The 257416-nt window shown below is 38.4% G+C and overlaps 8 protein-coding genes and 1 non-coding gene across 12 annotated transcripts; 3 read left to right on the top strand and 6 right to left on the bottom strand.

Moving 5' to 3' along the window:
- Positions 1-13270: 13270 nt before the first annotated feature.
- On the bottom strand, positions 13271-15957 carry marcksb (myristoylated alanine-rich protein kinase C substrate b). The gene is made up of 2 exons (XM_062040423.1): positions 15575-15957; positions 13271-14823 (listed from the first exon to the last, which is right to left on the bottom strand). The coding sequence occupies exons 1-2, from the start codon at positions 15662-15664 to the stop codon at positions 14254-14256; spliced, it is 660 nt and encodes a 219-aa protein (XP_061896407.1). The 5' UTR covers positions 15665-15957; the 3' UTR covers positions 13271-14253.
- Positions 15958-23389: 7432 nt separating this feature from the next.
- Positions 23390-113152, top strand: LOC133646226 (tyrosine-protein kinase fyna). Its single transcript, XM_062041387.1, has 12 exons — positions 23390-23600; positions 66417-66676; positions 77532-77628; positions 83343-83441; positions 83624-83727; positions 83833-83982; positions 85380-85544; positions 89277-89456; positions 98305-98381; positions 101862-102015; positions 105332-105463; positions 111165-113152. The coding sequence occupies exons 2-12, from the start codon at positions 66427-66429 to the stop codon at positions 111371-111373; spliced, it is 1617 nt and encodes a 538-aa protein (XP_061897371.1). The 5' UTR covers positions 23390-23600; positions 66417-66426; the 3' UTR covers positions 111374-113152.
- A 5264-nt stretch (positions 113153-118416) lies between these two features.
- On the top strand, positions 118417-163703 carry LOC133645089 (titin-like). Its single transcript, XM_062039880.1, has 37 exons — positions 118417-118426; positions 121120-121293; positions 121362-121445; positions 121521-121625; positions 123028-123183; positions 126018-126161; positions 126229-126372; positions 133415-133558; positions 133662-133781; positions 137629-137748; positions 139973-140017; positions 140094-140141; positions 140209-140235; positions 142382-144313; positions 147660-147716; positions 148344-148481; positions 148674-152228; positions 152353-152427; positions 153344-153439; positions 153514-153564; positions 154177-154218; positions 154312-154353; positions 156739-156816; positions 156888-156941; positions 157018-157065; positions 159794-159862; positions 160400-160447; positions 160521-160583; positions 160741-160788; positions 160865-160903; positions 161061-161099; positions 161442-161486; positions 161698-161733; positions 161821-161862; positions 161944-161973; positions 162047-162073; positions 162147-163703. Exons 1-37 carry the CDS (start codon positions 118417-118419, stop codon positions 162230-162232), a joined length of 8061 nt encoding a protein of 2686 aa, XP_061895864.1. The 3' UTR covers positions 162233-163703.
- Positions 126556-126627, bottom strand: trnae-uuc (transfer RNA glutamic acid (anticodon UUC)). Its single transcript has one exon. It is a non-coding gene; the product is annotated as a tRNA-Glu (tRNA).
- Positions 127170-130780, top strand: LOC133646219 (uncharacterized protein K02A2.6-like). The gene is made up of 2 exons (XM_062041374.1): positions 127170-130538; positions 130604-130780. The coding sequence occupies exons 1-2, from the start codon at positions 127491-127493 to the stop codon at positions 130640-130642; spliced, it is 3087 nt and encodes a 1028-aa protein (XP_061897358.1). The 5' UTR covers positions 127170-127490; the 3' UTR covers positions 130643-130780.
- Positions 163704-167135: 3432 nt separating the features above from the next.
- LOC133646228 (fatty acid-binding protein, brain-like) lies at positions 167136-170517 on the bottom strand. Of its 2 annotated transcripts, XM_062041391.1 has the most exons (5): positions 170495-170517; positions 169935-170051; positions 167585-167757; positions 167417-167518; positions 167136-167300 (listed from the first exon to the last, which is right to left on the bottom strand). In XM_062041391.1, exons 2-5 carry the CDS (start codon positions 169948-169950, stop codon positions 167250-167252), a joined length of 342 nt encoding a protein of 113 aa, XP_061897375.1. In that variant the 5' UTR covers positions 169951-170051; positions 170495-170517; the 3' UTR covers positions 167136-167249. The 2 variants fall into 2 exon arrangements, with proteins under 2 accessions (XP_061897375.1, XP_061897374.1); XM_062041390.1 differs by lacking the exons at positions 169935-170051; positions 170495-170517 and adding an exon at positions 168401-169928.
- On the bottom strand, positions 167614-196245 carry usp40 (ubiquitin specific peptidase 40). Of its 2 annotated transcripts, none has more exons than XM_062041382.1 (32): positions 195561-196245; positions 195429-195496; positions 190224-190337; positions 186765-186929; positions 186546-186692; positions 186328-186471; positions 186140-186268; positions 185948-186064; positions 185533-185640; positions 181394-181564; positions 181178-181313; positions 181018-181099; positions 179032-179203; positions 178876-178960; positions 178729-178799; positions 178264-178646; positions 178043-178184; positions 177925-177973; positions 175047-175100; positions 174785-174873; positions 174615-174701; positions 173996-174032; positions 173853-173917; positions 173629-173703; positions 173215-173370; positions 173010-173132; positions 172859-172920; positions 170848-171061; positions 170674-170769; positions 170495-170586; positions 169935-170051; positions 167614-167757 (listed from the first exon to the last, which is right to left on the bottom strand). In XM_062041382.1, the coding sequence occupies exons 1-32, from the start codon at positions 195766-195768 to the stop codon at positions 167751-167753; spliced, it is 3765 nt and encodes a 1254-aa protein (XP_061897366.1). In that variant the 5' UTR covers positions 195769-196245; the 3' UTR covers positions 167614-167750. The 2 variants fall into 2 exon arrangements, with proteins under 2 accessions (XP_061897366.1, XP_061897367.1); XM_062041383.1 differs by having other exon boundaries at positions 178876-178954.
- A 5562-nt stretch (positions 196246-201807) lies between these two features.
- LOC133646225 (thrombospondin-type laminin G domain and EAR repeat-containing protein-like) lies at positions 201808-241660 on the bottom strand. 2 transcript variants are annotated; one of them, XM_062041386.1, is made up of 13 exons: positions 241021-241660; positions 232352-232560; positions 229530-229846; positions 223170-223260; positions 222907-223066; positions 222703-222834; positions 222563-222633; positions 222301-222465; positions 218186-218390; positions 217885-218117; positions 207861-208039; positions 207674-207775; positions 201808-204015 (listed from the first exon to the last, which is right to left on the bottom strand). In XM_062041386.1, the coding sequence occupies exons 1-13, from the start codon at positions 241103-241105 to the stop codon at positions 203862-203864; spliced, it is 2103 nt and encodes a 700-aa protein (XP_061897370.1). In that variant the 5' UTR covers positions 241106-241660; the 3' UTR covers positions 201808-203861. The 2 variants fall into 2 exon arrangements, with proteins under 2 accessions (XP_061897370.1, XP_061897369.1); XM_062041385.1 differs by having other exon boundaries at positions 222703-223066.
- Positions 241661-245419: 3759 nt separating this feature from the next.
- Positions 245420-255696, bottom strand: sumo3a (small ubiquitin like modifier 3a). Its single transcript, XM_062041392.1, has 4 exons — positions 255518-255696; positions 253550-253678; positions 247681-247752; positions 245420-246618 (listed from the first exon to the last, which is right to left on the bottom strand). The coding sequence occupies exons 1-4, from the start codon at positions 255536-255538 to the stop codon at positions 246556-246558; spliced, it is 285 nt and encodes a 94-aa protein (XP_061897376.1). The 5' UTR covers positions 255539-255696; the 3' UTR covers positions 245420-246555.
- Positions 255697-257416: the final 1720 nt, after the last annotated feature.

Here is a 257416-nt window from a genome sequence, read left to right as displayed (position 1 = left end):
CCTACCCCCCCCCCCCCCCCCCACACACCCCTGATTGTAAATAATGTAAATAATTCAATGTGATTATCTTGTGTGATGACTGTATTATGATGATAGTATATATGATAGTATATATCTGTATCATGAATCAATTTAAGTGGACCCCGACTTAAACAAGTTGAAAAACTTATTCGGGTGTTACCATTTAGTGGTCAATTGTACGGAATATGTACTTCACTGTGCAACCTACTAATAAAAGTCTCAATCAATCAAAAGTTGTATGTTCTTCTCTTCTCACCACTTTAGAGGCCTCTTTCTAGCATTCGCATTAGCATTAGCATTAGCATACTACCCAAAAATAAGTACTTAGTGGTTTTGTGTGAGGGAAAGCTTGATGTCTGCATGTGCGGCAGACTTTTGGCTGAGATCAGCGCCAGTCCGTCAACAACATGACCAAGACGGCCGCACGTGCAGACCAAAGCATCAGAAATAGGAATATGATGTGTAAAGCACGCCCTTCTTGCGGGATCAGTAGACGGGGTTAGCGCCGGAGCAGAGGAAGTGGATGCTTGGGTGTAGCTGTGGGTGGAAATAAACACCCTGGACATGTTTCCTGCAATCTTCTTTTCAAAAACAACATTTTTGAGGTGTTTATTTATAAAATATACATATATATTGTTTTTTGTATGTTACAATCTTTACATGACAGTGGTGAGCATCAGCAAATTCCATGGCGCCACACGCCAAAAAAAACAACCTCAGACGACGTTCCAATGTTTGTGCGCCGTGTTATAATTTCAAGCTTGAAAATGTAAGTTGTGTGAGAGAATCTCACACGACTATCGCCGAATCTGGCCACATGATTGTGTTACGGTCGTTAGCTGAGTGTACTTTATACTTATTTCCTGAAGGCAAGCGGGGAAGACGTCAGTGTAATCAAACTTGTGTTGACACAAAGTGTCTTCATAAGCAAAACAGCAAGAGCATCAAAGTAAGTTTGTATATTTCAGGATTTGTATAAAAACTGGACAAAATACACAACTAAAGTTGCAGCCATGCATGCTCACACTGCAAAAAGTCAGTGCTCAAAAACAAGAAAAAAAAAATACAAAAATGAGGGGTATTTTATTTGAACTAAGCAAAATTATCTGCCAATAGAACAAGAAAATGTAGCTTGTCAAGACTTTCCAAAACAAGTAAAATGAGCTAACCTCAATGGACCCAAAAATACCTTAAAATAAGTATATTCTCACTAATAACAAGTGCACTTTTCTTGGTAGAAAAAAAAAGAGACCTTTTTGCTCAATATGTTGAAAAATATTCTTAAATGAAGTAAATGCTAGTGCCATTATCTTGACATAATGATATGCGCTCGGCATTACATTTCTTGAAACCAGCACAACTTATACTAAAAACTAGTTTATTGTTCTTAATGGAAAGGCAACAAGACAACCGCTTGTTACTCTCGGGGTCTCCTAGCCGCTCAGGCAAATCATATGGTCTAAAAATGCATTTTTCCATCGACAACATGACATCATCGCGCCAAGTGCGTGCTCTTTCAGTCAATTAGTGCGCATATACGTATACACTGCAAAAACTGAAATCTAAATAAGATTAAATATCTCAAATAAGGGTGATATTTGCTTATTTTCTGTCTGATAAGATAATTCTTCTCACTAAGCAGATTTGATGTTAGAGTGTTTTACTTGTTTTAAGTGTTTTGGTCCTAAATGATCTCAGTAAGATATTACAGCTTGTTGCTGAGATTTGATGACCTATACTGAGTAAAACATGCTTGAAACTAGAATATCAACTGATGCAAAGCTGTGTCATCAACACTCACAAGTATAAAACGACTTTTTTTTAAAGTAATAATTTCTTACTTCAAGTATGAAAAACAATCATGATGTATGCATATCATTATGTCAAGATAATGGCACTAGCATTTACTTAATTTAAGAATATTTTTCAACATATTGAGCAAAAAGCTCTCTTTTTTATACCGAGAACAATGCACTTGTTATTAGTGAGAATATACTTATTTTAAGGTATTTTGGGTTCATTGAAGTTAGCTAATTTTATTTGTTTTGGAAAGTCTTGACAAGCCAAATTTTCTTGTTCTATTGGCAGATAATTTTGCTTAGTTCAAATAAAATACCCCTAATTTTTGTATTTTTTTTTTCTTGTTTTTGAACACTGACTTTTTGCAGTGTACAGCCTGGCCCCCGGCCAAATTTTTTAAAATTGTAATTTTGAAGAATTTATCTGAATGTGCATGGACTATCTCTGTTCAAAATTGTTAGTTAATAATAATAATAATAATAATGGATTAGATTTATATCGCGCTTTTCTATTGTTAGATACTCAAAGCGCTCACAGAGAAGTGGGAACCCATCATTCATTCACACCTGGTGGTGGTAAGCTACATTTGTAGCCACAGCTGCCCTGGGGTAGACTGACGGTTTACTGTAGTTTACTGTACTGTGCCAACTGTACTACTTTATGAGTACGTATTTTCTATTGTTTCATTGAAAATAAAACAGCAAAGTCCATTTGGCTGTCATCTGTTTTAATTATGAGACACAATTTTGTCAAAATCATGATTTATTTTTTTTCATGCTTGAAACAAGAAATTATTGTTTTTGAAAAAGTCGTTTTATACTTGTGAGTGTTGATGACACAGCTTTGCAATAGTTGATATTCTAGTTTCAAGCATGTTTTACTCAATATAGGTCATCAAATCTCAGCAACAAGCTGTAATATCTTACTGAGATCATCTAGGACCAAAACACTTAAAACAAGTAAAACACTCTAACATAAAATCTGCTTAGTGAGAAGAATTATCTTATCAGACAGAAAATAAGCAAATATCACCCTTATTTGAGATATTTCATCTTACTTAGATTTCAGTTTTTGCAGTGCAGTTTACTGTGGCAGGTCTAGTCTTGATAACTATGCTCTTATTTTTGCTTTTTCTTTGGCTTTTCTTTTTTTTTTGCAAAAGGGGAGCAGCCTCAACAAGGGTTTCTAAGAGAAGAACAGGAGAAAGAGAAAATAATATGCACAGGAAGGAAGTACAGCCATTCAAACATCAACACACCGGTGTCACCAATGTACGGTGCATCCTGACGGTAGTCACAGCCCTTCACTTTTTCCATATTTTGTTATATTACAGCCTTGTTTCCAAATGGAAAAAAATCATTATGTCCTCAAAATTCTACACACTATATCCCATGACAATGTAAGGAGCCCCTAAAGGGACATGGGTTTTTTTTTTTTTTTTTTTTTTTTTTAGATATATATCTAAAAAAATACAAATTAAAAATTAAATTCTAAAAAATTAAATCCCTCCACAGAGGAATGCTGTAGTTCTGACAGAGTGACCATCGGGTTCTTAGTCACCTCCCCGACTAGACTAAGATGAATGCAGCAATTTACAGAGACATCCTGGTTGAAGGCAAATCTTCTCATCTAACCTGATGGAGCTTGAGAGGTGCTGCGATGAGGAATGGGCGAAACTGCCCAAAGATTGGTGTGCCAAGATTGTGGCATCGTATTCAAAAAGACTTGAGGCTGTAGTTGCTGCCAAAGGTGCATCAAGTAAGTACTGAGCAAGGACCCCTGCTCGAGATCAACTTCAGATCCAAGTTTTGATCATTTTTTTGTTTATTTTATGCTGTTTTTGTCATAGAAAACATTGTTTTTTTATGGCAAACACACTAAATATGCAACATTTTCCCCCAAAAATGAATTCCACCATATAAATCATTTGTTATTAAAGGCCTACTGAAATGAGATTTTCTTATTTAAACGGGGATAGCAGATCCATTCTATGTGTCATACTTGAACATTTCACAATATTGCCATATTTTTGCTGAAAGGATTTAATAGAGAACATCGACGATAAAGTTCGCAACTTTTGGTCGCTGATAAAAAAGCCTTGCCTGTACCGAAAGTAGCGTGACGTCACAGGTTGTAGAGCTCCTCACATCTGCACATTGTTTTCAATCATGGACGCCAGCAGCGTGAGCGATTCGGACCGAGAAAGCGACGATTACCCCATTAATTTGAGCGAGGATGAAAGATTTGTGGATGAGGAAAGTGAGAGTGAAGGATTAGAGGGCAGTGGAAGCGATTCAGATAGGGAAGATGCTGTGAGAGGCGGGTGGGACCTGATATTCAGCTGGAAATGACTAAAACAGTAAATAAACACAAGACATATATATACTCTATTAGCCACAACACAACCAGGCTCATATTTAATATGCCACAAATTAATCCGCATAAGAAACACCTCCCCCCTCCCGTCCATATAACCCACCAATACACCTCAAACACCCGCACAACACACTCAATCCCACAGCCCAAAGTACCGTTCACCTCCGCAAAGTTCATACAGCACATATATTTCCCCAAAGTTACGTACGTGACATGCACATAGCGGCACGCACGGACGGGCAAGCGATCAAATGTTTGGAAGAAAGCTGCGTACTCACGGTAGCGCGTCTGCTATCCAACTCAAAGTCCTCCTGGTTGTGTTGCTGCAGCCAGCCGCTAATACACCGATCCCACCCACAGCTTTCTTCTTTGCTGTCTTCATTGTTCATTAAACAAATTGCAAAATATTCACCAACACAGATGTCCAGAATACTGTGGAATTTTGTGATGAAAACAGACGCTGTTTGTATTGGGACACAATGGTGTCCCAATACTTCCGGACAATCCGTGACGTCACGCGCAAACGTCATCATACCGAGACGTTTTCAGCCGGATATTTCCCGGGAAATTTAAAATTGCACTTTATAAGTTAACCCGGCCGTATTGGCATGTGTTGCAATGTTAAGATTTCATCATTGATGTATAAACTATCAGACTGCGTGGTCGGTAGTAGTGGGTTTCAGTAGGCCTTTAAATTCAAGATGTTACGTTGTTCGATGAGTTTTTCTCCCATTTTACAGGGGTTAGCTTCTTTTTACACTTGTGCAACTGGAAGCGGATTGGCAAAGCCACTCACACACAGTACAGGCCTAAAGTTTGGACACACCTTCTTCTCATTCAATGCGTTTTCTTCATTTTCATGACTATTTACATTGTAGATTGTCACTGAAGGCATCAAAACTATATATGAATGAACACATGTGGAGTTATGTACAAACCCAGTTTCCATATGAGTTGGGAAATTGTGTTAGATGTAAATATAAACGGAATACAATGATTTGCAAATCATTTTCAACCCATATTCAGTTGAATATGCTACAAAGACAACATATTTGATGTTCAAACTGATAAACATTTTTTTTTTGCAAATAATCATTAACTTTAGAATTGGATGCCAGCAACACGTGACAAAGAAGTTGGGAAAGGTGGCAATAAATACTGATAAAGTTGAGGAATGCTCATCAAACACTTATTTGGAACATCCCACAGGTGAACAGGCAAATTGGGAACAGGTGGGTGCCATGATTGGGTATAAAAGTAGATTCCATGAAATGCTCAGTCATTCACAAACAAGGATGGGGCGAGGGTCACCACTTTGTCAACAAATGTGTGAGCAAATTGTTGAACAGTTTAAGAAAAACCTTTCTCAACCAGCTATTGCAAGGAATTTAGGGATTTCACCATCTACGGTCCGTAATATCATCAAAGGGTTCAGAGAATCTGGAGAAATCACTGCACGTAAGCAGCTAAGCCTGTGACCTTCGATCCCTCAGGCTGTACTGCATCAACAAGCGACATCAGTGTGTAAAGGATATCACCACATGGGCTCAGGAACACTTCAGAAACCCACTGTCAGTAACTACAGTTGGTCGCTACATCTGTAAGTGCAAGTTAAAACTCTCCTATGCAAGGCGAATACCGTTTATCGACAACACCCAGGAACGCCGTCTGCTTCGCTGGGCCTGAGCTCATCTAAGATGGACTGATACAAAGTGGAAAAGTGTTCTGTGGTCTGACGAGTCTACATTTCAAATTGTTTTTGGAAACTGTGGACGTTGTGTCCTCCGGACCAAAGAGGAAAAGAACCATCCGGATTGTTATAGGTGCAAAGTAGAAAAGCCAGCATCTGTGATGGTATGGGGGTGTATTAGTGCCCAAGACATGGGTAACTTACACATCTGTGAAGGCGCCATTAATGCTGAAAGGTACATACAGGTTTTGGAGCAACATATGTTGCCATCCAAGCAACGTTACCATGGACGCCCCTGCTTATTTCAGCAAGACAATGCCAAGCCACGTGTTACATCAACGTGGCTTCATAGTAAAAGAGTGCGGGTACTAGACTGGCCTGCCTGTAGTCCAGACCTGTCTCCCATTGAAAATTTGTGGCGCACTATGAAGCCTAAAATACCACAACGGAGACCCCCGGACTGTTGAACAACTTAAGCTGTACATCAAGCAAGAATGGGAAAGAATTCCACCTGAGAAGCTTCAAAAATGTGTCTCCTCAGTTCCCAAACATTTACTGAGTGTTGTTAAAAGGAAAGGCCATGTAACACAGTGGTGAACATGCCCTTTCCCAACTACTTTGGCATGTGTTGCAGCCATGAAATTCTAAGTTAATTATTATTTGCAAAAAAAAAAAGAAAGGTTATGAGTTTGAACATCAAATATCTTGTCTTTGTCGTGCATTCAACTAAATATGGGTTGAAAAGGATTTGCAAATCATTGTATTCCGTTTATATTTATGTACATCTAACACAATTTCCCAACTTATATGGAAACAGGGTTTGTACTTAACAAACTTAACATGTTTTATAGTCTATTTTTTTCAAAATAGCCACCCTTGTCCTCAAAATCTAAACATCAAAATGAATTTGATCAACTGGACTCTCGACGCAATTGACACAGTCTTTTCGACAAGGAAAAGAGGTTCGGGGGAGCTTGGCTGCCCTGATGGAACCATTGCTGCGGGGTACGTGAGAGATTCCTGGAATACTTGGAGAATCATGTGCCTCTCAGTCCTTTCCATCGAGGACGTGGAATACATCTACCTATTTGGAACCGTGACCGCAGGGCATTTGCTGATTGGGCTGGGCATTGCTCTGGTGTATCGTCAAATTCGGAAGACGATGGCAGCCACTCAAGGGGCCCAAAAGCTGTTCAACGCAATGGAAGGATTGGTTTGTGCTGTGGGATCACAGACTGGAGCGATTTCTGATTTGAATCGCAAAATGGATATCATCTTGGGGAAGTTTGCCGAGAAAGAATAATTAAATTGGAATTGAGGGAGCCAGCACACGGACACAGAGCAGGAATGTCATTGTTTTGACTGCTCGAAGAAAAACAACATCTTAATCTACGATTTGACTCCCTCGAATGGCCTTGATGCTATCAGGAACAGGCTGTTCTGAAGAACTCCCCCGAGGACTCCTCAAAGATGGACGCCTTTGATCTTCCTTTTTGTCAGAAAGCACCTGCGTCGAACTTTTGAGATCGGCCTCAGTCCACAAAGACATTCCAACATCTCACCCAAGTTAATTGGGCATACATGCACGCACACGCCCCTCCCCAAATCAACGCCTTCCCCACTGCTTAATTCCTCCGGGGTTGTGGGGGTTGTGGGGGCTGAGTAGCGCTTTAATAGCGGCAGCCGGCCTCCAGGTTCCCAACTCCCCCCTCCTCTGTTGCGAGTTGTTGTGATTACATGTACCATGTTTATGTGTGCCATGCTATGTGAGGTTTTTTCCTCAGACTCAGCCTGGACCACTCCTGAGGGTCCAGCCTCAGACTGATATTTGTTTTACTCTTCCCCCTTTCCCAATGTCACCTTTTTCCCACCTTTTTAAGGAGCGCTGTAAGTGGCTGATCCGTTGGCGGTCCCGTCTTGTCCCCCTGTAACGTATGTCTGCTCTTAGCGGGATTGTGCCGAAAATGTAATTTCAGTTCTTATGTGTGTTGTACATGTTAAGAATGGACAAAATAAAGCTGCTGTCTGCTGTCTGTCTTTGTTCTGATTACTGCTTTGCACACTCTTGGCATTCTCTCCATGAGGTTCAAGCACACCTGTGAAGTGAAAACCATTTCAGGTGACTACCTCTTGAAGCTCATCGAGAGAATGCCAAGAGTGTGCAAAGCAGTAATCAGAGCAAAGGGTGGCTATTTTGAAGAAACTAGAATATAAAACATGTTTTCCGTTATATCACTTTTTTTTGTTAAGTACCTAACTCCACATGTGTTCATTCATAGTTGTGATGCCTTCAGTGACAATCTACAATGTAAATAGTCATGAAAATAAAGAAAATGCATTGAATGAGAAGGTGTGTGCAAACTTTTGGCCTGTACTGTATGTTCGCCTTTTAAGACTTACCAGTTACCTTATTTTTTTTCCTCCCAAAACTGTTTTTTAAGGTTACATTTTACCCATAGGAATGACTGGAAATATAACTAGTCCATTTTAGGGCCAAGCTATTAGCATAGTCACTGTCAAAACATTCTTAAAACATCATACCAATTAAAAAAAATAAGGTAACTGGTAAGTCTTAAAAGGCTAGTCAAAATCAATGATGAACAAATGTTAACCAGTCAATAAAAATCACCAAAGTAGCTTCTTGTTGTGGCCAATCAGTGTTGACTATTACAACGTCTTAAATCTCTTAATGTGTGAAGTACTGCCTTCCACCACATGAGGGAAGTGTAGGGCAGAGGATCCCAGATTGACTCACCACAGTCCAAAATTGTGGGTGTGCAAATGGATCCTGACCACTAAAATATTTATTACATTTTTGAGGCTTATTGCATAATTTTGTGATTTTTGCCTTAAATTTTTTTTTTTAAATCAAGATTATAATCAGGTCAACGATTTAAGGCAAACAAAAAATATTTGTATTAAAGAGGAACTGCACTTTTTGGGAATTTTGCCTATCGTTCACAATCATTATGAGAGGCATGACGATGGATGTTATTATTATTATTATTATGATTTTACATTCTGATTATTAAATAATTTCCATCAAAAGTCAGTTTACAATGGAGCCTATATGGGACCCGTGCAATTCCTCCTACAAAGCCCTTAAAAAACAGCCAAACACCTCCTTTAAGGTTTTATATACATGATGTAAGTATATATGTAATGTAGTAACAATAACATTACATTACATTAACATAATAACAGCTGTATAATCACTCGCCATACAGCAATAGATGATATTTGTCTATTACCTGACCACTCTATGTTAGCTATCTCTCTTTGTTTATAATGTATATTTTCTGCTGGATCTACTCTCTATTTTATACTTCAGCTGTTACATATACTGTAATATTGTACATGGTAATTGAGATTTGTTATTTATTGTATATATTATATAATAATATAATATAATATAATAATATAATATATCAGTATATATTATATACTGTATGTATAATATGTAAATATTACATATGTGTTGTATTTTATATTGCTACTATGGTACATTTTTAGTCTACTTTATAACATTTGTTTCCGCCCTCTTTTTGTGCCCTTGTGTGCATTATCCTTTCCATCCTTATCCTCTCCAGCCTTTGTAACTGAGCTACCATGTGGAACAATTTCCCTTAAAGTTTGTATAAGTCTAAGTCTAAGTCTAATTAAGTATTTAAGTGTTTTGGTCATGGCACTCATTTCAAAAATGCATCACTTTGGCTTTTTTTTTCATTCAGCTTACTGCTCACTGCAGACTTCATGAGAGCCAACAAACATTATAAAACATCACTTACTGTACAATGTCTGCTGTCATTAGGATGCTGACTGCTGGGACCACCTCTTGTAAGGTCACTGTTGTCCACTCTAGTGCCCAAACTTTTTCCACTGATGGCCATTTTGGTAGTTTTTTCCTTCAAAACCAGTACAATATATTTATTTCAAAGAACTAGTTGAACAGCCAAAGCCGAACTTAGATGCTAACAGTTAGTTATATATACAAGCTAAATATATGTATATGTATAAATATGAGCTAAAAAGCTAACAAATAACTATGCTAACATGTTAACAATAGCATACTTACAGTTACTGTCCTGGGTATGACGTTAAAGTGCATCCGGCAGTGGAGGCTCCCCTAAGGTTTTGGGGCACTAGGAGGTTAACCCCTTTACTACTGTTACCCCAGGTGGCCCTTGGCAAAGGCCTAGTACCTGACTGCCTCCTAGCCAGGGATACGGTGAAGACCTCAACGGCGGAGCAGGCGGAAGACGGTAGATTTAAGAACTACCACAACGGCTGCGATGTGGAAGAAGGCTGCAGCAGAAAAGGGTCCCCAGTCGTCTTGGACTCCATGCCACTGGACCCTGACCCGATTCTGTCAAGGATCGTGTGGTGACTGTCTGTGCGCCAGTCTCCCCACATAAAACAAAGTCACGCACAGGCATCCTCCATAAAGGGATACACCCCTACCAGGAGGATTGTCATACTCGTTCGAGTGACCGCCGATGATGATGATGATGTTCATATATTCCCATTTAAATTAAGAATTAATCATAATCCTTGCGAAGAAAATGGGTGAGGGAACTAAGCGTCTCTTTGTGTCGTCCTTGAAATCTCCGGGTCCTATATGGCTGTCAGAGTGTACCAACTTGTCGAAACACATCCTTAGACTTCTTCTGTCCAGGTGAGATAAATTATTTACGATCTAGAATGAACTTCCAGGGAGCAAGGAAGCCAGGAAACTCCTTGCCAGTCAATCATGTGGAAATTGCACACAAGCTTGCGATCACAGCACCGCTATAAATTGTCAGTCTGCGTTAGCACTTATAATAACAATATCACTAATAGTTCATATTTAAGTCACAAAATGTAAAAGGGGTATTGTTGACGCTCTTTGAATGGTTATTAAATTGATTTTATGGGCGAAAATAGAGGAGCTCCCATTGGCTCTGCTGTAAGTTGACTTTTATTTATGTTTATTTAATATTTAGAAAGCATTAAAAAAAAATCCATCCGTCGTCATGTCTTGTGAACATTAGGCAAAATTCCCGAAAAAAGTGCAGTTCCCCTTTAAGACACTTATTTCAAGACAACTTTTTTATTAAAATTGTTTGAGCAAAAAACATTTAGTAGTGCAAAACAAGTAAAAAAATATTTGAGAGCCATTTTGGATTTTTGCCCCCAAAACTCTCCAGTGTCCAAAAACATATCCCTTGACTTTGTAAACAATATAACAATATATATCTACAATATGGGGCAGCGCGGTGGTACAGGGGTTAGTGCATGTGCCTCACAATACGAAGGTCCTGAGTTCAATCCCGGGCTCGGGATCTTTCTGTGTGGAGTTTGCATGTTCTCCCCGTGTCTGCGTGGGTTCCCTCCGGGTACTCCGGCTTCCTCCCACCTCCAAAGACACGCACCTGGGGATAGGTTGATTGGCAACACTAAATTGGCCCTAGGGTGTGAATGTTGTCTGTCTATCTGTGTTGGCCCTGCGATGAGGTGGCGACTTGTCCAGGGTGTACCCCGCCTTCCGCCCGAATGCAGCTGAGATAGGCTCCAGCACCCCCCGCGACCCCGAAAGGGACAAGCGGTAGAAAATGGATGGATGGATGGATCTACAATATGTTGGAGCAACACAACTAAAAACACAAACACATTTGTGAAAATAAACATAGAAAGAACTGAAAAGCATGGCTCTCAGGACACTACTGTAAAGGACCCCCTATACCAGGGGTGTCAAACTCGTTTTCATTGAGGGCCACATCGCAGTTATAGTTACCCTCAGAGGGACGCTTTTAACAATGAGTAATATATGAATACACATGTATATATATAATTCATTAACAATATTTTTTTACATAAGCTGCAAAAAAAATAAAAAATTTTACTTTAAAAACTGGCAGCTCATTAATTAGCATTTTACAGTAAAAGCAGTGGGTTTTTTACAGAATATAAAAAATATAATATATGGAATGAATGGAAAAACAATACCACTGTTTTAGTGGTAAAATTCAAGAAACAGAGCTGGCAGGGTTTTAATGTTTTTTTTTGTTATTTTTTTTTATGTTTTAGTGTCTTACTGTATATGGAAGAAAAAAAAACAGTACGGAAGTTGATTTTACGGCAAAAAACTCAGTTGGTGGAATTTAACCGTAAAATCTATTGTCAAATTTTTTTGCGCCTATAACAATGCGGGTGGTTCTTTTCCTCTTTGGTCCGGAGGACACGACGTCCACAGTTTCCAAAAACAATTTGAAATGTGGACTCGTCAGACCACAGAACACTTTTCCACTTTGTATCAGTCCATCTTAGATGAGCTCAGGCCCAGCGAAGCCGACGGCGTTTCTGGGTGTTGTTGATAAACGGTTTTCGCATTGCATAGGAGAGTTTTAACTTGCACTTACAGATGTAGCGACAAACTGTAGTTACTGACAGTGGGTTTCTGAAGTGTTCCTGAGCCCATGTGGTGATATCCTTTACACACTGATGTCGCTTGTTGATGCAGTACAGCCTGAGGGATCGAAGGTCACGGGCTTAGCTGCTTACGTGCAGTGATTTCTCCAGATTCTCTGAACCCTTTGATGATATTACGGACCGTAGATGGTGAAATCACTAAATTCCTTGCAATAGCTGGTTGAGAATTTTTTTTTTTAAACTGTTCAACAATTTGCTCACGCATTTGTTGACAAAGTGGTGACCCTCGCCCCATTCTTGTTTGGGAATGACTGAGCATTTCATGGAATCTACTTTTATACCCAATCATGGCACCCACCTGTTCCCAATTTGCCTGTTCACCTGTGGGATGTTCCAAATAAGTGTTTGATGAGCATTCCTCAACTTTATCAGTATTTATTGCCACCTTTCCCAACTTCTTTGTCACGTGTTGCTGGCATCAAATTCTAAAGTTAATGATTATTTGCAAAAAAAAAAAAAAAAGTTTATCAGTTTGAACATCAAATATGTTGTCTTTGTAGCATATTCAACTGAATATGGGTTGAAAATGATTTGCAAATCATTGTATTCCGTTTATATTTACATCTAACACTTTCCCAACTCATATGGAAACAGGGTTTGTATATGTATTTGTATGATAGTATGTCAATGTATTTATCTTCCATTTTTTCGTAAGTCCCTAATTTTGTTGTTTGATTAGTTATTTTCTTAATCAGTCTGACCTAAGCCTGTTTTGATGTGTGCAATCTATAAATAAATACACATGGTTTCATATCATTTGAAAATAATTACATCTGTTCAACTGTATGTAGGTTGATCTGATTGAGTAAAATTACTAATATAATGTTAATATTGAGTGGGCCCCTCTGTACTGGTCAAAGTTAAAGCATTAAAGTAAACGTGTTCAAAAAATTATGAAATAAAATGAGCTCAAAGTGCCAATTCACACTTTCCTTTATTCTTCAGTGCTCACAGAATCTGAAAACACCTCAATACCATGTTGTAGCCAATGTTACATTCATATCCAAGTGATGTCGTTATGTACAGAAAGAAAGAAAAACATGTCTAAATCTACAAAAAGAAAAAAAAAAGACGATGTACTGTACTCGCTAGTCTAGAGATGAAGTGTTGTAGTCATCACAGCTTCTGCTTAAAACATCTCCCAATTTTATTCAATCTTACAAATGGTGAAAAAAAACCAAGTCATTTACAATGGGTTTTGTTTTATCTGTTAAAAATGTCATTTAGGTACATTTCAGTCATAAAACCAGTAATATCAAAGTCTATACAACGTGCATTACTACAGAAACTTTTGAAATGTCAGACTCTAAATATAGGGGGAAAGGTGAGGGGAGGAGTGACGAGCACCTATTGTAAACCGGAATGGTAAACTACATCTACTTCCTTCAGGAGCGCTTGTGTCCACAAGAGCGTCCACTGCAAAGACCATTTTTTTTAACTTTTTTTTTTTTTTTTTTTTTTAAAGACTTGGCTGAGGGCTTTCCCTTTTTTGAAGAAAAACCACACAAAAAAGCTTAAGTGTGTGGAATGTTGCAGACACAGCTTCAACTGCTACATACAATTAGCCCAGCACCAAATACTTCAATTAAATATGTCAGCATCAACACAGTCATGGTTTCATGTAGGAAAAAAAAAAAAAAAAAAAAGAAGCATTCACACTCAGTCACACTTTCACGCTCACCCGACAAATGCCGGCAGGAACCAGCGAGGACGGGAAGAGGAGGACGAGCGCCCCCCTATTAACCCGCCTCGCCGCCCACCTCGCAGTGGATGAAATGCAAAACAAAAGTAAACAACATAAAAAGAAAACAAATCCCTGGTTTCAGACAAGTCCTCGCATTCCTTCAGATGGGCTCCAATGGCCTCCTTCATGACGTCGTCTCTTCCCTTCAGTAGGATTACTCGGCGGTGGCGACGGCGGGTGCCTCCGGACTGGCGGCGGCCTCTGGCTCCGCCGGTGAGGACGCCTCGGCTGGTTTCTCCTCACCTGCTGGTGCTGCAGCTGCCGCCTCCTCCACTGGCTTCGCCTCTTCTTCAGCTTTCGGCTCCTCGGGTGCGGGAGCCTCCTCGGCGGCGGCGGCGGGGGCAGCCTCCGCGGGCTTGGCCTCCTCGCTGCTAGCGGCGGCCTCCTCGGTCGCAGCGCCTTCCCCCTCTGCGGCGGCAGCTCCTTCCTCGGCGGCCTCCTCGGACTCCTTCTTGGTCTTCTTGAAGGAGAAGCCGCTCAGCTTGAAGGAGGGCTTCTTGAAGGAGAAACGCTTCTTCTTTTGCTTGACGTCCTCGCCGACGGCGCCGTCCTCCGGCTTGGCCTCGCCGTTTACAGCAGCGGCGGGCTCCTTCTCAGCCTCGTCCGCCTTCTCGCCATCCTCCTTGGGCGCCTCCTCGGCGGGGGTGCTCCCGTTCGCTTCAACCTTGTCGGCGTCCTCCGCACCCGGGGAGGCGTCGCCATTGGTCTTGGCGTGGCCGTTCTCCTGGAAGATGTGAGGGTGACATTTAATTGAAACCCTCAACCAATAAGAAAAAAGCTGCAGAACATCTGTTACTAGGAGAGTGACGACAGATCACCCAGTCTAGACATTTTCACTTGCAGTACCGCCTAGCTCCACTGTGGGGCGTTTACTACAGAAATAACGTGGGGCTTGGGATTCCCATCTCATTAGATTTATTTAACCATTTTGAGCAAATTTGTGTAACGTGGCGACTCTTTTTTGGGGGGGTTTGCGTGGATAATAACACCAGATTTAATTTTTTTTTTTTTTTTAGTGTGGGGGTGCAGTGAGTGGAGAACAAAACGTGGCTCCCTTTCTTGAATCAGGAAACAAAGGCGTGGCGTCTCTAAAATGGCCATGCTACACGCCGACAGAACCCACGCAAAAACCCCACCGAGAGCATTTTTTTTACCACAAAGGAAAAGGAGAGAATGTCGAGTGTAAAAAAAATGAAAAATACTAAAAAAAAAAAATTAAAAAAAAAAAAAAAAAGGTATCAATTAAGCTGCGTTATATGCTTGATTTATAGTGATAAATAAACCCTCCACAATAAAGTTGTGTCCAAACGGTGGAAATAATCGTGGGCATGCAGCAACATGCGGGCCCACTTTCCCCTGGATGCCGGCGAGCGTGGGGATTTTCACGCACACACAAACACACAACACGGCCCACGCCATTGACGCAACACATTGGCCGGCAATTAACACTTTAAATAATTCAAATTGAACCGTACCTGTCCATTAGTCTTAGCCGCCACCGCTGCAGCCTCGCCGGGCTTCTCCACCGCAGCTTCCTCCTTTCCTTTGGAGATTTGTGCACCCATGCTTTTTTTTTTCCTTCCTTGCGGTCCAACAAAGGAACCTCGAACGATGAAATGAATGAACAAAGACCGCAACGCTTCCTCCGACGAAAAAGCAATCAAACTCCGCGACTTCCTTCAACGAGCGAGGCGAATACTGCACCCGAGCGGACGCGTGCGAGCTTTTTGGCCGTAAAAACGTGCTTAAAATGTGGAGAAGAAACGCCGAATCTCTTCCCCCCCCCTCTTCGATTTTTTTTTTTTTTTTTTTTTTTAGGTCGAGCGGAGTTTGGGAAGAGGAGAAATTGGCCCCGCCGCAAATGAGATGCGGGAGTACAACGCCCAAGTCCGCAGATGAATGGGCGCTGGGGTGGTGACGTCACGCTCGACCAATCACACGGCGGGGATCTGAACGCGCGCGCAGGGGGGCCATCTTGGGGTGGTGGGAGGACAATAGGAGGCACAACAACATGGCCAACAACTTGTTTTTATGTCGATTTCGCCTCGTATGCCCCTCGAAACTGGACGCTGGTCGACCGATTGAAATTGGCTGTGGCGTTTAAGTAAGCAATTTGACAATTACGAGGGGAAGAAAAGGTGACTATTTGAAACATGTTCACAAGCCAGGCTAAGGCCTAACTAGTAGCATTCGGCTTTTTTCAATTCAATTCAACTTTATTTGTCAGCAACAAGCAAACATGTAAAATATACAACAACACTCACATTTTTGTTGTCTGGTCTACATTCATATTCAATATAACAATCATTTGATAAATCCACCCCAATTTGTAACAGTTACTTCCTGGTACAAGAACCCGCTAACAAACAAATACACAGAACTCTTGTTTTCTTCCCTACACTTTTGCTAACCGTTTAATTTTGTTAGTATTATGCTGGCAGAAAAGGTGAATATTGAAGACATGTTTTGCTACTGTCAGCACACAACACAAGCCAGGCTCGCTTCTACCACTTAGCGTTCAAGTTCAATTGAACGTTATTCGTCCGCAAGAAGCAACCAAATTGAATATATTCAATATAACAATCATTCGATAAATCCACCCCAATTTGTAACAGCTACTTCCTGGTACAAGAACTTGTTAACAAACAAATACACAGAACTCTTGTTTTTTTCCCTACACTTTTGCTAACCGTTTAATTTTGTTAGTACCGTATTTTTCTGACTATAAGTCGCTCCGCAGTATAAGTCGCACCGGACGAAAATGCATAATAAAGAAGGAAAAAAAAACATATATAAGTCGCACTGGAGTATAAGTCGCATTTTTGGGGGAAATGTATTTGATGAAACCCAACACCAAGAATAGACATTTGAAAGGCAATTTCAAATAAATAAACAATAGTGAACAACAGGCTGAATAAGTGTACGTTATATGACGCATAAATAACCAACTGAGAACTTGCCTGGTATGTTAACGTAACATATTATGGTAAGAGTCATTCAAATAACTATAACATATAGAACATGCTATACGTTTACCAAACAATCTGTCACTCCTCATCGCTAAATCCGATGAAATCTTATACGTCTAGTCTATTACGTGAATGAGCTAAATAATATTATTTGATATTTTATGGTAATGTGTTAATCATTTCACACATAAGTCGCTCCTGAGTATAAGTCGCACCCCCGGCCAAACTATGAAAAAAACTGTGACATATAGTCCGAAAAATACGGTATTATGCTGGCAGAATAGGTGACTATTGAAGATATGTTTTGCTACTGTCGGCACACAACACAAGCCAGGCTTGCTACTACCACTTAGCGTTCAAGTTCAATTGAACGTTATTCGTCCGCAAGAAGCAAACATATTGAATGTATTTGTCAGCAACAAGCAAACATATGAAATATACAACAACACTCATATATTTGTTCGTCTGGTCTACATTCATATTCAATATAACATAATTTGACAAATCCATCCCAATTTGTAACAGCTACTTCCTGGTACAAGAACCCGCTAACAAACAAATACACAGAACTCTTGTTTTCTTCCCTACACTTTTGCTAACTGTTTAATTTTGTTAGTATTATGCTGGCAGAAAAGGTGAATATTGAAGACATGTTTTGCTACTGTCAGCACACAACACAAGCCAGGCTCGCTTCTACCACTTAGCGTTCAAGTTCAATTGAACGTTATTCGTCCACAAGAAGCAACCAAATTGAATATATTCAATATAACAATCATTCGATAAATCCACCCCAATTTGTAACAGCTACTTCCTGGTACAAGAACTTGTTAACAAACAAATACACAGAACTCTTGTTTTTTTCCCTACACTTTTGCTAACCGTTTAATTTTGTTAGTACCGTATTTTTCGGACTATAAGTCGCTCCGCAGTATAAGTCGCACCGGCTGAAAATGCATAATAAAGAAGGAAAAAAACATATATAAGTCGCACTGGAGTATAAGTCGCATTTTTGGGGGAAATGTATTTGATGAAACCCAACACCAAGAATAGACATTTGAAAGGCAATTTCAAATAAATAAACAATAGTGAACAACAGGCTGAATAAGTGTACGTTATATGACGCATAAATAACCAACTGAGAACGTGCCTGGTATGTTAACGTAACATATTATGGTAAGAGTCATTCAAATAACTATAACATATAGAACATGCTATACGTTTACCAAACAATCTGTCACTCCTCATCGCTAAATCCGATGAAATCTTATACGTCTAGTCTCTTACGTGAATGAGCTAAATAATATTATTTGATATTTTATGGTAATGTGTTAATCATTTCACACATAAGTCGCTCCTGAGTATAAGTCGCACCCCCGGCCAAACTATGAAAAAAACTGTGACATATAGTCCGAAAAATACGGTATTATGCTGGCAGAATAGGTGACTATTGAAGATATGTTTTGCTACTGTCGGCACACAACACAAGCCAGGCTTGCTACTACCACTTAACGTTCAAGTTCAATTGAACGTTATTCGTCCGCAAGAAGCAAACATATTGAATGTATTTGTCAGCAACAAGCAAACATATCAAATATACAACAACACTCATATATTTGTTCGTCTGGTCTACATTCATATTCAATATAACATAATTTGACAAATCCATCCTAATTTGTAACAGCTACTTCCTGGTACAAGAACCCGCTAACAAACAAATACACATAACTCTTGTTTTCTTCCCTACACTTTTGCTAACTGTTTAATTTTGTTAGTATTATGCTGGCAGAAAAGTTGAATATTGAAGACATGTTTTGTTACTGTTGGCACACAACACAAGCCAGGCTTAAGTTAAAGTTAAAGTACCACTGATAGTCTCACACACACACAAGGTGTGGTGAAATTACTCTCTGCGTTTGATCCATACCCTAGTTCCACCCCCTGGGACGTGAGGGGAGCAGTGAGCAGCAGCGGTCGCCGCGCTCGGGAATCATTTTGGTGATTTAACCCTCAATTCCAACCCTTGATGCTGAGTGCCAAGCATGGAGGTAATGGGTCCCATTTGTATAGTCTTTGGTATGACTCGCTTGCTACTACCACTCAGCATTCAAGTTGAATCAAACGTTATTCGTCTGCTAGAAGCTGACATATTGAATATACACAATGGCACTGTGACATGTGTTTGTCTGGTGTACTATAGAAGCCCATCTCATAATCTTAGTGTCACAATTGGCTTGTTGGTTCTCGTACAAGGATGTAGCCTGGTAGCTAAAAATGACAAATACATATTACACATTGTCAGTCTAGAACAGTGGTTCTCAAATGGTGGTACGCGTACCCCTGGGGGTACTTGAAGGTATGCCAAGGGGTACGTGAGATTTTTTTTTAAATATTCTAAAAATAGCAACAATTCAAAAATCCTTTATAAATATAAATAAAAACCTATCTTTTTTTCCAAATAGTTCAAGAAAGACCACTACAAATGAGCAATATTTTTGCACTGTTATACAATTTAATAAATCAGAAACTGATGACATAGTGCTGTATTTTACTTGATCTCTTTTTTTCAACCAAAAATGCTTTGCTCTGATTAGGGGGTACTTGAATTAAAACAAAATTCACAGGGGGTACATCACTTAAAAAAGGTTGAGAACCACTGGTCTAGAATACTGCTCTCCAATGGTATTTTTTTTTATTTCTGATGTCTTTATTTTTCATTCCATGTTCATACAACCGAACCAGATTTGTTTTTTGTTTTGCTGGAAGGGACCGCAGAAAGGTGTCAAATGGCGTTAAGGGATATGTTTGTCATTTTCATTGCTTTTTACACCTTGAAAGTATGTATTTAATAGTAAATGTGAATGCGGTGGTTTGCATAACTTTGAACATAACCAAGAATATTCTAATCAACTATATATTTTTTTTTTTACTGGAATATTCCTCTTTTGGAAAAATAGGGATACTATGATAATATCTGCAAAATGTGGTAAGGATATACTTAAATTGGGGCATCTATAAAGCATGCTAAACTATGTCTAATTCAGGAGTTAAGACTTTCCAAAGATGATAATGCTTAGGGTAATAATTTAACAATGTGTTTACTATTTTTGTTGTAGTTTGCAGTAGTATTAATATTTTTGATATATTTTGGGGCAAAATATCAGAAGCAACACCGCTGCAATTGACACCTTTGAGTCATCCTGATGTTAAATGTACTGTATAAGTAGCATATGTTGTATGCCGTAACTATAGGCCCGCTTCTTGCATAATAGCACCTTGTCTGCTTGTTGCAGCTGGAGCTTCCCAGTGACCCACATCTAATGGCCTGGTGCTCACGGCCTGACCTAGCAAGCCTCGCATGGCTCGGCCCTCCACCGGCGGCTACGTGCAGCCTCCTCTCGCTCTCATCACTACGTGACCCACATCTCCATGGTAACACGTTGAAAATGGCCGCAAGGATAAGGGGCCGGCCCCCGTCGAGGGCTTTGGCCATAACGGATCACAGAGGAGCGAGGCCACTGGTGAGAGTGAGTTCACGCAGACAAACCGCTAGTGGAGGATTAGGGTGACTTCTCTCCGCCGCCCTCCCCTCCACCGTGCAGGCTAACTAGGGCACACTCATTGTTGTGATATTCTGATGACATGCAAAACTGCAATTTTCACGCGGCGCTATACCATGAATATGTAAACCAGGGGACAAAGCCCGTCCAGATTTGAATGTTTGCAGATAGCCGCATGCAAGCCAGTGCAATTACACTGACAGATATCAGCTGCCCAGACTGCTAAATCGCATCTACATGAATTGTGCGTGCATGCAAGTGAGAGCAAGGCAGATTTAGACACGCTACCACCTTAAAAAGACCACAAGCTGTGCGCAAGATATAGCACAGTTATTGACATAGTTCTCTATTAATCTTTGAAAATGATATATACATTTTGATTTGTGTGGTCTCAACCTATTTCTGGTGACATGTGGGCGGTTAGCTTTGAGCGTATTGAGAGAGCCTAAACATTAGTTGACAGCCACAAAGAGATATATCAGTCTGTTAGATTAGTAGTTTTAATCCACTCTAACCAGAAGCCCGTAAATGATAATACTACCCAGTAGGGGTGTGGGAAGAAATTGCGATTCTCACGTTGTGCGATTCAGTATCGATTCTCATTTTTAAAAAAATCTATTTTTTTAATTTTTATTTTATTGTATTTTTTATTTTTTTAATTAATCAATCCAACAAATCAATACACAGCAATACCATAACAATGCAATCCAATTCCAAAACCAAACCCGACCCAGCAACACTCAGAACTGCAATAAACAGAGCAATTGAGAGGAGACACAAACACGACACAGAACAAACCAAAAGTAGTGAAACAAAAATGAATATTATCAACAACAGTATCAATATTAGTTACAATTTCAACATAGCAGTGGTTAAAAATCCCTCATTGACATTATCATTAGACATTTATAAAAATAAAAATAAATGAACAATAGTGTCACAGTGGCTTACACTAGCATCGCATCTCATAAGCTTGACAACACACTGTGTCCAATATTTTCACAAAGATAAAATAAGTCATATTTTTGGTTCATTTAATAGTTAAAACAAATTTACATTATTGCAATCAGTTGATAAAACATTGCCCTTTACAATTATAAAAGCTTTTTACAAAAATCTACTACTCTGCTTGCATGTCAGCAGACTGGGGTAGATCCTGCTGAAATCCTATGTATTGAATGAATAGAGAATCGTTTTGAATCGGAAAAATATCGTTTTTGAATCGAGAATCGCGTTGAATCGAAAAAAATCGATTTAGAATCGAATCGTGACCCCAAGAATTGATTTTGAATCGAATCGTGGGACACCCAAAGATTCGCAGCCCTACTACTCGGCTATCAACGTTGTTTTGTTTCTTTTATCAGAATAGTTAGTGTTGAAAAACACATTTTCTGTGGAATTGCAACAGAATATCACAATTTCCAAGCATTTTTGAATAGCTCATCTGTTTGATGGCCTGAACCAAATAATGTTAACGCAATGCTGTGGTTAAATGCAGAGAATACTTTCGCCACACCTAGTGTGTGTGTGACAATCATTGGTACTTTAGCTTTAACTTAACTTTAGTAACAAGAAGCCAAAGGTCAACATTAGGATTATGTAAATAGTGGTAAGGCTTCCTGATGAATCAAAAAGTCAAGTTTCCAAGTTACCCCAAAAGGGACATGCGGTAGAAAATGGATGGATGGATGGAAGTTTCCAAGTTCGCTGTCAATTAACAAAAATGTGTTTTCCGAAGAACAAGACTTGCACCTGGGGATAGGTTGATTGGCAACACTAAATTGGCCCTAGTGTGTGAATGTGAGTGTGAATGTTGTCTGTCTATCTGTGTTGGCCCTGTGATGAGGTGGCGACTTGTACAGGGTGTACCCCGCCTTGCGCCCGAATGCAGCTGGGATAGGCTCCAGCATCCCCCGCTACCCCGAGAGGGGCAAGCGCTAGAAAATGGATGGATGGAGTTCTCTTTTTTTTTTCTCTCTCTCTCTCTCTCTCTCTCTGTCTCTCTCCTGTACCTGTTTTTTTAGTTGTTTTTATTATATGACATTTACTGTAATTATTGTTTATTTCTTTAAAAAAATAAAAAATAAGAAAATGACGGCAATGTTAAATAACGTATAATTAGAATTATAGTAATGTACAATTATAATTGGGATAATGTATAATTTTGTGAAATCATTGCAAAAAAGATAAACATATTTTTCCAGTTATAAACATTCATTTTGAATTTCCGGTTGTATATCTTTAATTCGCTCATTTGACAACCCAAACCTGATGCACACTGTCAACACTGGCTGGCTTTAAAAAAACAACAAAAAAACTGGAGCAGACCAATTTGCCAACCTTGCCCTGTTTTTTTTTTTGTTTTTTTTTACTCTCCCAGTCACTCCAAACATAAGAAGAGCGAGTGGGGACGGTCCACTGGCCATTGTAACGTGTGATTGGCTGAAATAAATGTCAATCAAAGCTTGCGCCTCGGCGTACACCTTTGACGCAAGATAACCGGAAATAAAGTAAGCTTTCAAAATAAAAACGGAACGCTCGTGACTTAATGTTTTTTGAGCTCTTATGACGCATTGTGTTTATTCATTTGACGTGCAATTCGCGGTGGAGCATTTTAATTGTTTCCCAAATAACGTTCTTGTTTAAAATTGGTATAATGTCGGCTATTTTTAAGATGGGTATTGGTTAGCTGTAATAGCGGGAGCTTTAGTTTGAAGTGATAAACGGGATAAGATATTTGTCATTGCCGCCGCCTTGACGCCCTCTCTGCGTTCGTCACCATCTGTACGCACGGCGGCGACAGGAGCTCCTGCGTCGGCAGGGACGGGCACCGCTATTCTTTATCCTATTCTGGGAAGAAAAATATTAACCATCACAGAGAATAGATCCATCGCGGCGTGGGTCCCCTGCAAAGTATTCCCCCTACTGGAACCTCCGATGGATTAGTTTAGGATTTTTCTCCCCCCCTCCGTCCGGTAAGCACGTTTCTTTTATTTTTCTACTCACGAGTTGCATTTCAATTGGTGCACCCACCTTGTCGCCTTGTTTTGCACCAAAGTCTGCAATATGATGTGGTCTCGAAAGAGAAAGGAGACGCAATGCATGGCGAGTCGTTGCAGCCCAGCGACAATGCACACATGCACAAAGTGCCCTCGAAGCGGCCTTAGCGCCGAGACGTCTTTACGTGATTGTGGGTGATGATGTTTTGCAGTGTGGATGGTGGGGCTCTTGTGTTGCAGCAGCAGCAGCAGGGATGGATGCACTGCAGAACTGTGCTGATCACACAAACACCACACAAGGCCCCGCGGTCGAGCCTCCTGTTGCCTTTTAACTGTAAATAATTGTCTTAAATGCCCTATTAAGGCTGCCCTAATCGGGTTATGTCAACTGTGCTGCAGTTCACCTTAAATGGCGTTCATGCATGCATGAAATGTGTGCAAAGTCAGAAACATAGTTGAGTCTAAAGTCAGTAATCAAGCATATGTTGGTGGTTTATGGTTGAAGATGTCAGATGTATTCAACAGGCGGGCCGCGTACAAAATTAACGTGTTTGGTTCCGAACTGTAAATAGAGTAGATAATGCCATGATGATAACAGCATTATTTGACACTGTTCATTGTTTTACTGGTTAAAAATCTAGTCTCGAACAAACAGGAACGTCAAAAAGTCTTCAGCGACTACGTTTCCATGTGTTTATTTCTCAAATAGTTTGTTTGTATTTTCACACCAATACATGTGAAGTCCCAGTGTCCCATGCACACTCTCTAATGCTGTGTGCCTCCCATACACTGGGGGGTACTTACCGTATTTTTCGGACTATAAGTCGCAGTTTTTACTTAGACTCAGGAGCGACTTATGTGTGAAATTATTAACACATTACCGTAAAATATCAAATACCGGTAATACTATTTAGCTCATTCACGTAAGAGACTAGACGTATAAGATTTCATGGGATTTAGCGATTAGGAGTGACAGATTGTTTGGTAAACGTATAGCATGTTCTATATGTTATAGTTATTTGAATGACTCTTACCATAATATGATACGTTAACATACCAGGCACGTTCTCAGTTGGTTATTTATGCGTCTTATAACGTACACTTATTCAGCCTGTTGTTCACTATTCTTTATTTATTTAAAATTGCCTTTCAAATGTCTATTCTTGGTGTTGGGTTTTATCAAATAAATGTCCCCAAAAAATGCGACTTATACTATAGTGTGACTTATATATGTTTTTTCCTTCTTTATTATGCATTTTCGGCAGGTGCGACTTGTACTCCGGTGCGACTTATACTCCGAAAAATACGGTATTTCCTTTCAGCGCAGATAAATGTACCCTATTTTTCGGAGTATAAGTCGCTCCGGAGTATAAATCGCACCGGCCGAAAATGCATAATAAAGAAGGAATAAAACATATATGTCGCACTGGAGTATAAGTCGCATTTTTTGGGGGAAATTTATTTGATAAAACCCAACACCAAGAATAGACATTTGAAAGGCAATTTAAAATAAATAAAGAATAGTGAACAACAGGCTGAATAAGTGTACGTTATATGACGCATAAATAACCAACTGAGAACGTGCCTGGTATGTTAACGTAACATATTATGGTAAGAGTCATTCAAATAACTATAACATATAGAACATGCTATACGTTTACCAAACAATCTGTCACTCCTAATCGCTAAATCCCATGAAATCTTATACGTCTAGTCTCTTACGTCCATCCATCCATCCATTTTCTACCGCTTATTCCCTTCGGGGTCGCGGGGGGCGCTGGAGCCTATCTCAGCTACAATCGGGCGGAAGGCGGGGTACACCCTGGACAAGTCGCCACCTTCATCGCAGGGCCAGCACAGATAGACGGACAACATTCACACTCACATTCACACACTAGGGTCAATTTAGTGTTGCCAATCAACTTATCCCCAGGTGCATGTCTTTGGAGGTGGGAGGAAGCCGGAGTACCCGGAGGGAACCCACGCAGTCACGGGGAGAACATGCAAACTCCACACAGAAAGATCCTGAGGCCGGGATTGAACTCACGACTACTCAGGACCTTCGTATTGTGAGGCAGACGCACTAACCCCTCTGTCAACGTGCTGTCTCTTACGTGAATGAGCTGAATAATATTATTTGATATTTTACGGTAATGTGTTAATAATTTCACACATTTCGGCCAAACTATGAAAAAAACTGCGACTTATAGTCAGAAAAATACGGTACTGTATTTTTCGAACCATAGGGCGCACTGGATTATGGGGCGCACTGCTGACGAGCGGGCCTATTCAGGTCTATTTTCTTACAAAAGGCACACCAAAATGTAAGGTGCACAAAAGGGGTCATAAAATGATTTTTTTCCAAACATTTAAAACACTTTCTTGTGGTCTACATAACATGTGATGGTGGTTCTTTGGTCAAAATATTGCATAGATTAAGTTTTACAGACCATCTTCAAGCCGCTTGCTGACCGTCTCTTCTATTTCCGTGCCTCCACTTCGACAGTGTCTTCTTTCCGTCATCTTTGTTGTACTTTGTAGTTTTTAGTACTTCCATAGCGAGTATACTGATAGTTGTATGTTAGATCTGTATACGCTACTTTGTATTAAAAATGGCAATAGCGGAGGATAGAGAAAAAGAAGGAGCTTATTGACAACGGTGTTGACACAGACACCATTGGTAGATGCACACACATTTTCGGGACTTATTTAGATCCCAAATACACATCAGCAGGTACCAATAGGTAAGAAAAGTTGATTTTGCATAATTGGGCGAAACAAAACGTCAGATTGTATTTCTCCTAACATGCCAATTTAGGGTCCATATACACACAGCATAATACCTGTATGTTGAAGCACTGTACGTCTGACTACGGTAACCGTAATGCTCCGCATTCCACCAAGTGGCGCGGCTTCATAGCAGTTGCACTAAAACATTTTGACAGATTTTTGAGCGCCGTGTGTAATGTTTTATATTCTCAATGAAACATCCAAGTGTTTGTGTTGCTTGCTAATGGGTACTTGATATGTGCAGTCAGCACATATCTCTTATGGTCACACTTATCATTACACTGTGTGCCAAATTAAATTTCTTTGAGGTCGGTAAGCACATCCAGAATTAATACATATATAAGGTGCACCGGGTTATATGGCGTACTGTCTATTTTTGAGAAAATGAAAGGATTTCAAGTGCGCCTTACAGTCTGAAAAATATGGTATCGATTTTCCAGTTGGCCTATGACAGGGGTCACCAACGCGGTGCCCGCGGGCACCAGGTAGCCCGTAAGGACCAGATGAGTAGCCCGCCGGCCTGTTCTAAAAATAGCTCACATAGAAGCACTTACCAGTGAGCTGCCTCTTTTTTAAAAATTTTATTTATTTACTAGCAAGCTAGTCTCGCTTTGCCCGACATTTTTAATTCTAAGAGAGACAAAACTCAAATAGAATTTGAAAATCCAAGAAAATATTTTAAAGACTTGGTCTTCACTTGTTTAAATAAATTCATTAATTTTTTTACTTTGCTTCTTATAACTTACAGAAAGACAATTTTAGAGAAAAAATACAACATTAAAAATGATTTTAGGATTTTTAAACACATACCTTTTTACCTTTTAAATTCCTTCCTCTTCTTTCCTGACAATTTAAATCAATGTTCAAGTAAATTTATTTTTTTTATTGTAAAGAATAATAAATACATTTTAATTTAATTTTTCATTTTAGCTTCTGTTTTTTCGATGAAGAATATTTGTGAAATAATTCTTCAAACTTATTATGATTAAAATTCAAAAAAAATATTCTGGCAAATCTAGAAAATCTGTAGAATCAAATTTAAATCTTATTTCAAAGTCCTTTGAATTTCTTTTAAAATTTTTGTTCTGGAAAATCTAGAAGAAATAATGATTTGTCTTTGTTAGAAATATAGCTTGGTCCAATTTGTTATATATTCTAACAAAGTGTAGATTGGATTTTAAACCTATTTAAAACATGTCATCAAAATTCTAAAATTAATCTTAATCAGGAAAAATTACTAATGATGTTCCGTAAATTCTTTTTTTAAGTTTTTCTCTTCTTTTTTTTGGTTGAATTTTGAATTTTAAAGAGTCGAAATTGAAGATAAACTATGTTTCAAAATGTAATTGTCATTTTTTTCGTGTTTTCTCCTCTTTTAAACCGTTCACATAAGTGTAAATATAATTAATTATTAATAATAACATAGAGTTACAGGTAAATTGAGCAAATTGGCTATTTCTGGCAATTTATTTAAGTGTGTATCAAACTGGTAGCCCTTCGCATTAATCAGTACCCAAGAAGTAGCTCTTGGTTTCAAAAAGGTTGGTGACCCCTGGCCTATGACATTACACCGAAACAAGGCAACTTTGCGGCTCCTCACAAATCTCTCTTTAACAATCGCAGACAGGGGCGAGTCAACAGCCCAGTTCTTGTTGTACCTAATGTTCGTTGTAATATTGGCACAGATTACAAATATTACATCTCTGATGGCCATGCTGATGTGAAATAGCAGACAGAATCAAGAAGTGATCTTATATTGCGCCATGAACTGAATGCAGATCCCACGCAAAGACTCGTGAGAGAGTTGTTGTAAAGGAATTTTTTCGGACAGAGAATAGAGAGAAAACGTTTGAATGTCTCGGAATCCTTTCAACGAGCTCTGTGGATTGATGGAAGGAGTTTTAAGTCTAAAGGAACAGACAGTTCGTGCCCCGATCCTTCTTGAGATGTGAGGGTTGCTATGAATGAAGCTGGCATCCTTTGTTTCCTTAGCCATCTTTTTAAATACATCTCAGTTTTTTTCTCCAATCAATGCGCTTCAAAATGTTCCGTTCTTTTAGTTTGTGAAGCAAATATACAGTCTTGTCTTAATTCCAGTTGTTGCCTATGTTTTCATTGAATGGGATTCGCTTCTAGGCTCTATCCGCTGTGTTCAGGGTACCATGCGGCCCTCGAGAGATCTGGTTTTTAAATCGCATAATCTAGGTGTGTTCGTCCGATTTTTCAAAAGCCAAACGTGATCAGATTAAGATGTTTTCATGGGTTGTAGAATGCTTCTTTTGAGCTGAATTATTTGATTAATTTAGTGCATGGAACAGGAATAGGCCAGGAATTTCGTCATTTTAGTGGCAGGGCCACTTGGCCTTAGCTTAACTCATCCGACTTCTTCAGTCAGTGCACTGGACTTTGAGGAGTCGGAGACGTTCGCTCGTCTGGATTACACGCTGCTGTGTGCGTTGGATTCAATGTTAAAGCTAAAGTACCACAGATAGTCACACACATTAGGTGTGGTGAAATTATTCTCTGCGTTTGACCCATCCCCTTGTTCCATCCCCTGGGAGGTGAGGGGAGCAGTGAGCAGCAGCGGTGGCCGTGCTCGGGAATTATTGTGGTAGTTTAACCCCCAATTCAAACCCTTGATGCTGAGTGCCAAGCAGGGAGGCAATGGGCCCCATTTTTTAAGTCTTTGTACAGTATTTAACTCCTGTTTGGCCCGGTGATGCTTTGTGTTGTATAGCACTGTGCTGCGTGTGGGACCCCCTGCGGTTCATACGAGGCAGAATTAAACACACCACTAGTCAACGAAGCCGTAACGACATGAAAATTGCGCAGAGGTAAATAAATGCGTCCGTTGGGGCACCGCATATAGATAGTAGGGCTGTGAATCTTTGAGTGTCCCACGATTCGGTTCAATATCGATTCTTGGGGTCACGTTTCGATTCAAAATGGATTTTTTTTCTTCAATTCAACACGATTCTCGATTCAAATACCATTTTTTCCCGATTCAAAAGGATTCTCTATTCATTCAATACATAGGATTTCAGCAGGATCTACCCCAGTCTGCTGACATGCAAGCAGAAAAGTAGATTTTTGTAAAAAGCTTTTATAATTGTAAAGGACAATGTTTTATCAACTGATTGCAATAATGTAAATTTGTTTTAACTATTAAATGAACCAAAAATATGACTTATTTTACCTTTGTGAAAATATTGGACACAGTGTGTTGTCAAGCTTATGAGATGCGATGCAAGTCACTGTGACACTATTGTTCTTTTTTTTTATTTTTATAAATGTCTAATGATAATGTCAATGAGGGATTTTTAATCACTGCTATGTTGAAATTGTAACTAATATTGATACTGTTGTTGATAATATTCATTTTTGTTTTACTACTTTTGGATTGTTCTGTGTCGTGTTTGTGGCTCCTCTCAATTGCTCTGTTTATTGCAGTTCTGAGTGTTGCTGGGTCGGGTTTGGTTTTGGAATTGGATTGCATTGTTATGGTATTGCTGTGTATTGTTTTGTTGGATTGATTAATTAAAAATAAAAATAAAAATAATAATTTAAAAAAAAAAGAGAATCGATTCTGAATCGCACAACGTGAGAATCGCGATTCGAATTCGAATCGATTTTTTTCCCAAACCCCTAATAGATAGCATATCATTTTTCGAGGGGCACACGACCAAACAGCGGGGCAAGGAGACCCATGGCCACCAAGTTATTACCGCCAAGTTCAGGACAGGTCTTTCAACTTCATTTTTTAAAACGACAAAAGAACAAATTTCTTTCCGCGTGCAACGGACGTGCAAGGGGTTTGGCGCATTAGCATGGAAGTGACTTAACCATATTTTCAGAAGGAACTGACATTAATGTCAGCCTGGGGCGTTTTTTTCAGCAGCACCAAAAAGAAAGCTTGTTTACGTACCATGTCTGTGCAATTACACACTGGCCAACTTTGACACCAGGGGCTAATCATTTATTGTGTAATAATAATAAATAAAATAAACCACATTATTTCCACGTTGGGTACACATTTTTACTTTATTTGCCGTAGTTATTTAGGAAAAAAAAAAAACTTTAAATACATTAGTCTCAAAAATAGTGTCTCTTGATTTTTCTATTCCTTGTGAATGGTTTTTGCACCATGTACCACATCTAAAAATATTTTTTGTTGCGCCAGTTTTAGCTATTTGCAATCACCTAGCCTGTACTCACAGATAATTGTTTTTTGGAGTAAAAGGTGAGTTATATGCTATTATTTAATCCATCCATCTATTTTCAATACTGCTAAAAATGGCTGCACCATTTTGCAAAAACTTGAAGATTTTCAAGCGCACACACACCAGATTCAGGGCAATGTGCTTATGTTTTCAATAAATCATTAATTATTAGATTCCACGTCGTCTTGCTTCTGCTGTAAAGAAACCTCCCGTGGTCTTTCAGCTGTTCGACATGGCAGGTCCCGGAAGAACAGTTGAAACAGGACTTTCTTGATGTATCCATCCATCCATTTTCTACCGCCTGTCCCTTTCTGCGTCGCGGGGGGTGCTGGAGCCTATCTCAGCTGCATACGGGCGGTAGGCGGGGTACACCCTGGACAAGTCGCCAACACAGATAGACAGACAACACTCACATTCACACACTAGGGCCAATTTTTAGTGTTGCCAACCAACCTATCCCCAGGTGCATGTCTTTAAATGAATCAAAAACAGAGAATAATCCATCCTGTCAAAACAAGGCACGCTCTCTCACTCGACAGTACAATCATGCATGTAATAAAGACGAGTCAGAAGGCAAATAATTAATGGCATTGCTACACCCTCGAGCGGATGAAATGTAGGCAGCGAGCCAGGGCGGGAGAGCCAACTTGCCCTGGCCAAAGGAGAGAGCAAAGAGGAAGTGTCGGCCGTCATGCCAACTGGCAGTGCTTCATGTCATGCAGCTCGATAGGTAAAGTATGATTGAAAATCATTTCCTTTGGAAATTACATCACACGTTAGTAAGAATTGAGGTTTTTTTTGTCAAAGTTTTTGCACCACGTACCATCTCAAAATTTGTCTGCTTTTCAAGTACCAGCGTTTTTGCAATCCCACCCATTTGCCATCACGATTTAGCTTGCTGGTAGGTTATTGTTTAGTGGCATATGGGGAGAGTTAAAGTCATATAAAGTAGTACCTTGGGATATGATTTTATGCGGTTCTGCGACACAGCTCGTACCTTGAAAAACGTTTATTGCAAATCACCCACTGAAAATTGCTTAAAAATAATGTAATAGATGGGTTGGTCTCCCTAAAACACCAGCATTTTAAAATGTAACACGCCTTTTCCATCAAACATAGCATTAGCAGCTTCTAAATATATTTTCATGGATAGATGTCTGACTGTTAGATATTATTTCAACAACCTTGGCTAGTGTAATCGACTCATGCTGTTCCAGTATGGTGCAGACTAGCAGTGCTACACTCCCAACTGCTTCACCAAGTCAGATATACCCTCGGCCATGTTTTTGATGATTTCTTTCTTTAATTCAATGAATATCGTCAGTAACCTTTTCTCAGCACTGTCCTTCACACTCATTTTCTTTGTTGCAATGGTTGGAAAAACAAAGTTATGTCGATCTCTCGCCATAAGCTAATAATCGCAAGTAAGTCCGGATGTTTTGATTGGATCTTACGGGGCTTCTTGTGACATTCGCCACGCCAACTGTAACCCCAAATTTTGCTCGCAACCTAAATCATAACAATAAGCCCAGAGACAGCTCCTATCCCCCAAAAAACTCTTAAGCTTGGGCACTTCTATCCCAATGTACCACAGTACGTACATTGTAATTGGAATTAGATTTCTGAATCTCTGGTTGATTTGTTTGATTAATTTGTATTAGTAGGTTTTTAATATTTCACTCTGGTGTTCCTGCGTACCACAAGTGGTACTCATACCACAGTTTTAGAATCAATGATATGGAGGATCTTTGACAAAGCGCTTTTGTGATGAACGAAATAAACTACTTTTGAATGGAGAATTTCACGTTCAAGCCATTGCTGATGTGCTGTATAAATAGAGTTTTGTTATCTGCCATTTATTTTTAAGATAAATTAGCGATATATACAAATGATTCTCAAACTTTGGTAAGTGTACCACTAGTGGTATGCGGGCTCTATCTAGTGGTTTACCATAGAATCGCTAGATTAAAGGCCTACTGAAATGATTTTTTTTTATTTAAACGGGGATAGCTGATCTATTCTATGTGTCATACTTGATAATTTCGCGATATTGCCATATTTTTGCTGAAAGGATTTAGTAGAGAACAACGACGATAAAGATCACAACTTTTGGTATCTGACAAAAAAAAGCCTTGCCCCCGGAAGTAGCGTGACGTAGTCAGTTGAACATTTCCGCAAAGTTCCCTATTGTTTACAGTGATGGCGGCCAGAAGTGAGAGCGATTCGGACCGATAAAGCGACGATTTCCCCATTAATTTGAGCGAGGATGAAAGATTTGTGGATGAGGAAAGTGCAAGTGAAGGACTAGTGGGGAGTGGAAGCGATTCAGATAGGGAAGATGCTGTGAGAGCCGGGGGTGACCTGATATTCAGCTGGGAATGACTACAACAGTAAATAAACACAAGACATATATATACTCTATTAGCCAAAACACAACCAGGCTTATATTTAATATGCCACAAATGAATCCCGCATAAAAACACCTAGGTGTTTGTTATGCTAGCTCCTAGCTCCTAGCTACTAGCTCCCGTCCATATAACCCGCCAATACAATTCAAACACCTGCACAACACACACAATCACTCAGCCCAAAGGACCGTTCACCTAACCCAAGGTTCATAAAGCTTATATATTTAACCAAAGTTACGTACGTGACACGCACGTACGGGCAAGCGTCAAATGTTTGGAAGCGCAGCTGCGTACTCAGGGTACCGCGTCCGCGTCTGTGTATCCAAATCAAAGTAATCCTGGTCAGAGTCTGTGTTGTCCCAGTTCTCTACAGGCGTCTGTGTATCGAAGTCAAAGTCCTCCTGGTAAGAGTCTCTGTTGTCCGAGTTCTTCGATCTTGACTGCATCTTTCGGGAATGTAAACAATGAAACGCCGGCTGTGTTGTGTTGCTGACTTCCCTCGCAAAATACTCCCCTTCGCACCGACAACTTTCTTCTTTGCTTGCTCAGCTTCTTTCTCCATAATGCAATGAACAAATTGCAACAGATTCACCAACACAGATGTCCAGAATACTGTGGAATAATGACATGAAAACAGAACTATTTTGTATTGGCTTCAATGGGGGAGCCATACCTCTGTTTCACTGGCTATGTCACGCGCATACGTCATCATCCAAAGGAGTTTTCAACCGGAAGTTTAGCGGGAAATTTAAAATGTCACTTTATAAGTTAACCCGGCCGTATTGGCATGTGCTGCAATGTTAAGATTTCATCATTGATATATAAACTATCAGACTGCGTGGTCGGTAGTAGTGGGTTTCAGTAGGCCTTTAAAGTACCGTATTTTTCGGACTAAAAGTCGCTCCGGAGTATAAGTCGCACAGGCCGAAAATGCATAATAAAGAAGGAAAAAAACATATATAAGTCGCATTTTTTGGGGGAAATTTATTTGATAAAACCCAACACCAAGAATAGACATTTGTAAGGCAATTTAAAATAAATAAAGAATAGTGAACAACAGGCTGAATAAGTGTACGTTATATGACGCATAAATAACCAACTGAGAACGTGCCTGGTATGTTAACGTAACATATTATGGTAAGAGTCATTCAAATAACTATAACATATAGAACATGCTATACGTTTACCAAACAATCTGTCACTCCTAATCGCTAAATCCGATGAAATCTTATACGTCTAGTCTCTTACATGAATGAGCTAAATAATATTATTTGATATTTTACGGTAATGTGTTAATAATTTCACACATAAGTCGCTCCTGAATATAAGTCACACCCCTGGCCAAACTATTAAAAAAAAACTGCGACTTATAGTTCGAAAAATACGGGAGTGTTTTATTTTTTTATATTTAAACACAGTCTTACTGTTCAAACTGTATGTAATGTTACAGTGACCAATAATACTAAATATACTTGTTAAATAAAACCTCTGCCTTGTTTTTAAGGAATGCTTAGGCCTACTCCGCCATTTTAATGTTGGTCATTACGGTGGTACTTGGAGAGCCAAGTGTTTACAGAGGTGGTACTTGGTGAAAACAGTTTAAGAACCACTGCTATAGTAGTATTCCGTTTAATTGTAAACAGTAGCTACCCAGTGCCAATGGTGCCTTGGCTTGTACTTTCCGCCAGCATAAGTCATTCTTACTTCTGCCACAAATCATATGACCTACATTGCCCAGAACCCACCACACACACACACACACACACTGTCATTATTTCCAATGGATTCTTCCAATAAGCACTGCCCTCCACTGGAACAAGACGTGGAAATAAACATTTGAATCCCCAGAAGCAGCAGGACTTTGTTGCCATTTGTGACCAAAAAGAAGGGAAACGTCACGCTTTTCTTTTTCTTCCATGCGAGAGAGTCATCCGTTAGGAGAGTTTTGTGTCGTTTACAATGGGATTTACCAAACTTCTTGTACAGGGCTCAGCTGCGTCCTTTTTGTATTTATTGAGATGTCATTATAACTAGCTCTTTTCATTCAGCTCCTCCTGCAGAATGCTTTGCAAGAACACTGCCGGACATTGTCCAGCTAATCTTATAGCGGGCTGAAACGCAGCCATTGTCTTCTTGTTGATATACTGAATGAAGTCGCTTGTCCGACACAAGCAAATATTGTAACTATTCAGCCGACGGCGGGCCATGACGGGGGTGACTGTGGCGTTCAGCGAACTCTCGCATTTTGACTTGGCATTGTGAAGTTGAATAAGGTCAGGTGTGACGTCAGTTGGAGCGGTGTGGGTGGTGCGATGGCGAGCGCAGTCATGTGAGGGTCCCCACGCTGCAAGGTGATGATTGCAGAATGATGAATATGTTTACTAAGATGAGGGGAAGACTTGTGAAGCTTTGAAGGAAAAACAATAGAGTTGTGAGAAGTGTATTGATGCATTGTGTGAACGCATGCTTTAATTTTGGAGCAATTCAGAATGCAACCATAATTTTCAGCAAAAAAGTGCCTCTGAAGTTCCGTCATAAATATATAGATGTCATATACAGTATATATAGATGTCGTATGTCTCTACGCATGTGTTGCATTTTGGGCTTTGTTTTGCATCACTTATTCAAAAAGACAGATGGTTGTCATTGATGTTGTGCAGGATAAAAGTCAACATACACTATATTGCCAAAAGTATTTGACCACCTGCCTTGACTCACATATGAACTTGAAGTGCCATCCCATTCCTAACCCATAGGGTTCAATATGATGTCGGCCCACCTTTTGCAGCTATTACAGCTTCAACTCTTCTGTGAAGGCTGTCCACAAAGTTGCGGAGTGTGTTTGTAGGAATTTTCGACCATTCTTCCAAAAGCGCATTGGTGAGGTCACACACTGATGTTGGTCGAGAAGGCCTGGCACTCAGTCTCCGTTCTAATTCATCCTAAAGTTGTTCTATCGCAGTGGTCCCCAACCTTTTTTTACTTGCGGACCGGTCAATGCTTGAAAATGTGTCCCACGGACCGGAGGGGGGGTTAGTAAAAAAAGGAGGACCGGTACCGGGCCGGACCACTGTTCTATCGGATTCAGGTCAGGACTCTGTGCAGGCCAATCAAGTTCATCCACACCAGACTCTATCATCCATGTCTTTGTGGACCTTGCTTTGTCCTCTGGTGCACAGTCATGTTGGAAAAGGAAGGGTCCCGCTCCAAACTGTTCCCACAAGGTTGGGAGCATGGAATTGTCCAAAATGTTTTGGTATCCTGGAGCATTCAAAGTTCCTTTCACTGGAACTAAGGGGCCAAGCCCAACTCCTGAAAAACAACCGCACACCATAATTCATCCTCCACCAAATTTCACATTCGGCACAATGCAGTCCGAAATGTACTGTTCTACTGGCAACCTCCAAACCCAGAATATTTTAGGAGCGAGGAAATTTCACGACTGGATTTGTTGCACAGGTGGCATCCTATGACAGTTCCGCGCTGGAAATCACTGAGCTCCTGAGAGCGACCCATTCCTTTACAAATGTTTGTAGAAACGGTCTACATGCCTAACTGCTTGATTTTATACACCTGTGGCCGGGCCAAGTAAGTAGGACACCTCATCCTGATCATTTGGATGGGTGACCAAATACTTTTGGCAGTATAGTGTATATCTGCTTTGGACCGAGTCATTCCATCCATCCATCCATCTTCTTCCGCTTATCGAAGGCCGGGTTGCGGGGGCAGCAGCCTAAGCAGAGAAGCCCAGACTTCCCTCTCCCCAGCCACTTCGTCCAGCTCCTCCCGGGGGATCCCAAGGCGTTCCCAGGCTAGCTGGGAGACATAGTCTCCCAAACATGTCCTAGGTCTTCCCCGTGGCTTCCTCCCGGCTGGGCGTGCCCTAGACACTTCACAGGGAGGGATTCGGGGGGGGAGTTTTGACCAGACGCCCGAACTACATCATCTGGCTCCCCTCGATGTGGAGGAGCAGAGGCTTTACTCTCAGCTCCTCCTGAATGACAGAGCTTCTCACCCTATCTGTAAGGGAGAGCCCCGACGCCCGACGAAGGAAACAAATTGTCGCTTGTACCCGTGATCTTGTCCTTTCGGTCATAACCCAATGCTCATGATCGTAGTTGAGGATATGAACACAGATCGACCGGTAAATTGTGAGCGTTGCCTTCGGGCTCAGCTCTTTCTTCACCACGGCTGATCGATACAGGGTCCGCATCACTGCAGATGCCGTACCAATCCGCCTGTCGATCTCACGATCCACTTTTCCCTCACTCGTGAACAAGACTCAGAGGTACTTGAACTCCTCCACTGGACACTCCTCCTGGACAGAAAGTCACCAAACAAAATGTAGTTGTATTTGTTTACAATGACAATGTATCTTGCTATCATACAATATACAGTAGGGCATGGATTCATATGGCCCCATTCCTGGGTGGATCTCGCGTGAGAGGAAGTGGGAGGTTAATCAGTTTGCAAAGCAGTCGGCTGAAAATTATTATATTATTATACATCAGGCCTGGGCGATTATGGCAAAAATCATAACCACGATTATTTTGATTGATATTGTAAAAACGATTATTAAAGGGGAACTGCACTTTTTTGGGAATTTTGCCTATCGTTCACAATCATGAGAGACAACAACACACATGTCTTTTTCTGGGGAGGGATTTTAAAGATGATATCAAATGCCTGGAAGATGTGGCTAATGGGAGTCACCGTTGTAGCCTTCAAAGCCCTCTAAAAACAACTTCAAAATCCTCCATCAACGTTTTGTATACACAATGCAAGTCCATATATAATGTAGTAATTCTTCGGCGCATTTATTTCCGTTTCCATAGCAGCGCACGTCTGATTTCTGGCAACAACCCCTTCTGGATACAAACAGGCGAGTGTGTTCTAACCATGGCAGATTCGGTAACAAACGACAAAGATGACTATTTTTGGACAAATGAATATTCACAGCCTTATCTTTTTTTTAATCCGAATTCATGGAGGATGAACTACTGCTTCTAGAAGCCAGCACAAAGGAAGGGTGAGACGTTGGAGCAGATGGAAGACGAGAGAGTGAGGTGAAAGTGAATCGAAGCTGCAAAATGTGGAACTTGAAGCCAAGTTATTTTGACATAAATGGTGTGCTTACACAAATAAACCAGAAAAATTGTCCACTGCCACCTGGGCCAGACGAACACGTGTACATCGAGTGAATCACACTTTAATATCGATCATGATACAGGCAGCACGTGTTACTACAACTACAGTACATACACTGTCTGGCTCGCTGTGTACAAACAAAACAGGAAATGTTGGCTAACACTCACTGATACTGATTGTTCATGTTTTCCAGTCAGTACAGACTGGTGTCCTACCTTTTGTGTTGACGTAGAAACTAGCTTATCTCTTGCCGTAGTTAGCTTCTACAGTTAATACAGTAGCAGGCCGATGTGTTAGTACGCTAGAAAAAGTTCCTCAGTGTTCACTCTTACAATAACAATGTCGCTACAGTTTGGTTATTATACAGGTTACAGAACATAAATTAAGTATTGTTGACGGTTTTGGAATGCATTTCTAAAGTGATTTAGTTGTGGAATTGATTGCTGTATTGCTAGCCAGTAGCCACCAAGAACGAGCCAATTTGTATATGTTAGAAAACTAAAAAAAAAACATTTTTGTCTTCTTGTCTCTCACAATGATTGTGAACGATAAACAATGTTTTTAAAAAACTGCAGTTCCCCTTTAATTCATTTGAAAACATGAGTATTTATTGTTCCACTAAAACTCAACTTTAAATATAGTTTAAAAATGGATGTAAATTAGTAACGAATAAACCATAACGTGTAAAATGATAATAATAGTAATAACCATACATTCAAATTACAATACAATTCAGTTTTTCTGTTTTAATTGTTTTTAATTCTGTTTTTGTTTTACCTTTTACAAGTATTTTAACACCATAGAGCAGGAGTGTCCAACCTTTTTCCACTGAGGGCTGCACACGGAAAAATTAAAGCATGTGGGGGCCATTTTGATATTTTTCATTTTCAAACCATAACAAAATATATGCATTTTTTTTATTTATTTTACCTTTAGGGGTCCCGGGGACCATAAAGGGTCTCAGTCATTAAAATGTTAAAAATAAGTCAGATTATTTTTTTTTTTTTAATTATTTAGCGCTTACAGTAAATCTCTATATCAACTACAAGTTGATATAAAGTAATACAAATTAAAAAAAATGTTTTATGGCTTTTCTATCAAAAACAACTTAGTTTTTTTATAGTAAAACTGAAATATGCAGTATTTAGTAATTAGAGCCCTAAAAGATCAATAATGCAGGACACCATTGATTTTAATTATTTCATATTTTTGAGTAATCACAGTGAAAAGATAAATAAAAAATCACTAAATATATTTGGGATCCAAAAGGTGCCCCACTAATAAAGTGATACATTTGTATTAGGTTTTTCTTTTACTTTCAACACTTAAGTTACGAGATCAACTTCAGATACATCTGTTGATTTTATGCTGGAGCTATTATTTTGTTTGTTTTATGCGCTTTTGTCAAAGAAAACTTTGATGTTTTTATATGGCTACTACACAATATATGAAATATTTACCACATAAAACATTTTAAAGTGAAATATGTGAAGTAATTGGAGCCCTGAAAATAATTCATTATAACATGGATTTTTTGTCATTATTTTTTTTTTTTGAGCAATGGCAAAAAAAGAAAAATGAAGAAAGACAAAAGAAAATAAAAACAGCCTGCATGGCAGCTTTTGTGTCAACATTGCAACTTTTTCTCGTTAGATTTCACCTCATTCCACTTTTTTTAATGTTCTTTTTTATTTTTACAATAGTATTTCCAGAATGTGTGGCGGGCCGGTAAACAATTAGCTGCGGGCCGCAAATGGCCCCCGGGCCGCACTTTGGACACCCCTGCCATAGAGTGTATGCTTTTATGTCAAATATAACTTGATAAAATATTTAATTCAATGCAGAAATCCTCACATTTATTGGTGCAATATTAGCTTGCACACAAATTGGCACAATCAACCACGGACGCATTTCAGCTGTGCGTGTCAGCCATCAATAATGAAAACAGGCGTTCGGGAAATAAAAGACTATTAGGCCAAACGCAATAATTGAGGGCACATCTTAACATGTATAATTAAACCTGAATTAAGCAAAAATTGTATTTGTTCGATTAATCGATCGGGATATTCGATATAATACTCGATTACTAAAATATTCGATAACTGCAGCTCTAATCCCAATAATCCACCATTACCATTTATCAGTTGTAGTTCTTAGAAAATATATTATAAAATACAACTTAAACATGTCTCCTATAGCCCTGAACCTTGAATGTGTGTAAAAAAAAAACAAAAAAACCCTCATTATATACCATCAACATAAAATGCTTTATAAGCTAAATGGTAAATGGGTTATACGTGTATATCGCTTTTGTACCTTCAGTGTACTCAAAGCACTTTGACACTATTTCCACATTCACACACACATTCACACACTGATGGCGGGAGCTGCCATGCAAGGCCCTAACCACGACCCATCAAGAGCAAGGGTGAAGTGTCTTGCCCAAGGACACAATGGACATGACCAGGATGGCGGAAGCTGGGATCGAACCTGGAACCCTCAAGTTGCTGGCAAGGCCGCTTTACCATCCGAGCCATTTTGACAAAAATGAATGTCAACGTGGAGATATTATATACGAGTTTTCACCCTGTTCAAGTTTTTAAAATTTTAAATGACTGAAGTAGCAGAAGTAAGTACTAGTAATACAGTGTTTCCCATAATCTGCCAAGATACCTGTGACGGTGGGGGCGTGGCTCTGAGTGTGGCTATGGGCGTGGTCACCATGACGTCATCGAGTAATTTGCATAATTTACTACAATGATATGATTTTCTCTAAAAAGGCTCAAAAAATGTATACTTACTAATTAATAACAGTTTTTTTTTAAACGTCCATCCATCCATCCATTTTACAATATAATTACAACACTTTATGTACATATTTATATACAGATTTGAACAATAAGTTATTCACTGAAATATATTTATTAATTGTGGTTCTTACAAAAAATATATCTTATAAAATATAAAAGCTAAAATGTGTCTTAAAGCTCTGCCCCTTTAATTAGTGCATACTAAATAATTTAACTTTAGCCTACTACTACAACCATATTATTTACCAGCAACATAAAGTGAAACAGAGGCAGAGGTGTCCTGCCACAGTCAGTAACAAATAAACAGAAAACTGTAATGGTCAAATACAAATAAGGCAACAAGAGAAGTATCTTACACTTCTCTTTTGTAAAGTAAATCTGAACAGCCTATATGGGCATCTACATCAACTATATGATTTGCCTGAGAAGCTGGACAGGACAAAAAAAAAAAAAAAAGTTTTATTTATTTTTTATTTATTTGTGGCGGACGTAATTCTTTCGTGGCGGGCCGCCACAAATAAATGAATGTGTGGGAAACACTGTAATAATAATACAAAAGTTTATTTATTTGTTTTACATTAATTAACTTTTTTTTTACAATTAAGAATGTTGTGAGGTGCTATTCTTCAGGCGTATTGCAAAATATTGAGCATCACAAAGATGTTATCTATATAGATCTGATGCATCTGTAGTTTCCAGGACTGCAACTAGACTCGATTGAAAAAAGTTGAGGCATTACAAAAAGAAAGACAAGATGTAAGACACATGAATCCATTAAACACCAAGTGCTTTCTTTAGACCTCTGCCAAGGCCAGTGGAAACAAGATTTTTTTGCTGCGTTAAACAGTTTTGTCCCAAAATGAAAAGGCTTCTATGCTTCTACCAAGCTAAACGGCAACCAGACTGGTGGAGTTATTGTAAATCCACTATATCATAAGACTTTCAAGTCGAAGTTACTCCACTTTATTAACTAAATGGCCGTAAATTTACATGTATGCATGTATTTATTTATTTGACAGGGACAGTACAATGAAACATTGCTACCCATAGGTAACCGATGTCAAAGTACATAAGACTTATAGCCACAGGCTAATTTGCAACCCTTGTCCCTGGTTAGGCTTTTAAAAAAAGATGAGAAAAGTGAAAAACACATACAAAAGGATTAAGACAAGTACAAAAATAAAAACACATTGAAAATAATTGGCCCCATTTGTCCAGGTTCTAGCTGTGCTCACACTTCGGATTTTCCTTAAGCCACTTTTTCAGTTTTGTCTTATTGTGTTGTATGTTTTACTATATAGTGTGTTGCACAGAATTAGACACACTGTGTGACGCTGACATGACTCACTTTAATTTACTGTATTGATCTTTTGCCGCTTTTACTGTACAAATACCTTTGTGTCTCGCTCCAGCTCCAAACTCTGTGTGCTCGCTCATGCCAAAATTAAGCCTTTTTTCACTGGATTAATTTCCAGTTAAGATTAGAATGGTAAAGTGAAGCTTTGCACAAAACTAGGGCTGCAACTAACGATTAATTTGATCATCGATTAATCTGTCGATTATTACTCCGATTAATAATCGGATAAAAGAGACAAACTACATTTCTATCCTATCCAGTATTTTATTGGAAAAAAACAGCATACTGGCACCATACTTATTTTGATTATTGTTTCTCAGCCGTTTGTAAATGTTGCAGTTTATAAATAAAGGTTTATTAAAAAAAATAATAATAATACTTTTTTTTTTTAATTAAAAAAAAACAAACTGCGCAGGCGCATAGCATAGATCCAACGAATCGATGACTAAATTAATCGGCAACTATTTTAATAATCGATTTTAATCGATTTAATCGATTAGTTGTTGCAGCCCTACACACAACATTGCAGAACATTTTACTGCTTCTGTGTACAATATATACAGTATATTGTATTGACGATTCAAAATCTGTCTCGTGACATAAAAAAACAGACAAAAAGAAGCAAAAGAGGAATGTTTGTTTGTAGTTTCAAATATATTTGTTCCGCTTTTTTAACTCACTTTTTTGCAAATGTGCTATGGCCAATATGCAACTGTGATGATTACTTAATGTGCGCTTTCACTCTTGATGTGTACAATTGAATATCTTAGTTGCTTAGACAGCAATGTGTTCATATAAATTTAGATTAGGGTACTTAGTTTCCTAATGGGGAAAGACGTTAATGTTTCTTGTGTTCATGTTAGCATTTAAGCACTAGCCTGCTTCTCCAGTAAATTAGCAGTACCACTGCTCCGTGAGTAGGGATGATGCTCGAACCGGTTTTCCCGTTGTTCGATAAGAAAAAAAACGAGTCCTCGGACTCCAATCCCTTTTTGAGAACCGGTACCCGTTATCGAGAAAAAGAGTTGGTTCTTTATTCGAATCCCTGGGAACGAATCCCGTCCCGACAAGAAATGCTCATTGGGACATCACAAGAAATGACGTCACGTAGCTCAGTCATTAGGCGCAGATAGCGAAAGCAGGAAAAAAATGGACGGGAAAAAGCGCTCCAAGGTGTAATAAAGTTCAAAACAAAAGGTATAATCCAATGAATAACTTTACTGAGAGATTTTAGCAGGGTACAAACACATGACGAACACTTTTACGACCAACCGGAAACATAGCAACCAGGCTAGCAACGCACTTCCTTTACGGCAGCTGTCACAACGTTCTTAAAGCAACCGCAGCACATATATATATATATACAACACATCTACCTTTTTTAACTTTTGTTTTTCTTGCCTTGTAAACAAAACAAAATCACACTGTATATGTGTTGTCTGTCTAATTATAAATAATGCAGACGAGGCGTGTTGGCTGAGTTCTTGACGTTTACTTTCACAGCGTGCTCATAACCTCATTCTTAGCTGCCGGGTGACGACATGCAACAACACTTTTCGGAGCTACCGCGCATGCTCGTCACTCCCGTTGCATGCTGGGTAGTGTAGTTGTTATATTCCCTAGCTCATAACATCACATCTTTCCCCCTATAAAGAAATAATGTTAACTCAATAAAGTGTATTTCTTTTTTTAGCTTTAACTTTAAATTTTTTAGCATTGTAACCACATTTGCAAACAACTTTTCTCTTCATAGAATTTTCTTTCAATAAAGAAATAAAGTGTAAAAATGTCAAAGCATCATAACAAACAGTTATGTCAACTCGAAAAAACCAAGAGTTCTTAACAACTCTCAATCAGCCTCTTAGGTGGCTGAACATGTCTCTTAGGTCTAAACAGTCTCTCAACAGCAGGTGACGCGGACACTGCTGTCAGTCCTTGGTCAGCAAGGTCAGGCTCCGTGTCAGCGAGTTCTGCAGGTCCAGCTGAGTCCTGTTGAGCCTTTTCCTGAGTAATAGCTGTAGTTAGTATGTTCCAATAGCAGCAGAAGTGCACTTTTTGGAGAGCTGTATTATTTTCAGTTTTGTTCCCAAGGGACTGATTTTATTTTACACTATATTATTATTTATACACCTATAGTGATCACAGAGACAGATTGTTTTTGTGTTACTGAATATATTTGTTTTTCTGAAAAATTATTTTATTTAATTTTTTTAGGGGGGTAACAGTCAATATTTATTTATTTATTAGATTTTAATTTTTTCTTATATAATAAAAGTGAGCTTTTGTTAAACCAAATATTGTGTGGTTTTTTCCATATAGAACAACTTATCTGGACTCGATAAGGAATCGGTTCGATCAGAGGATTCGATAATAGGCTCGAACTCGATAATTTCTTATCAAACATCATCCCTATCCGTGAGTTTATCAAAGTGGGTTATCAATCACGGGTTTAATTTTACACGGTAATGCTAACAGTCTAGTGTTTTAAGCCTTTTATCACTAATAGCCTTTATCATTACATACATACTACGGTACATTTTTAGTCTACTTTATACCTGCATTATCCATTCAATCCTTACACTTTCCATCCTTTGTAACTGAGCTACTGTGTGGAACAATTTCCCTTGTGGATCATTAAAGTTTGTCTAAATCTAATCCCTAATTCAACGTAGTTGTTTGAAAAGTGTTTTTGCCCCAAATGTTGTCATGAATCTAATTATATGACTGTGTGAAAGCTCTCACAGTTGCTGCAATATCCCTCTTTGTGGGGTTCTGTGTGGAAGGAAAATGCAGAAAACATTAAGTTTTCTGTTTGAAATGGCAAGTGTTAAAATAGAAACCGTGACCTATTTTATAGCTCCAGGTTGCTGTTGTCCTGTAAAGTAGGTCCCTCTTGTAAATGGTCTTCTTTAAAGGAGCCGTATTGACTTGACCATGATGAGTCAAGGTTGATGTTTTTTACGCTCTTTTTGCTGTTTTAATGTGAGCCAATGTACAAAACGACATTTTAAACCAAAGCCAAAGTCTTGGTATTGTTTCTGGCTGCATCCTGACGAGATCAAGAACCATGCAAAGCGACCATGTGCTTGCGCCTTAGGGTTACAGCCTTCCCACTCGTGTCTGCCACGGTGCGTCGGTAGCGCTTCAACCCGGCCTCGATGTTACAGGGTCCTTGTCACGAAAGCGTGGATCACTCGGAGGCCTTGGAATAACGTGACGTGTGTTCTCGAGGGCCTGGGTGGTCATGCGATACTACTCTGCGGAATTGACGCGCCCTGCGGCTAAAATGCTATCGTCTGCTTTTTTAAAGTGATGATGATTTTTACGGGGGGCGTCTCAGTCAGCATGCGGCACTATGTGTATCTGACACCCAAAATCCCGTCGCACGGCTTCTTCCTGACATGTTTACTCACACGGTAGGCTCAGGCGTGTAATTGAGACAATAGTCACCATTCGGTTCTCAAAGCCTTGCAGAGATAAACTAAATAATCTCCGTCAACGACTTTTTATAATATTAACGAGCTGCAAATGTGCAGAGTGCATTGCCTGTTGCTGTCAGTCGAGCGCAACACGATAAATCTGTTAATCCCCTTAAAAGAAACTGTCCAAAGACGCCTTAGCTGCTCGTTCAGTTGCAGTCACAAGCCCACACAGACGTGATTCATATGCAAATGTTTACAAAGCGTACGCGCGGCCAAACAGGACGAGCTGGATCGGTTTCTGTGATGCAGGATGGTTTTAGACCCATTAAAAGCTTTGGTGGTCCCCCCACAGCCTTCTACTTTATTCCAAGAGCAAGATGATTTTTTTTGTTACCCTTCATTGGCAGCATTACAAAGTGAGATCCCCACTAATTCAGACCCTTTGGCATGGTTTCAAAGTTATTTTAGGGATATACTGATTCTAGGGGTGTAACGGTACGTGTATTTGTATTGAATCGTTTCGGTACGGGGGTTCCGGTTCGGTTCGGAGGTGTACCGAACGAGTTTCCACACGGACATATTAAGTAGCGTAACGCACGTTGTGTAAACAATGCACACCGAGGCCCAACACACGGCATGCTTGATTGATTGAAACTTTATTAGTAGATTGCACAGTTCAGTACATATTCCGTACAATTGACCACTAAATGGTAACACCCAAATAAGTTTTTCAACTTGTTTAAGTCGGGGTCCACGTAAATCAATTCATGGTAACACCCGAATAAGTTTTTCAACTTGTTTAAGTCGGGGTCCACGTAAATCAATTCATGGTAACACTAGCTAGCAGCTAACGGGCTACGATAGACTGACCATAGGTCCTCTTTTCACCGGACATGTCCTCTTTTGCGGAGCTGTCAGGGCGGAGTTTCTTAAATGCCTCAAATCAATAGTTTGAGTTAGGGTTGCGTGTATTTTCAATGTACGTTCAGGGTTAAGAAGGGGTTAAAAACAAAACAAATTGTGCTCGCAGCAGCATTCGTGAGGGAGGGGCAGAGACAGAAAGAGCGAGAGAGTTATGATAAACACGCATGCGTCGCCAGGCTCTGCTTTTTATCCATAGATTTATCAGATTTAATTTTTTATTATCTATATGTCAAAACTGTGCCCCGGAGGCCATTTGCGGCCCACAGCTAATGTTTTAAAGGCCCACGGCACATTCTAAAAATACTATTAAAATAAACAAAAATATAACAAAACTGAAATAAAGAAGCTTAAAGGTGAAATGTAATTTAGAAAAAGTTGCAATGTTGACTAATAAAACAAAACCGTTTTTTTTTCTTTCAAACTGTCATTGCTCAAAACATAATATTGAATCAAAATCAATGTTTTTATGAATTATTGACCTATCCAAGGTTCCGATTACTTCACATCAAATATTCCACTAAGAAAAATATTTTTGGTGGAAGATTTTGCAAATTTGGTAAATAAATAACCCCAAAATTTATATTTTGTTGTTTTCTTACTGTACAGAAAATGAACCGAACCGTGACCTCAAAACCGAGGTACGTACCGAACCAAAATTTGTGCGTACCGTTACACCCCTAACTGATACTATATCACCATTAGGTTTAGAAGTAAGTCAAGTTTTGCGTCTGGAAAATACAAATAATCAATACCAGTCCCCTCAACCTGACAACCCTGACCCTTAATACACGTGTACTCCAGACCTATTTGTATGTAGCATGGAACTAAGTGTTTTAATTTTTCTTACGTTAACAAATAAAGATAGTTTTATTTGTCCGGTAAGAAGGTTGTAACTCCATCAGGCACTGGACATTTATTTGCTAGTTTATCGTTTAAATGGCAGCAAGACTCTAAAGCAGGGGTTTCGAACTAATTTTAGCTCAGAGTCCGCATGGAGAAAAATCGATTCCCGAATGGGCCGGAATGGTAAAATCATGGCATGATAACTTAAATGTGAAGACAACTCAAGGTTGTTTTCTTTGTTTTACTTTGGCCAAAAACAGAACAAGCACATTCTGAAAATGTACAAATCACAAATAATCCTCTGGACAAAACACTTCAAGTTTGTTGAAAATTCTTAGGAAATTGGTGCAGTTTCAAAAACACAATAGGTTTCGACTTCGTCTCTTTACCATGAATTGATTAACGTGGACCCCGACTTAAACAAGTTGAAAAACTTATTCGGGTGTTACCATTTAGTGGTCAATTGTACAGAATATGTACTGTACTGTGCAATCTACTAATAAAAGTCTCAATCAATCAATCAAAACTCAGTGTATCGACAAAGCCAGGATTAAGTCACAGTCTTTCTGGGATTAAACAAAAAACACAACATGTAAACTCTTAGAGGTATCAAATACCTCCTTTGTCATGTCCATTTATCAATCCAGTGCTAACTCAACAAACCGTAAGAAACGGAGGTAAAAACTATTCCAAAGGGTTAAGTTCACTTTTCTCGTGTTTGACAGAGACATTTTGGGGGAGTAAGAGTGCCAAAAGACAATGTGTTCGAAGCAGAAGACATAAAACGGCAGGTTTTAAGTTTCATGTGGGTCGAGGAGGAGGAGCCACAGTCACCCTTTCCTGTGTACCTCTTGCTTGGCCTCGGTATCAACCGTTTGCTTGCCAAACAGAATTGCTATTGTGACATCCAGTGAACAAATTTAGAACAGCAGTTTCTTTTGTTAAAAAAAAAAAGCAGCTAATTTTAATACTTGGCAGACTCATCTTGCGGGCCGGATAAAACCGTATCAGGCCCGCGGGTCGTACGTTGGACATCCCTGCTCTAAAGCAAAACTTAATCCACTGTGAGCCATCTTTTGCTAGCAGCTAGTAAGGTAGCATGCTAACATGTTATGTATTTGTTTGCATAAGCGAGCTCAAACACAAAAGGGTGAAAATGTGTCAAAACACGCACCACTACTGTGTTGCCTTTGCTGACAAATAATTTTCTGACAAATAGAAATTAAACCTGACAAGTTGAATTTACTTGAATTCCTTACACATATCAATGCAATTTGGGAAAAAAACATTAACAACCTCACAATTTAACTAGATTCAGATTCTTGGGGTGACTATCAATTCAGAATCGATTCTTATTCAACACAATTCTCCACACAAACAATATATAATTTGGTATATAAGTTGTAATAAAAACTTTAGATGTACATGCGCAGTTAGTAAGCGCAAAGATGGCCTAAAAAAACATATTTTAAAAATAAAATTCTTGAATATTTTTCCAGCGATTCTGACCCCATTAATAGCTCAGATCCTGGGGAACCTTCCTGTCTTGACGGAACATTTGCTGCTGGATACATGAAGGACTTTTGGGAGAAGCAAAGGGTTGTGTGCCTGGCGATTCCTTCCGTCAAAAACATTGAAGGTGTCTATCTATTGGATTGAGTGTTGCTGTGGTCTATCGACAAATTCAGAAGACGATGGCAGCCGTTCAAGGAGCCCAGAGGCTGCCTATTGTAATGGATGGGTTGGGCAGAGCGGTGAGCACTCAGACTCTGATAATTTCCGAATTGAACCGCAACCTGGATAACATCTCGGAGAAGCATTTCGTTCTGTAAGGCAAAATGATGATCAATTTGAGTGCTTTACGGGTGGTCTTCTTGTTCTGTCTACCCCTTTTTACGGTATGTCTGTTCTTGGACAGGTTGTACTGAAAAGTAATTTTGTTGTAAGTGCAAAGACAAAGTACTATTCTACTCTGTAAAAAAATAATCCTTATTCAGATGTGAATTAATTTTATCTAGCACCCCTAAAAACATCCACTGGAACTTTAGGGTGTTTAGCTGAATCACCACCAATTTTGGGACACACCTTTTAGGGGACTGACATGCGCACATGTGTATAATTTAAGCAAGATTGGTTTAAAAACATGACCGCCATTAAGCAAACCGTCTTTGCAGGAGAACGTAGCTAATTGCAATTGATTTGTTGCCTAATAATTGCAAAACTTTGAGAATATCTGTATTCAAAATCATTTTAGCACAACCTACAAATGTAATTTACTGCCTTGTAGAAAAAAATAAGCACACCCCTTTTTCGGGTATGGCTTCTATGCAACCCAATGTTATACCTTGTGTTATACCTTTTACCACTCTCTGGAGCCGCTCCTTGTCTGCAACGGTGCAGCTGCCGTACCATGCCGTGATGCAGTATGTCAGCAGGCTCTCGATGGATGAGCGGTAGAAGGTCAGCAGCAGGTTGGAGTCCAGGTTGTTCTTCTTGAGGACTCTCAGGAAGTGCAGCCGCTGCTGAGCCTTCTTAGTGATGGCAGTAGTGTTCTCTGACCAGGAGATGTTGTCAGAGACAAGGACGCCAAGAGACCGGAAGGTGTGAACCCTCTCCCTCACCCTTGATGTAGAGGGGGGCTAGGTCAGTGCTGTGTTTCCTGAAGTCGGTGACGAGCTTCTTGGTTATCTTGGTGTTCAGAGCAAGGTTGTTCTCCTGGTACCTCCAAAACCCTCAATTCTAAACTCCAAACATCCCAGAACAAGCTAGTCAGATTACTTCTAGACCTCCACCCCAGATCCCACCTCACTCCTACCCACTTCTCCAAAGTGGGCTGGCTCAGGGTGGAGGACAGAGTAAAACAACTTGCACTGAGCCTAGTCTATAAAATCCGCTACACCTCCCTGATACCGAAGTACATGTCAAACTACTTCCTTAACGTAAATGACCGCCATAACCACAACACCAGGGGGAGCTCCACTAACCACAATACACCCAGATTCCGATCTAACAAAGGTCTTAACTCATTCTCTTTCTATGCCACATCAATGTGGAATGCGCTCCCAACAGGTATAAAAGAAAGGGCATCTCTATCCTCCTTCAAAACCACAATAAAAGTTCACCTCCAGGCAGCTACAACCCTAAACTAACACCCTCCCCGGATTGTTAATAATCAAATGTAAACAATCAAATGCAGATACTTTTTCTTATGCCTTCTGATTTCTCTCTCTCTCTCTCTCTCTCTCTCTCTCTCTCTCTCTCTCTCTCTCTCTCTCTCTCTCTCTCTCTCTCTCTCTCTCTCTCTCTCTCTCTCTCTCTCTCTCTCTCTCTCTCTCTCTCTCTCTCTCTCTTTCTCTGTCCACTACTTGCTGTCCATATCCTACCAAGTCAGACCTACACTGTTCCAATATCCATTTCTCTGTTCTCGATTGTTGATGACTGATGATAACAACCAAACTTAACCCCCCCCCTCCTCCACACCCCGGATTGTAAATAATTCAATGAGATTATTTTGTGTGATGACTGTATTATGATGATAGTATATATCTGTATCATGAATCAATTTAAGTGGACTCCGACTTAAACAAGTTGAAAAACTTATTCGGGTGTTACCATTTAGTGGTCAATTGTACGGAATATGTACTTCACTGTGCAACCTACTAATTAAAGTCTCAATCAATCAATCAAAGCACCAGTCTGCCAACTCCCGGACCTCCTCTCTGTAGGCTGCCTCGTCCCCCTTTGAGATAAGGTCCGGAACCTGCTCAGTGGCCTAGTGGTTAGAGCAGTGGTTCTTAACCTGGGTTCGATCGAACCCTAGGGGTTCGGTGAATCGCCCTCAGGGGTTCGGCGGAGCCTACGCCGCGGAGGTCAAGACGCACCCGACTATCGTGTGAATAAAAACTTCTCCCTGTCGGCGTATTATGAATACCCCCAAACGATGTTCCCTCTAATTTTCCATCTGATTTGCAGGTGTGTAATTTGTTGTGAGTTCATGCACTGTGTTGGTTTTGTTCTTTGAACAAGGTGATGTTCATGCACGGTTCATTTTGTACACCAGTAAAAAAAACATATAACTATGTCTTGAATTTGAATTATTATTATTATTATTTTTTCACTAAAGAAGGCTTCGGTGAATGCGCATATGAAACTGGTGGGGTTCGGTACCTCCAACAAGGTTAAGAACCACTGGGTTAGAGTGTCCGCCCTGAGATCGGTAGGTTGTGAGTTCAAACCCCGGCAGAGTCATACCAAAGACTATAAAAATGGGACCCATTACCTCCCTGCTTGGCATTCAGCATCAAAGGGTTGGAATTGGGGGTTAAATCACTAAATTATTCCCGGGCGTGGCCACCGCTGCTGCTCACTGCTCCCCTATGGGGATGGGTCAAATGCAGAGGACAATTTCACTGCACCTAGTGTATGTGTGACAATCATTGGTACTTTAACTTTACTCTATAAAGGGTCGCCAACAGTCCCTTGAAAAACAGAATTGTCCCGTATGAAGAAACAAAAGTACGTGTTCCGTATTGAGCTGTCAAGTGACGCACTGTGTTCCATATTTTTTATTGCCGTGAAAATAAAAAATAGTCTGTAAAAAAATCAATAGATTGCATCGAATGACAACAGTTTCCCGCAGGCTAAGACTAAACCAAAAGATGCCAGCATGTCTGAATGCTCACCTATCAGACTCATTGCAGTTTGTCTTTTCTGCCATCTGTTTACTCTTATTGCCTTGGCTGTCACTCTGCCACAGCTTGGCGGCAGCTAGCTATAGTTGTTTGCATAGTTTCTGGAATTCAGACTCTAAATGTAACTTTTTACCACAGTGACATTTTTCTATGATAAAAAGATGCAAAAGGGAGACGTTCAGAGATCGCATTTGTCTGCGCTAAATGCGGCTCTCACATCTACTATCTTAGCGGCTCACTTTTTTAGAAGTGTCGTTTAACAGGTCCGCTCTCTTGTTGTCATTATAATAATGATGTATTGTCCTTAGGGATGATACTCGAAACCGGTTTTCCCGGTTGTTTGATAAGAAAAGAACCGAGTCCTCGAACTCGAATCCCTTTTTGAGAACCGGTACCTGTTATCGAGACCACTATAGTAAAGGAAAAGAGTTGATTATTTATTCGAATCCCGTCCCGACCAGAAATGCTCCGTGGGACATCACAAGAATTGACGTCATGTAGCTCAGTCATTAGGCGCAGATAGCGAAAGCAGGAAAACAATGGACGGGAAAAAGCGCTCCAAGATGTAATAAAGTTCAAAACAAAAGCTATAATCCATCGAATAACTTTACTGAGAGATTTTAGCAGGGTAAAACACATGACGAACACTTTTACGACCAACCGGAAACATAGCAACCAGGCTAGCAACGCACCTCCTTTACGGCAGCTGTAGCAACGTTCTTAAAACAACCGGACCACATACATATATATACAACACATCTCCCTTTTTTAACTTTTGTTTTTCTTTCCTTGTAAACAAAACAAAATCACATTGTAGATGTGTTGTCTGTCTAATTATAAATAATGCAGACGAGGGGTGTTGGCTGAGTTCTTGACGTTTACTTTCACAGCGTGGCAACATGCAACACTTTTCGGGGCTAATGCGCATGCTCGTAACTCCCGTTGCATGCTGGGTAGTGTAGTTGTTATAATCTCTAGCTCATAACATTTTTCCCCCTATAAAGAAATAATGTTAACTCAATAAAGTGTATTTCTTTTTTTAGCTTTAACTTTTCATTTTTTAGCATTGTAACCACATTTGCAAACAACTTTTCTCTTCATAGAATTTTCTTTCAATAAAGAAATAAAGTGCAAAAATGTCAAAGCATCATAACAAACAGTTATGTCAAATAACAGCAGAAGTGCACTTTTTGGAGAGCTGTATTATTTTCAGTTTTGTGCCCAAGGGACTGATTTTATTTAACACTATATTATTATTTATACACCTATTGTGATCACAGAGACAGGTTGTTTTTGTGTTACTGTATATATTTGTTTCTCTGAAAAATCCCACTTAATATACTTTGGGTAACAACAGTCAATATTTATTTATTTTATTTTATTTTTTTAGGTGGGTAACAGTCAATATTTATTTATTTATTAGATTTCATTTTTAAATTATATAATAAAAGTGAGCTTTTGTTAAACCAAATATTGTGTGTTTTTTTCCATATACAACAACCTATCTGGACTCGATAAGAGAATCGATAAGGAATCGGTTCGATAAGAGGATTCGATAATAGGCTCGAACTCGATAATTCCTTATCAAACATCATCCCTAATTGTCCTTAAAACATCAGTTGTGTATCTAAGTTGTTGAACATTCCATTGGTATTTGTATTGCTCCATTTGTAGTGCATTGTCATTTCCGCATTATTAATATTGCTGCGAATCTTTTGGTGTCCCACGATTCGATTCAATATCGATTCTTGGGGTCACGATTAGATTATAAATCGATTTTTGGGATTCAAAGCGATTCTCAATTCAAAAACGATATTTTCCCGATTCAAAAGGATTCTCTATTCATTCAATATATAGGATTTCAGCAGGATCTACCCCAGTCTGCTGACATGCAAGCAGAGTAGTAGATTTTTGTAAAAAGCTTTTATAATTGTAAAGGACAATGTTTTATCAACTGATTGCAATAATGTAAATTTGTTTGAACTATTAAATAAACCAAAAATATGACGTATTTTATCTTTGTGTAAAATATTGGACACAGTGTGTTGTCAAGCTTATGAGATACGATGCAAGTATAAGCCACTGTCACACTATTGTTCTTTTTTTTTCTTTTTTTTATAAATGTTTAATGATAATGTCAATGAGGGATTTTTAATCACTGCTATGTTGAAGTTGTAACTAATATTGATACTGTTGTTGATAATATTCATTTTTGTTTCACTACTTTTGGATTGTTCTGTGTCGTGTTTGTGTCTCCTCTCAGTTGCTCTGTTTATTGCAGTTCTGAGTGTTGCTGGGTCGGGTTTGGTTTTGGAACTGAATTGCATTGTTATGGTATTGCTGTCTATTGTTTTGTTGGATTGATTAATAAAACTTCTTTTTTTTTTTATTTAAAAAAAAAATTTATTTTTGAAAAATTTGAATCGATACTGAATCGTACAACGTGAGAATGGCAATTTGAATTCGAATCGATTTTTTTTCCCACACCCCTAAATATTAATATTTACTTCATTAACTGCTTCTTTGCTATCACTTTTTGTATCATATTTGTATATATTATATTTGCTGATGCTGTTCTGTTGTTGTTATTGTTGTCTCTATGTCTTATCCCCCCCGTCTCCGCAATTTTCCCCTCTGTTTTCCTTATTTTCTCTTTCTATTCCCTCCTGCTTTGGTCCTGCTGCGACCAAACATTAATATAAATTCCTTTTAATAAAGTCAAATACATATAAGGCAACAAGAGAAGTATCCTACACTTCTCTTTGGTAGAGTAAATCTGTACAGCAAATATGGGCATCTACATCAACAATATGATTTGCCGGAGTAGCTGGACAGGACAAAAAAAACACTTTATGATTATGATAGTGACACTACACAAGATCAGGGGTCTGCAACCCAAAATGTTGAAAGAGCCATATTGGACCTAAAATACAAAAAAATAATCTGTCTGGAGCCGCAAAAAAATCAAAAGCCTTGTATAAGTGTTATAATAAAGACAACACATTATGTAAGTGTCTATATTAGCTATATTAGCCTACTATCAAAATGACTATGTGTCTTAGGCTGACGCAAATCTTTGTTGACAGAAATGTTGAAATATAATATTTATTCTACACATTTTTCCAACATTCAAAATCATTAGTTAAATGGAGGCTTCTCAGATGGTGAGATAACTCCTGGAAATTACTGGCTTAGAAATGCCAAAGGTATAGATGTGTGTGTTCAAGTTTAAGGAAACGGTAGACTGTCTTCTTCTAGTAGATTTATTACAATCTTTGCAAGCTGGGTCTATAACTGCACACAAACAACTATCAGAAATGCAGTCAATATTACATACAGATAATGTGTCATGAGACATGCACATATAAATCAAATTAGGAGGACTTAAAGGAAATTAAATGAGCTCAAATATACCTACACGAGGCATAATGATGCAACATGTACATACAGCTAGCCTATTTAGCATGTTAGCATTGATTAGCTTGCAGTAATGCCGTGACCAAATACTCCTGATTAGCCCTCCACACAAGTCAATAATATCAACAAAGCTCACCTTTGTGCCTTCACGCAAAACATTAAAAGTTTGGTGGACAAAATGAGACAAAAAAGGAGTAGCGTAAAACACGTCTTAGAAAGTCAGAGAAAGTTGTAAATGTAAACAAACTACGCTGAGTTCAAGGACCGCCAAAATTTGTAGGACAAAACGGCGCTCACCAAATAGTCCCTAATCACTGCAGCATGTTTAATAGAAACAGTGTGATTTCTAACAATTAGGGAGGTTTGTGTCATGTTTGTCCTCCTACAGAAACCACATTAAAACAAAAAATATATTTTTTCCTCATCTTTTTCCATTTTCATACATTTTTGAAAAAGCTCCAGAGAGCCACAAGGCCGGCGCTAAAGAGCCGCATGCGGGTTGAGAGCCGCGGGTTGCCGATCCTCGCACTAGATCAGAGGTTCTTAACCTGGGTTCGATCGAACCCTAGGGGTTCGGCGGAGCCTCCGCCGCGGAGGTCAAGACACACCCGACTCATCGTGTAAATAAAAACTTCTCCCTATCGCCGTATTATGGATACCCCCAAACAATGTTCCCTCTAATTTTCCATATGCGTGGACCTACTCAGTGGCCTAGTGGTTAGAGTGTCCGCCCTAAGATCGGTAAGTTGTGAGTTCAAACCCCGGCCGAGTCATACCAATTACTATAAAAATGGGAGCCATTACCTCCCTGCTTGGCACTCAGCATCAAGGGTTGGAATTGGGGTGTTAAATCACCAAAAATTATTCCCGGGCGTGGCACTGCTGCCCACTGCTCCCCTCACCTCCCAGGGGGTGAACAAGGGTGATTGGTCAAATGCATAGGACAAATTTCGCCACACCTAGTGTGTGACAATCATTGGTACTTTAACTTAGATGTGCACACTGTGGCCACACCAGCAGCACACCTGTCCCAAACCTGACTAATACCAAGTTAATGACCCCAAAAGGGACAAGCGGTAGAAAATGGATGGATGTTTTATTATTATAATCAAATGACAGCAGTCATTTCCATGGGATTATTTTCTAAAATAAGTGTTTTGGCCCACTTACAATGACAATAACAAAAAATATAGTTTTTCATGAACTGTGTACTAGTATTGTATGTCTGGGTGGGGTTCCTGCTTAGGTAATAATTTGTACCCTTTTCCGATATCGCATTTAGTTCCCACTAAAACATTCACATGTTGCACAATTAGATGTAAACATGGGATCATGTGTACATTCCTGTAACGTTGTGTTTGTAAAATATATCTTTATTAGTATTTCTTTAATATAATATTAATCATTTCATGATTAATATTTATAAATTAAGAATAAATTAAGAAGAAAAAAAAAATTTCACTAAAGAAGGGTTCGGTGAATGCGCATATGAAACTGGTGGGGTTCAGTACCTCCAACAAGGTTAAGAACCACTGCACTAGATGATCAGGGCGATAGAGTAACTCACCAAAGGGTCATATAATCATATAATAAAAGTATTAAAATCTGACATTTTGCTTCTATTTAAAAACTAATTATCACAATATACTGTAGATCGAGTTATAGTAAATTCTAAAAATAAAACTATCTGTGTAAATCAGGGGTGTCCAAACTATGGCGTCTTCATTCCGGCCTGTGAAACGTCGCAAGTTTAATAAGACGGTTGGCCCGCGAGATGTCTTAAGATGTCGTTTTTCCGCGACGATCATCCCATCTAAATGGGAATATATGAACATTATAGCAGTCGGCATCCTAATGACAGCAGACCTCGTACAGCAAGTGATGTTTTATTATGTTTGTTAGCTGTCATACAGTCAGTGATGATGAAAAAAAAAAGCAAACATTGTGCTGCGTTTTTTAAATTAGTGCGCCACGTATGCTTAAAATGATCAAAATATGTGAATATTAAATGTTATTATAAATGTGCCTGTTGCGACATTACATATATACTTACATTGTGTATACAAAACCATAATGGAGGTGTTTAGATGCTTTTAGGGGCTCTATGGGCAGAATTGAACGGCTATCATAGGCTCTACTGTAAGCGTACTTTTGATCGAATGTATTTAATATTTAGAATGCATTAAAAAAAAAAATCCATCCGTCATGTTTTTCATAATGATTGTGAAAAAAGTTTAATACTGCACAGCCCTAGTATATATATGAATGTCCATACTGTATACATATATATGTATGTGTGTATGTATATATAAATATGCAACTGAACTCTAAAATGTATTCAACAGACAAGAATATGCAAGTTGCCTCCCTTCCACCTTTGTAGATAGTTTGAAAATCATTTCACACAAATAAAAAAGGCAATATAAAAGTTTTGTCGACCAGACCTGCAAGGTAGGGATGTGCGTATCGATCCTGTGGTATCGATATATCGATACTCACACGCTACTCATTTGGCATCACTTTTCTGAAAAAAGTATCGATATAAACCAAAAAACGGCGTGTGGGGGGTGCAAGCATCACTTTCAGATGTTTTTGATGACTTACTTAACTTACTATGTGCTGGGACACCCCTGTACCTGGCAGAGTCTAGAGCTGGCCCAGTCACGTCACAGGAGACAGCGAATGAGCGTCGTCAACGTGCAACACACACACAGCCAGCCGACAGCGTTGTTACTTTTCCTGAACAGCAATCTGAGACTTCAGTAAAGTGTGACGTGTGACGACATATCTCGAGTACACTAAAGGTGTAATGGTGTCAGACATTTTTGTAGATCATTTTTCCAAGTTCATTTTCTCAGGGAACTGTCTTTCGTATGCAGGTTTATCGGACAAGGAAATCCTAGTTTATTGTGATGAGGAAAATATTGACTTTGCTTCAGAGAAGTGTTATAAGTTTACTTCCACAACGAGGTTTGAAACATAACATTGTTATGAATAAATGTTTTTTTAAGCTTTTTCTACCAAGACTTTTTATTTTGAGAAATAAGAAAAGTGAAAATGTGTATATTTTTGTTTATATTTAATTTATTTTTCATATTTATGTTATTTATTTTAATTTTACTTTTATTATATATTGACCATAATGAATGTGGTATAAATGGTCTGTATTTGTCTTGTGATTTGTCTTAAATAATAACAATAGTAATAATATTTTTGACTGACAAAAATTGCCAATAAGAAATTAATGGTATCGGTATCAGTATCGATGAAAATGCAAGAAAAAGTATCGGTATCGTATCGAATCCTAAAAGTGTGGTATCGCCCATCCCTACTGCAAGGTGTCCCTATTTTTTTATTTCTTTTCATGGAGTTGACAACACTACCACCATATGATGCCGAGTTCATATTTCCTTTTTTTGATGAGCATAGTTCATATTTTGGTGTAAGAACAAAATATGCTAGCTGAAACTCAGGTTTTTTGATAACCATTTAGCGTTGTGAGATCTTCAAACTTTTGTGTTTCTTAATGGAAATTTGAGACTTGGAGGTATTTTGAGGTCGCTTATTGTGCTGTTTAAATGAATATACAAATGTCAAGGAGGACTACTTGTTGCTGCCTGCTATTGTGATTCGTCTGTGTCCTCTGCGGAGTCAGCCTTGTTAAAGTTGCAATTTCTTAATTTACATTTGGGAGGTTTTAATGCACTTTAATTGCTTGTAATAATCTGCAGTAATTTAGGAGTCTAAATGAAGTCGTCGCATAGGACTAAAACCGAAATAACATGTTTTTCTTTACTTTTTTCTGACACGTTGTTGTGAAATTCAGGGTCTTGTGTGTTTTGTGTCTTCCAGTACATTGTGAAATGCAGCCAGCTTTGTTGTGTTGTTACCCTCTTGCAGTCCCCAGGGCTGTTCATGGAGCCAAGCCGTGGAGGCGTTTGGGCTGTTTTCGCTTGTAAATGCTAAACGGGGCTGAAGGAATCCAGTCACACACTGCGTTGCTTTGCTTGTAACTCCCAGGCTCCAGTGTCATCCGGAACATGCCAGGGATTGTAGCTCATTTAGGAAAGGGGGCTTGGTGGGAAAGTTAGTGACGGGTAGCTTCGCCAACAAACAAATCCAAAAACAAGAATTTAAGACGCTTCCTCTGTTTGACTGAGCTTCTATGTATACACCCCACACTTCTCGAAGGACAGCTTTGTAGAGTTGAAAGCAGGCTTTGCTACGCATCTTAAAATAAAGCCAGAGCTCTGCCAACTACCTGCCAGCCAGCTACAAACATTAAAGCTGTAAGTTCGCTCAGTCTGTTTTTCTTTAGCGACGAGGCTAACCTAGCATGATGGTGTTGTTAAAATGTAGGCATAGTGTTAGCACGTAGCTTACATAGCTGTGCTAGTGTTGCTAACATGTGTGTCCTCCTGTCCTACTCCTTAATGTTACATTGTTGTACACTGCAAATTATTTGCAATTTGCCAAGGTTGGAAATTGTATTTCTCAAAATTTCCCTAGTTGTAAGAGCTATTTATTTATTTTTAGTCATCGACTAATCTTAATTTTAGCATGAATACCAGTAATTAAATGTTTTCTATACTAATTTAAAAATGCAAAAATTTAGAAAGATATTTTTTTTGCAGGTTGAATGCTTGCTTTCAAAATAAAATACTTATTCTGCCTTAAGGGTCCTGCTAATTTCTACATATACAAATATTGATTTAGGGTGTCTAGATCGGTAGGTTGGAGTTGAAATCCCAGCCGAGTCATACCAAAGACTATAAAAATGGAACCCATAACCTCCCTGCTTGGCACTCAGCAACAAAGGGTTGGAGTTGGGGGTTAAATCACCAAAAATGATTCCCGGGCGCGGCGCCGCTGCTGCCCACTGCTCCCCAAGGGGATGGGACAAATGCAGAGGACAAATTTCACCACATCTAAGTGTGTGTGTGACAATCATTGGTACTTTAATCTTTAATCTTAATCTTATCAAGTAAAATGATTTGTCCGTACAGCTAGTTAAAGGGAAACTGCACTTAATTTTTAAAAATGTTGCCCATCATACCCAATCATTATGAAAGACATGGCGATAGATGATATATATTTTTTTTGCATTCTAAATATTAAATAGATGCAATAAAAAGTATGCTAATAATTGAAACCTATGGGAGCCGTGCAATTCCACCTTCAAAGCCCTTAAAAACATCCAAACACCTCCATTAAGGTTTTATATACACAATGTAAGTATTTTATTTAATGTAGTAACAGGCACATTTTTAATTTTTACGTATTTTTTATCATTTTAAGCATTAATTTAAAAAAATGCATCACGAAGTTTTGCTCTTTATGTTTTTCTTCATCACTGAATTATTACTCACTGCAGACTTTATGAGAGCTAACAAACATAATACAATGTCACTTACCGTGCTGTCATTAGGTTGCCGACTGCTAGGATGTTCATATATTCCCATTTAGATGAAGAATGTCTCATAATCCATACAAAGAAATGGGGGGTGAGGGGAATCGGACCAAGCGTCTTTTTGTGTTGTTCTGGCCATCATTGGGTCCTAAATGGCTGTCAAAGTGTACCAACTTGTTGGAATACCTACTCAGACTTATTCTGTCCAGGTGAGAGACATAATTTGTAATCTACAATAAAATTTACAGGGAGCAAGGAAGCAGCAGACCACTCGATGATGCAAACACAAGGACACACGGTAGTGATCACAGCACCTCTATGAATAGTTTGTCTGCGTCAGCGCTCATAATAACAATATCACTAATACTTGGTTAATATTCAAGGCACAAAATGTAAATGGAGTATTGTGTACGGTTTTTGAATGGTTATTTATTGGATTTTATGGGTGAAATAGTGGAGCTCCCATTGGCTCCGCAATGAGCAGACTTGTATTTATATTTAGAATGCATTAAATAAAAATCCATCCGTCGTCATGTCTTCCATAATGATTGTGAGCGATAGGCAACATTCCAAAAAAACCGTGCAATTCCCTTTTAATTTCACTGGTTTTTAGAATTTTTCCTAAAATGTAGTTTTATATTTTGACAGCTGTTTTTTGCCATGTACTGTATGTGATGTACTGCATCGTTGGACAAGTACAGAGTTACAGTAAAAAAAGTCGATAGATTTGCGCTTCACACTCTGAGACAGTAGTTCATAAGCATTAAAGCTACAGACACATTGGGGTGTAAACGCTTTTTTAAACTGTCTAAATTCCAAAATCAATGCTAGATTTTGGACAATACACTTCCAATACACTATTGAGTGACCTGAAACGTATTTACTCTTTTTGAAAAATAGCAGACGTTGGCCTTTTACGCATTGGTTGTTCATGTTGGCATCCTTCCATCCTTCGCAACTGTAACTAATTACCCTGTTGCCCAATTCAACAAGCTGGTAATGTTGATGAAATACAACTGTGCTGTCATCACTGACATCTGCATCACCTTAAAAGTTAGACGAGGCTAATGAGCGTTAGTTTAAAAGCCTACTGAAACCCACTACTACCGACCACGCAGTCTGATAGTTTATATATCAATGATGAAATCTTAACATTGCAACACATGCCAATACGGCCGGGTTAGATTAGTAAAGTGCAATTTTAAATTTCCCGCGAAATATCCTTCTGAAAACGTCTCGGTATGATGACGTTTGCGCGTGACGTCACGGATTGTAGCGGACATTTTGGGACAGCATTGTGGCCAGCTATTAAGTCGTCTGTTTTCATCGCAAAATTCCACAGTATTCTGGACATCTGTGTTGGTGAATCTTTTGCAATTTGTTTAATGAACAATGGAGATAGCAAAGAAGAAAGCTGTAGGTGGGAAGTGGTGTATTAGCGGCCGGCTGCAGCAACACAAACACGTAGCGGCTACGTCGTAGCCGGTGTTTCATTGTTTACATTCCCGAACGATGACAGTCAAGCTTTACCATTGGCCTGGGACAACAGAGACTCTTACCAGGAGGACTTTGAGTTGGATACGCGGTACCGTGAGTACGCAGCTGCGGCTTCCAAACATTTGATCGCTTGCCCGTACGTGCGTGCCGCTATGTGCATGTCACGTACGTAACTTTGGGGAAATATATGTGCTGTATGAACTTTGCGGAGGTGAACGGTACTTTGGGCTGTGGGATTGAGTGTGTTGTGCGGGTGTTTGATTTGTATTGGCGGGTTATATGGACGGGAGGGGGGAGGTGTTTATGTGGGATTAATTTGTGGCATATTAAATATAAGCCTGGTTGTGTTGTGGCTAATAGAGTATATATATGTCTCGTGTTTATTTACTGTTTTAGTCATTCCCAGCTGAATATCAGGTCCCACCCGCCTCTCACAGCATCTTCCCTATCTGAATCGCTTCCACTGCCCTCTAGTCCTTCACTCTCACTTTCCTCATCCACAAATCTTTCATCCTCGCTCAAATTAATGGGGAAATCGTCGCTTTCTCGGTCCGAATCGCTCTCGCTGCTTGTGGTCATGATTGTAAACAATGTGCAGATGTGAGGAGCTCCACAACCTGTGACGTCACGCTACTTCCGGTATAGGCAAGGCTTTTTTATCAGCGACCAAAAGTTGCGAACTTTATCGTCGATGTTCTCCACTAAATCCTTTCAGCAAAAATATGGCGATATCGCGAAATGATCAAGTATGACACATAGAATGGATCTGCTATCCCCGTTTAAATAAGAAAATCTCATTTCAGTATGCCTTTAACTTGGTCCTTAAGGGAGACACTTTTTAATTGGCAAAAAAAAGTCGATTACAGTGCAACAGGGTTAGCGAGGTCGTACGCCCTGCACGGCCTTCCTTCGCGAGGCGGCTGGTGAACTGGGGACTGTGGCTGATTGCGGAGGGAAAGAAACAAAATTAAAGTGCACGCCAAACTTGTAAATGCCTTGGCGGGATGTAAAGTCTTCTAGCAAGTGCGGTTGTGCTGCTCGAAAATAAGGCGATATAAGTACAGCTTGTAAAAGGCCTTTAATGGCGGAGTCGGATTGGATTTTCTCACATTATACACCAAGTTGCATAACCCAAGGAAAAATGAAGTGCACTCCTCAGCCGTAACCAGCAGAGGAGCTGATTATTCAGTCTTGATTACCGTAGTTTGTGATCAAAGGGCATACCAAGCAATTTGTACAATCATTTGGCATGCTTGGCACCTAAAGTTGACGCCTAACTTGTCCTTGTTAGGGTCTCTGAGTAAGCTGGGGGCCCAAACCAAGTTTAATGAAGAAAACAAGATGTTCATTATCCTGATACATTGTGTTGTTTGTGGAAGTAGTAATATACTAATTTTACTGTCTTTAAGTTTGTTCAATAAGAAGTTTATTTATTATACATAACAGTTCAAACTTGGTGCATTATGAGGTAAAATTCTTTTTTTTGGAGACTTTCATGAAGATTTAAGGTATCAGTTGCTAAAAACGCAATAACTTGGGGAAAAACAACACGATTGACTATGGTGGGGAAAAAACCACGATATAAACGGGCAAACATTTGTGGTCCATGGCACAATTGCGTTGTGTAGAATATCGCTTCATATGGGACCACACTATATCGAACTTGGGTGTATATTTTTGCTTCTTCGACGTCAAAGGCAGTGTAGTTGTACACAAAATTCAACCAAAAACAATAAACATAATACAAACCCCGTTTCCATATGAGTTGGGAAATTGTGTTAGATGTAAATATAAACGTAATACAATGATTTGCAAATCCTTTTCAACCCATATTCAATTGAATGCACTACAAAGACAAGATATTTGAAGTTCAAACTCATAAACTTATTTTTTTTTTTGCAAATAATAATTAACTTAGAATTTCATGGCTGCAACATGTGCCAAAGTAGTTGGGAAATGGCATGTTCACCACTGTGTTACATGGCCTTTCCTTTTAACAACACTCAGTTGACGTTTGGGAACTGAGGAGACACATTTTTTAAGCTTCTCAGGTGGAATTCTTTCCCATTCTTGCTTGATGTACAGCTTAAGTTGTTCAACAGTCCGGGGTCTCCGTTGTGGTATTTTAGGCTTCATAATGCGCCACACATTTTCAATGGGAGACAGGTCTGGACTACAGGCAGGCCAGTCTAGTACCCGCACTCTTTTACTATGAAGCCACGTTGATGTTACACGTGGCTTGGCATTGTTTTGCTGAAATAAGCAGGGGCGTCCATGGTAACGTTGCTTGGATGGCAACGTATGTTGCTCCAAAACCTGTATGTACCTTTCAGCATTAATGGTGCCTTCACAGATGTGTAAGTTACCCATGTCTTGGGCACTAATATACCATCACAGATGCTGGCTTTTCAACTTTGCGCCTATAACAATCTTTTCCTCTTTGGTCCGGAGGACATGACGTCCACAGTTTCCAAAAACAATTTGAAATGTGGACTCGTCAGAACACTTTTCCACTTTGTATCAGTCCATCTTAGATGAGCTCAGGCCCAGCAAAGCAGACGGTGTTTCTGGGTGTTGTTGATAAACGGTTTTCGCCTTGCATAGCAGAGTTTTAACTTGCACTTACAGATGTAGCGACCAACTGTAATTACTGACAGTGGGTTTCTGAAGTGTTCCTGAGCCCATGTGGTGATATCCTTTACACACTGATGTCGCTTGTTGATGCAGTACAGCCTGAGGGATTGAAGGTCACGGGTTTAGCTGCTTACGTGCAGTGATTTCTCCAGATTCTCTGAACCCTTTGATGATATTACGGAGCGTAGATGGTGAAATCCCTAAATTCCTTGCAATAGCTGGTTGAGAAAGGTTTTTCTTAAACTATTCAACAATTTGCTCACGCATTTGTTGACAAAGTGGTGACCCTCGCCCCATCCTTGTTTGTGAATGACTGAGCATTTCATGGAATCTACTTTTATACCCAATCATGGCCCCCACCTGTTCCCAATTTGCCTGTTCACCTGTGGGATGTTCCAAATAAGTGTTTGATGAGCATTCCTCAACTTTATCAGTATTTATTGCCACCTTTCCCAACTTCTTTGTCACGTGTTGCTGGCATCAAATTCTAAAGTTAATGATTATTTGCGAAAAAAAAAATGTTTATCAGTTTGAACATCAAATATGTTGTCTTTGTAGCATATTCAACTGAATATGGGTTGAAATTGATTTGCAAATCATTGTATTCCCTTTATATTTACATCCAACACAATTTCCCAACTCATATGGAAACAGGGTTTGTATTATATTATATTATATATATATATATATATATATATATATATATATATATATATATATATATATATATATATATATATATATATATATATATATACTGTATGTGCTTTTATGATTATGATCATGCTTTATTTTGATTATGTGTAAGAGTCTTTAAAAGCGCTATATACTGTAAATGAAATTAAGTTTTTATATTAAAACCCCTTTGAAGGTAGAATTAATATCACGGCTCTTATATCGGATGTCATTAGATGGTGCAAGCACAATCATAATGTTGCTGCGGGATGGTGCATTCAGAATTACATTGGCTACAGCTGAGCTCCACCACATTATGTTCTACTGTATAATTAGTTGTGCAGCTTAAAGTATGGTGTTTAATTTCAGACTAATTGAAAGATTGTTCTGAAGACTCGCTCCAAGCCTCGGAGGAAGCGCTGAAATAATGGAACATTGAATCATAATTTCCCCACTGGAGATGGTTTCTGAGCTATTATTTTACCCCCCCTCCCTTCGCTCCTCCTAATTCCAATCTGTCTTTTCTTCCCCTCTGTGTGCCAACAGAACCTAGAGAATGGGCTGCGTCCAATGTAAGGATAAAGAAGCAGCAAAACTCACCGACGAGCGCGACGCCGGCCTCTCGCACAACTCGGGCTACCGCTATGGCTCCGACCCCACGCCGCAGCACTACCCCCCCAACTTCGGGGTCACCACCATCCCAAATTACAACAACTTCCACAGCACCGCCACGCAGGGGGTCACCGTCTTTGGAGGCGTGCACTCGTCCTCGCAGTCGGGCACGCTGCGGTCCCGAGGAGGAACAGGTGAGATGTTCATTGATTTCATAAAGATGAAAGCTCATCCTGCCATCGATGGAAATCCGTTTTAATTTAGTTTTATTCGACTTTTACTACCATTTTAAATAAGCATATGCAATTAGTTTATTATTCCAATTAAAAAAGCTTGTGAAAATGTGTTTAGAATCCAAAAGTCTGCCTTGAAAGCCACAATGTTGTAAAGTTAAAGTACCACTGATAGTCACACCCACACTAGGAGTGGTGAAATTACTTTCGGCATTTGACCCATCCCGTTGTTCCACCCCCTGGGAGGTGAGGGGAGCAGTGAGCAGCAGCGGTGGCCGCTCTCGGGAATCATTTTGGTGATTTAACCTCCAATTCCAACCCTTGATGCTGAGTGCCAAGCAGGGAGGTAATGGGTCCCATTTTTATAGTCTTTGGTATGACTCGGCCGGGGTTTGAACTCACAACCTACCCATCTCAGGGCGGACACTCTAACCCAGTGGTTCTTAACCTGGGTCCGATCGAACCCTAGGGGTTCGGTGAGTCGGCCTCAGGGGTTCGGAGGAGGTCAAAACACACCCGACTCATCGTGTAAATACAAACTTCTTCCTATCGGCGTATTACGGATACGGCAACAGCTGACTGGTTTGCAGGTGTGTAATTTGTTGTGAGTTTATGCACTGTGTTGGTTTTGTTGTTTGAACAAGGTGATGTTCATGCACGGTTCACTTTATGCACCAGTAATAAAACATGGTAACACTTTAGTATGGGGAACATATTCACCATTAATTAGTTGCTTATTAACATGCAAATTAGTAACATATTGGCTCTTAACTAGTCATTATTAAGTACTTATTAATGCCTTATTCGGCATTGGCCTTATTATAACCCTAACCCTCTAACCCTGGCCCTAACCGTAACCAAATAACTCTAAATTAAGTCTTTATTACTTAGAATATGTTCCCCTAGTGTCCAAATAACTCTAAATTAAGTCTTTATTACTTAGAATATGTTCCCCTAGTGTCCAAATAACTCTAAATTAAGTCTTTGTTACTTAGAATATGTTCCCCATACTTACTTTGTTTTCATTGACATGAGGCGCGCTGTGGTGACATTGCTGGTATACGTGCCGCATCGCATGATAGTCAACACACACACACACACACACACACACAGAACTTGCAAGCAGAAACAGTGTGAAGACAGAAGAGCGGCCAATTGCTTTACAATATACAGATACAATAGTTAAAAGATAATGACAAAACAACCAAGGTAAAAAACTAACGACAAAGTACAAGGCGCTATAAACAGCCGTTCTGCAAGTGGTGCTGTAAAACGTAGCTAGCGGCTAAAGTCCCTACGAAGTGTTTTAGCTACTTCTAAATCACAAATCCTCACCTCCATAGCAACAATTAAACGGTTTCTTACAAGTATCTCTGCAGGACGAGGAATTGCTAAACATGCTTCACTACACACTGTAGGAGGATACAATAGCTAACCGCTAACAACAGGCCAGCTCCTGAATGTAAACAAAAGGGTGGTCCACTATACAGACATTGATTGTAACGATACCAAGTACAAGAGCTGTATAAAGTTTTTTAATTTTAACAGAAGTGTAGATAGAACATGTAAAACAGAAAATAACCAGATATGGACAAATAGATTAATCATCCATCCGTCTATATATATATATATATATGTATATATATATATATATATATATATATATATATACTACCGTTCAAAAGTTTGGGGTCACATTGAAATGTCCTTATTTTTGAAGGAAAAGCACTGTACTTTTCAATGAAGATAACTTTAAACTAGTCTTAACTTTAAAGAAATACACTCTATACATTGCTAATGTGGTAAATGACTATTCTAGCTGCAAATGTCTGGTTTTTGGTGCAATATCTACATAGGTGTATAGAGGCCCATTTCCAGCAACTATCACTCCAGTGTTCTAATGGTACAATGTGTTTGCTCATTGGCTCAGAAGGCTAATTGATGATTAGAAAACCCTTGTGCAATCATGTTCACACATCTGAAAACAGTTTAGCTCGTTACAGAAGCTACAAAACTGACCTTCCTTTGAGCAGATTGAGTTTCTGGAGCATCACATTTGTGGGGTCAATTAAACGTTCAAAATGGCCAGAAAAAGAAAACTTTCAACTGAAACTCGACAGTCTATTCTTGTTCTTAGAAATGAAGGCTATTCCACAAAATTGTTTGGGTGACCCCAAACTTTTGAACGGTAGTGTGTATATATATATATATATATATATATATATATATATATATATATATATATATATATATATATATATATATATATATATATATATATATATATATATATATATATATATATATATATTTATGTGTGTGTGTGTGTGCATAAATATGTATGTTGGCACCTATAGATTAGTGTATATATGTATGTATATATATATGTATGTGTGTATATGTGTATGTATATATATATATGTATATATATATATATATATGTATATGTATAGCATAGTGAACATACCAGACAACGTCTCTTTTAGTAGAAAGTACAGTGTAAGCCTATGAAAAACACCTGCGCTGCTAAAGAAGCTGCCCCAAAGGCAGCTGCAAAGAAAGGTGTGCACAAACTTCAGTTCAAAGTCAATTTAAAGAATGATAGATAAAAATAGGTTATCGGGTTGCCTTGAGAAGCATGAAAATATACATATACGGTTTTTAGCACTCAGCATCAAGGGTTGGAATTGGGGGTTAAATCACCAAAAATGGTTCCCGAGCGCGGCCACCGCTGCTGCTCACTACTCCCTTCACCTCCCAGGGGGTAAACAAGGGGATGGGTCAAATGCAGAGGTTAATTTCACCACACCTAGTTTGTGTGTGACAATCATTGGTACTTACATTTTATTTATTTTTTTAAATATTGTACATCTCCACTAAATATTATGTATGTTGTATTTTTGCAGTGTAGATCTTTGTTGAAATTTAGGAAAAACATTATCATTTTTAATTTTCAGCCTTGTGAACCTCCTATTTTCACATTTCCATTTCCATTACCATTGTAACCCATAAGTAACGAGGCTGTCCTTGGACTGGTAAATAGACCATAGGCCTCTCAGAAAGTAAGCATATCTATCTATCACACTCTATTTATTCACAGTTGATTGTTTTTTACTGTAATGTGTTGGCCCTGCGATGAGGTGGCGACTTGTCCAGGGTGTACCCCGCCTTCCGCCCGATTGTAGCTGAGATAGGCTCCAGCGCCCCCCGCGACCCCGAAGGGAATAAGCGGTAGAAAATGGATGGATGGATGGATGGGTTTTGATAGCTTTAAAATGTGTCTTTTGTGTCTTTTTTACTGTAATGTTTTGATAGCTTTAAAATGTGTCTTTTAAAAATGGTTTAAAAGGCCCCACAAAAAACACTTCAGGACTCAAACCCAAGTCTGCAAACCAAAATGGTGGCCTCTTGTTACTATTAATACCACTATCACCACTTCCGAAAGGCCAAACAGCCTCTCTGGCAGAGGACCGCCGAGCAAAAACTGTTGACTTTACTAAAGTGAAATGAAATACGGTCTGTCAGCAAGCCCTACATTTGGCGCCACGTTGTAACCCTTAACAATTTCGGTGCCGCATGGAGAAATCATCGCCCTACTTTTCTCCTAGTTTTTCTTTTTTGTTTTGTTTTTTACCGCAAATGATCTCAAATGAGCCCCATCACATCAGAGACGTTTTGCTTTTTCCTATTTTCCGCCCAGTCCTGTCGTGCCCCGATACATTCATCGAGCCTGGCGGAAGATGGCTGTCCACCAGCTAAGAGTTAATGGAAAACGGGGTGACCCAAATGATTGCTGGAGTTCCACTAAGCCCATCTGAGCAACAGAGAAGAGACGCACAGGCTCGCTCTCTTTTTTTATATCTTAATTTATGCACTATATGTTTATCACTAACTCTCACTTTGATGTCAACCACAGCCCTTTTTTTTCTGCATCTATTTCTGTGGAGTCAGCCCCATATATAAATTTAATAGAAAAAAAATATATATATATATATATATATATAAAGAAGAGATAACCGCAAGAAAATGTGAGGAGAATGCAAACTTAGCCTCGGTTTGAACTGAAAAACCATGTCAGCAATGGTGTTTGCTCCTGCACTACGCCATGATGCACATCTCAGACAATCAAATCGTATTTGACACTTCCAGGCCTATTAGCAGATGTAGGGATCAGTGAAGATAAATGAGATTTGCCTCCTTAATCTGGACCTCATGCCTTAAAGCACTGGGAGGATGCTCCGTGCTGGGGACTTGTCAAGTGTTGCAGAAACCATCACATTGACTGTGAAGTTTTTAAGCCAGTTAAAGTCTAGGTAAGGTGATAAATGTAGGCTCTTGGCATTTGTCTCCAGTAACTGAATCCCCCCCATCCCCCCAACCCCCCCGTGATAGCCAGAAGCTTTGCATTAACTCTTTAAGACCGCTCGCCTTTTGGCTTTGAAATGGCTTCCCTACTGCGTCTGACGCTCCACAGAGCTGCGGGACGTTCTCGTGCATGTCCGTCACAACAAACATGGTATGGTTCATTTGTTTCAGACATTAAGGAGCATCACGTGGACTCATTCGCACAAATAAACATTTCCGAAAAAGAGGATAAAGTAGAGCTTATTTAATCGTATCTTTTTTCCATGAATATCGCAGATGTCAAATTGAGTGCCCACTCGAGGTCATTTTATGAGGCCCACGAAAGCCTAGAAAAATTGTGTCAGAAAAAGTACTTTATCTTGTTTTACTAAATGTGTTCGTTCTTTCTGTTTTGACAGAAAAAAATACATGTACTTCATGCAAATTGTATATATTTGTATTCAATATTATCTGATGTTGTAACAGATTATATTGTCATACCTTACATTTTATCTTGTAAAATAGAAATATATACTCAAATATCTGCTTGACTTATGTATGAATCTGCAATAATAATGTTATCTTAATTATGTAATGTTAATTACATTTGTATGACTTAATGTTGGAAAGTGGTTATTATCTCTAACAATAATGCACTATCCGTTTTGTGTTTCCCAATAATACAACAAATATTAAGTTATCATACATTACAAACATGTTCCATTAGAATACAAATATCTGATTGACTTATGATTTAAAAGCAAGTCATCCATTAAATTGAACATTGTAAAAATTAGGGGTGTGGGAAAAAATCGATTCGAATTCGAATCGCTTTTCTCACATTGTGAGATTCAGAATCGATTCTCATTTTTAAAAAATCTATTTTTATTTTTTTTTAATTTAAAATTTTTTTTAATTTTTTTTAATTTTTTATTAATCAATCCAACAAAACAATACACAGCAAAACCATAACATTGCAATCCAATTCCAAAACCAAACCCGACCCAGCAACACTCAGAACTGCAATAATCAGAGCAATTGAGAGGAGACACAAACACGACACAGAACAAATCAAAAGTAGTTAAACAAAAATGAATATTATCAACAACAGTATCAATATTAGTTACAATTTCAACATAGCAGTGATTAAAAATCCCTCATTGACATTATCATAAGACATTTATTTAAAAAAAAAAAAAAGAACAATAGTGTCACAGTGGCTTACACTTGCATCGCATCTCATAAGCTTGACAACACACTGTGTCCAATATTTTCACAAAGATAAAATAAGTCATATTTTTGGTTCATTTAATAGTTAAAACAAATTTACATTATTGCAATCAGTTCATAAAACATTGTCCTTTACAATTATAAAAGCTTTTTACAAAAATCTACTACTCTGCTTGCATGTCAGCAGACAGGGGTAGATCCTGCTGAAATCCTATGTATTGAATGAATAGAGAATCCTTTTGAATCGGGAAAAAATCGTTTTCGATATCGAGAATCGCGTTGAATTGAAAAAAAAAAAGATTTTGAATCGAATCGTGACCCCAAGAATCGATATTGAATCGAATCAAAGATTCACAGCCCTAGTAAAAATGATAAGAAATGTAACAATAAGAAAAAAAAATGTGGTAACGTTTTGTCTGTTTACAGTAATACACCACAAAACATACATTTCCTGATTTAAAAAAACTGTCCGCTCTGTCGCCAGAATTTTACCATTAAAAAAAAAAAGTCGTACCATTTTTCCATTTACAGTAATATGCTGCAAGAATTGTCAGAAAAAATGTTGGTGACAAAGCTGCCATTCTACAGATTTAAAATATGTATATATATATATATGTATGTATGTATAGATGTATATGTGTGTGTGTGTGTGTGTGTGTGTGTGTGTATACACTATATTGCCAAAAGTAGTTGGCCACCCATTCATAGTGTATATATACATACCTGTATACACACTACCGTTCAAAAGTTTGGGGTCACATTGAAATGTCCTTATTTTTGAAGGAAAAGCACTGTACTTTTCAATGAAGATAACTTCAAACTAGTCTTAACTTTAAAGAAATACACTCTATACATTGCTAATGTGGTAAATGACTATTCTAGCTGCAAATGTTTGGTTTTTGGTGCAATATCTACACAGGTGTATAGAGGCCCATTTCCAGCAACTATCACTCCAGTGTTCTAATGGTACAATGTGTTTGCTCATTGGCACAGAAGGCTAATTGATGATTAGAAAACCCTTGTGCAATCATGTTCACACATCTAAAAACAGTTTAGCTCGTTACAGAAGCTACAAAACGGACCTTCCTTTGAGCAGATTGAGTTTCTGGAGCATCACATTTGTGGGGTCAATTAAACGCTCAAAATGGCCAGAAAAAGAGAACTTTCATCTGAAACTCGACAGTCTATTCTTGTTCTTAGAAATGAAGGCTATTCCACAAAATTGTTTGGGTGACCCCAAACTTTTGAACGGTAGTGTACGTGTGTATGTTTTATATATATACTTTATATATATATATATATATATATATATATATATATATATATATATATATATATATATATATATATATATATATATATATATATATATATATATATATATATATATATATATATATATATATTTAGACTTAGACTTTTTATTGTCATTCAAATTTGAACTTTACAGTACAGATAAGAACGAAATTTCGTTGCATTAGCTCATGGTAGTGCAGGATATTTAGGCTTCATAATGCACCACACATTTTCAATGGGAGACAGGTCTGGACTGCAGGCAGGCCAGTCTAGTACCCGCACTCTTTTACTACGAAGCCACGCTGTTGTAACACTAGAGCCGCCCTAGTGGCTCCTTGGACCTCTTTCAGAGATGTGTGAAAATGTAAAAAGATGAAGAAAAAAATTTTTTTTTTTTGTTTTAATATATTTTCTGTAGGAGAACAAACATGACACAAACCTTCCAAATAGTTAGAAATCCCACTGTTTATATTAAACATGCTTCACTGATGAGAGTATTTGGCAAGCACCGTTTTGTCCTACTAATTTTAGCAATCTTTGAACTCATCGCAGTTTGTTTACATGTACAACTTTCTCCGATGCTGCCGCAGAGTGACGTGTTTTATTCCACTCCCTCTCTGTCTCATTTTGTCCACCAAACGTTTTATGCTGTGCGTGAATGCACAAAGGTGAGCTTTGTTGATTTGATTGATTTGCTGGAGTGCTAATCAGGCATATTTGGTCAATTCATGACTGCAAGCTAATCGATGCTGACATGCTATTTAGGCTAGCTGTATGTACATATTGCATCATTATGCCTCGTTTGTAAGTATGTGTGAGCTCTTTTAATTTCCTTTACTTATGTCCTCTCCGTATTTAATTTATATTTGCATGCCTCTTGACACAATATCTGTATGTAATATTGGCTGCATTTCTCTTAGTTGTTTGTGTGCCATGTTGTTCCAGACCACAGCAAATTATACCCAGCCTGCAAAGATTGTTTAAAATCCATTAGAAGAAGACAGCCTGCCGTTTGCTTTAACCTGGACACACACATCTATAACTTTTGGCCATTCTGAGCCAGTAATTTCCAGAATTGATCTCATCCTGTGAGAAGACTCCATTTTACTAATGATTTCCAATGTTGCAAAAATGTGTAGAATGAAAATTAAAATACAACATTTCTGTCAACGAAGATGTGCGTCGGCCTTTAATAGTAGGCTACTATAGCTAATAGAGACACTTACATCATGTGTTGCCTTCATTTGAACACTTATATAAGACTTTTGAAGTCATTTTGATAGTAGGCTAAAATAGCTAATATAGACTAACATCATGCCTTTATCTCGACTCGTCTTGACTACTGCAATGCCCTGTATGTAGGCATTAGCCAGGCCTCCCTCGCCCGCCTGCAGCTCGTGCAGAACTCTGCTGCTCGTCTGCTAACACAGACCCGCAGACGTGAGCACATCACCACTATATTAGCGTCCCTTCACTGGCTCCCTTTGCGTTACCGAATCAACTTTAAACTCCTTTTATTTGTTTTTAAATGTCTAAACAACCTCGCGCCAACATATCTGTCCGACCTCCTTCAGCCTTACTGCCCCACCCGATCCCTAAGATCAGCCGATCAGCTGCTACTAACAGTCCCTGACACAAGGCTGAAGCTTAGAGGTGACAGAGCTTTCGCCGCTGCTGCTCCCAAGCCTCCTCTCTTCCTGTTTTTAAATCTCTCTTAAAAACATACTTTTATTCCATGGCTTTTAACACTGAGTGATATCCATCCTGCAATGGCGTCCCATAATACACCTGCTGTGAACATGTTGTTATGTTTTATTTATTTTATTTTATTTATTTATTTTTTATCGTGTTCTGTTTGTGTTGTGTTTGCTCGGTACTCGTATTATCTTTTAACCTGCCCATTGTACAGCACTTTGGCTATCCCTGTGGTAATTTTTTTAAATGTGCTTTATAAATAAAGTTGATTTGATTTGATTTGATTTGATGCGTTGTTTTCATTATAACACTTATATAAGGCTTTAAATTTTTTGCGGCTCCAGACAGATTATATTTTTTTATTTTTGGTCCAATATTCTGGGTTGCCGACCCCTGGCCTGGATAAACGTCTGTGTTATCAAGTGTTCTGTTGTTGAACATTTCAGTTTAAATGCTTAAAAAAATTAAGTAAAAAAAAAGACCGCCACATATACCAGAGAAATGACAGGAAAGCAGACACACTAACACTAAGGCAGGGGTCGGCAACCCGCGGCTCTAGAGCCGCATGCGGCTCTTTAGCGCCGCCCTAGTGGCTCTCTGAAGCTTTTTCAAAAATGTATGAAAAATGGAAAAAGATGAGGGGAAAAAATATATATTTTTTGTTTTAATATGGTTACTGTAGGAGGACAAACATGACACAAACCTCCCTAATTGTTATAAAGCACACTGTTTGTATTAAACATGCTTCACTGATTCGAGTATTTGGCGAGCGCCGTTTTGTCCTACTAATTTTGGCGGTCCTTGAACTCACCTTAGTTTGTTTACAATGTATAACTTTCTCCGACTTTCTAGGACGTGTTTTATGCCACTTCTTTTTCTGTCTCATTTTGTCCGCCAAACTTTTAACGTTGTGCGTGAATACACAAAGGTGAGTTTTGTTGATGTTATTGACTTGTGTGGAGTGATAATCAGACATATTTGGTCACTGCATGACTGCAAGCTAATCGATGCTAACATGCTATTTAGGCTAGCTGTATGTACATATTGCATCAGTATGCCTCATTTGTAGCTATATTTGAGCTCATTTAGTTTCCTTTAAGTCATCTTAATTCAATGTATATCTCATGACACACTGTCTGTTTGTATTATGGCTTCTAATTTGTTGCGGCTCCAGACAGATTTGTTTTTGTATTTTTGGTCCAATGTGGCTCTTTCAACATTTTGGGTTGCCGACCCCTGCACTAAGGAAATAACTCCAAAACCAACAAATAAGGATTACAAGACACATTTTTGCATGCAAAGAAAGTTTTTTCACATGAATAGTCAATTACTAGTTTGTAAGAAAAAGTCACCGTAGTTGCTGTGTTCATTGCCTCAATTGATGAGGAACAATGACGCTTGTGTGAGTGACACTGCTTGTATTATAAATGTTGGTGATAACAACCAGATGAGGGGAAAGTGCTCCCATAAAATAATTATAATGATAAATGGGTTATACTTGTATAGCGCTTTTCTACCTTCAAGGTACTCAAAGCGCTTTGACAGTATTTCCACATTTACCCATTCACACACACATTCACACACTGATGGCGGGAGCTGCCATGCAAGGCGCTAACCAGCAGCCATCAGAGGCAAAGGGTGAAGTGTCTTGCCCAAGGACACAACGGACGTGACTAGGAAGATAGAAGGTGGGAATTGAACCCCAGTAACCAGCAACACTCCGATTGCTGGCACAGCCACTCTACCAACTAATACATGACTTAAACATTTTAGATCAACGCGTTGGTCACCCTCCAAGTGAATCACAGCAGAGCAGATTAACACTGTACAAAAACAACATAACACGTACATAGTGTGAGGGATAAAAGGGAACGTTATTAGTAAAGATCAGAGGCAGAGTGTGGTTAGTGAAACAAGACAGTAAAAGAGATAAAAAGAGGGAGCGGGAGCGTAGGAGGGGCATTGACATTTTATAGTAAGCGCTGCATGTGTTTGACATATGGACTGACCCGGTAATGAAACCACAACCAAAAGCACGCTAAGGCCAGACTTATCACGAAGCACGTGGAGGTGGCAGCGGACTGAACCCAGGCCTCACACCCCTCTTCCTCAAAAGCAACGCCCTGCGAGGTCATTCACTGGCCATATCAAAAAATAACAATCCCTTGGTATAACCACAAAAAATGTGTTCATCAGTATAACCACAAACAATGTGTTCATCACTAAGCATGTGACTTATTCTTACTTTCAGGAGTGACTCTGTTTGTGGCTCTGTATGACTACGAAGCTCGGACCGACGATGACCTCAGCTTCAGGAAAGGGGAGAGGTTCCAGATCCTCAACAGCACGTAAGTTTGAAAACATGTGCGTGACAGCACTGAAGGGTGGAGCCTTGATTAGTGCCATCAATCTGGAAGTTAATGGTTCACATGTGGCCTTTTTATATAGAAAAACCTTGATACGACACCAACCAACCCCCAGACGTGTGGCCCAGAGGCTGTTTTAGACCCTCAGCTTGCTTTGAATGGCCTTAGGCATATTGTTATAATACAATGAATTCCTTATTAATTATTAGGTGTTACACTAATTTTCTTTGTCATTACAAATCATACAGCTGTTTTGTTCAGATAGCTTAGCATATGTTGACCTACACTACCGTTCAAAAGTTTGGGGTCACCCAAACCATTTTGTGGAATACCCTTCATTTCTAAGAACAAGAATAGACTGTCGAGTTTCAGATGAAAGTTCTCTAATTCTGGCCATTTTGAGCGTTTAATTGACCCCACAAATGTGATGCTCCAGAAACTGAATCTGCTCAAAGGAAGGTCAGTTTTGTAGCTTCTGTAACGAGCTAAACTGTTTTCAGATGTGTGAACATGTTTGCACAAGGGTTTTCTCATCATCAATTAGCCTTCTGAGCCAATGAGCAAACACGTTGTACCATTAGAACACTGGAGTGATAGTTGCTGGAAATGGGCCTCTATACACCTATGTAGATATTGCACCAAAAACCAGACATTTGCAGCTAGAATAGTCATTTACCACATTAGCAATGTATAGAGTGTATTTCTTTAAAGTTAAGACTAGTTTAAAGTTATCTTCATTGAAAAGTACAGTGCTTTTCCTTCTAAAATAAGGACATTTCAATATGACCCCAAACTTTTGAACGGTAGTGTACACTGGATTAGTTGGGATGTATCAAAGTGCCCACACTCCGCGTCTTTATGGAGCCCTTTATGACATCCCTCCATGTTTTTTCTCTTTAAACACTGTTACATATTTCCCAGAGGACAACACAAAATGATCCAATTTGAACTATCTAGCACACGTTTGCACGGCCATTTGTTGCTTGGCAGAGTTCATAAAGCATCATAGGCCGACACATGTGCTAATCCAACAGCATCCAAGTTGTTGCCGTTTTAAAATGAAACAGGTTTTTTTGATCAAGCAAAGAGTTGGTTCCATCCGGACTCAAACTGTCGCTATCATAAAGTCTTTATGAACTGTACTCAACCGTTCTTTAAGTAACATTTTAATTGCCTTGCAAGTGTTAAGACCGGGGTGCCCACACTTTTTCTGCAGACGAGCTACTTTTCAATTAACCAAGTCAAAGGTATCTACCTCATTCTAGGGCTGCAACAACTAATCGATTAAATCGATTATAAAAATAGTTGGCGATTAATTTAGTCATCGATTCGTTGGATCTATGCTATGCGCATGCGCAGAGGCAATTTTTTAATTTTTATTTTTTATTTATTTATTTTTTTAATAAACCTTTATTTATAAACTGCAACATGTACAAACAGCTGAGAAACAATAATCAAAATAAGTATGCTGGGTTTTTTTTTTCAATAAAATACTGGAAAGGATAGAAATGTAGTTTGTCTCTTTTATCCGATTATTAATCGAAGTAATAATCGACAGATTAATCGATTATCAAATTAATCGTTAGTTGCAGCCCTACCTCATTCATATATATAATTTATGTTTATTTGTTTATGAAAGAGACGTTTTTGTTAACAATTTAAAGGTGTTCAATGATAATACAAGCATGTTTAACATATATACATTCCTTTCTTTCATGAAGACAAGAATATAAGTTGGTGTATTACCTGATTCTGATGACTTGCATTGATTGGAATTAGACAGTAATGCTGATAACGTCCGCATTTTCAAATGGAGGAGAAAAAAAGTCCTCCTTTCTGTCCAATACCACAAGAAAGTGGTTGTTTTTTTGGCATCTTATTTGTCCAGCTTCCATACTCGTTTTTAAACACTTTATAAGAAATACATTGGCGGCAAACTCCGTAGCTTGCTAGCTAGTGCACGCCAGCTTTCTGAGACTCTTATTTTGTTAGCACAGGCAGGATGAAGCAGGGCTTTTATTGTGAAGACAGGAACTGTGCGGTCGGTCTTTAGAGTTTTGACGACAAGTACGGCGTCAGTCTGTTGAAATAAAAAGTGTTTCTCACCTTCCTGTTGGTCATTTTTTCTTAATGATGGTCTCACAGCAGCCAGCAATCAAGTGACGAAAGATACGTCTTGGTGAAGATTGATGAGCGCTAATTTTAGATCTATTTTTTTAATGCCTGGCTGGCGATCGACTGACACACCCTCCGCGATCGACCTGTAGCTCGCGATCGACGTAGGGGCACCCCTTTGTTAAGAGATGAACGACAGTAACGACACTATACAATAGAACTGGCAACCAAGGTAATCAAAAAGGTTAACCAACGAGCAAGATTTCTCTACAGAATCTCCTCTCTGGTCAACAAAAGCACAATGAGGATTCTGGCGGGAACTCTCGTTCAACCCTTTTTCGATTACGCATGCACCTCCTGGTACCCTAGCACCTCCAAAACCCTCAAATCTAAACTCCGAACATCCCAGAACAAGCTAGTCAGGTTACTTCTAGACCTCCACCCCAGATCCCACCTCACTCCTACCCACTTCTCCAAAGTGGGCTGGCTCAAGGTGGAGGACAGAGTTAAACAACTTGCACTGAGCCTAGTCTATAAAATCCACTACACCTCCCTGATACCGAAGTACATGTCAAACTACTTCCATAACGTAAATGACCGCCATAACCACAACACCAGGGGGAGCTCCACTAACCACGTTAAACCCAGTTTCCGAACTAACAAAGGTCTTAACTCATTCTCTTTCTATGCCACATCAATGTGGAATGTGCTCCCAACAGGTATAAAAGAAAGGGCATCTCTATTCTCCTTCAAAACCGCAATAAAAGTTCACCTCCAGGCAGCTACAACCCTAAACTAACACCCTCCCCGGATTGCTAATAATCAAATGTAAACAATCAAATGCAGATACTTTTTCTTATGCCTTCTGATCTATCTATCTTTCTCTCTCTCTCTCTCTCTCTCTCTCTCTCTCTCTCTCTCTCTCTCTCTCTCTCTCTCTCTCTCTCTCTCTCTCTCTCTCTCTCTCTCTCTCTCTCTCTCTCTCTCTCTCTCTCTCTCTCTCTCTCTCTCTCTCTCTCTCTCTCTCTCTCTATGTCCACTACTTGCTGTCCATATCCTACTCCACACCCCTGATTGTAAATAATGTAAATAATTCAATGTGATTATCTTGTGTGATGACTGTATTATGATGATAGTATATATCTGATAGTATATATCTGTATCATGAATCAATTTAAGTGGACCCCGACTTAAACAAGTTGAAAAACTTATTCGGGTGTTACCATTTAGTGGTCAATTGTACGGAATATGTACTTCACTGTGCAACCTACTAATAAAAGTCTCAATCAATCAATCAAAACTAAGGCTGTCAAAATTAACGAGTTAACTCATGTGATTAATCGCAAAACATTATCGCATTAATCATGAACAACCTTAGTGCAATTTATTTTAACCATACAAGCTCTTTTACCTTAATTGCTATATGGTCAGTGATCAGATCAAATTTCACTCCAAAATGCAGCCTGAAAGAACTTTAGATAAAACTGTTACCACGTTTTGTGCAATTAAATGACATGCATTCAAGGAAAACGTTTAAAAACGTTCCTGGATGACATTCTGACAAAAAAATTGCAATTGTGCAGGTGAGTAATTACCCGGGATTTATCATGATTACTCCAAATTCCAAAATGTTTAATCTGATTTGATTTCGTTTTTTAAATCATTTGACAGCCCTAAATACAATTGAAATAAAGTAAAACTATTGACCCTCAGGTAACATGTTTGTCGTTAACTGCAATACGATCTTCTATATCAGGCCTGGGCAATTATTTTGACTCCAAATTTAGAGAAAAAAATGTATCTGGGGGCCGGTATATCTGATTTTTAAAAACGTTATGACAGACCACCTTAAAAAACGGAATGGAATTTAAATTTTTTTTACTGAATGAGACACCCAGAATGTACATGAAAATAAAGAATGTGGGATTTACAATATTAACTATGAAGGATAAAACACGGAATATTGACAACATATGAACGTCACACCCCCATCGACATATTTTAACGCAACAAAAATGCACCCCCATCGACATATTTTAACACAACAAAAATGCAACAAACAGGGAAATATGAACGCAAAGGGTAAAAAAACCCCACCTACAATCTGATATATCTGATATATCACTAAGCTTTAGAACTTTGTTGTAAAAATCTCCTTCCGCGTCTGTCCCTGACACCCACATTTTAGGCTGGCCGCTCTGGAAACACTGTGTGGAAACGCTCCCACACTGCTTGGTGTTTCGTCTGAGCTGCTGTGACTTAGATCAGTGGTCCCCAACCACCGGGCCGCGGATCGATTGGTACCGGGCCGCACAAGAAATTAAAAAAATAAAATAATAATAATTTTATTTTATTTTTATTTTTTATTTTTTATTAAATCAACATAAAAAACACAAGATACACTTACAATTAGTGCACCAACCCAAAAAACCTCCCTCCCCCATTTACACTCATTTACACTCATTCACACAAAAGGGTTGTTTCTTTCTGTTATTAATATTTCTGCTTCCTACATTATATATCAATATAGATCAATACAGTCTACAGAGACGTTTAGCAGGGAAAATTTAGCGGGAAATTTAAAATTGCACTTTATAAGTTAACCCGGCCGTATTGGCATGTGTTGCAATGTTAAGATTTCATCATTGATATATAAACTATCAGACTGCGTGGTCGGTAGTGGTGGGTTTCAGTAGGCCTTTAAGTTACCAGCCTCAACTTGTGTGTGTGTGCATGCTAGCATCCCCGCCTCCACCCACAGAGAGAAAGACACTGGATGACTTCCAAGAAGGTTCACTTTCATTCTGTTACAGTTTATATAGCACAAAAAGTTCTAGTCCGAATCACCAGGACTTTTTTACTATTGCGAGGGAGAGCCTGTCAAAGGTCTGCACGCTTTAAGTACTTTTCTCCTTATTAACTCTTTTTCTCATGTACTGAGCAGCCAGACCCTTTCCTACGTCATAACATTTTACATTTTTGGTTCTACACTGTAAAAAAAAAATGCTGTAAAAAAACGGTCATCTACTGGCAGCTACGGCTGCCAAACGAAAACCATAAAATTAAAGTAAAACATTGTAAACCAAATAATGATCAAAAACGTTATATTTACAGAAATTTTCATGAAACGTTTTGCGGAAAAATATCGTAATTTTACATGAATTTGAAAGTAATTTAAGAAAACAGAAAATGCTATGTATAATTAATTTGGTATTTTTCTGTAAAAAAAATAGAAATATACATAGTTTTTCATTACTGGCATATTACTTAAAATAACAGGCGGATTGTTTATTTACAGATAATGTCTTCAATTCTACAGTTTTATAAACTATTTTAAAAAATAGAAAAATTACAGATTTAGAGTAAATTAACCATAAAAATAGGATTTTTTTTTTTACAGTGTATGGTAATCAACACACTTGCCCTCTTTGCCATCACAAGAAAGAAAGAGCACTAAAAATACAGTTTTTCTCCCTACCTCCGCTACGATTTAGTAACATTTTGTGGTTCCATTTTAAGGAATGCCTACAAAGTTTGTATTGGTCCCCTCACTACTTCCTGTCTGTTTGTGCTCTCTACAGAGAGGGAGACTGGTGGGAGGCCCGCTCTCTCACCACAGGTGGAACTGGTTACATTCCCAGTAATTATGTCGCTCCGGTGGACTCCATCCAAGCTGAGGAGTGAGTGCAACTTTCTTTTGATGTATATATCTATATTTATTTATATGCATAAGACTGCCATACATTTATCCGGGTTCGCCTCACTACTGCCTTTTTCTTTTAGCTTCCTTAAGCATGTGCAGAGATTACAACAAAGGATACATGTAAAAATAAAGTGACACTTTTAATTTTTTGCCCCGCAGCTGGTATTTTGGTAAATTAGGCCGCAAGGATGCAGAGAGACAATTGCTTTCCAACGGCAACGCCAGAGGCACGTTCCTCATCCGGGAGAGTGAAACGACCAAAGGTGAGTGGTTTGCAAACAATAACAACACCCACTTTACTTGTGTATTGCATTTAAAGGTATTACTGAATATATATATATATATATATGTGTCGTTCTCTCTTCCAGGGGCCTACTCCCTTTCCATCCAGGACTGGGATGACATCAAGGGAGATCACGTCAAACACTACAAGATCCGAAAACTGGACAGCGGCGGTTACTACATCACCACCCGAGCCCAGTTTGAGACGCTGCAGCAGTTGGTGCAGCACTACTCTGGTGAGCTTCCTAAAAGACAAACACTCCCTTGAGCTAGTCGACCGCAGAGCTCCATCAAGGTTGAGCAGTCCAAATATGGATCAGCGCAAAGTTATAACCCTTTTGTATATACTGTATCTGTCATTAAGTTTAATGCATTATTCACAGAAAAGTTTGGCAAAATCTTAACAAAGACAAACTAAATTTCGCCTCAAACTTCACATCATTTTTAAACAGAAGGTGCAATGGAACCTCGATTTACAAACACCTCTTTTCGCAAACTTTCTGGTTCACAAACTTAGATCGTGCCAAATCTGCCTCTGTGTGCGAGGCACTTTATTCTTTTATTTTGTGTCTCGCTTGCAGCCATTTTGTGCTTGCTCGTCTTTAAGAGATTGAGCAAGTTTTTATGTGATGAGAACTGAATTTTCTGGAAAAACATTTAACAGTGGAGGAGAAGACACTACCTCTCGTTCAGCGGCGTCTCTTCCAAGAGCACATACACACACACACACAGGACCCCCTCCGTTCTCACCCTCTGTCTGCTCCTTCCTCTCTTTCTCTCCTCTTGTGAGCTGCTCCGTTGCCAATGTTAATGTACTGTGAGTAAGTTTAAATTTTTAAATTTTAAAGTTAAGGGTGTCTGTGATTTCTGATGGTTTGTGAGGGCACTTAAGGGACTTCTCTGTGTGTGCGCATACAGGACAGTTTAGCTTGTCGTTGTTGTTAATAAAGAGACAGTTTATTAATCACCTTCTTGTTATGTTTGTTTGATATACTTTTTAAAAATGTTTTAGCCTTTATTTAACTAGGAAAAAAATCCCATTGAGGTTAAAAACCTCTTTTTCAAGGAAGTCCTTGCCAAGAGGCAGCAAAGTTACACATGAAATTCCATTCACATTGCACACTAAAATGACAGGACGGTATAGCACTTTATACTGTATTGCAGTTGTCCCACAAACCGGGGGGGTAATTTTTATTTTATTTTATTTATTTTTTTCATAAAGAAATACAATCATGTGTGCTTACGTACTGTATTGATCTATATTGATATATAACGTATATATTGTGTTTTTTATGTTGATTTAATTAAAAAAAAAAAATAATAATAATAATTTTTTTTATTTTTTAAATTTCTTGCGCGGCCCGTTACCAATCGGGGCCGCGGCCCGGTGGTTGGGGACCACTGCTGTATTGTGTTCAAAATATGAAAACTAAAATATGGACTTTTGTCGAGATTGCAACCCATTATTCATATTTACTTTGTTTCTTATGGAGAAATTTGCTACACTATACAAACTTTTCAAAAAACAATTAAGTTCGTAAATCGAGGTTCCACTGTAATTACAAAGAATACAACATCTGCCATGTTCAAAATAAAACCCTGTAATCATACATTTTCATTGTCTGTCCGATAGCCAGGGCGGCGGGTCTGTGCTGCCGCCTGATCGTGCCTTGCCACAAAGGCATGCCCCGTCTCACGGACCTGTCCGTCAAAACTAAAGACGTGTGGGAGATCCCGCGGGAGTCGCTTCAGCTCATTAAACGTCTCGGCAACGGGCAGTTCGGAGAAGTTTGGATGGGTAAGTGATTTTGGGAAAACAAATACAGTATCTCGCAGAAGTCTGTACACCCCTCACATTTAAGCAACCGTTTTTTATCACAGTGTTTCTTCCCAGTGCATTAGAGGGATAGACATTTTACAGTAGTCAGCTTGTATAGCAGTTAGGGTTGTATGGCGGCACCAATAAATTATTGCGGTACTAATGAATTAAAAGCCTTTGAAAAATACTGGTCTTTTTTTTTTTTCATACGCATGCTTTCGTGCAGCGGTGACGTACAGAGTCGAGGCGCATGATGTTGTGTGTGTCAGTGAGCGCACAAGCAGAAATAGCGTGAAGAGGAAAAATGGCAAATAAAGGCAATTCTGCTGGTAATAAAGAGGGTGCGTGAAGCCCAATATGGAGGTATTTGGGCTTCAAAAATATCGATCATGGGAAGCGGCGCACTGCTTTAAAACATGCATTAAAGGCCTACTGAAATACAATTTTTTTATTTAAACGGGGATAGCAGATCCATTCTATGTGTCATACTTGATCATTTCGCAATGTTGCCATATTTTTGCTGGAAGGATTTATTAGTAGAGAACAACGACGATAAAGTTCGCAACTTTTGGTCGCTGATAAAAAAAAAAGCCTTGCCTATACCGGAAGTAGCGTGACGTCACAGGAGGAAGGACTCCTCACATTTTCCCATTGTTTACAATGCAGCGAGAGAGATTCGAACCGAGAAAGCGACGATTACCCCATTAATTTGAGCGAGGATGAAAGATTCGTGGATGAGGAAAGTGAGAGTGAAGGACTACAGTGCAGTGCAGGACGTATCTTTTTTCGCTCTGACCGTAACTTAGGTACAAGGGTTCATTGGATTCCACACTTTCTCCTTTTTCTAATGTGGATCACGGATTTGTATTTTAAACCACCTCGGATACTATATCCTCTTGAAAATGAGGGTCGAGAACGCGAAATGGACATTCACAGTGACTTTTATCTCCACGACAATACATCGACGAAGCTCTTTAGCTACTGAGCTAACGTGATAGCATCGGGCTCAAATGCAGATAGAAACAAAATAAATAAACCCCTGACTGGAAGGATAGACAGAAGATCAACAATACTATTAAACCATGGACATGTAAATACACGGTTAATAATTTCCAGCTTGGCGAAGCTTAACAATGCTGTTGCTAACGACGCCCTTGAAGCTAACTTAGCTACGGGACGGCGGCGGCGGCGGGCGTTGTAGCTTTCGACGGCACCCCGGCCGCCATCAGAGTCAGCAAGAAACATATATTTCCCCAAAGTTACGTACGTGACATACACATAGCGACATGCACATAGCGACACGCACGTACGGGCAAGCGATCAAATGTTTGGAAGCCAAAGCTGTACTCACGGTAGCGCGTCTGCTATCCACCTCAAAGTCCTCCTGGTTGTGTTGCTGTAGTCCGCTGCTAATACACCGATCCCACCTACAACTTTCTTCTTTGCAGTCTTCATTGTTCATTAAACAAATTGCAAAAGATTCACCAACACAGATGTCCAGAATACTGTGGAATTTTGGGATGAAAACAGAGCGTTTTGTATTGGATTCAATGTGTCCGAATACTTCCGTGTCAACCATTGACGTACAAACATAGACGTTTTCAAACGGAAGTGTGGCGGGAAATTTAAAATTGCACTTTATAAGTTAACCCGGCCGTATTGGCATGTGTTGCAATATTAAGATTTCATCATTGATATATAAACTATCAGACTGCGTGGTCGGTAGTAGTGGGTTTCAGTAGGCCTTTAAAGTATATTATTCAGAAGTAATGTAGTTACCTAGGTCCCCTGGGGTGCACATACAGTGCCGTAGAGGCGCACACAACCGCTTAGCTTATTGCCAATTATTAGCGCAGTCCAAACCGCCCACGTAGTGAAAACTAATGATTGTGAAATGACTGAATTTTGTAAGAAATTGCTACAATCTGTTTTACCTGCTACATGTCTTATCTGTGTAGTTTCAGTCATAATATTGTTTTTAGTATTTACTAATGATTTTATTTTTCTTAAAGTACAGACCAAGAGCGACAACAATAATCATGAAGCCTTTAAAACAATTCAAATATAGAGATGAGGGTCTTTAATTTGACCTGCTGTTGTACTCTGTCTCAAAGTGTTAACATGTGCTCAATGTTTCCTTACCATTATTGCTACGTTGTCTATTACCATTGTTGGCATTTTGTCTATTACCATTGTTGGTATATTCCTTATTCCTACATTGTTGATACAAATTATTGTTACAGTGTAATAATGATTGTTACCTGTGGTAATGCCACTATGATACAACATCTGTATTATAATCCTTGAACAAAGTAAGAGTGAAACTCATGTGAATAATCACTGAATGGAGAACTGGGGGTGGGATTAAATAAGTTATCTTCTTCCCACTCCCTTTCAGGCAAAACTGGACAATCATGCATTACATACTATACATTACCTTTTGCACTATATTAATTTATATTATTATGTGTTGTCAACTTTGTACTTTTTTATGTCATTGCCTGAAATAAATAAATGAAAAAAAATGTCAATAAACCATTCTATTTTATTTAAACCTAGTACTACATTATAGCAGACTATATTGCATATAATAGTAATATAGTTTTAATTTTCCTGAGGGAACTCTCCTGAAGGAATCAATAAAGTACTATCTATCTATCTATATATAAAATTGTCAATTGTTCTTTGAGTCCAATGAGAAAAGGCCAATGTGTTTAATGCCTTTTTTTAATGTTTAATTTTAATTTTAACATTCTAAAATTGTTCTTTGAGTGCAATAGGAAACACATGTTAAACGTATCGTAAGATTTCTTGTTAAAATTAATTATTTTTTTTGTGGTTCCCTTTATTTTGAAAAGTATTGAAATACATTTTGCTCCTTGTATTAAAATATTGGTATCGGGATAACCGCATATATTTACTGTGCTCTAAAAAGTTAAAGTCAAGTTAAAGTTAAAGTCCCAACGATTGTCACACACACACTAAGTGCGGTGAAATTTGTCCTCTGCATTTGACCCATCCCCATGTTCACCTCCTGGGAGGTGAGGGGAGCATATATATGTGTATATTGTAGCGTCCCGGAAGAGCTAGTGCTGCAAGGGGTTCTGGGTATTTGTTCTGTTGTGTTTATGTTGTGTTACGGTGCGGATGTTGTCCCGAAATGTGTTTGTCATTCTTGTTTGGTGTGGGTTCACAGTGTGGCGCATATTTGTAACAGTGTTAAAGTTGTTTATACCGTCACCCTCAGTGTGACCTGTATGGCTGTTGACCAACTATGCATTGCATTCACTTGTGTGTGTGAAAAGCCGTAGATATTATGTGACTGGGCCGGCACGCAAAGGCAGTGCGTTTTAGGTTTATTGGCGCTCTGTACTTCTCCCTACGTCCGTTTACACGGCGGTGTTTTAAAAAGTCATAAATTCTACTTTTTGAAACCGATACCGATAATTTCCGATATTAAATTTTAAAGCATTTATCGGCCGATAATATCGGACATCCGTAGAGTACGGTAATACCGTGTTCATTGCTGTTAACTGGTTCCGGGCATGATCGTGGTAAATTAATTTCCGTAAAATAGGAATAATAGAAGAAGATCTTTATTGTCCCATGTGCGACGTATGTACAGCGAAATGTATCATTGGGCAGTCATCGTGTACGGTAAATAAGATCTTTGAAATTTGATTTTTTTTTTTTTTTTTTGTGCTTTTGCAGGCACGTGGAACGGAACCACCAAGGTGGCTGTGAAGACCCTGAAGCCGGGCACCATGTCGCCCGAGTCCTTCCTGGAGGAGGCTCAGATCATGAAGAAGCTGCGACACGACAAGCTGGTGCAGCTGTACGCCGTGGTGTCTGAAGAGCCCATCTATATAGTCACCGAGTACATGAATAAAGGTAAGGCGGGATGCTATCAATATTACATGCACACGCTCGTTGCATCACACCCCCGCAGCGAGTACATAATTCATGGCTGAACGCGCACGTGACGGCACCGTGTGTGTCCTCCCCCTGGCGTACAGCGGGGCCGGGGGGCTGCGCTGCTGCGCTCAGGCAGTTGACGACAGCCATGACAGCAAGCGTGCCTCCAAAGCTCCCCCGTCACCACAGCAAATAAAATAACTGGGCCGAGTGTAACTTCTGTGGCAGAAATCCCAGCACTGACCTCGTGTTGGCTTCGAACTGTTTTTCTTTCTGTTGTTTTGGGTCAAAACCCAAGCCGCGGTTAATATCTTCATCCAGCTCAGCAGTGCTCTCAAAAAGGAGTGAAGAACTAAAAGAAGTGACGAAAAGGAGGCCTTGATAGAATAGCAGACCGCAAAGGCTGTGTTTGGTCAGCTTTTCCACGTCGTCTCCTGTGTGCATACAATTGGTTCAGATTTTAAAAGTAAAGAGTAGTTCCAGCTGCAAAAACACTCCCTTTCTCTTCTATTACCATTGTTTGTCTGCGACAAAGGAAGCTTAAAGGCCTACTGAAACCCACTACTACCGAACACGCAGTCTGATAGTTTATACACTACCGTTCAAAAGTTTGGGGTCACCCAAACAATTTTGTGGAATAGCCTTCATTTCTAAGAACAAGAATAGACTGTCGAGTTTCAGATGAAAGTTCTCTTTTTCTGGCCATTTTGAGCGTTTAATTGACCCCACAAATGTGATGCTCCAGAAACTCAATCTGCTCAAAGGAAGGTCAGTTTTGTAGCTTCTGTAACGAGCTAAACTGTTTTCAGATGTGTGAACATGATTGCACAAGGGTTTTCTAATCATCAATTAGCCTTCTGAGCCAATGAGCAAACACATTGTACCATTTGAACACTGGAGTGATAGTTGCTGGAAATGGGCCTCTATACACCTATGTAGATATTGTACCAAAAACCAGATATTTGCAGCTAGAATAGTCATTTACCACATGAGCAATGTACAGAGTGTATTTCTTTAAAGTTAAGACTAGTTTAAAGTTATCTTCATTGAAAAGTACAGTGCTTTTCCTTCAAAAATAAGGACATTTCAATGTGACCCCAAACTTTTGAACGGTACTGTATATCAATGATGAAATCTTAACATTGCAACACATGCCAATACGGCCGGGTTAGATTACTAAAATGCAATTTTAAATTTCCCGCAAAATATCCTGCTGAAAACGTCTCGGTATGATGACGCCTGCGCGTGACGTCACGGATTGTAGAGGACATTTTGGGACAGCATTGTGGCCAGCTATTAAGTCGTCTGTTTTCATCGCAAAATTCCACAGTATTCTGGACATCTGTGTTGGTGAATCTTTTGCAATTTGTTCAATGAACAATGGAGACAGCAAAGAAGAAAGCTGTAGGTGGGAAGCGGTGTATTAGCGGCCGGCTGCAGCAACACAAACACGTAGCCGGTGTTTCATTGTTTACATTCCCGAAAGATGACAGTCAAGCTTTACCATTGGCCTGTGGAGAACTGGGACAACAGAGACTCTTACCAGGAGGACTTTGAGTTGGATACGCAGACGCGGTTCCGTGAGTACGTACGCAGCTGCGGCTTCCAAACATTTGATCGCTTGCCCGTACGTGCGTGCCGCTATGTGCATGTCACGTACGTAACTTTGGGGACTTTGGGGAAATATATGTGCTGTATGAACTTTGGGGAGGTGAACGGTACTTTGGGCTGTGGGATTGAGTGTGTTGTGCGGGTGTTTGATTTGTATTGGCGGGTTATATGGACGGGAGGGGGGAGGTGTTTGTTATGCGGGATTAATTTGTGGCTTTACAGGCTAAAGCAGGGGTCTTCAACGTTTTCTAGGCCGAGGACTCCCAAACTGATGGAGAGAGAGCGGGGCTTTTATTTCTTGTGTAAGATTGTGTTTTAAACTGGTCCTAAAGCTACACTATATTACCAAAAGTATTTGGCCACCTGTCTTGATTCACATATGAACTTGAAGTGCCATCCCATTCCTAACCCATAGGGTTCAATATGATGTGGGTCCACGTTTTGCAGCGATTACAGCTTCAACTCTTCTGGGAAGGCTGTCCACAAGGTTGCGGAGTGTGTTTTCATAGGAATTTTCGACCATTCTTCCAAAAGCGCATTGGTGAGGTCACACACTGATGTTGGTCGAGAAGGCCTGGCTCTCAGTCTCCGTTCTAATTCATCCCAAAGGTGTTCTGTTGGGTTCAGGTCAGGACTCTGTGCAGGCCAGTCAAGTTCATCCACACTAGACTCTGTCATCCATGTCTTTATGGACCTTGCTTTGTGTACTGGTGCACAGTCATGTTGGAAGAGGAAGGGGCCCGCTCCAAACTGTTCCCACAAGGTTGGGAGCATGGAATTGTCCAAAATGTTTTGGTATCCTGGAGCATTCAAATTTCCTTTCACTGGAACTAAAGGGCCAAGCCCAACTCTTGAAAAACATACCCACACCATAATCCCTCCTCCACCAAATTTCACAATGCAGTCCGAAATGTACCGCTCTCCAAACCCAGACATCCATCAGATTGCCAGACGGAAAAGCGTGATTCATCACTCCAGAGAACGTGTCTCCACTGCTCTAGAGTCCAGTGGCGACGTGCTGTACACCACTGCATCCGACGCTTTGCATTGGACTTGGTGACGTATGGCTTAGCTGCAGCTGCAGCTGCTCGGCCATGGAAACCCATTCCATGAAGCTCTCTGCGTACTGTACGTGGGCTAATTGGAAGGTCACATGAAGTTTGGAGCTCTGTAGCAACGGATGCGCTTCAGCATCCGCTGACCCCTCTCTGTCAGTTTACGTGGGCCTACCACTTCGTGGCTGAGTTGATGTTGTTCCCCATTTTCTTATAATAAAGCCGACAGTTGACTTTGGTATATTTAGGAGGAAATTTCACGACTGGATTTGTTGCACAGGTGGCATCCTTTGACAGTTCCACGCTGGAAATCACTGAGCTCCTGAGAGCGGCTCATTCTTTAACAAATGTTTGTAGTCTCCATGCCTAAGTGCTTAATTTGATACACCTGTGATTAGGACACCTGATTCTGATCATTTGGAAGGGTGGCCAAATACTTTCCAATACTAGGATATTCAAATAAAACACGGAATTATTTATGGTTGCGGTGTTGGTTTATTTCGAACATCAATCAATCAATCAATCAATGTTTATTTATATAGCCCTAAATCACAAGTGTCTCAAAGGGCTGTACAAGCCACAACGACATCCTCGGTACAGAGCCCACATACGGGCAAGGAAAAACTCACCCCAGTGGGACGTCGATGAATGACTATGAGAAACCTTGGAGAGGACCGCATATGTGGGTAACCCCCCCCCCTCTAGGGGAGACCGAAAGCAATGGATGTCGAGTGGGTCTGACATAACATTGTGAAAGTCCAGTCCACAGTGGATCCAACACATCAGCGAGAGTCCAGTCCACAGCGGGGCCAGCAGGAAACCATCCCGAGCGGAGACGGGTCAGCAGCGCAGAGATGTCCCCAACCGATGCACAGGCTAGTGGTCCACCCGGGGTCCCGACTCTGGACAGCCAGCACTTCATCCATGGCCACCGGACCTATGCAACTCCCCCTCGCAAGGGACAGGGGAGAAGAGGAGAGAAGAAAAGAAACGGCAGATCAACTGGTCTAAAAAAGGGGGGTCTATTTAGAGGCTAGATTATACAAATGAGTTTTAAGATGGGACTTAAATGCTTCTACTGAGGTAGCATCTCTAACTGTTACCGGGAGGGCATTCCAGAGTACTGGAGCCCGAATAGAAAACGCTCTATAGCCCGCAGACTTTTTTTTTTTGGCTCTGGGAATCACTAATAAGCCAGAGTTCTTTGAACGCAGATTTCTTGTCGGGACATATGGTACAATACAATCGGCGAGATAGGCAGGAGCTTGACCGTGTAGTATTTTATACGTAAGTAGTAAAACCTTAAAGTCGCATCTTAAGTGCACAGGAAGCCAGTGCAGGTGAGCCAGTATAGGCGTAATATGATCAAACTTTCTTGTTTTTGTCAAAAGCCTTGCAGGCGCATTTTGTACCATCTGTAATCTTTTAATGCTAGACATAGGGAGACCCGAAAATAAAACGTTACAGTAATCGAGACGAGACGTAACGAACACATGAACAATGATCTCAGCGTCGCTAGTGGACAAGATGGAACGAATTTTAGCGATATTACGGAGATGAAAGAAGGCCGTTTTAGTAACACTCTTAATGTGTGACTCAAACGAGAGAGTTGGGTCGAAGATAATACCCAGATTCTTTACCGAGTCGCCTTGTGTAATTGTTTGGTTGTCAAATGTTAAGGTGGTATTATTGAATAGATGTTGGTGTCTAGCAGGACCGATAATCAGCATTTCCGTTTTCTTAGCGTTGAGTTGCAAAAAGTTAGCGGACATACACACAAGTCAATTCAATCAACTGGCATTGGTTCCCACCAAGATCTTCGACCGGTCCCTGTCTGAGGCCACCGTCCCATTCTGTCTGAAAACACTTGACTGCTCTTCGTGGACTTTAGATCAGCATTTCATACCATCCTCCCCGATAGACTGGTGCCAAAACTACTAGACCTGGGATTGCCTGGGGATCAAGGACTTCCTGTTTGACCACCCCCAGAGGGGGATAGGTCTCCACAACCCTCAGCCTCAGGGCTGCGTGCTGAGCCCTCTACTTTACTCCTTCTACACCCACCACTTCTCCGCCGCCCACCCCAGTAACTCCATCACCAAGTGCGCTGACGACACCACCGGGGTGGGCTGCATCTCCAGGGGTGACGAGGCCGCGTACCGCGATGAGGTGGAACAGCTGTCGGTGCTTTGCAAGGCCAACAACCTGCAGCTGAACAAGCTGAAAACCCAGGAGATGCTGATAGACTTCAGGAGGAAGAAAGACCAACATTCTTGGGTGGGGGCTGCGTGGAAAGAGTCTCCATCTTGAGATTTCTGGGCGTCCACCTGGAGGATGACCTGTCCTGGAGAACTAAAACCATGGCGATCATCAGAGAGGCACAACAGAGACTCGTTCCAGAGAATACTCAGCTGAAAAATATCATCGGGTTCCCTTACCCCCTCCTTGGAAGAACTTTACCACTCGTCTTAGGAAGCCAGTGAATATTCTCAAGGACCCATATCACCATGGCAACAGACACGTCGTATGGCCGCGCTCAGGTAGGCGCTTCAGCACCATGCTCTTCCGAACAAATAGACTCAAGTTTAGCTTCTACCCCACGCAATGTTCCCTCTAATTTTTCATGTGTGTGAGCAAACGCAAAAACTCCCTGAGCGTTCAGTGGAGCCCATGTGAGCAACATCAGACGTGCACACCGTGGCTACACCAGCAGCACACCTGTCCCAAACCTGACTAAATAACAAGTTCAATCTCCATCCATCCATCCATTTTCTACCGCTTGTCCCTTTCGGGGTCGCTGGAGCCTATCTCAGCTGCATTCGGGCGGAAGGCGGGGTACACCCTGGACAAGTCCCCACCTCATCGCAGGGCCAACACAGATAGACAGACAAAATTCTCTTATTGTTATAATCAAATGACAGCAGTCATTTCCATGAGATTATTTTCTAATATAAGTGTTTAGGCCCACTTACAATGACAATAACAAAAAATATTGTTTGTCTGGGTGGAGGTCCTGCTTTGGAAATAATTTGTACCCCTTTCAGACATTGCATTTAGTTCCCATTAAAACATTCACATGTTGCACAATGAGATGTAAGCAGGGGATCATGTGTACATTCCTGCAACTTCCTGTTTGTAAAAAATATATTTTTATTAGTATTTATTTAATATACTAACAGCATTTCATGATTAACATTTATTAATTAAGATTCCTAATAAATGACACTAGAATAAGCACACATTCATCCATCCATCTTCTTCCGCTTATCCGAGGTCGGGTCGCGGGGGCAGCAGCCTAAGCAGGGAAACCCAGACTTCCCTCTCCCCAGCCACTTCATCCAGCTCTTCCCGGGGGATCCCGAGGCGTTCCCAGGCCAGCCGGGAGACATAGTCTTCCCAATGTGTCCTGAGTCTTCCCCGTGGCCTCCTACCGGTCGGACGTGCCCTAAACACCTCCCTAGGGAGGCGTTCGGGTGGCATCCTGACCAGATGCCCGAACCACCTCATCTGGCTCCTCTCGATGTGGAGGAGCAGCGGCTTTACTTTGAGCTCCCCCCCGGATGGCAGAGCTTCTCACCCTATCTCTAAGGGAGAGCCCCGCCACGCGGCGGAGGAAACTCATTTCGGCCGCTTGTACCCGTGATCTTGTCCTTTCGGTCATAACCCAAACTCATGACCATAGGTGAGGATGGGAACGTATATCGACCGGTAAATTGAGAGCTTTGCCTTCCGGCTCAGCTCCTTCTTCACCACAACGGATCGATACAGCGTCCGCATTACTGAAGACGCCGCACCGATCCGCCTGTCGATCTCACGATCCGCTCTTCCCTCACTCGTGAACAAGACTCCGAGGTACTTGAACTCTTCCACTTGGGGCAGGGTCTCCTCCGCAACCCGGAGATGGCACTCCACCCTTTTCCGGGCGAGAACCATGGACTCGGACTTGGAGGTGCAAGCACACATTTGATTGGTAAATCATAGTGTAACGACCTGGAATGACACTTTATGTGTGGTGTTGGAGTTGTCCGACTTTTTGTGTGGCTGTAAACGCATCACCGGCTAAGTGCCATATGTGCATGTGTTGGCGCAAGTGAGAAAGAGCGAGCGGCTGCTGTTGATATAACAAAGTTGCTTCTGGTCTGGTTTGTACTGCAGAAAATGACCACTTTTGCTAGATATCCTTTTTTTTACTAATGTTTTGGTGATGTGTTTATGGCCGACAATAAAGAGTTTTGCTCAGTAAAGTGATGGATGGAATTCGTGTCCTCAAAGCGTCTCGACAGACGTTACAATATTTGAACGATGATGACGAAAACTGTTTTCTCTGTCGTGTCCGTGTGTCGAAAATTGTTATGCGCTTATTTTTTTATTTGATTTTGTGCGTGGCATAGATTTGCCGTGCGCAGAGGACGCTTGAGCAGTGCGCAATTGCACAGGCGCGCACCTTAGATGGAACGTTAACCCCACGGCCATAAGTGCACTGATGGTATAAATATGAATAAATGCCACCACTACTACTGAGCAATAACAGAGGAGAGTGCAATATTTAATGATGTTTGCGTCCATGCTTACCTTCATGTGTACATACAGTAGATGCCCAGATTATCAGTAATTTTTATATTCCACACCTAGGATAGGACTTTATTGTCACTGCACAAGTACAACGAAACTATGTAGTACAACGAAACTACTACCTACTCTGTATATTCCATATTTATGCCTAGTCAATGTCTCATCGTTGTTTTGATATCATTTTAGTATTTATTACACCTAGTGTCTTGCATTTCCATTGTTGTTGTACATGTACAATAAAGATCATTCATTCATTCATCACATATTTCCAGTTTCTCATTACATGTCTGAAAAGAAGAGGAAGAAGATCTTATTTAATCCTACCCCTTTGCGTTTCGTAGTAAATTTTATAAATGAGTAAGTAAATAAATAAATAAACAAGTAAATACATGTTAATTATATACAGTACAGGCCAACAGTTTGGGGACACCTTCTCATTTCAATGCGTTTTCTTTATTTTCATGACTATTTACGTTGTAGATTGTCACTAAAGGCATCAAAACTATGAATGAACACATGTGGAGTTATGTACTTAACAAAAAAAGGTGAAATAACTGAAAAAAACGTTTTATATTCTACTTTCTTCAAAATAGCCACCCTTTGCTCTGATTACTTTTCCGCACACTATTGGCATTCTCTGGATGAGCTTCAAGAGGTAGTCACCTGAAATGGTTTTCACTTCACAGGTGTGCTTGAAGCTCATGGAGAGAATGCCAAGAGTGTGCAAAGCAGTAATCCGAGCAAAGGGTGGCTATTTTGAAGAAACTAGAATATAAAACATGTTTTCAGTTATTTCACCTTTTTTTTTGTCAAGTACATAACTCCACATGTGTTCATTCATAGTTTTGATGCCTTCAGTGACAATCTACAATGTAAATAGTCATGAAAATAAAGAAGACGCTTTGAATGAGGAGAAGGTGTGGCCAAACGTTTGGCCTGTACTGTACATAAACAATAAAGTTCTCATAAATGAATACATTTATTCATATTTTTATTTTAAACATGCAATATTTATTTATTTTCACTATCATCATCATTATTATTTATTAATCTATTGTTTGTGTGTTGTTTAAAGAAGTTTAAATCTGTGGAAAAAATGTTTGGGGATTATAAAAAACTATTTTTGTTTTTGTTTTTTATCAACCACAAATGTCACAACCCTCCTGCAGTACCCCCGCGGACCCCTTAGGGGTCACGGACCCCTTGTTGAAGGTAGCCAAAAGTTGTGGTTGCTGACTGAGTTTACATCACGTCACATGCTGAACCTTACAACAGGCTACATAAGTAGGTCTGTCAAAGTGCTGCACAGGTGCCATTTGCGGCATTGTACAAAAAAGTACACAAAAAATGGGTAAACATTTTTAGCAATAAATCCCTTTTAAGTTTGACAGGTTTAAAATGTGTTATATCCACCTACCTGTCAATGTGGTGCATGCATTAGGCAGTGAGACAACGAAGGAAACCGCAGTTCCTAAACAAAATCCTAAACATATCCGTATTTATCCAGATTTGCACAAAAATAATAAAAACATTTTGCATCAACAAGCAAACAGCCATTAAGACGTTTCTTATTTGATGTTTTTCAGGGAGTTTGCTTGACTTCCTTAAGGATGGAGAAGGACGAGGCCTCAAACTTCCAAATCTGGTGGACATGGCGGCTCAGGTAGGTCATCATGAAGACCGTTTTCGACTTCCTGCAAAAGACGGCGTATTTCTGTATGTAGAACGCGGGATGTGAAGTACACCCAGAAATGTTACGTCTAATGCAGGGGTGTCCAAACTTTTTCCACTGAGGGCCGCACACTGAAAAATCAAAGCAAGCAGGGGCCATTTTGATATTTTTTATTTTAAAAACCAATACAATAAATGTATAAAAAAATATACATTTAGGCCGCCACTCAGGCTTGATCCCGGTGAACCCAGAGTTTTGGTCAAAAAAATATAAAAAATGTGTCATTATTTAGTTGTATGCCCTTTTTGTCAAAGAAAACCCAGGTTTTTTATGGAAAAAAACCCACCAAATATGCAATATTTTCCCCCAATTAGATTTTAAAGTAGAATATTTGAGATTATAAAATAATTGGAGCCTTAAAAAGGTCAATAACTCATAACAACATTGACATTTTTTGAGCAATGACACACACACAAAAAAATCCCACAAAAATTATTGGGGATCCAAAAGGGTCCTACTCAATAAAGTGTTAAAAAATAAATTATACTTTTTTTTTTTTTTACTGATTACTTTTAGCACAATAATCTCGAGATCAGCTTGTGATCTGTCCGTCAATTCTAAGTTTTATTGTTGTTTATGTTTTTTGTTTGTTCGTTTTAGGCCCTTCTTTTAAAAAATAACAGCTCTGTTTTTTATATGGCAAACACAAAATATGCAACATTTTCCCCAAAGAATATCTCAAAGTGGAATATTTAATGTGACGTAATTGGAGCCTTGAATAGGTCAATAATTCATAATGACGTTGATTTTGATTAAATATTATTTTTCAAAGAAAGAAACAGCCTACATGGCAGCTTTGTGTTATTAGAGTAAACATTGCAACATTTTCTTGTTACATTTCACCTGTTTGCTCTTTTATACCACGTTTGTTTGGGGTTTTTTATCGTATTTTTAGAATGTGTCGTGGGGCCGTTAAAAAATGACCTGCGGGCCGCAAATGGACACCCCTGGTCTAATGCATTAGTAACAAACAGAGGTGGGACAGCGCCTGTGTGTAAAGGTATTCCAAGTGAAGTTAAACACCTGACACTTATAGCCCTGTTAGTCATAAGGCTGGGCAATAAAATTATATCAATACAAATCGCAATAAACACGTAATCAATATCAATAAAAAATGTGTTCAGTAAAACATTTGCATTAATTTTTTCTTCTTCATCAGAAAAAAAACAAGTTGCAAAGCAAGGTTGCATGAACCAAGGCACTCACGCTCTAGTAGCGAAACAACGCAGGAAGTGATCACTGATCAGTCGGGGTTGCACGCCAACAGCCAATCAGGCAGTAGTATCAACTATCAAGTTTGGTCGCACCCTCTTGTTGTCTCGCGGTTGATTCTTGGCATGGAGTGAGAAGAGAAAGTAAAAATGAGTGCTGCAGAGAGCAAAGAAATTGTGGATAATATTGCAGTTTCTTTGATTTCTAAAACGGACCGTAGTCAGACCAATGTGGTCTCTAAATTATGCACAATCACCTTAGATGTGCTCACCCTCTAGAGCACAGCCGTAGCTTCTTCCCTCAGGCCGTAAGACTCTTGAACGCATTAAAATAATCCCCTCAATTCCCCCCAAAAATGGATTAACTCGCTGGAATATAAAGACAATATAACATACATCCATAAACCTGGATGCATATGCAAAAGTGCAATATTTTTATCTGTACAGTAATTTATTTATTTATATCTGCACCTTATTGCTCTTTTATCCTGCACTACCATGAGCTAATGCGACGAAATTTCGTTCTTATCTGTACTGCAAAGTTTAAATTTAAATGACGATAAAAGGAAGTATAAGTCTAACTTCCTGGTACTAAACCTGCAGAAAATAGTTCTTCTTAAGTTTCTCTTTGTTTACATTTTCACTCTTTGTACTATTTTGTTACACTTTTTTTTTTTTTTTAGCATTTCTTACGTATTCCTTATTTTTGCACTTTTATTTTAAGAAGTTATTGTTAAGTGTTCAATGTGATTTTACAACTTTGTTTACATTGAGTGTTTTTTGCATGGTTGTGTTGATATTTCCTTTCCTTTCTGCATTGATAGCTGAAGGTTACATTTGGAGTACAAATGTTTACATTTAATACATTTTACTCCCGGTCCTTATTTTTGAGAAATATCAGTAATTATCGCTATCGACTGATATCATCACTTTTATCTTGATACAGTTTTCAGTCGTATCGCCCAGGCCTACGTCACCAAGCATCCAATTGTCTGACCGTAGGATATCCAGTGTTTCCCATAAACTGCCAAGATACCTGTGGCGGTGGGGGCGTGGCTATGGTCGTGGCTATGGGCGGGTCACCATGACATCATTGAGTAATTTGCATAATTTACTACAATGATATGATTTTCTCTAAAAAGGCTAAAAAAATGTATACTTACTAATTAATAATAACAGTTTTGTTTTAAACGTCCATCCATCCATCCATTTTACAATATAATTACAACACTTTATGTACATATTTATATACAGATTTGAACAATAAGTTATTCACTGAAATATATTTATTAATTGTGGTTCTTACAAAAAATATATCTTATAAAATATAAAAGCTAAAATGTCTCTTAAAGCTCTGCCCCTTTAATTAGTGCATACTAAATAATTTAACTTTAGCCTACTACTACAACCATATTATTTACCAGCAACATAAAGTGAAACAGAGGCAGAGGTGTCCTGCCACAGTCAGTAACAAATAAACAGAAAACAGTAGTGGTCAAATACAAATAAGGCAACAAGAGAAGTATTCTACACTTCTCTTTTGTAAAGTAAATCTGAACAGCCTATATGGGCATCTACATCAACTATATGATTTGCCTGAGAAGCTAGACAAGACAAAAAATTAAAAAAAAAAAAAAAAATTTAATTTTTTATTTATTTGTGGCGGACGTAATTCTTTCGTGGCGGGCCGCCACAAATAAATGAATGTGCGGGAAACACTGAATGTTTACGTTTAATATATTTTACTCCCGGTCCTTATTTTTGAGAAATATCAGTAATTATCGCTACCGACCGATATCCTCACTTTTATCTTGATACAGTTTTCAGTCGTATCGCCCGGGCCTACGTCACCAAGCATCCAATTGTCTGACCGTAGGATATCGTGTTGCTGTTCTGCATAAAAGCCACAGGCAGCTAATTGCTGTAACAGCCCTGATGCACCGTTTTTGTTGTTGTTGCAGGATTTCTGTGTAAAAGAGACTTCTGTCTTAGCAAAGCAGCCAAATGAATGGATTCCAAGTACAAAAACATGAGCAATTTAAAAAATATTTGTGGGATTGTTAAGCTCTTTGTGAAAGGCAATACAATAAGTGTGTACGTTGTGTTTTGTGTGGTGCGTATGTGTGTGTGTTGTGCTTTAATCTCCTGAAAGCCATTCTTTAATAAGATGGGGGGAAAAAACACTGATTCAACTTCCCAGGTTGCGGCTGGCATGGCGTACATCGAGAGGATGAACTACATTCACCGAGACCTCCGCTCTGCCAACATCCTGGTCGGCGACAGTCTGGTGTGTAAGATTGCTGACTTTGGTCTGGCCAGGCTCATCGAGGACAACGAGTACACAGCCAGACAAGGTACATTACACTTACTGCACTAAACATATGATAATATATTCATTTCTGGGGGGGAAAATGAAAGTGTCTGTCCCGACCATCGTCTAAAAAAAGGACGAGCTAAACATCATCTGCCTTTTCCATTTTGTCCCGACACGTATTTGCACAAAAAGTCGAGAAAATGAGCCAGTAATTTGTCGTGGTCTGGAAAACAGACGCACACGTGGTCACGACATGGCAGCGCTACTAAAGGATGCCGGTCTGTTGCTATAGTTACACGCTGTCCATCAAAAAACATGTCTAGTGTTTTGTGTGTTACTCTTTTGTCCAATGACAGAAAAAAGTCACTTCTGGAAAAGACTCAAAACAATGGTGAAGTGGTGTAATAATACATAAAGCTTGAAAATGGAATCTTCCAACAATTAATTCCGATTCTTTGGGGAAATTATTAGATTCAACACGATTTTCCATTTACACCTTCCAAGGTTTGTCGTTGTTCCCATTGGGTTGGTTTTATTCTTGCCCTGATGTGGGATCTGAGCCAAGGATGTTGTTGTGGCTTGTGCAGCCCTTTGAGACATATGTGATTAAGGGCTAAATAAGTACACTTGGATTGATTGATTGAAAATACGATAATGTTCCTCACTCCAATAATCATCTGTTTCCAGTTAAAGGGGCTGTTTGCAACTTCCTCACAGTTACATTTTTCAAAGCAAAATATATACCAGACCTGGGCAAATTAAGGCCTAGGTCTGTTAAGCTTTTCAATCTGGCCTGCCGGACATTCCCAAATAATTTTTTTAGATCTTTAAGGTGGAAACTGTAGCTGCCATTATGAAGTGCAGTGATGTTTTCAAATGACCGCAAGTCTTGAAATATACAAAGTATTGCAATGGTTGGAATCTGCGCTTTTGCATGATATACTAGTTACTATGGTAATCTAATTAGTTACTATAGTAATCTAGGTCACAGCAGCTCAGAAGAGGTACCAAGCAGTGTGGGTGGGGAGCGTTTCCAGAGGTGTCAGGGACAGACGCAGAAGGAGATTTTTACAACAAAGTTCTAAAGCTTAGTGATGTATCAGATGTATCAGATCGTAGGTGGGTTTTTTTTTTACTCTTCGCTTTCATATTTCGCTGTTTGTTGCGTTTTTTTTTGCGTTTCGCTTGATTGTAAAATATGTGGATGGAGAGGGGGTGTTACGTTCATATGTTGTCAATATTCAGTGTTTTATCGTTCATAGTTAATATTGTAAATCCCACGTTCTTTATCTTCATGTACTTTTTGTGTGTTTCATTCAGTAAAAAAATGTAAAATTCCATTCGGGGTGGTATAGCTCGGTTGGTAGAGCGGCCGTGCCAGCAACTTGAGGGTTGCAGGTTCGATCCCCGCTTCCGCCATCCTAGTTACTGCCGTTGTGTCCTTGGGCAAGACACTTTACCCACCTGCTCCCAGTGCCACCCACACTGGTTTAAATGTAACTTAGATATTGGGTTTCACTGTGTAAAGCGCTTTGAGTCACTAGAGAAAAGCGCTATATAAATATAATTCACTTCACTTCACTTCACTTCATTCTGTTTTTTCACGTTGTTTGTCATAACGTTTTTAGCATTCAATCAAACATTATTGTGTGTATTATTGTGGCAGCTTAGGTGCCAGAATGTTTGTGTTAAATTTACAACATTTTTATTCTGGCAACTTAGCTGCCAGTTTTTCTACCGCAAAAACAAATGTATCGTTTTTCCATTTACAGTAATCCACTGTTAAAAACAACAACCTTAAATTTTACAGTCAATAACTGGCAGCTCAGTCAACAGAATTTTAACGCAAAAAACAATAGTATTTTTTTGGAATTTACAGTAATATGCTGTAAAGAACAACATCAAATGTATTGTCATTTTTATTATTGTATTTTTCAGAGTATAAGTTGCTACGGAGTATAAGTCGCACCAGCCGAAAATGCATAATAAAGAAGGAAAAAAACATATATAAGTCGCACTGGAGTATAAGTCGCATTTTTTGGGGAAATTTATTTGATAAAACCCAACACCAACAATAGACATTTGAAAGGCAATTTAAAATAAATAAAGAATAGTGAACAACAGGCTGAATAAGTGTACGTTATATGACGCATAAATAACCAACTGAGAACGTGCCTGGTATGTTAACGTAACATATTATGGTAAGAGTCATTCAAATAACTATAACATATAGAACATGCTATACGTTTACCAAACAATCTGTCACTCCTAATCGCTAAATCCCATGAAATCTTATACGTCTAGTCTCTTACGTGAATGAGCTAAATAATATTATTTGATATTTTACGGTAATGTGTTAATCATTTCACACTTAAGTCGCTCCTGAGTATAAGTCGCACCCCCGGCCAAACTATGAAAAAAACTGCGACTTATAGTCCGAAAAATACGGTAATTTGATGGGCAGTTTGCTGTAAAGTTAAGTATTTTTATTTAGACAAAAACATGTTTGGAAAGGATGATAATATACTGTAATATTTGTTGCAATATTGGATTTCAAGCAGTACATATATTTTTTCTGTCAAAATGAAATAGTGGGAAAATATTAAGTACTTTGACGCATATCATTTCCAGGTAGTTGCGGGCCAGATAAAATGATGTCGCGGGCCAGATCTGAGCTTGACACCTGTGTGATAAATTATACATTTAATGACCGCTAGCGCTAACTATCCAAATGACGATTATTAGCTAACAACAACCAAAGCTCATGTGCTTGCATGTAAGAGTCATACTTGCCAACCCTCACGATTTTCCCGGGAGACTCCCGAATTTCAGTGCCCCTCCCGAAAATCTCCCGGGCCAACCATCCTCCCGAATTTCTCCCGATTTCCACCCAGACAACAATATTGGGGGCGTGCCTTAAAGGCACTGCCTTTGCGTGCCGGCCCAGTCACATAATATCTACGGCTTTTCACACACGCAAGAGAATGCAACCATACTTGGTCAACAGCCATACAGGTCACACTGAGGGTGGCCGTAAAAACAACTTTAACACTGTTACAAATATGCGCCACACTGTGAACCCACACCAAACAAGAATGACAAACACATTTCGGGAGAACATCCGCACCGTAACACAACATAAACCCCACCTCAACCCCGCCCCACCGAATTCGGAGGTCTCAAGGTTGGCCTGTATGGTAAGAGGGTGAGATATAGTGTGTAAAACACATTGGAAAGTTAGCGCCCTCTAGACATCTGTGTGAATGTTGCAAACAGTCCCTTCAACGCCCAGTGCTTTTTGTGGTTTTGGTAAACAAAATGTACACAGGTGTAAAATAGTCTGTTTTTTTTGTCAGGTGCAAAGTTTCCCATCAAGTGGACCGCGCCCGAGGCGGCGCTCTACGGGAAATTCACCATCAAGTCTGACGTGTGGTCCTTCGGCATCCTGCTGACGGAGCTGGTGACCAAGGGCCGGGTGCCCTATCCAGGTGAGTGTTTTGTTTTTTTTCCTTTCAAAAAACGGTTTTTATTATTCACGCGTGTACACGTCAGGCGCTACTCGGCGAGCTAAAAAAAGAGCGGCGTGTTGCATAATGTAGGTCTGGTCGTGCATAATCCAAAGACATGCTCCCAGCTGACCGTGTGGGCTTTTAAACGCTCCCATACGTAACACGGAAATCGGAAATAAACACAATACTGCTGAAAATAAGTTAGGGTTAAGGGTTGCATATAATCCGCCCAAAAAGCAATACGTTCAACAACCGAAATAACAAATCACGTGTCCACTCTCGTGTTGTCAGCGCCATTGTGTGTGTCTTTAAGACACGGTTCACTTTTGTTGTCGCCACCTCTGTGGGCGCAACAAAGCATCGTTACCTTTGCAGTGACTCACTAGCGTCTCCTAAGGAGCAAAGTAGTATTACAACACAAAAGGCGTGACATCGCAGTTATGTTTGGCCCCAGAGGGCCGCTCTTATTACACCATTTTTTCATGCATTTTATTAGTAGATTTTTTTTATAGCTCGGTTGGTAGAGTGGACGTGCGGGCAAATTGAGGATTCCAGGTTCGATCCCCGCCGTCCCGGTCACTGCCGTTGTGTCCTTGGGCAAGACACTTTACCCACCTGATCCCAGTGCCACCCACACTGGTTTAAATGTAACTTAGCTATTGGGTTTCACTATGTAAAAGCGCTTTGAGTCACTAGAGAAAAGCGCTATATAAATATAATTCACTTCACTTTAAAACTAAAATGTAAAAAAAATATGGTAATTTGCAATAATTTCACCTTAAAATGTTGTGTATATTACTGTAAATGAAAAAAACAGTACTGCTGTTTTTATGGTTAAAAAAAAAGCAGCTCAGTTGCCAGAATTTTACTGTAAAATTTACATTTGTTTTTTTACTGTAAATAAAAAAAACTGCATTTTTACAATAAAATTTTGGCACCTGAGCTGCCTTTTTTTTTTTCTTTTTTTTTTTTACCATTAAAAACAGCAGTACTGTTTTTTCATTTACAGTATATACACAACATTTGAAGGTGAAATTATTGATTTTTGTTTTTTACCGCAAATCAGGAAGTGTAGATTTTGCGTTGTATTACTGTAAATGCCAAAACGGCACCTTAGTTTATTACAGTAAAAAAAAAGTACTGTTTTTTTTTTTTAATTTCGAGAAAAATGCTGAATAAACCGCAGTATATTTAAAAATTGTACCATTGAATACCAATTTGATGGATAACTTGCTTTGAAATCATTATTATTCATTTTTATTTCTATTTATAAATGGTTTAAATGTTTCATAATATATTGTTTGCATAATTAGACAATATTTAAGTTAACAAAATGCGCGATTGCATGGAGTACATTTTTTTTTCTGCCAAAAAGAATACATTTAGTAAGACAAGTTACAGTACTTAATTGATACATATTATTTCCAGGATTTCGAGGGCCACATCTGGGTTTGACACCTGTGCTCTATAGCCACCTAATAATAACCATAATCATAATTAGGAGTGCCTTTTAAAGTCATCAACAAGATGACTGAAAGTGGTTCAGGTCACTAAAAATAGAAAAAACTTTCACGTTGCGTGTGAGGGATTTTTTTTATCATGAATTATTAATTGTGTAATTTGCTCATCTCTCTGAACACTTCAGAGGGCGCTATCAACACTAATGGATATACTTTTACACTCACATAGTTTGGTGCCTGAGTAAGTAAAAAATAAATACTACAATAAATACTACTTGATTTAAATAATCTCATTTAATTAAAATTCAGTGAAATGTCTTACCTGCACAGTACGTCCCATGCACACATCACGGGTGGGTTGCTGAAGCCACGCCTCCTACATGCATACATTAATTTATTATACTTTTAAGCCATACAAACAGTCAACATGGGACAGTTTAGTAAGTATGAATTGTCTTATTTACATCTAGTTAACATCTAAATGTCCTCCAATAAGCACACAAGTTGGTCTGTTCTCGTGTTTAGTAAAGTCATTCATAAAAGGTACAGATAAGATAAACATGGTAGGCTATAGGCTACTAGGAGCGAGCAGCTACACAACAGCTAAGCGCACAAGCTAGACATACGTAATAAGTGTCCTTAATTGAAAAATCTCGAAGATCATTTGTCAAATTAGACAAGTATCAAATAATTATAGTTGCCCATTACTTACATATACAACATATCCAAGGCTGTATTAGAAAGTATCCGGTAACAAATGTGTCCGCATCATTCAACTTACCGCATCATGAACTCAACTTAATAAATTTTGTGCCCATTAGGTGCCGCCAAAAAAAATGTCCACTCCAGTTCAACTTAAAGACAGCATAAATCCATTACGGAGGGTTAATAATAAAATACCGTATTTTCCAGACTATAAAACGCACCAGTATATAAGCCACACCCACAACATTTTTGAAGAAAAAAATATTTTTCCATATATTAGTCACACCGGACCATAAGTGGCAGATATATATGTCGTGAAATGAGTTATTTACAAAGAAAGATTTTGTAAATGTTTATTGACATACCTTGATTGTTTCCGAACGGTGCCTGTCACACGGCAGTAAAACGGCTGCTCAAACAAAACAGAAGTCATCGTCATGGACCCACCAGCTGTGGAAGCTGAGTCTCCAATCAGCTAAACGGACTCAAGGGTGAATTTACGAAACTGAAACAATACAAAAAGAATGCCATTGAAAGTTAATAATACCAACACGGACACTCGTAAATGTGTTAGCATATTAGCTAATGCTAACGATGCGAGCTTGATTGCATTATGATAGCACATACAAATGTGCATGAAAATACTTACCAAAACATGGGACGGTTTAGTAAGTAGGAATTGTTTTATTTATATTGTAAAACTTACCGTCGTTGCTTGGAGTGATGAGTGAAGAATTCCCACGGAACGGTACTTGCACTTCCGGTTCAAAGTAATAAACAGAAGGAAATACTGTAGACCAGGGGTGTCAAACGTACGGTCCGAACAGGTTTTATCCGGCCCGTGAGATGAGTTTGCTAAGTATAAAAATGAGCCGAAATTTTTTAATGAAAGAAACTGCTGTTCTAAATGTGTCCACTGGATGTCGCAATAGCAATTCTTTGTATCTTTGTAGATGATGCTACATATGTACAAAAAAAATAAATAAACCACATGATGTTAGTGCACCAGTCGAGGAAAATGAGCAAACTACATAAATAACATCCTGTAATTTGATTTTGATATCATTTTTTTATCTTGATAGATTTAAAATGAACACCAATGAGTTGACTGATGAACATTATCACATCATTTATTCAGAAAGTATAAATAACGACAAATAAAGATAGAATCAACTAGAGATGTCTGATATTATCGGCCGGTAAATGCTTTAAAATGTATTATCGGAAATGATCGGTATCGGTTTCAAAATTATCTGTATCTGTTTCAAAAAGTAAAATGTATGACTTTTTAAAATGCTGCTGTGTACACGGACGTAGGAAGAAGTACAGAGCGCCAATAAACCTTGAAGGCACTGCCTTTGCGTGCCGGCCCAGTCACATAATATCCACGGCTTTTCACACACACAAGTGAATGCAAGGTATACTTGGTCAACAGCCATACAGGTCACACTGAGGGTGTCCGTATAAACAACTTTAACACTGTTACAAATATGCGCCACACTGTGAACCCACACCAAACAAGAATGACAAACACATTTCGGGAGAACATCCGCACCGTAACACAACATAAACACAACAGAACAAATACCCAGAACCCCTTGCAGCACTAACTCTTCCAGCACCCTACAATATACACCCCCCGCTACCAAAATTAGGCATAATAATGTGTTAATTCCACGACTGTATGTATCGTATCGATTGATATCGGAATCGGTAATTAAGAGTTGGACAATATCGGATATCGGCAAAAAAGCCATTATCGGACATCTCTACTATTAACCGCAACATGTAAGTGTAAAAAAACAACTAAATTATGATTAGTACATTTTCAGAATGTGCTTGTTCTATTTTTAAACAAAGAAAAACAATCTGAAGTTGTCTTTATTTTTAAGTTATCGTGCCGTGATTCTACCAGTCCCGCCCACTTGGGAGTAGATTTTTCTCCATGTGGTCCCCGATCTAAAATGGATTTGACACCCCTGCTGCAGACTGTTAACCTCGCAGCACATGCGGTGAGCGAACTCATCCAAAAGAGGGCGCCATCGCAAAAACAATAGCACATCTTTTAAGTGTCTTTACTTGTGTTTTATGAAAACTATTTGCATTATGGCCGTTAGCGAAGAACAATCCATACATTAGCTGCGCTGTTTTATAAGCCGTAGGGTTCAAAGCGTAGGGAAAAAAAATTGTGGCTTACAGCCCTACCATTGTTCTCTGTTTGACTCATTTTACTTACTCAAACCTTTTCACACCACAAAATAATACAAGTATGTATGAAAAAATGTGTATGGGGACACTTTTAATAATATACATTTTAATTTGAAAACTGTTCAGTGCGTGACCTACAGTATATGATAACACTGTACCTTTTAAATAAGGGGTGTCCAAAGTGCGGCCCGGGGGCCATTTGCGGCCCGCAGCTAATTGTTTACCGGCCCGCCGCACATTCTGGAAATGCTATTGCAAAAATTAAAAAAAACATTTAAAAAAGTGGAATGAGGTGAATTCAAACCACAAAAAGTTGCAAAGCTGCCATGCAGGCTGTTTTTTTTTCTTTTGTCTATCTTTATTTTTCTTTTTTTGCCATTGTTCAAAAAAAGAATGTTATAATGAATTATTGACCTATTCAAGGCTCCAATTATTTCTAATATTTCACTTTAAAATGTTTTATGTGGAAAATATTGCATATTTTGTGTGGTTGCCATACAAAAACATAAATGTTTTCTTTGACAAAAGAGCATAAAACAAACAAAATAATAGTTCAAACCTTAAATCGACAGATATATCTGAAGTTGATCTCGTAAGTTAAGTGTTGAAAGTAAAAAAACATTTTAAAAAAATGTATCACTTTATGAGTGGGGCACCTTTGGATCCCAAAAATATTTCATGGGACTTTATTTATCTTTTCACTGTGATTACTCAAAAATATTAATGAATTACAATCAATGGTGTCCTGCATTATTGATCTTTTTAAGGCTCTAATTACTTCATCAAACATTGCTTTCTGAATGTGTTGGGCAGTGGGAGAAATACTGCATAATTCAGTTTTATTATAAAAAAACAAAGTTGTCTTTGACAGAAAAGGCATAAAACCTTTTTATTTTTTTTAACTTTATATCAACCTGAAGTTGATATACTGTAGAGATTTACTATAAGCGTTAAATTTAAAAAAAATAATAATAATTTGACTTGTTTTTAACATTTTAATGACTTAGACCCTTTATGGTTCCCGGCAGCCCTAAAAGTAAAAAAAATAAAAATCCATATATTTTGTTATGGTTTGAAAATGAAAAATATCAAAATGGCCCCCGCATGCTTTATTTTTTCCGTGTGCGGCCCTCAGTGGAAAAAGTTTGGACATCCCTGCTTTAAATGATACAGTGTGTCACATGATAGCGATCCACTCGCAAGTTTCCATTCGGAATTCTGTTTTTGCGTTTTCGGACACGCTTGTTTTTTTGGACGAGTGTCGGCGTTTGACCACCAAGTCTTGCGTGTGTGGCCCACTCGTCCAGGCATGAACAACCGCGAGGTGCTGGAGCAGGTGGAGCGCGGCTACCGCATGCCGTGCCCGCAGGACTGCCCCACGTCCCTGCACGAGCTCATGGTGCAGTGCTGGAAGAAGGACCCGGAGGAGAGGCCCACCTTCGAGTATCTGCAGGCCTTTTTGGAGGACTACTTCACTGCCACTGAGCCTCAGTACCAACCAGGGGATAATCTCTGAGTCACGTCTGCCACTGGCCACTAGAGGGTGCCAGACAGCCGCTATTATGTCTTTTTTTTTTTCTCTTGACGCTCATCTGCTGACCTCTTGACTTCCAAGCCTCATCACACACACACAAACACACACACAAACACACACACACACACACACACCAGGCAAGCTGACTATCAAATCAGGATGCTCTGGAGAAAGGAGAAGTGTCGTTCACTGACAAGGATGCAAAAGATGAGCTGTGTAACTTGTAATTAGTGTAAATACAAATTGCTTGTTTACTTACTTCTGTTGGTTCTATTTGACTTTATTATACTTTTGATATTTTGGGGAAACATTCAGCTTTCCTTTACTTTTAATCCAAGTTAATCTGAGGTTTGCTCATTTGCTAGACATGCTGGACTGACCATATTCAAATGATAATAATGATAATGATATTACTGTAGGTCTCTGTACAACAAAATGCATGTATCTCCATTTTTGTGATTTACAAAAATTTTTATCCCTAAAAAATATAAAAATTGGTAAATTGTTTTGTTTTTTTAATACTCACAAAAATGTTTTTTTTTTAATGTAATCTTATTTTGTTATTGCAGAAAACAACAAAATTATTCATTTGGTTTGTCATTAAAAAAAAAAAAAGTCACAAATGTATTTTAAAGTCTAACCCTAAAAAGTGAAAAAAAACACTTTTGATCCACTTTTTCAGCCCTTCCCCCCTCAAAAAAATATTTTATTTTTTTTCAAATGACTAACATCACAAAGTTTTATGATGCATAAGAACAACCAAATCACTTATTAGATTTGTCATGAAAAACTATTTTGAAGTCAAAATATTTTTTTACATTTGAATCCTGAAAAAAGTGAAGAAAAATGTTTTTAGGGATTACAAAAAAATTTAAAAAAAATTTCATCCCAAACCTCTAAAATAAAAATTATTTTCAGATGACAAAAATCACAAAATTTAGTGATACGCTCTTCTTTAATGTCCATTTTTTTCCCCGTTTTAATTTTGATGAGAAAAAAAAGAAAAACAATTTCAGAATGAAGAAAAATCAAAGAATTTAGAGGTGAAGGCAATCTTTTATGTCATTTTTTGTTTAAATTTTGATCTAAACAAAAGTAAATTTGGGGTTGGGAGATTTTGATAAGAAAAAAACGTATCACTTTTTTTGCTTTTATTTCTAAAATGTTTTTAATTTCCTTTATTGGAACCAAAACCGTTATTGCACTTTGAAAAAAATAAATCAAAATAAAAAAAAGTGATACATGCTTTTTGTTGTGCAGTGACAATATTATATGAATAGTATTATAAATGATTAGTATTAATATTAAAACAATTGTGTGGCTGTGCGATTCATTGAGCTTTTTTGTTTGTTTATTTACACTAATTTAATCGAGTATAACGCTACTGCTCCTCTCAAGGAAACTTGTATGTACTCTAACACCTGTTCTTGCCTTTTCCTCTTTAGTAAGTACTCTTCTATTGTAAGGGAATGCCTTCTACTTGCTTTCTAACTGATTGCCTAATGAACTCTTCCACCGGATGCACAATGCATTCGTTGCATTTCAGCTGCAGCCATGAATTTGGAGAAGAGCATCAAATGTCTTTCACTTGCAAACAGAAAAATGCTGAGTCATGATAATCGGATATGTTGCAGGTCTGGACGTTCCATGCCAACCCTTTTTGTGCGTGCTTACGTTGCTTTGTGTTTTTTTGTTTGTTTTGTCTCTGTATTATTATTATTATTATTATTATTATTATTATTATTATTATTATTTATTGTCTCTGTCCATTACTTGTACATGGTTTAAAATAAACAGCCTTGCCATCTTAAAAAGTCTTCTTTTTGACATTGAACCCTATTCTCAGTAATACCTTTGTATCAGTGTTTATTTACCAGAATAAAGACATCTAGTCTTTTATTGTCCAATGAAATACAAGTTATATTTTCCTAAAATAGCTGCCGTACCAACCAGCTTGTTTTAAGGTTTATATTATTTTTAATGTATTTATTTTAGTAACTGTGCCTATAAAGGTCAAACTTGAGTTTCATCAAAACTGGAGGTGTTTTTGTCATTTTGAAGATGTTAAAAAAAACAATACAATGATGTAATATCCTCTTAGGTAGAATTATATATCATTATAAATAATTGATGTATACAGATGCATAAATACTGTAGGTGTGTACCTAAGAAGAAACACTTTAATTTCATAATACTGAATGAATATTACTAGAATTCACTACTGTTGTCCACTGCAAAGGATATTGATTTAACAAATATTGGTATTTTAATTGTTTTTACCTGAAACAATTATTTAAAGATATATTTTTATGAGTCAGATGAGCTGTGATTTTTATTTATTTATTTTGTATGCAGCTCCACTGTGTCTTACAGTCTGCTTTATTTTCATTTATTACACTTGCAAAACGACCTAAGTAAATGAATCAGTAGCAAATGTTACTTATAGTATGCTTTAATGTGAGTGGAAAGTCTAAACTAGTGTTCCGTGAAATGCAGCCTGGTGTGCCGTGGGAGATTATGTGATTTCACCTAACTGGGTTAAAAATATTTTTGCAAAACAGTAGTTATAATCCGCAAATAATGTGCCGTTGTTGAGTGTCTGTACTGTCCAGAGTAACCGTGTAATATTCTTCCATATCAGTAGGTGGCAGCAAATTGCTTTGTAGATGTCGGTAACGACGACGATGGTTTGTCGTGATCACAATATGCAGACGACAGCCGGAGGCAGCGTGCAGGTAAAAAGGTATCTAATGCTTAACCTCTTAAGGCCCAAGCTGTTTGTTTACATGCTTTTTTTATTTCTCTTTGCTATTTGGGCTTATTGGACCCTAATTAGAATAAAAATTAAAAATCATATTTTTATATGATGTACTTAGTCCATAAGTACATAAACGTATGTGCATGCAATTTTTTTTTTACACTTTTTTTTTCCAAATTCCATTGTATGTTATACTCTTCTGACACCACCAGATGGCAGTATAAGTGTCCATATGTCGGCATAAGACCCCAATTCAGTAGTGTACACAATTTTAGAAATAAGAGCTAAAAGGGCCGGGCTGTCCAAGGACTTTATAGGTTAAACCAAAAATAAACAAAAGGCGAGTGCCGCTAAGAAAAGGCTTAGGGAAGGCAATTCAAAATTAAACTAAAACTGAACTGGCTGCAAAGTAAACAAAAACAGAATGCTGGACGACAGCAAAGACTTACGGCGTGTGGAGCAGAGATGGCGTCCACAAAGTACATCCCGTACATGACATGACAATCAACAATGTCCCCACAAAGAAGGATAGCATCCGCACAACTTAATCAAAGTCTTGATCGCTAAAACAAAGCAGGTGCGGGGAATAGCGCTCAAAGGAAGACATGGAACTGCTACAGGAAAATACCAACAAAACAGGAAAAGCCACTAAAATAGGAGTGCAAGACAAGAACTAAAACACTAGACACAGGAAAACACCAAAAAACTTAAATTAAGTCACGGCTTGGTGTGACAGGTGGTGACAGTACACTTACTTTGAGACAAGAGCTATAGTGATGCATGCTTTGTTATAGTTTGAATTCCTATCCAACAATTGCGAAAACAACTTTTTATTGTCAATATCGGCTTAAATTTGTTATGTTTTCTGCCGGATTTTTTCAATGAAAAAAATGTGCCTTGGCTCAAAAAATGTTGAAAAACACTGGTCTAAACAGTCGCCATAATTGAACAAAAAACTGAGTTAACATATCTTGGTGAAGACTTAAATGCACGTTTTGGGCGTCAAAGTTAAGCGAACGTATTTTTATTTTCCCAAAAATAGCCCTCAAAAACACATTTTCATTGTAAAAAAAATAAATCAATAAATATTGTTTATGTGAGGGAGGATGACTGTCTTACTCTTCTCTTCCAGGCGAGCGCCTCCAAACTATGCTGACGTTACTGCCCCCTGCTGCTCAGCTCATGAATCACAGCTCACAATCAAACGACATGTGCCAAACATCATTAAGATAGTATAGAAAGTACTTTATTGATCCCTGGGGGAAATTCAGCACCACAGTTCGCTCACAATAGACAATAATAATAACAAATAATATAATATATTATATATATAATATATGGATAATATAAATATATTATTATAAATAATATAATATATTATATATATAATATATGGATAATATAAATATATTCTACATATACTCTACATTTAAGTGCAGTCAAGAAGGAACATATGCATTATACATGCGGTACAGGAAGAGATTAGGGAGAGTCAAATGGGACATAATGACATTGGGAAAAAATTAATGACACATTTATGTATTTAATTCCAATTTTAACTGACTGAATGACATATTTACGTGATTATTTAAAATATATTTATTTTATTCTGTCCCATTTGACCCACCATACGAGATAACTATTTATAAAAATCTATGACATTTGATTTTCAAAAAGGATGTATATTTTAATAGAATATATGAAAAAACTATAATGCTAAACACTAACATAAAAAATATATAACTAAGCTATTATTATTAATTTTTAGAAATGATCGTGTTAATGTACTTAAACGTCTATGAATGTTCTCATTCATCCAGGTCATTGTCATCTCAGGGCATTCAATCAATTGCAACTGGACTGTTCGGTATGTCTTAGATAGTTGTTGATAATTAAATATAAATTAAGTACGGTAAATATTTAAAAAAAATTTAATATTAAATATATATATAAATTATTTAAAAAAAAATGTTTTAAATGATACATTTGTCACTGTATTCTAGGTGCTGCCTCAAAAAAAAAAAACTTTTTTTTTTTTTACAGGGCAGTCTAAACTTTTTCACTGATGGCCGCACATTGAAAAATCAAACAATGCATTTTGATATTTTTCCTTTTTCAAAGTAATACAATAAATAGATATTGTTTTAAAGAAAAAATCAGCCTGTATCATTTTTGTGTTATTGGCGTCCATATTTCAACTTGTTCTCACCACATTTCACCTGTTTGCTGGTTGTTTTTGTAATAGTGTTTTTAGAATGTGATGGGTCGGTTAAAAAAAAAAAAGATCTGCGGGCTGCAAATGTCCCCTGGGCCAAATGTTGACACCCCTGCTATAATATTAGAATTCCACCTAAAAACACAGAAATACCTATAAAAAGTATGGCTTATACATTTGACTTGCCACATACAGTACTGTACTTGTGTAACATTCAGGACCAAAGTGAAGTATTGTCTTAAAAATGCCCACAGAATGAAGGTAAAACGACTTCTGCACGTCAAGGTGATGATGTAATAATATTGTGGTGCTGTAAACAGACTTGATGAACAAACTCTGTGCATGTTTCATATGCTGTTGCTGTCAGAAGTAAACTTCCACTCCAAGCGAAGCCTTTCTGGAGGATCTGGCGCCACAACACCTTGAGACTGTTTGCAGGGCCGTGATTGGACGCAGAGTAATAAGTAAGTAATATTAAGTATGTATATACATATATACACACATATATATACATATATATATATACACACATATATGTACATATGTATATATACACATATATATACATACATATGTATATATACATATGTACATATATATATATATATATATATATATATATATATATATATATATATATATATATATATATATATATATATATACACACATGTACATACATTATGTACATATATACATATACTGTATATACATATGTACATATATATATATACATATGTACATACATTATGTACATATATACATATACTGTATATACATATGTACATATATACATATGTACATATATACAAATTTAAATTTAGACATATATACACATATATATATAGACACATATATATTTACATATATACACATATATACATAAATATAGACACATATATATTTACATATATACATATATATATTTACATATATATAGACATAGATATATACAAACACATATATACAGTATATACACATATATATATACATATATATATATTATTTTTTTATTTAAAAAAAATTAAATTTTATACTGTAAATAAAACAATGAACTGCAATTTTACAGTAAAATTAGTTTTTACCACAAATCAACAAATGTCTATTTTTCGGTGTATTACTGTAAATGCCAAAACGGCACCACAGTTTATTACAGTAAAAAAAGTGTTTTCCATTTAGAGAAAAATGTTGTAAAAACCACAGTAAATTTCACAATTTTACCATGAAATCTTTCACTACCTTTACATTGCACAATTTGATGGATAACTTGCTTTGAAATCATTATTATTAGTATTTATTTCTATTTTTAAAAATGGTTAGAATGTTTGACAATATATTTTTGCATAATTAGACAATATTTAAGTTAACATAATTTGCGATAACATGGAGTGCATACATTTTTTTTTTCTCCCAAAATAGAAAGAACGAATACATTTAGTAAGAAAAGTTACAGTACTTTATTGATACATATTATTTCCAGGCTTTCGAGGGCCAAATAAAATGAAGTGGCCCCCGGGCCTTGAGTTTTACACCAACTGGATCATTCTGATTCTTCCACTGCACTATAATTACGTACCTAACCTATAAAACGAATCATATACCACCCAATAAAAGCCTCACCCCAAATTAAAAAAAACTAAGATTGACCACTAGGGGCACTCATTTCTCTCTCTGATAGATGATCCTTACGCTGAACACCCCCTCCTCCTCCTCCTCCTTCTGAGCTCCAAAAAAGGCCACACACCTAAGAATAACCCGTCAGAGGGTAAAGTTACCTCGTCATGTTGCTGCGTGTTTTTTAACCCGACCCTCCCTCTGACCACAGTGTGCACCAAACAGCACCCTCGCCTCAGCAATGCCGCCGCACTGGCACCTCCACATCCACCCGTAAACCTCGCTTCTTTAATTGATCTTTTTTTTTTTTAAACCAAGAAGAAGCGGTCAGCTATGGAATAATTCCCGAACGAGGACCGGTGGAAAATTAACTGCATTTCCTATCGCTTTTTGGCCAAAATCAAAAGGATTCTGACTAAAATAACGGGGCGCTTGAACATGGCTGACGGTAGGATGAACTTTTGTCACAAAATAACTTTACAAGTGTTAAAAACTAATAAAACTGTGAAATAATGCAATACATGGCTTCAAAAATGATGATTATAATTATTAATCATCTTGAATCTGATCCTATTTATTTACATTTTCATACAGAAAACTCCAAAGGAGGATGCTATTTGTAATGGTAAAAGCAATAAAATGTGCTTATATGGAATTCATCATATTTCGGGGTAAATAGATGCTGTATAACAATAAATAACAGTGTTTTGATAGGGCATGTCCTCCCGGGCCAATGTGTTGAAAGTACCCTGCTATAAATACATGCTATCATGTGTCAAGGCGGTCGTGAGCATTAGCAAAAGGCTTTGCGTCCACATGAGACTTAGCTCCGCTTTATTAACACGTGTTCTTCTATTTCATGACTCACTTTGAGGGATTGGTTCAAAGAAAAAGATGAATTGCAGATAAATGATGGGAGTATTGACCCTTCAGGCCTCAAAGCGGCTCTCACAAAATTGTTGCGAAACAGCGACGAGCAGTGGCTATTTGCGGTAGTGCAGCTGAGAAAAATTTTTAATGTTTTGGTCATTCTTTTGTCATTTAGATTAATTTAAAAATACTGTATCATAATGAAATGAAAACACCAGGCTATAGGGAAAAAAATACAGAAATACATTTAATAATTAAATTGAGTGAATTTATTAGCATTCATTTGAACGACTTAGAAATGAGACTAAACTGTTAATTAGTCCTAGTTATATGCAAACTGTGTTACACTTATTTTTATTTTTGTTTTTTTGTCCTGTCCAGCTTCTCAGGCAAATCATATTGTGTTATACTTATTTGAAAAATAAGTAACACGGTTTCAATGATTTTAAATTTATTAGGACTATTTTGAAAATCCCCTTCATTATCATCATAATATTTCAATTTAAATCATTTAAATTAAATAATTATTGTATATTAAACTAAAGTAGTGCATTTAACAAAATGTTTTTTTTACTGTACAACAATATTTATATATTTACAGTAAATATAGAAAAAAGCCACATTTATTAACATTCATTTAAATAAATTACAAATAAGACTAAAATCAACATTAATTCTTCCTATTTACATACAAAATGATTTATACTTATTTAAAAAAAAAAAGTGATATACTTTTAAAGGTTTTAAAATTATTATGACTATTTTGCCATTTATCTGCATAATTATCATTATATTTCACTTTTAATATTTAACATTAAACTATTATTGCATAATATAATAACGTAGTGTATTTAACAAAATAAAAAATAATGTTATTCTAGTACAATAATATATTTATAATATCATAGAAAAATCTATCCATCCATCTTCTTCCGCTTATCCGAGGTCGGGTCGCGGGGGCAGCAGCATAAGCAGGGAAGCCCAGACTTTCCTCTCCCCAGCCACTTCGTCCAGATCTTCCCAGGAGATCCCGAGGCGTTCCCAGGCCAGCCGGGAGAGATAGTCTTCCCAACGTGTCCTGGGTCTCCTTCTACCTGTCGGGCGTGCCCTAAACACCTCTCTAGGGAGGCGTTCGGGTGGCATCCTGACCAGATGCCCGAACCACCTCATCTGGCTCCTCTCGATGTGGAGGAGCAGCGACTTTACTTTGAGCTCCCCCCTATCTCTAAGGGAGAGACCCGCCACCCGGCAGAGGAAACTCATTTCGGCCGCTTGTACTCGTGATCTTGTTCTTTAGGTCATAACCCAAAGCTCATGACCATAGGTGAGGATGGGAACGTAGATCGACCGGTAAATTGAGAGCTTTGCCTTCCGGCTCAGCTCCTTCTTCACCACAACGGATCGATACAGCGTCCGCATTACTGAAGACGCCGCACCGATCTCACGATCCACTCTTCCCTCATTCGTGAACAAGACTCCAAGGTACTTGAACTCCTCCACTTGGGGCAAGATCTCCTCCCCAATCCAGAGATGGCACTCCACCCTTTTCCGGGCGAGAACCATGGACTTGGACTTGGAGGTGCTGATTCCCATCCCAGTCGCTTCACACTCGGCTGCGAACCGATCCAGTGAGAGCTGAAGATCCTGGCCAGATGAAGCCATCAGGACCACATCATCTGCAAAAAGCAGAGACCTAATACTGCAGCCACCAAACCAGATCCCCTCAACGCCCTGACTGCGCCTAGAAATTCTGTCCATAAAAGTTATGAACAGAATCGGTGACAAAGGGCAGCCTTGGCGGAGTTCAACCCTCACTGGAAATGTGTCAGACTTACTGCCGGCAATGCGGACCAAGCTCTGACACTGATCGTACAGAGCGCAGCCCCACAATCAGACAGTCCGTTACCCCAGAAAAAACTAAATAAGCAAAAATATGCATCTGAAAATATTTGAATGAAAGGTAATAAAATTCCATAAAAATATTTGTTTTCACTGTTTGCACAAAGATGCAGTGTTTGTATTTATTTCTCCCCATATTTCATTCATTTCAAGCATTATTTTTTTTATTTAGTATCAAAAGTGCCTTATAAATAAAGTTATTGTATAATGCTGACATAGTTATAGTGTAGTCAAATTAGTTTATTTAGGGGCAGCAGCTTGAAAAAAATACAGGAAAACATATTTTCCTTTGACGCTAACTTCCTTTGTGGTAAAACTAAGCCACGTCTTGTTTTTTTTTGTAAGATAATTGTTGTTTTTCCTACCATAAAGGGGCCAAAACCGCGTCAGGTGGCTCCACAGCTGGTTCTGTGAAATCCAAAGTGGGAGTGGTACTGAGCAAGCTGCGGGTGTCCGTGGAGTTGCTCATCACTCTGGCTGCCTTCTTGTCCTGGCTGGTGGTGGGCGTGGTCATGTTTGACTTTGTGGAGTACAATGCAGTACCTGGTGGGTGACAAAACCACACATGAGCTCAATAACAATGGCAGTGCTGATGTCCAGCATGTGTGACGCAGACATTCAGCAGGTGGTGTCAGACCCGGTCCAAGCCATGCATGATGCAGTGGAGGAGGTGTCCAGTCTGGTCAACAAGTTCCAAGGTGCCTAGCGTGCATTAATACGACCTCTTTTGTTGTGTTTTTTTAGCTATTGTTGACTTGTTATCGTCTCCACAGAATGTGCGCCTGACCTAAGTGACCCCATGTCTGCAGCCGCGTACGCGGTGGAGGAAATAGCGGAAGCAAAAGATGGATTTGTGCAATACTTGTCAGACGAAGAAGGTACAAAAGTTGATTGATTGAAACTTTTATTAGTAGATTGCACAGTACAGTACATATTCCGTACAATTGACCACTAAATGGTAACACCCAAATAAGTTAATCAATTCATGGTACAAATATATACTATCAGCATAATACAGTCATCACACAAGTTAATCATCAGAGTACCGTAATTTCCGGACTATAAGCCGCTACTTTTTCCCCTCGTTCTGGTCCCTGCGGCTTATACAAGGGTGCGGCTTATATACGGCCTGTTCTTCTCCGACACCGACGAAGAGGATTTCGGTGGTTTTAGTACGCAGGAGGAAGACGATGACACAATGATTAAAGACTGACTTTTCATATAGGCTGGTTATTTTGATAACGTACAGGCGAGCACTTTGTATTACTTTGCACCGTTGTATTATTTGTACTCTGCACGAATGCTGTTCGCCATGTCAAAGATGTGAAAGTTTGATTGAATGATTGAAAGATTTATTGTTAATAAATGGGACGCTTTGCGTTCCCAAACAGTCATCTCTGTCCCGACAATCCCCTCCGTGGTAGCAGGAACCCCTATATACTACGCTAATTACACATCAAAACCCTGCGGCTTATAGTCGGGTGTGGCTTATATATGGAGCAGTCTGTATTTTCCCCTAAATTTAGCTGGTGCGGCTTATAGTCAGGTGCGGCTTATAGTCCGGAAATTACGGTATATACATTGAATGATTTACAATCCAGGTGGTGGGATGTGGAGGGTTAGGTTAGGTTGATATCAGCATATTTCAGTCATTGTACAAGTTTATCATCTGAGAAATGGACATTGAAACAGTGTAGGTCTGATTTGGTAGGATATGTACAGCGAGCGGTGAACATGGTGATCTCAGGAAGCATAAGAACAAGTATATACATTTGATTATTTACAATCCGGGGAGGTGGGATGGGGGAGGGGGTTAGGCCAGGGTTGTAGCTGCCTGGAGGTGTTCTTTTAGTGCGGTTTTGAAGGAGGATAGAGATGCCCTTTCTTTTACACCTGCTGGGAGTGCATTCCATATTGATGTGGCATAGAAGGAGAATGAGTTAAGACCTTTGTTAGATCAGAATCTGGGTTTGACGTGGTTTGTGGAGCTCCCCCTGGTGTTGTGGTTATGGCGGTCATTTACGTTCTGGAAGTAGTTTGACATGTACTTTAGTATTAGGGAGGTGTAGCGAATTTTATAGATTAGGCTCAGTGCAAGTTGTTTTACTCTGTCCTCCACCCTTAGCCAGTCCACTTTGGAGAAGTGGGTAGGAGTGAGGTGGGATCTGGGGTGGAGGTCTAGAAGTAACCTAACTAGCTTGTTCTGGGATGTTTGGAGTCTTGATTTGCTTACATGGTTTCATTGTGAATATTTCACCTCATATCTCTCCTAACATCCAGGAAACTTCTACCTGAGCTATGTTGACCCGGTGGTCTTTGGCAGAAGACTTTTCCATTCAACCGACGACTGCGTGTGCGGCGTGATGGCGTCCATCAGGGACGCTCTGTGTGCCGCCGTGGACGCCGCATGGGCCACCGTATCCTACTTAAAAACAGGTCGGTAAACTGCACCTTTCAAATGAACTCAAACCCTGACCTCAATGCAAGTGGATTGTAACGATTAAATTACATTATTCATTTTTGGAGCTTGACCAAATTGAAAATGTTCTTTTTCGTCAGGTGTTCTGTATAAAATTTATTTTTATTTATTTATTTATGCATTTATTTGACAGGGACAGGACAATGAAACATTGCTACCCACAGGTAACCGATGTCAAAGTACATAAGACTTCTAGCCACAGGCTAATTTGCAACCCTTGTCCCTGGTTAGGCTTTTTACAAAAAAGTGGAGAAAAGTGTAAAACACATACAAAAGGATTAAGACAAGTACCAAAATAAAAACACATTGAAAATAATTGGCCCAATTTGTCCATACTACACCCAGTTCTAGGGCTCACACTTCTGATTTTCCTTAAGCTACTTTTTCAGTTTTGTGGAGAAAAGTTTAGAATAGCAGTCAGATTTGTTCACGCTACTGAATAAGAAAGAGAGTCTAAATAGTTACATTTGTGAAAAGTAGTTATGTACATTTACAAACAAACCAACTGGTGGAACTAATGCCTCCATGTTTTCTACACTCTGGAATACTACAGCCAATAATGGTATATACCAGACCTGGGCATTCTGCGGCCCGCGGGCCGCATCCGGCCCTTTGTGCGTCCCTGTCCGGCCCGCGTGAGGCCAATTATAAATTACAAAATAAATTTAAAAAAGTATCTATGTCGAGTGTGCAATACAACGGTGCTGCTTTTGTTTTGAAAATCGTTATTTGTATTACTTCCGTGTGGACGTATGTGTGATTGTGAGTGAATGTGAACAACTGCAATTACAAAATAAAGTTGAAAAAACATCTATGTCCTGCGCGCAATACAACTGTGCTGCTTTTATTTTGAAAAGTATTATTTATGGGCGTGTGTCCGTGTGTAACCTGCGAGTGAAGGTGCACATGCAGCGACAAGTGATGCACGGTTTACACCCGAGACGCCAAAAAGAGAAAAGTTGATGAGGAATGCCGTGTTTTCAACAACACATGAACTGCAAAGCAACGTCCCCTCACCTAAGGTGCGTGCCTGCGCAATTGCGCACTGCTCAAGCGTCTGCTGCGCGCAGCAAGTATATGCCGCGCACCAAATCAAATCCCATCTGAATTATAAACAAAATAAACATTTATTCTATGGAATTTTGCAATGCAACTTTGAGTGACAGTGACAACAAGCGGCCCTAATGGTGTTCGTCAACACCGTTCAATTGAACACCGTTCAATTATTGTAACGTCTATCGAGATGCTTCGAGGACAGGAATTATATCGATCACTTTATTGAACAAAACTGTTTATATTCGGACATAACCACACCAAAAACATGAGTAAAACAATTCTATCTCGAAAAACTAGTCATTTTCTGCCGTACAAACCAGGCCAAAACCAACTTGTCATCTGTCACCAACACGCATAGCACTAAACCACTGGTGCGTTTAAGGCCACACAAAAAGTCGGACAACTCAAACACCACACAAAGTTACACTATGACTCCTCAGTCATACGTGTGCTTATTTTACTGTAATTTATTATTAATGTTAATTTATATATATTAGTCATGGAATGCTGTTACACACACTATGTTGAAGTATTACTATTATTATTATTATTATTATTATTTATCTTACGGTATATATCAAAAATAATATTGAGCAAAATTTAATTGAAATATTGTCGATGTGGCCCTCCAGCAGTGCTCGGGTAGCTCATGCGGCCCCCGGTAAAAATTAATTGCCCACCCCTGGTATATACTATGCCCCTTAAAGCCTCTAGGTCAGTGTTTTTCAACATTTTTTGAGCCGAGGCACATTTTTTTCATTGAAAATATCCGGGGGCACACCACCAGGAGAAATCATTAAAAAATGAAACTAAGTTGACAGTAAAAAGTCGTTGTCGCAATTGTTGGATATGACTTTAAACCATAACCAAGCATGCTTGTCTCAAAGTAGGTGTACTGTCACCACCTGCCAGATCACGCCGTGACTTATTCTGACTTTTTTTGTGTTTTTCTGTGTGAAGTGTTTTAGTTCCTGTCTTGCGCTCCTATTTTGGTGGCTTTTCCTGTTTTGTCAGTATTTTCCTGTAGCAGTTTCATGTCTTCTTTTGAGTGCTATTTCCCGCTTCTGCTTTGTTTTAGCGATCAAGAATATTTAAGTTGTTACTATCCTTCTTTGTGGGGACATTGTTGATTGTCATGTCATGTACGGATGTACTTTGTGGACGCCGTCTTTGCTCCACAGTAAGTCTTTGCTGTCGTCCAGCATTCTGTTTTTCTTTACTTTGTAGCCAGTTCAGTTTTAGTTTCTTTCCTTAAGCTTTAATGCCTTTTCTTAGGGGCACTCACCATTTGTTTATTTTTGGTTTTAGCATTAGATACCTTTTCACCTGCATGCTGCCTCCCACTGTCGTCTGCATATTGTGATCACGACAAACCATGTTCCCGACATCTACAAAGCAATTAGCTACCTGCTGCCACTTACTGATTGTTACTCTGCCGAGCTCTAGACAACACCGACACTCAACAACGGCAAATTATTTGCAGACTATAATTACTGTTTTGCACAAAATATTTTCAACCCAAATAGGGGAAATGACATAATCTCCCACGGCACACCAGACTGTATCTCAGTGGTTGAAAAACACTGATCTAAGTGGCGTGTTTGTGTGCTATTGTGTATTTTTTTCTACCATATTCTATGATGTTATCAATTACATACTACTGTACTTGGATATTCTGCATGTTATCCCCTCCCACAGTATAAATGTGTCTTACTGTGTGGTGTGTTCCTGCCAGGAACAATGGACATGAGCTTCATGGATCCAGTGGCGTTAGGCCGAGGCGTCTTCTTCGGCATCAACGACTTCATGTGTGGTTGGATGACCTCCATCCAGAAGTTCTTCTGCCGCATCTTGGACTCTTTTCTGGATCTCATTAAAGGTATTTCAACTACTGGAATGGATTGATAAAATAATGACACCTTTAAAAAAAAACATGTTTCTTTTAGGAACTGTTGACCTCAGTGTTTTGGACCCTGTGGCGTTTGGTAGAAACGTCATCATGGCCACGAACGACACCTTCACTAAAGTCTCCAGCAGCCTCCAGGAAGTGATGGATGCTGTTACAGACAGCGTTGGCAACATCATCAAAGGTACCTGCTGCTTATTCTTTAATTCATCCTGATTGATTGATTGAAACTTTTATTAGTAGATTGCACAGTACAGTACATATTCCGTACAATTGACCACTAAATGGTAACACCCGAGTAAGTTTTTCAACTTGTTTAAGTCGGGGTCCACGTAAATCAATTCATGGTAAAAAGGGTTGGATAGCTTTCCCTGACCGGGAATCGAACCCGGGCCATGGCGGAGAAAGCGCCGAATCCTAGCCACTAGACCACCAGGGAGCTAAACACAACAACCTCACAACAGTAATCCATTTTACCACTAAGTTCTGCTTTAACGACTTAATATCTATATATATATATATATATTTTTTTAAACTTCCATTTCATTTTTATTTAATTAATTTTAGCTTGGCCAGGTAAGTCTTTTTTTAAACTTACGGTATTTTCCGAACTATAAGCCGCTACTTTTTCCCAGGCTTTGAACCCTGCAATTTATACAAAAGGTGTGGCTAATCTATGGGTTTTTCTTTGCTTAAAGCAAAATTATGGAATGGATTAAGCAAAAAAATCTAACAATGTACACAAATTTGTTTATAAGGTATATTTTATGCTGCCCTTTTTTTTTCCTTTTTTTTTTTGCTGCAACTGTTACATATACTGTAATATTGTACATGGTAATTGGGATGTGTTATATATTGTATATATTATATACAAATATAATATATTAGTATATATTATATACTGTATATATAATATGTAAATATTACACATATGTGTAGTGGTAGGCTATGCCTACATATCCCAGGGTGCTTTGGGGCTGGGGCTTACTTCCAGAATGACTAGTAAACATGACAGCAACGCTACCTCTCTGTGTCCCTGAGCCATTCTTTATACATGGTGTCAGAGAGTGAAAAAGAACTCAAAAGTTATAACTTTATACTCCTGTGAAGCGGTGGATGTTATCTCTTCATGAATATAGCCTGGAGGAAGCTCAGTGCTGACAATAAAAACGGAGATAAGTGAAGAAACGTGGCTAAGCAAAAAAAAAAAAAAAAAAAAAAAAAAAAAAAAAAAAAAAAAAAAGCCTGCGACTTGGCTGAGCTACACAAACCTTTCCTGATCGACAACTAAGGGAATATACAATGGCATCTACACAAATATCACACCCAGAACCATTTGACTTCTCAAATCCGTCAGGATGGCCAAGATGGATCAGAAGGTTTGAGAGATTTCGTGTTGTATCTGGATTAACAGAGAAAGAAGAGGAGTATCAGGTGAATTCACTTCTCTATGCTATGGGAGATGCAGCAGATGATATTTTGGCAGTTTTACCGTTGACTGATGAAAACAAAAAGAAGTATGATACAGTTAAAGAAGCATTTGAGCAGCACTGTGTGGGAAAACACAATGTGATTTTTGAAAGGGCCCAGTTTAACATGAGGTTCCAACAAGATGGAGAGAGTGCAGAAGCATTCATCACCACTGTGCACAAGTTAGCAGAACATTGTAACTATAGAGATCTGAAGGAAGAGCTAATAAGAGACAGAATTGTGGTTGGAATAAATGACAGGAGGCTGTCAGAACAGCTACAGATGGACTCAGAATTGACCCTGGTGAAGACAATACAAAGAGTGAGACAAAGTGAAACTGTTAAGAAACAACAGACATTAATGTACAACACTGCTGGAGAAGGAGACTCCAAGATAAATTTAGATGCTGTTCAGACAAGGTTTCAGCGCCTGGGGAAAAAGCCTCAACACTCAAACAAAGGCCAAAGGTCAGACACTCAAGGAGAAAAAGAGTGTGGCCGATGTGGAAAAGGACGCAGACATGCATGGAAAGACTGCCCAGCTAAAGATGTAGAATGTCGCAAGTGTCGCAAAATTGGACATTATGCAGTGGCCTGTTTCAGAGGGAAAGCAGTAAACACAGTCACAGAGTGCCAGTCAGACGGTGACAATGATCAGGAGGACTATGCTTTTCTAGGTGAGGTGCAAACACAGACTACAAGGCCTTGGATGGAAAATATACTACTCAACGGGGAAGCCATTAATTTTAAAATCGACACAGGAGCTGACGTGACATCCATACCGGAAAGTGTCTTTAAACCAACACGAGATGGCAAGTTGGAGAAACCACTTAAGAAACTGTTTGGACCGGGACGCAACCCCCTGAATGTAAAGGGCTGTTTCCAGGGGAAAATGCTGGCAAAAGGCCTCTTTACAGACCAACATGTTTATGTTGTGGCAGGACTGACACAACCACTTCTGGGACTACCAGCCATAGAGGCCATGCAACTGGTTCACAGAGCAGAGGCTGTCACAGCGACACAGCCTGAAACAGATTTCAAAGCAGCGTATCCAGCGGTGTTCCATGGGCTTGGTGAGCTGAAGGAGCCGTACCGCATAGAGCTGAAAAAAGGAGCGACACCTTATGCTCTCTCAACACCCAGACGGGTCCCAATGCCACTGAGAGAGAAAGTGCGTGAAGAACTGGATAGAATGGAAACTATGGGAGTCATATCAAAAGTGACAGAACCAACGGCTTGGTGCTCTGGAATGGTTGTGGTTCCAAAACCAAAGCAGGACAAACTCAGGATCTGTGTAGATCTCACAAAGCTAAACAAAGCAGTGAAAAGAGAACGCCATATTCTTCCTTCCGTCGACCAAACACTTGCGATGATGTCAGAGGCAAAGGTTTTCACAAAACTAGATGCTCGATCTGGATTTTGGCAAATCCCATTAACCCCAAAATCACGACCATTAACCACATTCATCACTCCTTTTGGGAGATATCTGTTCAACCGCCTGCCCTTTGGGATCAAATCCGCTCCAGAACATTTTCAAAGAAGGATGTCACAAATGTTGGAGGATTTTGAGGGCGTGCTGTGTCATGCAGATGATGTTCTTGTGTATGGCCGTGACAGACAGGAACATGACCAAAGACTGCACAGTGTGCTCCAGAAAATGCAGGAGGAAGGCCTCACTTTGAACGAGAAGTGTGAGTTTGCTAAGGAGCACATGATCTTTGTTGGTCACAAGGTTTCGGCAAAAGGCATCGAGCCCGACCCAAACAAAACAAAAGCGATTCTTCAGATGCCAGAGCCTGAATGCGCGGAGGATGTGCGCCGCCTAATAGGCATGGCAAATTACCTGTCCAAATTCTTGCCACAACTGGCTACTGTCACCGTGCCCCTGAAAGACCTACTGAGGGAGAAAAATGAGTGGGTCTGGGGGGAACCTCAACAGACTGCTTTTCAAAAGCTGAAAGAAGGACTGAGCTCACCGACAGCACTTGCTAAATATTCAAATGCAGCAGAGACTCAAGTAGCAGCAGATGCATCAGCATACGGAATAGGTGCTGTTCTCACGCAGAAACAGGCTGATGGCTCATGGCAACCAGTGACGTTTATTTCAAGAGGACTGACAGATACAGAGAAGCGCTATGCGCAGATTGAAAAGGAGGCGCTGGCAGCAACATGGGCGTGCGAAAGACTGACCTCCTACGTGCAGGGTCTACACTTCACACTCCTGACAGACCATAAGCCCCTGGTCCCACTGTTGAGCACCAGAGGTTTGGATGATCTGCCACCAAGGGTTCTGAGATTTCGTCTGCGACTCCTGAGGTATGATTATGACATTGTTCATGTCCCAGGGAAAAACCTCATCACTGCAGACACGCTGTCTAGAGCGCCGCTTCAGGACAAGATGTCACCTGGTGACTTGGAACTTGAAAGAGAGGTCCAGGTGTTTGTGAATGCAGTTGTGTCCTCACTCCCCGCTACAGACACACGATTGGAAGAAATTAAACGGGCACAACAAGCAGATGAAACATGCAAAACAGTGTCACACTACTGTCTGACAGAATGGCCGGAAAAACACACGCTGAGGCCAGACGTTGCCCCCTACTGGAAGGTCAGAGCAGACCTGTATCTTGCAGATGACCTTCTCATGAAAGGCGAGAGACTGGTGATACCACAAGCACTCAGAAGGGAGATCATGACTAAACTTCACGAAGGTCATCAAGGAATCTCCAAATGTCGCTCTAGAGCCAAGGAATCGGTATGGTGGCCTGGAATCACTGCCCACATCAGAGAGGCAGTGGACCAGTGTGAAACGTGCCAAAAATATAGAATCCAGTACAGAGAGCCGCTGATGGAGACCACAGTACCAGATCGCCCATGGCAAAAGGTGGGGATGGACCTGTTTGAATGGAGCAAAAAGACTTACCTGCTTATTGTTGATTATTTTTCTAGGTACATCGAGGTGGCAGAGCTCAGAGTTACGACATCTGAGGCCACCATTGGAGCTGTGAAAGATGCTTTTAGTCATCATGGTTACGCACAGACCGTGGTTTCTGACAATGGGCCCCAGTTTTCGTCGGAGGCATTCAGAGCATTTGCAAAAGAGTGCAGCTTCACACATGTCACGAGCAGTCCTCGCTACCCACAAGCGAATGGTGAAGCGGAGCGTGCTGTTCAAACTGTCAAGAAGCTGTGGGAAAAAGACACTGACCAAGTCAGGGCACTACTGGCATACAGAGCCACACCGCTAGAGCACGGATTCTCACCAGCGCAGTTGCTGATGGGGAGGAACCTGCGCACATCGCTGCCGCAGCCTTCAAGCAAGCTGGACCCTAAATGGCCCGAGCTGCAGGAGTTTCGCCAGAAGGATGAGGAAGGGCGACGCAAGCAAGCTGCAAACTACAACCACCACCACCGTTCCCGTGCGCTCCCAGAGCTCCCGTCTGGACAGAAAGTGTGGGTCACCACGGAAGCGACCCCTGGGACTGTATTGGGAAATGCCCACACACCAAGGTCATACTTGGTAGAGACTGACAGGGGCGTTCTGAGGAGAAACAGAATCCACCTCAGAGCCACAGGTACTCCTCCTGGACAACCACAAGTCACCAGGTCAGGCAGAGTGACAAAGGCTCCTGAGAGACTTGATTTGTAGAACTCTAAAGTATTTCAAGTTCTTGTTTGTGAAAAAAAAAAAAAAAGAAAAAAAAAAAAGAAATGTAAGCGTTTTGTAGAACTCTAAAGTATTTCAAGTTCTTGTTTGTGGAAAAAAAAAAAAAAAAAAAGAAGTGTAAGCGAAAGATGATTGTAATACTATGTCAGAGTTATTCATTTACAGTGGTCTAAGTTCATCTAAAATGTTTGAATAAGTTTGCTTATTAGTTTGTGTTTGAATATGTTGTTGCTGAACTAAGAAGGGGAGGTGTAGTGGTAGGCTATGCCTACATATCCCAGGGTGCTTTGGGGCTGGGGCTTACTTCCGGAATGACTAGTAAACATGACAGCAACGCTACCTCTCTGTGTCCCTGAGCCATTCTTTATACAATATGCACTGCAAAAACTAAAATCTAATTAAGATGAAATATCTCAAATAAGGGTGATATTTGCTTATTTTCTGTCTGTTTAGATAATTCTTCTCACTAAGCAGATTTTATGTTAGAGTGTTTTACTTGTTTTAAGGGTTTTGGTCCTAAATGATCTCAGTAAGATATTACAGCTTGTTGCTGAGATTTGATGAGCTATATTGAGTAAAACATGCTTGAAACTAGAATATCAACTGTTGCAAAGCTGTGTCATCAACACTCACAAGTATAAAACGACTTTTTTTAAAGTAATAATTTCTTATTTCAAGCATGAAAAAAAAAATCATGACTTTGACACAATTGTGTCTCATAATTAAAACAGATGACAGCCAAATGGACTTTGCTGTTTTATTTTCAATGAAACAATAGAACATACGTACTCATAAAGTAGTGCAGTTGTTATTAGTGAGAATATACTTATTTTAAGGTATTTTGGGGTTCATTGAGGTTAGTTAATTTTACTTGTTTTAGAAAGTCTTGACAAGCCGAATTTTCTTGTTCTATTGGCAGATAATGTTGCTTAGTTCAAATAAAATACCCCCAATTTTTTTTTTTTCTTCTTGTTTTTGAACACTGACTTTTTGCTGTGTGTCACATTTTATATTTGTACTATGGTAAATTTTTAGTCTACGTTATACCTGCATTATCCTTTCCATCCTTACCCTTTCCATCCTTTGAAACTGAGCTACTGTGTGGAACACTTTCCCTTGTGGATCAATAAAGTGTGTCTAATGCAGCACCCCCCGCCACCCCGATAGGGACAAGCGGTACAATAGCATAATTAATGAGCCGGACGTGACGTCATTAAAATCCAAGCAATAGTTGGGAAAATATGGTGCTCAGGTTTTTTTTCTTTTTCATATGTTGTATTCTAGAAACAAACTTAGGTATCTAAAATAAATTGTCTTTATTCTAAACAAATTTTAGATTTTTCATTTAAGTTTTTGGCAGTTTATTTCCCCTTTTGCTTTACTTTGATCGATTTGAGCAAAGCTCTGAGCTCGCATACTTATTTAAAGTTAAAGTTACAGTTAAAGTACCACTGATAGTCACACACACACTAGGTGTGGTGAAATTAACCTCTGCATTTGACCCATCCCCTTGTTCCAGGCGAGGGGAGCAGTGAGCAGCAGCAGTGGCCGCATTCAGGAATCTATAACATCCCTTTTTTTTGGTCATTTTTGTTGATATAGTTTTGGGGTAATTTACTTATTTCATTTTAACATATCTCCATAATCTTGGGTAACACATTTAACCAATCCATTAATGTATTTTTATTTTTTTATTTAACAAGTTTATTTATTTGAGTAGCGCATTGAGCATTTCTATAATGTTCTTAATTTATTTATGTTTTCATTTATTTTGTGAAGCCTCTATCTCGGGAAGCTAATCTACTTGCAATTGTGTTTTTACATGTTTTAACCTGCTTTTTTTTTTATCTTAACTGAAATTAATGCATATAAATAACATTTTGAACTTTAAAGTCAATATAATCTAAAAAATATGTTGAAGGCTTTAGTGTATATAAAAGATGTTGCACAAATAAAGATTTGTCTCCACCATTAAATGAAAATAGGCTCCTCAACTGTTGCTAAATAATATGAGCTAAATGCCATAACTTTACAACAATAGATTAACAGTGCAATTCAACTTGTTGGTGCTATCATTTGTCGACTTTCCTCAGGAACTACGGACTTGAGCTTCATTAACCCGGTGGTGATTGGCAGAAATATCTTCAGTATCTTTAACAAGTTTGTGAGTGGAACATTCGCACATCTCCAGGATGTGTTGTGTTCCACTGCGGACGTGACGCTGGACGCCATTAAAGGTACGCATTTATTGTTACCAGTAGACATACAAGTAAGCTGTACTGTAAGCTAAAAGTATTGGGACTATTAGCCTCTAATCGCTTTTGACCTGTCGTCCATCAGACATCCAGGAAAAAGTTGCATTCAGCCCCTCTGCGGCGCTAAAGAGGACCGTGGAAATTGTCGTAGAGCAGTACCACATGCTGGTCGACGCCATTGCTGCCTTGCTCATAGGCGAACAAGGTCGGTTGCCTTCACACACACACACATTCTTGTATTTGTTACCTTCTTGAGACACAGAAAAATGCCTACCTCTTTAGGACCACCCTTTATAGATGTATAAATATTTGTATTTACAACAATAATAATATATACATATTATGCAAGTATAAAAAAGCTTGTTGTGAAAAATGAGTTGGAATTTCACAAGAAAAAGGTCACAATTTCACACGAAAAACTTAGAATTTTGGCAGTATTATAATAGAAGTCGTAATTTTACTCAACGCAAGTCAAAATGTTACAAGAAAAACTGAACATTTGTGCAATATTATGATGAAAGTTGGAATTTTACTCAATAACAGTCGCAATTTTTGAAGAAAAGCTCAAAAGTTTGGCAATTTTATGAAAAGAGTCGTCATTTTACAAAAAAATTGTCAGTATTGTGATAAAAGTCAGGATTCTATATGACAAATGTCACCGTTTTGCATTAAAAAGTAATGCTTTTACATGAAGGGTAGAAATACACACACACACACACGCACACACACACACACACACACACACACACACACACACACACTCACTTGTTTTTGTTACCTTCTTGAGATGCCTACCTCTTTAGGACCACTCTTTCTAGATATATAAAGATTTGTATTTACAACAATAATAATATATACATACTATGTAAATATAAACAAAATATATGTGGTTAAAAATGAGTTGGAATTTCACAAGAAAAAGGTCACAATTTCAGAATAAAAACAGGAATTTTGGCAGTATTATAATAGAAGTTGTAATTTTACTCAACGCAAGTCAAAATGTTACAAGAAAAACAAGCAATATTATGATAAAAGTTGGAATTTTACTCAAAAAGTCGCAATTTTAGAAGAAAAGCTCAAAATTTTTCGCAATTTTATGAAAGGAGTCGTAATTTTACTCGACAAAAGTCACAATTTTATAAGAAAACTGTAAAATGTTGGCAATATTATAACAATAATAATCGGAATTTCACTTGGCAAAATTATGACAAAAGTCATCATTTTACAAAAATATTGGTAGTATTGTGATAAAAGTCAGGATTCTATATGACAAATGTCATCATTTTGCATTAAAAATTAATACTTTAACATGAAAAAGTAATAATTTTACATGAAAAAGTAATAATTTTACATGAAAAAATAATAATTTTACGAGAAAATATTGCAATATTACAGAAACAGGAAGAATATGAGAAATTGTTCCCAATTTTAAAAGAAAAAAGTCGACACATTGTGATAAAAAGCTTTTAGTTCATGTATTATTTTATTTTTTTGTAATTGTTTTTTAATCTTCATTATTTACTTCAAGTTATTATAGTATGTCTGTGTATACATAATTTTTTTATTTTTTAACTTAATTTTGGAAAAAGAGGGCGCATTTCAATTTCTTTCACACACTTACAAATGTTGGCCTGTCAATGTTTACTTTTGTATGAACATTAAATCAACAAAAAATCCTGACTTTGGAACAATGTTCACAGACTCTAATATTGGGCTCTCTATTAGATGCAATGGTTTTCCGTATTGGGACCATGATTTATGTCCTAACTTGTTCACCGGTCCTCATATTGAAGGTACTTTTTACTTGTTGATGTCTCATGAAGGTTAGAAATACAAGAAAACACACACACACACTCTTGTATTTGTTACCTTCTTGAGACCTCCGACAAATGCCTACCTCATTAGGACCACCCTTTGTAGATATATAAAGATTTGTATTTACAACATTAATAATATATACATACTATGCAAATATAAAAAAGCTTGTTGTGAAAAATTAGTTGGAATTTCACAAGAAAAACTTAGAATTTTGGCAGTATTATAATAGAAGTCGTAATTTTACTCAACGCAAGTCAAAATGTTACAAGAAAAAACTGAACATTTGTGCAATATAATGATGAAAGTTGGAATTTTACTCAATAACAGTCGCAATTTTTGAAGAAAAGCTAAAAAAAATTCGCAATTTTATTAAAAGAGTCGTAATTTTACTTGACAAAAGTCACAATTTTATAAGAAAACTGTAAAATGTTGGCAATAGTATAACAATAATAATCGGAATTTCACTTGGCAAAATTATGACAAAAGTCATCATTTTACAAAAAAATTGGTAATATTGTGATAAAAGTCAGGATTTTAAAAAGTAATTTTACATAAAAAAGTAATAATTTTACGAGAAAATATTGCAATATTACAGAAACAGAAAGAATATGAGAAATTGTTCCCAATTTTATAAGAAAAAAGTCGAAACTTTGTGAGAAAAAGACTGCTTTTAGTTCATTTATTTTTGAATGTTTTGTTTGTAATTGGTTTTTAATCTTTATTATTTACTTCAAGTTTTTACAGTATGTCTCTATATACATAATTATTTTGTGTTTTTTATACAATTTGCCAAAGTGGGCACATATCAATTTCTTACACACACTTGTTATTTCATATGTTGACCAGAGGGGGAGCACTTTTAAAACCGACACTCAAGTCAATTTGAAAAATCCCTCCTTTTTAGGCCCACCCTAATTTTGATAGATTTCACCACCAGGAGTGCAAATGAGACATTCTCTATTAGATGCAATGCTTTTCCGTATTGGGACCATGATTTATGTCCTAACTTGTTCACCGATCCTCATATGGAAGGTACTTTTTACTTGTTGATGTCTCATGAAGGTTTGAAATACAAGAAACACACACACACACACACACACACACACACTCTTGTATTTGTTACCTTCTTGAGACCTCCGACAAATGCCTACCTCATTAGGACCACCCTTTGTAGATATATAAAGATTTGTATTTACAACATTAATAATATATACATACTATGCAAATATAAAAAAGCTTGTTGTGAAAAATTAGTTGGAATTTCACAAGAAAAATCCCAATTTCACAAGAAAAACTTAGAATTTTGGCAGTATTATAATAGAAGTCGTAATTTTACTCAACACAAGTCAAAATGTTACAAGAAAAAACTGAACATTTGTGCAATATAATGATGAAAGTTGGAATTTTACTCAATAACAGTCGCAATTTTTGAAGAAAAGCTAAAAAATGTTCGCAATTTTATTAAAAGAGTCGTAATTTTACTTGACAAAAGTCACAATTTTATAAGAAAACTGTAAAATGTTGGCAATAGTATAACAATAATAATCGGAATTTCACTTAGCAAAATTATGACAAAAGTCATCATTTTACAAAAACATTGGTAATATTGTGATAAAAGTCAGGATTTTAAAAAGTAATTTTACATAAAAAAGTAATAATTTTACGAGAAAATATTGCAATATTACAGAAACAGAAAGAATATGAGAAATTGTTCCCAATTTTATAAGAAAAAAGTCGAAACTTTGTGAGAAAAAGACTGCTTTTAGTTCATTTATTTTTGAATGTTTTGTTTGTAATTGTTTTTTAATCTTTATTATTTACTTCAAGTTATTACAGTATGTCTCTATATACATAATTATTTTGTGTTTTTTATACAATTTGCCAAAGTGGGCACATCAATTTCTTACACACACTTGTTATTTCATATGTTGACCAGAGGGGGAGCACTTTTAAAACCGACACTCAAGTCAATTTGAAAAATCCCTCCTTTTTAGGCCCACCCTAATTTTGATAGATTTCACCACCAGGGGTGCAAATGAGACATTCTCTATTAGATGCAATGCTTTTCCGTATTGGGACCATGATTTATGTCCTAACTTGTTCACCGATCCTCATATGGAAGGTACTTTTCCTTGTTGATGTCTCAAGAAGGGCGGAAATACAAGAACACACACACACACACACACCTCTGGACTAGAATGCTGTGACTGTGTTCATGTGTTGTTTTTTGACAGGAATCTTGCCCGATGTGGCCTTTAACCCGATGAAAGTGATGGAAGACGCCATGTTGGATCTGACGGAAAAGAAGGACGTGTTAGTGGCGTATTTGTCCGGCATGATTGTGGCGGATCAAGGTAGGCAAGTGTGGCTGGGCCGTGTGTACGTTAGTAAAGGATACCGGGTTGAAAGTTCGGGCTTTTAACTTGGCAACTAGCACAGTCCTCTCTTGTACCGGAAAACCCGGGTTTGAAATGATGAAAAATGCTGAATGTCTTATGGAGTTGCGAATACATTTTGATTGATGTTTTCCCATTAATCTTGAAAAACATTTTTACACACACGTGCTTGTAAGTTCCCTTAAGGCGGGGGTCAGCAACCCGCGGCTCTAGAGCCACTTGCGGCTCTTGAGCGGCACCCTGGTGGCTCCATGGAGCTTTTTCAAAAATGTATGGAAATGAAAATGAAATGAAAAATGGGGTGATAAATATATTTTTTGTTGTAATGATAACCTTTCTAATTGTTATAAAGCCCACTGTTTAATATGTTTGCGTTTATGCTTCACTGATGAGAGTATTTGGCGAGCGCCGTTTTGTTCTACTAATTTCAGCGGCCCTTGAACTCACCGTTGCGTGGACTGTGACTCAACAGTTTGTTGACATGTATAACTTTCTCGGACGCTGCCACAGAAAGACGTGTTTTATGCCACTCCTTCTTTGTCTCATTTTGTCCACCAAATGTTTTATACTGTGCGTGAATGCACAAATGTGAGCTTTGTTGATGTTGTTGACTTGTTATGAGGGCTAATCAGGCATATTTGGTCACTGCATGACTGCAAGCTAATCGATGCTAACATGCTATTTAGGCTAGCTGTTTGTACATATTGCATCATTATGCCTCGTTTGTAGGTATATTTGAGCTCATTTAATTTCCTTTGTCTCATGACACATTATTTGTATGTAATATTGGCTGCATTTCTGATAGTTGTTAGTGTGCCATGTTGTTCCAGACCACAGCAAACGTTACCCAGCTTGCAAAGATTGTAATAAATCCATTAGAAGAAGACAGCCTGCCGTTTCCTTTAATTTGGACACACTATACCTTTGGTCATTTCCAGGAGTTGTCTCACCCTCTGAGAAGTTTTACTAATGTTTTCCAATGTTGTAAAAATGTGTAGAACAAAATATTACATTTCAACATTTCTGTCAACGAAGATTTGCGTCAGCCTGCAACACAGTCATTTTGATAGTAGGCTAAATAACCGTATTTTTCGGACTATAAGTCGCTCCGGAGTATAAGTCGCACCGGCCGAAAATGCATAATAAAGAAGGAAAAAAACATATATAAGTCGCACTGGAGTATAAGTCGCATTTTTGGGGGAAATTTATTTGATAAAACCCAACACCAAGAATAGACATTTGAAAGGCAATTTAAAATAAATAAAGAATAGTGAACAACAGGCTGAATAAGTGTACATTATATGAGGCATAAATAACCAACTGAGAACGTGCCTGGTATGTTAACGTAACATATTATGGTAAGAGTCATTCAAATAACTATAACATATAGAACATGCTATACGTTTACCAAACAATCTGTCACTCCTAATCGCTAAATCCCATGAAATCTTATACGTCTAGTCTCTTACGTGAATGAGCTAAATAATATTATTTGATATTTTACGGTAATGTGTTAATAATTTCACACATAAGTCGCTCCTGAGTATAAGTCGCACCCCCGGCCAAACTACGAAAAAAACTGCGACTTATAGTCCGAAAAATACGGTAGCTAATTAGCCACATACATCATGTGTTGCCATCATTATAACACTTATATAAGTTTTTTAATTTTTTGTGGCTCCAGACAGATTATTTTTTGGTATTTTTGGTCCAATATGGCTCTTTTAACATTTTGGGTTGCCGACCCCTGCCTTAAGATGTGTACTAAATTTGGTGGTGATTTAGCAAAACTCCCTTAAGTTCGGGTTCTGTAGAAACCATGGAGCTTTGTGAAACATTTAGAGTCAATCTGATTTATGGGGTTTAATAACAGCGCCAGCAAGTGTGAGATTCACAGAACAGGCAAACAGTTGTTGGGGTGCATGTTTTGGCAAATGTTTGATGTTTCAACATATTTCCCCAGTTAAATTGTCCGTAAAGGGTCTGTAAACAAGGATTGAGTAAGTCGCCGCATTATCTCTGAGTGGTTCACCCATTTTCTACTGCTCTTTTCTCTTGGGGTCGCGGGGGGTGGCTAGAGCCTATCCCAGCTGCATCTGATCAGTGCAGGTGTATCTAATGTAATGTGACTATATAATAACCAAAAAACAAAACCTGCTAATTTACTGTATCTTCTTTTTAGGAGAATCTGTGGCTTCACCGGCTGTCAGCGTCATTCCTGAAAAAGGTGGGTTTTTTGGGTTGTTTTTTTTTACACCTCTAAATAAAACTTATCTTTAGTCTAATACAAATATTTTCTTTAGTTGAAAGTGTGGCATCCCACTCTGAGAGACATATGGTCAGGCGCAAAGGTAAGGCTGGATTTTGTTTTATAAATGTGCGTGTAATCGTGCTCATTTTTCCACGTGCAAATTGCAGGTGAATTTCTGCCATCATATGTAAAAGGTAAGATAGTTCCATATAGTTCATCAACACAAACCGTTGCTACAGTGGAACCTCCAAAGTAGAACACGATTGATTGATTGATTGAAACTTTTATTAGTAGATTGCACAGTACAGTACATATTCCGTACAATTGACCACCGAATGGTAACACCCGAATAAGTTTTTCAACTTGTTTAAGTCAGGGTCCACGTTAATCAATTCATGGTAATCTATCATGCTGCTAGACTTTTATCTTGTTATAATTCCCAAAGAAAATACTTAAAAGTAATTAATTCCACAGACAACATCATATAAACTGCAGTGTTATTTTTGAGGTTAGGGTTTAGTAATTGTTAGGGTTCTGTCTAGGGTTGAGTTCGGGGTTTTGGCTCGGTGAGATTGGTGTTAGGGTTTTGGCTAGGCTCAGGATTAGGGTGTTAGTATTGGGGGTTTGGCTTGGTAGTGTTGGGGTTAAGGTTTTGGCTACAGTTGAGTTTGGGGTTTTGGCTCCGTAGGGTTGACGTCTGATTTATGGCTAGGTTTCAGGTAAAGTTAGGGTGTTGTTTGTGTTTTGTTTTGGCTAGGATTGGAGTTAAACGTTTTGGCTTAGTGAGGTTGTTTGTGACTTATGGATGGGGGTTTGATTCAGATGATTTCTGGGGAAAAAAGTTATCATGATGTGTTCAATGTGGTCTTGTAAAATGTGTTATTAAAGGGTCATTTAATAGCCTAAATACAAAAAAGACACAATAATAGCTGACAACAACAAAGTCAAAAATACTATTTAGGATTTTGGACAGTTTACAATGACTTTTGAATGGTTTAAAATTATTTTTTGTCTGGGAAAGTGAAGCTCTCCACCTAGAGTTATGGTGCTAAGAAGCCCATGTAGATTTTGTCCAAGAATAGGTCAGTTCTGCATCAGTTTTTTCATGAAACATAACATTTAATGTTTGAAAAATACATAATGAAACAATAAACTGTTATACTCTGCTGCACCAGAATCAGCAGTGGCTGCTTCATCTGAGTTTGACCCCACAACAAACACTCAATACCAGCAGCCCAATGATACCTTTGATGGGGAGTGTGATTGATGCCACTGCTTGGTTGTCTTGGTTTATGAGTGAACTGCTTTACCACTTGCAGTGACTAAGACATCAATCAACACCTTGGCTATTTCAATTATAGAATAGCTAATTAGCAAAATATATGCTTAATTTTTTCTAACTTAATTTCAACTTTAATTGAGATTAGATGAGGCTTGTTGTTGTTGTTTTTTTATCTTTGTTTCATAACATATTCCATGCACTCATACTTGCACATTTAAGGCAAATGCTACATATTTACCTGTGGACTATCTTGAGCCAGGCCACTTTGTTTTTTTTGCATATAGTTCCAGCTTGATTGTTATATACAATAAAATACACACTATACAACTTTGTTGAGTGGTTAATTGAACATGTATTTGCAATCAGAGGTGTAATAACATGTTGCAAATCAGTGAAATTAAAATAATAATAATACATAATAATACTCAATAAATTGGGTGTATTAAACCAGGCAGCGTCAAGAAAACTGAATAACAAGAAAATTGAAGGTGGCAATGAATGAGGGAGAGGGGCCCACACCGATATTTTTTCAGGGGGCCCAGAATTCCTAGCAATGGCCCCTGGGTACAACCTTTGAGGACATTTGACTTTGGAGGTTCACACACACATTTTTTTTTGTAACAAGTATTAATCTTTACCTGCGTTGTGTGACATGCTGCACAGACTGCAGATGAACGTGATCTAACCTAAAGCTGATATGAAAGAAATCTGCAAGGCTAATATAACAACAAGAATGATAGTAACAATTACAATACACAGCATGATTATATATACACGGGTCAATAATGTAATGTCTTTTCTCTCACATTTTTACTTCAAATGGTTCTCCTGAGGTCTTGTGTACTTCATAATTGCATTTTTTAAAATCTGCAGTGCATTGTCCAAGCATTTTTTTGTACAAGCGCTTGCCCGAGCATTTGTTTTGTCTCCACTCTGCATTATTTCTATATTTTTTTACCCACTAATGTGAAGCATGTCAGAATGTTTTGTGCAATAACCGTGTGGCTCATTTCACCTCATCACCCGTGTACCTTCAACACCTTCCTCAACATGCAAAGTTGCAGAGATGATGATCGCCGCTAAAGACACAGAAGACAACAAAAAAGCAGCGAAGGAAGCGCCAGCATCACCGGGAGAGGAGATAGAGGAGAAGGACACGGGAAAAGATGAAGGGGAGGAGCAAGAAAAAGATGACGTTGACGAAGTAACAGAAGAGCAGATGAATAAAGAAAGATATGAAGAAGAAATTGTGACAAAAGAGGAGAAGACCAAAGATGCTCAAGTTCTAGTAGTGGAGGAGGAGTCAAGAGATGAAGAGGATACAACATTAGATGAAGACAATGTGGAGGAGACAACAAATAAAGGTGATGATGAGGAGAAGGAAGCAGAGACAATTTTAGATGATGATGCGATGGAAGATGAAGAGACTACAAAATTAGAGGAGAACATGATAATGTTAGTTGAGGAGTCGACATTAGATAACGATGACACCACAACTGTAGATGACAACGAGGAGGAAGTGGAGACAACATCTGAAGAAAGGGAGGAGGGAGAAAACACCACCACTATTAAAGATGACGATGAGGAGCAAAAAGAAGATGAGGAGACAACATTAGATGAGGAGGAGGAAAATGAGGAGACCACAACTGAAGATGACTCTAAGGAGGTAGTGGACACAACCATAGAGGACGAGGTGGAGGAAGACACAACCACAATTGAAGTTGAGGAGACCACAACTGAAAATAATGAGGAAGAGGAGGAGATAACATTAGATAAGGAGGAAGATGAGGAGATCACAACTGAAGATGACAGTAAGGAGGAAGAGGAGACAACTGAAGAGGGGGAGGAGGGAGAAGACACCACCACAATTAAAGATGACGATGAGCAGGAAGAGGAGGAAACAGCAGATGAGGAAGAAGAAGAAACAACATTAGATCAAGAGGAAGACGAGGAGACTACAACTGAAGAAGACAATGAGGAAGAAGAGATGACAACAACTGAAGAGGAGGAGGGAGAAGACACCACCACAATTAAAGATGACGATGATGAGGAGGAGGAGGAAGCAACAACTGAAGACGATGATGAAGAGGAAGATGAGGACACAATAGGAGTAGATCATGTGGAGGACACCACAACTAAAAACGATGAGGGTGAGGAAGAGGAGGTCGAGACCACAACTTTAAAACATGTGAAAGAGGACCAAAAGGAGGAGACCATGTTAGATGGGGAGGAGGAGGAGGAAGATGTGGGGACAACACTAGATATTGGTATGGAGAAGGAGGAGGAGGCAACATCACTAGATGATGATATTGAGGAGGAGGAGGAGACAACTGAAGATGGGGACAAGGATGAGGAGCTGACAACAGATGAGGAGGAGGGGGAGGAGGAAGAAGAAAAGGAGACAACAACAGAAGATGAAGATAAAGAGGAGCCTACAACAATATTAGACGACGAAGATGAGGAGAAGCATAAGGAGACAACAATAACAGTGGATGAAGAGGAAGAGGAATCCACAACAATATTAGACAACGAAGATGAGAAAACAACCATAACAGCAGATGAAGATGAAGATGAAAAGGAGTCCACAACAATATTAGATGAAGAGGATAAGCATGAGGAGACAACAACAGTAGATGAAGATGAGAAGGAGTCCACAACAATATTAGATGAAGAGGATAAGCATGAGGAGACAACAACAGTAGATGAAGAGGAGGAGACTTTCATTAATAATGAAGTTCATGTAGATGAAGATGAGGTGGAGTCTTCAGTACACCAAGTTGAAACTACATCTGATGAAAGTAACCACAGCTTAACATCTGATGATGATGATGATGATGATGAAGAAAGAGTGAGTTTATCAGCAGTGTATGACCTAAATACAAACAGCGACAGGATGGATGACGGCCATGACAACAAGAAGAAGAAGAAGAGTGAAAGTGGGAGCGTGGAGCCTGTAGGAAGAAGGAAAGATCTCAGCAAACGTGACAAAGGTACTTCAGTCATTCTCATTCATCACCTTTTCATGAAAGCCTCATGAAAATGTTCCAGTGTGTTCCATGATTGTCACCATGCTAGTCAGGTCAGTGTCATGCAGTATCTTCATTACAATGCAGGCTGCTCAAAAAGTGCCCCACTCAGACTTTTTAATGAGGTTCTGAAATGAACATGTGTCTGTAAAACCTGGGTATGGACAACAAAGGGTGTATAAAAATTAGAGATGCTTTAAAATGTAATATCGGAAATTATCGGTATCGTTTTTTTTTTATTATCGGTATCGGTTTCTTTTTTATTTTATACATTTTTTTATTAAATCAACATAAAAAACACAAGATACACTTACAATTAGTGCACCAACCCAAAAAACCTCCCTCCCCCATTCACACTCATTCACACAAAAGGGTTGTTTCTTTCTGTTATTAATATTCTGGTTCCTACATTATATATCAATATATATCAATACAGTCTGCAAGGGATACAGTCCGTAAGCACACATGATTGTGCGTTTCTATGTAACTGTTTTTATATTGTTTTATTTTCTTTTTTATTCAATAAAATGTTTTTGATTAATTTATCTTATTTTATATTTTTTTTAAAAAAGGACTTTATCTTCACCATACCTGGTTGTCCAAATTAGGCATAATAATGTGTTAATTCCACGACTGTATACATCAGTATCGGTAATTAAGAGTTGGACAATATCGGAAATCAGCAAAAAGCCATCCCTAATAAAAATGTATCATCTCATTCACGTCACAAACTCTTGCTTTTGAAGTTGCAGGTTTTCATGACGTCATGAAGAAAAACTTAGACTGCCTAGACCCACCCCTAGCTAGAATAACCCGCCCCGTGTGTACGCCCACCACTTTGTAAAAAAGGGGGCTTCGCTCCACATCTAAAAAAAATAAAGCTCTGCCAACTATCTGTTACTCAGCTACAGACGTGGAAGCCATACTTGCCAACCCTCCCGATTATCCCTGGAGACTCCCGAATTTCAGTGCCCCTCCCGAAAATCTCCCGGGGCAACCATTCTCCCGAATTTCTCCCGATTTCCACGGCCCCAACAATATTGGGGACGTGCCTTAAAGGCACTTCCTTCAGCATCCTCTCTCACCTGAAAAGGAGACTATTAACGTATTTTTCAGAGTATAAGTCGCTCCGGAGTATAAGTCGCACCGGGCCGAAAATGCATAATAAAGAAGGAAAAAAACATATATAAGTCGCACTGGAGTCGCATTTTTGGGGGAAATTTATTTGATAAAACCCAACACCAAGAATAGACATTTGAAAGGCAATTTAAAATAAATAAAGAATAGTGAACAACAGGCTGAATAAGTGTACGTTATATGAGGCATAAATAACCAACTGAGAACGTGCCTGGTATGTTAACGTAACATATTATGGTAAGAGTCATTCAAATAACTATAACATATAGAACATGCTATACGTTTACCAAACAATCTGTCACTCTTAATCGCTAAATCCCATGAAATGTTATACGTCTAGTCTCTTACGTGAATGAGCTAAATAATATTATTTGATATTTTACGGTAATGTGTTAATAATTTCACACATAAGTCGCTCCTGAGTATAAGTCGCACCCCCGGCCAAACGATGAAAAAAACTGCGACTTATAGTCCGAAAAATACGGTATATATATCTCCGTTATCCGTAGGTTTATCTATAACCCATAAAGTAGGCAGGCACGGAGCTATTTCTCAGCGTGTGTTTATTCCAGCCGGCACGTTAATACACTGACACACAACATCCGGATTCCCATCATGCATTGCTGCAAAACTACGGCAAGTAGTAATGTCCAAAAACGTAACAGAGACGAAGCAGAAGAACGAAGAAGAGACATGGCGACGACTACCGTATTTTTCGGATTATAAATCGCTCCGGAGTATAAATCGCACCGGCCGAAAATGCATATTAAAGAAGGAAAAAAACATATATAAGTCGCACTGGAGTATAAGTCGCATTTTTTGGGGAAATTTATTTGATAAAACCCAACACCAAGAATAGACATTTGAAAGGCAATTTAAAATAAAGAATAGTGAACAACAGGCTGAATAAGTGTACGCTATATGAGGCATAAATAACCAACTGAGAACGTGCCTGGTATGTTGAACGTAACATATTATGGTAAGAGTCATTCAAATAACTATAACATATAGAACATGCTATACGTTTACCAAACAATCTGTCACTCCTAATCGCTAAATCCCATGAAATCTTCTTCCTCTGTGTCGCTTCTAAACAACTCTGCCAACTCCAAAGGTAGACAATGCGCCGCTTCCTCTTCTATCGGTACGTCTAGTCTTTTACATGAATGATATAAAAGTATGATATTATTTGATATTTTATGGTAATGTGTTAATAATTTCACACATAAATCGCTCCAGAGTATAAATCGCACCCCCGGCCAAACTATGAAAAAAACTGCGATTTATAATCCGAAAAATACGGTAGTAAGAAGAAGAAGTACGCTTGCAAGTTCCAAAATGATTGGAAAAAATAATTTCAGTTCATCCAGGATAGCTCAAAGGGGAAGGTTGTATGCTGCCTGCACATTTTGTAGATCAGACTTCTCCATTGAACACGGTGGCCGAACGGATATACTCATTCATGAACTGATTATTTATATATATGTATATATATATATAAGAAATACTTGAAAATATATACAGCCCCCGCTACACACCCCCATCTCCCGAATTCGGAGGTCTTAAGGTTGGCAAGTATGGTGGAAGCTGTGAGTTATTTTGTTGCTCTTTAGCAAATAGGCAAACCTCGCACCACATGTCACAATGTGAGTCTAACGTTAGCACTGTAGCTCACATCGCTATGCTAGTGTTGCTAACATTTGTGTCCTCCTGTGCCACTCCTTGTTACACGTTGTTGTATGTGACATATAACATATATTAGATGAAGTGCACAATAGCGGAGACACACTCAATCTGTCGGCGATAACCACAGCTCAGTAGCATTGAAGCTACAGACACACAAAACGGTGTGTTCCCAGTAAGGCTTCCTAAAAGCACTTTTACATGGTCTAAATTCCAGTATCAAGGCAACACACATTCAATACACTATTGAGTCAGCTAAAACACATTAAAATTGATTAAAAATATAGGAACTTGAAGTCAATAGAAGGCCAATGAACCTACAGGAATTCTACCTAAAAGTAACAAGACACACTGGCTTACACTTGCTGTGTTTTTAGCGTAGTGTTTTTGCACTGCATGATCGATTGTCACGATCCCATTGTGAAAATGACATAAAAACACTGTGTACTTTACTTGATGTGTGTGTGTAACTGTGTATTTTATATTGCAGTCGTGGAAGAAGCAGAGAAAAGAGAGGCACTTAAAGAAGTTAAAGATAGACTTAAAGGTAATATCCCTTGTAGGTATGCTAATATCTAGTAAGGAGGATCTAACTCAGGGGTGTCTAAACTACAGCCCAGGGGCCGGCGTCTTCAATTTGGCCAAATTTGGCCCTAGAGACGGCACGAGTTCAAGATACAAATTTGTATCGTGTATCCATATCATATACAAATATCCAGTGGTCTGATTGCTAACATTTTGTCGCCATTTGGAGGCCATCGAAAGTAACATTGCCTTTAATTGTAATTTCAAGTCAATGAAGTACAGCATTTACTTCTACGACCCAATCCAAACAACCTTGCCTAGTCACAGGGCAGAAAAAAAATGCCAATACAAAAATTCAACAAACCCTGTCACACATAACACAACCTGCTCATTGAACTTTGTGGATATTATAAAAAAATGTCCAATCAACATAAACAAATCAAAGTAACATTTAAAAGCATTACAAGAGAGGATGGGAAAAATGCAAAACATTCTATACACTTATCCATTTTGGCGCATTTTAGCTGCTTGATATTTCTGTTTGATTAAAAAAACCCAGTCAAAAAGTTTGGACACCCCTGATATAACTCGTACCTGAAAATAGATGTGATTTTTTTATAGTTATGATGATGCATTACGCCTTATACAGATCTTTTAAAAGACAAGAAAAAGGACGCAGAACATGAGGAATCAGTCAAAAACAAAACAACAAGAGAAGAAAAGCCAAAAGAGAAGGTCAAACCTACCTTGACTACGCTTCTTGAGCAAAAAACGGACAAATCCAAAGGTAATGCCAACTATGTGATGCATTACATTGTATCGTACGCATGCAAATAAACTGAAACTGAACTGAACTCAACTAATAATGACTGAATAACGTTGCAAATGTCGTGATACATACTATAGGTGATTTTAGCATATTAAGAAGTATAACAGACTATGATACAAGTGCAGAACTAAGTATGCCACTTGTTTTTAGAACAAACGCTGGAGAAGAAGCCACCAAAGGAGCCTCAAGTTAAAGCAAAGTCCATCAAAGACAAAACAGATATTAAAAAGCCTTTTGAGGAGGTCTCCAGAGTTAAGAAGCTGGGAATTAAGAGAACAGCCACAGACGACAGAAAGTATTCAAAGGATCTGAGGAAACCTACCAAAGAAGAGAAAAGAGAGAAAGAACCGGATTTTAAAAATCAAACCAAGAAAGAGGAGGCAAAACCTCTCAAAGAACCTTTTAGAAAGGAGAATGAAGTCAGGAAAACTCTGAAAGAAGAGAATGGGGTATTGGAAACTCCTAAGGACAAGATAGATAATACGGTAAAAGAAGACAAAAAAACACTCAAATCCCAGAAAGAGGTCAAGAAACCTGACAAAGAACAACGAAAAACTGAAGAACCATCCAAAGAAAAAGCCAAGATAGAGGTCAGGAAATCACTTAAAGAAGAGCAAGATGTTGAAGAACCACCTAAGGAAGAAGCCAAAGAGGCAAAAGTGATCAGGAAACCTAACAGAAAACTGAGTCCCACCAAGAGATTACTCAAAGAAGAAGACAAGAAATCATTGATTGTTAAAGAAGCCAAAAAAATGTATTCAGAAGTTGAGAAAGCTCCTAAAGAGGAGAATGTCACAATGCAACATCCTAAAACAGAAATCAAAGACAAGAAACTTCTCAAAGTGGGGAAAACAATCAAGAAAACCGTCAAACCATCAACAGTTGAAAAAGAAGATCAGAAACTTAATTTGGGAGAAGTCAAGAAAGCTCCGGGAAAAGAGAAAGTCATGAAAGAACATCCCAAAGACGAAAAAGAACTCAAGACACTTGTCAAACCAGAAAGAAAAATGAATGTCACGTCTAAAGAAACAACGAAACCCCAAGATGACATTAAAAAAGTCAAGAAATCTCCCAAAGACGAAAAACAACTCAAGAAACTTGTCAAACCAGAGAGAAAAATGAATGTCACGTCTAAAGAAACAACAAAACCCCAAGATGACATTAAAAAAGTCAAGAAATCTCCCAAAGACGAAAAACAACTCAGGAAACTTGTCAAACCAGAGAGAAAAATGAATGGCACGTCTAAAGAAACAAAGAAACCCCAAGATGACATAAAAAAAGTCAAGAAATCTACCAAAGACGAAAAAGAAATCAAGAAACTTGTCAAACCAGAGAGAAAAATGAATGTCACGTCTAATGAAACAAAGAAAACCCAAGATGACATTAAAAAAGTCAAGAAATCTCTCAAAGATGAGAAGGAAATCAAGAAACTAGTCAAACCAGAGAGAGAAACAAATGTATCGTTTACAGAACCAGTGAGACCATCAGTATACCTGAAAGAAGTCAAGAAATATTCCAAAGTCAAGAGAGATGCCATACGGGATATAATGATTACAAGACTTTTGAAAGTAGAAGCCAAGGAACTTACAGAAAAGGAGGAGACAGAACCTAAGAAAGCCACCAAAGACAAGAGAGAACAACATAAACCTCATGAGAAAGAGAGTGTCATCAGAAGCACTTCCAAAGTAGATAAAGAAGTTCTCAAGAAACCTCATATAGAAGACAAAGCAGTAAATGAAATTACCAAAGAAAAGGACGACACCAGGAAACAGCTTAAAGAACAGAAACCAAAGACAGCACATAAAAAGGCCCCCACTCTGGAGAAGGAGAAGACGCCTCATGAAGCCCCATTTCAGGTGAAAGAAAAGAAAAAGCCTCTTAAAGAAGAGAAGATTCAACCTGAAGAAGAAAAGATTATAGTCAAAGAAGAGGGGAAACATCCTAAAGAAAAGATACCACTAATAGAAGAGGAGATCCAACCTAAAGAGGAGAAGATTCAACCAAAAGAAGAGAAGAAACCTTCTAAGGAGAAGATTCAATCCAAACAGGAGAAGAAAGCTCCTAAAGAGATGAAAATTCAACCCAGAGAAGAAAGACATCTCAAAGAGGAAAAAACGCAATCTAACGAACAGAAGAGAAAGACTCCAGTCAAAGAAAAGATGATCCCATCCAAACAGGAGATGAAACCACATCAAGAAGAGAAACCTCTTAAAAAAGAGAAGATTCAACCTAAAGAAGAAAATATTCTAGTCAAAGAAGAGGGGAAGCATCCTAAAGAGAAGATACCACCAAAAGAAGAGGAGATCCAACCTAAAGAGGAAAAGATTCAACCCAAAGAAGAGAAGAAACCTTCTAAGGAAAAGATTCAATCCAAACAGGAGAAGCAAGCTCCTAAAGAAGAGAAGAAACCTCTTAAAGAGGTGAAAATTCCACCCAAAGAAGAGAGATCTCTCAAAGAGGAAAAAACGCAATCTAACGAACAGAAGAGAAAGACTCCAGTCAAAGAAAAGATGATCCCATCCAAACAGGAGATGAAAACACATCAAGAAGAGAAACCTCTTAAAGAAGAGAAGATTCAACCTAAAGAAGAAAATATTCTAGTCAAAGAAGAGGGGAAGCATCCTAAAGAGAAGATACCACCAAAAGAAGAGGAGATCCAACCTAAAGAGGAGAAGATCCAACCCAAAGAAGAGAAGAAACCTTCTAACGGGAAGATTCAATCCAAACAGGAGAAGAAAGCTCCTAAAGAAGAGAAGAAACCTCCTAAAGAGGAGAAAATTCTACCCATAGAAGAGAGACCTCTTAAAGAGGAAAAAATGCAATCTAACCGACAGAAGAGAATAAGTCCAGTCAAAGAAAATACGATCCCATCCAAAGAGGAGATAAAACCACATCAAGAAGAGAAACCTCTTAAAGAAGAAAAGAAGATTCCACCCAAAGACAAAGAGGTTACAAAAGCCCCCAAAGAAGATAAAGAACAAAAGAAACTCCCCAAAGAAGAGGGGGAAGATAAAGTAATGGAGAAGAAACCTTCCATCAAGAAAGTAAAAATAATCAAGAAACCAATAAAAGATGCTGCAGAATTAAGAAGACCATCTAAAGAAGTCAGACAGCCCTTGAGAGAGAAGATACTGACAGAATCTTCAAAGCATGAGAAGAAAGACAAAGAAAAGGAAGGACCTGAACAGAAGACACCCACAGAGGAGAAGGAAACCCCCAAGAAGCTTTCAATGGAAGAAACCCCACATGAAACAAAGACAGTATCATCAAAGATCCCCAAAGACGTTGCTGAACCCGTCAAATCTTTCAGGACTCACGGACTTGTCAAAATGCATCTCCAAGAGGAGAAGGAAGAACTAGCTGAGACTGCTTCAAAAGACCAACCTGAAGAAACATCAGAGAAGACCATAGACAAAAAAGGACTGAAGATCCTCAAAGAAAGAAAACAACCAGAAAAAGATGAAAAGAGAGAGATCATTTCCAAAGGACTGCAGAAGATAATCAAACAAGAATCAGAGGAACCCTTAAAGAAAGAAAAGCATGTTTTAAAACAATCTAAGAAGGACGGAAAAGACAGTGAACAGAAGAAGCTGTCCAGGGTGGTCTCTGAAGAAGTGAAAGTGATCGCCAAAGAGAAAACAAGGACCATAGTCAAAGACGTGAAAGAGGACAGGAAGAGTTCTACGGAAGAAGCTGTGAAGACAGGTATGATACAAGTCCTACAACATTCCTTTGTCTTAATGTAGGACCTCATATTAACACTTCAGGTAGAAAGTGCACAATTCAAGCAGTTATTCATTGACACTTTCTGTTTCTTGTTCTGTTCAAGCCACAAGAACCACAAAGACTGAGAAGACCAGAATGTCCATCATGACGAAGGAACATGTTAATGCTACTAAAGCTGGTGAGACAACTAAAGGAGGACCGTCATACCAATAACACCAGGATAGACTGGCAATAGGAATACAAGTCATCTCAATTGAATTTAAATTAGGGATGTCCGATAATATCGGACTGCCGATATTATCGGCCGATAAATGCTTTAAAAAATGTAATATCGGAAATGATCGGTATCGGTTTCAAAAAGTAACATTTATGTAGGAGAAGTAGAGAGCGCCAATAAACCTTAAAGGCACTGCCTTTGCGTGCCGGTCCAGTCACATAATATCTACGGCTTTTCACACAAGTGAATGTAATGCATACTTGATCGACAGCCATACAGGTCACACTGAGGGTAGCCGTATAAACAACTTTAATGCTGTTACAAATATGCGCTACACTGTGAACACAAGCATGACAAACACATTTCGGGAGAACATCCGCACCGTAACACAACATAAACACAACAGAACAAATACCCAGAACCCCTTGCAGCACTAACTCCTCCGGGACGCTACAATATACACCCCCCGCCCATCTCAACCTCCTCATGCTCTCTCAGGGAGAGCATGTCCCAAATTCCAAGCTGCTGTTTTGAGGCATGTTAAAAAAAATTATGCACTTTGTGGCTTCAATAATGACTATGGCAGTGCCATGTTGGCATTTTTTGCCATAACTTGAGTTGATTTATTTTGGAAAACCTTCTTACATTGTTTAATGCATCCAGCGGGGCATCACAACAAAATTAGGCATAATAATGTGTTAATTCCACGACTTTATATATCGGTATCGGTTGATATCGGAATCGGTAATTAAGAGTTGGATAATATTGGAATATCGGATATCGGCAAAAAAGCCATTATCGGACATCTCTAATTTAAATACAACTAAATAAAATTCATGAAATAACCCCAACTCTGCTATTTAATATGTGTTCCCAGCTGATGTGCCCAAGAGACCTATAAGTTTGGTAAGGGTCACCAAAAAGCAGATAGCCCCCATCTTGAAAAAGGAACAAAAGAATGCAACCAAAATAGGTAAATAATCCTAGTAATTTATAGCCAACTATTTATCCATCAAACTATTTATTAAAACTTTTTTTTTTCTTTAGAGGCCCCAAAGGTTCCTAAGGTGACGGCCAAACCAGAAGCTGCAAAGAAAGGTATATACGTTTTAGTTTTTTTACTTGTTTAAACTAAGGCTGCCAATTGATTTATATTTGGAATTTAGATTAATCACAGGGTTGCTGTGGATTAATTTCCATTTAGCCTCTCACTACCGGATCAACTGCACATTTGGTAACACTACTAAGACAAACTGCATGAAATATTTTGCTATTAACGTTTTAGGGGTTTTCGGTCATTCTGCGCAGCAAAAGGTTAACATTTTTTAACGGATAAATAATGATTAATCTGCATTTAAGCGTTAATTTTGACAGCCCTAGTTTATACAAATAGATTAACCTGCTGATAACCAACGTCCTCTGCAGTGGACATTTCTTTTTGGTGTATTTTTTTGTCACAAGAAAAAAAAAATTGTTTCGCAAAACACAAATGTCCACTGCAGAAATCCGGCGCTCAAGAGGTTCCACTCCATACCTTTTGATTTGAAGTCATAAGTATGAATAATTGTAAGAAATTTGAGGTTATATTCTAAAATGTTTCATTAGTTTCTCCTATTACGATGATCTGATACAAAAATGTTTTTGAGGAGTAAAGTAATCAATAAGTAATATGCTGCACCTAAGTGGGTATTGTGCTATTTTGTCACACAGAGGTGCCAAACGAAAAAGTTGCAGCAGCTCCTGCCAAGAAAGGTAACGCTTTATAATTCTTCACATAAATGTGCATTTGACATTTTCAAACAGGAACAAAGTAAGACTACAAGTGTGTTGGTTTTTTTTATGCAGCGGCTCCGAAGACAAAGCTCAAACCGGTCATCAGGAAAAAAGGTAAGCCCTTGTTCATGTCATTAAAGTAGCGCTGTCAACGTTAACGCATCAATCACAACAAAATTGCATGATTAATCTGCATTTATACATGATTCATGCGCTATTTATTTTTGACACAATGTTGTCTGTCGATCTGTGTTGGCCCTGCCATGAGGTGTCGACTTGTCCAGCAACCCCACAACCCCGAGAGGGACAAGCGGTAGAAAATGAATGGATGGACATTTATTTATTTTGATTTAATGTATTTGGTCAGTCAATACATGCAAAGATGTGGGAGGAGACTGGTGTGCTTGCTCTCAAATTTCACTTCAAAATAATACTCCACGGGACTTCAGATCAGTGACTCTTAACCATTTTGACCTGGGGGCCCGGGTATTAAACAGCTTGATTATTGCACAGGTGTGCCTTAGGCTGCCCACAATAAAAGGCCACTCTGAAATGTGTAGTTTTGCATTATTGGGGATCTGGAGGGGTCAGAAAGGCAGTCAGTATCTGGTGTGACCGCCATTTGCCTCACGCCGTGCAACACACCTCCTTCGCATAGAGTTGATCAGGTTGTTGGTTGTGGCCTGTGGAATATTGGTCTACCCTTCAATGGTTGTGCAAAATTGCACATATATATCCATATATACACAGAGATGTCCATATATATATGCATATATAGATATACACATACATATATAAACATACATGTATAAATATTTACATATATACACACACTCACACAAATATATATACACACACAAAAACCCATATACTGTATATATATATATATATATATATATATATATATATATATATATATATATATATATATATATACATACATACACACACACACACATATATATACACATGCACGCACGCGCGCACACACACGCATATGTAAATTTTCATACAATTGTGCCAAAGTTAACTAAATTAATGAATTTGTCTTAACTATCAATATCAATACATTCAAAGTGAAAATTAAAATACACCCTCACCACTTTAGTCATATTTTTGGGGAAAAAAATCCCCAGACTTGTGTTTGTTTTACATCAGGGGTGTCCAAAGTGCGGCCCGGGGGCCATTTGTGGCCCGCAGGTAATTTTTTAACGGCCCCACGGCACATTTTAAAAATATGATTGAAAAAAATTAAAAACATGATAAGTGGTATAAAAGAGCAAACAGGTGAAATGTAACAAGAAAATGTCGCAATGTTTACTTTAATAACACAAAGCTGCCATGCAGGCTATTTCTTTCTTTAAAAAATAATAATGAATCAAAATCAATGTCATTATGAATTATTGACCTATTCAAGGATCCAATTACGTCACATTTGAGATATTTTTGGGGAACATGTTGCATATTTTGTGTTTGCCTTATAAAAAACTGAGCTGTTTTTTTTAAAGGGCCTAAAACGAACAAACGAAAAACATAAACAACAATAAAATATATAATTGACGGATAGATCTGAAGTTGATCTCGAGATTATTGTGTTAAAAGTAAACAGTAAAAAAAAAATAGAATGTATTTTTAACACTATAATTTTAGTGTGATTTGTTTTTAAGTGTCATTTCTCAAAAAATAATAATGAATTAAAATCATTGTTGTTATGAGTTATTGACCTTTTTAAGGCTCCAATTATTATATAATCTCAAATATTCCACTTAAAAAATTTATTTTGTGAAAATATTGCATATTTTGTATTTTTTCCATTAAAAAAAACAGGGTTTTCTTTGACAACAAGTGCATACAACTTAAATCTTTAAAACCGTTATATTGACAGATAGACCTAATGTTGATCTAGAGATTTAAAACTTGAATAATAATAAAAATAATAATACTAAATAATGACACATTTTTAATATTTTTTTTACCAAAACCCTTTGGGGTCCCCGGGATCAAGCCTGAGTGGAGGCCTAAATGTATATTTTTTATACATATATTGTATTGGTTTTTAAAATTAAAAATATCGAAATGGCCCCTGCTTGCTTTGATTTGTCAGTGTGTGGCCCTCAGTGGAAAAAGTTTGGACACCCCTGTTTTACATTGTCATTACTGCCCCAAGTGGTGGAAAAGTATATTACAACTGAGTGCCACTGCAGCCCATACGGACCACAGCTGAGAAACAATGGGCTGCTGCCGCATGGTTAAAAAACACGGCTTTAGATAATACTGATGCCAAATTTTGACCCCAAAAAATGACATTCATTCAAGTAAAACGTGGAAAATTTTCTTAGGGGACATTTAACAATAACATTGCATTTGCGTCCAAATATTGGATCCTTTTTTTAAATAATTAAAATGATGCAAGTAATTTACTGCGATTACTCCAAAGTCAAGTGTGCTTAATCTTATTAAAAAATTATTAGTATAGACATTATTTCTTATTTGTCGTAGTATTGGCAGAACAAGAGAGTCCTGCAAGAAACGCCTCCCTGCTGAAGGAGAGAGTCAAAATAGTGCCAATGAAGAAAGGTCTGTGGGCCTTTTTTTCCCTCTTTTCTTGAGACTTTGAATTCAAGTAAACATTCTGTATATCGATGCAGCTGCAGTTGTCACAAGGCCCATAAAGAAGGTCACGGATGTTACCCCTAAGACTCGTACGTATGCTGCACACTGAAGATTCATCGCAAAGAAATGTAAACACAGCAATCATATACAATTTGTCCTTTTTAGCTGCTGAAGCAGTCGCAGTAAAGGGAAAAGCAGTTGTGCCAAGAAAAGGTAAGCTGTTATTCTTGTTATATTTACTTATTTCCAGTGGAACCTATTTGTGTCGACATAAGCGCAAAATTAACTTTTACTTGAGACTTGGTACAGAGGAGAATAAGCGATGATGAAGTCTTTTTCAACTTGTTGACAAGGTTTTTTCTCCATGTGTGCATATTTTCATTTTACCGTTATATATCAATATTTCCCATACAATCATTTGTTTGTGACAGCCCAGGATAAAGAAGATAGATCAGTGTAGCCAATTAATTGGATTAATTAAAAAATTAAAAGCGGCTAGTGACAAATTTAGTGAGGATTAAACAATATCAATATATATGCCGATAGACACAAAATCGATAGCAATAAAAAATGTGTTCAATAAATAATTCAATATATTTTTCTTTGTCGGAAAAAAATGGAAATAGCAAAACAAGGTTGGTTGCATGAACAAAGGCACTCGCTCTTTGGTAACCGAGCAACGCAGGAAGTGATCAGTGAGAGTGACACGCTAACAGCCAATCAGGTTAGAGTATCAACTATCAATTTTTGTTGCGCCATCTTGTTGTCTCGCGGATGATTCTTTGTATGGAGTGTAAAGAGAAACCAAACATGAGTGCTGCAGAGAGCAAAGAAATTGTGGATAAAAACAAGAAAAGTCACCTCGGCCGTTTTTTGGGGATTTTTTTAAAAAGCAGACCGTAGATTATGCAAGGCGCTTGTCCCCACCGAGAACGGTATTACCACACTATCTTAGCCACGCTCACCCTCAAGAGCACAGCTGTAACTTTCTGGCACTAAGCCTGCAGAAAATAGTTCTATTCAGGTTTCTCTATGGTTACATTTTGTTACACTTTATTTAGCATTTCTTACATATTCCTTATTTTTGCACCTTCTTTTTGAGAGGCAATGTGATTTTACAATTGTGTTTACATGGATTGAATGTTTTCCATGGTGGTTTTGACATTTCCTTCCTTTTCTTAATTGATAAATGAGGGGATTATAATCATAGGAAGGTTACATTTTAAATACAAATGTTTACATTCAATAAAATGTTCCTGGACATTTTTTTTCTATAGGTCACAAAAATCTAAATTATCCATGTCGACCAATATAAAACACTTATATCATGATACAGTTTTTAGTCATATCCCCCAGCCTTAAAAGTGTTGCTTTGGACAACACCAAAACTACCAAAAGGAGCAAAAAATTGATAAAAAAAACAATGTTTGTTATTCTAAACACATTTGTTTTTTATGTTCTTTTACTTACTTTTCAATTCCGCAAATTCGCTAATAGCACCAAAAACATTGCAGTCCTGTGGGAACACAGTTTGATATATGATGCTCTTATCTCGCCTAACTGATGCGGTAATTTTGTTGTATCTCATCACTGTTGTAACAAAGTTTTCATGCAAATCTTTCTTTTGGCGGCTATCGATCTGAACAAAACTAAAAGCTATTAAGTACATTTTGTCAGTTGTTTTTATAGAATCCAGGGGCCGTACTTATCAAGCTTCTTAGAATTACTCCTAAGAAGTCTGCTAAGAGTTGACTTAAGAGTAAATAAATTATTCGCTGAAAGCTGCACTTAAAAGTTAGTTATCAAGCGTCTTACTCACACTTTCAGCGAAGTGTAGGACTGAATCTTAAGTGTCACACTCAGAGCTGAATTACGACATTACTATGTGCCGTAAACGGAATTTTAGGTGACGTCATTTCTGTGTCCATAGAAATGACCAATCACGGAAGGGAATCTGTTGTCTAAGAATAAAGAAATATCTTGGAAATATTTAAGTGGACAATGGGAGTGTATATTTTGACAATAAACTACAAAATAATACAAAACAAACTAGTCCCCGCCGGCACTCACGCTACCGCTCCCTCTCTTCTATCGCCCACACACTCACTGACGTCACTCACCTCACGGCCACACACATACGCTACTGTCATAACATTTTCTTTCCAATTCATTAATTAGGCAACTAATTTGAAACTGGTGTGGGTGGCTCTATATATACTAGCCCACTGCAGACACATGCAGAAATCAACAAGGAATCGAAAAGTATTAAATCTGTGACAAAAATAATAAAACGATACCGTTTGATCAGCTGCTCGTCATCAAAAAAAAAAAACATTGTTCCGTTCCCTGAACGTTCGCGCACGTCTCTCTCGCCTCAGTGCCATCCCCTGCTGGCAACTCCTAACCACTTAAGACACCTCTGAAGGTCTCTTAAATATCGTGGCGAGTAGGAGTGATTCTTATACTTAAGAACGTTGATAAAAAGCTTTTATTCTTAAGTTTGAGAGTAGGACTAAATTTCGCAAATTCTCAGGACTTAAGTGTAAAATGGCACTCTAAGAAGCTTGATAAGTACGGCCCCAGGTTAATATTAACATCCTTTTATTTTTAAGCGTATTTAGCACTGAGTAGGAAGTCACTTTTTTTTTTAAAAATACTACATAATTTGACTTCTGTTGTGGTTCAACGCTGCTTTGTGATTGAGTTAAAAATGACTATATCATTTGTCTAGAGAAACAGATCCATTTAAGACCCTGGTGGACCAAGGCTTGAGAAGTCGGTCGACATGACGGGTTGTCAACATAAGCGTGTGTTCACTGTAATATCACGCCGCTAGAACTTCTCTACTTAGAACCTGCCCCACCTAAGCCAAAGCAAGCTGCAGCTGGTAAAATGAATGAATTGATCAAAAACATGACTTTCTTTTTTACGTTGCTTACAGATGGAGTAGCCGCACATAAAAATGCTTCTCTAACCAAAGAGAAGGTGAAAGTGGTGCCACTGAAGAAAGGTGCTTATATCTTCTATTATTCAAGATTAAAAAAAACTATCCAGGATGATATCATTGAGTTATTTTAAGATTTTTTATAAAAGGGGTTGTCAGAAAGAGGAGGGCTTCCACTAAAGGATACATTCATTATCAGTTTAAATATCATTTGGTGTCCAGACCCCAAGAGGGACAAGCGGTAGAAAATAGATGGATGGATGTATTATGATGATGTCATTGATTAATGATGTAAAGAACAGACATTAAGGAACAACAATTCTGAAGGTCCCCCACGATTGTAAAGTATGATTTATTTTATTTATTTATATCAAAGTTCTATAAATTATAACTTCTGCACTGAACAGTAATGTAACGCACCAACGTGGGGTGTCCTGGCTTGTCCAACACCTACACTGTGTATACCATCCATTTATTTTTATGCTAAAATAATTACATATTGTTACTTTATTTTGATTTTTTTTCTCCAATATTTACCACACTAATACTTCAATTCCTATATTTTATTTGTACGATTAACTACAATGATCGTTTTGTATTCAGAACCAGACGCTGCAAAGGAAAAGGCCAAAGCAGCTGATGAAAAGAAAGGTAAACAAAGATAAGTCGTATTTTAAGCTCATATGCTGAAAAGTCTTTTACTTTTATTCTTATTTCATTTAAGTGTCCTCTGAAGCCGAAGCTGACACAAAGAGGGGAAAGGCCACATCTCTTCTAAAAACTAAAAGTAGCCTCAATTTGTTATATTAATAATGTAATGTTATTATACACATAAAACAATTGAAAAAATATAAATGATCTAACTATCTTAAAAAATATTATACTAATAAATATATATTGTTAAAAATATATATTTTTTAAAGTTATTATTTTTCGTACCACAGTGCAAGAGCCTTCAAAAGAAAATATCAAGCCTGCAGCGGTGAAAAAAGGTAGAGTGCTGCATTCCTTTTCAGTATCCAAAGTTTCTCTTTTTGCATTTTAAATGATTTCCTATTGGTCTCCTAGATACTGAGCTTGCAAAGGAGGCAAAAGTAGCAAAGAAAGGTAAGAAGGCAATAAGCACATTGTTTGTGACTTTGGAGACATCATTATTTAAAAAGGAGGGGGGATGTTATATTACCTTTCATTTTAAATTTGTACTATATTTTTGAATTTTAATCAGTTTATTTTGTATTCTAACAATTTCATATTTGTCCAACAGAGGCTAAGCGTGCAAAAGAAGTCAAGGCAGAAACGAAAGGTGAAGAAAACAATATGAAAAAGCTGATTTATATATAATGTATATATATAAAATATATGTATTTTTTTGCAATAAAAAGTGTGGACGTATAGAAGTTACTGTTAATTAAAAATATTTTTTATTCCTTTTTTTTTTTTTTAAAACATTCTTTAATTATATTCATTGTATTTAATATATATATTTTTTTTTTTACAATTTCAAAAAGGAGTGAGGGAGGTGGAAGATGTAGTTGATTTAATTTAATTTAATTCCATTTAATTGTTTTGCATTTAAACGTGTAAGGGTATCTAGATCATGTTGCGCATTTTAATAATTTGTTCTACTTCATATTGTTTTTAACAGAGCCTGATCTTGCAAAGGAGGCCAAAACAGCTGCAGCAAAAAAAGGTAAACAACGCACAAATGTATGTGACTTCCGCCTAAATTGTTATAATTTAAAGCAGGGGTGTCCAATGTCCAGCCCAGGGGCTATTTGTGGCCCACATCTAATTATTTACCGGCCCACTACACATTCTAAAAATCCTATCATTAAAAAAGCATGAAAACTGGAATAAATGAGCAAACGTTGAAGAATGTTTGTTCTTTTTTGACAAAACAGTGGTGCAGAAGGCAACCAAAGACGAAAAATCGAAAGGTGACAGGCTTAAAATTTGCTTTAACTCCAAAGTGTCCTTTTACTTCTGTTGGTTATTATTAATTCTGTTTTTATTATCACTAACAGAAGACAGAGTTCTTAAAGAGATACAGGAGCCGGTGAAAAAAAGTATGTGAAATGAAAATTTTAATTTGGGGGAACAAGTCATTTATCATTAGTATTGATTGACTCGTGACACTTGTGTTGTAGATAAATCTGCAAAAGAGGAGCAGGCAAAAGGTAACGTTTTTTGGTAGAAGATAGTCTTGTGGTGCTTTGTGCTCGTTCAACTCATTCATTCTCATTTCATCAGTCGACTCGGAGGAATTTCTGATGGAGGGTAAGTATGTGGCGACTGATGCATCGACTTCAGGCACTTTTTCAACTGAACGGTCTCACGACTCCACCCACAGACGAGCTGCCCTACTTTCAGTGTTTCTTCGTGGACGAGGACGAGGCCCAGTTTCCCTTTTACGCCTTTTCGCCTCTGCAGATTTAAAAAGCGGACAATGAGAAGGCCAACGCCACGCAGGATTGTGGGCCATTTGGAATGGGTTTTTGATTTCAGGTTTGGTTGAGCTCTCGTACCAAATATGTACAACCAATGTCATTCCTTTTTTTTTTACAGTTTTGTTTTAAATTATTTAATTCTTAATGACTATAATTGTATTTGATCTTCACTTAATTGTATTTACATTTTTTTGAATTTAAATTGATTTATTCATTCTGTACTCATATTTTCACATCGAACATCAAATATATTGTATTTCCACAAAACTGTTGAACAAATACATGAATGCCTCAGAGCAGACATGGCATCTGTAAAGCCGAAGTTTACATTGCCCGGCCCCTATTGGAGAAAATACAGTATTTGTTGTTTTTTCCCCGTATTTATCTGAATGTTTGTTTTGTTTTCACCCAAAAACACGTATTTAAACAACAGTTACAGTCACACACACACACGTGCTGTCAGTTTTGTTACTTTACCGTCATAAGGAATGACTGTACATGTACTATGTAGTATTTGAGAGCTCCCAAATATGATGGGAAAAAAACTAGCTATAGAAACATTGGCATTTAATGTCTTATTAAAATCTAGACGCCAATGTTAATGCTGGCGACTAACTAAAAATGAACTATTTTTAGTTAAGTTCCTTCCTAAATAAATGATAAATGGGTTATACTTGTATAGCGCTTTTCTACCTTCAAGGTACTCAAAGCACTTTGACAGTATTTCCACATTCACCCATTCACACACTGATGGCGGGAGCTGCCATGCAAGGCGCTAACCAGCAGCCATCAGGAGCAAGGGTGAAGTGTCTTGCCCAAGGACACAACGGACGTGACTAGGATGGTAGAAGACCAACTATGCACTACTGATGTATATTACAATAAGATCTAATAAAAAGATGTCAATACTTGATGAGCGACGCACAATTCTGAACTTCATTCAGATTTGCCTTCTTTTAGGCAAGCATCAGAAATGAGGCCTGAATACTGACAAAGACGTGTTGAATACATTTTACTGTCACCGCACATCATGTGATGGCACTCCAGCTGTGATTTTGTGGCGGCGGGTGCATTGTATGTCCCAGGCCAGACCGCACCAGCTGTTGTTTATGAAGCTTTTCTATTGTACTTCCAAATGCTACCGAATGGATGACAGTTAATGTTAATCCTAAATTGACACACACATAATGGAAATCCACTTATCTCTTTTTGGAAAAAAAACCCCACACATTTTGTGTAAACGAAGCACTCAAGCAGGCTCAGGCTTGTATGGGTTTTTTTTCCAGAGGAATACTAGTGCACACTTTGCACTTACTGTATGACAGAAAATGAAGGTATTTCATTAAATATGTTTATATTGTTTGAAATCTGCATGTGTGTTTATTTATGCTCTAAAAATGTCAAATGACAAAAGTGTAGAAAACAAAGTGATTGTAAATAGAACACTACTGTTGGTAATATTTGACATTGTGCTTGTATTTGACATTAAAAAATGAGCCGTGCAAGTTCTTCTTGTGAAAATTGTGTATTCATCCTTTAACTCTGCTGTTTTTAAAGGACCTACAACAAACACATCAGGCAAAAATCCCCTGGCAGTGCTTCTAAAACTTTTTTCACCAAGTACCCCCTCAGAAAACACTTGGCTCTCCAATTACCAACATTGAAATACAGTAGCATAGCAGGCTTAAGTATTAATTAAAAACAAGGTATAGGTTTTATTTAACAACTATATTTAATATTTTGGGCCACTGTAACATTACACACAGTTTAAACAGTAACACTATGTTTATATATAGGAAAATAAAACACTACTTAATGAATCAAATCTTTGGCGTACCACAATTCGAGAATCACTGCTCTTACTCCATAACTAACATTAAAAATAAATAAATATTATAGTAGTTATATTTCATATGGTGAGATAAATAAGATTATCTAGAAAATGAATGAAGTACATTCAGAATGTTCATCATGATTCTTCTTTGAACTTTGTAAACACTAAGATTGAAGAGTTTCTTGAAGTGGTTTATATTATTAGTACATTGTTATTTGGTAAATCCATTCCATCATTTAATTCCACTTACAGATATACTGAAGGTCTTAAGTGTTGTATGTGCATACAAATGTTTTCAATTACATTTTTCTCTAAGATTATATTTGTCTTTAGTTGAGAAGAATTGTTGTACATTCTTGGGTAGCAGGTTATAGTTTGCTTTGTGCAGCATTTTAGCTGTTTGCAAATTCACTATGTCGTGGAATTTCAGTGTTTTCGATTCAATGAATGAAGGGCTTTAATGTTCTCTATATCCAACATCATGTATTATTCTAACTGATCTTTTTTGTAACACGGTTAATGATGACTGAAGTGTTTTTTTGTAGTTATTTCCCTATATTTCTGCACAATAACTCAAATATGGTAACACTAGCGAGCAGTAGAGAATATTAAGTATTTTTGGTCTACAAAATGTTTTGCTTTATTCATTATTGACGTGTTTTCTTGCCACTTTGTTGTATATTTTTTTTATGAGATTTCCAGTTCATTTTATCATCAATCTTTATACCTAGAAATGTAGTTTAATTCACTCTTTCATTTTCTATTCCGTCTATTTGTATTTGACTATCCCTTCTACTGTTACCGAATAGTGTTTAAAATACATTGGGAAAGTTGGCGCCCTCTCAGAATCAGTGTGAATGTTGCAATGCAAACAGCCTCTTTAAGATATAATGCGACACACCTAGTCAAAGATCCTCTATATAACAGAAACGCTGCACATTAAATTACACCCGCTAGTGCAGCTCTTTTTAAGTGCCTCCTAAAGATGCTACTCAGAGACCTTGCTTTATTACAAGACCCCCCCCCCCCCTTGTTTAAGACCTATTGCAACAACAGCACTATAACAGAAGTGCTGCTTTTTTTTTTTAGGAATCTGCTGCATCTGCTCTCGTCAAAGATCCTGAGCGCTCTGATTAGTTTTGCAATAGGTATTTAAAAACAGCAAAGATTTTTTTTATCTGACAGCAGTGCTTTGCTGTTTCTGAAAACCTACTGCAAACACTCAAAGAGTGAGTAGACAGAAGATTCCACTGAAGACGATCTAAATCACAGGTGTCAAACTCAGGGCCCGGGGGCCAAATTTTATGTGGACCGCAAAAGCCTGGAAATATGCGTTAATAAAATGCTTAATCTTTTCTTACTAAATATATCATTCTTTTCCCTTTTGACACTAAAAATTATGTACTCCATGCAATCCATTTTCTACCGCTTGTCCCTTTCGGGTTCGCAGGGGGTGCTGGAGCCTCTTAGCTGCAGTCGGGCGGAAGGCGGGGTACACCCTGGACAAGTCGCCACCTCATCACAGGGCCATAACAGATAGACAGACAACGTTCACACTCACATTCACACACTGGGGCCAATCTAGTGTTGCAATATCTTTTAAAATTCAATATTATCTAAATCAAAATATGATATGTCTTCCAAAAATATTTTGTTAAAATAAAAAGATAAATACTGCACTTAAATATCTGCTCGACTTATGATTTCAAAACAAATGATCAAATTGTAGACTGTAAAATTGCCAATATATTTTACCGTTAAATTCCGCCGACTGAGTTTTTTACCGTAAAATCTATTTTGGTACTGTTTTTTTCCCCATATACAGTAAGACACTGAAACATTAAAAAACAAACCAAAAAAACATTAAAACAACATTTTACGGTAAAAAACAAACAAACTGCCAGCTGATGCTTAAATTTTACCGCTAAAAATAGTGGTATTGTTTCTACATTCCATTCTATTTATTCCATTTTTTTTATAATGCTGTAAAAAACCCACTGCGTTTACCGTAAAATTGTGGTGACTGAGAGGCCGTTTTTTAAATTAAAATTTAAATATTTTTTGTTAAAATAAAGATAAATACTGCACTTTAATATCTGCTCGACTTATGATTTCAAAACAAATTATCAATCAAATTGTAGACTGTAAAATTGCCAATAGATTTTACCGTTAAATTCCGCCGACTGACTTTTTTACCGTAAAATCTACTTTGGTACCGTTTTTTTCCCATATACAGTAAGACACTGAAACATTAAAAAACAAACAAAAAAAAAAAAACTTTACGGTAAAAAAAACAAACTGCCAGCTGTTGCTTAAATTTTACCACTAAAAACAGTGGTATTGTTTCTCCATTCCATTCATTCCATTTTTTTATAATGCTGTAAAAAACTGCTTTTACTGTAAAATTCTGGTGACAGAGCGGCCGTTTTTTAAAGTAAAATTTAAATATTTTTTGCAGTTTATGCAAAAAAAAAAGATTGTTAATTATATATATACACATGTATATTCATATATTACTCATTGTTAAAAGCAGCCCATAACTGCGATGTGGCCTCAATGAAAAGGTGTTTGACACCCCTAATCTAAATGATTGTCCTATGAGGTCAGAGAGGGGTTACTTGAGGTCACTTAGCTGTGCTGCTGACACAGATTCCAACAGAGGAAACTTCACCGCTCCTTTGGGAAGATTAGCGCCAGCAGCAACACTCCACTAAACACAGCAGCACACAGGACACAATTACGCCTACTTCCACTCGAGTTGGCACATGTTCATTGCGCACACACAGACTCATTTTGGGATGCAAACACAAAAACACTGCATGACTAAGCAGAGGCGAGTATTGGCAGGCGAGCATTACGTGTCATGCCATGTACTGCGAGGGTTGGCCCACGCCGATCGAATGTTGCAATGACACTGCCAGCCTAAATCTGATTATCCCTCCTGCAAGCTGGCAGTGACATCAGCCCATGTCATGTCATGTCATGTCATGTCAGCGCCGGGGAAGAGGAGGTTACAGGGACCACCCTGTTCCTGTTAAGTCTACAAACTCCACATACACAAACAGTAATTATTTATTTGAGGCTTCTTTTCTACAATATAAGGCTCCAATTTTCATCTTATCAGTGCAAATTACACAACATAAAAACAGAATCCTCTCAAATGATACTAAAATTATGCCTTTTCATACGTGCGAACAGCCTGGGCGCCTTGGCAGGTCAAAGTCTGGGGAGACAGTAGAAGACGTTATAGATGACATGAATATAAAACTGGCAGGTGTTTTATTGTGCACATTTATAGACACAAGTTAGATGCAATGCAATAATTTTGTATAAACTCACCATCACCATCTTTCCATCCTTTATCTCACGCTCAAATTTGCTCTCTTTTCCGTCCCACTTCTGCACGTGCACAAATTTATCACCCTCCAGAGTGAAAATAGACTGTAAAAAAAATAAAAAAAATGTTAATGTATTATGCATATTAATAATAAAAAAAGGAAGGCTTACTTTGACTTTTCGGTCATCAGCGGTGATCTCGTCAAACTCCTCTCCAAGTTTAGAGGAGAGCTCAGTGTTCCGGAAGGTGCTGAGCGTCTTCACCACCACTTTGTCTCCATCCTTGCTGATCACCACAGTGGGTTTGGTCACGTTGCCCACTTGTCTCGTAGCAAAATTAATACCTACAATTATTTAAAAATGGCACCAATGTGTCAAAAAAATCACTTTTTCAGGACTGTGATTTTTTTTTCAAAATATTTGAAAATTATATCCTGAGCGTAGTAACCTCTTAATGCATGCATACTCAGCACTAAAAGAACACCTCCAGACAACTGCAACCCTAAACTAACACCCTCCCCCTTCCACATCCCACCCCCCCGATTGTAACTAATCAAATAATCCAATGTATTAACTTGTTCTTATGCTTTCTGATCTCTCTATGTCCACTACTTGCTGTACATATCCTACCAAGACAGACCTACACTGTTTCAATGTCCATTTCTCTGATGATGCAATTGTTGATGGCCGAAGTGCTGATATCAACCAAACCTAACCCCCCCCCCACTCCCCGGATTGTAAATAATGTAAATAATTCAATGTATATACTCTGATGATTAACTTGTGTGATGACTGCATTATGATGATAGTATGTATTTGTACCATGAATTGATTTAAGTGGACCCCGACTTAAACAAGTTGAAAAACTTATTCGGGTGTTACCATTTAGTGGTCAATTGTACGGAATATGTACTGTACTGTGCAATCTACTAATAAAAGTCTCAATCAATCAAACTTCTAAATTAAAACAAATTAAATAAAACTTACCGACCGCCTTCATGTACTCATCAAAGTCCTTGCTGTCGACCAGTTTCCACTTAGCACAGAACGCATCCACCATGTTTGCACTTTTAATTGTTTTCCAGACCGTAAAACAACCTTTCGCCTCGCTCTAGTAATTCCACGCGTGCGGTTTGGCTTAAATAAATACTCCAGCAAGGAGGCGGGCGCTCAAGCAGCAGCAAGGAAGCTGATTGGCGGAACCCTCGTCGCTTCCGATTGGTCAGAAATAAGCCAGAAAATACTAAAAATGACTCGATGGGTAGTAAGGAATAATTTACAAGTGCAGATGGTTACGGTAATTGACAATGTAACGATTATAACAGGGATTTCCCCGTATAATGTAGACAAAACATTTACAAAATTAAATTGCTGACTATTTTCTTAAATAGACCGCATTAGGTACACATTCACATATCGATTAATTTGAGATTGTTGGTTATTATTCCAACAAGGCGCCGTGTGCCAATGCTAACTCAAATAAGCGTTAAATATATGACTAAACAATTGCAAGCATGAAACTAAACTAAATATGCACACTTTTAGCAAAAAGCTTGACAGGAGTGACAATAAAGTACATATTTATTGTTGTTAAAATATTTGTTTTGGAGGGTTAAATTTGACACAAATGTATTTTTTGACAGTAAACGGTTAAATGAATAAACATACACAATCAAATACCATACTTTTAAATGTATGGGGAGACAGAAGAAGAAAAAATAAAAACAAAAACAAATAATTGCCAGCCTAATTGATGCCGGATTATTCAAATGAAGCTTCAAAACAAACCTCACTTGTATTTAATTATACTAGAAGTTCACACCAAGCGCATGCAAGAACATTTAAATTCCCAACATTAAATACAAGGTCTCTTCACACATATCTGTGTATTAGCTGTCATTAAGGTTATAAAAATTATTTTTGTTCTCAAATTGCACAATTGAATTAATTAACCCAAGTGAATGAGATTTTTGTTTTTGCTGCTTCTCAATGTGTTGTTTCGTGTAATAAAAAGGGGGAAAGCAGAGGTAGACTGAGAGGCAAAGAGTGAGGTAGGGAGGATACAAATCAATGTAAAGGCCCTTATCCGCCCCCCCCCCCCTAAAATATCCAATGGTGCTTAATTACATCATCATCCATCACTAGCAGGAAGATTATAATGATAAAACTAAAGTTGTAAGTCCACATTGGCTGGTTAACAAAAGTCACCCTGATCTTTTTGGTTATCATCCCTGTAGGCTCGTAAAAACATGAAATAAGGTACTGCATTCAGCCTAACAAGTTCTTTTTTCCTGAGGGTCAGCATGACAATAAAAAAAGAGAAAACAAGTGATTGATAACCATCATATTAACAACAGTAAAGATTTAGGGATAAGTACAGATTATAAAGTGTAGTCTTTGGGGGAGGGGACAATGGCCACCCAAAGGATTGTCCCAAATGCAACATGGCACCTGACTGTGTGTGCGTGTAAGTTACAGGTAGTAGAGACATGTCCAAGCTCCAGAGGCAGTGTCGTGCTACCTGAAGACGCCAACATTGATTGACAGCGCCACTTCTGGCTTTTTCAATTTGGTCCTCTCGTCTCCTCCGGCCTTCTTGTGTGATCCGGCACAGTATGAATCTCCTTCAGCCTGCTCTCTATTTCAATCATAAAAATAATAAACAAAAAACGTCATGATTACCAAGCATCTTTCACACACGGCTCAAAATCGACGCATCAGTGACGGAGAGGTAGAACTAGCAGTAACTTCTCTGTGCTTCTCACACAGAACAGTGACAGCGGGATACTACCACAGCTATCAAGCAAATACATGGCAGTGAACGACAATTGCTTTCAACATAACAGGGCTGTAGAAACGAGTGTAAGTTGTTGAATGTAATACCCCTTTCACACAGGCATTGTCCCGCCTCTGTTACGGCTTTGATGCTACCGTGAAGACCCAAAAATCCCCGCCTCACTTCGCTTCTAGATCATTTTGTTTGCATCGCTTAGTGACCAGGGTTGGCAGAATTGACACGAAAAAAACAGTAAAACTGCAACGTAAGGCTGTGTGAAAAGAGCTAAAGTCAACGTGTCGCACCCTTTCCTTCGTTGTTCTGTTTGCTCTCTGAGCCTCTGCTGGCCTTGTTCGTCCTCCTGCGTGTAGAAGTCCTTGTTGTCAATCAAAAGGTTCTGTAAATCGACAAAACAAACACAAATAAATTGTTTTATTTCAAACAGGAATGCCCCAATCAACATTTTCTTTTAAATTTCTATTACCTTAACACCAATTAGGTCACCATCTTTAAGATGAAACGGTGCTCCTAATAGTGATTCAGTTTTTTTCTTCTTCTTCTTCTTGGACAGTTGCTGGCTCTGAATACAAAAAAACAAGTCTTTGATGAAACCATCAACACTTCTGGTACTATAAAACTAGCATTCTTCTAGTCTCACCCAGCTGGAGATGATTTCCTCCCAGACATGTTTGTCTGGATGGTGTTTAGCCAGCAGCAGAGAGTCAGGTGATAAGCCGTAGCGTGCGGCCACACAAGTGCGTAGGCCGCGAGGCGACGAGTCCAGCGACACATCCCAAATCAGCTCCTCTGTAGAGTAGTAGGACCGCTCGCCTGGTATACCCATTTTAACATTCAGCAGTATCTCCTTGGGACTATGAAAGCGGAAAAATATATCATTAACCTTACTCTGTAGAACACAAGAAGAAGGTAACTGTAATAATCCATCCATTTCGGGGTCGCGGGGGGGGCTGGAGCGGAAGGCGGTGTACACCCTGGACAAGTCGCCACCTCATCACAGGGCCAACACAGATAGACAGACAACATTCACACTCACATTCACACACTAGGGCCAATTTTAGTGTTGCCAATCAAACTATCCCCAGGTGCATGTCTTTGGAGGTGGGAGGAAGCCGGAGTACCCGGAGGGAACCCACGCAGTCATGGGCCATACGACCTTCGTATTGTGAGGCACACTCACTAACCCCTGCCCACCGTGCTGCCTAACTGCAATAATATATATATACATACATACATAATTCATATACATTCAATCAATATAATAATATAAACTTTTTTTTTTTTTTTTTACTATTTCAATAATATAAACATTTTTGGAAATGTAGAATGAGACAAATCTACAAACGAGTCAATTATAAATTATTTATCGTATATGAATATACAAAAAAAACAACTGCATAGGATTGGTTGACAAAATATGGATTGCAATTATTAGGGCTATCTTTGACTAAGTATTTTTATAGTCTTATCGGATTTATTAGATTTTGCTGCAAAAATCTATGGTGTTTTTTTGTGGTATGTAGTACTGTACACTGGTCACTAGGTGTCAGTAACGTTACATTGAATGTGACTACCATTGCAGCCACAGGCTAATTTGGGTAAGCTGACTCTCGCCAGATCCTTGTAGTTCGCTGAGCTCCACACAAGAATCTGGGACTTCTCAATAAGAGATGTATTTCACTGTATGTGATTGGATAAACCACTTGTCCGTTATCTTGAATGATGTGCTACTTCAACCACTCATCGAAATCAACCCGTGACGCTGATGAGAGCAACGCTGGGAAATCCAAAATAGAACAGCAGACATATTTGATAACGACAGAGCGAAAAGTTAGAGAACTTTTACTGAAACAACGCAGCAATGTCAGTAGACGATCGATGTCGTTTGTGCAAAGAAAATATGTCAGCACACGACTCCTCGCTGCGCGCCGCCATTGTTGTTTGAATCTAACAGTCGCTTCTGCACTACGTCACATCTATGAAATCCCGCCCGGCGATCCTGATTGGTTCATTATTTTTTGCTATCTTGAAGGAGTTTGCATTGTCTTCGAGCCCAGATTCTTGTGTAGAGCTCAGCGAACTACAAGGATCTGGCAAGTCAGGTTATAATTTGGGGCCCTAAGATGAACTTTATTTGGAAGCCCCCTCTCCCCTTTACACATTTTTAAGTATTTTATTTATGTAAAACAATTTCTGTTTTTTTTTTCTAACCAAACGTGAATTTAATTTGATGCATGTTTTGCACTAAAACAAATTATTTGGAAATAAATTGTTCAATCATTTTGGATGAACAAAACATTTTACATCATTAAAACATACATTTATAAACCTTCCAAAATCAACTCCGACCGGGATTCAAACTCAGTATCTCTACCTCACAAGACAAGCACCGTTGCTGTGTGCCACAGGAGCCACTGCGATCATGTTGGAAGTTTTGCCATCATATTCTTGCCAGCAGCGGAACAGGAAGAATAGGTTCTACGGTAAAACTACATATGAAGAGCCCTGTCATTATTTAATTGACTTTTTACACAATATTAATAGGAACCTGTCTGATCTTAAAAGCACATCTAAGGTTTTAAAAGTAATTCACATTTTTAAAACCCTCTTCAAGTCCTGAAAGTGCAACATTAACATTTAAGCTGCCTCACCCAAGATCTTCCTCCTTCAGCAGCTGCTGAATGCAAACGTCTGTGCCGCTACTTAGCTTTAGCTTCCTGATGGAGGAAACAAAGTGATTCTGTTGTTATTACACATCAATAAAAAAACAAGTATAAAGCACCTCTGAAGAAAAGGAGCTACATGCCTGAGTGTGACTTGGTGTCCTCTGAGGATGCGAGTTGGTGTCCGTCCCACCATTTCCCACAAGCGCAAGAAGCTGGCGGCAGGCACACACATATTCTGGAGAGCAGGAAGTGTCAACACCTGTCGACAAAAAAAAAAAAACGCAACATTTTAACAAATCAGAGCCATTGGAGGTCAAAATAATACCATAATTCCACTGTACCTGAGTTTTGAGATCCTCCAGAGAGGCTTCCATACATATCTCCACTTGTCCCACACAAGTGAGCTGAAGTGCAGCGGTGTGCTCCTCTGCGTGGATCTTGTTGGTCAACTTGCTCGTCGCATCCAGATGGAGCCACATGGACAGCTTAACAAAACCCTGATTGCAAAAAAGTGAAGTAAAGTCAATTACAACTATATAGCTCTTTTTCTCTAGTGAAACAAAGCACTTTACATGTATTATAGATCCACACTGGTGATGGTAAGCTACATTAACACCAGTGTGGCTGGTGCTAGGAGCAAGGTGGGTGAAGTGTCATGCCCAAGAAACCAGGAACCTTCAAGTTTCTGGACGGGCGCCCTACCATCTGAGCGACACTAAAATACAACCATAAACAATATAGAAAGGTGGAACTACCTTTGGAGGAAGTTGTCCTTCTGCGACGACTAACATCTCTCCATTGTTTATGTTCAACACGGACAAAGAAGCATTCTGAGGAGGAAACGTGTTGTTGCCATGACGACAATATTGAAGGATGCACAAGTTCAAATGAGGCTGCGCTGCTTTTAAAATATGCAAATGCCTAAAAATAGTGTGAAATTACACCTAATCAGCAGCAATACTTGATTAAGACAACCCACCTCGTCAAGCAGCGCCTCGCCCACCTCTTCGCACCAATCAAGCCTCCTCAAGTGCCAACAGGTGCCTGCAAAAACATTTTAAGCCAGACTTTAGCAGTTGTAAATGTATATTTAATACTGCTATTAAATTAAATATGGCTTACCTTCGAGTCCAACGGCATCCAGCATTGCCTGTAGACACTGCAAGTAAACCAAAAAAAGAAATGAAATGCTTCATGTTTGCTTTTTTGTGATGCTATTGATGGTAAAAGAGTACTCATAACCATAGGTGTCAGTACATGCAGTACAATTAAATACTAATGGCAAACATCTTTTTAGCAGGCAAATAAACTAAGAAAATTGCCTTAACACTATGAAATCCACAAGGTAGCAGTATCGCTATGCACAGGTCAGTCAGGTGTCTTCAAAGATTGAGTAGTATTATTTTATTTCAGGTTTTGTTATACAGTGCATGCTTAACTAAGTTTTACACTTCGATTGATTGAAACTTTTTTTCAACTTCCACTTTAGTCAATTCATGGTAAAACATGTATAATAGTAAAATAGTTTATGCTGGAGACAGCAGTTAAAACACATTTTATTGGAAATTAGTATTAAAGTAAAATTATGATCATTAATAAAACTAAAAAATATATACAATATTAATACAAATTTAAAAAAACAATATAAAAAAACAAATTAAATGCACAGTATAAATGATAAAAAATTCCAAAAAAATATTGGAAGTCAACAATTCTCACAAAACAAATTGTATTTACTTACCTCTTTAACAGTGCAAGTCCTCTCTACAATTATGTCCATCTCTATTCCAGCAGAGGGCGCTGCACCCACAGAGAAGTGCAGGAAAAGCTGCAGTAAACAGTGTTTACCTTTGAGACACATGATTGATGATGCACCTGTGCTGGAGTTCACATAAAAATAATACAACAAACCTGCGAGGCCTGAGGGGCGCATCCCAGACAAAGAATCACGGTGGACATGAGTCGTACGCCCGCGTCCCGCACGCTCAGCTCCTCGCACACTGTTCAAACAACCAGAGGGGGGGACGTTAAAAAAAGTTCCATGAGCTCAAAAGGTAGGAAATGACAAGGAAGGTGTAGTTTTTAAGAGTTTAATGAGGGGCCAAAATTAGAGGGTGATAGAGGGAGCAAGTGGGAGGGAATTTCCAGCCTGTGTGCACATCAAATAGAATACCTGGAGGAAGGAGTTTCCCTGCGCTGTCCACCTGCCTCAGACAGTACTGTGAATCTGGTGAGGGAAGAGGGACACCATTAAGGAAAAAAATGTTGACTCATCACTGCATATCATTGTAATCTCGATCTTACGCTAATATGCCCCTAGTGAGTGTGAGCAGTATAGGGGACGGCGTCAGAACAATCCTACAGGGCTCGAAAAGGGCACGTGCCTTCCCAATGCATTGTGGGGGCTGGGTAGCCATTGTAGCTGGACGTAGGTTTTGTTTAGATGGCTGTACTCAACCAGCTGTTATGTGAGAGAGTGCAACAAACTGAACATGGATCGTACGAAATAAAAAAAAATCTCGGGACTGTACCGAATTAAACTGGACCCTGTTCCAAAGGCTCGCCACCTTAAAAAATAAGTACAATTGGTGGAACTGATCCAAATGAACACGTCCAATGAATAAACGAGATTTGAGCAAGCTGCCGAACGTGTCATTTATATCAATTGTCAACGGAGTCAGTTTTTATATAGGCGAAACATTTCGAAATGCAACGTCGGTAAAACAAACTTCGGGTGTGTGCAAAACCTTTTACATCAGCAAGAGAAGACTATCGTCCTTTCAGAGATAAGTCACTGTGTGATGTCTCCTGGATACATTTGTTTTAAACCAACTATAAATCAAATCTGAAATAGACTGTGCATTAATGAGTGAAATATTTAAAGTCTTCTCAATTATTGATCTATGAATAGCGGTATAGCTTTTTTCCCCAAATACTGTATATTGTTTGTAACCCGCAGCTCGCTTTGCTTACCTTAGCGAACGGCAACATTGTACTGAACAGAATAAAACAGGCTTAATTTACCTGTGTAAAAAATGCCTTGAACACACCATGTACCAGGTGATTGCATTGAAAGGGAACTGCACTTTTTTGGAATTTTGCTTATGTTATCAATCATTATGAAAGACATGACGGATATAGTTTTTTAATGCATTACAAACAGTAAATACATGCGATCAAAAGTTCGCCAACAATGAAGCCAATGGGAGCCACTCTATTCTGCCTATAAAGCCCTTAAAAAGATTCAAACACCTCCATTAAGGTGTTATATACATGATGGAAGTATGTATGTAATGTAGTAACAGGCTCATTTATAATAATGAATATTTAAGTATTTTGCCAATTTTAAGCATATGTGGCACATTAATTTCAAATACGCATCACAATGTTCGCTTTCTTTTTTCTTTTTAACAACATCACTGATTACTGCTCACTGCAGACTTTGAGAGCCAACAAACATAATACAACATCACTTACTGTACAAGGTCTGCTGTCATTCGGATGTCAACTGCTACGATGTTCATATATTCCCATTTAGATGAAACATGGAACCAAGCGTCTTTTCGTGTGGTTCTCCTCATTCCCTAGGTCTAAATTGGCTGTCAAAGTGTACCAACTTGTTGTAATACGTCTACGTTCTTCTACTATCCAGGGGAGAGGCATGATTTTATGATCTACTATAACGTTTGATGAGCAAGGAAACAAGTATGCAGCTGATCAGTTGATCATGTCAACACAAACTCGTGATCACGGTGCCGCTATTAATAGTTTGTCTGCGTTAGCGCTTATGATACCAATATCACTAAAACTTGTTTAATATTCAAACCACAAAATGTAAATAGAGTATTGTTGGCACTTTTTGGATGATTAATTATTGGATTTTATGGGCAGAATAGAGGACCTCCCATTGCCTCCGCTGTAAGCAGACTTTTATTTATGAGTTAGAATGCATTAAAAAAAAAATACATCCATAGTCATGCCTTTCATGATGATTGTCAACGATAGGCAAAATTCCAGAAAAAGTGCAGTTACCCTTTAAGTCATGTTGATCGTCTCACGGCTGTTATCCAGGTTATTCACCATCTCTTTAATGGTTTCATAACCCGACTTTCTTCGGCTTTGCTTTCACGGTGGAAATGAGAAAAAGCTCACCAAATAATTTTTTTTACTGAAGCGATCATGACTACGATTCGATCGTGGCAGAGAATGATGCGGCACGTTCGCGCCATGTTTTGAACTTGTTCAAAAGAAAAACAGTTAAGCACAGAGTTTTGTATTCAGCCAAATAAGCTATTCAGAGTCCAGCAAGACCCACAATGCATTGCATTGGCATTTCTGACTTGAACTTTGAACTTAAGGTATCCAGTATTTTGGAAGCTATCACATTTTTATAACATTGTATCTATCAGTTTAAAGATATAGTGTGCATTAAATGTGATTTAATAAATGTTTTTTAAGAGTGATTTTGATGCATGTTTCTGAACAATACATAAACTTTTTTTTAATTCTCAAAAATAAAATTATTTTTTTTTAAAAACAGGAACTATATGTTAATATATATGAATTTACATTAGTAATTTCAAATACATTGATAGAATAAAAAACTAATCACATTATAAATGTTAAATAAGAAACATACAATAAAATATAAATACAAATATTGTATTTGCAATATTTATTATTACAAAGGCTTTTCTATGCATTTACCTGATAATAGTATACAAAATTATTTGTATGAAATTTCATTAATTTTAACATTGATACACCATCGTAGAATAGGGGAAAGCAAGACAAAAAGTTGTTTTAAACAGAATGGCTTAATAACATTATTTAATAGGTTTGCCAGAAAAAAAATTGATTGACATCAAAATCGCCATTATGATTGTGGATCGATTTAACATTTTTAAGAATCGATTTTTAAAAAGCAGTTTTGAACAACAGCCAGTATGAGCTTTTGTAACATGTAACCTGTTTTTTGAGAATCAAGTTGAATCAGGAATCGATTCTGAATCAGAATCGAATTGTGAGTTGTTGTAAACTGGGATTATTACCTGGGAGTTGCAGCTCCTCTATGGCCCTCTGTTTCACGTCACACAGCAGCTGCAGACGCACACAACCAAAAATCAGCAATGGTGAACAGGAAAAAACAAAAGTGCCAAAGTGACCGACCATATATCCTGCTGCAGGAACCCTGACTATCCTCTCATTTGCATCGCCTCCTCCGCCGCCATGTGGTCGAAACTCCACTTGGAGCCAGCGACAGTCTGATGGCGTTGTCACGGTGATCACGTCTCCGTTCAGCGTGAACATGCTGAACGAAACAGACGGGGCGGGGTTTAAAAAAAATAAAACACTGCCATTATCAAGTTAATAACAGACACGTGCTACACCTGCTTTCTAATGACTGCGGCTCCAGCACCAATAGAGCGTCTCCATCTTTCAGCGACAGCTCCTTTAGAGTCCGCTGCATGTCATTAGGGGGGAACACTCGCCATCCGCTAGCACCGCCCCCCTCGCCCGCCCCAAGCTCTCCTACTTTAGCCACAGAGCGCTCCTGACACAGCAGACTCCCGGCAGGCTGGCCCAGGGCCTCCCGTAACTCCCCAAGGGTGACGCCGCCTGCAAACGCTCTGGCCTCCTTTTTAAGCCCGCCGCTGTCCACACTGCCTGTGGCCTCTTCAAACTCCTCCCCCTCCTGGTCTCCAAAAGGTCGGACGACTGTTAGCAACACCGGCTCCCACTCTGCTCCGGTTAGGACACCTGCACCACATACCTGAGAAGATTCGAGTGTGTAGTTTTAACTTCATGCTGCAACAGAAGTAGGAAGCTGCCTGTGTCTTTTACCAGCTTCTTACCTCTCGGCCGTTCCAAACAAACAAGTCACAGTTTGCACGGAGGCCGGCACTGTACAGCGAGACATTGTCATCTACAACAAGTAAAAATATGCGTTACAAAAATATTTCATCAAATCAAAAGCAGAGATATTCTGTTTACTGTCCAACCTGTGAGAGTATTGTACAGGTGGAGGCCTGCTGGAAGCATCTTGGCCACAGTCAGAGCCATGTCTCCTTCCCATAACTCCTGTTCCTAACAGCAACGTGTATTGCTTATACATCTGCCTGCTTATGGACATCAAGTATTTATTTAAATTATCTTACCTGATATATAGCCAACCGCAAGTCTCCAACAGTCTTTCTGCGATCAAATGAGAGTGTGGCAGCTACATTGGACTCTTTGCTGAGAGGCTGCAGAGCTCCGTTTATTAGCCTGTAAGAGGACGCCAGGTGGAGACGAAGCTCAACGCTGTTATTACTGGCATCATACTCCGCCCTGAGATGGAAACATTTAGAGCACTTAAAGTCATTAATAACTTGTGAGTGCACAGTAATAAGTTTTAGTATTGCTCAGGTTTCACGGTATATAGGTGGTCATGACTTTATTGTGATACAGTAAATCCCTGCTACTTGTTCCAAGTGGTTACATTCCAAGAACCTTACGCAGCCTAAAAAGCCCTAAAATGCTTATTTTTGATCATCTAAACCAGGGGTGTCCAAACATTTTCTACAGAGGGTTGCATACTGAAGAAAAAATGTGGGGGCCACTTTGATACATTTTGTACATTAGAGATGCTAAAACCAATTTAATGTACATCAGAATATGTTATTTGGAAAAAAAACTATTATATTTTTTGTGTTATAAGTGACAAAGCTAATTGTTGTTATATTTAATATACCTCATTAATAATATAATCATTTATTTTCAGAACAGGCCAAAAATGGCCCCCGTGCCGCAGTTTGGACAAACCTGCTCTAAACCCTATAATATACAGTCGCCCTTCGCCACATCTTGCTTCAAATATTCCGTATCAAATACATTGCAGATTTTTTAAAGCACATTGTAAAAAATTTTTAAATTAAGTATTAAGTCAATACTTATATTTTGTATCATATTGTACTGTGGCAATCGATAAAAATATTCACTAAGCGGAACTTCCAGTTAAGGGGAAACAGCCAACAACAACCTGGCGGCTTATCTTAACAGCGACCATCAAGTTGACCAACTTTTAGCAGAAAACGTTTCGATCAACTTAATCTTTAACACGTGCTTCAACAATAACATCTCCATGTTGGCGAGCCTCTGGCGGCGAGACGCAAAATGCATCAGGACTCGATGTGACTCGGCGCAACACTTAATGCTAACAAGACTGCTATCAGCAGCTGTCCGGACAATGCTAAGTAGAGATTAACTTTGTTGATTCATTTCATCTTTCACATCATCAGCTCCACATGACATTGATAAGCATTTGCAGGAGCGATGTGGAATGACAACGGAGGGCACGCAATGCTAACAACACGGCTAATGGTCGTAGCTGTGACTGTCAATCTGACCAAATTTTCACAGAACAACAGATAGCCGTGGTTACAGCACATTAAAGCCCAGAGGAATTACCCAGGATGTGACAAAGTATTTCCACGTTGTAGTGGCCGGGTGACAGCCATAGCAAGGATGCTTGGAGGATCCTCTGGGCTAACGGTGAGTAATGTATTCTACAGTAGAACACACTCATGGCTACTATATTAGTTAAAAAAAAGGTGACTATATCAGTGCTATTTAATGTTTAGAAGGCTCTAATTATGTTAACAAAACATTTATAAGGGTTGTAAATAGTTTATGCTCCAACTATAAAAATAACAAATAACAAATAAAATATAATAATCCTCCTTAATGGAAATGCATTTACCATGGTCAGGCCTTAAACTAATTAGCTGCGATAAACGAGCAACAACTGTATCTTTCAGTCACTAAAACACATTTTAAATTCAGTTTTGCACATTAAAAACAATTAGTTGTACGTTTTTTTACTTAAAAAATGTGCAGTTACACATCATCACACCTTGTCAAAGCGTCTTCCTGCTTGAATACGTTTAGTAAATTGACTTGTCAGACAGCGCTAGACTAATAGCGGCAGCATTCTTTTCTCCTGCAGATAGCGCCATCATATGCCTTTTCTATTTAAGTTACCCTAAAAAATGCAGTATTTCCAATTTAAAGCAGAGAGAAGAAATCTGAGAATATGCATGGGTGTGAATGCCGAACCACAAGTCGACGTGGCTCTGCTGTAGTTATAAAATGTGATTCTGTACCGCATCTGCTGCAGTTTGATGTTCTCTTTCTCTGCCATCTGTATGAGGTGATGAGGAACTTTGTATTCAGGACAGCGGAGCGCTGCAAAGGAAGACAGATAAAGGATAGTCTGTGCTATATACTCCATATCTATATCACTGTTCAGCATGAGTCCGTTACCTTCACTGGGCCGGCGCAGCTGTGTTTTTCTGTAGAACAGCATGTAGGCACTCTCTTTGCCCTGGAACTGCTTCTCTATGTCCGACACTCCGATGGAGGCCACAGCGGAGTCATTTAAGTCAAACCAGTGGTCACCCTGAAGATACAGAAGATGCACATGAGCCATTCGCTTCAAATCTCTTCATGCAAGATTAAAGTCATGGCATTGTTGCACACCTCTGGCTCAGGCTTTGGTCCATCAACAGCGACACTATCTGGACAAGCATTCGTGGAGGGATCTGCTTGTGCGGGGGGCTCGATCATGATCGGGCTAGGCGGGTTTGCCTTCAGTGCCACGCGGGTACCGTTGGATACCATCATGAAAACATCATTGTGTGACTGTAGGAACTGATTCATAGAAAAAGAAAGCAGTTTAGTCCGGTACTGTAAAGAGGAGGTAAAGTAACGAAGCTCCCATCTGTTGCATTTGGTGGGTCACTGCGACACAGCGCAGATAGGCAAAGTTGAGTGAAATTAAATTCCTTGATCTACAACTGAATGTATACTGAACAAAAATATAAATGCAACACTCCCGTTTTTAATGATTTGGTTTTTTACTATATACACTAAAGACCTATTCCTCTGGAATATTGTTCACAAATCTGTCTAAATTTGTGTTATTGAGACTTCTTCTTTGCCAAGATAATCCATCCCACCTCACAGGTGTGGCATATAAAGATGCTGATTAAACAACTTGATTATTGCATAGGTGTGGTTTAGGCTGCCCACGATAAAAGGCCACTCTGAAATGTGCAGTTTTGCTTTATTGGGAGTCTGGGTGGGTCAGAAAAGTCGTCAGTGTCTGGTGTGACCGCCATTTGCCTCACATCTCCTTCGCATATAGTTGATCAGGTTGTTGATTGTTGGTCTACTCCTCTTCAATGGCTGTGCGAAGTTGCTAGATATTGGCAGGAACTGGAACAGGCGGTCATATACGCCGATCCAGAGCATCCCAAACATGCTCAATGGGTGACATGTCCGGTGAGTATGCTGGCCACGCAAGAACTGGGATGTTTTCAGCTTCCAGGAATTGTGTACAAATCCATGCAACATGGGGCCATGCAGATGGTCTCAAGTGAATGGCACAACAATGGGTCTGAGGATCTCATCACAGTATATCTGTGCATTCAAAATGTCATCAATAAAATGCACTTGCGTTTGTTGTCCATAACATAAGCCTGCCCGCACCATAACCCCCTCCCCACCATGGGCCACTCGATTCACAACGTTGACATCGGCAAACCGCTCTGCCACACGAAACCACACACACGCTGTCTGCCATCTGCCCTGAACAGTGAAAACCGGGATTCATCAGTTAGAACACCTCTCCAACATGCCAGACGCCATGGAATGTGAGCATTTGCCAACTTCAAACTGCAGTCAAGTCGAGACCCCAATGAGATCGACGAGCATGCAGATGAGCTTCCCAGAGACGGTTTCTCACAGTTTGTGCAGAAATTATTTGGTTGTACAAACCAATTGTTGCAGCAGCTGTCCAGGTTGCTAGTCTCAGACGATCATGGAGGGGCTGGGCTGGTGTTGTTACACGTGGTCCGTGGTTGCGCGGCTGGTTGGATGTACTGCCAAATTCTCTGAAACGCCTTTGGAGACGGCTTAGGGTAGAGATTAAATGAACATTGAATTCACGGGCAACAGCTCTGTGGACATTCCTGCAGTCAGCATGCCAACTGTACGCTCCCTCAAAACTTGCGACATCTGTAGCATTGTGCTGTGTGATAAAACTGCACATTTCAGAGTGGCTTTTTATTGTGGGTAGCCTAAGGCACACCTGTGCAATAATCATGCGGTTTATTCAGCATCTTGATATGCCACACCTGTGAGGTGGTAGGGATTATCTTGGCAAAGAAGAAATGATCAATAACACAGATTTAGACAATTTGTGAACACTATTTGAAAATAATAGGTATTTTGTGTATATAGTAAAAGTTTTAGAGCTCCGAGTTCAACTCATGAAAAATGGGAGCAAAAACAAGTGTTGCGTTTATATTTTTGTTCAATGTAATAGGTTCTTCCTTTGTCTAGATGTTCAGAGTTTGGTTTGACCTAACAAACCAATTTAACTAAATAACTAGCTAGCTGGATTGTTTCACGGAAAAATTCAGGAATATTTGTGGTCGTAACCCTGCTAACTAAACAAAAGTACTGGTGAGCTAGTATAACATCTGAGCAGTGTTTTTCCCATTCAATTCAGTGTTTTCCAGATATAAAATGTATTATGTATTTGGGGCAAGCCGCAACAAATACATTTGGACCGTCACAAATAGAGTTGGCTCTACCTGTGCTCACAAACACATTGTTGCCACGCTTGCGGGGCAGCATGTTAGCGGTAGTTGTCGTGATTTCGAGATGCAAATTGGAATGCACGAATGCAGCTTGCAGGTAAAAGAATATTTAATAACACCAGTAGTCAAACTCTACATAAACACTCTCGTGCAGGAGTGTGCACGAAAAGAGAGAACACTAGTGCAGTTAGGAGCGCACAAAAAGACTATACGGAAACGCAAAACAAGACTACACTTACGGCAAGGCGTGAAAAGAAAGAACAGCTTGCCACAGCAGTCAATTCTCGAGCGCTGACTAAATGCGAGGCTGGCTTAAATAGGCTGTTAATTACTAACTCAATTCAGGTGGACCTAACAGCTTTGAGGCAGGAGAAGGACAAACTAAAACAGGAAGAGAAACCAAAATAAGAGTGCTACACTGGAACTAAATCCTCGTACACAGGAATATGCCAACAAACTCAAAATAAGGCATGGCCTGGTGTAACAAGCCGTGACAATTGTGTGACAGTGTGTGAATGTAGCTTGCTGTTACAACTCTATACAGTAGGGGGCATCATACCTCTCCTACGAAAACAGGTCTACCACAGAAGAAGACAAAACAGGAGGAATCAGTGTTGCCAACTTAGCCATATCTAGCAAGTTTTCAAACCCCTCTACAATATCAATAGCAATTTTTTCTGCTCTTATTGGACACCTTTGAAGACAAACATGAAAAACGTATTACTTTTCTCAAGTAGCAGCAGGTCATGCTGTGCCCCTCCACTCCGCCCCCTCATCGAAAAGCATTACCAGGGGGTCTATCTTGTTTAGGAAAAAAAGGTATTTAGATTTCTACACATTTTATTTGCGTTCCATGTTTTTTTGCTCACCTTGTTTCCCACGGCGTCCATAAAATTTACAAGCACATGCGTCATGGCCAATTGTGCAAATTAGAGGTCATTTAGTCCGCCCCCTGCAGCCCACCGCCACAGATAGATTGCAGTCCTAAATAACGGTCATTAAAAACCTAACTAGAGTGGTGCCTAAACTTCAGAGTGTTTTGAGATAAGAGTCGTCCCTCAGCTAATTGTTGTGCCTGAAGTTGCCAACAAAATTTGGAGCTACAAACATCCCTACCATTAGTTGGCGTAGCAAATGTCACAGTGAACAACCCAATAAACGTTCAAAACATCTGGTCTTACTCGCTAGCATTGGCTTATAGCTAGAGATCGACATAACTTTGTGTTTCCAAGCATGTGAGGTGGACAGTGCTGAACAGAAAAAGTGGAATTAATTGAATTAAATAAAGAAATCATCAAAAGCAAGACAGTGTATGTAGGCAACAGTCTGAGCGTAGCATTAGTCTGCACCATACTAAAGCAGGAGGAGTCTAACACCAGTCAAAGATGTTAAAATAATATCTAAAATGTGGACATTTATCCATGGAAATATGGTGAAGCTGCTGATTGAGATGCAGCTCAGAGAAGATACCGTACAAATCTGCTTTCCAAGGTAAATGCTGCTACATTACTTCATAAAACTACTTTATTTTTTTGTACTACATTCTATTGTATTGTTTTTCATTGAATATGTTTTATCCAAGTTGTTCTTCTTTTCAAAGGGAATGTTTCATGTTAAAATGGTGGTGTTTTGGGGGTGTCAAACGCCAATTGACTTCAATGGTCAACGTTGATTTAAGATACAAGTAATTTGAGTTAAACACTCCATCACACAACCAATTAAGCTTGAAAGTTGAGATACAGCTCGAACCACTTTTGCAGAAGTCTGTTATATTTAGCCAACAATCTTACAAAAAAATTGGTTAAGCCTTTTTTTGTGTAATTCACTTACTCATTTTGTGGATTGTTTTCTAAGAGACTGGTGACCATTTGTTAGTCTGGTACCTAAGCTAACTTGGTTTCTCAGTTATCCTGCTAACTAAGGCAACTAGTACTAAGGACATGGGGGAGAAAACTAAACTAACCGACCACATAAAGTCTTCTTGTACGTTGAAGGGGTGATTAAAAATAACACCTTGCCAATGGAGCCACAGTTTTTCCTGAAAGATTTACTCCAGGAGGAACCAATCTTTTCCATGACTTTCTGGCCCAGTTGGTCAAATAGGATGCTCTTTGAGGGCTCCTACAAAACAAAGCGGGAAATGAAGGGAATGGTTTAGTAGCTTTACTGACAACAAAATCAAAAGAATCTCCTTTGATTAACTTGCTGGAATATAAAGACAATATAATATACATCCATAAACCTGGATGCATATGCAAAAGTGCAATATATTTATCTGTACAGTAATCTATTTATTTATATCTGCACCTTATTGCTTTTTTATCCTGCACTACCATGAGCTAATGCAACGAAATTTTGTTCTTATCTGTACTGTTAAGGGTAAAATTTTAATGACAATAAAAAGGAAGTCTAAGTCTAAGTTTAATACCTGTGAGATAATAGCCATGAGGATGCACAACGGGTCATTTTCATTAAGTTCGGTCTCGTGGATGTCCTTGACCTCCTGCTTGACGTCCGTCTGCATATTTGTTTTGTTGTCCTCCTCCTGATAGAAACAAAAAAGATACTCTGAAGACACCAGTGTAGAGTTTTTCAACGCAAACATTTCACTTCGTCTCACCGGCGGCTCCCAGTGGCCGAGGCGGTCAATGTCCCTGATGTAAACATGATAATGGCCGCCGTAGCAGCCGCCCTTATGGATAATCACAGAGAACAGCTCGTAGGAGTAATCGGCGTCATCTCCATCGGCCTGTCAGCACAAGCACAGCTGAGTAACGCTGCTCAAACGTGACTTAAGTGGCGTGGTACCTGTTCACAAAACGGTCGTAGGTTGATGCTGAGGGGGAAGCTGTAGCGTCCCGTCTCCTTGTAGCGCTCACATTTAGCAAAGTCAAAGCTGAATCTCAGTAAGGACATGGTTATGAATGGCGGGAGTTTCTGCAGCTTGGCAGACTAAGGGAACAGCAATGAAAAAAACTGAACAAAACAAAAAAAATTTGATCAAATGTTTTTACGTGACGTCTCACCTTGGCAGCAGTGACCAGCCGGTCACACAGCGCACAACGGTACAGATTATTGCCTTCAAACAACTCCTCGTCCACAAACATGTTCCACAAAGCCGCCTCCAGGCTGGACACGCCGCACACGCACACAGTCAGGTCCAGGAAGTCCTCCTGAAGAGAGACAAACATTTAGGCTCATGCGGATGTTGCGCCACGTTACGCAAGACCGGCCTAGACAAGGACCTGTCTCTGGCTGACGTTCCCGCACTCCTTGCAGACGATGCTGTTGACGATGGTGCCGTGGTACAGGCGGTGGATGAGTGTGCTCCCGGAGGTGCCAACAAGAGAGTGCTCCAAAGCGCTGAAGAGGATGCGATTGAGTTCCTGCACGTCATGCTGGTTTGTTCCCTGTGACACAAAGAGTTGCAGGACAGAATGTTGTAATTAAAATCTAAATCAGGTATGAAATCCTGTGGTACCTCAACTTAAGAGTGTTTGGAATTAAGACAAATGTGTATGCTTCAAAGGGAAACTGTACTTTTTGGGGAATTTTGCCTATCATCCAAAATCATGAGAGACAAGAAGACAAGTTTTTTTTTGTTTTTTTTTTGCATGTAACATGTAAAAATGTAACATGTAAAAATCAGCTTGTTTCTTGCTGGCTAGCAATGCAGCTAATGGGAGCGATCAATTCTACCTCTAAATCACTTTAAAAATGCATTTAAAAATGGTCAACAATACTTCATTAACATACAGTAACCTGTATAATAACCAAGCTGTAGCGACATTGTTATTGTAAGAGCGAACACTGAGGAACTATTTTTCTAGCTTAGTAACACATCGCGGTATGCTTCAGTATTAGCCATAAAAGCGAGCTACGGCAAGGGATAAGCTAGCTTCTACTTCAGAACGAAACACGTTTGAGTTTGTAATGCACAACACAATGCGAAAAGACACCAATCTGTACTGACTTAAAAAATATGAACAATCATATTACAGTATCTGTAAAGTGGTAGCCCACATTTCATGTTTTGTTTGTACACATCAAGCCAGACAGCGTATGCACTGTAATTGTAATGGCACAATGTATCATGATTAATATTAAAGTGACTCCAGCTGGCCAGGAACGTTTTTTCTGGATAATTTGGGTAAGCACTCCATTTATGTCGAAATATCTTGGCTCCATGTTCCACATTTACACAGTCAAAATCACGCCGACCTCACTCTAGACGTTCGTCGTTTCACCTTCTTCTTCGCGCTTGCTTCTATAAGCAACAGTTCATCCTTCGCATACTCAGATTCAAAAAGATAAGGTTGTGAATCCTCATTTATCCAAAAATAGTCATCTTCGTTTTCTATTACCAAGTCTTCCATGATTAGAAAACACACTCTTGTTTGTTTCCGAAAGTAGGAACACATTTGTTGCCGGAAGTCAGAAGTGCATTGCAGAAATCGGTCCTGGTAATGATTAAAATGACCAAAATACGACCCAATTGCAGTGTGTATACAAAACGTTCATGAAGGGTTTTAAAGTTGTTTTAGAGGGCTTTGAAAGCTATAACAGTGATTCCCATTAGCCACATCTTCCAAGCGTTTATCATCTTTAAAATCCTAAAAAAAAAAAAATGTGTCTCTCATAATGATTGTGAATGATAGTCAAAATTCCAAAAAAAAGTGCTGTTCCCCTTTAACTTAAAAGCTAAATTATGAGTTACAAGCATCCCTGCCGTTAGTAGGCATAGCAAATACCACACTGAACCTCGTAGGATCCGACCAAAACATCTGGTCTTACTCGTTAGCATTAACTTTTAGCGAGAGATGGACATAACTTATGTTTTTTCAACCATTAGAAGGAAGAAAGTGAGTGTGAGGGACAGTGCTGAGGAGAAGTGGATTATATCCATTGAATTAAAGAAAGAAATCATCAAAAACATGACCTAGCATGTCTCTAACTTGGCAAGGCTATTTGCTGCTAGCCTGCACCATACCGAAGCAGATGGAGTCTAACACCAGTTGATAATGTTAAAATAATATCTAAACTGCAGACATAGAACCATAATAATATGGAAAAGCTGCTGATGGCGTGTTTGATGGAGAAGCAAATGGAAGAAGATAATGTAGAAGTCCACTCTCCAAGGTCAATGCTGTACACTATTATTGTATTACTTTATAAAACTACTGTATTTTATTGTATTGTTTTCATACAATATTTCTTATGTCAAAGTTTGTTTTGCTTTTTAGCAGGCATGTACCATTTTAAAGTGGTGCTGTCTTTGGTGGAAACCAAGCACCAATTAAAGTGATTTTAATTCATTTCGATGGGAGACATTGATTCGAGATAAAGTGTTTTAAGAACTCAGTCACTGATCTAGTTAAGCTTGTACTTTAAATTTAAGTATTACTGTACTGTCAAGTGAGTAGACCATTTTACTGTAAAATAAAACTAGTAAAAACAATTCTTATTTGGTGAAGTCAGTTAGCTGTAATAGCTGTGGTCATTTTCATGCTAGTCATTGGCCATTACGTTTAAGGTACATTGGACTTATGTTAGCTTCTCCTTGCTAACATTAATGTGTGTCTGAAATCAGGGTTTAATTCAATATATGGCTCATGCTGTATGTGCATGCCAAGACACGCAACAAGACACTTTCCAATGTTTGACAAGGTAAGTGCCTTTTTTTCTTCTATGGATATCATTGCATGTTTTTGACAATACTGGTACAGTTCACAAAAACAAAGAAAACGCAAAGTACATGTGGAGTAAAAAAGGACCAATGATGAAATTGGTCTTTTCTGACTTATGAATGTTACAAAGTTAGAAACTTGTGTTAAACAATGCCAAAGTATTAAATCATGAATCATTTTTGCGTAAACTTGCATGCAGTTTAGAATGCTTTTTTCCCCGAGGGTGTTTTTGCAAATGTGACGTCACAATGGGTACATAATAAGGTGTCCTTATTTGGACATTAATGCTAGCGCTCAACCAGAAGGAGAAAAACACCTACCCTACTGCTGTGGGCAATGATGAAACACAAAAAAGGTAGGACAAAATATTATATTAATATAATCTTGGCATTCACATAAAGCAACGTGCAACATGCAGTGACGTAAATTCTGCCAAAAACATCTTTTTTCTAGTGCAGCTTGTCTGATCTGTCGGCAAGTGTGCAGGTGTACCTAATGTTTTGACCGGCGACTCAATAATACGTTTTTGAAGTTTATTTTCGATTCTGTCTGAAAAAAACAGCGGTGACGACTTCAAGATATATATTTTAAAAGTTCCTATTTTTTAAAAGATAAATTTGATACTTTTTAAGAGGGTGGAGTGTGGTTTCAATTGCCATCTAGGAACGCCTCGACAAACTGCCAGCTTGTAGACAGACTTAAAAAAAAAAACGGGTTAAAAAAGTGACTGTGGAACAAAATGTACGCAATATTTAAACACAAAGCATATCTATAACATGACTCATACACCACAAAGAAGGGTTTTAAAAGTAAGGTAAATTAAAATTTCAAATGTTATAATTATTTTCCAAAATATTGACACTTTGTGTCATCCCTATGCATCTGGACTGCCTCTAGACAAAAATGGCATCCCTTCTTTCCGCGGGAATGCCTTATCTCTTGGCTGCATCCAGTATCACGGAGTGATGAATCAATCGCTAAGTACACAAGTAACTTGAGCCTCTCAGGAACACACACCTCGCTGCTGTTCCAGCCAAAGCTGTCAGTGAGGTCAGCCGTGGAGGCACTCTGCTGGTCCACTAGCAGAAGACGAGCAAAAAGTCTCTGCAGCTCCAGTGGGATCACTCGGACCTGAGGAGCACAAAAATAAGCCTTATTACACTTCCCAGCACTCACAGTACACTCACATACATAAAATGCTTTAGTTAACACCTTTATTCAATAAACCTGCTGAGCATCTTAGTGGTTAGGTGGGTAGACCACATCGAAAAAACACCAACCGGGCTCTCGGATTAGCACCGGGTCAAAAACATTGGCATTAGCACTAACATTAACTCCTGCTTTTAATCAACTCCACAATAATTCTGTACTTGAAGTGACATGAGTGGTCAGCATGCAGCAGCTTTGTCTACCTTAAGGATGGGCAATGGAATGTGCACAATATGTATTATTTATTACTATTTTTTAGTTTTTAATTGCATTGTACTTTTGTTGCTGTATGTAAAATAGGCGCAGCTGAAGTGGCAGCTGGTTACAGCAGCTGTCGTTTGTTAGTCTTTTTTAATGTTTCCCTCCTGTTTTTGTGTTTTTATGCTTTTGGTTTAAACTCTCTGCTGGACTGCGATACAAGGGGTGGGACGTTTGCGCTATTTTTAATACTTTTTGAATTTACACAGTGGAATAAATAAAGTCTATCCTATATCGCTTAATAGAGAGAGAGAGACAGAAAGAGAGAGACACACAGGATGGCAGCGTAGCAATATCAATTAAAAAATTAAAATATTTCCCAATATTGGCTTTGATTTGAATCCTTTCTTTTTTGTCTTTCAAGTCCCCTTGTGTTCAGTGAGTTGTTTCCTGACTTTGTAAACAATAACCAAACATTTTTCTGATAATAAAAAATATTGATGTAACGTCTGTAGTATTGACTTCTTACTTGATTACTGTCGATATTTTGATCCTCACACCTTTGTTTACATTCAAGAGTTACAGCTTGTGGTTAGCATATCCTCCTACAGCAGTGCTTTTCAATTATGTTCTGTTACACACCCCCAGGAAGAACAAAACAGTTCCTGCATCGCACCATGCCGCCCCAGGGGGGCTTGCCCACCATTTTAGAAGAACTGTCCTATGGTGTGTAGTGTAGCATGTTTAGCTATGCCTCATCCTCTAGAAATTATACTTGTAAAAAACTGTTTATTTGCCGCCATGGAGAAAAAAATTATTGACTTAGAAGTAGCTTTGCACTGTGGAGGGACGTTAGCGGCTACCAAGAATGCTACATTGTGTTGAGGACGCGTTTGTTCGCGTCTCACTGTCAAATTTGCGGGCTACAGTGAGGATGTGTCATCAACATGCATTATCATGATATAACAATAGCATTAAAAGCTCAGCCAAATTAATATCATTCAGATTGTACATCGTCGTTATCGCGCAATTTACATACATCATACACAACACGTATTATCTAGACCAGTGGTTCTCAACCTTTTTTCAGTGATGTACCCCCTGTGAACATTTTTTTAATTCAAGTACCCCCTAATAAGAGCAAAGCATTTTTGGTTGAAAAAAAGAGATAAAGAAGTAAAATACAGCACAATGTCATCAGTTTCTGATTTATTAAATTGTATAACAGTGCAAAATAATGCTCATTTGTTGTGGTCTTTCTTGAACTATTTGGAAAAAAAGATATAAAAATAACTAAAAACTTGTTGAAAAATAAACAAGTGATTCAATTATAAATAAAAATGTCTACACATAGAAGTAATCATCAACTTAAAGTGCCCTCTTTGGGGATTGTAATAGAGATCCATCTGGATTCATGAATTTAATTCTAAACATTTCTTTACAAAAAAAGAAATCTTTAACGTCAATATTTATGGAACATGTCCACAAAAAATCTAGCTGTCAACACTGAATATTGCATTGTTGCATTTCTTTTCACAGTTCTTTTTGACAGACATTTAAAAAAAATCTCACGTACCCCTTGGCATACCTTCAAGTACCCCCAGGGGTACGCGTACCCCCATTTGAGAACCACTGATCTAGACCACAAGGAAGTGTTTTAAATGTGTATTTAAATCATTGTAGGTCATCCTTTGAAGGTTAAAAATCATAACATCCATCCATCCATCTTCTACTGCTTTTCCCTATTGGGGTCACGGGGGTGCTGGAGCCTATCTCAGCTGCATTCGGGCAGAAGGCGGGGTACACCCTGGACAAGTCGCCACCTCATGGCAGGGCCAACACAGATAGACAGACAACATTCACACTCACATTCACACACTAGGGCCATTTTAGTGTTGCCAATCAACCTATCTCCAGGTGCATGTCTGTTAAACATAATGAGTTTTTGCATTTCAGAAATAACAGCCTCTTTGATTATCGCCTGCTTGAACAGTGTTAAAGTTTTTTATACGGTCACCCTCAGTGTGACCTGTATGGCTGTTGACTAAGTAGATAGATAGATAGATAGATAGATAGATAGATAGATAGATAGATAGATAGATAGATAGATAGATAGATAGATAGATAGATAGATAGATAGATAGATAGATAGATAGATAGATAGATAGATAGATAGATAGATAGATAGATAGATAGATAGATAGATAGATAGATAGATAGATAGATAGATAGATAGATAGATAGATAGATAGATAGATAGATAGATAGATAGATAGATAGATAGTACTTTATTGATTCCTTCAGGAGAGTTCCCTCAGGAAAATTAGAAATCCAGCAGCAGTGTACAGAATTGAGATCGAATTTAAAAAAGTAAATAATGGGGGTATAAATGGAAACAAAATAGAAAAATATTACAATAGAATAAAAACAAAAAGCATCAATGAGAATACAAATATAACAGTAAAATAAGAATATAACAAGAGAAACTAGGCATTAGTGACCATGTTATGAAAACGTATTACACTGTTATTGTTTTGCATCCCCCGTCATTCTAATACCCCCCCTCCCTCCCAGAGAGGAGTTGTACAGTCTAATGGCGTGTGGGACAAAGGAGTTTTTTAGTCTATTAGTCCTGCACTTGGGATGAAGCAGTCTAGCACTGAACAGGCTCCTCTGGCTACTGACAACGGTATGCAGAGGGTGACTGGCATCATCCAGGATGCTCACTAGTTTTTCCACAGTCCTTTTCTCTGCCACCGTCACCAGTGAGTCCAGTTTTAGTCCGATCGTAGAACCGGCCCGCCTGATCAGTTTCTCCAGTCTGGAGCTGTCCTTCTTAGATATACTGCCCCCCCAGCACACTACGATGTAGTACAGAACACTGGCAACCACAGACTGGTAGTACATCCACAATAGTTTTTTACAGACGTTGAAGGAGTGCAGCCTCCTCAGGAAGTACAGCCTGCTCTGTCCTTTCCTGTACAAGTGGTCCGTGTTAACAGTCCAGTCCAGCTTGTTGTCCACCCACACCCCGAGGTACTTGAATGAGTCCACGGTCTGTACCTCGACTCCCTCGATCACAATAGGTTGTGACCTAGTATGCCTTGCGTTTTCATTAAACCAGTTAAAAGATCATACAACGTGTCAGCATTTCTTGACATTTTCGAGTAATGACTATTGTTAATCCCGTCCAACGCTACATTATTGTGTGATTGGGCCGGTACACTCTTATTATGGAAGAAAAGCGGACGCCTGGACAGCATGCGGCTGTTAAAGGCCTACTGAAACCCACTACTACCGACCACGCAGTCTGATAGTTTATATATCAATGATGAAATCTTAACATTGCAACACATGCCAATACGGCCGGGTTAACTTATAAAGTGCAATTTTAAATTTCCCGGGGAACTTCCGGTTGAAAATGTCTATGTATGATGACGTTTGCGCGTGACGTCAATGGTTGAAACGGAAGTATTCGGACACATTGTATCACAATACAAACAGCTCTGTTTTCATTGCAAAATTCCACAGTATTCTGGACATCTGTGTTGGTGAATCTTTTGCAATTTGTTTAATGAACAATGGAGACTGCAAAGAAGAAAGCTGTAGGTGGGATCGGTGTATTAGCGGCTGGCTGCAGCAACACAACCAGGAGGACTTTGAGGATAGCCGCATCGATGATCGGGTGAAGTCCTTCGTCACGCCGTCGATCGCTGGAATGCAGGTGAGCACGGGTGTTGATGGGCAGATGAGGGCTGGCGTAGGTGGAGCGCTAATGTTTTTATCATAGCTCTGACGAGGTCCCGTAGCTAAGTTAGCTTCAATGGCGTCGTTAGCAACAGCATTGCTAGGCTTCGACAGGCGGCACAGCATTAACCGTGTAGTTACAGGTCCAGTGTTTGGTTCGGTGTCTCCTGATAGTAGTATTGTTGATCTGCTGTCTATCCTTCCAGTCAGGGGCTTATTTCTTTTGTTTCCATCTGCATTTAAGCACGATGCTATCACATTAGTTTAGTAGCTAAAGTGCTTCACCGATGTATTGTCGTGGAGATAAAAGTCACTGTGAATGTCCATTTCGCGTTCTCGACTCTCATTTTCAAGAGGATATAGTATCCGAGGTGGTTTAAAATACAAATCCGTGATCCACAATAGAAAAAGGAGAAAGTGTGGAATCCAATGAGCCCTTTTACCCAAGTTACGGTCAGAGCGAAAAAAGATACGTCCTGCACTGCATTCTAGTCCTTCACTCTCAAGTTCCTCATCCACGAATCTTTCATCCTCGCTCAAATTAATGGGGTAATCGTCGCTTTCTCGGTCCGAATCGCTCTCGCTGCTGGTGTAAACAATGGGGAAATGTGAGGAGCCCTTCAAACTGCGACGTCACGCTACTTCCGGTACAGGCAAGGCTTTTTTTTTTATCAGCGACCAAAAGTTGCGACCTTTATCGTCGTTGTTCTATACTAAATCCTTTCAGCAAAAATATGGCAATATCGCGAAATGATCAAGTATGACACATAGAATGGATCTGCTATCCCAGTTTAAATACATTTCAGTAGGCCTTTAAGGGGTGAAGTTTTCAGGTGAGAGAGGGTGTTAAAGGCAGTGTCTCTAGGGCACGCTCCCAATATTGAAAACCGGGAGGTTTTCGGGAGGGGCACTGAAATCCGGGAGTCTCCCGGGAAAATCGGGAGGGTTGGCAAGTATGTCAATGCCTAGCACTCTCGACTCTCATTCGATGACCTGGCTCAACCAGGCGGGTTCACATTCGTAAAGGCGTTTTGGTCGCAGCTCATATTTATATTTTGCAGCACTTACTTTGGTCCCCGTTTTGTCCTTGTCCTCAAGACATCCCAATTCTTCAGTCCCCAAACTGAACAGCTCCTCTGCACAGAAACCAAAACCATCAACACAGTTGGCGGACATTATGTTTCATCTCTGACCTCTCACCTCTGAACTCAGGGGAGAAAAGGAGGGTCTGCAGCAGAGAGTTGAGGTAGCAGGTCCCTCCCTGGTTCTTGATGCCGCATAGGTTGCTCCTTCCTCGGGGAGCCGGGGGCTCATCTCCCCCCTTGGCGGCTCCCACACCGGAGTAAGCAGAAGAAGAGGAGAAGCCATCTTCACCCCCCTCCGCCTCCTCAAAAAGATTCCCAAACATGACGTTTTGTTTTGTTTTGTTTCTTTCGTTTGACCGTGTGAACGCGCCACGCCACCTGTTGCTATCTCATTTTGATTTTGGTCTTGCCCAGTTCTCTGTTGACAATTGCCGGACTGACGCGGAAATAAGATGACTTGACGGGGCTGAACATAATAGCAACTTGTAAACGTGTCTTAATGGCAGCGATGCTTTTTCTTTTTTGAATGAACTCCCAAAACACGCAGCTAATGACGAACGCTGTCTCACCTGGCTTCACAGCTCAGTCAGCCCAAAATGAAAACTCTTGCCTGTCGGTACCAAACAGCGTCTAGAAAAAAAACGTGTGAAATTGCCTGCCGAAACGCCAATGAAGTATGTACATTTATATATGTTTTGGAGCGTTCAAAAAGCCTGTCTTAGCCTGTTTTAATCCTAAAGCGACGAACGTAAATAAAGATGCCGTCGGTGCATGGTGGGCAGCCATCTTGTTTTCTGACAGGAAATTATCGCAAGGCATTGTGGTACTTGTAGTTTATTTCGCGCGCAGTTATATCAATAAACCACTATTTTTTTCATTAACCCAGTAACACCCCTTGTTGTAAAATTACAACGTTACCTTTAACCATCCTAAAAAACAATCTATTATATATATATATATTTTTTTTTTACTACATTTACATAGTCATTGGGTCCTATTGCTCATTCTCACAAGGCTATTGGATCGTACATTTGTTTATAAGTCACGCCTTCTGGCCATGAACTCACACAACCTCTCAAGGTTTCCTTCGAACAAAATCTATTTGTTTCATTGGACTGGATTCATCAGATTCAAGTAATTAAAATGTGTTTTATATTTGTTTTGGTTGTTATTACAATGTCTAGAGCATGTACATATGTAGTTATTGTGGAACAGATGCATCAAATTTCATTTAGAGCTTGTTATATAAATGTTGCAATTATAAAAGAGGGGGGAAAAGCATTTTGTTAAGAGTTTTATCTTGTTTCATATTTTTTATATTTGTAATAAATAACTTCATAAAAATATAACTAATGTGTGATTATTATTAATGGTATATACCGTTATGGGGCTAAGTAAGCAATCAACCCTGCAAATGAACCCTTAGTTGTTCAGACAACGTGAGTACAAATACAGAAATTCTGCTCCCATCAAAGCCCAATGTTACAATATTACAACATTTCTCTAAAAACATACATAAATATATATTTTTTTTAACTCTTCAATTTCTGCATGAAATGCCTCCTACAACAAAATCTGAAAGGTCAAATATTTTTATTTTTAGGTTTTTCTATATTTGGGTCTTACAGGGTTAAACAAATTATCCAAATATGTTGGCCTGTTCTTTCACCTTCGTCATTATCTTCCTCTGTATGCTCTACTTACCCTATATAAAACTCTCTTTGAACCACATCTAAACTACTGTAATGTCATCTGTTGTAACACCTTCACTAGCTACCTTCACAAATTAGAATCCACGCAAAAGAAAATCATACGGGCCCGGTCGTGGTCCAAGTTTAACGCCCCCACTCGACATCTATTCCATAATTATCATCTCTTAAGACTGACAGAGTTCAATATTTATCACAATGCTTGTCTAACCTATCAAGTCATCCACAGGCTGAATCTCAGGCTCTGTAGCTTGGTTCCTATCTATCGTCCCCAGCATGCCCACAACACTCGTAACTTTGAGCTGATATCAGGTAAACATCGTCTACTGGCTTGTACTGCTCGAAGTGTTGAATGCAGGGGACCAAAGATTTGGAACCGGCTTAATGAGAGCCTCAAGATGCTGTATCCATTCTCCAGCTTCAAAAAGAAACTGAAAACTTACCTATTAACCACCTATCTCTAATGCCTCATGTGGGGTTGACTACTGTTGGGTTTTGCATGGTTGAATGAATGAATGTATGTATGTATGTGTATGCTTGCTTTATACTATTATCTTGTGTTTATCATATAACGTTGTTTTTTTTTGTTTTTTGTTTTATGTTTTATTTGTGCTTGCCACCATGTTTCCTCATTCCATGTATATACTGTCCTCTGGACCCCCTGTCAAAAGCTACTTCTAGCTTATTTGGGGGACCATTTCACTTACCAACATCTTTAAATGATATCCACTACTATTGTAATTGTTCTATGGCATTGTGAATAAACTTGAAACTTAAAAAAAATTAAAAAAAAATTATTTTTACACTTTTTTTTCCAAATTCCATTGTATGTTATACTCTTCTGATACCACCAGATGGCAGTATAAGTGTCCATATGTCGGCATAAGACCCCAATTCAGTAGTGAACACAATTTTGGAAATAAGAGCTAAAAGGTGCTGTCCACGCATGTGGCCACTAAGGCCTTTAGAGGTTAAATACAGAAAACTCTCGTAAAGTAATACTTTTATTGCTGTGGTCAACATCCACTTTTTGTCATAAATCTATATTATTCGTGAAGAGGTACGAATACGTTTCCATTCTTGTTGACAACAATTGTACCGATTGAGACTTAATTTCCCACAAGCTACCGCGGCGCGGTTTAAACCACATATGTTCACATATGTTCCGTTTATCAAGTGTTTAATGTAGATTGACAGTCATGAGCATATACATGCTCATGAGCCTCAGGGTTGTGTGTGTGTGTGTGTGTTCTGGCAATGCTTACTTAATGGGGACAACGCTCTGTTTACACAGTCACCTTTAGGGGACCTCTGACGGTATGGGGACAAAAAAACAGGTCCCCTAAAGGGAAACCTTTTTAAATGATAGTCAGATCCATTCTATATCCTTCTATGTATGGTCGTTGGAGTTGCAGACAACTTCATTACTGCTAAATAGCAGTTTTCAGTAATGTCACAGAAGATGCAGGATTTGCTTTAACATTTAAGTGGAGAAACTTCCTGTAAGTCAGGGGTGTCCAAACTTTTTCAAATGAGGGCCACACACGGGAAAATTAAAGCACGCAGGGGCTATTTTGATATTTTTTATTTTCAAAACCATTACAAAATATTTGGAATTATTTTTTATTTTATTTTATTTTATTTACCTTTAGGGCTCCCGGGGACCATAAAGGGTCTCGATTATTAAAATGTTACAATTTGTTAAAAACAAGTTAAATCATTATTTTTTAAATGTATTTAACGCATACAGTAAATCTCTACAGTATATCAACTACAGGTTGATATTAAGTTAAAAAAAAAAAAAGCCTTTCCTGTCAAAGACAACTTTGTTTTTTATAATAAAACTGAAATATGCAGTATTTCCCCCACTGCCCAAAACATTCAGAAAGCAATGTTTGATGTGAAGTAATTAGAGCCTTAAAAAGATCAATAATGCAGGACACCATTGATTTTAATTTATTATTATTTTTGAGTAATCACAGTGAAAAGATTAATAAAATCCCATTAAATATATTTGGGATCCAAAAGGTGCCCCGCTCATAAAGTGATACTTTTTTTTTTTTTTTTTTTTACTTTCAACACTTAAGTTACGAGATCAACTTCAGATATATCTGTCGATTTTACGTTTGAACTATTATTTTGTTTGTTTTATGCTCTTTTGTCAAAGAAAACATTGATATTTGTATATGGCAACCACACAATGTATGCAATATTTTCCACATAAAACATTTTAAAGTGAAATTATTTAAATAATTGGAGCCTTGAATATGTCAATAATTCATTATAACATTGATTTTGTTTTTGTTTTTAAGCAATGGCAAAAAAAGAAAAATAAAGATTGACAAAAGAAAAAAAAACAGCCTGCATGGCAGCTTTGTGTCAACATTGCAACTTTTTCTAGTTAGATTTCACCTCATTCCACTTTTTTTAATGTTTTTTTTAATTTTTGCAATAGCATTTCCAGAATGTGTGGCGGGCCGGTAAACAATTAGCTGCGGGCCGCAAATGGCCCCCGGGCCGCACTTTGGACACCCCTGCTATAAGTGGACAGCTGTAGTGCTGTATTCTGAGGATCATGTCATATTTAATTTGAACTTTTTTTTTTTAAATGGTCCTCAGTAGTCACATACAAATTTGTGTTTATTATGCAAAATTATTTCCCAGGGTCCCCAGTAAGAATGATCAGCACATTACTTCATCAATCCAGAGATTTAAAGACATGTATGAGCTAACTGGGCAGTGGACATTTTACACCATTTTTTTAATGCCTCCACAACCTGTAGAAAGAGTGGTCCCCACAAGTGATGATCAAAAACTTGGTCCCCATTCCAAATATTAACCAGTGTGTGTGTGTGTGTGTTCTTGTATTTCTACCCTTCTTGAGACATCAACAAGGAAAAGTACCTTCCATATGAGGAGCGGTGAACGAGTTAGGACATAAATCATGGTCCCAATACGGAAAAGCATTGCATCTAATAGAGAATGTCTCATTTGCACCCCTGGTGGTGAAATCTATCAAAATTAGGGTGGTCCCAAAAAGAAGGGATTTTTCAAATTGACTGTGTCGGTTTTAAAAGGGCTCCCCCTCTGGTCAACATATGAAATAACAAGTTAAAGTTAAAGTACCAATGATTGTCACACACACACTAGGTGTGGTGAAATTTGTCCTCTGCATTTGACCCATCACCCTTGATTACCCCCTGGGAGGTGAGGGGAGCAGTGAGCAGCAGCGGTGGCCGCGTCCAGGAATAATTTTGGGTGATTTAACCCCCAATTCCAACCCTTGATGCTGAGTGCCAAGCAGGGAGATAATGGGTCCCATTTTTATAGTCTTTTGTATGACTCGGCCGGACTCACAACCTACCGATCTCAGGGCGGACACTCTAACCACTAGGCCACTGAGTGTAAGAAATTGAAATGCGCCCCCTTTGTCAGAAAATTAATTTAAAAAATAAAATAAATATGTACTGTATATAGAGACATACTGTAATAACTTGATGTAGATAATGAAGATTAAAAAACAATTACAAACAAAAAATAAAAAAAATTAACAAATTAACTAAAAGCAGTCTTTTTCTCACAATGTGTCGACTTTTTTCTTATAAAATTGGGAACAATTTCTCTTAATCTGTTTGTTTCTGTAAAAGTGCAAAATTTTCTCGTAAAATTACTAATTTTTAATGCAAAATGGTGACATTTGTAATATAAAATTCTGACTTTTATCACACTATTGCCAATTTTTTTTGTTGTTCTTGTAAAATAGTGACATTTATGACTTTTGTCAAGTAAAATTCCGATTATTATTATAATATTGCCAACATTTGACGGTTTTCTTATAAAATTGTAGCTTTCGTCGAGTAAAATTTTGACTCTTCAAAAAATTGCCAAAATTGTAAGCGTTTCTTGTAAAATAGCGACTGTTGATTGATTGATTGAGACTTTTATTAGTAGGTTGCACAGTGAAGTACATATTCCGTACAATTGACCACTAAATGGTAACACCCGAATAAGTTTTTCAACTTGTTTAAGTCGGGGTCCACTTAAATTGATTCATTTTATTGACTACAATTCCAACTTTTATCATAATATTGCACAAATGTTCAGTTTTTCTTGTAAAACCTTGACTTGCGTTGAGTAAAATTACGACTTTTATTATAACACTGCCAAAATTCTAAGTTTTTCTTGTGAAATTGTGACCTTTTTCTTGTGAAATTCCAATTTATTTTTCGCAACAAGGTTTTTTATGTTTGCATAGTATATCGGAGGTCTCAAGAAGGTAACAAATACAAGAATGTGTGTGTGTGTGTGTGTGTGTGTGTGTGTGTGCTATGCACGACTGCATACCAAGCCGAGCTGTAAAAGGCATGAAACATAAAGGAATGGAAAAAAATGTCCACATTTCATCCTGCAGGGCATGTTTGTCATCACTCACGCAATCCTGCTGAAAAGTATGATCCTCCCCGGAAACGTGCTCTAATATAAAATTAGTATTATACATTTTTAATCGATGCATATATTGACTTGTATTCTGAAAAAATAATTAACAGTTAATAGGCTTATTGTAAATTTTGTAAATCTTGAAAAAAAAAAAAATTCAAAGTAAGGCCTCAAAAATATGTACATTATTGTTATTTTAATACTGTTATTCTCCTTTAAAAAAAAAAAAAAAAAAAAAGTGCAGCAGCATCACACAGTGGATCAATACAACACAAATACCAACATTTGGGACAGGTGAGATATTATATATACATAGTTAATAATATCGGGACTTATGTGTGCAATTGTGGAACCATTTGTCAAGTTGATATTATGTAAACGGAATATTCTATAACAGGCCTGGGCAATTATTTTGACTCGGGGGGCCAAATTTGGAGAAAAAAATGTGTCTGGGGGCCGGTATATCTTATTTTTAGGAACACTAATACAAAACCTCACAATAATGTCTGATTGAATGCTAAAAACGTTATGACAGAACACCTTAAAGAACGGAATGGAATTTTACATTTTTTTTTACTGAATGAGACACCCAGAATGTACATGAAAATAAAGAATGTGGGATTTACAATATTAACTATGAAGGATAAAACACTGAAAATTGACAACATATGAACGTCACACCCCCTCTCCATCCACATATTTTACAATCAAGCGAAACGCAACAAACATAGCGAAATATGAACACGAAAAAACAAAAATAAATCCACCTACAATCTAATACAGGGGTGTCCAAAGTGCGGCCCAGGGGCCATTTGAGGCCCGCAGGTCATTTTTTAACGGCCCCACGGCACATTTTAAAAATACGATTGAAAAATGTTTTAAACGTAAAAAGTGGTATAAAAGAGCAAACAGGTGAAATGTAACAAGAAAATGTTGCAATGTTTACTCTAACAACACAAAGCTGCCATGCAGGCTGTTTCTTTCTAGTAAAAAAAATGTATAATTTATTTTTTTAACACTTTAATGAGTAGGACCCTTTTGGATCCCCAATAATTTTAGTGTGATTTGTTTTTAAGTGTCATTGCTCAAAAAATAATAATGAATTAAAATCAATAGTGTTATGAGTTATTGACCTTTTTAAGGCTCAAATTATTATATAGTCTCAAATATTCCACTTAAAAAAATTATTGGGGGAAAATATTGCATATTTTGTATTTTTTCCATAAAAAAACAAGAGTTTTCTTTGACAAAAAGAGCATACAACTTAAATCTTTAAAAACATTATATTGACAAATAGACCTAATGTTGATCTAGAAATTTAAAACTTGAATAATAATAAAAATAATAATACTGAATAATGACACATTTTTTATATTTTTTTGACCAAAACCCTTTGGGGTCCCCGGGATCAAGCCTGAGTGGAGGCCTGGATGTATATTTGTTATACATATATTGTATTGGTTTTTAAAATAAAAAAATATCAAAATGGCCCCCGCTTGCTTTGATTTGTCAGTGTGCGGCCCTCAGTGGAAAAAGTTTGGACACCCCAGATCTAATATATCTGATACATCACTAAGCTTTAGAACTTTGTTGTAAAAATCTCCTTCCGTGTGTGTCCCTGAGACCCACATTTCAGGCCGGCCGCTCTGGAAACACTCAGTTACTAGTTAGATTACCATAGTAACTAATTACATTACCATAGTAACTAGTATATCATGCAAAATTGCAGATTCCAACCATTGAAATACTTGATAGACGGTCTTACACTTTCCATCTTAAAGATCGAAAATAATTATTTGGGAATGTCCGGCGGGCCAGATTGAAAAGCTTAACGGGCCGCATGTGGCCCCCGGGCCTTAATTTGCCCAGGTCTGGTCTATAAGCTCATATATCCATTTGTATGTAGGAATGTGTATAATATTTTGTAATTTTTTTTGCTCTCTTACATACTGTACATTTCATTAAACCTGCACCAGGAGTGGGGTTCAGCCAATTACCACCAATGGTGGGCTAGGAATAATGTAAATGTAAATACATCTGATTTGAACAGATAGTGTGCAAAACAGCGCTCTCTTTGGCAAAGAAAATAAGAGTAGCTTATTTTAATAATTTACATTTTTGGTGTATTGAAACTCATTTACACTCTTGACACCGCCACACTTTTTTCCGGAACTCTCTCATACACACGTACACACACATGAATGCTGCATGCCCTGCCTTATTTATAGGGAGAGGGACGTGCATACACACGCATAAATATGGTCGGGAGCTTAGTACATTTTCAGCCTGAACACTTTGGAGAGGGGCGCTTTGGCGCTGGAGTAGATCAGATAAGACTCTCCGTCGGCGGTGAAAAACTCCCAGTCACTGCAGCCGATGGTTGGGAGCCAATGGGCGGGGACAAAGCCTTCGTAACCTTGCCACCTGAGGACACAAGGGACTAATTAGTGAAGACTTGCCAAAAAAAACAACAAAGCGTACTAAAAAAAAAAAATACTGAAAATGCTGTAATTATGCATGCCAGGCTAATAGTGGGCGATTTTACTTAAAAATAATTCAATATCCTTTTCCAGGTGCCTACTTGGCTTGGTTTTACTTGCTATTGCTGCATTTCTATTGGCAAAAGCAGACACTATAGGATGACGACTACCGTATTTTTCGGAGTATAAGTCGCTCCGGAGTATAAGTCGCACCGGCCGAAAATGCATAATAAAGAAGGAAAAAAACATATATAAGTCGCACTGGAGTATAAGTCGCATTTTTTGGGGAAATGTATGTGATAAAACCAACACCAAGAATAGACATTTGAAAGGCAATTTAAAATAAATAAAGAATAGTGAACAACAGGCTGAATAAGTGTACGTTATATGAGGCATAAATAACCAACTGAGAACGTGCCTGGTATGTTAACGTGTTAACCAACATATCTCTCCGACCTCCTTCAGCCTTACTGCCCCACCCGATCCCTAAGATCAGCCGATCAGCTGCTACTGACGGTCCCTGACACAAGGCTGAAGCTTAGAGGTGACAGAGCTTTCGCCGCTGCTGCTCCCAAGCTCTGGAACGACCTACCTCTGAGTGTTAGACAAGCCTCCTCTCTTCGTGTTTTTAAATCTCTCTTAAAAACATACTTTTATTCCATGGCTTTTAACACTGAGTGATATCCATCCTGCAATGGCGCCCCATAATACACCTGCTGTGAACCTGTTTTTATGTTTTATTTATTTATTTTTATCGTGTTTTGTTTGTGTTGTGTTGTGTTTGCTCGGTTCTCGTATTATCTTGTAACCTGCCCATTGTACAACACTTTGGCTACCCCTGTGGTAAATTTTAAATGTGCTTTATAAATAAAGTTGATTTGATTTGAACGTAACATATTATGGTAAGAGTCATTCAAATAACTATAACATATAGAACATGCTATACGTTTACCAAACAATCTGTCACTCCTAATCGCTAAATCCCATGAAATCTTATACGTCTAGTCTCTTACGTGAATGAGCTAAATAATATTATTTGATATTTTACGGTAATGTGTTAATCATTTCACACATAAGTCGCTCCTGAGTATAAGTCGCACCCCCGGCCAAACTATGAAAAAAACTGCGACTTATAGTCCGAAAAATACGATAGTTGAAACCAGGATAAATGACAACAAATAACCGAACTAAACAATATACATTACAAAAATATATCGTCCCTCACACTTGTTTGCGCAACTTTTGAGAGAAGAGGCGGTCAACTTAACGGACAACAAATTTGTATTAAAAAAATAAATAAAACAGGCTTCGCTCCACACCGTAAAAATATTTTTTATTTAACTTTCCCAACTATCAAGTGGAAGATGTAGGTTTAATACTTGTGTTTTTGTTCAGTAAATAAACTAACCAAACTAATGTAAGTTTAATGCTAGTGTTGCTAACGTTTGTGTCCTCCTCTACCCATCCTTAAAGGGGTCATATTATTTTTTTCTCTAAATTTAAAACACTTCCTTGTGGTTTACATCAGTGTTTTTCAACCACAGTGCCGTGGCACACTAGTGTACCACGTGAGATATTGTCTGGTGTGCCGTGGGAGATTATGTAATTTACCTAATTGGGTTAAAAATATTTTTTTGCCAACCAGTAATTATAATCCGCAAATAATGTGCAGTTGTTGAGTGTCTGTGCTGTCTAGAGCTCGGTAGGGTAACCGTGTTATTCTCTTCCATATCAGTAGGTGGCAGCAGGGAGCTAATTGCTTTGTAGATGTCGGAAACATGTTTTGTGGTGATCACAATATGCAGACGACAGCGGGAGGCAGTGCGCAGGTAAAAAGATACACTGCAAAAAGTCAGTGTTCAAAAACAAGAAAAAACATACAAAAATTAGGGGTATTTTATTTAAACTAAGCAAAATTATCTGCCAATAGAACAAGAACATTCGGCTTGTCAAGACTTTCCAAAACAAGTAAAATTAGCTAACCTCAATGAACCCAAAAATACCTTAAAATAAGTATATTCTCACTAATAACAAGTGCACTTTTCTTGGTAGGAAAAAAAAAAAAAAAGAGACCTTTTTGCTCAATATGTTGAAAAATATTCTTAAATTAAGTAAATGCTAGTGCCATTATCTTGACATAATGATATGCGCTCGGCATCATGATTTTTTTTTCATGCATAAAGTAAGAAATTATTACTTTAAAAAAGTAGTTTTACACTTGTTAGTTTTAATGACACAGCTTTGCATCAGTTGATATTCTAGTTTCAAGCATGTTTAACTCAATATAGGTCATAAAATCTCAGCTACAAGCTCCAATATATTACTGAGATAATTTAGGACCAAAACCCTTAAAACAAGTAAAACACTCCAACATAAAATCTGCTTTGTGAGAAGAATTATCTTATCAGACAGAAAATAAGCAAATATATTACCCTTGTTTGAGATATTTAATCTTACTTAGATTTCAGCTTTTGCAGTGTATCTAATGCTTAAACCAAAAATAAACAAAAGGTGAGTGCCACTAAGAAAAGGCATTGAAGCTTAGGGAAGGCGATGCAGAACGAAACTAAAACTGAACTGGCTAAAAAGTAAACAAAAACAGAATGCTGGACGACAGCAAAAACTTGCAGCCTGTGGAGCAGAGATGGCGTCCACAAAGTACATCCGTACATGCCATGACGATCAACAGAGAAGGATATCAACAACTTTAATAGTCTCGATTTGTTTTTACAAAGCAGGTGCAGGGTATAGCGCTCTAAGGAAGACACGAAACTGCGACAGGAAAAGCCACCAAAATAGGAGCGCAAGACAAGAACTAAAACACTACACACAGGAAAACAGCAAAAAACTCAAAATAAGTCACGGCGGGATGTGACAGGTGGTGACATGAATGAGCTAAATAATATTATTTGATATTTTACGGTATTGTGTTAATCATTTCACACATAAGTCGCTCCTGAGTATAAGTCGCACCCCCGGCCAAACTATGAGAAAAAATGCGACTTATAGTCCGAAAAAATACGGTAACGATAAAGGTAAAGGTATTACACTGAAACGCCCTCAGGAAGAGGTGCTTAACTTACTACTAAAATACAAGTTGTCTTGTATATTCACTATTTTACTTAAGGACTAAATTGCAATAAGAAACATATGGTTAATGTACCCTGATATCTCTTGTTAAAATAAAGCCAATAATGCACATTTTTTGTGGTCCCCTTTATTTAGAAAAGTACCGAAATAATTTTGGTACCGGTACAGGTACCAAAATATTGGTATCGGGACAACACTAGTGTGGACAAACATAACTCATTCACATTAAAGCTACAGACAGGCAAAACAGTGTGTTCCCAGCGAGGCAAACGTCTAATTTGAAGCTTATTCAAACTGGTTAAAAAGAATACGATTTTAGAACTTTTGAAAAAAAGTAAGTGGCCCAGAAATCCCCAACATGTCAAAAATGTAATTATCCTTATTAATGGTTGTCAATGGGGAATATACATCAGCATTAAAACAGCGTAGGTGTGCAACGCTGGTGACAGGTTAAGGTAGCAGGCAGTGAATTACTGCACTGTGAGGTAATACGTCAGTGTCATTCTCAGCACCTGTAAAGAACGCTGTTGAGAGAGTACGACTCTCCGTTGAAGGAATTAGCAACCACCAGAAAATATTCCTCCCCGAGGCTGAAGAACTCCCAGTCCACGGCGCTAGAATGGGGGGGCAAAGTTATGCTTGATGACGACAGCAATGCTTTGGAACACAGTATCCTGAAATCCGTGCAGGCGCGTGTACCTGTAGGTGACAATATCCTGGAAGCGGACAAACAGTCGCTCGTTCACGTCCAGCTCGTATACGGTGGAGTTGATGGCGTACTCGCTGGGCCCGTTACTGTGGAGCCTGTTTCCATTGGCAACCACCAGGAAAACTCTTCTCCCGATCTGGAACATCTCCCAGTCGGTGGCACAGAAAGTCTACGCAGCAATAGAAGAGAGCTTGTGGGCATGTATCATCAAGTACGTAATTCAGGCTGACGGAAGGAAAGAAAAATGAGATATGGCGCTCAGTGAAAAGAAAAGCAAAAGCACGGTTCATAAAAGGTAGATAGTGAATCACAGTGAGGTAACTTGTAAAAAAGCAACTAACCTTCCTTTCAAAACATGTTTTCCATTACAGTGGTACTGTACCACTTTTTATATGATAACATTTTGCTGCAGATTCTTATACCTTCTCTGTTACTGTGCGGCCAAACATTGCGCGTAACAAACCAAGACGGTACCTCAACTTATAGGGCTGGGGTGTCCAAACTTTTTCCACTGAGGGCCGCACACTGACAAATCAAAGCAAGCGGGGGCCATTTTGATATTTTTTATTATAAAAACCAATACAATATATGTATAACAAATATACATTCAGGCCTCCACTCAGGCTTGATCCCGGGGACCCCAAAGGGTTTTGGTCAAAAAAATATTAGAAATGTGTCATTATTCAGTATTATTATTTTTATTATTATTCAAGTTTTAAATCTCTAGATCAACATTAGGTCTATCTGTCAATATGTTTTTAAAGATTTAAGTTGTATGCTCTTTTTGTCAAAGAAAACCCTGTTTTTTTATGGAAAAAATACAAAATATGCAATATTTGCCCCCAAAAAATGTTTTTAAGTGGAATATTTGAGATTATATAATAATTTGAGCCTTAAAAAGGTCAATAACTCATAGCACTATTGATTTTAATTCATTATTATTTGTTGAGCAATGACACTTAAAAACAAATCACACTAAAATTATTTAAAACATTTTCAATCGTATTTTTAAAATGTGCCGTGGGGCCGTTAAAAAATTACCCGCGGGCCGCAAATGGCCCCCGGGCCGCACTTTGGACACCACTGTTATAGGGGAACTGCACTTTTTTTTGGAACGTTTTGCTTATAATTCACAATCCTTAAGAGAGACAATAATTGTAATGCATTCTAACTCGTACATAAAAGTCTGCTTACAATGGAGCTAATGTGAGCCATGACGTCATTGCGTCTATTGTGTCTTTTCCGACCACAAAACCCAATAAATAACTATCCAAAAAGCGCTAACAGTACTCCATTTACTTTTCTTGACTTGAATATTAACTAGGTATTAGCGATATTGTAATTAAGCGTTAACAATGAAGGGGAACTGAACATTTTGGGGAATTTTTCCTATTGTTCACAATCAATATAAAGACAAGAACACATTTCTTTTTTTGTTAGGATTCTAAAGATAAACGCTTGCAAGATACGGCTAATGGGAGTCACCGTTGTAGCCTTTACAATAATAATAATAATAATAGATTTTATTTGTAAAAAGCACTTTACATTGAGTGAACAACCTCAAAGTGCTACAGTGCATTAAAAAAGAAAAAGAAAAAGAAAAAGAAAAAGATAATAACAAATAAATAAAAATAAAAACTACAACAGCCAAATAGCTAGAACTAGTATGCATATATCTTAAAAAAAAGGCTTTTTAAAAAAGAAGGGTTTTTATGCCTATTTTAAAAGCATCCACAGTCTGTGGTGCCCTCAGGGGGTCAGGGAGAGTGTTCTACAGACTGGAAGCGGCGGAGCAGAAAGCCCGGTCTCCCATTGTTCGTAGCTTTGTCCTCGGAGGTTGGAGGAGGTTAGCCTGTCCGGAGCGGAGGTGTCGAGTGGTGGATTTGGGGCTGAGTAGTTCTTTGAGGTAGAGGGGGGCATTTCCATGGAGGCACTGGTGGGTTAGTAGGGAGACTTTGTATTCAATCCTGAGTGGAACAGGAAGCCAGTGAAGGGATTTGAGAATTGGTGTGATATGGTCATATTTCCGCACTCTCATCATCTTTACAGCCCTCTAAAGCAACTTCAAAACCCTCCATTAACATTTTATATACACACTGCAAGTATATATATATATATATATATAATGTAGTAACAGACATGTTCATAACAATATGTAATATGTTCTATATTTACCATATTTTGGTCATTTTAAGCATTACCGGAACTTCTTTCCTCAGCACATTTATTTCTGTCTCCATAGCAGCGCACTTCCGACTTCCGGCAACAAATGTGTGTTCCTACTTCCGGAAACAAACGCTTGTGTGTTCTAATCATGGCAAATTTGGTAACAAACAACGAAGAGGACTATTTTTGGACAAATGAGGATTCACAAACTTATCTTTTTGAAGCTGAGTATACAGAGGATGAACTGCTGCTTCTAGAAGCGAGCACGAAGAAGAGTGTGAAACGTTGGAGCAGACGAAAGCCGAGACAGTGAGGAACTTGCCGACATAAATGGCGTGCTTACCCAAAGTCAACACATTTGAATGCAAAAAAAACCCATTTGTCTTCTTGAGACATTTGTGATTTAGGGCTATATAAATAAACATTGATTGATTGATTGATTGATTGATTCTTGTCTCTCATTAGGATTGTTAACGATAAATTATTATTATTATTTTTTTTTTTGGCGCATTGAACAGAGAGAGGCAACTTACTTATGCTGCTGTATTGACATCCTTAGCTGGTGAGCTGCTTTATCGTCTAAGAGCTCATAAAAGTTAATTTGAGATTATAAATCATGTCCTTCACTTGGATAGTAAAATGATGTGGACATAAACTGAGAAGTTGGTACACTTTGAAAAAATATGCTTCATTCCACCCCTCTTTTTTCTTCTTGAGGATTATGGGTCATTGGTCATCTAAACGGGAATATGTCAACATTCTAACAGTCGGCATCCAAGTGAGAGCAGACATTGTACAGTAACTGATGTTTTATTATGTTTGTTGGCTCTCATAAAGTCTGCAGTGAGTAGAAATCAGTGATGTTGAAGGAAGAAGCAAACGTCGTAATGCGTTTTTGAAATTAAAACGCCATTGTATGCTTGAAATTAGCAAAAAATCCATAAATATTACGTTATTATGAATGTTCCTGTTACTACCTTACATATACATATACATATGTGTATGTATATACATATGTATGTATATACATATAGATATACATATACAAATACCAATACGTATACATATACATATACATACATATACAAATACATATACAAAACATTGATGGAAGTGTTTGGATGTTTTTTTAAACGTTTTATAGGCAGAATAGAGCGACTCCCATTACCTCCATTATAAGCTGACTTTTGCTTGCATTTATTTACGAGTTAGAATGCATAGAAAAATATTAATAATTTACCTCAAGTAAATTATGATACATTTTTCTTCCAAACGGAAATATTTAAACATCCCATCAGTCACCAGTGAGAGCAGAAATTGTATTGTAAGTGATGGTTTTATTAAGTTTGTAGTTTGTATTTCTTAGCTTGTAAAACTTGTAGCTCATCCTCCGTTACATTCAGGCTTAAGAATATAAGGTTATTGATCATAATTTGTCCCAAAGTAGTCTTTGTTGGCACTCATGAAGTCTGTCATAATTAGAAGTGTTGTTTTTGAAGGAAAAAGTAAACCTGACGCATCTGTGAAATTAATACGCCACCGTATGCTTAAAATGAGCAATGAGCATACGTAAATATGACATGTTATTACGAATGTGCCTGTTGCTACATTATATACTGTATATACTTACAGTGTGTATTTAAAATGCTGATGGAGGTTTTTGGAGGTTTTTAGAGCGTTATACAGGGGGAATAGAATGACTCCCAGCAGCTTCATTGTCAGCTGACTTTTCCTATCATTTTTTACGAGTTAGAAGTCATAAAAAAAAAGAAAAACATATGTGTGCTTGTCTCACATAAGGATTATGAATGATGGGCAAAATTCCCCAAAAAAGTGCAGTTCACCTTTAAACTATGGAATGGACCAAGTAAATGCTTTAAACATAAGTATATGGGACTCACAGAGTATAAAAAGATGCATGTCTATCAACTTTTGAGGCATATTTTTCCCCTAAAAATGTGTTTAAACTCCAAATAATGAAAATTTTTGGGCATCTCATTCAGAGAAAAAAAGGTGCCTGTGGGTTTTTGAACAGAATTCAATCCAACTAATCAGCGACATAAGTCTTAATCCGCTTGAATAGAAAGACAAGAAGGCAAACAGCTCCAACAACCGCCATGAAGGTTAAATAAGTGCCAGGAGTGTGTGTTGACGCGTTCCGGGTGAGTTCAGGTGATTAATTAACCCGCCCGGGGACTTTTCTCGCTAATCCTGACATCCAGCTGCGGAATTCCCGTAAATCACGCATCCCCTCATTGGACCGTCAATGTGTCAACACGTTCACCTCAGATACGGTCACAGCCTAATATGTATCCCTCGCTATCAGCTACATGTCTGCGCTATCGCCCCAACAAATCGCGACAGGTCGCGCGGTCTATTTTTGGCAGCTGGGACACGCCTGTTCCTTTTTCTCGCACTCTGTCATTATACCTTTTCATCTCGCCGTGTTTGCCTGGGTTTTACTTCCTGCATCCGAGTGCAATGACGGGGCCCTTTTTTCACACTGCAACCGCATAAACCTCATCCCAGGAAATTAAAGTCTGTCTGGAGAATATGTAAAGGTTAAGGAGACAATGCATGAGCTCATCAAAACGCTCCAACAAAATATTTTTCAAAAAAAACCAACCCTCTGAAGTCACCAAGAGGTCAAACGCCTCGGCCTCCACAAGGGGCTTTTTGTGTTTGATTTTTTGTGTGTGAAGCCGCCACAGTAGCATGGTGGTAACCAAAGAAATGGAACAACAGCCGGCAACAATCTGGCTGCTTAGTACATCATGGTTTAAAGGCCTACTGAAACCCACTACTACCAACCACGCAGTCTGATAGTTTATATATCAATGATGAAATACACTATTGAGTGACCTGAAACGTATTTACTCTTTTTGAAAAATAGCAGACGTTGGCCTTTTACGCATTGGTTGTTCATGTTGGCATCCTTCCATCCTTCGCAACTGTAACTAATTACCCTGTTGCCCAATTCAACAAGCTGGTAATGTTGATGAAATACAATCGTGTTGTCATCACTGACATCTGCATCACCTTAAAAGGTAGACGAGGCTAATGAGCGTTAGTTTAAAGGCCTACTGAAACCCACTACTACCGACCACGCAGTCTGATAGTTTATATCAGGGGTGTCAAACGTACGGCCCGAGGGCCGGATCAGGCCCGCGAACAGGTTTTATCCGGCCCGCGGGATGAGTTTGCTAAGTATAAAAATTAACCTGAAATTTTTGAATGATAGAAACAGCTGTTCTAAATGTGTCCACTGGATGTTGCAATAGCAATTATTTGTATCTTTGTAGATGATGCTGCATATGAACCAAAAAAAAAAACATGATGTTAGTACAGGGGTCACCAACCTTTTTGAAACCAAGAGCTACTTCTTGGGTACTGATTAATGCGAAGGGCTACCAGTTTGATACACACTTAAATAAATTGCCGGAAATAGCCAATTTGCTCAATTTACCTTTAACTCTATGTTATTATTAATAATTAATGGTATTTATCGTTGTGGAAACACTGATCAACTTAATGATTTCTCACAATAAATATATATGGAAACAGATAATATCAATATCAACACTTTATTTTTATATTTTCTCTAAGTGCACATTTTTCAAATTGAACATTTTCAAATGATCACTTCTAAGACAGTCTTGTGAAATCACAATATCCCATTTTAACTAGATAGCCACTAACATTTTTTAACAAATCATGAATTACTTTGCACCATGTTTGTACAAATAATAACTCATGTAAAATACAGAAGTCAACTCTCAAATTTTTAGATAAATCATGTCACACTTTGAATTGGACACCAAATCTGTTATCTGTTTCTTTGTCAGTTAGTGAAGACCAAGTCTTTAAAATATTTTCTTGGATTTTCTAATTCTATTTGAGTTTTGTCTCTCTTAGAATTAAAAATGTCGAGCAAAGCGAGACCAGCTTGCTAGTAAATAAATACAATTTAAGAAATAGAGGCAGCTCACTGGTAAGTGCTGCTATTTGAGCTATTTTTAGAACAGGCTAGCGGGCTACTCATCTGGTCCTTACGGGCTACCTGGTGCCCGCGGGCACCGCGTTGGTGACCCCTGTGTTAGTACATCAGTCGAGAAAATGATCAAACTACATAAATAATATACTGCAATTTGAGTTTGATATCATTTTGTTATCTTGATAGATTGAAAATGAACACCAATGAGTTGACTGAACATTATCACATAATTTATTCAAAAAATATAAATAACGACAAATAAAGTATATATTCTATTAACCGCAACAAGTAATTATAAAAAAAACAACTAACATTATGATTTGTACAATTTCAGATTGTGCTTGTTCTATTTTTAAACAAAGAAAACAATCTGAAGTTGTCTTTATTTTTAAGTTATAAATAAATGAAAAATGGGTTATACTTGTATAGCGCTTTTCTACCTTCAAGGTACTCAAAGCGACAGTATTTCCACATTCACCCATTCACACACACATTCACACACTGATGGCGGGAGCTACCATGCAAGGCGCTAACCAGCACCCATCAGGAGCCAGGGTGAAGTGTCTTGCCCAAGGACACAACGGACGTGACTAGGATGGTAGAAGGTGGGGATTGAACCCCAGTAATCAGCAACCCTCCGATTGCTGGCACGGCCACTCTACCAACTTCGCCACGCCGCCCAAGTTATCGTGCCGTGATTTTACCAGTCCGGCCCACTTGGGAGTAAATTTTTCTCCACGTGGCCCCCGATCTAAAATGAGTTTGACACCCCTGGTTTATACATCAATGATAACATCTTAACATTGCAACACATGCCAATACGGCCGGGTTAGATTAGTAAAGTGCAATTTTAAATTTCCTGCGAAATATCCTGCTGAAAACGTCTCGGTATGATGACGTTTGCGCGTGACGTCACGGATTGTGCGGACATATTGGGACACCATTGTGCCCAGCTATTAAGTCGTCTGTTTTCATCGCAAAATTCCACAGTATTCTGGACATGTGTGTTGGGGAATCTTTTGCAATTTGTTTAATGAACAATGGAGATAGCAAAGAAGAAAGCTGTAGGTGGGAAGCGGTGTATTAGCGGCCGGCTGCAGCAACACAAACACATAGCCGGTGTTTCATTGTTTACATTCCCGAACGATGACAGTCAGGCTTTACCATTGGCCTGGGACAACAGAGACTCTTACCAGGAGGACTTTGAGTTGGATACGCGGTACCGTGAGTATGCAGCTGCAGCTTCCAAACATTTGATCGCTTGCCCGTACGTGCGTGCCGCTATGTGCGTGTCACGTACGTAACTTTGGGGATTTTGGAGAAATATATGTGCTGTATGAACTTTGCGGAGGTGAACGGTACTTTGGGCTGTGGGATTGAGTGTGTTGTGCGGGTGTTTGATTTGTATTGGCGGGTTATATGGACGGGAGGGGGGAGGTGTTTGTTATGCGCGATTAATTTGTGACATATTAAATATAAGCCTGGTTGTGTTGTGGCTAATAGAGTATATATATATATGTTTTGTGTTTATTTACTGTTTTAGTCATTCCCAGCTGAATATCAGGTCCCACCCGCCTCTCACAGCATCTTCCCTATCTGAATCGCTTCCACTGCCCTCTAGTCCTTCACTCTCACTTTCCTCACCTACGAATCTTTCATCCTTGCTCAAATTAATGGGGTAATCGTCGCTTTCTCGGTCCGAATCGCTCTCGCTGCTGGCGTCCATGATTGTAAACAATGTGCAGATGTGAGGAGCTCCACAACCTGTGACGTCACGCTACTTCCGGTACAGGCAAGGCTTTTTTATCAGCGACCAAAAGTTGTGAACTATATCGTCGATGTTCTCTACTAAATCCTTTCAGCAAAAATATGGCAATATCGCGAAATGATCAAGTATGACATAGAATGGATCTGCTATCCCCGTTTAAATAAGAAAATCTCATTTCAATAGGCCTTTAACCCTTGTGTAATGTTCATCAATCTTTTATGTTAAAATACTGAACAGATGTTTATTGGGATAAGGTAAACATCTGTTCAGTATTTTAACATAAAAGTGTTTGATTGTGAGGCATTAAAAAAGCCACAAAATGCAACAGGTCCATCAGACCCACAAACGCTGGCTGAGTAACAACAATATGAACGTTGCACGGAAAATTTCTCTGCCTGTTTCTGCATCCCACAGGGATTCTTCTTTTGTGTTTCTGCACCTGCGGTTCCCACACAAGGTTGCAACATTGTTTGTCAACACTGTCTGCTCTCATTTTCTCGCACATTTTGACCCTCTGATGTTCTGTGTACCTACACTCTGTCCTCCTCCTGTCTAGGCCTGCTGTGTGTGTGTGTGTGTGTGTGTGTGTGTGTGTGTGTGTGTGTGTGTGTGTGTGTGTGTGTGTGTGTGTGTGTGTGTGTGCGTGGGGTACACAGAACATTAATTTCCACACTTCTATTACCCCCAGGTCCAGTGGACCCGGACACCTTATAGAAATGTGTAGGGGGGGTGTATGGTGTGTGGCCATTAAATATGTATTCTGATATATGTTCTTCACAGAAAATGAGCCAAAGTCGGTGAGTCTGAGTTTGAAAAATTAATTAATTGTATAATTTTTCTTTTAATAAAAAATGAAAACGGGTCCCACAGACCCGAACGCCACACAAGGGTTAAAACAACAATAAGTCTTCATCAAAAAGTGAAGAGGAACCGCCTTTGCAATTGACTTCAACAAATCTCACGAGACTTCAGCAGAGACTAAAGCTCAGTGAGCGTCTAAAGCAGGGGTGGCCAAATTTGGTCCTGGTGACCCGGAAGGGTCTCAGTCATACAAATGTTAAAAATAAGTCATACGTTAACATTTTTATTCGACTCTTAAATCTCGAGATCAGGGCATACTTGCCAACCCTCCCGGGAGACTCCCGAATTTCAGTGCCCCTCCCGAAAATCTCCCGGGGCAACCATTCTCCCGAATTTCTCCCGATTTCCACCTGGACAACAATATTGGGGGAGTGCCTTAAAGATACTGTCTTTAACGTCTTCTACAACCTGTCGTCACGTTCGCTTTTCCTCCATTCAAACAACGTGCCGACCCAGTCACATAATATATGCGGTTTTTACACACACATGAGTGACTGCAAGGCATACTTGGTCAACAGCCATATAGCTCACACTGAGGGTGGATGTACAAACAACTTTAACACTGTTACAAATATGCGCCACACTGTGAACCCACACCAAACAAGAATGATAAACACATTTCGGGAGAACATCCGCACCATAACTCAACATAAACGCAACAGAAAAAATACCCAGAATCCCTTGCAGCACTAACTCTTCCGGGACGCTACAATATACCCCGCTACCACCAAACCCCGCCCACCTCCCAAATTCGGAGGTCTCAAGGTTGGCAAGTATGGATCAGGGGTGCCTAAACATTTTGCCTCTAAGGGCCAAAGTGAAAATGCGCCAATTGTTTGCGGGCCAAACAGAGATTTTTACCACGCAACAGCACCCCGAGTGAGGAATTTAGCGTCATAGGCCCATATATAAATATAAGGTAGAAGAGATTGTCACACAGCCGTGTGTCTAATTCAGTTAACATGCAACTCTGCATCTTTTATGTACATTTTTAACCTCAAAAAGTTCATTTCCTGCAGATTTAAGAATGACAAAAACCCTGCAAGATGTCAAAGAAAAAAGCTGAACGATTGCAGAGTTAACTCTTTGAATTGAGCTCTCATCAACGTGACAACAATTCTACATTCAAAGTTTTGCCGGACGTTAGAGAAATACTTGAAAAGTTTGGACTCCCTAAATCCAATACATTTGAGGCTGCACTGTATATGTACAGTATGTTGTGTACCTTAATGGTCTGGAAGACCTGAAAGTGTCCATCGACCCAAACGTAGATGACGGAGTCCACAGACGTGGTCACTCCATCGAAAGCATTTGCCACCACCAGGAAATGGTACGGTCCAACGATAAAGAACTCCCAGTCGTAGGCCCCTGAGGTCCTCAGCTTCTGATGAACCTCGAAGGACTTGGTGGGCCTGTTCCACTTGTACACCACGCTGTCTATGGTGTGGTTGTTATCACCTACAGAAGACACGGTCACACACCTTACCAGAAGTTGGATGACCACTGCTGATGTTTTTTTCTTTTACCAATTCTGTGATTGGCTACTGCCAGGTATGTTTGTCGATGGATTTTAAAGGCCTCCCAGTCCCGTGCGCAGTTGGTCTGCAGGGTCTGGAACTGCACGAATAGTTTTTTTCTTCTGTTCCACTTGTAAATAACAGAAACGTCTGGGCTGTCTGATTCTCTGCTAATGTCGTTGCCTGCCCCGGAGTTGGACACCACCAGAAAGATCTAGAACAGAGTAAGACGTCTTTAAAAAGCCAATTTTTACATGATTTTTTTGCAATATGGCATTGGAATTAGTAGGAAGTGGACTGTTTTTGATTTACCATATTTGTTCGGTCTTTAAGTTTTACTCTTTTACAGTTAGGCTGGTCTTGTCTTCTTATAGTCAGGTGTTACTTATAAATCAAACTACCGTATTTTTCGGACTATAAATCGCAGTTTTTTTCGGGGGTGCGACTTATACTCAGGAGCGACTTATGTGTGAAATTATTAACGCATTACCGTAAAATATCAAATAATATTATTAACACATTACCGTAAAATATCAAATAATATTATTTAGCTCATTCACGTAAGAGACTAGACGTATAAGATTTCATGGGATTTAGCAATTAGGAGTGACCGATTGTTTGGTAAACGTATAGCATGTTCTATATGTTATAGTTATTTGAATGACTCTTACCATAATATGTTACGTTAACATATCAGGCACGTTCTCAGTTGGTTATTTATGCCTCATATAACGTACACTTATTCAGCCTGTTGTTCACTATTCTTTATCTATTTTAAATTGCCTTTCAAATGTCTATTCTTGGTGTTGGGTTTTATCTAATAAATTTCCCCAAAAAATGTGACTTATACTCCAGTGCGACATATATGTTTTTTTCCTTCTTTATTATGCATTTTCGGCCGGTGCGACTTATACTCCGGAGCGACTTATACTCCGAAAAATACGGTTAATTTCATTAGGATGTTTTAAATTTTTTATTTTAGACAGAATGACATGATTCAAGGAGTACATGTTCCTGTCCATAGTCGCGTTTTACACTTGTAAAAACTATACACTGCTTCTGTGATTCACCAAAGATGAAAAATTAAATGGATTCAGTGACGTGGAATGAATTCGGAAGCTTGGTGAACTTAATTGTTGGACTCACTGACTTGTTATGGAAACGTAACCTATTGGGCCTCACAGGTATGTCTATTATGCTATTGTGTATTTGAATAATTGTTACTGTGTTACGTTAACATAGACATACATAGGGATGATGTTTGATAAGGAATTATCTAGTTCGAGCCTATTATCGAATCCTCTTATCGAACCGATTCCTTATTGATTCTCTTATCGAGTCCAGATAGGTTGTTGTATATGGAAAAAAACACACAATATTTGGTTTAACAAAAGCTCACTTTTATTATATAATAAAAAAATAAAATCTAATAAATAAATAAATATTGACTGTTACCCACCTAAAAAAATAAAATAAAATAAATAAATATTGACTGTTGTTACCCAAAGTATATTAAGTGGGATTTTGCAGAGAAACAAATATATACAGTAACACAAAAACAACCTGTCTCTGTGATCACTAAAGGTGTATAAATAATAATATAGTGTTAAATAAAATCAGTCCCTTGGGCACAAAACTGAAAATAATACAGCTCTCCAAAAAGTGCACTTCTGCTGCTATTTGACATAACTGTTTGTTATGATGCTTTGACATTTTTGCACTTTATTTCTTTATTGAAAGAAAATTCTATGAAGAGAAAAGTTGTTTGCAAATGTGGTTACAATGCTAAAAAATGAAAAGTTAAAGCTAAAAAAGAAATACACTTTATTGAGTTAACATTATTTCTTTATAGTGGGAAAAATGTTATGAGCTAGAGAATATAACGACTACACTACCCAGCATGCAACGGGAGTTACGAGCATGCGCGGTAGCCCCGAAAAGTGTTGCATGTTGCCATGCTGTGAACGTAAACGTCAAGAACTCAGCCAACACGCCTCGTCTGCATTATTTATAATTAGACCGACAACACATCTACAATGTGATTTTGTTTTGTTTACAAGGAAAGAAAAACAAAAGTTAAAAAAGGGAGATGTGTTGTATATATATGTATGTGCTGCAGTTGTTTTAAGAACGTTGCGACAGCTGCCGTAAAGGAGGTGCGTTGCTAGCCTGGTTGCTATGTTTCCGGTAGGTCGTAAAAGTGTTCGTCATGTGTTTTACCCTGCTAAAATCTCTCAATAAAGTTATTCGATGGATTATAGCTTTTGTTTTGAACTTTATTACACCTTGGAGCGCTTTTTCCCGTCCATTGTTTTCCTGCTTTTGCTATCTGCGCCTAATGACTGAGCTACGTGACGTCAATTCTTGTGATGTCCCACGGAGCATTTCTGGTCGGGACGGGATTTGAATAAAGAATCAACTCTTTTCCTTAACTGTAGTGGTCTCGATAACGGGTACCGGTTCTCAAAAAGGGATTCGAGTCCGAGGACTCGGTTCTTTTCTTATCAAACAACCGGGAAAACCGGTTTCGAGTATCATCCCTAGACATACAAACCCCAAAACCAGTAAAGTTGGCACGTTGTGTGAATCGTAAATAAAAACTAAATACAATGATTTGCAAATCCTTTTCAACCTATATTCAATTGAATAGACTGCAAAGACAAGATACTTAACGTTCGAACTGGAAAACTTTGTTATTTTTTGCAAATATTAGCTCATTTGGAATTTGATGCCTGCAACATGTTTCAAAAAAGCTGGCACAAGAGGCAAAAAAGACTGAGAAAGTTGAGGAATGCTCATTAAACACTTATTTGGAACATCCCACAGGTGAGCAGGCTAATTGGGAACATGTGGGTGCCATGATTGGGTATAAAAGCAGCTTCCATGAAATGCTCAGTCAAATACAAACAAGGATGGGGCGAGGGTCACCAGTTTGTGAGCAAATGCGTGAGCAAATTGTCGAACAGTTTAAGAACAACATTTCTCAACAAGCTATTGCAAGGAATTCTACGGTCCGTAACATCATCAAAAGGTTCAGAGAATCTGGAGAAATCACTGCACGTAAACAATGATATTACAGACCTTCGATCCCTCAGGCGGTACTGCATCAAAAAGCGACATAAGTGTGTAGAGGACATCACCACATGTGCTCAGGAACACTTCAGAAAACCACTGTCAGTAACTACAGTTTGTCGCCACATCTGTAAGTGCAAGTTAAAACTATACTATGCAAAGTTAAAGCCATTTATCAACAACACCCAGAAACACCGCCGGCTTCGCTGGGCCCGAGCTCATCATTCTGTGGTCTGACGAGTCCACATTTCAAATTGTTTTTGGAAACAGTGCACGTCGTGTCCTCCGGAACAAAGAGGAAATGAACCACCCGGATTGTTATAGGCACAAAGTTCAAAAGCCAGCATCTGTGATGGTATGGGGGTGTATTAGTGCCCAAGGCATGGGTAACTTTCTTTGGTTGTTATGGAGCTTCAGCCTTGATAGCAGTAATTGCACATAGGTGTTCTTCTTCTTCTTTTTGTTTCTGGCGGCACGTAGGCGTTCGCATCGACTTATGTCTTTTTAACAAATGGGGTAAAGGGGAGTGACGTATGCTCTTTATAAAGCAAGTCAGCACTTTTTAGTTTTTTGTGTGGCAATGTCGCTAAGTGCCAGTAAAAGCGATACAGACCCCATCGGGCCATAACAGAGGTGTCATTCAACTAGTTGCAAGTCCATGTATCATCCCCAAAGTTATACAAATATTTTATGAAGGTTGAAAAGTGACTTAGTGCTGCTTTAATCTCAAATGTGAATTGTTGTACTTAGAATGCATTGATTTCAACTATGTTACATATTGAGAACAAGGAACAAATACATGTATTAGAAGTTGTTATGAAGTGGAAAGGGGTAGGATTAAATAAGCTTTATTTCTTCCTACTCCTTTTCGGACATGTTGTAATGAGAAATGTGTAATATGTAATGTAACATGCTGACATTTTATACATGTTCAAAATAAACAGAAACAAAAATAAGTTAGGAAATTCAGGAAAGAAGTCAACTTTACGCCTTCTTGTACGGTATCAAAATCTTGACATCTGGGTTCTAATTCTAGATCTTCCGTCACGTACCTTCTTGCCCATGTTGAAATGTCTCCATGCCAACGCTCCATAGGTGCTGATGTTCTGATACAGCTGGAAACCTTTCTGTTGCGTCCACTGGTACACGGCGGAACCAAAGGCTGTGGAGCGGTGAGCCATGGCAGCCATCAGGCCCACGCCTGGTACCTGGAATACCTGCGTTTGAGGGGGGCAAAAAAAGGCTATAAATGTTTGATTGGTCCCTCCCATGTATTTTCCGGACTAAACCCTTCGAATAAGAAAGGGGGTTTACCTCTATGTCGTGTGTCTCTGAGCTGGTGGCGAGAACCTGGTGTTCCACAACGTAGTCCAGTCGTTTAGGAGCTGAGCAGATCGAGACGTTTAATGGTTGATTTGAACTGAGGCAGTCTCAGTAGGTTAATGACGTCTCACCCTCGAGCATGACGATCCACGAAGTACCATCACAAACGTAGAGACTTTTCTCGAGCGAACTAAACCACATTTGGCCTTGAAGCAGCTCGGAGCATGGCTGCTGCAAGCCCACAGACACCCTGGCCTCGGTTTCTGGGAGTTGACAAGGATTTAAGAGACATAAGTTGAGGGCGCATCGTAATAAAACCGATGTATAGACTGTACCAGTGGGAGTCATGTGACCACCAGGCTCCCTCCGAGTGGCGTTGACATCTGACCGGAGCATCACCGGCACAGACAGAGCTGCCAGTTGAGGATGGGAAGACGGGCATATCTGACGGGTGGCATCTGATCCCGGAACCAGAACCAACTGTCGCAAAAGGCCCTGTGCAAAGGGCCAGATTGCACTTTTGCAAGTTCAACTGGACCAAATTGTATCGCGTGGGCAGAAAAATGTGTACGCACAAAGAGGAAATGTTGAGACTTACTGAAAACAAGCCTTTCCATCTGCCTCGACTGCCAATGTGGACTCTGGAACCCTGGAAGTTGAGGTCTGAGGGGAAGGGCTTGGAGAAATGGCTGCTTGCCAAAAAAAGATTTTCACAAGAGTTATTGTTGAAGTCAGGGGCAAATCTATGATGACAGTCAATTGTTGTGTATTTGGGATCTGCACAAGTCCCGAAAATGTAAAATCAAACCGTAAAGGCATTGTAAAGATATTTATAAAATACAGGAAAAACACGCACTCTCCAAAAAACTTAATCAAATAAAAATAAAGAGGTGCACGGCAAAAAGTGTACTTAAAGAAAAATATAACTTTTTTTATTGCTTTATAAAAAAAAATATTGCTTTTTTTATTTCCCTATAATACTGTAGTGAGTCTTTGATTTATTTTGTACAAGTTTTGGTTGATTTTGGCGGCGCCAGTGGTCCAAAGCGGTAGTGTTTTGCCAGAAGAAGACTACATTTTTGCTTTATTTATTTCCCTATGATACTGTACTGAGTCTTTGATTTATTTTGTACAATTTTCCATTCTGTCTATTATTTGTGCACTTTCATTTTTGAAGTTGTTCGTGATTTATTATGTCAATTGATTGACCACAGCTGTGACTATTTAAGTGCACCACTTCCTGTTGAAAATTGCACACTGACGAAGACATTTTTCGAAACCGGTCTGTGTTTGTGTTAGAATAATTATGTCTAAATCATCACACAACTCTTATGCTTAAAGGCCGTTGCTATAGTTATTATCAATTGTGCTGAAGTTGTACTTTTCTCTCTGTGCAAAGGGACAACTTGCAATCCAAGATTGCGAGTCGTCTCGTATCAGTGTTTGTGTCCAGACCCGGCCTGCTAACTGCCAAGGGCGAACATCGAGTGCCTTGACGCAGACAGAGCAGAGACAGGGCGATATGACGAGTGTCAGCACATTTCCATTTCATGAATAGCTCCCGCCATCAGTGTGTGAATGTGTGTGTAAATGGGTGAATGTGGAAATACTGTCAAAGCGCTTTGAGTACCTTGAAGGTAGAAAAGCGCTATACAAGTATAACCCATTTATCATTTATTTATTTATGAATAATCATATATTGTGTCTAACTGGGGCTGCTGGAATTACCCCCCTTCCTTCAGAAGCAGCCTCAGTGATGTAACCAGGGACCTCCCGAATAAATAGTGGAGCATGTGGGCTGTGTCTTAGAGCGTAGGTTGGAACTGTAACTAAGTGCACAGCCCAATACGTCTCTCCTCATTGAGCAAAATGTAACTCTGTCTCTGCATGATTCCTTGCTTCTTGTCTGTTTAATAGATGTAATCAGTGTTGGAACCTGACAGTTTGGTAGCGCCTGCGCAGTTTGTATTAAAATTATTACAAGGACACAAGTGTTGCTGGCCTTACCTTTTCTTAAATATATTTATAGAACAATCTTCCTCCAAACCAGACGTTTGGAATTTGCTCTGTCCTGTGAGGTTTTTTGACCTGTGACGTCAGCGCATTATCCATATATGGTATAAATTTACCCAAAGTGCTTTGCGCGAATTCGCCATTGTAGACTGCGCTTTAGTCAATAAGCTCCTTCTTTTTCTCTATCCTCTTATTGTGGGGCAGACTGGCTCATACATGCACATGCATCCTCCACTGTTGCCATTTCTAATACAAAGTATAGTTTTTTGTTTTTTTTGTCATAAAGAAATAAAATCATGTGTGCTTACGGACTGTATCCCTGCAGACTGTATTGATCTATATTGATATATAATGTATATATTGTGTTTTTATGTTGATTTAATAAATAAAAACATTTTTTTATTTTATTTTATTTTTTTTAATTTATTTCTTGTGTGGCTCGGTACCAATTGGTCCACGGACCGGTACGGGGCCGCGGCCCAGTGGTTGGGCACCACTGATGTAGACTACAAGGAAGTGTTTTAAACGTAGAAAAAAATCATAATATGACCCCTTTAAAACTACAAATCAATGGAGGATTTTTTTTGCTTGCCATAGTTAACCTTTTCACATCTCCAACGATCAATTATATACACATGACTGTATTAATTATAAAGTAAACGTATTAATCGTTAAATAGTGTCATTATTTACTATAGACAACACTGTTTTGAGCCTCAAAGCCCGCGTTAATCAATTCATGGTGAGGTTTTCTGACCTGTGACGTCAGCGCATTGTCCATATATGGTATAAATTCACCCAAAGTGCTTTGCGCGAATCCGCCATTGTAGACTGCGCTTCAGTCAATAAGCTCTTTCTTTTTCTCTATCCTCTTATTGTGGGGCAGACTGGCTCGTACACGCACATGCATCCTTCGCTGTTGCCATTTCGAATACAAAGTAGCGTATAGTTCAAACTTAGCTGCTTGAAAACGGTTTGTAAAACATAATCTATGCAACATTTTGACCAACGAACCACTATTACATGTTATGTAGACCACAAGGAAGTGTTTTAAATGTAGAAAAAAATCATAATATGACCCCTTTAAAACTACAAATCAATGGCGGAATTTTTTTTGCTTGCCATATTTAACCTTTTCACATCTCCAACGATCAATTACATACACAAAACAGTATTAATTATAAAGTAAACTTATTGATCATTAAATATTGTCATTGTTATTTACTATAGACAACACTGTTTTGAGCCTCAAACGCCGCCGTAGTTAACCCAAAAATGGCACGTGGGCTAACAAACACGATTTTAGAGAACAAAAATACCGTACTTACTAGCGTGTTTCCAAACGACAAAGTGCAAAGTTGATTCATGTGATAAAATTACCAGTTAAACTTAATTCAAATAAAACAAACGACTCTGCTGATCAACAGAGAAGCGGCGGAGAGCTACACGACGACACACCAGCTACTACTCGCAGTGCATTCTGGGACTTGTAGTATAAGGAGTACATGCCTTTTGTGATACTAACAGGCCAATTTGGTTTTGTATTTTTTTCGGTTTTTTTTTCCTGATGTAGGGCTTTATTAATTTTCTTAACCTACAGTGAGCATGAAACTTAACATGATCAAATGCTAGAATTAAACAAACAAACAAAAAACTATCAATCAACCTAAATAAAACAAAATATATAATTTTTGGAAATAGGAAAAATAACATACAGTGTCATATAAGAATTGATGATATGGAGATAGAAAGGGTGTATTCAACAACATTTTTGGGAATCTATATAGATGATAAATTAAATTGGAAACTGTACATAAATATACTCAAGACAAAGATGTCAAAAATCATTGCTTTGTTACATAAAATTAAAAACTCTGTAAATCAAAAGGCTCTTAACATGTTATATAATTCATTCGTACTCCCATATCTTAATTACTGTGTTGAAATCTGGTGTAACAATTACAAATCAAACATCAATTCTATGTTCTTACTTCAAAAGAAAGCGATTAGAATGGTAAATTATGAGGATTATCATGACCATACCAATGCTCTGTTTATTGAATTAAAAACATTACAACTTCACAATCTTGTTGACCTCAACACTGCTATTGTGACGTACAAAGCTCATAACCACATGCTGCCTGGGTGTCTACAGGAGAGGTTCAAACCTAGGGAGAGTCCCTATGACCTCAGAGGTTCAGCTGTCTTTCAGAAAGCAAACATAAGAACGAGCTTAAAAAGTAGATGTGTTTCTGTCAGGGGGGTTCAACTGTGGAACAGCTTGGATGATTCCTTAAAATGTTCCAGTTCCATTCACACATTTAAAAAAAAACTTTAAGACCAATGTCTTGGAAAAATATATCACTCTTGAATCAACACAGTAGTTAATACTATGATCAATGTTAATTACAAACTAAATGTGGGATATAAATATAATGGAAGTATAATTGTTTGTATATAGTACAAACCCCGTTTCCATATGAGTTGGGAAATTGTGTTAGATGTAAATATAAACGGAATACAATGATTTGCAAATCATTTTCAACCCATATTCAATTGAATGCACTACAAAGACAAGATATTTGATGTTCAAACTCATAAACTTTTTTTTTTGTTGCAAATAATAATTAACTTAGAATTTCATGGCTGCAACACGTGCCACAGTAGTTGGGAAAGGGCATGTTCACCACTGTGTTACATGGCCTTTCCTTTTAACAACACTCAGTAAATGTTTGGGAACTGAGGAGACTAATTTTTTAAGCTTCTCAGGTGGAATTCTTTCCCATTCTTGCTTGATGTACAGCTTAAGATGTTCAACAGTCCGGGGGTCTCCGTTGTGGTATTTTAGAGTTAGAGTTAGAGTTTGAGTTTATTTTAGGCTTCATAATGCGCCACACATTTTCAATGGGAGACAGGTCTGGACTACAGGCAGGCCAGTCTAGTACCCGCACTCTTTTACTATGAAGCCACGTTGATGTAACACGTGGCTTGGCATTGTCTTGCTGAAATAAGCAAGACAATGGTAAATGGCAAATGGTAACGTTGCTTGGATGGCAACATATGTTGCTCCAAAACCTGTATGTACCTTTCAGCATTAATGGTGCCTTCACAGATGTGTAAGTTACCCATGTCTTGGGCACTAATACACCCCCATACCCTCACACATGCTGGCTTTTCAACTTTGCGCCTATAACAATCCGGATGGTTCTTTTCCTCTTTGGTCCGGAGGACACGACGTCCACAGTTTCCAAAAACAATTTGAAATGTGGACTCGTCAGACCACAGAACACTTTTTCACTTTGTATCAGTCCATCTTAGATGAGCTCAGGCCCAGCGAAGCCGACGGCGTTTCTGGGTGTTGTTGATAAACGGTTTTCGCCTTGCATAGGAGAGTTTTAACTTGCACTTACAGATGTAGCGACCAATTGTAGTTACTGACAGTGGGTTTCTGAAGTGTTCCTGAGCCCATGTGGTGATATCCTTTACACACTGATGTCGCTTGTTGATGCAGTACAGCCTGAGGGATCGAAGGTCACGGGCTTAGCTGCTTACGTGCAGTGATTTCTCCAGATTCTCTGAACCCTTTGATGATATTACGGAGCGTAGATGGTGAAATCCCTAAATTCCTTGCAATAGCTGGTTGAGAAAGGTTTTTCTTAAACTGTTCAACAATTTGCTCACGCATTTGTTGACAAAGTGGTGACCCTCGCCCCATCCTTGTTTGTGAATGACTGAGCATTTCATGGAATCTACTTTTATACCCAATCATTGCACCCACCTGTGCCCAATTTGCCTGTTCACCTGTGGGATGTTCCAAATAAGTGTTTGATGAGCATTCCTCAACTTTATCAGTATTTATTGACACATTTCCCAACTTCTTTGTCACGTGTTGCTGGCATCAAATTCTAAAGTGAATGATTATTTGCAAAAAAAAAAAATGTTTATCAGTTTGAACATCAAATATGTTGTCTTTGTAGCATATTCAACTGAATATGGGTTGAAAATGATTTGCAAATCATTGTATTCCGTTTATATTTACATCTAACACAATTTCCCAACTCATATGGAAAAGGGGTTTGTATATACTGTAATTGGTGCAAAGGTTTAACATGTGTACAAGGATATTTCACATGCCTTCACTGTGTATATAATTGAACAGTATTTATGTTGTGTTATATTTATTATATGTTGTGAAAAGGAAATTTCATATTTATTTTGGAAGCTCATCTCGTACTTGACTTTGTTTATAGGGTTAGGCACAGTAAGTGTTCAACTTCAGCCTAAACCCTTTCGGTCTGCAACATTTTTTATTTTAAATTTATGAATGTACAACTGTTTGTTTATGAATGTACATCTGTTTGTTTATGTAAAACTGTTTGTTTATTTTGTTGACCATTGACCGAAGAAATAATAAACTAAACTAAACCAAAACATAAAAGGTAAAACAAGAATAGGATGTTGACTTTATAGCTACTTACATCAACGTTCCTATAATAAGAGTGGAATGAAATGAATTCAGATTAAAATGCTACATTGCTTCATCCTCATTCTTTACACAATTAAAAACTAGCTCCAATTGTAACAGATAGATGATTTCTTTTTTTTTGGCAAAGTTGATATCCCTCACACTTTTCTGTTTACGTGTTTAAATACATTGTCTTCAAGTACCAGGGGGAAATTAATGCAACTAAGCATTAAGATCATTATTACTACAACCTATAATATTTTAAGAGGTGCTAATATTAAATTGAAGAGTGTTTGAGCACTTCTGCACAAGCCAGAGGGTCTTTCCCCTTTGAGCCATTTATCAAATAATGCCGGGTTACTGTGGTGATATTCCTGCAGGGTGCAAGGATATTTGTACTGAATGACGTATCCCACAGGGCACACGCATTGAAGCAGACGAAACAGAAAGGTAAACAAAAACAAACAAAGAAAAAGCTTACAATTCCCGTGGCAAGCCGCAGTCCACGGTGAGCCTGACTTGCCCATCGCTAATGGTCACAACCAGAGTGTGCCACCGGTTATCAGCCAGGCGGGTGCCCCGGGACGCCGACTGCTCTATGACCCCTCGTTGACCTCTAAAGTGCAGGTAAAGTCGGTTCCTTGAGAGCCGCAGTCCTAAGACGAGACGCCGACGTTCTTCTCTGGTGACGTCCGTATCGGTAGTCTTTTGCAAAATGTTTCCCTTTTCGTCCTCCTTCTCTTCGGATCCTTGCTCTGCTCTTTTCGGCTCTACCAAGGAAAAGATGTACTCGCTCTTCTGCAGGGTGAATGGAGAAAAGAGTTATTTTTAATGTGCATAAAATATGAAGTCGCTAACACAAGGTCTATATTTTAACGCCAAAAGATGAAAACAAAATTGTCATTCAAGCGTAAAAAGAAGTTGATCACAATAAAGCCAAGAGACACCAATTATTTGTTCGTAAGCCCCTGAATACACTCTTCTTTTGGATTGTAAAAATTAAATCAATCAATCAAAATGTATTTATGTAAATGGTAAATGGGTTATACTTGTATAGCGCTTTTCTACCTTCAAGGTACTCAAAGCGCATATTTCCACATTCACCCATTCACACACACACCACGAGCCATCAGGAGCCAGGGTGAAGTGTCTTGCTCAAGGACACAAAGGACGTGACTAGGTTGGTAGAAGCTGGGGATCGAACCAGGAACCCACAGGTTGCTGGCATGGCACCTCTCCCAAAATTCCACCGCGTTGTTTTTTGTTTTGTTTTTCATATTTTTTAGTATTATTACTCTCTGTATTTGCTTTTGATTACTTTCCTTGATGTTGAGAGTGCCTTGAATTTTGTGTGAAGTATAAAAAAGATATATATATATATATATTTTTTTTAGCATGTTAGCATGAAGCTAACCGTTTATATATCCTCCTTTGTGTGAATTATAAATGTATGTTTGTTGTTCAATAAAAAATAAAAATAAAATAAAAACCCTTGAAGGGGAACTGCACTTTTTTTTGGAGTTTTGCCTATCGTTCACAATCATTATGAGGGCCAAGAACGCACGTTTTTGTTGTGGCCTTGTGGTTAGAGTGTCCGCCCTGAGATCGGTAGGTCGTGAGTTCAAACCCCCGGTCGAGTCATACCAAAGACTATAAAAATGGGACCCATTACCTCCCTGCTTGGCACTCAGCATCAAGGGTTGAAATTGTGGGTTAAATCACCAAAAATGATTCCCGAGCGCTGTTGCTCACTGCTCCCCTCACCTCCCAGGGGGTGGAACAAGGGGATGGGTCAAATGCAGAGGGTAATTTTACCACACCTAGTGTGTGTGTGACTATCAGTGGTACTTTACTTTATATTTAAAGATGATTAAAAAAAACGCTTGGAAGATGCGGCTAATGCGAGTCACTCGTGTAGACTTCAAAGGCCTCTAAAACAACTTCAGAACCCTCCATCAACGTTTTATATACCCAATGCAAGTCTATATATAATGTAGTAACAGACACATTCATAACAATATGTACAATATCTACCTTATTTTGGTCATTTTAATTATTGCCGGATCTAACTCTTCAGCGCATTTATTTCCGACTTCCTGCAACAAATATGTTCCTAATCCCTGAATCAAACGCGAGTGTGTTTTCTGATCATGGCAGACTTGGAAATAGACAACGAAGACGACTATTTTTGGACAAATGAGGATTGACAACCTTAGCTTTTTGAAGCCGAGTATACAGAGGATGAACTGTTGCTTATAGAAGCGAGCACGGCGAAGATGCTGAAATTTTGGAGCAGACGGAAGCCAAGAGAGTGCGACATGGTCACGATGCAAATTTAGAACTTTGAGCCAAGCTATGCCGAATTAATAGATTGCTTACCCAAATCAACAGGAAACGTGCCCGGCCATCTTGACCAAACGGACAACTGTCCATCAAGTGAGTCACTGTACCATTGATCATGCTACACGCAGCACATCACCGTACACTACCGTACTAATGCTGTCGAGCTAGCTGTGTACAAACTAAACATGAAATGTGGGCTAATACTTTACAGATACTGTAATATGATTGTTCAGGTTATTGTCCTATCGCATTGTGTTGTGCATTACAAACTCAAACGCGTTTCGTGCTGTTTTGCACGCACCAATACTCCATCAGGAATTTTCATTAAAATAGGGTCCCCACTGTAAAATTTTTGGGGTCCCACTTTTTTGTAATCGTTTTGAAAACAAATGATAAATGTATGCATTATGCTGTTATATCTAACATTCTATATTGTGTTTTGGAAAAAGGTTGTCATAGACGTTATTTAATTAATTTTAAAAAAAGAATACAAAAGAAAACACATTTGTATACATATGTAAATGTATTCAGTTATAAACATTCATTCACTTTCTTCTTTCCTTCATGGATCTAAACTTTACCGTTGGTGGTATTTTTTTTCTATATTTATATTGTAATATTTTCAGAATGTGTTTGTGCTATTTTCAGCCAAAGTAAGACAAAGAAAACAATCAAAAGTTCTCTTTATTTTTTTGTTTTAATGCCATGATTTTAATAGATTTTCCTCCAAGCGGCCCCTGAGCTAAAATGAGTTTGACACCCCTGCTTTAGAGGCATATTTTTACCTAAACTGTTAACACAAACTACACAAAAAAAGCCAAAGAATAAAGTGTTCTCCCACTTATGACAGTGATCCTAAAACTATTCACAGAGAAAGCAAAAGGATTGCAAAGTTAAAATGTTAATGTATCACAAGGCAGTCAGGAAATCGGACTTGACGTGTTTTGTTTTTTTGCTCACCTCGTGTGCGAAGCGAGCGAATTTTAGCGTCACAACGATGGAAAAGTCTTTGGGGAAAAGCTGGCAGTTGAGCAGCAAGTGAGAGGAAGCCTGAGGCCTGGAAAATTGTACGCCCTTCACACCTCCGGAGGCTCTCACGTGCACCCCTGGCAGGAGTCTGGAGGTGTCCTTCTCAAGGACAAGAGACAGGAGGTCCAGAGGAGCCACATCTGGATGCCATTGAAGTAAAAGGCAGGTCAGTAGTGATGCAGTTACATAGAACATTCTTTGGACTGCTTGGCCGTTCTCATGGGGTTTGAAAAATGCTTTGAAATGCTTAAAACCGTTTCTTTCATAACAAAACACTCTGAGACTTATTTTGTCCATGTTATTTTTTTCTCTAATTTGCTATGTGTTCTCAACTAATAGAATCTAGTGTAAAACCATCCACCCATTTTCTACCGCTTGTCCCCTTAGGGCGGAGCTGGGCAAATATTTTGACTCTTGGGGGCCACATTGAGAGAAAAAAATGTGTCTGGGGGCCAAAGTGTATGTGTGTGTATAAATGATGTATACACATTTAGCTGTCAAAATCTGCTGTACAGTACCGTATTTTTCGGAGTATAAGTCGCTACGGAGTATAAGTCGCACCGGCCGAAAATGCATAATAAAGAAGGAAAAAAACATATATAAGTCGCATTTTTTGGGGAAATTTATTAGATAAAACCAAACACCAAGAATAGACATTTGAAAGGCAATTTAAAATAAATAAAGAATAGTGAACAACAGGCTGAATAAGTGTACGTTATATGACGCAATAAATAACCAACTGAGAACGTGCCTGGTATGTTAACGTAACATATTATGGTAAGAGTCATTCAAATAACTATAACATATAGAACATGCTATACGTTTACCAAACAATCTGTTACTCCTAATCGCTAAATCCCATGAAATCTTATACGTCTAGTCTCTTACGTGAATGAGCTAAATAATATTATTTGATACAGCCCTTTGAGACACTTGTGATTTAGGGCTATATAGATAAACATTGATTGATATTTTACGGTAATGTGTTAATAATTTCACACATAAGTCGCTCCTGAGTATAAGTTGGCCAAACTATGAAAACAACTGCGACTTATAGTCCGAAATATACGGTATGTGTGTTTGGCTCCCTTTTTTCCCCAGGAACACTAATACCAAAAGTCACAATGTCCGATAGAGTTCTAAAAACAGACCACCTCAAAAAAAAAAACGGAATGGAATTTTACAGTTTTTTACTGAATTGGACAGCCAAAATGTACATTATAATAAAGAAAGTGGGATTTACAATATTAACTATGAACAATAAAACACTGAATATTAACAACATATGAACATCGCTCCTCTTTTACTTCTCAGACCAGCTTCTCGATAGACATCTTTTACAATCAAGCAAGCAAAACACAACAGAAATGTAAAAAAAAACATGCAAAATATGAATGCAAAGTGTAATAAACACCTAAAATATGATATATTATCAAGTAAAAATGTCTGGCTGCTTTGAAAACAATCCCCGCCCCGTCTGAGCTGCTGTGACGTAGATTACCGTAACAACTCGTATAACACCCAAAAGCGAAGATTTCAACCATTGACATACTTTCTATAGTTGAAGACTTCAATAATTTAAAAACAGCACTGCACATCATAATGGCGGCTACAGTTTTGATGTTAAAGGTCTAAAAAAATTATGTAGAACGTCCGGCTGGCCGGATTGAAAATCTTAACAGGCCGCATGTGGCCGCGGGCCGTATTTTGACCAGGTCTGCTTTAGGAGTTGCGGGGGGGCTGGAGCCTATCCCAGCTGCACTCGGGCGGAAGGCAGGGTAAGCCCTGGACAAGTCGCCACCTCATCGTAGGGCCAAAACTAAAGTCGTAGTAGTAGTAGTAGTAGTAGTAGTAGTAGTAGTACGATACTGTATGTGTGTTTTTTCCCGATAAAATATGTATAATTATATGAAAAATGTTAATGATTGTATTACAAGATAATGATTCTTTTACCTTGTACCGTGTATATTTTTCACCTAGTATATGTTTCAAAACTGTTCAATAATATTTAAATAGATTTTCATATTAAAATAAGATGTGTATACCGTATTTTTCGGACTATAAGTCGCAGTTTTTTCATAGTTTGGCCGGGGGTGCGACTTATTCTCAGGAGCGACTTATGTGTGAAATTATTAACACATTACCATAAAATATCAAATAATATTATTTAGCTCATTCATGTAAGAGACTAGACGTATAATATTTCATGGGATTTAGCGATTAGGAGTGACAGATTGTTTGGTAAAGGTATAGCATGTTCTATATGTTATAGTTATTTGAATGACTCTTACCATAATATGTTACGTTAACATACCAGGCACGTTCTCAGTTGGTTATTTATGCGTCTTATAACGTACACTTATTCAGCTTGTTGTTTACTATTCTTTATTTATTTTAAATTGCCTTTCAAATGTCTATTCTTGGTGTTGGGTTTTATCAAATAAATTTCCCCCAAAAATGCAACTTATACTCCAGTGCGACTTATATGTTTTTTTCCTTCTTTATTATGCATTTTGGCAGGTGCGACTTATACTCCGGAGCGACTTATACCCCGGAAAATACGGTAATTGTTTTTCTATTGTTACAAAACCGTATTTATTTTTTTTTAAATTTGTAAAAAAATAAAGAAACATTATAGTATAGTATTTCGATCTTAGTTGGCCTATATTCTAATATGTTTTTAGCATTTATATCTATATTTACAAAGCCCGAAACCAGTGAAGTTGGCATGTTGTGTAAATGGTAAATAAAAACAGAATACAATGATTTGCAAATCCTTTTCAACCTACTTTCAATTGAATAGACTGCAAAGACAAGATATTTAATGTTGGAACTGGAAAACTTTGTTATTTTTGGCAAATATTAGCTCATTTGAAATTTGATGCCTGCAACGTGTTTCAAAGGAGCTGGCACAAGTGGTAAAAAAGACTGAGAAAGTTGAGGAATGCTCATCAAACACTTATTTGGAACATCCCACAGGTGAACGGGCTAATTGGGAACAGGTGGGTGCCATGATTGGGTATAAAAGCAGCTTCCATGAAATGCTCAGTCATCCACAAACAAGGATGGGGCGAGGGTCACCACTTTGTGAACAAGTGCGTGAGCAAATTGTTTAAGAAAAACATTTCTCTAACCAGCTATTGTTAGAAATTTAGGGATTTCACCATCTACGGTCCGTAATATCATCAAAAGGTTCAGAGAATCTGGAGAAATCACTGCACGTAAGCAGCAGGGCTGAAAACCAACATTGAATGCCCGTGACCTTCAATCCCTCAGGCGGTACTGCATCAAAAAGCGACATCAGCGTGTAAAGGATATCACCACATGGGCTCAGGAACACTTCAGGAAACCACTGTCAGTAACTACAGTTCGTCACTACATCTGTAAGTGCAAGTTAAAACTCTACTATGCAAAGTGAAAGCCATTTATCAACAACACCCAGAAACGCTGCCGGCTTTGCTGGGCCAGAGCTCATCTAAGATGGACTAATTCAAAGTGGAAAAGTGTTCTTTGGTCTGACAAGTCCACATTTCAAATTGTTTTTGGAAACTGTGGACGTCGTGTCCTCCGGACCAAAGAGGAAAAGAACCTTCCGGATTGTTCTAGGCGCAAAGTTCAAAAGCCAGCATCTGTGATGGTATGGGGGTGTATTAGTGCCCAAGGTATGGGTAACTTACACATCTGTGAAGGCACCATTAATGCTGAAAGGTACATACAGGTTTTGGAGCAACATATGTTGCCATCCAAGCAACGTTATCATGGACGCCCCTGCTTATTTCAGCAAGGCAATGCCAAGCTACGTGTCACAACAGCGGGGCTTCATAGTAAAAGAGTGCAGGTACTAGACTGGCCTGCCTGTAGTCCAGACCTGTCTCCCATTGAAAATGTATGGCGCATTATGAAGCCTAAAATACCACAACGGAGACCCCCGGACTGTTGAACAACTTAAGCTGTACATCAAGCAAGAATGGGAAATAATTCCACCTGAAAAGCTTCAAAAATTGCTCTCCTCAGTTCCCAAACGGTTACTGAGTGTTGTTAAAAGGAAAGGCCATGTAACACAGTGGTAAAAATGCCCCTGTGATAACTTTTTTGCAATGTGTTGCTGCCATTAAATTCTGAGTTAATGATTATTTGCAAAACAAATTAAGTTTTCCAGTTCGAACATTGAATATCTTGTCTTTGCAGTCTATTCAGTTGAATATAAGTTGAAAAGGATTTGCAAATCATTGTATTCTATTTTTATGTATTCCTTACACAATGTGCCAACTTCACAGGTTTGGGGTTTTGTAGATATTTTATATTTTATGTTACGCGATGGGATTTTGTTTGTTTACACGACAGCATAATAAATTATCACTTTCAAAAATATCCAACTTGTATTTGAACAATCACAAACAAATAATATCAACAATTAAATGGAATATAAACGAGTACTTGAATAACTAATATATGCAAGGCTAATAAGATAACAGTGCGGTGGTGAATAGAGAAAAAAGATGATGGAGTGAACATGAGTTAGCACATTCACAGTGACAGATTAGTTTCAGGGTTATTTCACAACAACAGGTCTGACACTCTGTGACTGCTTAGCGTTCATCTGAGTGATATCCTGGGGGAAGAAACTGTCCTTTTGACAGCTTGTTTTGCTGTACAGTGATATGTGACGCCTGCCGCAGGCAAAGATAACAATGAGATACAATATCTTATAATACATATTTTAATATCTTGATAATGATATCAATGTACGGTCACAATGTCCTACACTTGTGAAGAACATGATGTCATGGCTGTCTTGAGTTTGCAATCATTTCTACAACTCTTAATTTTTTGTGATAGAGTGATTGGAGCACATACTTGTTGGTCACAAAAAACATTCATGAAGTTTGGTTCTTTTATGAATTTATTATGGGTCTACTGAAAATGTGACCAAATCTGCTGGGTCAAAAGTATACATACAGCAATGTTAATATTTGGTTACATGTCCCTTGGCAAGTTTCACTGCAATAAGGCGCTTTTGGTAGCCATCCACAAGCTTCTGGTTGAATTTTTGACCATTCCTCTTGACAAAATTGATGCATTTCAACTACATTTGTTGGTTTTCTGACATGGACTTGTTTCTTCAGCATTGTCCCTATTCTAAAACCTTAATTCTAGCCTGATTTAGCCTTTCCTTTAACACTTTTGATGTGTGTTTGGGGTCATTGTCCTGTTGGAACACCCAACTGCGCCCAAGACCCAACCTCCGGGCTGATGATTTTAGGTTGTCCTGAAGAATTGGGAGGTAATCCTCCTTTTTCATTGTCCCATTTACTCTCTGTAAAGCACCAGTTCTATTGGCAGCAAAACAGGCCCAGAGCATAATACTACCCCCACCATGCTTGACGGTAGGTGTGGTGTTCCTGGGATTAAAGGCCTCACCTTTTCTCCTCCAAACATATTGCTAGGTATTGTGGCCAAACAGCTCAATTTTTGTTTCATCTGACTACAGAACTTTCCTCCAGAAGGTCTTATCTTTGTCCATGTGATTTTCAGTAGACCCATAATAAATTCATAAAAGAAGCAAACTTCATGAATGTTTTTTGTGACAAACAAGTATGTGCTCCAATCACTCTATCACAAAAAAATAAGAGTTGTAGGAATTATTACAGCCATGACATTATGTCCTTTACAAGTGTATGTAAACTTTTGACCACGACTGTATAAATACAATACAGGCCAAAATGTTGTACACAACTTCTCATTCAATGTGTTTTCTTTATGTTCATGACTATTTACATTGTAGATTGTCACTGAAGGCATCAAAACTATGAATGAACACATGTGGAGTTATGTACTTAACAAAAAAAGGTGAAATAACTGAAAACATGTTTTATATTCTAGTTTCTTCAAAATAGCCTTTGCGCTGATTACTGCTTTGCACACTCTTGGCATTCTCTGGATGAGCTTCAAGCACACCTGTGAAGTGAAAAGCATTTCAGGTGACTACCTCTTGAAGCTCATCGAGAGAATGCCAAGAGTGTGCGAAAAAGTCATCAGAGCAAAGGGTGGCTATTTTGAAGAAACTAGAATATAAAACATGTTTTCAGTTATTTCACCTTTTTTTTGTTAAGTACATAACTCCACATGTGTTCATTCATAGTTTTGATGTCTTCAGTGACAATCTACAATGTAAATAGTCGTGAAAATAAGGACAACACATTGAATGAGAAGGTGTGTCCAAACTTTTGAATTTACAAGTATTTTAACTCATTTTTAAAAGTACTAAGCTGACTGACTTATATATATATATATATATATATATATATATATATATATATATATATATATATATATATATATATATATATATATATATATATATATATATATGAATATTAGGGCTGCAACTAACGATTAATTTGATAATCGATTAATCTGTCGATTATTACTTCGATTAATAATCAGAGACAAACTACATTTCTATCCTTTCCAGTATTTTATTGGGGAAAAAACAGCATACTGGCACCATACTTATTTTGATTATTTTTTCTCATCTGTTTGTACATGTTGCAGTTTATAAATAAAGGTTTATAAAAAAAATTAAGTTACAAAAAAATTTAAAAAAACATTAAAAAATAAAAAATTGCCTCTGCGCATGCGCATAGCATAGATCCAACGAATCAATGACTAAATTAATCGCCAACTATTTTTATAATCAATTTTAATCGATTCTCTGGATGAACTTTAAGCACACCTGTGAAGTGAAAACCATTTCAGGTGACTACCTCTTGAAGCTCATCGAGAGAATGCCAAGAGTGTGCAAAAAAGTAATCAGAGCAAAGGGTGGCTCTTTTGAAGAAACTAGAATATAAAACATGTTTTCAGTTAATTTACCTTTTTTTTGTTAAGTAAATAACTCCACATGTGTTCATTCATAGTTTTGATGCCTTTAGTGACAATCTACAATGTAAATAGTCATGAAAATAAGGACAACACATTGAATGAGAAGGTGTGTCCAAACTTTTGACTTTACAAGTATTTTAACTCATTTTTAAAAGTACTAAGCTGACTGACTTTATATATATATATATATACATATATATATATATATATATATATATATATATATATATATATATATATATATATATGTATATATATATATATATATATATATATATATATATATATACTGTAAATATATGAATATTAGGGCTGCAACTAACGATTAATTTGATAATCGATTAATCTGTCGATTATTACTTCAATTAATCGATTAATACTCAGAGACAAACTACATTTCTATCCTTTCCAGTATTTTATTGAAAAAAAACAGCATACTGGCACCATACTTATTTTGATTGTTTCTCAGCTGTTTGTACATGTTGCAGTTTATAAATAAAGGTTTATAAAAAAATAAAGTTACAAAAAAATAAAAATACATTTAAAAAAACATTTAAAAAAAAAATTGCCTCTGCGCATGCGCATAGCATAGATCCAACGAATCGATGACTAAATTAATCGCCAACTATTTTTATAATCGATTTTAATCGATTAGTTGTTGCAGCCCTAATGAATATATATACAGTATATATATATATATATATATAAAGTCAAGTATTTTAACTCATTTTTAAAAGTACTAAGCTGACTGACTTTATATATATATATATATGTATATACATAAAGTCAGTCAGCTTAGTACTTTTAAAAATGAGTTAAAATACTTGTAAATACTTATATATATAAAGTCAGTCAGCTTAGTACTTTTAAAAATGAGTTAAAATACTTGTTTTTACCTCAAAGTACATTTTCCAAAAATAATTTCCTTTATTTTTACATTAACCCTATTCTACTGCATCCCACTACCCGTATTATTTAATTCTTCCTTTTTTTGGCGTGTGCTTTCCTGTCATTTGACTTACATTTAGGTGACTAAATATTATTTATCGCACTGTAAATATGCAAAGACATTATTAAATTCCACAACGCATGAGCATAAAACTCAGACATGTTTTCTTAAGTTTGTGTACTGCTCTTGCAAAACAGTTGCAGGCATAATGGAAAATGCTTTTAGGCATTTAATATTTCAATTGAAAAAAATCGTTCTATAGTGACAATTAAGGTGGTTTTATGGAGACGATTGTGTGTAATAAAAGTGGGCGCTGCCTTCCTTTTGAGGGCATGAAAGCTTCTGGAGTGGGAACTCCTGCTATTACCTAATAAATAATGTCATAGCATGCATGCATGCATGCAGGAATTCCTGCCGTGTGAAGAACAGCCCAGGGTGTTGTTGAGGCTCCGGGAGTGATTGATATACTAGTGTCATGATTAATTGTAGCCAATAAAGCCTAAATAACATCATAATAACACATGCTTGCTGCTCGGTGTCTGTATTGGTTTTTTGGGAATAAAATGAAAACAAATGGCATCTCGTTCTAAGCACTGTGCCTCCAGACGATGCGAATGCTATCCAGAGGAATTTTGGCTGGAGGGCTTTTCCCGGAATTTCAGATGGAACCATAAATAGCTGCCGCTGGATAATCATTAACGGGGAATCACTTGACTGTAGCTTCCAGAGCAATTAAAGGAGAAGAGAAAGGTTGAAGGGGGCTTACCTGGACATTGTGCCCTCAGGTCAGAGGTCATGTGGGTGGCCCTCAGGCTTAGAAGAAGGAGCTGCACGAAGATCAGCGATGACATCACCGCACGGTTTCAGTAGTTGTTCGCTGGAAACGTCTCCATGTCAAAGTGTTTCCATATGGGATGATCCCTTGGAGAGAAATTCCTTTGCGAACGGATCATAGAAAACATCTTCACATTATTCTAAACAAAATAAAAATAAAAATACAAAACAAGCGGTCCGGTCCTGTTGGGGAAAAACAAAACGAAGAAGGAGCCAAGAATGTTCCGGATGGTGTATGTGTGTCTGTATGTCTGTGAGAGTGAGGAGAGTGGTGCACCTGCAGAGCCCTTTTTCAAGGGCCTGCCATGCAAATGAGCCTGTCACTCATCCGCCTGCTTTTTCCCGCCCCTTTAAGCACACGCACGCACGCACGCACGCACACACATACACACACACACACATTTTCTTGTATTTGTTACCTTCTTAAGACCTCTGAAAAATGCCTACCTCTTTAGGACCACCCTTTCTATATATATACAGATTTGTATTTACAACATTAATAATATATATAATCTATGCAAATATATATATAAAAAAAGTTTTTTGAATTTTTTGTTTGTAATTGGTTTTTAATCTTCATTATTCACTTCAAGTTATTACAGTATGTCTTTATATACATATTTATTTATTTTGTAATTATTTAATTTTTGCCAAAGGGGGCGCATTTCAATTTCTTACACACACTTGTTATTTCATATGTTGACCAGAGGGGGAGCACTTTTAAAACCGACACAGTCCATCCATCCATTTTCTACAGCTTATTCCCTTCGGGGTCGCGGGGGGCGCTGGAGCCTATCTCAGCTACAATCGGGCGGAAGGCGGGGTACACCCTGGACAAGTCGCCACCTCATCGCAGGGCCAACACAGATAGACAGACAACATTCACACTCACATTTAATTTGAAAAATCCCTCCTTTTTGGGACCACCCTCATTTTGATATACTTCACCACCAGGGGGTGCAAATGAGACATTCTCTATTAGATGCAATGCTTTTCCGTATTGGGACCATGATTTATGTCCTAACTTGTTCATCGGTCCTCATATGGAAGGTACTTTTCCTTGTTGATGTCTCAAGAAGGGTAGAAATACAAGAAAACACACAAACACACATTCATGCATTCTGTAACTTGTTGAGACCTCCGAAAAATGCCTACCTCTTTAGGACCACCCTTTCTAGATATAAAAAGATTTGTATTTACAACATTAATAATATATACATACTATGCAAATATAAAAAAGGTAAGCTTTTAGTTCATTTTTATTTTTCATAGACTGCAAAGACAAGATATTTAATGTTCGAACGAAGAAACTTTTTTTTTTTTGTTGCAAATAATCATTAACTTAATGGGACACAGGTCTGGACCACAGGCAGGCCAGTCTAGTACCCGCACTCTTTTACTATGAAGTCAAGCTGTTGTAACACGTGGCTTGGCATTGTCTTGCTGAAATAAGCAGGGGCGTCAATGATAGCGTTGCTTGGATGGCAACAAATGTTGCTCCAAAACCTGTATGTACCTTTCAGCATTAATGGTGCCTTCACAGATGTGTAAGTTACCCATGTCTTGGGCACTAATACACCCCCATACCATCACAGATGCTGGCTTTTCAACTTTGCGCCTAGAACAATCCGGATGGTTATTTTCCTCTTTGGTCCGGAGGACACGACGTCCACAGTTTCCAAAAACAATCTGAAATGTGGACTCATCAGACCACAGAACACTTTTCCACTTTGCATCAGTCCATCTTAGATGAGCTCGGGCCCAGTGAAGCCAGCGGCGTTTCTGGGTGTTGTTGATAAATGGCTTTCGCTTTGCATAGTAGTTTTAACTTCCACTTACAGATGTAGTGACAAACTGTAGTTACTGACAGTGTTTTTTTTAAGTGTTCCTGAGCCCATCTGGTGATATCCTTTACACACTGATGTCGCTTTTTGATGCAGTACCGCCTGAGGGATCAAAGGTCACTGGCATTCAATGTTGGTTTTCAGCCTTGCTGCTTACATGCAGTGATTTATCCAGTCTCTCTGAACCTTTTGATATTACAGACCGTAGATGGTGAAATCCCTAAATTCCTTGCAATAGCTGGTTGAGAAATGTTGTTCGTAAACAATTTGCTCACGCATTTGTTCACAAAGTGGTGACCCTCGCCCCATCCTTGTTTGTGAATGACTGACCATTTCATGGAAGGTGCTTTTATACCCAATCATGGCACCCACCTGTTCCCAATTAGCCTGTTCACCTGTGGGACATCCAAATAAGTGTTTGATGAGCATTCCTCAACTTTCTCTGTCTCTTTTGCCGTTTTTTTTTTAAACATGTCGCAGGCTTTAAATTCCAAATGAGCTAATATTTACAAAAAATAACAGTTTTCCAGTTCAAACGTTAAGTATCTTGTCTTTGCAGTCTATTCAATTGAATATAGGTTAAAAAGAATTTGCTAATCATTGTATTCTGTTTTTATTTACCATTTACACAACGTGCCAACTTCACTGGTTTTGGGGTTTGTACATTGGCTTTGCTACTAACATGCTACTGGTTAACATTAGTGATTTTACATGGCGATTTCAACACCTCCAATCTGTTAATGAAAACTACATAAAAGATGCACTTTACAATCATACTTAGTGTTAACACTTTTTATGGAGCAGAGAAAAACCCAATATGAACTATACACTACTGCCATCTAATGTCTTGGACTTGCAACTGTAGTCGCAACTTATTGTCATACTTGCAAATGAGACTCAGAAAAGTGATAATGAAACAAGATATAACAACTGGACAGCACTCATTTTTAAATGTTGCAATAAAATGGATAAGCTCGCTGGAATGAAAAAGACAATATAACATGCATCCATAAACGTGGACGCATGTGGAAAATTGCAATATATTTATAGTAATCTATTTATATATATATTTATATATTATTTATTCATTTATATATGCACCTTATTGCTTTTTTATCCTGCACTACCATGAGCTTATGTAACAAAATTTCATTCTTATCTGTGCTGTAAAGTTCAAATTTGAATGACAATAAAAAGGAAGTCTAAGTCTAAGAAATACAACTAAAATTTTCCAAAACAATTATTATTCATTAACACACAAAAGTACCGAAAATTGCTACCATTGATTACCACTATCGATTTCCTGGTACAAGGGATTGGTACCGTATCGTTTCAAATGTGATAATGGTAATAAATTAGTGGTCACTAAGTGTCGTCATTTACATATGGTTAATAATAATAATTTGTATACCTACGATTGGTCTCTGAGCAATTTCACTCGATCAAATGCTTTCTAACATCCCACAGTACAAAATTATACAAGTATGTATGACTTGTGTTGATATCAAATCGGATTAAGATCGGTATAGCCAATACGCAATGCTCCAATGTCAGTATCGCAGTGGATAAGTGTCACTATTTTTTGTGACAATGAAATAAAACTTCAAAATGAATACAAAATCATTATTAATGTTAAGTTAAAACATATTAAGGTAATTAAACGTGAAAACAATAACATTACAAGAGGTTATAATAGTAATGGTTATTCATTTTATTAGCATGAGAAATATATCATTATTTTACAACTATTTTAAAATTGTATTAAAATTTTCAGATAATGTGTTGCTGTTAAACAGTTTTTTTCAACCATAACCAGCACATTTACAAAGCAAATGTCTGAAAATATAGTAGCACATATGCTAATCATGTCTCGGTTGAAGATCTAAATGTGGACACGTTTGTTTCCTTATTCCTGCTTTGAGTCATCAAAGCACCATAGAGCTTTTATTCAACTTATCTTACCAGCAAATCCAATTTTACAGCTTGATAAAGTAGCCTATCGGGTACTTTAAAACACTTTCTACCACTAACAACCAAAAATCTGTGAAAACTATGATGCTGTGCTCCAAACTTGGATTATTTACAGAATTTGTGTGAGCCTATGGCTTTACACATTGCTACATATATATATTTTGCATTCTACTTTAGTTGCTTCATTGAGTTTTCAACCCCCTGGCGTTGTTTTGTACTTGTTTTGTTTATTATTTGCTTGTATGTAAATGTTGAATATTATAAATGAAGGTTTATAAAAATAAAATTGTTAAAAGAAAAAAGTAGCCTATTAGGAAAAAGGTACAGGAATAGCTGTTGAGTGGCGCCACCTGGTGCTCCAACAGTGTAACGAGTTATGTTTTTTCCTCAATATTTGGAAAACACAATTTCCAAATGAAACGTTCAGTTAAGATGATTCCACTTAAGCTTATATACTTTAGTAAACCAAATTAGAATTGATTTAATAGACCAAAAAACAGGCTTGCACCCAATAAATCTGAGTACCAAACTATATTTATTGTATACAGTAGTAAAAGACCACAAATAATGTACAAATCAGTAGAGAAACAAATAACATGATAAAGACGTGGGCCCCTTTCGTTGTAAAGTTGTGTTTTTTTTAGAAACTAATCCGGGAGAACTCAAATTCATTCAGGGGAAAATGTGCTTATTTTGATGCAAAAATCCAAAACAGGAGAGCTTTAGTGATTTTAGATTAAGAACGCTCTTATATGGACTGGACGCACACAGAAACCGAAGTGAACTATTTCTATTTTTTCCCAAAAGGGAGTACATGACATTAAAATGCTAAGGAGGGCATCTGCGGGAGAAAAGCGTAAATCTCCTAGAACAGTATTTTAAAGCTACAATACAAGACTGGATGAAGATTCTTAGCGTATAATACAAAGCGTGTTGTCGTGCACCTCCCCACAGCCCGGGAACTGGTTGAGCGTCCCCCACAAATTAAAATGATGTCGCATTTGCACAAATTTTAAGCCATTTCTTATCAAAGCAAAAACGGTAGACAAAGAAGTGAGGTGTTTCACAATAATATACTGAATTTACAGGACGGGCGCCCCAAGTGGGCGTCCATTCTATCCATGCAGCCATCTGTCAGTCTGAATAAATACTTGGCGGTACGCACGTGGGACGACGAGAAAGAAAAAGGAAGTAACCAAAAAGTACAGACTCTTTCCGTGTGGCCGATATTTAGCTTACATCCGTTCTGTTGTGTCTGTACAGAAAAACGAGCGGGCGTCTATTCTGCGGCGGCAAGGGGGTTACAAAAACGCACATTTCTTTAGTGGAGCCGGCTAAAAAGCAGAGCTTTTAAAAACAATTTCAAGGACAGCAGGGGTTCAGAAAAAAAACACGAGGGGGAAAATGAAATATGGGTGGCCCTTTGACGGACAGTAACACTACTGGATAGCCGTTTGTCCAATCACAGCCTGTGTTGCTCACTCACACCTAGAGAAAGTAGTGCCCCACCCCGAAGCCCAACATGACATAGCTTAACTGAACAAATAGTCAATAATAATAATAATAATAATAATAGCTGAGAGGTGCGATGACGGGTGATGATGTCAGAGGGGTGTGGTCTGATGGTGGCAGTCACTGAGATGGGAGGGGCTTTAGCAGAGGCCGCCTGTCTGCTGCTGGAAAACGTCTATGGTGTCTTCGTCTTCCATCTCCAGCTAAAAGAGGAAGACACACATCTTCCATTAGTAGACCATTGACTTATTTTTTTTTGCAGAGTGGCATCCTCAAAAGGATTTTTAAAAGAGAAAGACGCAAGGAGTAAGTAAGTAAGTGGATTTATCTTTAAGTGCAACTCATGCATTCAAACCAGTCCTTCTCAAATACTGGGGTGCTATGCTAAGGGGGGTGCGTGCTTTATCAGTATCATAGCTTAAACCCCACTTTGAAAACTGCAAAACGTGCTAATTGTAGCCATTAATCCTGACTTCCTTAATTTTATATATTAAAAAAACCCAGCACTAATTGTTTTATTCATTTTTTGAACATACGTGTTAGTCTTATATATTGTGCTTTTGAGTTAATGTTGCTGATCTATTTGACTTTGTTATTTATTGAGTTTATTTTCTTTTTCAGTATCAAACGGTTCAAGTTGGTCAAAAATGCCTATAGTTTAAATAAGGATCCTTTTTTTTTTTTTTTTTTTAAATTGTAGGCAAACTCATGCACTTTGAATATTTTGTTACAGACTAAAAAACGTTTATATAGTTATTCGTTATTAGTGGTTCTTTTTATTTCTTTCTTGTTCTATTTTTTATTTTAATTTTAATAAGGATACAATTTTATGGAGAGGTGTACTTATAACAATTTTATAGACAAATGATACTATTGTCACATTGGAGGGTGCGGGGTATGGGTGTGGCTTTTAACAGAAAATAATTGAGAAGCAATGATTTATTAAGTCCACTTAAGTGTTTAAGCGTATTACTACTACAGTAAAATAATTTACAACTGCAGTGGTTAACTTATTTTTACACTTGCATGTATCAAATGTGCATTGGACTGTTTTGTTTTAACAACTTTGTATCACACATGCAAACATTTTTACAGTTAAATATGTGGGCAAAGGGTTTTATGATGGCTTTGGGACTTCAGTGAACCGCAAGAAATTATTTTTATTCCAACTATGGGAGTTAAAACCAAAGGAGGAAGTTGACCAGAAGAGTTTGTTTCTGACATTGTAGGATCCCCTAAATTGACAGAGCGAGGGGGGCTCTTACCTGCGAGGGTGTATCAGTCTCATTGATTGGCTGGCCGTCAAACCTGAACCTGATCTGCCTTATTGATAGTCCCTGTAATGAAGAAAACAGTAAGGATTTGGTACAGGGTATCCATTATCAAACAGACAGATTCATGCAGTGTTTAAATAGAAATGCTACTTTGTTTTTGGCGTCACATAGTGGTCACAATAATTCATTGAAAGGTGCCCTATTAACCAAAACCAACTTTTCTACCTATTAGTACCTACTGTTGTGTATTTGGGATCTGCATAAGTCCCGAAAATTTGAGAGCTAGCCATGGAGGCATTACGGATATAGTTATAAAACAATCTTGCCTTCCTTAATTTTTCCTCCAAGCGAGCAGTTTGGAATTTGCTCTGCCCTGTGACGTCAGCAGCTATCTCCATATATGATAAATATTTACCCATAGTGCTTTGCGCGAGTCTGCCATTGTAGTCAGCGCTGTAATGAATAGGCTCATTTTGGGCTAGCCTATTGTTGTGGAGCAGACTGGCTCCTACATGCATATGCATCCTCCACTGATGCCATTTCGAATACAAAGTAGCGTATAGTTTGAACTTAATTTTTTGGTAGCCTCGCTATGGAAGCGCTAAAAATTACAACATGGATGATGGGGAGAAGACGCTGTTGAAGTGCAGCCACATAAATACAACTGCGGACAAAACGGCGCAATACCGAAGAGACGGTCAGAAAGCGTCTCCTAAACGGTCTGTTATAAAAATTATATGCAACATTTTGACCAAACATCCACCATTGGGCGCCGTGGCTCGGTTGGTAGAGCGTCCATGCCAGCAACCTGGGGGTTCCAGGCTCGATCCCCGCTTACGCCATCCTAGTCATGGCCGTTGTGTCCTTGGACAAGACCTGCTCCCAGTGCCACCCAAACGCAACTTAGATAATGGGTTTCACTATGTAAAGCGCTTTGAGTAACTAGAGAAAAGCGCTATATAATATAATTCACTTCACATTACATGTTATGTAGACCACAGGTACAGTAAGTGTTTTAAATGTAGAAAAAAACATAATGGCTTTTTAAAGTTAATTAACCTCATGACGCAGTAAGTTGAATGATGCGGACACGTTTGTTACTGGATACTTTCTAATACGCTTCTGTCTTGAAGACTTTGTATGCTTAAGTAATATGCAACTATAATAATTGATACTCGTTTATATTGATAAATGTGCTGTTTTAGACTGCCATATAAGGACACTTATTACATATGTCTAGCTTGTGTGCTATTCTGTGCTTAGCTGTTGTGAATGACTTCACTAAAATACAAGAAAAGACCAACCTTGTGTGCTTATTGGAGGACATTTAGATGTTTACTGGCGGTCCTGCTCTGCAAAAGTAAACACGCTGCAGGACTGCTTGTATCGGAGATTTTAGACATAAGCCAATATAAGCGGATACATGTTTTAGCGGCATAAGACCGTTGTTCAGTATCAATGTCGGATCCGAACACCCCTAGAAATAACTAAAGATCTGTCAAAATGGATTTCTAATTACATATTTTTCTTGTGTCGAAATATTAACTGTTTATAGCAAATAACCGGCGAGAACAAACGACATATTCAAAGCTAAACAGCCCTGGTAATTGGAGCCTGAGGTAGCCAAAGTGTGGATACTTGCAAAGCTCAAGACTTGTGAGGTGTTTTGGGGGTTACAAAGTTTGAGAACCATTAGTTGAGGAACTGGAAGATAGCAGACCCATGTATCTGCCACTCCAAACACAGAAATTATCCAGAGACAAAAACACCATAAAGAAAATGTAACAGGAAAATGCCCCAAATCACTCCAAAAAAGAGATGACAGAATTGCTGCAAGTTCACAGAGCAAATTGTAAGTTAGGTAAGAACTGAATGGAACGCCCCAAAAAAAGTTAGACCACTTTTGAAGAAACGGATTGAAAAGGTACACTTTTCAACACTGGTATTTTACAACATCATACAGCCACCATCTACATAGCGGATGTGTGTGTTAAAAGGAGAAAGTGTAAAAAATGTATACATTTTTCCACTTATTCAAAGTCTTCATGAGGTTCATCCCTTAGGCCTGGCTTCCCCATTAAAGTACCAGTAGACTGGAAAAACAAGTTGACTTTATATGCTTAATTGTACCCATCAGAGGTGGGAATAATTGGGCACCTCACGATTCAATTACGTTTCAGGAGCTACGACTCCATTACAAATCGATCATTGATGCATCTTTAATTTATGTATATTGATGCAGTTTCACATTTCTTTTCGTTTCACTAAATAAGCGGCTATTACTTGCAACTTAAAGTCTGCGATGCATCTAAAAATCGATTATTTCCCCCACCTCTAGTATCCATTAAAACAATACCCAACTGTATTTTCCATCCGCAAAGTGTGTGAAAATGCTATCTAAACATCGCAAAATGCCACAAATTCAGTCCGCCATTTGGAATATTCCGCTCCGAAATACCTTCAGCTATTTCTGTAGATTGACATCACTGTAGTAACGCCTCTGCACTCATATCAGTCTTACTGGAAATACGCAAAGGTTAGAAAGACATGTTGAAAGAGATGTGCTGTCTTATCATTCACAATCCCTATGTAAGATGTGTACACATTTAATGCATTTTAAGTCGTAAATAAATAAAAAGTCCACTAACAACGGAGTCAATGGGGTCTCTCTATTTCGCCAAAAAAACTCTCTAAATACCCTTTCAAAACCGACAAACAATACTCTATTTACATCTCGTGACCTCAATATTAACCAAATATTATAAATGTTGTTATAAGCTATGGGTGTCAAACTCTGGCCCGCCGTGTAATTTCACTTGGCCCGTGAGGTGATATCAAATTAACACTAGAGCTGGCCCGCCGATTATATACAGCAGCGGTGCCGCGGTACACCGCTAATTCTCATACTTACCAAACCTCCCGGGACACTCCCAAATTTCAGTGCCCCTCCCGAGAATTGTAACGTCCCCTTTTCACCCAGTCCAACGAGTGCTGGCTCAGTTACATAATATGTGCGGCTTTGGCACGCACACAGAAGTGAATGCAACGCATAGTTGATCTTCAGCGATACAGGTTACACTGAGGGTGCCAGTATAAAAACCTTTAACATTGTTAGAAATATACGCCACACTGAATCCACACCAAACAAGAATGACAAACACATCCGCACAGTAACACAACATAAACACAACAGAACAAATACCCAGAACCCTTTGCAGCACTAACTCTTCCGGGGCACTACAAGGTGTGTGTATGTGTGTGTGTGTGTGTGTGTGGGGGGGGGGGGGGGGGGGGGGTGTTTGGAGGTAGCGGGGATGTATATTGTAGCGTCCCGGAAGAGTTAGTGCTGCAAAGGGTTCTGGGTATTTGTTCTGTTGTGTTTATGTTGTTTGTCATTCTTGTTTGGTGTGGATTCACAGTGTGGCGTATATTTCTAACAGTGTTAAAGTTGCTTATACGGCTACTCTCAGTGTAAACTGTATCGCTGTTGATGAAGTATGCTTTGCATTTACGTATGTGTGCGTACAGGAGCCGCTCATATCTTGTGACTGGGCGGGCACGTTGTTAGAAGGGATGAACAGCGGACGTTAAAAGCAGTGCCTGTAAGGCACGCCCCCAAGACTGTGGAATACGAGATATAATGACTGATGAACACCTTTGTTCGATAATGAGGGATGCCTCAGCTCAAAGCCTGAGCCCCAACATTAATGAACTTGCATCCAAGAAAAGATGGCAGGTATCTGGCTTGGGCACATCAGATTAGATCAGTGTGTTGCAAACTGAGCAGTTTAAAGTCCTGAATGGTTGGTTTATTCATTATTTTATTTTCAAATTTATTAGCCTGTGGAAGACGTTAATGTTGATATTTACCTCAGAAGGCTGCAAATAGAAAAGAGGCATTCAATTTTTATTTAAATTGTATTTGATATGTCATTGATATTTTTTAATCATTATTATTATTATTTGAAACTCGATTTTGCATGTCACTATAAAGTTATATAAGCCTTGCTTGTTCAATATTTAATGCAAAACTTGTTTGGGTCCCTATCAAGAAGGTTAATTTGTTCAACCTTGGCCCGCGGCTTTATTCAGTTTAAAATTTTGGCCCACTCTGTATTTGAGTTTGACACCCCTGTTATAAGCGCTAAGAGAGATGAAGTATTTTTTAGCATGGAAAACCGAGAGCTAACTATAGTTTATGCTGCACTTTAATGTAATTGTAAAACGAAACTGAAGATGGCAGTAATGCAAAATATATTAATGCAAACTGCCATAAAACTGTTAAGAAGAAGCCTATGCAACACTGCAGCATCAATGTGTTTGCTGCCGCCCCCATCATCGTGTCTCGGCTCGTCAAAATGATTCTAGATTATAAATCATGCCTCTCATATGGATAATAGGAGGATTTAGCCTTGAATCTAAAAGTTTTTCATCTGTGACATTCAGTTTATACCCGAAGATCAGTGTTTCCCATAAACTGCCAAGATACCTGTGGTGGTGGGGGCGTGGCTATGGGCTTGGTCACCATGACATCATCGAGTAATTTGCATAATTTACTACAATGATATGATTTTCTCTAAAAAGGCTCAAAAAATGTATACATACTAATTAATAATAACAGTTTTGTTTTAAACGTCCATCCATCCATCCATTTTACAATATAATTACAACACTTTATGTACATATTTATATACAGATTTGAACAATAAGTTATTCACTGAAATATATTTATTAATTGTAGTTCTTACAAAAAATATATCTTATTAAATATAAAAGCTAAAATGTTTCTTAAAGCTCTGCCCCTTTAATTAGTGCATAGTAAATAATTTAACTTTAGCCTACTACTACAACCATATTATTTACCAGCAACATAAAGTGAAACAGAGGCAGAGGTGTCCTGCCACAGTCAGTAACAAATAAACAGAAAACAGTAGTGGTCAAATACAAATAACGCAACAAGAGAAGTATCCTACACTTCTCTTTTGTAAAGTAAATCTGAACAGCCTATATGGGCATCTACATCAACTATATAATTTGCCTGAGAAGCTGGACAGGACAAAAAAAAATATATATATATTTTTTTTTATTTTATTTGTGGCGGACGTAATTCTTTCGTGGCGGGTCGCCACAAATAAATGAATGTGTGGGAAACACTGAAGATGGAGACTAACACGCTATAACAGAAGATAAGGATCAGACTCAGCAGCAACTTTTTTTTAAACTCATCGTGTGGATTCAAATTAATTATTCATCTAAACGGGAAGATATGAACATCCTATCAGTCCTAACAGTGAGAGCAGACATTGTACAGTAAGCAATCATTTTTTATTATGTTTGTAGTTTGTATTTCTTGTTTAGCACTTAGCAATATTGCTACATGATGCTTAGTGTTTTCATCAAAGTTGGATCTGTTTATCAGAGCTTCTAAAAGTTGTAGCTCACCCTCCTTATATTCAGGATCAATAATATAAAGTTCTGGACCATCTCATTATCTCTCAAAATGGCTCGGGAATCTCCTTGAGATGATACCATTTTGATCATATCTATTTATTCATTAACTTTAGGAGTCTTTCGGGGTCATACATCAGATAAATATGATAATAGCTTCAATATAGAGGCAACTCGTTTTTCCACTCTACTGGTACTTTAAACTTCTGTTTTGTTCTGTGGGCTTGCAGCATGTCTCTCGTGCAGTTGGTTTTAGGGTTTATATCATGTTTTTGATCCAGTGATTGCAGTACGGCATTTCCACATTGCGCATTTAACGGTGTTGGGTCATTTCTGTTTGGAGCGTTTGGATGCCGCTGCCCGTTTACCTCTGTCGGTCACCGTAAAATGGCGTCCGGTCGTTGAAGCTTACCTGTCGTTCGCAGTACGCCTTCATGAGTTTACTGAGGGATGTGTGCCTTTTGATTTTGAACTGGACCACCGAGCCATCTTGCCCCGCAACCTTCAGGTTGATGTGGTCATTCTCGGTCTTGACGCCCTCCTGCAAACACAACCACGCAAAGTTAGGCCCAGTTTACAACAATCCGGATAAGGTTATCCAGGGTAAATCCCACCTAACCTTATCCGTGTCCACACACACACAACAATCCCACCGATTAAGACCTAATAAACATGCGCGAAAATTGCGCACATCATAGTCACCTCCAGTTTTTTTTTATGTATGCAAGTTCTTAAATTTAACTTATCTGAACGATATCCAGTGTTGTGTTAACTGGAATCTAGTGTGCTGTAAGGCCCTATTGTAGTGAATCACACCTGAGCTACCATAAATGTATCAAATCTTTAATAAACATGTGAAAGTAAACAATATGACAAAGAACATTTTACAACAATCAATCTAGGGATCTAGATATCTGGTCAGGACACTCCTCACTCTTTTGCCTTCACCTTCATTGTCCATTCGTTTTTGGTGACTTTATATACTATGGACCTAGACGTTGAGTCAGCGACATACATGGCGGACAATAACTGATACAGTCTGCTTTGCCAGCCCAAAAACATTCGCCGTTTTCCGTAGTCTTACCTTGACGATCACGTAACACAAAGCACATGCTACATTTTTTTTTTATCACATCCACGGGAGCCCGCATTCTCGTTGTCTCTCCTTCGACAAATGGACAAAGTTTTTCAGTAAGTAGAATCACAGCTGACCCGCACATTCTTAAGTGCTCTTGCCGTATGAGAAGTGTTGTATCCCAAATAGCTGCAATTGCTTTCTCTTAAGGTATTCATGTGTGATTTCCACAAGCGTCTGTACAGACGGAAGGAGAGACATGTACATTTCTGGATGACTCGCCTCCATATTTCCAGTGGTTAGCTCCGAGTTACTAATCCGCTTTATTATGAAGCTGGCTGTGGCGCGTTCTTTCTGACGTCACTTCCTGCGTTAGGCACGGTCTTTCTGGCGTCACTTCCTCTCCGAACTCACTTTGTAAACGATCAATGAGTCCATACAAAGCTAAGAGTCGGAGATTCAAGAAATACACGGCACTGTGTAAAAAATCATCCGATGAGGGGGGCCTTAAATGATAGTTTAGTGTGGCCGAAACGGTGCTTAGGTTAAATAATTGTTTATGGGGTTATGTAGACATAGCTTTAGACGACACATTGCACGTACAATATCGCTATGTTAGGGATTGTGACGTCATCGTTAATAACGGTTAGGTTAATTAACAGCTAACCCAGGAGATATTTTTAACAAATATAATACAAATTTAGCTGGTGCAAATAAAACGACGATTTTTTTTTTTTTTTTTAATTTCTGCTCAAAACAAACATAACCCCACATTAAGGCCTCTTATTTAGGCTATGCTAACGTTAGCATTTAGCTCGAGGCTAGCAGCTGAGCGCCCCCGGTCACTCGCAAACGATGATTTTAGCCATTGTTTAGCGTCGCTACGAAGCTTTGTTTTGTCGTAATGTTGCTAAACCAGCACTGAAGCCAATAAAAAGACAAGAAATACCAACTCTGCGGTGTAAATTACTTGGCTGATTCCATCACATTCGCTAGCGTCCTATTGTGGTGGCTACAACTGCGGCATTTGCGCACATCGCGTGGCCCCCACAAAGAGAAGAAAAAAAATCCGCAAACGACAATTTACCGTTCGAACGCGATGATTTCCTCTCCTCTACTGAAAATGTTAAAAAGTTCCAATGCAATATGAACAGATTCAGGGGGATTCAACGTAAACCACCGCGCGGGAAGTCATTCATTTGCGAAACAAACACTTGCGCCAATTGAGAGAAACGTGCAAAAGCAGGCCATTTTTTTTTTTTACAGTGAACGCATCACTTCAAGAAATTATTTTCAAAAACTCACCTTTGGCTTTTCCTCTGACATGGCTGCTGGGGTTTTGGTGAGGCGGTTAACCGGCGAGAGAGAGAGAGAGGGGGAACAATAGCGATAACTGATTGTTTTTATTTTCGCTGTGTCTTCCTGTCGCCTTCTGTCCTCGCTTCTCCTCCACCGGTGACGGGCGCGCGCGCGGGACCGCTATGGCAATTAAGGGATTGGACGACGCCAAACACGTGACCTATAAATCTCGGGAGCGCGCCGGCGGGAGCGCGCAGGACTTGCAGAAATAGTTCACGCGAACTGAAAAGCCTATTACCGTGTTTTAAACAAATCATATTTGAAACTTCTTTTTCTTTATGATTAATGTGTTTGCATGTGTTTATTCATATCTATAATATTTATTTTTGTTGTATATGAATTGAAGGGCATTTATGGTTACATTTCAATCATAAATCCTACTCCTTCTCCTTAACGGTTACTGATAAATCATTCACACCAGACCTTTTATAGGTTTACATTAAAATCACTTCCTGTGCAAAAAAAAAAGAAGGAAAAAAGGTTGAACTGAAAAAAAAAATACATTTGGAAAAAAAGGACGTACGTTTCTGAAACTTATGACCTAATTATACACTTTATAATTTCTCCCTTGATATACATCAGGGGTGTCCAAACTTTTTCCACTGAGGGCCAAACCATAACAAAATATATATATATATATATTTTTTTTTTAACCTTAGGGCTCCCGGGGACCAATCAAGGGTCAAGGGTCTCAGTCATTAAAATGTTAAAAATAAGTCAAATTATTATAAAAAAAATTTTTACAGTATATCTCTATATCAACTTCAGGTTGATATCAAGTAAAAAAAAACAGGTTTTATGCCTTTTCTGTCAAAGACAACTTTGTTTTTTATAGTAAAACTGAAATATGCAGTATTTAGTAATTAGAGCCCTAAAACATTGATTTGAATTCTTTAATATTTTTGAGTAATCACACTGAAAAGTTAAATAAAATCCCTCTAAATATATTTGGGATCCAAAAGGTCTCCCACTCATAAAGTGATACATTTTTATTAGTTGTTTTTTTTACTTTTCACACTTAAATTACGAGATCAACTTCAGATATATCTGTCGATTTTACGTTTCAACTATTATTTTGTTTCTTTTATGCTCTTTTGTCAAATAAAACTTTGATGTTTTTATATGGCAACCACACAATATATGCAATATTTTTTCCACATAAAAAACATTTTAAAGTGAAATTTTTTAAGTAATAATTCATTGTAACATAGATTTTTTGTATTTTTCTTTTTTTTTTTTCTCGAGCAATGGCAAAAAAAAATAAAATAAACAAAGACAAAAGAAAAAAAAACAGCCTGCATGGCAGCTTTGTGTCAACATTGCAACTTTTTCTGGTTAGATTTAAACTCATTCCACTTTTTTAAATGTTTTTTAAAATTTTTGCAATACTATCAATTTTGCAATTTTTGCAGAATGTGTGGCGGGCCGGTAAACAATTAGCTGCGGGCCGCATATGGCCCCGGGCCGCACTTTGGACACCCCTGATATACATAAAGTAATAACTTATTGGTGATAGATATCAATGAAAGTTCTGTATTACTGTATAATAGGGGTGTGGGAAAAAATCGATTCAAATTCGAATCGCGATTCTCACGTTGTGCAATTCAGAATCGATTCTCATTTTTAAAAAATGTATTTTTAAATTAATCAATCCAACAAAACAATACACAGCAATACCATAACAATGCAATCCAATTCCAAAACCAAACCCGACCCAGCAACACTCAGAACTGCAATAAACGGAGCAATTGAGGAGACACAAACACGACACAGAACAAACCAAAAGTAGTGAAACAAAAATGAATATTATCAACAACAGTATCAATATTAGTTACAATTTCAACA

This window comes from Entelurus aequoreus, linkage group LG03 (assembly GCF_033978785.1).
Source record: "Entelurus aequoreus isolate RoL-2023_Sb linkage group LG03, RoL_Eaeq_v1.1, whole genome shotgun sequence".
Lineage (NCBI taxonomy): Eukaryota > Metazoa > Chordata > Actinopteri > Syngnathiformes > Syngnathidae > Entelurus > Entelurus aequoreus.
Note: the sequence above shows the minus strand (reverse complement) of the source record. Positions and strands in the feature narration are given on the sequence as shown.

What these genes read in the sequence shown, in the direction of transcription:
- LOC133645089 (XM_062039880.1), top strand. An exon ending in ACATATGGTCAGGCGCAAAG is followed by an intron (nt 140,142 to 140,208) that starts GTAAGGCTGGAT and finishes TGCAAATTGCAG; the next exon opens with GTGAATTTCTGCCATCATAT. An exon ending in GGAGGAATTTCTGATGGAGG is followed by an intron (nt 162,074 to 162,146) that starts GTAAGTATGTGG and finishes CTCCACCCACAG; the next exon opens with ACGAGCTGCCCTACTTTCAG.
- usp40 (XM_062041382.1), bottom strand. Translation starts at nt 195,768, where the DNA reads ATGTTTGGGAATCTTTTTGAGGAGGCGGAGGGGGGTGAAGATGGCTTC. An exon ending in GGACTTGCACTGTTAAAGAG is followed by an intron (nt 174,033 to 174,614) that starts GTAAGTAAATAC and finishes GTTTACTTGCAG; the next exon opens with TGTCTACAGGCAATGCTGGA. An exon ending in AAGGACAACTTCCTCCAAAG is followed by an intron (nt 173,371 to 173,628) that starts GTAGTTCCACCT and finishes TTTTGCAATCAG; the next exon opens with GGTTTTGTTAAGCTGTCCAT.
- LOC133646226 (XM_062041387.1), top strand. Translation starts at nt 66,427, where the DNA reads ATGGGCTGCGTCCAATGTAAGGATAAAGAAGCAGCAAAACTCACCGAC. An exon ending in GACTCCATCCAAGCTGAGGA is followed by an intron (nt 83,442 to 83,623) that starts GTGAGTGCAACT and finishes TTTGCCCCGCAG; the next exon opens with CTGGTATTTTGGTAAATTAG. An exon ending in CACCGAGTACATGAATAAAG is followed by an intron (nt 89,457 to 98,304) that starts GTAAGGCGGGAT and finishes GATGTTTTTCAG; the next exon opens with GGAGTTTGCTTGACTTCCTT.
- LOC133646228 (XM_062041390.1), bottom strand. Translation starts at nt 168,473, where the DNA reads ATGGTGGATGCGTTCTGTGCTAAGTGGAAACTGGTCGACAGCAAGGAC. An exon ending in TGAGTACATGAAGGCGGTCG is followed by an intron (nt 167,758 to 168,400) that starts GTAAGTTTTATT and finishes AAATAATTGTAG; the next exon opens with GTATTAATTTTGCTACGAGA. An exon ending in CTGATGACCGAAAAGTCAAA is followed by an intron (nt 167,519 to 167,584) that starts GTAAGCCTTCCT and finishes TTTTTTTTACAG; the next exon opens with TCTATTTTCACTCTGGAGGG.
- marcksb (XM_062040423.1), bottom strand. Translation starts at nt 15,664, where the DNA reads ATGGGTGCACAAATCTCCAAAGGAAAGGAGGAAGCTGCGGTGGAGAAG. An exon ending in CGGCTAAGACTAATGGACAG is followed by an intron (nt 14,824 to 15,574) that starts GTACGGTTCAAT and finishes CACATCTTCCAG; the next exon opens with GAGAACGGCCACGCCAAGAC.
- sumo3a (XM_062041392.1), bottom strand. Translation starts at nt 255,538, where the DNA reads ATGTCAGAGGAAAAGCCAAAG. An exon ending in TGTCAGAGGAAAAGCCAAAG is followed by an intron (nt 253,679 to 255,517) that starts GTGAGTTTTTGA and finishes TTGTGTTTGCAG; the next exon opens with GAGGGCGTCAAGACCGAGAA. An exon ending in AGACTGATACACCCTCGCAG is followed by an intron (nt 246,619 to 247,680) that starts GTAAGAGCCCCC and finishes TTCCTCTTTTAG; the next exon opens with CTGGAGATGGAAGACGAAGA.
- LOC133646225 (XM_062041385.1), bottom strand. Translation starts at nt 241,105, where the DNA reads ATGTCATCGCTGATCTTCGTGCAGCTCCTTCTTCTAAGCCTGAGGGCC. An exon ending in TGCGGCTTGCCACGGGAATT is followed by an intron (nt 223,261 to 229,529) that starts GTAAGCTTTTTC and finishes TTTGGCAAGCAG; the next exon opens with CCATTTCTCCAAGCCCTTCC. An exon ending in GTGGATCGTCATGCTCGAGG is followed by an intron (nt 222,634 to 222,702) that starts GTGAGACGTCAT and finishes CGATCTGCTCAG; the next exon opens with CTCCTAAACGACTGGACTAC.
- LOC133646219 (XM_062041374.1), top strand. Translation starts at nt 127,491, where the DNA reads ATGGCATCTACACAAATATCACACCCAGAACCATTTGACTTCTCAAAT. An exon ending in CAGATCGCCCATGGCAAAAG is followed by an intron (nt 130,539 to 130,603) that starts GTGGGGATGGAC and finishes TTATTTTTCTAG; the next exon opens with GTACATCGAGGTGGCAGAGC.